Genomic DNA, 251107 nt, shown 5'->3' on the forward strand with positions numbered 1-251107 from the left:
CCCTTTTAGTCTCCTCTTTTCCTCAGCTAAACATACACATTTCTCTCAACCATTCCTCATAAGGCTTGGTTTCCAGAACCTTGACGGTCTTGGTTGCCCTTTTTCTATACATGTTCCAGTTAGTCAATAGCCTTCCTAAACTGCAGTGGCCAGAAGTAGACACAGGTCTCCAGGTGTGGTCTAACCAAGGCAGAATAGTGTGGTCCTTGATCTGAACACTACACCTCTGTTGATGCAGTTGTTGTTTAGTCGTTTAGTCGTGTCCGACTCTTCGTGACCCCATGGACCAGAGCACGCCAGGCACCTCTGTCCTCCACTACCTCCCGCAGTTTGGTCAAACTCATGCTGGTAACCTCGAAAACACTATCCAACCATCTCGTCCTCTGTCGCCCCCTTCTCCTTGTGCCCTCCATCTCTCCCAGCATCAGTGTCTTCTCCAAGGAGTCTTCTCTTCAATCTAATTGGGTTTTGGGGTGGGGGGGTTGGCTGCCCCTTTGATGTGGGCCAGCTTTTATGGATGAAGATGCTCTCCTGTATGACTGAAGGGCAGCGTTGGGGGGGGGGTTGCTTCTGGTTGCAAAACAGTATGGAGGACGGGAGCTGGGGAGGAGACAGAAGTCTACCTGGGCTATGTTGGCAAGAGGTGGGGGTGGGGATTCCCCTACATTAAGCAACGTGCATTATTACTTCTGGGGAATGGATCTTCCGCATACCAGATTCTGGAGTCACCCAGTGGAAAAAGCACTGCTGGCTTCGTGCCTGTTCCAGAAGCCTGTGAATGGCCACTCCGCTTGCTGGATCGCTACTCTCTCTCAAGCTGGCCTTTTCCGAACCTTTTCCAGATCCAAGAAGTTCGGCGCGGGGTGTTCAAAGTTCTGACACTTTTATTTTTCAAGTCATTTGATAAGAATCAGCTAGGGGGACGGTCCCCCTGCTCCGGCATCGGGTGCGACCCCACACCGCCCGCCGGTCCCTCGTTCCTGCTCAGTTGCAGCCGGGTCAAGCCCCCGCTCCCCACCCATAGCTGTCAACTTTTCCCTTTTCTCGCGAGGAATCCTATTCGGAATAAGGGAATTTCCCTTAAAAAAAGGGAAACGTTGGCAGCTATGTACCCACCTTTAGCATAGATGAGCTGGATTTTCTTTTGCCCCACCGTGCAATGCTGGCTCCAGCCCCTGGACCCTCACCTCCCCCGGGAAAGGGGCCCTAGCTCGAACCGGGTCCCTTAAAATAGTTCTCGGTTCGACACATTGAGCGCTGTCGGCTCAGCCGAGACGCGGCTGCCGACGCCCTTCCCGGCCAGCAGGGGGAACAGCCGCGTCGGGATACAGCGAAAACCATTCTCTCTCTATACCTTTTATGTCCCTTCTAGCCCTATGCTTCCACCCCGCCCGCGTAGATATAAGAAAGTGTAGAGTGGCCCTCCCCAATTCCTGGATTCGGAGTCCTTAGCGCGGAAGAAAGCAGGGGTCCCCCGTTTTCTGTTGCCTACTGCGAAGGTGGGGAGACGGCGCTTCAGTGCCGTGGATTTTGCCTGTTTTCCATCGGGCAGCCGCTCGGAACCACAACGTTAAAAAGGCCCGAAGAACCCGGAAGCTTCCATTGAAATCACAGCGAGCACCACTCTACAATTTTCGCAAGTCTATGCGCCCTCCTCAGCCGGACGGCGGGAGGCGAGGGCCATTCCCCGAGCGGAGGTTGTCCGCAAAGGAGGGGCCGCGGAGCCGGGAAGGCCTTTGAGGAGGCTCCGCTGCCTTGGCCGGCGAGGCTTTATTTTGCTGCCTTCGACACAAGAGGCAGGAAGAGTCTTGGAGCCGGAACAATCCCCCGCAGGAAGTGACGCAAAAGGCTGACGGACGCTTCCGGTTCGCGCGCGTCCGCGCATGCGCCTCCGTGGGCGGAGAGAGCCGCGCTTCCGGGTTCCGTGGAGTAGGCGGTCGAGATGGCGGAGGGCGAGGAGTACGAGTCGGTGCTCTGCGTCAAGCCGGAGGTCCACGTCTACCGAGTGCCCCCGCGCGCCTCTAACCGGGGCTACAGGTGAGCCGGGGAGACCCGGGGCATGTGCAGAGTGCCCTCCTTTCCCTGCCTCGGACTCTCTCCCCTCCCCCCACTTTCAAACCAAGGGTGTCCCTGCGGGTTGGGGCTCAAGGCTCAGTTCGCGCTGCTGGGGGGGGGGCGGAAGGGGCGTACAGTGGCACCACCGTCGTGTTAAAAGGGGAGTTTTGAAGGGGTGGCAGCGAAGGAGGAACATGGCAGGGGTGTTGTTGTTTTTTTGGATAAGGGTGCTTAATAAAGGTAAAGGGACCCCTGACCATTAGGTCCAGTCGTGACCGACTCTGGGGTTGTGGCGCTTTATTGGTCAAGGGAGCCGGCGTACAGCTGGTCATGTGGCCAACATGACTAAGCTGCTTCTGGCAAACCAGAACAGCGCACGGAAACGCCGTTAACCTTCCCGCCGGAGCGGTACCTATTTATCTACTTGCACTTTGACGTGCTTTCGAACTGCTAGGTTGGCAGGAGCTGGGACCGAGCAACGGGAGCTCACCCCGTCACGGGGATTCGAACCGCCGACCTTCTGATCGGCAAGTCCTAGGCTCTGTGGTTTAACCCACAGCGCCTAGCCTACTCCTTTAACAAACATGGCGTGAAAGAGAAATTTGCTCCGAAGCCCAACGAGGCCACCTGATGTCTTTGTGTGTGTTGCAGTTGCAGGTTTTCTGCACTGCAGAAAGAGGGGAGGGGGTGGGAAGCTGGTGTTCCGGGGGCCCCTTCCAACGCTTTTGATTCTGTTGGGTGACTTTTAGCCCTGAACAGCGGCGCTGTCTTCTCTCCCTGGTGCTAGAGCTGCGGAGTGGCAGCTGGACCAGCCAGCATGGAGCGGGCGCATGCGCATAACCGCCAAAGGGAACGTGGCCTACATCAAGTTGGAGGACAAGAACTCAGGTAATGGGGAGTGAGGCGTCCATTGTTTCCGTCCAGCATGGTTGTTGGAGGGAGGGAACTTTTCCTAGCCCGGAACTCAGTTTAGGCCTTAGCTAAGTCTCAGGGAAAAGGAGACACAGTGACTGTGGTTCAGGGCAATCCTTTTTAGCCAGGTTGATTGTCCATAGGATGCCAGAATTGGGTTCTTTTATGGGTCTGTAAAGCTACCCTGAATCCCAGCCCTCACTCCCACACCCGAAGGGGAGCAATTGCAAAGTGTGCATGTGTGCTAATCTTGGGCAAACTCCATTCAGGGTGTAGTGGTGAGCCATAGCAAATTCCCCTGACTCGCTTGCAGTGCCCAGGAGTCCAATAGTTAATTTTCCGGAAGGCAGAAAGGGCACATCTTAAACTGTAGAGTCCTCCCTCCCCCCCCCCAACTTATTTGTGAACTTAAGTTTCCAATTCAAAGCATTTTGAAGGACATGAATGAGCATTGATTCAGAATCTCTGCATCAGTGTCACACACCCATTGTGTTGGGGGGGGGTCACTTTCATTGAACCAAAATGCACAAGTATGAAGAGAAGTAACACAATCTGCTAACTATGGGACGCACTCATGGCACCCAAAGTATCTTTGGACGGATGGGACCGAGAAGCTGACCAGCTGGTTTCACACCCTCACTTTCCCCCCTTCCAGGAGAACTTTTTGCCCAGGCTCCTGTGGACCAGTTCCCCAGCATTACTGTGGAGGGTGTGACGGATTCCAGCCGATACTTTGTCATCCGCATTGAGGATGGGAACGGTATGGAGGCGGAGGTTCGGATCGTGTCCTCCTAGGCACGCAGGGCAGCTGGAATCAGTTCCCCTCTTGTGCATCTCCTGGAATGATCCTAAGGCAGCACCTGCAAGCCCTCTTTCCCTCAAAACCCAAAGCTTCCTTCTTGCAGCAAGCTGGGATTTGCCAGGACTTGGGGGGCCTTTGGGAAGAGGACCCTCTGCACCCATTTCCTCAGCATGCTCTTTCCTGGCCCTCTTGGCGCCGGCACAGCTTGCCTCCCCCAGGGCTGCTGCTTTTTGGTCATCCCCCGCCCCCCTCTGCTCTCAGATCTCTTCCCACTGCCTGCTTTTTGCCTTGTTTGGGTTGGCTAACAGTGGGCTGCTAGTCGGGTCCAACGATAGGAGAGGGGACTGTCCTTGCACCTGCCACGGTGTGTGTGAGGCCCTTCTGCTTTGGTGTGGTTTTGTTCCTGGGAAGTTGACTTCAGTCCTCCGTGCCAGTGAGGCCCCATGTGGGCCTTTTGCCTCTGGCCAGCTTGCTGTCACAGCCACTCCTGGCACCCCTGGTGCCACTGAGCTGCCCCTCTTGTAGGTGCTGCCCTTCCTCTCCCAGGGCTGCCTGGCTCCCTCTGCACTCTGTGGGCAGCCGGGGCCTCTCGGCACTTCCTTGGTGTGCCACAATGAAAGCTCTGCTGCCGAGAGAATGAGCATGGCTTCTCTTGCAGGGCGCCGGGCCTTCATTGGAGTCGGCTTTGTTGACCGAGGTGATGCCTTCGACTTCAACGTCGCTCTGCAGGACCATTTCAAGTGAGCATCTGCCTCCCACTTTGCAGAGTGCCTGGGTGTCGAGACCTTCCCCAGCCCAAGGGGAGCAGGTGGAGTCTATGCTACACCGGGTGGAGCCTTTCCATGCGAGCCAAGCTCATTCTCCTGAGCTGGTGCAAGCTACCTTTTGCCTTCTGGGGTTCCTTCGAATGCCCCTTCCTGGCTCTGCTGGTGCAAAACAAAATGAAAACCTCAACCCCTCCCCCTGTGAAAGAAGCAGCGTGGGAAGTGAAGGGAAGAAAGAAAGCGGGGTTTTGGGCAGCTGCCGATTGCAGGTGGGGGCAGATTCTGTCACGACTTGCAGTCCCCTTTTGCTCTCTGTAGCCCTGGTGTATGCTTTCCTGAAGGAGCCTGCATTCTGGTAAACCGCCGGCAAATTGGAGGATTTCAGCAGGCGAGCTAGGGGGCTGATTCTGAGGATGGAAGCAGGGGGGGAACTTGCAGAGGAGTTTTCCCCCTGCAACTCTCCATCTACCCAGGCTGGGTGGGGTGGGTGGGGGCGGGATGGATATCCCAGACAGATGAGGGTTGCAGGGGGAAAGCAGCCATGACTCCCTGCAGACACTCCTCCCACCAATTGAAATCAAACACAGGGTTTTGGGTGCTGCCTTTGTGGCTGCAACAGATTTCTTCTGAAAGAGAAGGTGCTGGCTTTCCTGGGCTTGGGTGCTGAGCGCAACATAGCTACTTTCCCTACACTGCCCGCTGCCAACACCTTAGGCTTTTTGCGCTGCTCCCTCCTGACACCCCACCCCCACCCCAATTTCTTCTCTCAACAGGTGGGTCAAACAGCAGAGTGAGCTGGCCAAGCAGGCCCTGAATCCAGACCAGGGCCCCAAACTGGACCTGGGCTTCAAGGAAGGACAGACAATCAAGCTCAACATTGCGGTGAGGAGGAGGGACCTCTCTGGGCTTGTCCGGCTGTGGCAGAGGGGGTGGGGGATAGGCTGTGGAAAAGGAGTCGCAAAGCAAATGCTAACGAGAGGCTGAAATCAGCAAGTCAAGCCATGGGTTACCAAGGGACACCACCCAGAGTTGATAGCCTGTAGGACCTGGAAGAAAGTTCCTTTCTCACCCCAAATGGATGGGGAACTAATCCGATCATCAGGGACGCGGGTGGTGCTGTGGGTTAAACCACAGAGCCTAGGGCTTGCCCATCGGAAGGTCGGCAGTTTGAATCCCCGCAAATGGGTGAGCTCCCGTTGCTCAGTCCCGGCTCCTGGCCACCTAGCAGTTCGAAAGCACGTCAAAGTGCAAGTAGATAAATAGGTACCGCTGCAACGGGAAGGTAAACGGCATTTCCATGCACTGCTCTGGTTCGCCAGAAGCGGCTTAGTCATGCTGGCCACATGACTCGGAAGCTGTACGCCGGCTCCCTCGGCCAATAAAGCGAGATGAGCACTGCAACCCCAGAGTCGGCCACGACTGGACCTAATCGTCAGGGGTCCCTTTACCTTAATCCGATCATCAGCAGATTATACCCTCCCTCATCCCAAAGGGATTTCTTTTGAGACATAGACACACACACACACACCCCAGCATCCTAGCCCTGTGCCCTGCTTCTGCCTCTATATCACTTGACCACGTGATAATGGCTTTTTAGAAACGAACAACACTATACAAGGTCAAAGGAGGGGGGTGGGGGGAGAGTCTTTTTGCTCGTGTGTCCACTGTGTGTCAATGTGTGCAAGGAGATGAGACAAAGGCAATTGTTCAAAGTCATCTCAGCCCAGGCCTTGACTTGTGGTCAAGGGAACGTCCCCAACATGCTGGCTGGAGCTGCAGGTTGCTTGCAGGTAGACGAGGCCTTTCCCTCCTTTCAGCTGGGATTGCTACCCGCGCAGAGACGCAGCCATGGGCCGGGGAACGCCCTTCGCCCCTTTGAGTGACTGACCATGCCATTCAATCTCCTTTCAGAACGTGAAGAAGAAGGACGGCTCCTCCTCGGCCAGCAGGCCCCGAGCAACAGGCTCTGGGGGCCCCAGCCTCATCCCACCCCCTCCTGGAGGAAAGACCACCCTGACCGGGGAGCAGCTTTCGTCTGCTGCTGAGGCAGGTCTGTGTTTCCCATCGATCTCACTCGCAAAATAGAAAGTCCCTTATGGCAGCGCACAGCCGTCCTACTTCGGAGCTGGCTTTCCCCAAGCCAGGCTTGCTTGTTATGGTTATGGGCAGGTAATTTCCCAGCCTTGCGTCGCTGGACTCTAAGGTTTTCTCGGGGCAGGCAAGCTTCAGAGCAGAGGAGGCTGCTCCAGTTAAACTCCCAGCCCCGCCAACATTGTCTCGGCTGCCTGCCTTTCTGGGGTCTTCCTCTCCACCAGGTCCCAGGGGCTCTTAAAGGGCTGGCCAGGAAGGTGCTGCGAAATATATCCCAAGTGCCGAACAGTTATCTCTCTGTCTCTCCCTCCCTGTATCCTGTTTATCAGCAGACGTCTCCATCCCGTGGCCGCCTCCACAGGCTTCAAATTCTACAGCAGAAGCAGCTGCGGACATCTGGGGAGACTTCACCAAAGCTTCTGGGTGAGAGTCACACGTGGGTTGCAGAAGTTGAAATGTGTTCCCTTCCACCCACCCCACCCTTTAGCCGGAAAACTCCCTAATCTGACATCTGACACACCTGAAGGAGCGTCTCCACCTCCATCGTTCTGCCCGGACACTGAGGTCCAGCTCCGAGGGCCTTCTGGCGGTTCCCTCCCTGTGAGAAGCGAGGTTGTGGGGAACCAGGCAGAGGGCCTTCTCGGTAGTGGTGCCCACCCTGTGGATGCCCTCCCACCTGATGTCAAAGAGAAAAATAACTACCAAACCTTTAGGCGACATCTGAAGGCAGCCCTGTTTAGGGAAGCTTTTAATATTGAATAGGTTATTGTATTTTAGTGTTCTGTTGGAAGCCACCCAGAGTGGCTGGGGAAACCCAGCCAGATGGGCGGGGTATAAATAACAAATTATTATTATTATTATTATTATTATTATTATTATTATTATTATTATTATTATCTGTTGATGGGACCCAAGGGGTGCCAGGTTCATGACGTTCAAGTCCCAGTGGTGGGGAGATCCTCTTATCCAAAGGGTAGGGCTGCTTTCTTGGAGAAGCAGTGAAACTCCATTGCCTCCTCATGCCATTCACTGTGTGATGGGAGGAGGTTACGTCCAGATGTTCAGGAGGAAGGGACCCTCTTTGTCCCCAGTGCAGGCCCTGGGCCCCTGCAGATCCCCTCCTTGCTGAAGGGAGCGCCTCTTCTTTCTCCTCCTAGGTCTGCCTCCAGTCAGGCTCAGCAGAGCTCCACCAGCTGGGTCCAGTTCTGAGCTGAGCATCTTGTGCTTCTCTGGTCGGGGGTGAAGGCCACGGAAGGACCCTTGTGGACCAAAGAGGAAGCTACTTTGCCCTCGTGGTGCATCATGAGATCCCAGTCCTGGATGTGTCTGGATGTTTGCTTGGGGCATTTTATGGGATAGGGAAGGTGGGGGTCAGCTGGGGCTGTGCAGATCCTCTTCTCTCTCCATCTACCCCCTCAGCACTTGGGGTTCCTGAAAGGGGAGGGAGGGAGTTTTTCCTGGGTTCAGATCACAGCTTAAGAACCTGGGAAAGAGGGAGACAGCTGGGCCTGTCCAGAAAGAAAGAGGCGCCTTCCTGTCTCTTGCCTTTTTTCCTGTCTTGTGTGGTGTCTTAACGGTGTTTCTTTGATATGCTTGCCTCGCCTCGCCCCCTTTCTAGCTTGGAGGGATTTTGTGGCGCAGCTGCCCTAGGAAACACACACTCTGCACGCGGGCAAAGGCGGCTTCCCTTGCAGGAGGTGACCAGCAGCGCCCTGCCTTCGCAGCCCACCTTGCAAACTTGAAATGGGCTTACCTGTCGCACATCTCCCTCTCGGAATTTCCAGGGTGCCTTCCACACTGGAAGGACGCTGGGCCCCGATTCTGTCATGTTGCTCTGCCTCTGATGGTTGTGGTGGAGGTGAGAGAAGAGTCGTCAGCTTGCTGCAGAGGCGGCGAGCAATGATGCCACGTCCTTTGAGGGCAGGGGTCCCTGGCTTTTCTTTGCCTTGTGAAGTGCCTTCTCTTTTTCCTTCTCCCTCCCCTGCTAAAACTGGCCTTTTGAGCAGCAAGAGCAGTGGAACTTCTGACATTCCATATTGGTGTGGCTTTTAAGGTGCACACACACAACAAATTACCCTTTTACTTTCGGAGAGACCCTGGGTTTTTCTCCTATCGCAGGTGCCTCAGACATTGTGAAGGACAAAAACTGCCCTCTGGGCCATCTTACGGAACCGGGTTTTAATTCTCTTTTGAAATATAAATCTTTGTATTCACTCCTATCCTATTTATTCTAAGACGAAGGCCTTTTACAGAACGTTTTCTTACTATGAAACTCCATGAAGTTTTTGCTGCCTTTTGTTTTGTTATTTTTGAGCTGGTTCCTTATTAAAAATGTATATGTATATATATTTATCTGTATAAAAGCCTTTATTTGTCTTTGGGAAAGGGGCTGGGGAAGCAGAAATGGGCCCAGGTGGGAGAGCGAAAATGCCAAAATAATTAGTAAAAACAGTGTCTCAGTGAGATTCATATGTTGGGTGGATCATGGGTGGGTTCCCAAGGACACTTTCCTACACCTAAGGGTGGTGCCCAATGTTGGACCCATTGAATTTAATAGATGCGGCTATTTTAGTGCGGCTCCTCTGATTAGAACTTCCACTCCTATTGTGTGTGTTTGTTTTTTGAGGATTGGCACTCTGTTCATGCCCAGAGGTACAATTCTCTTGCTCCCCAAGTTCCTTGGCTGGCATTTGTGACTGTGAGCAAAGAACATTTTCCAGCCAAAAAAACAGCCCCAGAACCCCAAAAAGCAGTATCATTTCGGGGGATGCAAGGTGGGATTTTTCCCTCTCAAGCCAAATGCTGAGTCCTGCTTGTCTTTCTCTGGGACAGGGAAATCACAGTGCTGCCTCTGGACAATCCGCTTGGCTTTGAATTTGCCCCCACTGCATTGCAAATGTCTGGTGGTGTCCCCAGGTCTCAAACAAGCTTCTAGCTATGGAAGAAGATGACCCAGGGAGAGGCTGCCTCCCAAAGCCCTATCACCCTTTCACTTTTCCTGACATGTCAGGCCTGGCTTACAGAGCCGCTTCCAGTTTTTGCAAAATCCTGGCGGGAAGCGGTGGCTGTGTCCTAGTTGGGGGTCACTGGGACATGCAAGAAAAGCCTCCCTTTCGGTAAGAAGGCAGCGCTCAGCCGCCCCGCAGGGCAGCCGTAATTCCCGGAGACTTAAGCAGCTTATGCTGGTGCTGCCTGGGTTTTCCCCGGGTGCAACCAGAGCCTTTGGCACGCGCCTTGGCCTGGAAGAACAAGGGGAGGAGGAGGAGGAAGCGGCGTTCTTGGGCGCCATCAGAAACCCGCCCTCCTCCACCGCTGCCCGGCGCTATAGTAACGCTGCTGCGGTTTGAGAAGGCAGCTGATCGCCCAACAGAGCCACCTGTGCCAGGTGAGGGGCTGGCTTGGCGATGGGGGGGGGCAGCCCTGTCCTGGGTCACTAGGAGGTCAGGGGCCAGGGCTGATGCTCTGCTGGGCAGGGAAGGCCCTGCACTCCACACATGCTCCGAGGCACTGCACAACAGCCTCCCGTCCACCCCCTTCCGGCTCCAGAAGCGCAGCCTCGGGACTGAGCTTTCGCAGGTGGGGCGCCAGGTACCCCTTTCCCCACACTGGACAAGTTGCAAGCAAACGAATTGGCGCCTTTGAATTCAATCGACCTAAAAACTCCCCACTGCGCTTGCACAGCGCCTTCAAAACTGCTGATGGGGCTCCTTCCCCTTTGACAGGTTGGATGGGGCAGAAATCCAACAGGTGCAGCATCGGCCAGGCGCGGGCGAGGCTCCATCTGTTGAGTTTCTGCTCCGTGCCCTCCCGGCAAAGGGGCACATTCCCCGATCAGAAAGTTGAGCCGGCTCCCTCGGTGGGGGCTCGGGCTGCTGCTCCGCCCGGTGTCTGCCCCGTGCCGAGTATCTGAGCTGCAAACTTTGGGGAAGGGGCCGTCGTGACTGCATCAAACCGGAGAAGCGGCGGCCTCTAGGACCCGGGAGCGCCGCGGCTTGAGTCCGCGGGGGAGGCAGCCTGCAGCCGCCGCCCCCCCTCTTCTGCTGCCGGGCTGCGATTGGTCCAGCCCGGCTCCCCCCTGCAGCCGCGGGACCCGGGAAAGAGGCGGGGGGGGGCGGCGGCTCGGGCTGGCGCTCCTCCCCGGGTCCTGCCCTCTCCTCCAGCAGCAGCAGCAACAGCAGTAAGCCTCGCATCTGCCGTGCAAAGGGCCATGGAGTCGGCCCCCCCTGCCCGGCAGGAGCCCCCCGGAGCCCGGCCGTAGAGCGGCGGCGGCGGCGGCCCCCTCCCCATGAGCAACGCGGAGGCTGCGGAGCTGAAGCTGGAGGCTGCGGTTCAGGTCGGTGGGGGCTGCCGGGCGGCGGAAGCGGGAGCATCCTTCAACCCCCTCCGGCAACCCGCCTTTCTTTCTTTCTTTCTTTCTTTCTTTCTTTCTTTCTTTCTTTCTTTCTTTCTTTCTTTCTTTCTTTCCTTCCTTCCTTCCTTCCTTCCTTCCTTCCTTCCTTCCTTCCTTCCTTCCTTCTTTCCCTTCCTTCCTTCTTTCTTTCTTTCTTTCTTTCTTTCGGGGCGAAAATAATCTCCTTTTTTGGGGAACCTGGGCGCATCTTCTGCATACAGACTCCGAAGTTGGCGCCAGAAACAACCCCCTAAAAGTAAGACCCCCTAGCCCGTCGTCTCGCTGAATTCCCTTTATTCTACTCTTTCCCTGCCTTTTATGGGAATTTTTCCAAATTAGTCTTGCCTTGCGGGGCGGGTTGGATGCTGGAAAATATTTGTACCTTTGGATCAGGCAAAGGTTTGTAATGTCTCCTCTCTTGAAGGCAAATATCTCTCTCCTCCCCCCTTTTAATTATCCTTAAAAACAAACAAACTAGGTTTGGGTAGCTGATCTAAAAGCTGAGGAAAGCAAGGTTTAATCGTGAGGGATTGCATTAGAAAGCTAAAATCAACCCAAGTAGTTTACTGGAAAAGAGAATAATCTTATTTGTGTAGGAGCTGCTGTTGGATCCTTAGTGTTACAGGAGGTTTACAGGTGTAAAGCTAAATTCAGGCTGCAATCTGAAGTTGCATCCCAGTCCTCTGTCCTGATTTAACAGGCGGGCCATCTAAAGTAAATGTAGCCTCACTCTGGAGTGAAGTCTTCTGCACTCCTTAGGACTTTGGTGACTCTGAAGGTGTTGGACAGGGGTCAGGGAACTTTTTCAGCAGGGGGCCGGTCCACTGTCCCTCAGACCTTGTGAGGGGCCAGACTATATTTTGAAGGGGGGAAGGATGAACAAATTCCTATGCCCCACAAATAACCCAGAGATGCATTTTAAATAAAAGCACACATTCTGCTAATGGAAAAAACATGCTGATTCCCGTGGGCCTTATTTAGAAGGCAATTGGGCCGAATCCGGCCCCCGGGCTTTAGTTTGCCTACCCATGGTGTTGGAGGACTCTGTGGGCTTGATCCAGCAAGAAGGAGGCATGATGAAGTCCCATCAAACTGAGTAAACTCCCCATTCCAGCCACAACCTCTCAGCCTCAGCTCTCCTTCTGAACCAAAGGCATAACTGTACTTATCTACCTTGCAAAGTTGTTGTCGGGTTTGTGCGAGAGGGGTTGCTCAGTTTTGGGGAGCGCTTGATGAAGAACATCTGGGTCAGTTGACCAAAAGATCCAGGGTTGTTTTTTTCACGTCTCCATCCTTGGCGGCTTCTTCCGTGAACAGGTTGGGGAATGTGTCTTGAGTTTGGGAGCTGGGGGAGTAGTATAATCTTCTTCTTCTTCTTCTTCTTCTTCTTCTTCTTCTTCGGCAATCACTCATAGCCAAGTAAGATTGTCTTCCATAAATACGGTTTTAACAATGAGTCCATAAGTGACTGTGGAGGCCAATTCTGGATTCACATGTCCTTCCACAGTGGGGACATTGGTTTCTGGACGGGAGTTGATCATGGTGACGGTTTGCCAAGTGTGCCTTCCTCTTAGCATGTTTCTCCCTTGCGTCCTGAGTTCGAGTGTCTTCAAAGCCCATGACACCTTTGCTAAAGGCTGTTCTCCAATTGCAGCGCTCGCGGACCAGTGTTTCCCAGTTGTCGGTGTCTATCCTACTTTTTTTAGATTTGCCTTGAGAGGGTCTTTAAACCTCTTTTGTTGACCACCAGCATTACGCTTTCCATTTTTAAGTTCGGAATAGAGTAGTTGCTTTGGAAGACGATCATCAGGCATCCGCACAACATGACCAGTGCAATGAAGTTGATGTTGAGTGCCTAAGTTGGGGGGGGGGCGGGGGGGGAGAGCCTCTCCCTCCCCCACACTCGGCAAAGAAGTCAGCCAAGTCCTGAGTCCCGTTTTGGAGGTGACCTTTAAACCTTCTATGGGATAACGGAGGGCCAAGGAGGAACATTTATTGGATTGCTGGGCATTAGGGCACTAAATCTGGACATCCTTTTATACTGAAGCCGTGGAGGAACAGGGTCCCAAGGCACAGTGAGGGGGGGGGGCGCTGATTCAAGGCCCGGCCTTGGCAAGGGAGAGAGAGCCCCGCCCCAAGTTGCCCATTTGAGTTGCCCACTTCCCTTCTCTTTCCACCTTTCCACGCCCCAGGCCACAATGAAGTACTGAGCCCCATTTGGGGCCAGGCCCAGTTGCTCATTTTAGTTCCTCCTCCTCCGTGAGCTTCATGGGCTGGAGATCCTGGGAGAAGGTTGGGTTTTTGCACTGGGGACCCCCACTCCTGAGACAGGCCACCCTCTGCTGCATGAGGATAGAGCTGCCCCCTAAGTGCGGAATATGTTCAGATTTCCCTCCACCCCTGTGGATTCCTTCTGGGGTTACTCATCTCTCCTTGCAGCCTGCAGGCTGCTGCCTCGCTTGGCTTACCCAGTACAGTCCCAGTTGCTGAACTGGGCCGGGGACTGATATATGGGTCAGCCTGCATGGAAATTTTGGTTCCACCCAAACCACAGAGTGAAATGTAGTTCACTGACTGCTATATAGGCGTGTAAAACTATAGAGAAAGTTCATCTGGTTTTTAATTTAGCAATGATATTGATGTTTCCGTGTGTGTGTGTCCCAGAGACAGGGCACTCTTATTCCCATCTTATTGATGGGGCCACTGAGGGAGAGGCTTGACTCAAAGAGCCCAAAGCCAAGCCAGGGAGCCTGGAATAGAGGCAAGAGGCTCCCTCAGTTCTCCTGGCACCAGAGGCCAATTTTTCACCTGCTGGGCGGCTGCAACCTTTTTTGGCCAGTGTGGCTTGTTCCTGCTCCATGCTGCCTCTGCATCTTGCAGTTGGGCAACACCATCTTGGGCTCCCCATCTTGGCCCAGAGGAGACTCTGTCTTGGCTTCTTCAGGGCCGGTCCCTGGTTGCTGAGACTGGCTTGTTCTCACCCTGCAGAAAGTGGAAGACAGCATCCTGATCTCAGCAGAAGGAAAGAGCCTCTCTGTCAGGGGCTCCTGCGAAGACTCCCCACCCACCCGCTTGCCGGCTAGGATCCGGGAGATCGTCACCAAGAACCTCTCGCAAAGCGATTGCCAAGGTATGTTTGGAGAAGACGCTTCTTCTTGGAACTGGGGAACTGTGGGCTGGGAAGGGAGCCTTCTTGGCTGCCTCCCTTGCTAGGCTCTTCATCTCCTGGCCTGGCCTGGTTTCCCCTGCAAGCAAGACAGAAAGGAGGAGGCAGCTGATCTCCGCTCTGGCTGGGTACCTGGCAGGATGGACCCTTTCCTCTTCCAACTCCTGGGAGGTGACAGGTGGAAAGGATGAAGGCAACTCCTGACATTCTGGTACTCCATCTTGTTGTATCCGACACTTCATCCTCTGCTTTAAAAAAAAAAAAAATATTTAATCATTTTTTTCAATACAAACAGCAACCACAAAAAACACATACAGTGGTACCTCAGGTTACATATGCTTCAGGTTACATACGCTTCAGGTTACAGACTCCGCTAACCCAGAAATAGTGCTTCAGGTTAAGAACTTTGCTTCAGGATGAGAACAGAAATCGTGCTTCGGCGGTGCAGCGGCAGCAGGAGGCCCCATTAGCTAAAGTGGTGCTTCAGGTTAAGAACAGTTTCAGGTTCAGAACGGACCTCCAGAATGAATTAAGTACTTAACCCGAGGTACCACTGTACAACGAAAACCACAATGACACTAATAACACAATTTAACAATTCAGATTTGAGTACTGATATACCATATTTTTCGCTCTATAGGATGCACCAGATGATAAGGCGCACCTAGTTTGGGGGGAGGAAAACAAGAAAAAAAAATATTTTGACTCCCAGAAGCCAGAACAGCAAGAGGGATCTAGCTTCTGGGATACCGTGTGGCTGTTCTGGCTTCTGGGATAACCGCGCCAAGCCTCTTCAGGGCAGCGGGATGAAGGCTCCCCCTGCCCAAAGAGGCCAGGGCAGGTGCATCGTTGAAGGGGCGCTGCGCATTTCTCTCTCTCTGCGCAGCGCCCCTCTTGTGAAGGTGGGGCACTGCGCAGTTCTCCCTTCCTGTTCCTCCTTCTGTTCCTCCTCTGGCTTCACAGGACAGGCGCCTTGCTGCGAAGCGAGAGGAGGAATAGAAGGAGTCCCTTCTGTTCCTCCTCCGGCTACCAGGCAGGCGCGTGGCTGAAGGGGTGCTGCGCAGTTCTCCCTCTCTCCGCAGCGCCATTCACTCCATAAGACGCACTCACATTTCCCCTTACTTTATAGGAGGAAAAAAGTGCGTCCTATGGAGCGAAAAATACGGTACCTATAACTACACCTTTTTATCGCTTAAGTATTCCAGATTTCTTCCAATTTATCCATTCTTAATTTGCGTCAATATGCAATTTGTTTGTATGTAGCTAGTCTGTCCATATTGTCAATCCATGTGCTGTATGGAATCTTTTTGCGGCTCTTCCAATTTATCAAAACAAGTCTTTTTTGCTGTCTAATATGACATTTCATCCTCTGCTGAGCTTCAGGACACCCCTGCCTGGCCCACCTGCCTGTCACCCCTTCTGGACAGGACAAGGGAGCCAAACTGCCAAGCTGGCCACAGTGCTGCTGGCTGGGCCCAGGGGCTTCGTGCTGCTGCGACACACTCTGTTTCCAAACAATACCTGGGAAGTGAAAGGAATTTGGAACAGATGGATGAGGAGAGAGAAGCAGAAGGAGGGAAGGCAGCAAATAGGAAGGTCTCTCTGTATGTGAGAGGGAGGGACGGAGAGACTCTGTGTGAGCGACTCTCTTTTTTTAAAAAAAAATTTTTTATTCAAAATTAAAACAAGACATATTATCCAAAAACATATCATCCTTGTTTTTTCTCCCATTGTTCCTCCCTCCCCCTGCTCCCACACAAAACCCACCCACCCCCACCCTCAGTTCCAGTCTTTGGTTTCTCTGAGACTGCTGTTTTCTGCATGTTACAAAGTAGTATAGATCCCCAAACTATTTAGCTGATTATTATCAATAAAAAGTTTGTGAATGTTTATTCAAAACCTGCTAAGGAGTCCAGTTCACTTTGTTGCATCTTCAGATACTTTGTAAAGGGTTCCCATTCATTCTTAAAGTCACAGTTATCCTTGTGCCGTAGCTGATATGTCAGTTTTGCCAGTTCTGCATAGTCCGTCAATTTTTCTTGCCACGATTCTTTAGTTGGGGTTTCTTCAGTCTTCCATCCTTGTGCAACCAGAACTCTTGTGGCCGCTGTGTGAGCGACTCTCAAGGGGTGATGCACCTTTGCGGAACTCACATAGGACATTAGAAGGAGCTTGGCTGCTGCTGCTGCTGGATCAGAGCCAGTTTTATGGCGCTCACGGTGACCAGACAAATGCTCCCGCAAGACATGGAAGGCAACAGCTTTCTCTTGCTGGCGCATTTGGGTATCTGGCGTTCAGGGATAGACTGCTACTTCACATGGAGGTCCGAACCAAAGCCCACGGCTTTTTGCCACAGATTGTGGCAACAAATCCTATAAATCAGTTGTGCATTGAGGGGGAGGGCGGCTGATGCTGGCGCCCGCAGTTCAAGAAAAATGAGCTTTACAGAAGATATGTGGTTGCAAAGGGGAGCAACCCCTCCATTTCTTCCATGGTGGCTCATCCCAATAAAGGGGAGTCTCTGGGGGCTGAAATAAAAGGCAAAAACTGCAGGACCCCTTCTGGGACGAGGTGAGCGCTGCCTCTTCCCTGGCAGAAGCTGCCCCATTAGCAACAACCTGTTGCCGATGCCTTTCCAGCCAGCAGCAAGAAAATGTTTGTGAATATTCTATGCCAGGGACGTCCAACTTCCAAGAGACTGCGATCTACTCACACGATTAAAATCTGGTAGTGATCTACCCCTTTTGGGGGGGTTCAGGTCAAAGTTGTTGAGCTTCTTTTAGGGAGGAACATCCTGTTTTTTTGGGGGGGGGTGTTCAGGCCTAATGAATGGAAAGAGGCGCTCAGCGATCAATAAGGAGATAGCCTTGCTGCGCAAACTCTGACTTCTGTTCTAGCGATCCAGAGGGTGGAGAGGGGGAGGTGCCAGATGGAGGAACCACTGATCTACCGCAATCTACCAAAAGCTCTCGGGGATCATCCAATCGATCCCGGTCAACCTGTTGGACATCCCTGTTCTATGGAATCACAACAGTCCATTTAGCACACCTGTATTCCAGGTGTTCTGGCAGTGCATCCCAGGTTCCCTTGCTTTGCTTTGTTCTGTTTACAGTGGTACCTTGGGTTACAGACGCTTCAGGTTACAGACTCTGCTAACCCAGAAATAGTACCTCGGGTTAAGAACTTTGCTTCAGGATGAGAACAGAAATTGTGCAGTGGTGGTACAGCGGCAGCGGGAGGCCCCATTAGCTAAAGTGGTGCTTCAGGTTAAGAACAGTTTCAGGTTAAGAACGGACCTCCAGAACGAATTAAGTTCTTAACCCGAGGTACCAATGTATTTTTTTTTATAATAATAATTTTTATTAATTTAATTTTATTAAATTTTCCTTTTGTAAATTCATCATCCCAAACAATATTCACAAATTTCAACTTTTTGAACTTCCACCAGCTTCTCCACCAATCATCCATATTTTCTATTTTTATGCATTCTCTAAATTTAGTATTGCCATTTAATATCATCCTTTCAATTCTATTTCTTTTTTTTTTTACAATACATCTTTAACTTTCACAAAGCCTCTTTAAATCCCACTAGCGTTATCTGTTCGTCACATATGCTTTTCAGATAATCTGAAAACTTTCCCCAGTCCTCGATGAACTTGTGATCCCGTTGATATCTAATCTTCCCAGTCAATTTGTCCAGTTCTGCATAGTCCATAAGTTTCATTCTCCACTCCTCAAGGGTCGGTAACTCCTCTTGTTTCCATTTTTGGGCCATTAATATTCTTGCCGCTGTTACTGTGTGTTGGAAAAGTTTGTAATCCCTTCTATTTATCTCTCTTCCAGTTATTCCTAACAAAAAGGCTTCTGGTTTCTTTACAAATGTATATTTAAACATCTTTTTCAACTCGTTATATATCATTTCCCAGAAATCCTTTACCTTCTTACATTCCCACCACATATGGAAAAAAGATCCTTCTTTTTCTTTACATTTCCAACACTTATTACATGTTTTGTACATTTTTGCTAACTTAACCGGTGTTATGTACCATCTATATACCATTTTCATAATATTTTCCTTTAACGCCGTACATGCAGTAAATTTCATATTTTCATTCCATACTTTTTCCCAGTCAGCCAATTGTATATTATAACCAAAGTCTCTGGCCCAATGTATCATAACCGACTTTACCTCCTTGTCCATCGTTTGCCATTCCAACAGCATTTTATACATTTTTGACATTATCTTATAATCATTGTTTATTATCTCTATTTGAAATTTCGATTCTTTTTCTATATATCCACTCTCTTTTAGGTCCTTTTTAAACATTTCATTTACCTGAAAATACATTGGGGTACCAATGTACAGTGGTGCCTTGCAAGACGAAAAGAATCCGTTCCGCGAGTCTCTTCGTCTTGCGGTTTTTTCGTCTTGCGAAGCAAGCCCATTAGCGGCTTAGCAGATTAGCGCTATTAGCGGCTTAGCGGGCTTAGCGGATCAGCTGTTAAGCGGCTTAGCGGCTTGGGAAAAGGGGGGAGGAAAAAAACCCTGCAGGAACTCGCAAGACATTTTCGTCTTGCGAAGCAAGCCCATAGGAAATTTGTTTTGCGAAGCACCTCCAAAACGGAAAACCCTTTCGTCTAGCGGGTTTTCCATCTTGCGAGGCATTCGTCTTGTGGGGCACCACTGTATTTCTTAAACTTCTCTCCTGCCCTTCGTTCCAAAGGGAGCCCAGGGCGGCTTGTCCAATTGCGGAAAATGCATTTGATGCGTGTGTGTGTCTGTCTCTCTACCTCTGTGCTCCTCTCTTCCCACAGTGGCCTCCCACGCCGAGATGTCGTCCTTGCTTTCCCTCCAGGAGGAGAACCGCATCTTGCAGCAGGAGCTGTCCCGGGTGGAGGATTTGCTGGCCCAGAGCCGGGCTGAGCGGGATGAACTGGCCATCAAGTACAACGCCATCAGTGAGCGGGTAGGTGCAGGAGGCAGGCAGGGACCTCTCCTCCCTTCCCAGCAGGCCTTTCTAGGCAAATGGGTCGATGAAGTCTTTACCTGGCACCAGCAAGCAGGCAGTGCAGGTTCTCTGCTCTGGGGGCAGAAGCAAGCAACCAGGGGTGGGTGTCATTTGGAGGCCCTGCTGGGCACCCTTTGCTTACTTACTGTGTAGACACTGAGGTCCAGCGCCGAGGGCCTTCTGGCGGTTCCCTCGCTGCGAGAAGCCAAGTTACAGGGAACCAGGCAGAGGGCCTTCTCGGTAGTGGCTCCCACCCTGTGGAACGCCCTCCCACCAGATGTCAAAGAGAAAAACAACTACCAAACTTTTAGAAGACATCTGAAGGCAGCCCTGTTTAGGGGAGCTTTTAATGTTTAATAGGTTACTGTATTTTAGTGTTTTGTTGGAAGCTGCCCAGAGTGGCTGGGGGGACCCAGCCAGATGGGCGGGGTATAAATATATTATTATTATTATTATTATTATTATTATTATTATTATTATTATTATTATTATTATTAGCGTATTCTCTTTCTCTGAAAGACATTGAGGAATTACCTGCAGATTTGCAGAGCAATGCAAGCAGTGGGAGAAACTCAGATATATACGCTTAGGCACCAAACGGCTCCTTAAATGACAGTCACCAAAACAGACTGTCTAGTTGCCATTTGGGGCAAGATGGCTCTAAAGTCTTATTTTTCAAATGACCCACTGACTGTGATTGGTTCTCAGTTGAACATCTGGCTAGTTCTGATGGCAACCTTGAGCTAGGCTAAGAGCTTTGAGAGCTTTAAAGAAGAAAAGTCACTTGATCTAGGGACAATCCACATATACATTGGCCCAATCTGACCTCTTTTTCTTAATGGTGACACGGATCATTTACAATGTAAGAATCTTCACAACTGTGAGCAGGGCAGGGCAGTGGGATAAGTGAAAACACGCTTCAACTATTAACTTTACAGTGGTACCTTGGGTGTCGAACTTAATCCATTCTGGGAGACCGTTTGACTTCTGGAAGGGTTCAAAAACCAAGGCACAGCTTCTGATTGGCTGCAGGAGCTTCCTGCACTCAATCGGAAGCCGCGTTGGACGTTCGGCTTCCAAAAATCATTCGCAAACCGGAATACTCACTTCCGGGTTTGCGGCGTTCGGGAGCCAAAACGTCGGAGTACCAAGGCGTTTGACAACCAAGGTACGAATGTAATGTTGTTTACTGCTTCCGCTCAGGCTGCACAGAAAAAGCATTTTGGTTCCTGAGATTCATCCAGTCTGTACTGGAGTCTAGCAACCCAATGATGCTTTGCAGTTTTCTACTTTTATGAATAATAGAGCTAGTGAATAGGTTTTATGGTCCAGTCGACTCTCATCTTTTGTGCAGGTTCCGTTCCAGGGATAGCATGTAAAGCCAAAATAATGCTGTGGTACTTTTACAGTGGTGCTCCGCAAGACGAATGCCTCGCAAGACGAAAAACCCGCAAGACGAAAGGGTTTTCCGTCGCGGAGGCGCTTCGCAAGACGAAGTTCCCTATGGGCTTGCTTAGCAAAGACGAAAACGTCTTGCGAGTCCTGCCATTTCCCCCCCGCTTTCCCCCCCTTTTTCAAAGCGGCTAAGCTGTTAATAGCCTTTTAACAGCTTAGCCGCTAAGCCCGCTAAGCCGCTAATAGCGCTAAATCACTAATAGCGCTAATCCGCTTAGCCGCCAATGGGGTTGCTTCGCAAGACGAAAAAACCGCTAGAAGAAAAGAATCGCGGAACGGATTATTTTCGTCTTGCGAGGCACCACTGTATTGTTGTTTTATTTTTGTTAGCCGCTCTGAGCCCGGCTTTGGCTGGGGAGGGCGGGATATAAATATGTTTTTTGTTTTTTTTTTTTTTATTATTATTATTATTATTATTATTATTATTACCCTGATTGTGCAGATCAAATATAACTCACAGAATTCCACAGAATGTGCTATTACTGTGTGAAAGCAGTCCAGATCCAATGATTCCCAGATGGTGGAGATGTCAGGTGCCATCCTCACTTGCAAAATGCTCCTGGCGCCTGGCTAATTTCAAACACTGAATGCAAGTAGGAAGGCGCAGACTCTGTTGGGGTGAGGATGGCTTGAGCTGTTTACAGATGTGCTGGTGCAGAGGGAGGGGTTCTCTGTGGACCTGCCATGGGATTGAGCTCTGGCAAGGGAGATTTGAGGAGCTGGAGAAAGAGAGGCAGCAGAGGGCCTTGCCAGGATCCAATTCGGCCCCTTCCAAAAACCAAAAAAAGTCCTGGCATACTAGAATGGGTCCCATTATTTCCTTGGTCAGTTTCCCAGCATGCCCTGCTCCCCCCACCCCGGTCTTGTCTCCTGTGCTCAATTCTGGCTAAGGGTCTCCATGGAAAACATTTTCTGGCTGCTTTCCAGAGTATTGGGGGGGAGTGGGAGGCGCAATTGAGCATTTTAAAATTCTTCCTCCATGTCCAAAAGCTTTGGCCTGCCTGGACAGGTCCGGCTGACTGAATGGCACCCGGGCTGGTTGAGACCTGCCTCTTGGCTGTGCAGTTTGCAAAGGGGAGATGCGGATGTTTGCATGTGCCCTGCCACTCACGCTTGACCTGAATTAGTGGATTTAAGAACCAGGCGTGAAACAGCTTGGAAGGAAGGAGGCACACACACACACACACAAAATACGTATTGACAGTGATCTCGTGCTCCCCAGTGTTCAAAGCAGGGCTGTCCATTGGATCAAAGAAATCTCGGTAGGTTAGTTAGCTAGCTAGTTTAATTCTCTGTAATTTCACATCAGGATGAAGCATTCGTCTCCCCCCCCCAAGAAAATGCTTTCTTCGTGTTTAAATTGCTACCAGGCCCCATCTTAGAAATGTGAGGGAGGAAGGGGCTCAGCTGGCAGAGACACCTCTCCTGAGATGGCACCGGAATAAATTGGCAATTTTCAAGGGGCTGCCCATGGCACCCCGGGGCTTTTCTTAAAAAAACAAATAAATCAAATTTCAAGGGGCTGCCATAATCGTTGCAACAGCTCTGTACAGAAAGACAGTGTGGTCTTCCCTCTTTTGCAGCTGGGGGTGGGGAACTGAGGCTGAGATTGGGGAGTCCATAACCAAAGGAATATATGCTCAGGCTGGGGGGTGTTTTTTGCTCCTGAAACCTCCTAGAGCTCTGAACCAGAGGGATGTTTTCTTCAAAGCATAGCTGGGTCTGCCTACCTCTTGGTTGTAGGCAAGGGCAGAAAAGGAAACAATTCTCTTAAGAATTTCTGCTCGGGGGGGCCTCTTGGTTGGGGGGCTCCTCTCCTTACAAGACTGTATTGGGGGCTGGGCTCACATGCTCCGGTGACCATGGTGACTAGCAGGATAATTTAAATGGGCTGCAGGTTGCCATGGCAGCCGTTGCCTGGGAAGAGGGCAAACTTCGCTCCTGCATTCTACATCTTGCGCCCAATTCCCCCCCCCCCCAATCCATTTTTCTGTTAAAAACAAAACAAAACCATGCACAACCCTTTTGACAAAGCCTTTGAAAGTGGGAGCAAAGGGCAATCTCCTGCAGATGCTCTGTGTTTAAATTGTCCCAGGCTTGGGAAGATTGATTAAAAAAAAAGGATTAGTGGGCTTCCCTGCCAAATTGGTGTGTGTGGTTCAGTCTGGCTGTTATTTCTTCTTAGCCTTGCGGCGGTCCTCTGCAGTCCATCAGCCCAGAGGTGGCTTCTTTTGACAGGCTGCGGGCTCCCCAAGGCCCTCCGGCAACTGGTGCCCAGAGGGTAGACTGCCTTGGGACATGGAAGTTCCACGCGACCGCGATGGGCAATGGGCACAAGCTTAGAGGAGGGCTCTCTTGCTCTTCCTGGGAGTTGGGGCAGGCGAGGTTTAGGCACGAGGGCCCCTGATCCTCCCCCCCTTTCTTTCCTGGGACTCCTCAGCTGGAGCAAGCGCTGCGCCTGGAGTCGGGTGAGCGGGAAAGGGAGGCATTGGAGAACAAGAGCTTGGCTCAGCAAAACGTGGAGCTGCGCCGGCGGCTGGAGGAAGAACAGGCAGGCTACAAGCGAAAGCTCCAGGCCTACCAGGAGGGCCAACAGCGGCAAGCCCAGCTGGTGCAGAAGCTGCAAGCCAAGGTGAGACCCCCATAAGTCCCTCCATGTACCAGGTTGCACCGCCAGCGGCACCCCCAAACATCACTGTCAACCGTCCCTTATTTGGTGGGAAACTCCCTTATCCCAGCGCCGTTTCCCGCTGCTGTCCCGGATTCATGATGCCCCTTAAATTCCCCGGGTTTCATGCTCGCCCGGCTCGGGAGGGAAGCAGCGGCTCGGGATCCTCCACCGTGAGAGAGAGCGTGCGCACGAGCTGCCACGTCTCCATCTCTCCCTTTCCCCCTCAGGGGTGCGTAGTGAGGAGACGGGTGGCGATGGGCAGGCGGGCAGGCCCTCTCTTACGAGACTTCCGCCACACTGCCAGGGGAAGCCGGAGGCGGCAGCGGTGGTGGCTGAGGAGGCGGCCTGAGGGAGGAGAAAGAGGAGGGGATGGGGAGGGATGCAGAAGGGTGGCGCTTCAGCGGCCGTCGTGGTGCCGCAACCGCCTCATGCCAGGCTTGCGGGCGGCATGGGTGAGAGTCTCTCTCCCTCCCTCCCTCTCTCTCGGGCGGGAAAGGGCTGATGGAACTCCTTGCGCCAGGACGACGGCAGCCCCGACGTGCTGCTTAGCATACCCTCCAACCAGTGCAGCATCTTAATGTAGTGATTTCCCCCTCTGCATCCCTTTCATAACTCTATTTTTATAAATCATTTGTCCATCCATAGTCAAATTTTTACTACAAGTTTTCTGTCAATCCTACCAATGTATGTAACTCTTTACAATAGCTTTTCAAATAAATTATAAACTTCCCCCATTCTTTATTAAAGAGGTCCTCTTCCTGGTTTCTAATTCTGCCTGTAAGCTTTGCCATCTCGATGTCGTTCATCAGTTCTGTCTGCCCCTCTTCTTTGGTCAGAGCTGTAGACCCTTAGGATCATGTAGTCCAATCCCCTGCACAACACAGTCAGTGGCAGCCAAAGCAGCATGGCTCCATCAGTGCCGGATTTCTCTATAAGTGAAGCCAAATCCCTTATTTGGGCAGCTGATCCCTTATTTTTGAGGCTGCTGGTCCCTTATTTTCAAATCTGTAAGTTGATAGCTATTATTTTCAAATCTGTAAGTTGACAGTTGACCCAACCCTTCCCCTGCCCCACAGCGGCACCTGCCGACCAGGTCGATGAGTAGAACGGAGCAATACCTGGTTTTCAGCATCATGATATGTCAGCAACTAAACCTTGCAGTTTACCAATATACAGTGGTACCTTGGTACTCGAACGGCTTGGCTCCCAAACAAATTGGCTCCGAACGCCGCAAACCCAGAAGTGTGTGTTCCAGTTTGCGAACGTTTTTTGGAAGCCGAATGTCCAACGCAGTTTCTGCAGCTTCTGATTGAAGCTCCAATAGCCAATCAGAAGCTGCGTCTTGGTTTTTGAATGGTTCCGGACTCCCAGAATGGATTAAGTTCGACAACCAAGGTACCACTGTATTACAGTTTCGGAAATAAGGAGCTCTGTAGAGGCGTCGGCCAGCTCCATGGTTTTCCCTGCGTTGTGATCTTTGCAGAGCAAACACACACACATATGCACCCCTCATGATTCGCATTGTTGGCTCAAAAATTAGGAAACCGATACTGCGATTGGGGCTGGGCGATATCTATTGTCCAGAACCAGTTTGAAGTCCATACCTCCCACCTCTCTAGGTTGTCCAGTACAAAAAGAAGTGTGGGGAGCAGGAAGAGCAACTGCTTGAGAAATCGACGGAGCTGGAGCAGCAGCGCCTAGTGGTGAGTGCCTCTTTCACGTGCTTTCTGCTCCCTCTCTCCCTCCAGGCCTCGAACTGTCAGCTGTTTTTGCTTCCCAGAGGCGTGTGGTTTCCCCCTGTTGCCGTTGGGGTGCTCTTTCCGTGAATGGGTGGCCCTCTTCACATGCTCAGGATCCCTGCACATATTTGAGGACTGGGATTCGGTGTGGAATCTTCTGGGGAGGGGGGAGGAAGCCTGGATTAAGCCATGCTTTGTGCATGCTCAGATGAACGCTGCTCCTTTCTTGACATGCTCTGGCGCAGAGTCCCGCTGCCCCAGCTTCCGGAGCTAAGCTTTTTTGAGCCCCTGCATGTCTGTCAAAGCCCCTGCGGTGGCTTCTCTCTGCTCCCTTCTCCCGCAGAGCCGTCTGGACATCACAGAGTCACGCTTGCGGCAGGAGGAGGAGCACAGCAGTGACCTGGAAAGTGCTCTCATCCGGCTGGAAGAAGAGCAACAAAGGCCAGTGTGGGAGGGGGGGCAGGGCAGGGCGGGGGGCTTTTACAAGGCACAGCTCACCCAAGTCACTAAACCCCAACCCCTTTTGTCCATCCCCTAAGTGAGTGGTTCCCAAACTTATTTGGGGACGTTTTTAGTGTGTGATGTTGTGTTGCGCTTTTACTGTTTTTTTTGTGGCTGGGGCAACCCAGTCGGATGGGTGGCATGTAAATAATAAATTTTCAGAAAAATAAATAAATTACTCAGCAACCGCCCTGGAAATCTACCTAATTTAAGGAAACAAACAGAAAGATTCTGCAAGCCATTTGCGTTCGTTTATGTACCTGCCAACCTAGCAGTTCGAAAGCACAAAGTACAAATAGATATATACATACCGCTCCGGCAGGAAGGTAAATGGCATTTCCATACTCTGCTCTGGTTCGCCAGAAGCGGCTTAGTCATGCTGGCCACGTGACCCGGAAGCTGTACACCGGCTCCCTTGGCCAATAAAGCGAGATGAGTGCCGCAACCCCAGAGTCGGTCACGACTGGACCTAATGGTCAGGGGTCCCTTTACCTTTTATGTACCTTTTTTTTTTTTTTTTAAAAAGTAATATTTATTTGGTTCTTCAGATTAAAATTTTACAGTTACATTATCCAACATACAACATAAAAACAAGATTCCATGGAATCTCCTGGATCCCTTTACCTTTTATGTACCTTTTAAAAAAAATTAATAGTAATATTTATTTGGTTCTTCAGATTAAAATTTTACAGTTACATTATCCAACATACAACATAAAAACAAGATTCCATGGAATCTCCTGGATTTCCCTCCTCCCCTTTGTGGGTCCTGTTGTTAATCATATCCTTCTGCATCTTTTATGATCATCCAAATCTTTTACCTCTCCAGTGTGTCCAAAATTCACCGTTAGACTATGAGTCATATTCCAATCCTACTAACGATTTTCACTGTATACAATGGTTTTTGAGATACGTTATAAATTTTCCCCATTCCTTATGAAAGTTTTGGTATTCCTGATTTCTGATTCTTCCGGTCATTTTGGCCTTTTCGGGATAATCCATCAATTTGATCTGCCATTCTTCTCCAGCAGGAATTTCTTTGCATCTCTGGGCCAGTAACACCCACGCAGCCATGGTCACATACTTAAATAGTCTTCTCAGCTCCCTTGGGATTTCGGCACCTAGAATTCCTAAAAGAAAGACTTCGGGTTGTTTTTTTTAGAAAAGATTACCAGTATATAAAAAACCAAATAGACCTGCCTCCTTACCTGCTGCCCCCTGTCACCTGCAGGAGCACCAGCCTTGCCCAGGTCAATGCCATGCTGAGGGAGCAGCTGGACCAGGCGAACACGGCCAACCAGGCCCTCAGTGAGGACATCCGCAAGCTGACGGCCGACTGGACCAAGGCCCGGGATGAGCTGGAGCAGCGGGAGGTGGACTGGAGGCGAGAGGAGGAGGTCTGGGGCATGGGAGAACCTGGGGTGGGGTGGGGGGCTTGAGGTAGGGGGCAGGTTTGGGGAGGGATGGAAAGCGGTCTGAGAAGAGGCAGAGGGATGCCAGAGCACAGAGTCTGTCCTCGGTGCCTTCATCGCCTCTGGTGAAAAGGGTTTGGCAGGTTTTGAAATGAGGGGGGAAAGAGGAATGCAAAATTGATGGTTATTGCAGCCAGACAGGTTATAGCAAGCAATTGGAAAAGTGTATAAAAGCTAGGGGTGAACCAATGGAGCAAAAAACTGAATAATATTATAATTTTAGAATATCTAACCGTGAAGATACATAGAATGAAAGGGTTTAAGGTCAGTAAGAAAGAGGAGGATTGGTTTGAGAAGATATTGAATTATTTGAGTAGGTTTGAACAATTTGGGGCAATTAAAATGTTAAAGGGACGCGGGTGGCGCTGTGGGTTAAACCACAGAGCCTAGGACTTGTCAATCAGCAGGTCAGTGGTTCGAATCCCCACGACGGGGTGAGCTCCCGTTGCTCGGTCCCTGCTCCTGCCAACCTAGCAGTTCGAAAGCACGTCAAAGTGCAAGTAGATAAATAGGTACCGCTCCGGCGGGAAGGTAAACGGTGTTTCCGTGCGCTGCTCTGGTTCACCAGAAGCGGCTTAGTCATGCTGGCCACATGACCCGGAAGCTGCACGCCGGCTCCCTCGGCCAGTAAAGCGAGATGAGCGCCGCAACCCCAGAGTCGGCCACGACTGGACCTAATGGTCAGGGGTCCCTTTACCTTTACCTTTAAAATGTTAAAAGTTAAATAAACCTTGTGGAAGGAGGAGTGTTAAGGTATATAGAAGTGTACATATGGTTAATTTCAATGTGTTATTATTGAATATATATATTATTGAGTATTGTATACCCAACGTATCAGCCGCCTGGGGGGTTTTACTGTTTGTGCTTTGGTGGTTAGTAAAAAAAAAAAAAAATGAAATGAGGGGGGAACTTGCAGGACCTGCCTCCCTGAGAAGCCAGCTGCCTGCCCCCCCCCCGACTGCTGACTTTTGGGGGGCTAGCACTGCAGAAGGGCTTTCTCGTTGCCGGCACCGTCCTCAGCCTGCGGCTTCTCCTTCTCCCTTGCAGACCTTCAACACGTACTTCCGCAACGAGCACAGCCGCCTCCTCACCCTCTGGCGGCAAGTGGTGGGGTTCAGGAGGCACTTTGGGGAGATGAAGACCACGATGGAAAGGTCAGCCCTCAGAACACGAACCTTGGCCACAGCCCCAACCCTGGGCCTGTCTGCACTGCCCAGGCTCAAGCTGCTCTTCTTACTGTGCCCAGTGCCAGATTTACGTATAAGCTAAACAAGCCATAGCTTAGGGCAGTGTTTCCCAACCTTTTTTGGGCAAAGGCACACTTGTTCCATGAAAAAAATCTTGAGGCACACCACCATTAGAAAATGTTTAAAAAATTAACTCTGTGCCTATATTGACTATATATAAACTTTTACTTATGTAAAAAAAAATAAAAAAATAGTAACAGCATAGAAGGTAATGGTTAGGCCCTCTTCCAAATATGCTAGGTTTTTATTTGCAGGGACTGTTCTACATGGGAAAGCATTCAGCACTGTCATTCTCCCATCTGCCATCTGAATTGGTACTATTCTGGGTCAACTTACTCTGCTGCATGTGTAGATGAAAATGGCACCAAGTGTGGGGGAGGGGGCAGAACAGGTTTCAGATACAGGATATTAAGCATACACGTACTTCAGACTGAACTGGTTGCTTGCTTTGCAAGTTTTCATTTCCCAAATGACTGCCTTGGCAAGCGCAATACCTACCAGGCTCAACGCCGGTCTCGCGCTGCCGCTTCCCGCGCTCTCAAGGACCCGGGAGGAGGAAGGCGTGAAGGGAATCCCGAAGGGGCGAAAACCTCGCGCATGCGCAGGCCTTCCGCCTGCGACAGCCCAGTAGGCCGGCCGAAGCGAGCGGCGATGGGATGTGGGAGCTCGCTCGCTCGCCGCCCCGCGTGTGCCTATGTGGGGCACGTTACAGCCCCATGACGTCAGCACCACGCAGGCAGCCAGGCAGGCAGACGGCGAGAGCCCCGCGCTGGGCGGCCTCTCCTCGCCGCCGCCGCCCCGCCTCTCGCCGCCCGACTCGCCCGCCTCCCTCCCACGGCACACCAGGCAACGTCTCGCGGCACACTAGTGTGCCGCGGAACACCGGTTGGGAAACACTGGCTTAGGGCCCCACTCTCTCGCCCCCCCCCCCCAAATTAAAGGGAAAAAACCTGGATGTACATTTCCAAAATATAAGATAAAAAAACAAATAAAATAAAACCTACATACAGCAACAGTGTTTTGTGTTGCATAGGCTCCTATGATGTAAGTCATGGGCCCCGCCTGCTAGCGTGTTCCCTAAATCTGGGGTCAGCAACTTTTTTCAGCTGTGGGCCGGTCCACTGTCCCTCAGACCATGTGGTGGGCCGGACTATATTTTGAAAAAACAACAACCCCTAATGAATTCCTATGCCCCACAAATAACCCAGAGATGCATTTTAAATAAAAGGACACATTCTACTCATGTAAAAACACCAGGCAGGCCCCACAAATAACTCAGAGATGCATGTTAAATAAAAGGACACATTCTACTCATGTAAAAACACACTGTCCATGGGCCAGATTTAGAAAGCAATTGGGCTGCATCCGGCCCCCGGGCCTTAGGTTGCCTACCCCTGCCCTAAAATATCACTGGTTTGCTCGTTTCTATATATAGGGTGCCTACATTCTGCATGTACTGGTTGCATGGCAACATGTGCAAATGGCTTTAGATATCTATTAGGTCCATAAATTACCATATTTTGTATATTCAACACACACAAAAATGACAATTTGTTGTTGACAAAGGACATCTGGACATAATGAAGGGCCCCATTACCTTCAGTAGCTTAGGGCCTCATCAAACCTAAATCTGGCCCTGATTGTGCTTGGAGCCTGTATTTCCAAAAACAGCCACTGAGAAAACTGGGCAGATCTGTGTATAATTGATAAGTTATACAAAACGGCTTGATTCTGTCCTTTTAAAATGTGGTGGGGTTTTGGGGGGGGGTGTTACTGGTTTGCTGTTTTCATTTTGATTACAGTTGTACCTTGGGAGTCGAACGGAATCCATTCCAGAAGGCCGTTCGACTTCCAAAACATTCAAAAACCAAAGTGCGTCTTCTGATTGGCTGCAGGAAGCTCCTGCAGCCAATCGGAAGCCCCGTCGGATGTTCGGCTTCCAAAAACAGTTTGCAAACTGGAACAATCACTTCTGAGTTTGCGACACTCAGGAGCCAAAACGTTCGGGAGCCAAAGCGTCCGAGATCCAAGGTATGACTGTATATATGTTGTCATTTTATATTTTGATTTTGTTCTGTGAACCGCCCTGAGACCTCCGGGTACAGGGTTGTATATGAATTCAATAAATAATAATCAAATAATAATTTGCACAAAAATATACTAATTGTCTAAATCGAGCAGATGTCCCCCTCAGTGCTTTTTTTGTGTGGAATGTTTTTTCCCTTGTCTGCTCATCATTTTGAGCACCTTGCCCTAGTCATTTGAAAATCATGCTAGATCAGCCTACCACATGAGGTCTAGTAACCTGAACTAAAATGGTAGCTGGGAATCTTAAGAAGCCCAGAGCACAGTTTTAAGCGCCCTCTTGGTGGTGCTGCCTGCACAGCGGCTCGTGAGGAGGAGGTTGTTGTCTGCATTTCTTTTTTCTTCTTGAAATCATTTTTCTTTGATTTTACAAATACAAATTTATAACATTCCAAATGCATATCCATATACTATAGAGATTATTCTGAATCTCAAAACTTCCACCCCATCCTATTGTCAACATTTACAGCTGCATATTATTCCGTATTCTATACTTTAAATCATATTATCCATAGTATTTGTTACATTACAAGTGGGTTTCAAATCCTGCTAACGTTTCTATTTGCTTGCAGGGGTCTCTAGATAAACTATAAACATTTTCCATTCTCTTTTTAAAAAATTGTCCTCTTGGTTCGTGAGTTTTCCAGTCAGCTTTGCCATTTCAACGTAGTCCATCAACTTAGCTTGCCATTTCTCTCTCCTTTGTCTTCTTTCCATCTCTGGGCTAGTAGCATCTGAGCAGCTGTTGTCCCAGACATAAAAAGTCTTTTCTGCTCCTTTGCGATGTCGGTACAGTCATACCTTGGGTTAAAGTCTCTTCAGGTTGAGCGTCTTCAGGTTACGCTCCATGGCGACCCGGAAGTAACGGAACACGTTACTTCCAGGTTTCGCCGCTCGTGCATGCGCAGAAGCGGCGAATCGCGACGCGCAGACGCGGGTTGCGTTCTGCTCAGGATGCGATCGGGGCTCCGGAACAGATCCCGTTCGCATCCAGAGGTACTACTGCACTTACCGTATTTTTCGCTTATAAGACGCACCCGACCATAAGACGCACCTAGTTTTTGGAAGAGGGAAACAAGAAAAAAAATAGTCTGAATCCCATAAGCCAGGACAGCAAGCGGGAACACTGCGCAACGATCCCGCTTGCTGTCCTGGGTTATGGGATAGCCGTGCGCAGCCTCTCCCGGGCAAGGGGAGCCTTCATCCCCCAAGGCTCCCCCAAGAGCCGCGCTCCCTTTAAAGAGCGGGAAAGCCCCCAAGAGCCGCACACACGCTCCAGCGGCTCTTTAAAGGGAGTGCTGAGCAGAGCCTCCCGCCTGCATTCGCTCCATAAGATGCACACACATTTCCCCTTACTTTTTAGAAAGCGAAAAGTGTGTCTTATAGAGCGCAAAATACGGTATATTATTGCCTGCATTTCTCTCCCTTGAGCGACTCCTCTTGCTCCCTGTCTTGGCAGGGACCTCTCTGAGCTGGGCCACGAACTCTCCCGCTCCAGCCGCACGGTCCACGCTGCCTGCCTGAACCTGAGCAGCAACCTGCGCCTGTCGGAGAGCAGCACCGGCGCCACCCTGGAGAAGCAGGCGCTGCTGATGGCGCAGCTGGAGGAGCAGCTGAAGGACAAGGTCCGCGACATGATCCAGCTGCAGGTCCGCTGCGACATGGAGAAGGCCGAGCTGGGCAACAGGTACCAGGGAGGGGGGGGCGGTTGGGAGAGGTAGGTTTAGCACCCGGCAGGGGAGCCTTCTCTGGCCTCCAGCATGGCCTGTGGTCAGGGTAGAAGGAACCAGGCAGAGGGTCTTCTCAGTGGTGGCGCCTGCCCTGTGGAACGCCCTCCCATCAGATGTCAAGGAAATAAACAACTACAGTGGTACCTCAGGTTACAAACACCACAGGTTACAAACACTTCGGGTTATAGGCTCCGCTAACCCAGAAGTAGTACCTTGGGTTAAGAACTTTGCTTCAGGATGAGAACAGAAATCGTGCTCCGGCGGCGCGGCAGCAGCGGGAGGCCCCATTAGCTAAAGTGGTACCTCAGGTTAAGAACGGTTTCAGGTTAAGAATGGACCTCTGGAACGAATTAAGTTCGTAACCCGAGGTACCACTGTATCTGACTTTTAGAAGACATCTGAAGGCAGCCCTGTTTAGGGAAGTTTTTTAATGTCTGATGTTTTGTTGCATTATTATTATTATTATTATTATTATTATTATTATTATTATTATTATTATTTCTGTTGGGAGCCACCCAGATTGGCTGGGGGGAAATATATATATTTGTGTGTGTGTGTGTGTGTGTGTGTGTGTGTGTGTGTGTATATATATATATATATATATATATATATATATATATATTATTTGGACACGGGTGGTGCTGTGGGTAAAACCTCAGCGCCTAGGACTTGCCGATTGCATGGTTGGCGGTTCGAATCCCCGCGGCAGGGTGCGCTCCCGCTGCTCGGTCCCTTCACCTGCCAACCTAGCAGTTCGAAAGCACCCCTGGGTGCAAGTAGATAAATAGGGACTGCTTACTAGCGGGAAGGTAAACGGTGTTTCCGTGTGCTGCGCTGGCTCGCCAGATGCAGCTTTGTCACGCTGGCCACGTGACCCGGAAGTGTCTCTGGACAGCGCTGGCCCCCGGCCTCTTGAGTGCGATGGGCGCACAACCCCAGAGTCTGGCAAGACTGGCCCGTACGGGCAGGGGTACCTTTACCTTATATATATTATTTATACCCCGCCAATCTGGCTGGGCTTCCCCAGCTACTCTGGGCAGCTTCTAACACCTAAAAACAGAATAAAATAAAACCTTTCTGATACAGGGCTGCCTTCAGACGTCTTTCAACCGCTGAGCTATGGCCTGCCCCCCCCCCCCCGCGATATGTTCCTCACTCTTTGCATGTGGGGTTTTTGCTGAGGAGCTTGGCTCAGGCGCAGGGCCCATCTGCTTTGCCTGCAAGAGGACTACTTCCGAAGCTCCCCCCCGCCCCCGCAAGGCCAGAAAGGACCCCCGAGCACCCCCACCGGCCCAGAACTGACCACTTTCTCTTCGCTTTCTCTTCCCTTGCCCTCCAGGATCAACGAAGTCACGTCCAGCCTGGAGCGCTTGAAAGGCCAGAACGCGGAGAAGACCAAGGCAATTGAGGCGCTGACCCAGAAGCTGGAGAGTTTGGTGAGAGGAGGCATATGGGTTTGGGAGGGGGAGGAGGATGGGGTGCATTGAGTGGCCCTCAAGAAGAGGAAGCTCGCCAGGCATCTGCTCTGGCAGGGGCCGGGTGGCCCTAAGGGGTCTCTCCACTTCTGGTGCCCCCCCCGGTTCTGCACCCCCCCCGGCTGGCATGTGTCCCCCCTCCCCTTCCTCCCCCACTTGTGCCTGGGACTCTGTTGCTTTCATCCCATTTTTGTCTTCCTCCTTCTGCTTTCTGTGCTCCAATATTCCCTTCATGCATTCATTCATTCATTCATTTATGTTTTTCTTGATTTACAAAAGTGTGTGCAATGTCTCCCTCTCTCGTATATATATTTTCTCCATGTGACATTTTTACAAATCAGTTTCATTTGTTGAGACATTGGGAAGATTAGGGGGAAAGAGGTGGGGGGGGGAGATGGGGGTGGCGATGTTTCTATTTTACTTACTACAGTGGTACCTCGGGTTACAGACGCTTCAGGTTACAGACTCCCCTAACCCAGAAATAGTACCTCGGGTTAAGAACTTTGCTTCAGGATGAGAACAGAAATCGTGCTCCGGCAGCACGGCGGCAGGCCCCATTAGCTAAAGTGATGCTTCAGGTTAAGAACGGTTTCAGGTTAAGAACGGACCTCCGGAACGAATTAAATCCTTAACCCGAGGTACCACTGTATATGTAGGGTTTGGTGTCAGCGTTGCTTGTGCAGGTTCTTTGCTGTTCGCTTGTGTTCCTTTGGTGGTGAGAGAGGTTAGGGTTGGCCTAGGGTGTGGTTGTTCATTTGCGGTTGGCTGTGGTGGTCTTCGTTTTCATGTGTGAGTGAGGTGGGTGGGTGTTTTGGATCAGGTTAGCCATATTGATTTGTATGCCATGGGTGGATTTTTGTCGTTGTCTTGTTGGGCTGTGTATGTGATAAAGGGAAGAAGGTGTCTTCTTCTATACAGTGGTACCTCGCAAGACGAATGCCTCGCAAGACAAAAAACTCGCTAGACGAAAGGTTTTTCCGTTTGCGAGTTGCCTCGCAAGACGAATTTCCCTATGGGCTTGCTTCGCAAGACGAAAACGTCTCGCTACTTTGTTTCCTTTGTCTAAATAATAATTCGCAAGACGAAAAATTCGCTAGACGACAAAACTTGCGGAACGAATTAATTTCGTCTTGCGGGGCACCACTGTATTGAGATGTTTAAAAAGGGAAGAGAGAGAGAGAGTTTTCTTAAGCTTTTCTTCCCACTTCCCAACTCCTCTCTGCTCTGCCTCCTTTGAGGACAAGGGTAAATTTCCTTGTCCCCCTTTGGTGTGTGTGTGTGTGTGTGTGTGTGTGTGTGTGTGTGTACGTTATGGTCTAATCTTCTTCCCATACTTCTCACTCGAGTCCCACTTCATTTGAGCTTTGCCATGGATGAAAAACTGGGGGGTGGAACCAGAGGGAGGAGATTTATTAATGCCTAAAGCCCTTCCAACCCTGCCTGGGTGAATCATAGCGTTGTAGAACTGCAGAGGGAACCCCAAGGCTCATGCAGTCCAACCCATTGCAATGCAGGAATCACAGCCGAAGGCTCTCTGACAGACATCAATCCAGCCAGCCCCTGCTAAAGAAACTTCCCATGTAGTCCACCAAGTTCCGAAGGAGTCTGTTCCATGGCTGGACTGCTCTGACCCTCAGAACGTTTTTCCTAACGTTGATTCGGAATCTCCTTTCCCGTATTTTGAATCCAGTGGTTTTGGGTGCTCCCCTCTCTGTAGCAGCAGAAAACAAGTTTGCTCCATCTTTGGGGCACCCAGCATAGCTGTCAACGTTTCCCTTTTTTAAAGGGAAATTCCCTTATTCCGAATAGGATTCCTCGCAAGAAAAGGGAAAAGTTGACAGCTATGGCACCCAGCAGGTTAAGGATTCATCCCTGGTAAGTAGAACCAGGTACAGTGGTGCCTCGCAAGACGAAAATAATCCGTTCCGCGAGTCTCTTCGTCTAGCGGTTTTTTCGTCTTGCGAAGCAACCCTATTAGCGGCTTAGCGGATTAGCGCTATTAGCGGTTTAGCGGCTTAGCGGCTATTAAAGGCTTAGCGGCTGAGCTGCTAAAAGGCTATTAGCGGCTTAGCGGCTTAGAAAAAAGGGGGGAGCGAAAAAAATCGCAAGACTCGCAAGACGTTTCCGTCTTGCGAAGCAAGCCCATAGGGAAAATCATCTTGCGAAGCAACTCAAAAACGGAAAACCCTTTCGTCTAGCGGGTTTTCCGTCTTGCGAGGCATTCGTCTTGCGGGGCACCACTGTATGGCTGGGAAGGACTGGAACTCTGGATTGCTGCTCTTTAGCCAGTGTAGACGAGACTGAGGCAGGTGGGCTTCGAGTGTCAGGCAGCCTCCTCTGTTCCTTTTGTTTTGTTTTGTTTTTGGGGTTTTTTTTTAAAAAAATTATAATATAAATGTTATTAGTATTTTCCACACAACAACAACACGAAAAATATTGAAAAATAACAATACCCAAAACACAAAAACCAACATTCCAAAAACAAAAAAAGGAAATCCATATCTTACAACTTAATAATATAAACACTAAAACGAAAAACAAACATTGACTTCCACCAATCCCACAGCACCTCTATCCTATCATCTCTATCCTAACATCTAGATATAAACCCCTCTTTCTTATCGTTTCACTTGACAAGCTTATTCCAGACTCAGCCAGATTTCTATCCTCGAACCTTGACTTTTAAGGTATTCATTTAGGCACTCCCATTCTTTTTTTTACTTCACTTTTTTGTTTTTGTCTTATTATGTCTGTCAATTTGGCTAATTCTAAATATTCTGAAAGCTTACATAGCCACTCTCCCCTAGTGGGTAATTTTCCCTTTCCAATACTTAGCCGCCAGGATTCTTGCTGCAGACGTCGCGTATAAGTAAAAATTAGTTTTGTCCTTTGGAATATCATCATTTAAAATTCCTCAAAGGAATGCCTCTCGCCTTTTACTATATGATATTCTTAGTATTTTCTTTATTTCTTCGTGGATCCTCTGTTCCTTTGAGTTCCCTCCAAGCTGCCTGCCTGCAAATGCCCAGCAGCCGGAACCTGTTAGAGAGCCCCTCTTCCTTTGCTGATCGTCCTGCCCCATGTCTGGTTCCAGGAAGCCTCCCATGCCCAGGAACAGGCTGTGGCTGAGGCCGAGGAGGTGGAAGCCCTGCGGACAGAATCTGAGTTGCTGCAGCAGACCCTGCGCGACCTTGCTCAGGTACAGGGCAGAGGACCCCCACTGTCCCTTTCGTGGCGTCTGGCTCATCTCTTTTGAAGCTGGGATGTAGTAATAATAATAATAATAATAATAATAATAATAATAATAATAAGCTCCTGTTGCTCGGTCCCAGCTCCTGCCAACCTAGCAGTTCGAAAGCACGTCAAAGTGCAAGTAGATAAATAGGTACCACTCTGGCAGGAAGGTAAACGGCGTTTCCGTGCGCTGCTCTGGTTCGCCAGAAGCGGCTTAGTGATGCTGGCCACATGACCCAGAAGCTGTACGCCGGCTCCCTTGGCCAATAAAGCACTGCAACCCCAGAGTCGGTCATGACTGGACCTAATGGTCAGGGGTCCCTTTACCTTTACATCTGACTGGGTCTCCCCAGCCACTCTGGGCGGCTTCCAACCAAATATCAAAAGCAATACAGCATCAGACATTAAAAACTTCCCTAAAGAGGGCTGCCTTCAGGTGTCTTTTAAAAGTAAAATAGTTGTTTATTGCCTTGACATTTGCTGGGAGGGCGTTCCACAGGGCAGGCGCCACTACCGAGAAGGCCCTCTGCCTGGTTCCCTGTAACCTCACTTCTCGCAGCGAGGGAACCGCCAGAAGGCCCTCGGTGCTGGACCTCAGTGTCTGGGCTGAACGATGGGGGTGGAGACGCTCCTTCAGGTATACAGGTATGCAGGTGAGGTATGCAGGTGAGATTTTATTTTTGTTCTCCCCGTAGGCCGTGATCTCCGACGCGGACAGTGCCGTCCACCTCCCGGCCACGGAAACCTCAGACAGCGACGCCACCGGCCTCAGCCTTCGGGGCTTGTCCTCCAGCTTCCGGACGCCCTCCCCGCTGCGCCGTTCCTCCCCCCACCGCCGCAGCCTGTCCCCCATCTTCCCAGACTCCACGCTGGTGGTGGTGCAGTCAGCCCTGCAGAAGCGCCAGCTGCAGCTTCAGGTGAGGGAGGAGGGGGCGTCCGATTCCCACCCCACAGCCCCAATCAGCCCAAAGGCCAGGGAGGCAGGTGGGGCACTTTGGGGGAAGAAGGCCCATGCCAAAATCCCGAGCAGGCCCACTTCATGGAAGGAAGCGCAGGAGGGGATAATAATAATAATTTTGCCGCAGCCTCTCTGGGCCGCTTGCAACATATATAAAAGCATAATAAAACACTGAACATTGAAAAGCTAAACAGTGTTTGTCTCACTTGAGATTGGGCCATGATTCTATATCTCCTTGCAGACATTGATAAGTATGTGGCCTGGCGTGTAGCACTTTTTGCAACTGCCGCCAGGAAAATTAGAAAAATATTATATAGCCGAGATAGCTATCAACTGCAAAGGAGATGTATTTATTCGACCCTATCTACACCAAGCTGTATCTTTCTCACTAAACTTTGTGCATAATTGTCTTTTATTGTTTAATATTACTTTTAATATATTAGAGGCCCCACAGTGATTTTAGCTGATAAATTTCATTGTCTAATGTTTCAATTTATATATTAAGGAGTTTCTATAGTTTTGTGCAGATTAGGTCATGTTTTGACAATGTAAATGTTTCAAGTTTTTGTGTCAAACTAGTATATATTTTATTGAATGACATTGTATACATAGCAGCAGCCTTTGTCTATAAGCAATAAACTTGACTGACTGACACTCAAGATTGGGGGCGGGAAGGGGAGAGAGGAGTCCCTAAACTGCAAAGGGAGAGGCCACCCCCAAAAAGGCATCGCTCGTTCTCCATGTGTGAGAGCAGGAATACAAACTGAGCTTCTTCCCTGTCTAGACCGTGCAAATGTCCTCAGTTGGTCTCGTTTTCCGTAACTTATTCTGATTCTTGTCACCTGGATCAGGGACACCTGTTTTCCAAATGGCATCCGGCCTCTCACCTCTGGTTTTGCAGACTTAGTTGGCAGCCTCATCACCTGCCATGATGGGGGAGGGGGCTAATAGCCTGGTTTTTGGAAAGACACAGGGGACACAGGTGGCACTGTGGTCTAAACCACTGAGCCTCTTGGTCTTGCCGCTCAGAAGGTCAGCAGTTCAATCCCCGCGATGTGGTGAGCTCCCATTGCTCTGTCCCAGCTCCTGCCAACCTAACAATTTGAAAGCACACCAGTGCAAGTAGATAAATAGGTACCACTGTGGTGGGAAGGTAAATGGCATTTCTGTGTGCTCTGGTTTCCCTCACGGTGTTCCATTGCGCCAGAAGTGGTTTAGTCATGCTGGCCGCATGACCTGGGAAGCTGTCTGTGGACAAACACTGGCTCCCTCAGCCTGAAAGTGAGATGAGCGCTGCAACCCCAGAGTCGCCTTTGACTGGACTTAACCGTCCAGGGGCCTTACCTTTGGGAAAGACAGTCAGAAAGAGAGATTCTCAGGAGGCTTCCATAGAATTGTACAAGACAACAATAGATAGAGAAAGTAAACATGTACACAAAACATGTGCAACCAGAATGCAAGGCCGACAAGTAAGCCCTCCTTGCTAGCCTAAATTTACTACCCATTGTGCATTTTGGTTGTTCTGCACAATCTGTTGACTTGAGGAAATTGGAAACCAGAGTCCCAACAATCGTAGTATCCTTCTCTGCTGAACTGTGATTGTTGGTGCTTAGGTAATTTTAGAAATCCTTTAACTGCTTCATTTATGGTAGTGGCTCTTTGCTGTGCTGTGAGCTGCTCTGGGAGAGAAATACAGTGGTAACAACCCCAGCGATCAGAGTTCTCCTTTTCCTCATCTGGGTGTGGGCTTTGCTACCTGCCGGTCTGTTCCTGAGCCTGACGTTGCTGCTGGCTTTTACTTTTTACACCCAGGACCTCCGGGGGAAATACGAGGCTGCGCAGGACCTTGTGTCGTCCCTGAAGAGGCAGTTGGCAGAGAGCGACAACGAGCGCCGTTCCCTGGAGCAGAAGATCCTGCAGCTGAAGGGGGACCTGGACAGGCTGTCGCAAGCCAAGGAGGACGCGGCTCACGATGCCAACCACTTTCGGTCTTCCGCGGAACTGCTGGGCAGGTGAGGCACCTCGAATTGCCCTCTGGAAGGAAGCAAGGAGCACCAGGAAGGCAAGGCATGCCTTTGTGAAATTTCCCCACTGCCTCTCTGGTCTGAGTTCCTGTCCTGGCTGTGTCTCCTTCCCAGAAGCCTCCGCTGAAAGGGCTTGTGTGTATGTCGGCATATAAGGACTGAACCCCCCTCTGCACAGAGGGGCAGCAGAACAACCTGCACCCAGAGGAGGCTTGTGTGTCTCTGTGTGCGTCAGCGCTCTGGGCTGCCTTCTTTCCAGTCTGGAGGAGTAATTCAGCACTGTGCTGTTGGAGCGGGGAGTCCCTCACTTGGCCTTGGCCCTGGATACCTGAAGGAGAGTTACTGCCCCCAGCGTTTCCAAAAATTGGCTTCTTGTACTCCGCCTCTTGGGGGGACATGGATGGCGCTGTGGGTTAAACCACAGAGCCTAGGACTTGCCAATCAGAAGGTCGGCGGTTGGAATCCCCGCGACGGGGTGAGCTCCAGTTGCTCGGTCCCTGCTCCTGCCAACCTAGCAGTTCGAATGCCCCTCAAAGTGCAAGTAGATAAATAGGTACCACTCCAGTGGGAAGGTAAACGGCGTTTCCGTGCGCTGCTCTGGTTCGCCAGAAGCGGCTTAGTCATGCTGGCCACATGACCCGGAAGCTGTACACTGGCTCCCTCGGCCAGTAAAGCGAGATGAGCGCTGCAACCCCAGAGTTGGTCATGACTGGACCTAATGGTCCGGGGTCCCTTTACCTTTTACTCCGCCTCTTTTTGCTGCATTGTTTTCCCAGTTATTTCCAATTCACATCCCTTTCATCATCATCATCATCATTTATACCCTGCCCATCTGACTTAGTTTCCCCAGCCACTCTGGGCGGCTTCCAACAAAAGACCAAAACCACACTAAGATGTCACACATTAAAAACTTCCCTGATGTCTAAAATGACCTAAGCACCAATAAACAGTTCAGCAGAGAAGGATACTACGATTGTTGGGACTCTGGTTTCCAGTTTCCTCAAGTCGACAGATTTGCAGAACAACCAAAACACACAATGGGTAGTAAATTTAGGCTAACCTTATATTACCTTCTTTTCTTTTTTCTTTTTGGTTATTTTAAACTTATTGCCCTTAGCAGATGTCTGTCCACTTGCCCATGGGACTCCCCATCTTCTCAAGAGAGAGAGAGATGGTCATGGTTCTGAATGCACTGGGACGGAACAGCCTCAACGGCTGTTGTGGGAAGTTGATGGAATGGGCGCTGTCCTCTGCTCCCTTACTGTCCTCGCCGTGCTGTAGTGTCCCCTCCTTTCTCCTCTCCAGCGAGAAGACGAACCTGGAAAAGAACCTTCAGCTGTTGCAGCAGAAGCTGGAGGTCCTCCATCTGGAAAAGGAGAAACTGCAGCTGGCTAACATTGACCTTCAGCGACAGCGTGATGGCCTGGAAGAGGAGAAAGAGGACATCTTAAAGGACCAGGAAAGGGCTCGGAAGGAAATTGAGCGGAGGTAAAGTGGGAGATTGGTGAGATTTTTTTCTTGGGGGTGGGTGTCCCCTTTCTTCGAGAGGGACTGAAGCTGATGTGGTCTCAGGTCCAGTTCTCTGGCACTAGGGTTGGGGGACATCTTGCAGTGACACAGAGGCATGCTGGGAAGGTATGGAGCTTCCTTCAAAACACCAAGTCAAAAGCAGCGGACTCTGCAAAAACATTGAATGTTGTCTGCCCAGGAATCATGTGGTGCCTAGGGAACAACTTGCACCTTAATATCAGCAAGACAAAGGAGATGGTGTTGGACTTTCGGAGGAAGAGAAAACTAGCCTCGCTGTACATCGGGGAGGGCTGTGTGGAGAGAGTCTCTTCCTTTAAATTCCTAGGAGTTTAACTCAGAGAAGATCTTACTTGGAAAATCAGTACAACCCAGGTGGTTAAGAAAGCCCAACAGAGACTCCATCTCCTTGGAGTATTGCGGAAGAACGATGTCAATCAACATTTGATGATCTCCTTCTACCGGTCAACAATAGAAAGTGTCCTTTCATACTGCATCACAGTGTGGTACGCTGGTTTGACATCAACTGATAGGAAGTGCCTACAGAGGGTGGTGAATACAGCACAAGATATTATGGGCTGTCTCGTGAATCCGCTGGATGAAATAGCGGAAGAACATTGCCTCAGGAGAGTGAGGACAATTCTCAGGGATGATTCACACCCTGGCCGGCACTTTCTTGATCTCCTGCCCTTAGGCAGAAGATATAGAAGCATGATTAGTTGCACCAACAGGGTAAAGAACAGCTTCTATCCGTGGGCTGTTAGGCTGCTGAATGAAAAGATAACAACAGGGCAACTGACTTTCAGGTTTGGTGTGTGTGTGTCAGTAAACGAGGGGAATTAAGACTAAGAGAGCTGAGTGGGGGGGGTGCTCGTGTAATCTCACTGTATACAAGTTGTACAAGTGACAATAAAGTATTTCAATTTCTCCCCTCTTCTGTCTCCCAGTCGCAAGCAGCTGGAGCAGCTGGAAGCAAAGAAGTCTGGCCTGAAGAAGGAGCTTGTGCTGGTGAAGGAAGCCCTGAGCAAAGCCCTTCTGGAGAAGGAGGTCTCTCAGCATGAGAAGGCCGAGGGCGATGAAGCCCTGTCCAAGGCAAGGAGGCAGCTGCTGGGGAGGGAGAGACTTGCACACCCTTCTGAAATGTGTTGGGGGTCCAGAGGCAGCATTATTATCAATTTACGATGGGGTGGAACAGGCTTCCTCAACCTCGGCCCTCCAGATGTTTTGGCCTACAACTCCCATGATCCCTAGCTAACAGGACCAGTGGTCAGGGATGATGGGAATTGTAGTCCAGAACATCTGGAGGGCCGAAGGTTGGGGATGCCTGGGGCAGAAGGTTCGTTGGCTAGGAAGGACTTGCTCACAAATTTATTGACAGCTGCACAAATTATGATAGCTAGGAAGTGGAAGGGGCAAGCAGAAGATAAAAAGGAAGGATGGTATAAAGAGGTGTGGGATATAGCTACTAATGATGAATTAACATTAAGGTAAGATGGGGACGTGGGTGGCGCTGTGGGTTAAACCGCAGAGCCTAGGACTTGCCGATCAGAAGATTGGCGGTTCGAATCCCCGTGACGGGGTGAGCTCCCGTTGCTCAGTCCCTGCTCCTGCCCACCTAGCAGTTTGAAAGCACCTCAAAGTGCAAGTAGACAAATAGGTACCGCTCCAGCGGGAAGGTAAACAGCGTTTCCGTGCGCTGCTCTGGTTCGCCAGAAGCGGCTTAGTCCTGCTGGCCACATGACTCGGAAGCTGTATGCCGGCTCCCTCAGCCAATAAAGCGAGATGAGTGCCGCAACCCCAGAGTCGGTCACGACTGGTCCTAATAGTCAGGGGTCACCTTTACCGTTAAGATGGGGAATATGCAGGAGAAATGATTTCAAGGAGATGTGGAAGGTGTTTGTAGAATTTGTACTGTAAAAACAGAAAGGGGTTAAACCATCGCAAGAGGCATTGAAATTTTGGAGGCTGCATAGTTACAATGGAATGGTCTCGGGGTGTGCATCCACTTTTTTATTCTTATTTATTTAGGATTATTACCTTGTCAAAAAAAAAATGTTAGGGGAAGGCTGCAGGGTGTGTGTGTGTTATTGGGATGCTTTTGCTTTTCTATTTATTATGTATTTTGCGTTTGTATATTCTGATTTTATGTTGTAACGGCCCTGAGACCTGCAGGTATAGAGGGCTGTATACAAATTAAATAAATAAATAAAATTTGGCAGCCCACCCAGGTGCCTTTCAGTACGTCCAAAACAAGACGTGCAATCAATGAGGCTAAGGCTGCCCTCATGCCTGTGTTGGGGGATCCTGAGCATGCACACCATCCTGCTTGCTTGAGACCATGAGGGGGGTCCTGCAGGATTAGGCCACAGGCAGCCTTCAGCCTGTCTTGGCAGCTTGCTTTGCTCTAGTCCCAGCAAGCAGGTGTTTTTTTTAAAAAAATTATTATTCTTATTACAGTGGTGCCTCGCAAGACGAAATTAATTCGTTCCGCAAGTTTTTTCTTCTTACGATTTTTCCGTCTTGCGAAGCACGGTTTCCCATAGGAATGCATTGAAAATCAATTAATGCGTTCCTATGGAGACCGCTTGCCAGGCTGGCGGTGCGGAGAAGGGCTTTTCTCCCCACCGCAAGCCTTCAGGACAGGTACGGGAACAGAGGGGAAGGCGCGCAGCGCTTCTCCTCTGTTCCCGGGGCTTGCGGTGGGAGGAGAGTTTTTCCTCCCCACCGCCAACATTCAGAACAGCATTCTGAATGTTGGCGGTGGGAAGGAAAACCCTCCTCCCATCGCAAGTCTTCAGGACAGCCATCCAAAGGCTGGCACGGGGAGAAGGTCTCTCCGCCCCGCCGCCAGCCTTCAGAGGAGCCATCCAAAGGCTGGCGGCGGGAGGAGGTCTCTCCGCTCTGCCGCCAGCCTTCGGAGCAGCCATCCAAAGGCTGGCGGCGGGAGGAGGTCTCTCCGCTCCGCCGCCAGCCTTTGGAGCAGCATTCCGAAGGCTGCCGGTGGGGCGGAGAGACCTCCTCCCGCCGCCAGCCTTCGGAGGAGGTCCGAGGACAGTGGGGAAGACGCGCTGCGCTTCCCCGCTGTCCCGGAGATTTCCCTATGGGCTTTCGTCTTGCGAAGGAAGCCCATAGGGAAATTCGTTTTGCGAAGCGTCTCCAAAACGGAAAACCCATTCGTCTAGCGGGTTTTCCGTCTTGCGGGGCACCACTGTATTATTATTTACTGAATCTATATACCGCCCTATACCTGGAGGTCTCAGGGCGGTTCACAGAAAAGATCACAATATATAAAATCAAAATTAGAACAATAACCCAATAACACCCTCCCCCCCAAAAGAGCCACATTTTAAAAGTGCATAGGGTGTCAATCAGATCAACCAAAGGCCTGGTTAAAAAGGAACATCTAAAGGTGTGTAATGAAAGCGCCAGGCAAACTTCCCTGGGGAGAGCATTCCACAGATGGGGAGCCACTGCAGAGAAGGCCCTGTTCTCGTGTTGCCACCCTCCGGACCTCTCGAGGAGGGTCTCAGAAGATGATCTCAGGGTCCAGGGAGGTTCACATGGAACCTGAGCCACCAGGCCTTTGTGGGGTGGCTCTTGCTTTTTGCAGGGGCCTGGGGTTGGCACCTGGGGTCACAGGCTGTTCTGCACCTCCTTTCTTTTCCTGTTCCAGGCCGAGGCGAGCCGGACTGAGCTGGAGCTGGCTTTGAGCCGCCTGAAGTCGGAGGAGTCCTCCCTGCGCGACTCGCTCTCCAAGATGAGTGCCCTCAACGAGGGGCTGGCACAGGATAAGATGGAGCTCAACCGGATAATCATCCTGGTAAGAGGGAGGGGGGCTAGCGGCTGCAGAGAGGGAAGTGTGTCTTGTATTGTCTGCAAACCGAGAGCGTCCACATCTGAAGGATTTGTGCCAGAAGGAGGTGGCAGAGCGTAGGGTTTGTCACGGAGTGGGAGAATGTCCAGAGGTCTTTGTCCATGACAGAGCAGAGGCAGGAAAAACAGTTCCTGCACAGGAAGTACAATATTTTTCGCTCCATAAGACGCATTTTTTCCCTCCTAAGAAGTAAGGTGAAATGTCTGTGCGTCTTATGGAGCAAATGCACTGGACGGCAGAGGGATCCCTCGGCTGCCGCTGCAGTCGTGAACTGAGGGATGCCTCTGCAGCCAGAGCCATGGCTCCCGTCCGTCGCTCGCAGTAAAGCCAGCAGAGCGAGAGCCGCTGACACGCTCTGTGCAACTCTCGCTTTTCTTGCTTCAAGCCAGCAAAGCACCTGTCCCAGTGTCTCCTCCTCCTCTTCTTGCTCCAATCCAAGTGAGAGCTGTGCAAAGCAGGACAGAAGCCACGTAAGCGGCTCTCGCTTTGCTTGCTTTAAAGTAAGACAAACGAGAGCCGCTTACAGGCTCTGCGCAGAATATTTTTTTTCTTGTTTTCCTTAAAACTAGGTGCGTCTTACGGTGTGAAAAATATGGTACCTCCTTCCGGCTTGGGCATGAGGTCCAGCACTGCTTTGCCCATAATTATTTGGGATAGCAGGTGTTGCAGGTGTTAATATTGCACAGTTTGAAGTGACTGGAAGCGTAAGAACCGACTCCTTTTGGAAGAAATCATTGTCCGGGCGCATAAAAATATTATTCAAACTTTTGCTTGCTGAACTCCCTTAAAAACAGAACATAAGCATCAAAGATACATCCCAAAAAATCCCTACATTATCTTGTTCTGTCCGGCACAGGCTCAGCGTCTTCTTAGAAATAAAAGATTTCAAAAATCCAAACTGTGTCTCTTCCCCCATCCAAGCCTCAGTTGGCGTTAGGCCAGGCATAGGCAAACTCGGCCCTCCAGATGTTGGGACTACAACTCCCATGATCCCTAGCTAACAGGACCAGTGGTCAGGGATGATGGGAATTGTAGTCCCTAAACATCTGGAGGGCCGAGTGTGCCTGCCTTAGGCTAATGCAGCTCTTGGAGAGTCATTGGCATGCATAGTTCAGAGAAACTTGGACATCCGCCAAGCTTTCAAGATGGCGAATTTGCAACTCAATACCTTTATCACATGATTAAAGTTTCACTCTCCAAAACAATCAGCAGTTATTCATTACCTCATTAAGGAGCTCAGAGTCCTTTAGAAAACAACGCTGGAAAACACCCAATGTTAGCAACCCTTCAGCAATGCACATTTAGCCGTTTTCCAGTTCAAAACTTTGTTACTACACATACATTTTCCATTTCTGTGTGTATTAAATCTATTATAAACGTGTGTGTGTGTGTGTGTGTGTGTGTGTGTGTGTGTTTGGCTTTTCCAAAGTATACAGTCGTGCCAACGATGGCAAAAGAACTTTCTGTGAAAGGTGCCCTATTGTGTATATACGTGTGTGCTGTTTTTTTTTTTGGGGGGGGGGGGGGGAGAAAGACAGAACAGCTTTCTCCCTGCTCAGCATCCTGTGTGCTGAGTAACCCTCACTGCCAGCCTCCCGCTTTCTCCCTCCCCACCCTTCTGGGCTCAGCTAGAAGAAGAGAAGGCTTCTCTCTTGGGGAAGAAGCAGGAAGTGGAGCAGGAGAAAGCCACCATCCGGGACGAGTTGGTGCGGCTGGAGCAGGAGAAGCTGGACCTGGACACAGAGCGCCACGGATTGGGCCACTCCCTGCAGGCTGTGGAGCAGAGCCGGGCGACGCTGGAGCAGGAGGTGCTGGTGCTGCAGAAGGAGAGGGGGCAGCTCCAGGAGCAGCTGGGACAGGTGAGGGGCAGCACTGGCACGCAGGGTTGGAGGGCCCTTTGTCCTGTTATGAGAAAAAAACCTGCTCCCTTTCCCTTATTCCAGAGCCTGTACAGAGTCCTTAAGTGGGTTGCCTATTGGTGGGATGAAATAACAGAGGCCAACCAGAGTATATTGAGAAGCAAAGCAGCTAGTAAGCCTGATCTTTATCCAAGTGTTGCAACAAGGTCCTCACTCCACGCAGGAGGGAGGAGGAACCCTGAGCAATGGTGTGCAAGCTCATATATAGACTTTTGAAATTGCCTCCCCTGTAGCCCAAGACCACCCCCAAAAACACCATACATACATCGCAGAAGGAGGCGGTCTACAACAGAAATCCTGTCTGCCAGGACACCTGATAATGGTTGCTGATTGCATTACCTGGGCACCCTGGCCATTCTTCTGTCATGGTCAGGGGTCTGCAACCCGCGGCTCCGGAGCCGCATGTGGCTCTTTTACACCTTTGCTGCGGCTCCAGGGTGGATACTAGTGAGGGGAGGAGGTGCATTGTGCGCCCCGACACTCCCCACTGTGGCGGGCGCTGTACTGGCTGTGACGTCGCATGGGGGCAGTGCGTGCGTTAGTCACGCACTGTCCCGACGTCACCTTCCTGCCCGCCCACTACATTGTAAGGGGCATGTACGCTGGTCACTGCATTGAAAGGGGGCATGTACGCTGGTCACTGTTTTGAAGGGGAGTGAAGAACACACACACACAAAAAGGTAACTTGTTAATTTAACGTTTATTTCCATGAGGAGGAGTAATTCTGAGGGGTCAAACAAAGAAATAATTAAAAAAAGTGACAAAAAAGTTATTTTTATAATGACGAGTTTTGCGGCTCCCAGTTTTTTTTTCTTCGGAAATGGGTCCAAGTGGCTCTTTTTGTCTTAAAGGTTGCAGACCCCTGGTCATGGTTAATACTTCAGTTCCTGAATCCAAGTCACAGTCTCACCCTATTCATACACAACGGCGCCCTCAAGACAGGATTTGTAAGCAAAAAGACAATGGGGAAGCTTTCCCCATTTGCCTCCCTTCCTGCAGAGGAATATTTGAGGTCACTGGGAGAGTCAAAATGGCTTCAGGATTGCTCTCCTATACTGTTTCAGACACCTGGTTCATATATTTAGATATGTGTGCGTTTGTGAATATTTATTCTATATTTGGGACCTTAAAATTCTTATAACAGTCAAGAGCATTAGTCTCGTAATCTGGTGAACCGGGTTCGCGTCTCCGCTCTTCCACATGCAGCTGCTGGGTGACCTTGGGCTAGTCACACTTCTTTGAAGTCTCTCAGCCCCACTCACCTCACAGAGTGTTTGTTGTGGGGGAGGAAGGGAAAGGAGATTGTTAGCCGCTTTGAGACTCCTTCGGGTAGTGATAAAGCAGGATATCAAATCCAAACTTCTTCTTCTTCTTCTTCTTCTTCTTCTTCTTCTTCTTCTTCTTCTTCTTCTTCTTCTTCTTCTTCTTCTTCTTCTTGTCCTCCTGCTGCTGCTCTGTCTCCAATTCACTTTTCTAAAGCTCAAAGCAGATTATCCTGCAAGACAGGACACACCTACTTAGTGCAAGCTAGTTGATCATTGCGATGTCTGAGTTGCTGGTCACTCCTCACAAGACCTCCACTGCTTTGATGATGGTGGTGATTTACTATATTCCGCCCATCGCCAGATCTCAGGGCGGCTCACAAGAATGTAATGTTCAGTTGCAAGAGAGCTCACAACTGAGATCTCGGGAGCAGACCTTTGCAGAAGCTGTGTCGCTCAGGTCTTCATAACACAGAGCTTGCAAAGCTAATGTTTTCTGACATTCGCACCCAAATCTGGGATCTGCTGAGCTGGCAGTGGCTGCATGGTTTTTGTTGCAGGGCTGAGGTTGGCATCATAAACACCAGGCTCTTGGTTGAGGGTGGAGGGGCTGGGGAAACAGAGAGGGACCATAACAGCCAAGCGGGCATCTAAGCAGTGTCAAAGCTTCCCCTTTCCCTCCTTCCTTTTCCCCCTCCCTCTCTTTCTTTTTTTAAAAAATTAAATATTTGTTATCAATCAAGTTCCACATAACAAATTATCAAACCCTATAATCACATACATGTTTCCCCTCCTTTCCCCCCCACCAAGGACTTCCCTCGGCTCCTCTCCCTGATTTCTCTTCACATATTTTCTCTGCATATTATAAAGTTGTACATATCCTTACATATCTATCCATCATGTTATCAACCAATAAATTTGTCTATGTTTATTCAAAATCTGCCAAGGAGTCCAGTTCATTTTGTTGTCTTTTTAGATCGTTTGTAAAAAGTTCCCCTTCCTCCTTAAAGTCACAGTTGCCCTTGTCTCGCAACTTGTAAGTCAATTTGGCCAGTTCTGCATAATTCATCAATCTCTCTTGCCACTGTTCTTTCATCGGGGTTTCCTCATTCTCCCATCCTTGTGCTATCAAGACTCTTGCCGCTGTTGTAGCATACATGAATAAATTCTTTGTTTTCCTTGGCAGGTCTTGTTCTACAATCCCTAACAAAAATGCTTCTGGTGTTTTTTTTTACAAACGTCATTTTATACATTTTTTTCAATTCATTGTATATCATTTCCCAAAAATTTTTAACTTCTCTACACTCCCACCACATATGATAAAAGGTCCCTTCTTTTTCTTTACATTTCCAACAAGTATTTGAGCCGGTTTTGTACATTTTTGCTATCTGTACTGGTGTTATATACCATCTATACATCATTTCCCTCCCTCTCTTTCTCTCCCTCTCAGCTTTCCCGCCACAGGAGTGCAACTGGTGAGGAGCTGGGGCAGGTGCGCAGGGAGCTAGAACGCCATAGCGAAGCATCTCTGCGGGCAGCCAAGGAGAAGGAGTCGCTGATGAAGGAAAAAGCCAGCCTGGTGGTGCAGCTGGCAGCCTCGGAGCGAGAGAACCGGGGCCTGGCAGAGGAGATCTCTGGCCTCAGGTATGTATAATAATAATAATAATAGTAATAATAATAAATTTTTATTTATATCCCGCCCTCCCCAGCCGAAGCCGGGCTCAGAGCGGCTAACAACAATAAAATTAACACAATTTACATAAAATCACAATCAATTAATTGAAATACATTCTAAAATCAATTCATGTGTGTGTGTGTTCCCCCCAACTTTAGCACCTATTATTATTTATTCTGATTTATTTCTCCCATTTGTGTCCCTCCATTCCTCCAAGGAGCTCAAACACAGTTCACTGTCCCGTTTCCTCTTTGCAACAGCCCCGTGAGGCTGAGAGTTGCAGCGACCAGCTCAAGGTCGCCCAATGAGCTCCGTGGAAGGGTGGAGATTTAAAACCTAGCCCTCCTGAGTCCTAGCCTGGGGCTTTGTTATGGGGCTGGCAGGGAGGGGCAGCGTGTTGTTGTTGTTGAAGTTTGTGGGTCGTAAATCTTTTGACCCACAGGGTCTGCTGCATCGGCACTGCAATTAGTCTGTTTACGAGCACTCTGACACTTCTATGGCACCCACACTGCTCTCTTCTCAGTTGTCGGACGTTAGCAGAGTTTATACGCAGCATAAAATGGCTTTGTCTGTGTCAATGTGGTGTCTTCAATAACTCAGCCCTATTCTATCAACTGTTTATTTAGAAGCATACAGACACAAAAGAAAACCTACAGAATCAAGCTGCATGCTTGCAGCGTTCTGCCGCTAACAAAATGAAACTTCCGTATTTTTCGCTCTATAAGATGCACTTTTCCCCCTCCTAAAAAGTAAGGGGAAATGTGTGTGCGTCTTATGGAGCGAATGTAGGCTGCACAGCTATCCCAGAAGCCAGAACAGCGAGAGGGATCGCTACGCTCCCTCTCGCTGTTCTAGCTTCTGGCTTAGCCGCGCTCTGTCCCTCCTACCACCTCCCGCAAAAGCCCGCTAAGCCAGAAGCTAGAACAAGTGTGCGCAAGCGCCGCACACATGCTCCACGCGGCTCGTGAAATGGAGCGCTGAGCAGAGCCTGGGATGCATACAGGCTCTGCTCAGCGCTCCATTTAAAGAATTTTTTCCCTCGCATTCCTCCTCTAAAAACTAGGTGTGTCTTCTGGTCAGGTGCGTCTTATAGAGCGAAAAATATGGTAACTCTCTCACATTCTCAGACACTCTGCAGCCCAGAGAGAGCTCAGCCCACTGAAAATGCCTGGATTATATGGGCAGTGCACCCAGTTAATTAGAACGCCTCGTGGGAGAGTGTTAACTCTCAACTGTCCAGAACCACAACAGTTGTCCGGCTGGTTCTTCTGTCCCCCCTGAGGTTGCTGGAAGATGGTAGCCACGTCACACAGTGTTTGCAAACAGGCTGGGGCAGGGGAGGCTGCAGGGAGGCAGAGCCTTGACCCCAGCAGAGAGGCATCTTCTGCTCAGCTGCTTTCCTTTTCTCAGCTTTGCACCCCCAACCTTGATGCGCGCGCACACGTCTCCTCACCGACCCCGCTGGGATTTCTGGCCTAAGCCCCAAAAGAGGAGGCAGACGGAGCCTACCAGGCAGAGTAGATGCAAGATGGCTGATGAGCAAAGACGAAAACGACAAAAGATGGGGGGGGGGGATGATGATAATACAGTCCTTCTGTCGTTCCCCCTCTCCCCTTCTGCCCAGGTCTGAAAAAGACGCCTTGGAGACGACCCTCTTTGAGATCCAGCAGCACCTCGCCCAGCTGGAGACCCGGAAGGAGCAGCTGGAAGCCGAGAGGCAGGGCTTGCTCCATGCCAAGGAAGCCTTGCAAGGTATCCTGGGAGGAAGGTCTTCCTTTGGGTCCTCTTGTGCCACCCCCGTGACTGTGCTTTCCCTTCAGTGACTGGGTGTGGGAGTGCAGATGGAGGTTTTTATCATCCGACTTCACCGGCAGACAGTGGCGTAGCGTGGGTTGTCAGCACCCGGGGCAAGGCAAGTAATTTGCGCCCCCTAACCCGTGGATTTTAGTAGGGGCAGAGAGCTGCGAGTGCGAGCGCGCCCCCCCAGATGTTGCGCCCGGTGCGGCCGGCCCCCCCTGCACCCCCCACGCTACGCCACTGCTGGCAGATGTACCTACTTTTAAGCTGTGCGCCTGCCCCCTTCGAATCCACCTGGGACCCTCCTTGCTTTCCTGTTCTTTAGAAGGGGGCAGGGCTTTCTCCCAACAGAGGCGGGGCTTTCGGCTGCTAAGCCGCCGCCCTCTCAAGCCTAGCCACGCCCCCTTGCATGCAGTGGTGCCCACTGGGCTGTCCTTGCCCCCAATCAAGCCCCTCTTCAGATAAACGCCCCTCCTCGCTCCATCCGAGGTTTTTGGGGGACAGGAGATGGGCGGGTGTGGAGGACTCCCTGGTCCTGAATGGGGTAACTGTGCCCCTGAAGGAGCAGGTGCGCAGCCTGGGAGTCATTCTGGACTCACAGCTGTCCATGGAGGCGCAGGTTAATTCTGTGTCCAGGGCAGCTGTTTATCAGCTCCATCTGGTATGCAGGCTGAGACCCTACCTGTCCGCAGACTGTCTTGCCAGAGTGGTGCAGGCTCTGGTTATTTCCCGCTTGGACTACTGCAATGCGCTCTATGTGGGGCTACCTTTGAAGGTGACCCGGAAACTGCAACTAATCCAGAATGTGACAGCTAGACTGGTGACTGGGAGTGGCCACCGAGACCGTATAACTTGAAAGACCTACACTGGCTCCCAGTACATTTCTGAGCACAATTCAAAGTGTTGGTGCTGACCTTTAAAGCCCTAAACGGCCTCGGCCCAGTATACCTGAAGGAGCGTCTCCACCTCCATCATTTTGTCCGGACACTGAGGTCCAGCTCCAAGGGCCTTCTGGTGGTTCCCTTGCTGCGAGAAGCCAAGTTACAGGGAACCAGGCAGAGGGCCTTCTCGGCAGTGGCACCCGCCCTGTGGAACGCCCTCCCACCAGATGTCAAAGAGAAAAATAACTACCAAACTTTTAGAAGACATCTGAAGGCAGCCCTGTTTAGGGAAGCTTTTCATGTTTAATAGGTTATTGTATTTTAGTGTTCTGCTGGAAGCCGCCCAGAGTAGCTGGGGAAACCCAGCCAGATGGGCGGTGTATAAATAATAAATTATTATTATTATTATTATTATTATTATTATTATTATTATTATTATTATTATTATTATTATTATTATCCCCTTTGCTGTCTTGACCTCTGTCCGTCTGTCCTTCCCCAGCGGAGCTGGCTGCACTCCGCAAGGAGATGGAGGCCGAGGTGAGCCGACTGGAGCGAGACAAGGACCTGGCGGCCCAGAAGCTCATTCAGACGGAGCAGGAGACCCAGGCTGCCTTGAGGAGTGCGCAGGCGGATCACGAGGAGGACGTGGACCGTCTCCAGAGGGAGAAAGTACGTGCCGCCCCCGCCCCCCCCCCCCCCCCGTCAGGTGCAGAGGGCTGGGTCCAGGACCGCTCTGTTCCTCAGGTAACACGCTGCCCTCGGGGGACAGAACTGCAGAGGAGTGAGGAGCCTGGATTGCAGAAGGCCCCAGATGTTTGTGGGGCTCCCAGAAAGGTGCCGGCCAGATCCCAGGCATGCAGGCCATTTGCTCTTTGCTGGCTCTGGCTGTCCCTAAGCTGTTAAGCACGTGCAGCTGCTCCGTTGTTGGCAGGTGACCCAATCCCTCCCCTCCAGGAATCTGTCTGACCCTTTTTAAAAGCCAGGGGCACCGTGTTGCCTGGAACAGTTCTTTTCTCCCCCCAAACAGTTTTTGATCTGGGCTTCCACGGAAATGAGGCTGCATTTTAAGTAGCATTTTAATCTTGTTTCTAAGATGTATTTTAATCCATTGTTTTTATACCTGATGTTAGCCGCCCTGAGCCCGGTCTTGGTCAGGGAAGGCGGGATATAAATAAAATGAATAAATAAATAAATATCCTGAATCTCCTGCCCACCCACCTCATAGGGTAACCCCCAAGTATGAGGGAGAAGCCTCTTTTTCCTGCTCAACTTTCACCCCAGCATGTTAACATGCTTGCCTGTCACATGTTCCCTGCTTCCTTCAATTTTTAGGTTTTTTTTTTTTTTTGGTTTGGTTAAAATGAATTCCCATTAACCTTAGAGGTTTTCATTTCCTACCTTTTGGTCCCTCCTTCGTGTGCCTCCTCCTCAAGAAGTCTCCGGAGGGTGGCAATACAAGAACGGGGCCTTCTCTGCAGTGGCTCCCCGTCTGTAGAATTCTCTCCCCAGGGAGGTTCGCCTGGTGGCTTCATTATACACCTTTAGGCACCAGGCAAAAACGTTCCTTTTTAACCAGGCTTTTGGTTGACCTAATCAACATCCTATACCCTTTTAAAATGTGGCTCTTTTTGTTATTGGGTTATTGTTTTTATTTTTATTTTGTATACTGTGATCTTTTTTTGTGAACTGCCCTGAGACCTCCGGGTATAGGGTGGGATATAAATTCCATAAATAATAATAATAAATAATAATACTGCAGGGTAGGGCGGGACGATATGTCAATATATTGTGCTAAACCGGTTTGAAGTCCATATTGTGATACTGGTTTCGTAATTTTTAAACATGGAAATATGTTGCGACGTCGAAAACCCAGATATCACCCTGGAATCAATCTTGGGCCAAGCACTCACTCGCCTGGTATGAGAGCTTTCGGTTGATTGACAAGGAGTGATTCTTTTTAATAATACTAATAATAACGTATTTTTCGTCCCATAGGACGCTCCGTCCCATAGGACGCACCTAGTTTTTGGGGGGGGAAATAAAGGAAAAAATGTTTTCCTTTATTTCTCCCCCAAAACCAGGTCGGGGAACAGCGGGATGGCGGCGCAGTGCCTCCCCGCTGTCCCCCAAGCTTGTGGGGCTGGCCGATGTCTGCCCGGCGCGAGGGGAGCTCTGCTTCAGGGCGCCCCGCGCGCCGGGCAGGAGTTCCCGCAGGGCTCCCCATGCTGCGGATGTGTTCCCGAAGCGCCGGGCGCTCTGCTTTCAGCGCGCCTGGCGCTCCGGGAAGCAGGCTGCTATCCGCAGCCTAGACAGCCCTGCGGGACCTCCTGCAGAGCTGCCTAGGCTGCGGATGTCTTCCTGAAGCCTGGAGAGCGAGAGGGGTCGGTGTGCACTGACCCCTCTCGCTCTCCAACCTTCAGCAAAAGCCTGCATTTGCCCCATAGGACGCACCCAGATTTCCCCTTCATTTTTGGAGGGGGAAAAGTGCATCCTATGGGGCGAAAAATACGGTAATAAATTTTATTTAGACCCTGCCCTCCCCAGCCAAGACTGGGCTCAGGGCGGCTAACAACCAATAATAAAAACAAGTTGATTAAAATACAACTTAAAAAACAAGATTAAAATACAACATTAAAACATTAAAATGCAGCCTTTTCACAGGAGGAGAAAGGAGAAAAGAAAGAGGGGGAGGGAATCAAATTGGCTCCAAACCAAAGGCCAGGTGGAACAGCTCTGTCTTACAGGCCCTGCGGAAAGAAATCAGATCCTGCAGGGCCCTGGTCTCATGAGGCAGAGCGTTCCACCAGGCCGGAGCCAGAGTTGAAAAGGCCCTGGCTCTGGTTGAGGCTCATCTGACTTCCTTAGGGCCCAGGACCTCTAGGGCAGTGTTTCCCAACCGGTGTTCCACGGCACACTAGTGTACCGCGAGATGTTGCCTGGTGTGCCGCGAGCGAGTCCAAAAAAGGTTGGGAAACACTGGTTTCTCTTTCAAAAAGGAAACGTGGGTTAAAGCGGCGATGCCGCCTCCCACTCACTTTCCTGCTCTGGCTTCCCTAACAGTTTTCCGAGTTGCGTCACTGGATCCAGCCCCCTTTTCCACATGTGACACGGGGCTGGAGGGAGGGAAAGAGGGCTTTACGTCGCGCACAAAGGCAGCCTCCTAGAAGCGCTCTGGGCCGGCGCCGTTTCGCCGAAGGCGCCGGAGGACCCCCACACTCAGCTCCTTCAGAAAGGAAGCCCCGCCCCTCGGCTCCCTACGCCGCCAGGCAGCTCAGCTGACTGACGAGGACGTTCTGCGGCGGCGGCCGCCGCACAACCACCGCAGTTGCTGGCAGCGTCCGCAGCACAATAAGTAACAGCGCCTGGTGCTGCCAACTCTTTCTCTCTCTCTCCCGCCCCGCCCCCAAGCTCTCGCGCGCCCCGCGTCAACATCGCCGCACGCAGCTTCCCGAGCTCGAGGCCAGCCGCTGCACGCACGCGCCGGCTCGTCATCGGCTCCGGTTGTTGCCTTTCTCCGCCGAGGTCGGTGGACCCCGAGCCTAGGCTTCCTTCCCGCACCCCGCTTTCCGAAGACCGCACACCAGTTGGGCCAGTACATATTCCCCTCCCGTGACTGGAGCGGAATAGCCCTTTCTCTTCTTCCCCAACCCTTGTCGTTGGAGGAGTCCCTCAGTCCCTCGCTTTGCTGCCTCCTCCCCCCCCCCCAAAGCTTGGAGGTTCCCCGGCAAGGGGGAGGGGAAAAAATTGAAAGTTACACTTTCGTGCGTCCCTCCCGGCGTGACGCTGCACGCTGACGTCATGGGGCTGTAATGGTGGTGTGCCTCGAGATTTTTTTCATCAAACAAGTGTGCCTTTGCCCAAAAAAGGTTGGGAAACACTGCTCTAGGGTGTTGCTATTTATGGACCTTAAGGTCCTCCGTGGGGCATACCAGGAGAGGCGTTTAGCCATTGGAACTTGGCTGTGGAGGAGGCCTTGCTATGGGTGCTGGGGGCCCCCATCTCCTTGTCCACATGGGGAGGGTCGGGTCCACTCCTGAGCTTCTTCACCCTGTCGGCCTGGCAGGAGGCGCTGCGCCTGGAGCTGGAAGCAGAGCGCGAGGAGATGCTGCAGCGGCTGAGCCAAGAGCGCGAGGAGATCCTGGCCCGACACGAGGCGGAGAAGGAGGAGCTGAGCGAGGAGATCACCAGCCTCCAGCAGGAGCGGGACGAGGGACTCCTTCTGGCCGAGAATGAGAAGCAGCAGGTGAAAGTCTGGAGGACGGGGAAGGAAGGAGGTGCAAACAGTGGCGTAGCATGGGGGGCCCACGGAGGAGGCTGCCCCGGGTGCAAAATTCTTAGGGGTGCAAAATTTCAGCACCCGGTGCCGCTGTATTGAAGTTGTATGCTTCCATCACATGGCTCCTCCGTGCGAAGCAGGAAGCGACCTCACCAGGCAATGGAACAATTCTTCTTTTAGGCAGTTGAATGTGCATGCACGCTCCATCTGTTTACCCCACCACCCCGCTCTGCATGGCCCCGGGCCCTGGCAACCCATGCTATGCCACTGGGTGCAAGACCCCAGTCCACTGCCAGCTCTGCAAGACTCCCCACACACTGTAAATTCCCCAAAGCTGGACACCCAATCTTGCCACAGAGGAACGTCGCCTGGTTCCTCTCCTCACTGGCCATAGCCCAAGGCTTTGGGGTGGAGAAAGAGAAACAGCCCACCTAGCTCCAGAATCTGCACGATTCGCTGTTCCGCCAATGTGGCAGTTGTGGCGTTGAGCCTCCCTCTGTGCGCAGGAGGGCTACAAGAGTGGAGATGTGGCTCCCCAGTGGGACTCCCTGCTGCTCCAGAGGCCACTACTGACTCCCTCGCCCCCTTGCCCCCAGGCGCTGTCTCTCAAGGAGTCGGAGAAGGCCATTCTCCTGGAGAAGCTTTCAGGGGCGCAACAGAGCCTGGCCAGCGTCAGCCTGGAGGCGGAGAGGCACAAGCGAGACGCTCAGAGTCTACAGGAGCAAGAGCGGGTAGGCGGTGGCAGAGTCAGGGTCGGGGGGGGGGGGGGCCTGTCTGATGGAGAACAAATGTGTGTGGAAGCAGGCGGGCAGTATTTGCACCACGAAGGGCCAGCTCCTGCAACCTGGCTCAGCTTAGGTGAATGGGGCAGGCTCGAATTGTACTTTTGGTTTTTTTCTGAACCCCTCATTCGCCCCCACCCCATACACAACTTTTTCCTGGAGCAAGGAGCTCTGCAGCGCCCTGTACTGCTGGAAGCTTTATTTTACCTCTGCCTTTTCGACAGCAGACGTGGAAGCGGATGTTTCCAACTTGCTTTTGACACTGAGGGCTAGAAACTTGCTCCATCTTTTCCTTTATTGTTCTAAGCCTGATCTGAGTTTCTCAGGAGGTCGCACCCTTTGCCTGGTGCTTCATCTTTTTTTTTTTTAAATAAATTTTTATTAATTTTCCAAACACATAATGAAAACAAACAATACACAAAACAAAAACATACAAACATATAAACATGTATAATTTCATAATCTTATTTTCATGCACCTTACTTCTCGGACTTCCCCATACCTCCCCTTTTCTGCATCCTTGTTTTACATTTCTTCAGCAACTCCTCCAATTAACTAATTATCCAGTTCACTTTCATATAGATTCTTTTTTAACTTATTGATTACAGCTGTAATTCTCTATTTCCCAGTTCCTTAACATCTTAACACTCCTCAATTTTACAGCAATTTTTAAGATATACTTTAAATTTCTTCCAGTCCTCTTCCACTGTCTCTTTCCCCTGGTCACGGATTCTGCCAGTCATCTCTGCCAGTCCCATATAGTCAATCACCTTCGTCTGCCATTCTTCCAGCGTGGGTTGCCTGGTGCTTCATCCTGTGTTGCATACAAGCAGTGCTTTTCCTTTTTTAAAGCCGGAACTTAGTTGGGTGCCATTGCCATTATAAGAGAACAAGGGAGGTGTTCATGGTGAGTTCCGGCACCTCCTTTTCTAGAAAAATAGCACTGCATGCAAGCCCACCCTGGCTGGTAGCATATGGAGCGTTATGCAAGGATAAGCCAAAAGCAGCAGCTCTGTGGAGCTTTGTTCAGGCCTCTTCCTCCATGGCCTTTTCTGTATTTTCTCCCTGTGGAATATTCTTCCCTAGCTCCATTACCAAGACAAAATGGTGCCTGGCTGTTGAGGGGTGGGGGGCGCGTCTTCTAGGCTCCATTTCTTCGCCTTGTTGCAGAGCACCATCAACGCCTTGAACTCGGAGCTGCGGGGCCTGCGTGCCCAGTTTGAGGAGGCCATTATGGGCCACGAACGGGAGGTGAAGGTCCTCCACGAACAGGCCAGGGATCTGATGAAGCAGCGAGAGTCAGCCCTCCGCGAGGTGAGGGGGCGATGGGAGGGAGGGAGGGAGGCCTTCATTGAGAGTCAGTGACAATAACACCACCACCTGAGCTGCTCTGATAGTCTGGGGAAGACCAAATTACCTATTTCCTCCCAAGGTGAGGGCAATGGACATTGCTAAGCCTTCATGCATTAACTAGACCAGTGTTTCCCAACCTTGGGCCTCCAGCTGTTTTTGGACTACAACTCCCATCATCCCTAGCTAGCAAGACCAGTGGTCAGGGATGATGGGAATTGTAGTTCAGAAACAGCTGGAGGCCCAAGGTTGGGAAACACTGAACTAGACTTAAGCATGCAGGTTACGTGAGGCTGGTTATCCCACCATTATTCTGCAGGAGGTCTGTTACCCCTTCAGTGGAGCAGCTGCTTTGCACTGCATGCAGAAGGCCCCGGGTTCAAGCCCTTGCCTGAACCCAGAAGACCACCTGCCGCTGCCCATCACAGCAGAGGTGGACAGGCTGAGGGCCTAACCCTGCACAAGGCAGCTCCCCACACTCCTGCCCTCCCACTTCAGACAGCCTCAGAATTCCTGGCAGGAGCCCAACTCTGGCTCTTTGCTCCATCCTCTTCCAGGTGGAGGAGCTGAAGATGCAGGTGCAGATGGTGGAGGACGCGAGGGACCAGACCCGCCGGGAGCTGCTGGAGGCGCACCGCAAGTCACGGGAGGCCCACGAGGCCCTGGAGGCTCAGCGCAAGGAGGCCATGGACCTGCGGAGGAGCCTGAGCGATGAGGCCAAGGAGAAGGAGGCCCTGCAGAGGTCCAATGGGGAGCTGCGCGTTGCTGTGAAGAGGGCCGAGAGCGAGCGCGTCAGGTGGGGAGAGAGAGGACCCTGCTGCCTTCTGCTCCAGGGAAGGGGAGAATGGAGGGGGGCAGGATTTGACTGCCTAAATCCCACCTCTGCCACAGATTTAATCTCTTCCTCCACCCCACATGGTGTCTCTCGGCCTCGGTTCTTTGTCTGTAAAAGGGGCATGATGGCAAAGTCAGTTCCACGGAGTGGACGGAGGAAACAGGTGGTAGCTTCGCAGCTCGGCTCCATCTTGGTGGTTGATTCCTGGGCCTCTCCCCCTGGGGGCCGGAAGGACCACGTCGCTGGCGTCCAAACACCCCTCCTCTCTGCTTGCCTCCAGTTTGAAGCGGGCCAACGAGGAGAAGGAGCAGAAAGTTGCCATCTTGGAGGAGGCCCGGGCAGCTGTGGGCAAGGAGGCAGCCGACCTTCGCAGCAGCCTCCAGGATGTGGAGCGTTCGCGGCTGGAGGCCCGCCGGGAACTGCAGGAGCTGCGGCGGCAGGTAAGGCCTGTCACGGGAGAGGGGAGGGGCTGCCAGGGAAGTGGGAGCCTCAACTCAGCCTCCCTTTCCACTGGGTGGGAAGAGACAGCAGGTGCACAGTTAGTTGATGCAAAGGCGAGACTAGGTATTCTGTGCACTACTGCTCTGGCCAATTTACCGTATTTTTTTGCTCCATAAGACACACCTGACCATAAGACGCACCTAGTTTTTAGAGGAAGAAAGGGGGAAAGCCCCCCTTTCTTGAGGATCAGCTCAAAGTTGTTGAGCTTACTTTGCTCAACAGAAAAAAATCCTGTTTTTATGGGGCTCAACTCACAGTTCTGCAGCTTCTTTAGGAAAGGAAAGGGAGCCATTTCTACAGTTTCCAGACAGATAATCTAATCAGCCAGTCCCATGTTGCTGGGGAAACAAACAGCCTCCGTCTGCAGAACATTCAACAATGGAGGCCTGGGCAAGTGGGTGAGGCCAGAAAAGGAGCCAGCGATCGACTGTGCACTCGCTCCATAAGACGCACAGACATTTCCCCTTACTTTCTAGGAGGAAAAAAGTGTGTCTTATGGAGCGAAAAATACGGTATGTCTTGCCAAATGCAAGGCGGCTCTTTTAAAATGAGATTCAGAGGCAATACAAACACAAGTGAGTGAGAAGGTTAAAGATTTTATTCTAAACAGCAAGCATTGTATACATTACCAAGCAAGCACTTCGATGCGCCACTTGGAAGCCCTCAAGAAGCAGAGAAACGACTCCCCCAGGTAGCCTTAGTTTGCACGGCCCTGCGATCGATCAGTCTGTGCAGGAGCTTCTCAGAACTTGGCCCAACACCATCTGATTTATAGATAGCTAACCTGTGTGGTTTGCCTGACTGCCTATGTGCTACCAGCTACAAACAGATTATTCATTAGCCACCTCTTCCAATGCCTCACTTTCTTCAAACAATGTCCAACATCAAAAGAAGGTACAGTGGTGCCTTGGGTTAAGGACTTAATTCGTTCTGGAGGTACGTTCTTAGCCTGAAATTGTTCTTAACCTGAAGCACTACTTTAGCTAATGGGGCCTTCCGCTGCCGCTGCGCAATTTCTGTTCTCATCCTGAAGCAAAGTTCTTAACCCAAGGTACTATTTCTGGGTTAGCGGAGTCTGTAACCTGAAGTGTCTGTAACCTGAAGCATCAGTAACCCAAGGTACCACTGTACTCAGCAATATCACTACCTTCCAACAGATTAAAAAGGTAAAGGTGAAGGGACCCCTGACAGTTAAGTCCAGTCGTGAATAACTCTGGAGTTGCGGCACTCATCTCGCTTTATTGGCTGAGGGAGCTGGCATTTGTCCGCAGACAGTTTTTCCGGGTCATGTGGCCAGCTTGACTAAGCTGCTTCTGGCGAAACCAGAGCAGCGCATGGAAACGCCATTTACCTTCCCGCTGGAGCGGTACCTATTTATCTACTTGCACTTTGATGTGATTTTGAGCTACTAGGTTGGCAGGAGCTGGGACCGAGCAATGGGAGCTCAGCCCGTCGTGGGGATTCGAACCGCCAACCTTCTGATCGGCAAGTCCTAGGCTCTGTGGTTTAGACCACAGCGCCACCCACGTCCTTCCAACAGATTAGGACTAGGAAATTAAAGGCTGTTTTTCAGCCATCAAAGAGCTTAGAGGAGGGAAGCAAACAGGAACAGGAATGATAACCGTGTTAGAGCACTATCTCCTCAAAATGCAAATATCTTCCAGATAGATTGCCCATACACACCCTCTTCCGATTCCTGGGACATGGTGGGTTTCAGTGCACTGAAAGCAGCGCTTTTGAGATGTTTTGGGGCAATCTTGCAGCTCCTGCCAACATAGAACATTGTTGATGGGTCTGAATCATGGGTCCTGGCTTCGAGGTTGTTCAGTACAGACAGTTTTAGCATGCTCATGAGTTGTCTTGCCTCCTTGCGGGTTGATGCTTCACATTGTAGCCCTTCCAGCAGCACTGTCGGGTTGAATGGGTAGCCCCGTCTATAGTGCATTCCAGCATTTTTCTGTATAGGTTTTAAAGGCACGCCTGTGATTTAAGGTTGCCAGACACAAATCCTGCATAATAGGTGTATTTTGGCCCTCCCATTCCAGACCGTCAAGTATAGAAAGTTCTTTTAAAATGGTCTCCTTAGTAGAAAAGCAGGGAAGTTCGAAAATAATGACTCTGGACCTGCTGTTGACAGTTTGGAAGTGCTGGCCTGCTCTGTCGGCTAACCCTGGATCAGAGGCATTAAGCTTAAGATTAGGGAACATATGATTAAACCAGGAAATCATAAAAGGAAGTAAATCTTGGTCTTCCAGAGATTCTGGTAGGCCTCTCACCTTGGAGAGAATTATTGCCTGCTTCCTTCAGACAAAGCTGTGTATCTCTAGTTTTGGCTCCTCGTTTATTGATTTCCCCCATCTGTCTGATTCCTGAGTTTAGAGCTTCATTTGCAGTCTTTGGGACATCAGAGACCTGGGTTTCTGCCATGTCGAGTCTTTTCTTGATCGGGGTCAAAGGTTAGATCTTGCCTTAGATCTCGCCTCGGCTTATCCAGTTGGGCAGTGAGCTGAGTGAGAAGGAAACTGGCAATCGTCTCGTCTCCCAGAGAGTTTTGCTGCCTTGGCTGCCATCCTTGGGCTGCTGCTCAGAAGTTTGAAGTTGATCAATGGGCTCACCTGATGGTTTTCGTTTCTGTTCTGGTGTTAAATGGGATCCCTGGTGCATAGTCTATAATGAGCATGTCTCTCAGAATCAATTTTTTAGGTTTTCTGGTTGGATTGGAAGTTTGATAGTACATGGGTAATTAGAACAAAAGAATTAGACAGCCATCTTGTTAGATGTAGTGCCTGAATGTGGGGGTTCCTGGTCATTCACTGTGGGGCTCCATCACCCCCCTATTTCTTGCTCTCTCCTCCTTGACGCTTTCTCTCTTTTCTTCCCCAGTTCTCTTTCTCACCTTTTCATGCCGCTGCTAGGGCTGGGCGACATATCATCTGAAACTGGTTTGAAGTCCACATAGTGGTATCGGTTTCTTAATTTTTGGCCTGGCAATATATTGCAAATCATGGTGTGTGTGTGTGTGTGTGTGTGTGTGTGTGTGTGTGTGTGTGTTATGCAAAAACCGCAATGTGGGGAAAACCACCAATTCTTCTCTTGATTCCTGCAGTCCCTTTAACTCTGCCGCCTCAGGTCTCTCACAAGAGCAGAAAATTACGATGTGGGGAGAACCGTGAAGCCAGCCAATGCCTCTACATAGCTCCATCCTTATTTCAGGCATTGTGATATATCGCTATATCGCGATGTTTAGCTGATGATATATCACAGTGTTGAAAACCAGATTTCGCCCAGCCTTAGCCGATGCCTTTTTCCCCCTGCATCTCTCTCCCTCCCTCCACCCACCTTCTCTCTGTTTTTCTGGTTGGAGACAGCTAGCTTCCAAGAGCGCTGTGGAAGATGTTTCGGACGCTTGTTCCGCCTTTGGCTCCAATAGGTTTGGCAGGCTTTGGAAACTGTCCAGGAGCCTGCAGGACCTGTTTTCCACAGGCCGAAATGAGCCGCGAATGGCGGCAGCCTGCTGCAGCGCCACATCCTCCCTCCCTCTCGAACCTCCTTCTGCCCCTCTGAAAAGACAAGGGCCCGTCCACCTCCGGGTCCACCCCCTTCGCTCTCTCTCAGCTTGCAAGAACCAGGATCCCTCCCTTTGCACAGGTCAAGATGCTTGACAGCGAAAACACCAAGAAGAGCCAAGAGGTGGCTGAGCTGCAGGCCCGGGTGGCCCTGGATGAGCAGCGGGACGAGGAGAGCAGGAGGGAATCTTTCAGCCTCAAGCAGAAGATTGTGGAGAGCGAAGCCACACGGGAGTCGACCCGGAAGGAGGTGAGGGCCTGGCCTGCAAATCTTTTGCAACTGGGCATTGTCCTGGGCAGGCAGGAAATCCCCTCAAGCTCTTCTGGGGTGGGCGCTGTTTCGTGGGACCTTGATATATGGCGAATTCCCACGGCAGAGTGCGATTGACCTGAGCCCAGCCTTCAGGGTGCCCTTGGCTGAAAGCTCCGTTTCTGACCTGTCATATGCACTTCATTTCATTTCGTTTTTTTATTTGTATCCCGCCTTTCTGTATTACTATACACAAGGCGGATTCCGAGCCGAAGAAACAACAGAATAGCACAGATCACACACCTAATAGCTATCTGATCCAATTCAAAAAAGTCACGATAAAAATGTAACTTTAAAAAAGCAACTCACACGGAACAAAGCGATATCCAGTGATCACTTAGAATAGCATAGTAAACAGTAAAATTAAATATCAGCAAGTAATAACTAAGCAGTTTGCACTTAACGATTACAGTAAATAATTACTAAACTATAATCGGTAAAAAGTAATGACATAAAAGACCACAAAACAGACCCAACCATGTAAAAGGATCAAACTGAGAAACAAGGGCACACCACTTATAAAATTATTGTCTCATTCTGTCACTGACTGCATCCCTCCCCCTTAGTTGCTTGTCGCGCTTATTTAGGAGATTACTTCTGAGTAGACCTGCACAAGACTAACGGTTTTACTCTGAGGTTCCTCTGGTGAAAACTGAAGCTGGGGCACTTCTTTGCCTCTGACTCTGCCCACTTCTTGTATGTGGCCCCCAGCAGACTCATTTTATTTTATTTATTAAATTTATATACTGTGCCCCTCATCCAAAGATCTCAAGGCAGTTCACAGAATAAAATACACCAGTAAATAATTAAACCAAGACAACAAAACAATAACCCAACCGTCCCACAGACATATTTAAAAGGCTGTAGGATATTAATCCGCCAAAGGCCTGGTTTCTCCAGGCGCCTGAATATATGTAATGAAGGCGCTGGGAGAGCCTCCCTGGGGAGAGCATTCCACAAACGGGGAGCCACTGCAGAAAAGGCCCCGCCTCGCGTTGCCACCTTCCAGACCTCACCTGGAGGAGGCGCACAAAGAAGGGCCTCTGATGGTGAACACAGAGTCTGGGGCGGTTGATATGCTTGCCCAGCCTGTGCCTCTTCTTCCCTCCTCGCCAGCTCCTCAAGCTGCAGAGGAAGATCGTGGACTTGGAGGGCGAGTTCCGCCTGCGGGAGAGGGGCCTTCTGGGGAGCCTGGAGGAGGCCCGCGGCAACGAGAAGAAGCTGATGGACAACGGCCGCAACCTGGAGATCAAGCTGGAGAAGGCGCAGGCCGAGGGGGCTGAGCTGAGCCTGCGGCTGAGCGCCTCCGAAGGACGGGTCCAGGGCCTGGAAGCGGAGCTCGCCCGCGTGGAGGGCCTGAAGCGTGACGTGGAGTTCAAGTTGGGCCGCCTCCACTCGGCCCTCCGGCGCACAATGGGCATCGGCCATGGGGGCCGCGCCCCCAGCCCTGCCTTCAGGGCCCGTGGTGGCTCCCCCAAGAGGCTCTTCTCCCCCCCGAAAGGTAAGTACCACACTCTGGGGGGGGGGGGTAGATCCACTGTCCACTGGCCTTTCGCTGAGATCTTGGCGGCTTTTTGACACTGGCAGCCACTTCCTTCACGCTTTCTCTCTCTCTTTTAATCAATTTTTTTAAATTGATTTTCACAATTATCACAGAAAGAAAGAAAAAGTTACAAAACAGATCAAAACATACAAGAAATAAAGAAAGAAAGAAAGAAAGAAAGAACACAAAAGAGAATTATTACTTCACATCCATAATTTCAATACATTGATAACCGACTTCCTCAAATCCCCTCTAACTGAATTTCATTATATCACCTGTTCTCCAAATTCATATTTCTAATAATATTAACTGCTTTCCTTTACTAACCTCATCTCCTTTATTAATATTCTCATCCTTAATATTTACTTACACATATTCTTATTCTACCCCTAAGCCTATTTATTCCAAGAATTTTCTCTTTATCTTATATTACAATATTTAGCTAAATATTCTTTAAATTTCTTCCAATCCTCTTGGGTCTCCTCTTCTTTCTGGTTGCGGAGTCTTCCAGTCAGGTCGGCCAGCTCCATAAAGTCCAACATCTTCATCTGCCATTCTTCTATTGTTGGTATCTCTTGTGATTTCCAATTTTTGGCTAATAAAAGTCTTGCCGCTGTAGTGGCATACAAAAACAATCTAACATCTTTTTTGGACAATTCCAATCCTATTATTCCAAGTAGAAAGGCTTCTGGTTTCTTAATAAATGTATTTTTCAACATTTTTTTCAACTCATTATAAATCTTTTCCCAGAAGTCTTTCAACTTAGGACACCTCCACCACATATGATAGAAAGTACCTTCTTTTTCTTTACATTTCCAACGTAAGTTATCATTCGTATGATGCATATTTGCTAGTTTCACCGGGGTTAAGTACCATCTATACATCATTTTCATAATATTTTCTTTTAATACAGTAAATGCAGTAAACTTAACCCCTTTCTTCCACAACCTTCACGCTTTCTCTTTCTAGGGGATGTCACCGCAGACGGGCCAGGCAGCCCCACACCGCAGGCAGGCAGCTTGGCCTCCCGCCCCCTCTCCCCAGAGCTTGCTGGCTCCCCCAGTCGGAGCGAGCAGCTGGTAGCCGACATCGACCCAGAGGTGGTGCGCTCCGCGCTCCGGGACTTCCTGCAAGAACTGAGGGAGACGCAGCGAGAGCGGGTATGGCTGGCGCAGGGGCGGGTGGATCTCTGCTTTCCCACGAGGTTCTGAGCCTTTGTCGGCCCCCTCCATGCTCAGATCCTGACAGCCAGTTGCCTTGTTGTTCTTCCTCCCTTCCTCTCCCCCTTCCCGTCCGTCCTCCTTGGGGTCCAGGACGAAGCCCGTTCCCAGCTGGGCACCTTGAACGGCCAGCTGGCAGAGATGGAGGCCGAGCGGGACGTCGCTGTGACTCGAGTGCAGCAGCTGCAGAAGCAGGTGGCCGAATGCGATGAAGGTGGGTCAGAGGTGGGGTCGGAGGTCTCTGTCTACTCTGCTGTGTCACCCTTAGGGCTGGGCGATATCTGGTTTCCAACATCGCGATAGATCACGAGCTGAACATTGCAGTATGCTGATATATCACAGTGCCTGAAATAAGAATGGAGTTGGTATTCAACTTTGTATTACCAGCTAAACATTGAAATATATACATATATCGCAGTGTCTGAAATAAGAATGGAGTTGGTATTCAACTTTGTATCACCAGCTAAACATTGCAATATACTGATATATCGCAGTGTCTGAAATAAGAATGGAGTTGGTATTCAACCTCGTATCACCAGCTAAAAATTGCAATATGCTGATATATCGTAGTGTCTGAAATAAGAATGGAGTTGGTATTCAACTTTGTATCACCAGCTAAACATTGCAATATGCTGATATATCGCAATGTCTGAAATAAGAATGGAGTTGGTATTCAACTTTGTATCACCAGCTAAACATTGCAATATGCTGATATATCGCAATGTCTGAAATAAGAATGGAGCTGTGTAGAGGAATTGGCTGGCTTCATGGTTTTCCCCACATTGTGATTTTTGCACAGCACACACAAACGCCGTGATTCGTGATCTATTGCCAGGTCAGAAGCTATGAAACTGATAACACAATACGGATTTCAAATCGCTTTTGGACGATATATTGATATATCACCCAGCCCTAATCACCACCAGCCTCGTTTCTGTGGTGGTTTTTTTCAAAGGTTCCCTTGAATAATACCCCCTCCCGAGTTTTGTACGAAGAGCGAAAGGGGGGAGGGTTTAAGAAAACATCAGCTAAGCCGTTAAACTGCATTTCCCACCAGGGAAGTGAAGTGCGGGATGCACTAAAAGAAATGACAGTTTCTATCAATGAGGAGCTGGAGGTTTCTAGGGGAGATTTCAAGGGCCACAAGCCCTGCCTTGCCCTGCCTCTGCCCGCTGAGCGCTCTGTCCTCTTTCCTCCTCTGCAGGGAGGCGCAGTGCGGACGGGAAGCTGAGCGGTGCCCAGGTGGCCCTGATGCAGCAGGAGGAGACCCTGCGCCGGAACAAGAGGGAGCGCAAGGCCCTGGCGGACAGGCTGGCCACATTGGAGCGGAGCCTGCAGGCAGCCGACAGCGAGCGCAGGGCCACCCAGGTGAGGCCACGCTAGGCAGGGAAGCGAGACCGCAGGGTGAGGAAGGTACTGGCAGAAGGTCGGTCTGTGAGCTCCACCTCCGCTGCCCGCCCTCCTCACTCCTGGAAGGACTCAGTTTTGGTCCTGGCAGCAAAACTTAGGGGGTGGGGGGACGGACAGTGGACTTGAAGCTCCCTCCCCAGTCACCAGGTCCATCACTGGATGGGCCAGGAAGGGTCATTTTACACACACAAGGCCTAGCCGTCAGCTGATCTGTGTGGGTTACTCCTCTGGTGGGGTAGGAGAGCCGGGGTGGGGGAAATCCACATCTGGCAACCAACGTGCCTCTTTGGTTTCAGATAATATCTGGGTAAAGGTAAAGGGACCCCTGACCATTAGGTCCAGTTGTGGCAGATCTGGGGTTGTCGCGCTGATCTCGCTTTATTGGCCGAGGGAGCCGGCATACAGCTTCTGGGTATTGTGGCCAGCATGACTAAGCCGCTTCTGGCGAACCAAAGCAGCGCATGGAAACGCTGTTTACCTTCCCGCAGGAGCCATACCTATTTATCTACTTGCACTTTGTGCTTTCAAACTGCTAGGTTGGCAGGAGCTGGGACTGAGCAACAGGAGCTCACCCCGTTACGGGGATTTGAACCGCTGACCTTCTGATCGGCAAGCCCTAGACTCTGTGGTTTAACCCACAGCGCCACCCGCGTCTGGGTAGATGTTCCTAAAAAGTCTGGGACACAAATTTTCACAGCCGTCTAGCAGCTATGGTGGTTCATTGACCGGAAGTAATGTATTTAGCGTTAACTCTGAAAGTGTATACTCAATTCTGACCAAACTAAGCCTCCTGGTGTAAATTTTGCTCCGATCAAGGAACAAAGTTGGGCGGCTGCCAAGGGGCCTGGCAGAGGTCAAGGAATATGCTGAGCTGATGAGGGAGAGGGGGGAGAGCAGCAGCAGCAGCAGCAGGTCCAGCTCAGGTCTGGGCCACCAGTTGTGCTCTCCCTGAGCTTGGCACCGTTTCTCGTAGAGAAAGAGGCTGCTGTTCCCTTTTCTTGGGTTGAGAGTTGGAAGAAGGGGTCCCCATGCGATGGGGGGAGGCATGAGAGGATGGGGAGAAAGGAGCAGGAGGCATGGGGGGGGGCACTAAAGCGTGTGACCAATGCCTAATAAAATGCTAGAAAATGTTTGCTTAAATGTTGGCTCAGAAGAGACATTCTTTCTTGGTGAATGTTGCTGAGCTGGTCAAATTCTTGTGAAATGTTCCCGCGTGATACTTGAACTGCTCTGAAAACTGTTTGGGGTTTGGGGTTTTGTTTTTAAAGTGCCACTGACCGTGTGCAGAGTGCTTTTCCGTGCCTGGAGCTGGTCCTGGCTTCTCTGTGGAAAGGGTGGCACTTGTGTGGGTGAGGTAATTTGGCTGGAGGAGAGCAGTGAAATCTCTTGAGTGCTGCTGGGGAGAATTAATCGCCAGATGAGAAGAAAATGGTTGTTTTCAAGGCTGCCTCCCCCCCCCCCCCCGCTTGGCATGGTTAAGACTGGAGGTTTTTAACCGTGTAGTTGTGGGTGTGAAACAAGGGACGTGGGTGGCGCTGTGGTCTAAATCACTGAGCCTAGGGCTTGCCAATCAGAAGGTCGGTGGTTCGAATCCCCGCGACGGGGTGAGCTCCCTTTGCTCGGTCCCTGCTCCTGCTAACCTAGCAGTTCGAACGCACATCAAAGTGCAAGTAGATAAATAGGTACCGCTCCGGCAGGAAGGTAAACGGTGTTTCCATGCACTGCTCTGGTTTCGCCAGAAGCAGCTTAGTTATGCTGGCCACATGACCCGGATAAACTGTCTGCGGACAAACACTCCCTCGGCCAGTAAAGCGAGATGAGTGCTGCAACCCCAGAGTCGTTCATGACTGGATTTAACTGTCAGGGGTCCTTTACCTTTTTGTGTGTGTGAAGGGGGGGGTCCTATTCCAGGTCATTTCCTCCCCGGACAAATGTGAGATGCCCAAATTCTCGGAGGAAAGGAGGCAAATTTAGAGGAAAAGAGTTTTCCCTCAGGACTGAGGGAATTGCCGGAAGTTTTTGTGTCTCAGGCACCTCCTTGAAACCACTGACCCCCCCCCCCCATCCGCCATAAAAAGAGCAATAATTTATGCAGAGGAAAAGTGAAAGGAAGCATATCGTTCCCAATGGGGAAAAGGAGGCAAATTCTAAGGCAATGAATGCAGATGAAGCCCAGAGCCCCAAATTATCATTGGGATTCCTCTGGAGTCCTTCAGAGTTGCCAGAGAGACCCCCAGAAGCCATTGGCTGAGAGGCGCAAGAAGACCCTGGCAAAGTGCAGCTCTTGGACCCCTCTGTGCCCCCCCCCCCCAAAACGCTGTTTGGCCTGCTGTCCAGTTCTGCCTCTCAGCAGGTTTTCATTCCCTCTAAGCCAGGGGTCATCAACCTTTTTCAGCCGTGGGCCGGTCCACCATCCCTCAGACCATGTGGTGGGCCGGACTATATTTTGGGAAAAAAGAAGAACGAATTCCTATGCCCCCCAAATAACCCAGAGATGCATTTTAAATAAAATGACACATTCTACTCATGTAAAAACACGCTGATTCCCGGACCGTCCGCAGGCCGGATGGAGAAGGCGATTGGGTCGCATCCGGCCCACGGGCCTTTGGTTGCCTACCCCTGCTCTAAGCTCTCTGTTCCCTCTGCTGGGGCTTCTTCAACCCGGCCAGTTTCCTCAGAAAAGGCCTGAGGCGACTGGCAATGGCCGCCCTCTCCCTCCTCTCTTCTTCCCTCAGGAGAAGATCGGCAAGATGAAGGCCAGCGAGGCCAAGCTGGAGCTGGAGAAGCGTCGCCTCAAAGACATCCTGGATGCCTCTGAGAGCCGCAGCACCAAGTTGGAGCTCCTGAGGCGGTCGCTGGAGGGCGAGCTGCAGAGGTCCAAGCTGGTGCTGAGCGACCGCGAGGCAGAGATCCAGGGGCTGCATGACAGAATCGACGTCCTGCAGAGACAGGTGACCCCCCTCAAGCCATCCTGATCAGCCTTGCCTGGACTGGCAGCAGCTGCTCTCTGGGGCCTCTGAGAGGAGGGTGGCTGTGTGGGCAGGGTAGGGGTTCAGCTTTCCCCGTCCCTCTTGCAGGTGCTTCTGGGGTTGAACCCAGGACCTCCATGGTCAGAGCCTGGAAGGCTTCTTGCGATCACAGGAGGTGGCAGCCGGCTCTGCTTGGCCACAGTTTGTGGACAGGACATGCAACCGGCAAGTGAGGAAGAGGTTTTATTTGGCTGCCACCTCTCAAGAGCCGTTGGGCTTCTATACCCTCCAACGTTTCTCCAAAGAAAATAGGGACGTCCTATTCAAACGGCCTCTGCCCAGTATACCTGAAGGAGCGTCTCCACCCCCATCTTCCAGCCCGGACACTGAGGTCCAGCTCCGAGGGCCTTGTGGCGATTCCCTCCTTCCCTGTGAGAAGCGAAGTTACAGGGAACCAGGCAGAGGGCCTTCTCGGTAGTGGCACCCGCCCTGTGGAACACCCTCCCACCAGATGTCAAGGAAATAAACAACTATCTGACTTTTAGAAGACACCTGAAGGCATCCCTGTTTAGGGAAGTTCGTAATGTTTGATGTTTTATCGTGTTTTTAATATTCTGTTGGTAGCTGCCCAGAGTGGCTGGGGAAGCCCAGCGAGGTGGGCAGGGTATAAATACCTCTTCTTCCTCCTCCTTCTTCAAGCCCACCTATTTGACTAGGTAGCCCCAGCCCCTCTGGGCGGCTTCCAATATACAGTGGTACCTCAGGTTACAGACGCTTCAGGTTACAGACTCCACTAAACCAGAAATAGTACCTTGGATTAAGAACTTTGCTTCAGGATGAGAACAGAAATCGCACGGCGGCAGTGGGAGGCCCCATTAGTGGTACCTTAGGGTTAGAACAGTTTCAGGTTAAGAACGGACCTCCAGAACGAATTAAGTTCTTAACCCGAGGTACCACTGTATATAAAAACATTAATTTTTTTTTAAAAAAAACACTTCACTATACAGGGCTCCCTTCAGGTGTCTTCTAAAGGTTGTATAGTTAATTCTCTCCTTGTCTTGGGTGTGGGTGTGTTGCATAACTCCCTTTCCTCCTACATTTCTCCGATGAAAATAGGGACGCCCTAAGGGAAAGCAGGACATTCTGGGATCAAATCGGAAACCGGGACGGCTTCTGTAAATCTGGACTGTCCCTGGAAAATAGGGACACTTGGTGGGTCTGAACCGGGCAGCCTAATCTGTGTCCTCTCCCACCCCGCAGGTGTCTGAGGCAGAGCAGAAGGCCAGCGCCCTGCAGCTCTCCTTAGACCGCCTCAGTCTCTCTCTGGCGAAGGCTACAGAGGCTGAGAGCTCCCTGAAGGAGAAGGTACAGGGGCTCAGCACCTCCCTCTCCGAGAGCCAAAGCAGTGCCAGCTCAGCCCAGGAGAAAGTGCTGCAGCTGCAGAAGGCCCTGGCGGCCAGTGAGCACGACCGGAGGGTCTTGCAGGTAAGGAGGCTGATCGGCAGAGTGCCAGGCAGGCCCTTGGGCTGCAATTCGCTGCCTCCTCTCCCTGGGTTGGCTCCACTGGTAAGTCCCCCCACCCCCAAGAAGGGCAGGCGAGGCAGCAGAATGGGGGAAGGGGGATGGCTTCACAGCAAGAACCCACGCCCACGTTGTTGCCTGTTTCAGGAGCGGCTGGATGCGGCCCGCCAGGCCCTCTCGGAAGCCAAGAAGCAGAACGGGGTCCTCTCCGAGCAGCTCCAGGCGATGAAGGGGCAGCAGGGGGAGTTGGAACTGCAGAAGGAAGAGCTGGAGGGGCTGGTCAAGCAGCAGGAAGAAGTGAGCATGGGGTTGGGGGGATTGGACAGAGCATGGGGTTGGGGGGATTGGAGGAAAGGCTCCCAGCGGAAAACTTAGGGGGCAGTGGCAGCAGCTCCCCCCAGCAAAAATACTCCAGGGAAAATGGAATTCTGCGACCTGCTGTACAAATTCTGCCAGGCATGCATCATACAAGGCAGAACGGTTTTATTGCTTGGGAAGTAGCGTATTTTTCGCTCTATAAGACACACTTTCTCCCTCCTGAAAATAAGGGGAAATGTCTGTGCGTCTTATGGAGTGAATGTGTGGTCGATCGCTGGCTCCCTTTCTGGCTCCGCCCCCTTGCCCAGGCCTCCATTGTTGAATGTTCTGCAGACGGAGGCTGTTTGTTTCCCCAGTGACATTAGATTATGTGTCTGGAAACTGTAGAAATAGCTCCCTTTCCTTTCCTAAAGAAGCTGCAGAATTGTGAGTTGAACCCCATAAAAACAGGATCTTTTCCCTTTGCAAAGTAAGCTCAAAAACTTTGAGCTGATCCTCAAAAGAAGGGGCTTTTCCCCTTTGCAAAAGAAGCTGCAAAACTGTGAGCTGATCCCCCCCAAAACGGGGCTTTCCTCCTCTAAGAACTAGGTGCGTCTTATGGTCTGGTGCGTCTTATGGAGCAAAAAATACGGTAGCTGCAGAACTTCCTCCTGAGGTCCCAGCAGGGTCTGGCAGACTCGAGCCTGAGATGTTTTCGTTGGGGGTTTTTTTAATGGAAGTTTTGGGGGTTGGGGTGGGATCTTGTGCCCAGAGCCGAGCCCCCGAGCCTCCCACCTGTTGCCCCAGAGGTAGCATGTGGTTTGAACCAGACAGGTGGGCAGGGGCGGAGGGAGCTGAATGGTCCCGCCAGGGCGACCTGCAGAGCTCCGCATCGCCTTTCACTCCTCCCTTCCATTGCAGCTGCTGCGCCAGAGCCAGGAAAGCGAGGCCATCGGCCTGCGGAGCCTGCAGAAGGTGCAGGGCGACAGGCGCCTCTTCCAGGAGCGCGCCAGCAGCCTGCAGCGTGCCTTGGCGCAGTTGGAGAACGAGAAGCGGGAGGCAGAGCGCTCGTCCCTGCGCCTGGAGAAGGACAGGAACGCCCTCAGGAAGACCCTCGACAAGGCGAGCCCCTCGGGGTCCGAGCAGAAGGGAGGGCAGGGGCCAGTGCGATGGGCAGGTGGTCTCTCGGAGCTTGCCTTCCTTCTGAAAGAACAGCTTGAGCATGCGCAGAGTGCCTTTCTGTGAAGAAACACATCCGCAAGAGGCAGCGGGGGGTAGGGGGCGGGCACTCAGCTTCCTGACACCTCTGCTTTGACCCCCCCCCCCCAAGGTGGAGCGGGAGAAGCTGAAGACCCACGAGGACTCTGTGCGCCTCTCTGCCGAAAAGGGCCGCCTGGACAGGTCCCTCGCCAGTTTGGAGCAGGAGCTGACGGAGGCTCAGCAACAGATCCGGCTCCTTGAGGTAACGACTCTCCCTGCCCCCCCAGTGAAGGTTTTCCTCCCCCCACAGCTGACTCAAATGTTCCCGTCTGTCTGGGGGCACGTGCAGAAGCGACCACCATACCAAGAACTAAGACTTCATTAGCAACTCTCTACCTTTAAAAGAAGTCGTTCCTAGTAGGGTACATTTTGTACCCAGTCCCTCTGTCTGCGGTTGCCTTGTAGGAGAGCAATCACATCTTCTTTCTCCCTCTGCTGCAGCGGTCCTAGGCACACCTACTCAGGAGTAGGCCCCTTCCCAAGTGGTCTCTGTCGGGTTTCCTGCTTGGGAAATCTGACTCGGTTACCTGGCCAGGCTCTGCTCCCCGCTTTTAGGCGACGCTTGAATTTCCCAACTCGAATTTCTTCCATTCCGATTGGTGGGCTCAACTGCTTTCTTTCCTTTGATTGGGCTGCCTTCTCCCTGGAGGAGAAGCTCGGCACCATCTGGAGGACCCTAGCGTGGAGTCCTGGTGCCCTTCCCAGGCCGCTCTGGCAAGCCTGACCCAAGTGCTTCCCAGGGGAGCAGCCCTGCCTGCTCCAACTCTCCCACGACCCAAGGCTGGACCTCAGCCATAGACTCACAGAATCCTAGAAAGGGAGCTAGTCTAGGGGTCAGCAAACTTTTCCAGCAGGGGGCCGGTCCACTGTCCCTCAGACCTTGTGGGGGGCCGGACTATATTTTTTTGGGGGGAGAATTAATTCCTATGCCCCACAAATAACCCAGAGATGCATTTTCAATAAAAGCACACGTTCTATTCATGTAAAAACACCAGGCAGGTCCCACAAATAACCCAGAGATGCGTTTTAAAGAAGAGGACACATTCTACTCATGTAAAAACACGCTGATTCCCGGACTGTCCGTGGGCCGGATTTAGAAGGCGATTGGGCCGGATCCAGCCCGCAGACCTTACTTTGCCTACCCATGATCTAGTGCAACCCCCTGCAATGCAAGAATACGCAGCTGTCCCTTGCAGGGATCGAACCTGCAACCTTGGTGTTATCAGCACCACGCTCTAACCAACTGAGCTATCCAGCTGCCTTGGCTAGGAGGAGACAAGGAGCCCTCTCTCTCTCTACAAGGAGTTTGGAGAGGAAAGAGAGAACTGCCTGCTGGTCTCCTCCTGCCAGTTCTGCCTTTGGCCCTGTTAAGGAAATGCGAGCGTTGCCAACCCCACAAGGAGCTCAAGGATTCAGCATAGCCCATTTTTGCCTCATTTCTCTGGTTCAGCCACGGAGGGGCAAAAGGAGCTCTGCAGAACACTGACCACCCGCCCCTGATGGGCCTTTGGCTAGGCTGGCAGGAGATCAGCAGGCACTGCACGTGCTTCTGAGGCTTATCTCCAGTCTTAAGGACTAGGAACTTGGCTGTCGGTTGAAAGCAGAGGTGGTTGCAACTATTGAATTCTGGGAGATTTGCTGGGGAGGCGGCAGGTTTTCCCAGCAACCATGAGGCTCGAGAAGGCGCTGGTCCCCCCGGCGAGGTTTTCCTCCACCCTCTCCTTGCCCAGGCACAGGTGGCAGAGTTGGAGCAGGCCCAGACCAGGGTGGACTCCTCAACCCGACACCGGCAGGACCTGCAGTTGGAGGCCGAGCGGCTGCGCAGCTCTCAGCTCCAGGCAGAACATACCTTGGATGCCCGGGAGCGGGCCCACCGGCAGCGGGTCAAAGGCCTTGAGGAGCAGGTGCGCTTCTTTCCCCGCCTCCGTGGCAGTCCGGGGGGCAGGGGGGGTGTGCTATGACCACAGGAGGACCCAAATGACCCCTGCTTCCTGCCTCTCCCACAGATCTCCACCTTGAAGGAGCAGCTGCACCAGGAGGTACGGAAGGGCCAAGCCAAGTTCACCCCTGCATCCATTCTCTCGGCACCCTAGGCTGGACACCCCCCCCCCCCGCGAACAGCCCACTTAGGGGGGTGGGGTAGAGGCCTGTGTCCCACCTTCTTACTACTAAACAAGCTAACCATAATTTGGCCAGCCTGCTTCTGGGATCTGCAAACCTCTCCATTGATCTGTGCAAAAGACAAATGGCAGGGTTTCTTTTTTTCTTGCCCGTTTGCTCAGATCTGACCGATTCAGATTAATAGGCTGAAGTTCATTCATTCCAGTGGGTCTACTCTGAATAGGACGAATGTTGGCCACAAGCCGCTCTTTTTATTTTTATTGACGCCTATCCGGACTGCATCTGGAACTCCTCCCTTTGGCTCGCCATTTTGTCGCGGAGTTTATTTTCAAATAGCGCTATTCTTCCCCCTGCCCCATGGGCAGCTGTGGGGCTCGTGAGGTTGCAGGCAAAGCCCTGCAGGGAAAGACATACACATGTCAATCCGTCTAGGCTGATGTTTCCTCCCTTTCTTAAATGTGACCAAGTTGGTGTTGGTGGTGGTTGTTTTTTACCAAAATGCTCACACTAATTGTGTATGTATATATTTCTCTTTGGTTCTTTGTGTAACCATTAATCAACGGACGTAGAAACTTATATTTTTATATTTCTGGTGGTGTTTGTTATTATGGATAAATGTGAACAAGAATAAAAACCTCCTCGCACTCGGTTGGTTCTTGGAGGAAAGAAATTGTAATACTTTGGAGTTTGTTTTATTTATTTAAACGTTTTGTAGAAAAGTAGGGAGGGGGAATCATACAAAAAGTAGGCGTACAGCTATGGGGGAAGTAAAAACAGCTGCACCCTGACCTTTGGTTGCGCTTCATGGTGGTGGGGAAATGGAAATGGGGGTCTTAATAGCCCCTTGGCCCTCCTAGTGGTTTTTAATATCCCACCGGCCCCTGCAGAGCCCGTGAAGCACCGTTTTTTTTAATTAAAAAAAAGTAATGAAAATTAAACACACTAGACTATGAATGTGCACAAGGTGGGACTCTGCCCTTGCCCCCCCCCCTTTGCCGCCTCAAATAGCACCAAGGACTTCCTGTGAGGCCAAGCAGAAGGAGCAAAACGCCAGCCAGGAGAGGCGGTCTTGCGGCTGAGACACTCTCCCTCCTCCTCTGGGGGTGGGCTCCTGCGGCGGCGTCCGTGGTGCAGAAAGGCCTCCCCTCTTGTCCAGCTCCAGCTCAGCAGCCGCCACAGCTTCTGACGCAGGAGGTGGCCACGCTCTGGCAGAGGCCGCTGGTCGCCATGACGCCACACTTGGAGAACTTGTCCCGGCAAAGGTCAGCTGCAGGGGGAAGCGGGGAGCAAACAGAGGTCTCCTCAAGCCCCTCAGAGACCTCATAAGCAGGCGGAGATCCATCGTATCGGGGCTAGACGCCCTCTTTGGAAAGCTACTGCCCACCCATGGCCCTCGCAGCCCATGTCTGCCCCCAGGACTGCTTCATCTGCTGGGCTTTCCGAGGCAGCGCATGGGGGGGCGAAAGGTGGCGCATTCAGGCCTGCTTACCTCTGAGCAGCTCTTCATGGGCACAGATGGTGCGGATGCAGATCTCCTTATTGATCACGTAAACGCGGCGGAGGCTAGGGAGAAATTGTGCGAGGGGGTGAAGAGAACGTCGCAGGCCTGCAGTTGGGCCTCGCCCCTCCGTGGCCGTTTCTGCACTAGAACCTTTTCCGCCGTTTCGCTCTGCCCAAAATATTAGTGAGCAATGCCACCCTTTCCCACCCTCCAGGGTTCAAGATCCTCCTGTGACGTTGGCTTGCGCACGAAGCCCGTTAAAAGAGGACAGCTCTGGCTGTTAAGTGGTGAAGTTGATTTATGGCGTTCAGAAATTAAAAAGCACCGGCCTGCTAGGCATTGGTACAGTGGTACCTCAGGTTACATACGCTTCAGGAGACATACGCTTCAGGTTACAGACTCCGCTAACCCAGAAATAGTGCTTCAGGTTAAGAACTTTGCTTCAGGATAAGAACAGAAATCGGGCTCTGGCAGCGCGGAAGCAACGGGAGGCCCCATTAGCTAAAGTGGTGCTTCAGGTTAAGAACCGTTTCAGGTTTAGAATGGACCTCCAGAACGAATTAAGTACTTAACCCGAGGTACCACTGTGCAGAGTTTCTCAGTGCTCTGCCTTGGCAGGCATTTGGAGTGGGGATCAGTATCTCGTAGCACAGAGCAGAGCATACCAGATGCCCTAGAAATCACCCTCTAATCTAATATACGCTTTATAATTTTTGACCTGGTGTGTGTATGTGTGCTATGAAAGAATCACAATGTGGGGAAAACTGTGAAGCCAGCCAATGACTGCGTAGCTCCATCCTTATTTCAGACATCGTGATATATATTGGCATATCGCGATGCTTAGCTGGTAATATAGGTAAAGGACCCCTGGACGGTTAAGTCCAGTCAAAGGGAACTGGGGTTGCAGTGCTCATCTTGCTTTTAGGCCGAGGTAGCCGGCGTTTGTCCACAGACAAGCTTTCCGGGTCAGTGGCCAGCGGGACTAAACTGCTTCTGGCACAACGGGACACCATGACAGAAGCCAGAGCACACGGAAATGCCATTTACCTTCCCACCGCAGTGGTACCTATTTATCTACTTGCAAAGGCGTGCTTTTGAACTGCTAGGTTGGCAAGAGCTGGGACCGAACAACGGGAGCTCACTCTGTCGCGGGGATTCGAACCACCAACCTTCTGACTGGCAAGCCCAAGAGGCTCAGTGGTTTAGACCACAGCACCACCCATGTCCCTAGCTGGTGATATATAGCGATGTTGGAAACCAGATATCACCCAGCTCTGCTCAAATCTCTGCAGAGAAGGCAACCAACTGTGGCCCATCCAGATGTTTGGGGGGGGCCTCCATCTACTGCGAGCGTTGAAAGAGCAAAAGAGGTGCTTTCCACGCCTGGCGGAGGCGCAAGTGAACACCCTCTTTAGATCTGTCCCCATCCTCTGTGGGTCTTTGGGTGAAGGACTCTCCCTAAGCCAGATAGTGACCTCCTCCAGTGGCTGCTCACCTGTAAAAGCAGATTTCGTTCAGGCATTGTTTGCAAGGCTTATGGACCGAGTAGAGTCTGGTGCAGGGATACTGCTCCTCCTGGCAGTCTGGGAATGGAGAAGAAGGGGGTGGAGAGAGTTACTACAAGTGCAGTGCCCCCCTGAGCTTTGGGGTGGGGCGATTTCTTCTGTAGACCCTCAGGGGCAGAGGTTGTTTTGGATGACACCAGCCCTCAGGCAGCGGTTCTCAACCTGTGGGTCCCCACATGTTGTTGGACTACAACTCCCATCATCCCTGAGCTCTGGCCTTGCTAGCTAGGGGTGAGGGGAGTTGTAGTTCAACAACATCTGGCGACCCACAAGTTGAGAAAGGCTGTGCCAGAGTGTACAGGCCGAAGCATCAAGTCATGGCACTGGGGTCAACGCTGAGCTCAGAGCTGCAATAGGCTGCCTTCATTCGCCAACGCTTAAGAGGCAAGCGACTTGAGCAATGATCACAAGCGTTTCTATCTACAATCATTCCTATACCAACTTTCATTCAAAGGAATTTCCAGGCTGGTTTATAAGAACAAAAGCACGAAACTCAGCCAGCTGCTGCCACCGTTTGGTACGAGGCTTATCTTACTCCCTGTCTTGGCAGCAGCTACAGCACAGGCAGGGAAAATAGGGACATTCTGCTATCAAATTGGAAGCTGGGATGGCTTTTGTAATTCCAGGACTGTCCCTGGAAAATCGGGAGGGTTTGATCATAACCCCCTCCCCGTTAAGAAAGCACAGTATCGTGGTTACAAATAAGAATGGGAACATGAATGTCTCAGCTGGGAAGCTGATTTAAATTCCACCAAGCTGTTAGAATTCCTGCTCTGTGATTGCAGTCATGGGATTGTTGTCTATCACATGACGGTATATGTTTTGACTCCACAGAGTGGGAAGTGACGGAGACAGGATGTTTGTGTTACTGTGTTCCGTGAAGTGGGACTATTGTCCTTTGTTCATTTGCTGTCTGATGCTAGAGAGAGAGGGAGCCATGTTGCAGTGCTCCGTGTGTGTTTATATGTAAATAAAGTAGATTAGCCAAAATGCTGAGGTCTCTCACACGAACTGCGCAGACTCTGCGGATCCCTAAGTGTGCCAATGTCTGTTGGCATCGGTCGCTGTGATGTTCAGGCTGAAGAAAACTTTTGAAGCCCCCGAACGAACGACCAGGAGGGAGAGAACTTGCCAGTTGGGCATATGTCTCTGCCAGGGTCCTACTCGAGTGTAGGACGAGCTCCTGACACAAGCAACCCCAAATTTTACAGCATGCTTACTTACCGAGGGGGCCTGGTTCAGTGGGCTCTGTCTCGGGAACATCTAGAACAGGGTAGGTAGGGGGAAAGAGGATTAGAAGAAGATTAGGGTTACAGATCCAATTTCAGGGCTCTTGATAGTCTTAATTGCAAGCGTGGGTGCAAGCAGGGATGGGCCTTTCCCTTATTTACATGAGAATATGAAAGCCACAGCACAGCCAGCCAGGGCTATCTGAATAGTTAAAATCTCTATAACTGAAGCAGGTCAGTTTGGACCTTCCAGAAGAGGAGGAGCCTAACATTTTTTGCACAGCTCCCAGCAACAGGGGCTAAGTGTCGTCGTCCCCCCTCACCAGGTGGATTAACCGTTAGGCAAAATAAGCCCATGCTTAGGGCATCAAGGGAAAGTGAGGGGGGACCACAGAAATTTTCCATGGCCAGATTTTTAACATCAATGGTCACCCGTTGCTCAGCTGAGCGTTCGTTTTCTCAGCTGACGTACAGTGGTGCCCTGCAAGACGAATGCCTCGCAAGACGAAAAACTCGCTAGATGAAAGGGTTTTCCGTTTTTTGAGTCATTCCGCAAGACAAATTTCCCTATGGGCTTGCTTCGCAAGACGAAACGTCTTGCGAGTTCTTGCGAGTTTGTTTCCTTTTTCTTAAAGCCGCTAGGGCGTTAATATCCGCTAAGCCGTTAATAGCCGCTAAGCTGCTAATAGCCGCTAAGCCGCTAATAGCTGTGCTTCGCAAGACGAAAAAACCGCAAGACGAAGAGACTCGCGGAACGGATTAATTTCGTCTTGCGAGGCACCACTGTATATTTAACTTCAGAATAACTATGCAACAAGGCAGGCTGGATGCCTGTTCTCTACTAATTGTAGAAGCAGATGTGTTACGTAAGATTGGTTTTGAGGATCTGATCAAAGACTTTGCTAAAAGTCGGATTAAAAAATTTCAAATATAAACAAAGTGGGAGCATGCAAAAATAAACATTTTCCATCTTACTGCATGTTCCGTTTCATTTTGAAAACTAAAAAATTGATTTTACAGTTCATATTTTGAATTGGATATATATGGGGGCACCAAGATCTTTTAAGCCAGTGTGGTGTAGTGGTTAAGAGCGGTAGACTCCTAATCTGGGGAACCGGGTTCGCGTCTCCGCTCCTCCACATGCAGCTGCTGGGTGACCTTGGGCCAGTCACACTTCTTTGAAGTCTCTCAGCCCCACTCACCTCACAAAGTGTTTGTTGTGGGGGAGGAAGGGAAAGGAGATTGTTAGCCGCTTTGAGACTCCTTAAAGGGAGTGAAAGGCGGGATATCAAATCCAAACTCTTCTTCTTCTTCTTCTTCTTCTTCTTCTTAAGTGCTTAGAGCCTCTGAAGGTCTTAATCTGGCCCTGATTCCCCGCATTGTTCCCCTTGCTTCTCCTTCTGGCGGTTGTGGTGCAATGCCCCTCCCTACCAAAAGAAGGTGGGCTTACCTTGGGTTGGCGCAGGGATGACTTCCTGCTGGTTCTGCTGTTGGGACTGGTACTGATATTGCTCCTCCGGGGTCTGCGGAGCAATGTCTGCTGTGGAAAGGGGGGAGGGAGAGGGGGGAGGTTCAGCTTCAGCCAGCCTGGCTCTCCCATTTCCACCCCAAAGTCTAAGGCTCAGGACGTGCTTTTGAGGGGGATCGTGGTGGAAATAAGTTCTTCCCTTCCCCCAAACTCCCACAGAGCAGAGGGAAAAGTTGACTCACCATTACCAGCATAGTCATAATAATCTTGGCTGTCTAAAAAAAAGAAGGAAGGAAAATGTTAGGTTGTGGGTGAACATATCAGACAGCACAGCGATTCTTCAAACAGCTCTTGTTTATTCACAGGCCAGAACAGAACTGAAGGGTTCAGCCAGCCTGCTTATATAGAGCTCAACTACAAAGAAACAGTAACAACTTTCTGTAACGATCCAATCACTGAACGTCACTTTCAATCCCTTATTTGCATATGCGGACCTGAATGAAAACTATCTACAGTATCCCCCTGCTGGCCCAGGGTGAGAACTTCAGTACATAACACCAAAGATGCAGTTTAATTCCACTGAGGTTGTGTTTGGAAGGATGAGGAGCGGGGGGCAGAGGCGATAGCATTTCCCCACATCGTGGCTGGGAGATCCTGGGGTTTGCAACCTTTGGCTGCTCCCCAGATGGAGAGAGTTCTAAAATATGCACAGCATAGTGTCACATTCTAGTGTCCTTGATTTGAATGGCATGAGACAGGGAGTAGGGAGTTTCCTCCAGGCTGCAACGCACTCACCTATTTCGTAAGGCACGTAAGGTGTGTCATGGTAGGCCGGGTCCTCGATGTCATATTGCCCTTGAGCCAGGAGTGCTGCTGGTTAGAAAGAGGCAGGGGCTCAGCTGGGTCTCCCCATCACCACCAGACCGTGGGTGCAGTCTAGGGGCTGCAGTTGCATACTGCGAGAATCCAGAAGGAAGCGTCTGCCTGCCCCGAGCACTCTGCAGCAAGAGCCAGTGCAGCCCACCTTCTGCATGCGAAGATTCTCCACCCCCGAGCCACATTCATTCCCCGAAATGCTTCTCTCGCTGGACAGCTGGATGGACACACACACACACAAATTACACCTGCCCCCCAAAAGCTCTTGATGATCATTTTTTAATACAAGGTGTGACCAGAAAGTTCAGAGAATTGTCACAGAAATCAAACCATCGAAGAGGACCCTCGGTTTGGCAGACCGCTGACGAGCTGAACGGCAGCAAATGTCAACAGAGTCCATGAGTTATTGATGCGGGATCGGCATTTGTCCATCCGGATGGCGGAATAATTGCATATTCCGTGTGAAATCGTTACTGAGGTTACTGAGTTGTCCCACCCTGCATATTCTCCCGATCTGGCCCCACCGGATTTCTTTCTTTTTCCAAAACTGAAATCTGCACTGAAAGCGTAAAGATTTCCCAACATTTCACACGTCCGAGCTGCTCTGACGAGGGAACTGAAAGCATTATGAAAAGAGGGCTTCTCCAGAAGTTTCCAACAGTTCTAAGAACGTTGTCAACGGTGCATTATATCAGAGGGGGGCTACTTTCAAGGCCTGTAAGACATGTATTCTGAAGGAAATCAGCCCTGAGTGCTCCCTGGAAGGACAGATCCTCAAGCTGAGGCTCCAAGACTTTGGCCACCTCATGAGAAGAGAAGACTCCCTGGAAGAGACCCTGATGTTGGGAAAGATGGAGGGCACAAGGAGAAGGGGATGACAGAGGACGAGATGGCTGGACAGTGTTCTCGAAGCTACCAGCATGAGTTTGACCAAACTGCGGGAGGCAGTGGAAGACAGGAGTGCCTGGCCTGCTCTGGTCCAGGGGGTCACGAAGAGTCGGACACAACTAAACAACAACAACAAAAGGCATGTATGTTTGAATATTTCTCACTGTCTGATTTCTGTGACCATTCACCGAACTTTCCGGTCACACCTTGTATTTTCCAGGGCACCAAGTTAAGAGAGGTTCTAGAGGCAGAGCCCTGGATCAGACTGCTTCCATTACTTTGCTCCAGTGTTTTGAAATGCACTGTTCCACTCACCTGGCAGGCACAGGAGGAAGAGATTCAGTGTCCTCCTCATTCTCAGTCTGGGGCAGTCCTGCTGGGCTGGGGAAGAAACACCCGTAGGGTCAGGAAGGGGGAAAGGCTGAGCAGCACAGCTTGGGCTAAAGTGCAGCCGTTCATTTGACATTTGTGTTGGCTGTTCACATCTATCCTTCTGGAAAGTGTGCCCATGTTTATGTTTTAATGCCATTTTGTACTGCAATATGTTTCATACGGGACGTGGGTGGCGCTGTGGGTTAAACCACAGAGCCTAGGACTTGCCGATCAGAAGGTCGGCGGTTCAAATCCCCGCGACGGGGTGAGCTCCTGTTGCTCGGTCCCTGCTCCTGCCAACCTAGCAGTTCAAAAGCACATCAAAGTGCAAGTAGATAAACAGGTACCGCTCCGCCGGGAAGGTAAACGGCGTTTCCATGCACTGCTCTGGTTCGCCAGAAGTGGCTTAGTCATGCTGGCCACATGACCCGGAAGCTGTACGCTGGTTCCCTCGGCCAATAAAGCAAGATGAGCGCCGCAACCCCAGAGTCGGCCACGACTGGACCTAATGGCCAGGGGTCCATTAGGTTTCATACGGCCGCCCTTTTGCATTTATTTTATTGGCATGCCAAGTAATCACATGGCAACTGTGCAGAAAAACACACCTTAGAAGAGATCTGGGCTGTCTCCTGTCTGAAAGAAAGATGGAGATTCCTTTCCACTCGCAAGAGACCCCCTGTATCTTGCCAGGCATGGCCTCTGCAGGCCTAGCAGCGTCTGCATACACCTCCTCCACCTCCTGCCTTCAGCTTCTGTTGGGATTGGAAAGCAGAAGGCCTGCCCCTCCCTCAAAACAAGCTCTCCAAAAGTTCTGCAGACTTTGCAAAGCCCCTGTTGATCTTGTGCCCTGCTGCAGAACCAATAAATCTGTCCCCAAATGGCAATAGAGACCCGGGAAACCTTTGGGAGGGATTTAGGCACAAAGAAAGTCAAATGTGTAGGCTCAGCGGAGCCCAGTTGTTATTGTTGGTTTCCATTGGGGACGCTGCAATTTCCATCAGAAGCGCATAGCCAGATGTGGTTTGCGGTACCCTGGCGGGGAGAGGAAAGCTGGAAAGAGGGCACCTGCCAAATGTTCTGTTGACTGAACATTGTACATTTAACAAGCAACACAAAACCAAGCGCTCTCGCCAAAAGCTGGGGCAGGCAAGCGGTTTTCCGCCTGAGGGCTGCATTCCTTAGTGCGCATTGTGGGGAGTCAGGGGGAAGACACATGTTAACTGTGGAAGAAGCCAAAGCTGGGAGGGGTCACCCCTCCTCCTCCTCTGATGGTTAAATAGCTCATTCCAGATGTCTAAGCTGACTGCTTGCACAGAGCTTTCGGAACGAAGCCAAGAGCTGCACAGAACCCGCCGGATGGCTGCCCCTGGTTGCCCCCTCCCCATTTTTAACTGCTGAGAACCCTCCACAACGTCTTCCTCAAAGAATGATTGCTCACTGTTGTCACCCTGAGGGCCATGGCGAATTCATTCAGATAAACTACATTTGCGCTGAAAGATGACTCAGGTCTTGCATACCCTCCAACATTCCTCAGATGAAAATACAGTGGTACCTTGGGTTACATACGCTTCAGGTTACATACGCTTCAGGTTACAGACTCCACTAACCCAGAAATATTACCTCGGGTTAAGAACTTTGCTTCAGAACAGAAATCGCGCAGCGGCAGTGTGGCGGCCCCATTAGCTAAAGTGGTGCTTCAGGTTAAGAACAGTTTCAGGTTAAGAACGGACCTCCGGAACGAATTAAGTTCCTAACCCGAGGTACCACTGTAGGGACATTTCTCACTCCCCAAAACTGACCTTCCTCGACCCTCCCCCCAATGTTTTCCCTCCCCTGCAGAGTGTTTCCTATCAGAAGATGGGCAAGTCCCGATTTCGTTTTATTCCTTGGTAGATTTACAAAACGAAAGACATACATGTAATAAATAAATGTTTAGAAAGGGGCAAGATTAGACGCAGACACACACACACAACATTTAAAAAATAAATAAATATCAGGACTCCTTAAACTCTGCTTCGCTATGTGATAGGAATTTTATGGTCTTAGATATATGGCAATGTTCATAACCGCACATACATAGATCAACACAGGAAGGCCAACCTGGAACCATTTTGATTCCTAAACTGACCAAATGTTTTCTCTACAAGTTCAAACTGGAAAAGTCTCCCCATTGTCTCTTTCCTCACAAATCCTGTCTTAAGGACACATTTAAGATATGAATAAGGTGTGAGCCTGTGACCTGGCCCAGGAAATAAGTATTTTACCACTACAAAAGAATGGCCAGGCTCCCCAGGAAATCCAATCAAGTAACTTGCCAGACAGGAGATAAACTGTGACAGGAGAAAAACAACATTTAAATTTCTGTGATGTAGGTGGGATGTATCTGAGGGGTGGTCTTAGGTTACACCCCTTCTGTGATGTATGCATAATGTTTCTGGGGGTGGTCTTGATCGAGAGGATGGGAATTTCAAAACTCTTTATAAGCCCTTGCACAGCATTTTTGTGGGTCCTCTTTCTCTCCTGCGTGTGAGGGGAGCACCCTGTTGCAACAGATCAATAAAGATCAAGCGTACTAGCTGCTTTGCTTCTCAATATTCTCTGGTTGGCCTCTGTTATTTTCTCCTACCAATAGGGAACCTATGTAAGGACTCTATATGGGCTCTTGGATACCCCATAAGGGAAAAGGGCATATTTTTTTATTTACAACAGCTACGCTCCTTTTTTCTTCCTGCCCCTCAGAACTGGCTGCAGCCTCATCTCCTTACCAACTATCCAGCAGCCACTATGAGCTGCCCAAGGACGGAGGCTGGCAATGGGATGCTCTCCCACAGCCACAAACTGTCGTTAAGGACAAGCACCAGAGCTCAGCACCGGCAGGGGAAATGGGGACATCCTGGGATGAAATCAGAAACCGGGAGGGCTTTCACAATTCCGGGACTGTCCCTGGAAAACCAGGACACTTGGAGGGTATGGTTTTGCATGCAGCCCCTGCAAGAGATGCCTAAGAAAATGTACCCCATAGGCGGTTGAAATATATACCGTATTTTTTGCTCCATAAGACACACCTGACCATAAGACACACCTAGTTTTTAGAGGAGGAAAACGAGGAGAGAAAAACTCTGAACGAAACAGTGGACGTATGATTTTTGTGGTTCATGCTGTGGCCACAGACATGTGATCTGATGGTGAATTTGGGGTGACCCAATGCAAAAATCCTGAGGATCCATGTGGATCTGTGCTTTGTAACCACGTTTTTGCGCCATTGCGGCACCACGCAACAGTGGGTGCATGATTTTTTGTGTGCAGGTTGTAGCCAGGGACATACTATGTGATCTGATGGTGAATTTGGGGTGACCCAATGCAAAAATCCTGACGATCCATGTGGATCCGAGCTTTGTAACCACGTTTTTGCACGCAACAGCCTCCTTTATCTCTAGTGTCCCTTATCTCTCTCCCCGATCGGCAAATGATCAGCGGCTTTGTTTCAACACCCACTTCCCTCTTTCAAAAAAGAAAGCATGATCTGCTTTTTGCCCCTGGGCAATTTGGCTCCAGGGACCACGCATTCGCTCCATAAGACGCACAGACATTTCCCCTTACTTTTTAGGAAGAAAAAAGTGCATCTTATGGAGCGAAAAATACGGTAGTTCTGTCTCGAAGACCCTCAGCATCTGAATACCTGTCCGTCACGAGACCGAAAGAACAGGATCTCAATTAACATGGCTGCTCACGAGTGGTACCTCGGGTTAAGAACTTAATTCGTTCTGGAGGTCCGTTCTTAACCTGAAACTTCTTAACCTGAAGCACCACTTTAAAAACAAAAACCATGGCTGCTCACCATCCTTGTTGTGTCAGTGTTGTTCCCACCATAATTTTGGAGGCTGCGGGTACAATGAGCAGGGAGCCTAAATATGGACTCCCTGTAACCCTTTTTATGTCTGTAGAAGGCGGCGCAGGGCTTCAAGCCTGGAGGTCACAAAAGACCAAAAAGACCAATTAAGAGGGGAGATGCTGTCAGGAAATGTTCGGTTGAAAGAAACCCAACCTGACCACTTTCCAGCAATGCGGGGCCCTTTTTATTTTTAATTGCTTCGATTTCTCCATGCCTCGTTGCCCAACACTGCAGGAGCGAGAAGGGGAAGAGGAAAGGGAACGGGCGCAAAGCTCCTTGCCAGATACTGAAATAGATGCCCAGGTGCTCTGAACAAAGAGGCCTGGCCTGGAACCCGACTCGTAGTTGAGGAAAGTTTCCTGGAATGCTTTCCTCCGCCTCTGCAGAAGTCATTTAAGAGTCTGGTGGGGGCGTGGATGCTGCAGCAAGCTGCCAGCAGGACCTCTTCCACGCTGGGATTCTGAATCCATCTCCAACAGCAGCAAAAAAACCCGCCCCCTCTCTCGCCATGCCTGTTTGCACAGTTCAGGAGAGAGGGAGAGAGTTGCTTTGTCCTTTGGCTGGGCACCCCCAGTGCAGCCAGCTTAAAACATGATTGCTCCCCTTGTCATAGGAATTAAAGGTAAAGGGACCCCTGACCATTAGGTCCAGACGTGGCCGACTCTGGGGTTGCGGCGCTCATCTCGCTTTATTGGCCAAGGGAGCCAGCGTACAGCTTCTGGGTCATGTGGCCAGCATCACTAAGCCGCTTCTGGCGAGCCAGAGTAGTTTCCGTTTACCTTCCCGCCGGAGCAGTACCTATTTATCTACTTGCACTTTGATGTGCTTTCAAACTGCTAGGTTGGCAGGGGAAGAAGAAGAAGAGTTTGGACTTGATATCCCACCTTTCACTCCCCTTAAGGAGTCTCAAAGCAGCTAACAATCTCCTTTTCCCTCCCTCCCCCACAACAAACACTCTGTGAGGTGAGTGGGGTTGAGAGACTTCAGAGAAGTGTGACTAGCCCAAGGTCACCCAGCAAGCTGCATGTGGAGGAGCAGGGAATCAAACCCAGTTCACCAGATTACAAGTCCACCGCTCTTAACCACTACACCACGCTGGAGCAGGGACCGAGCAACGGGAGCTCACCCCGTCACGGGGGTTCAAACCACCGACCTTCTGATCGGCAAGTCCTAGGCTCTGTGGTTTAACCCACAGCGCCACCCGCGTCCATGTCATAGGAATTAGGCAAACTGTAAACAAGTGCAGGAACGTAACAAGAGGTAAATGCACCCACAAAAGTTTAGGATCAGCGTTTCCTTCTTGGTGAGCTACCTTCTCAGGTTGATGAGCCCCATCTGCCCCTCGCTTCTTTCTACAGCAGAGGCTGAAGCCACTTTCTTGACCATTGGACCCACTCTTGGTTACATCTGCTCAATCTCCCAGAGCCTGTCTTTGCAGGTTTGAGATCCACCGGCTACCCTCACCTAGTTTAGCTGGGCAGTTGATGTTGTTCCCAGCATGTGGCTGCTGTCAGTTTCTGGAAGCCACATGTGAGAGCTCAGGGTAGGGGCCAAAGGTGGCCAAACTACCAGATGATGGACTTTTTGGAGCTGGCCGACCTGACCGGAAGAATCCGCGAACAGAAAGAGGAGGAGTACCAAGAAGAATGGAAGAAATTCAAGGATTATTTAGTTAAATAATCTAAGATAATATACAGTGGTACCTCGGGTTAAGTACTTAATTCTTTCCGGAGGTCCGTTCTTAACTTGAAACTGTTCTTAACCTGAGGTACCACTTTAGCTAATGGGGCCTCCTGCTGCCGCCGCACAATTTCTGTTCTCGTCCTGAAGCAAAGTTCTTAACCTGAGGTACTATTTCTGGGTTAGCGGAGTCTGTAACCTGAAGCGTATGTAACCCAAGGTACCACTGTAAGTAGAATTACTTGCGAGTACCAAATTGGCTTAGGAGTTAAATATGTTAAATTGCATAACACTATGGACAGAAGTAAATATGAAAAGAAAGAAAGATGTTAATTGACTAAGTTAATTTTATTTGAAAATAGTATTGGAAAACTGCTACAATGAGCTATATAGAAACAGCTGGGGGGGTTGAGGAAGTCATCTAACAATGGTAACAAAAGTGGGATTATAAAAGTTAGGATAAATGTTGGTTTGTTTTTTCTATTGTAATGTTTTTCTTTTATGTTTGTTATAAATTTGGAAAACCAATAAAAAATTTTGGGGGAAAAGGTGGAAAACTACCCCAGGAGGAGCACAACGGTGTCCCCCAAACCTAACACCCCCCACATCCCAAGAAGATAATTAAGCACATAGTGACTGTAGGGCCTCTTCCTCAGCAATTGGTTTAAATAGATGTATTAAATTTGGCTGGTAGGTCGGGCTGGCTCCAATTACATGGTGTGGGGGAAAGCCCTTTGCGCATGGGCAGAGATGTGTTGCAAGTTCACCAGGGGCATTGGAGCAAGATGTGGTAGTTGAGCCCCCCCTCCCCCACATCAAAGAACCTCCCCCTACCGTCCCCCTCTAGCCAGGAAAGGCTATTCCCTTCCCGGACCCTGCTCCCCACTCTCCCTCCCTCCTGGAAGGCCCCCACTGCACTGATGCTTTTGGCAGAAGATGCTGAAATGGGGGGGGGGAGGCCCTCCTCAATGCCCAAGATGTGGGAGGGTAACACTTTTAAGGAAACCAGATGTTTTTTTTTGCAAGGCACATCTGGGAACAATCAGTCAGCTCCTGCAAAGGAAAGAATGCCTCAGGAACTTCCTGAAACCCCACCTTCTAGGAAAAGCCCCCTCCTCCAAAGGCCAGGAGAGGGAGCAGAGAACAAAAGGGAACCCCCCCCCCACCACCAACACAGATATTGCAAGGATTTTGGACCTCCAAAATCGACCCACAATGTCTTGCCCCCCCCCCCAAAGCCCTTACTTACAAGAGCTTTCATAGTGACTTTCCAAGAAAGACAATCCCCCTCCTCTCTGCCCCCAGCCAAAATTCCAGACATCAGGAAATGGAAAGGGGGGGGGCGCTCAACATCTGCCCGGCCAACTCATTCACTGAGCTGTTGCATTTACAATGAATAGAGCACACATATTGTCCTTAATCTCACTACCTCTTCTTCATCCTTCCAAAGTTTCCCCTTCCATTGGAAATTCCCTTAAAACAATACCAACATGCAATTTGGTATTGAGACAAAAGTGAACCAGGGACCCCTTCAAAGCCGCCTTTGCTCTGGATTAAAAGCTGGAGTTAAAACAAGAAAAGTAAACCTGCCTTTCCGAAAAACACAAATGATTCCCACCCCACCCCCTTACTCCTCCACTGCCATTTGCTTTAGTTTTGGGGGGTCGTGATCTTGACTGAAGGCAAACTGGTCCCTGTACATTTTGCCCACCACTCTTGCCTACTGGTGAGCTCTAAAGAGCAACATCCAAAAAGGGCACAAAACCTCTGTGCATGCACAGAGACACACAGGAGTGACTTACTGGTCTGAAGGTCTCTTTTCCTCTCAGTCCCCCTGCTATCCTCCCAGAGACTGGATCTCTTTTGCCCACTTTCAAGAGAGGGGGAAAGAAATCTGTCTTGCAATGCAGCCTCTCCCCTGGGTCCTAATGCTACCTTGCTTTAAAGGCAGCGGGTTTCCACACATTTCAACCCCATCCCACTTAATTAAAACCAGAGAGAAGGAGCAGGGAAGAACAACAACAGGTGAGGTCTCTGCAGACTGGAGGCATGCAACTGCCCCAATCTTCAGTAGGGGAGGGAAGAGGACCAGGAAACTACAAAACAGACAGGTTGACTTCGATACCAGCAAAGGTCTTACAACAGATAACTAAACAATTGGTCTGTGAGGACTTAGAAAAGTATACTGAGGTCGCTAGAGCAAGCATGGGCTTCTAAAGAGCAAGTTATGCCAGACCAACCTCACTTCTGTTTTTGATAAGAGTTGCAAGCTTGGTGGATCAGGGGGAAGCTGTGGATGTAAAACGTCTTGATTTCATCAAGGCTTTCCACAAAGCCTTCTTGAGAAGCTGGTAAAAGGTAGGGCAGGCAATGTCAATGTTGGGTGGATTTGGAGCTGACTGACAGAACCCAAAGAGCACTGATCCTGGGGGGGGAGTGCCAAGTGGGGTGCCGCAGGGTTCTGTCCCAGGCCTGGTGCTGTTCAGCATCTTTACTTGGGCGAAAGAACTGAAGGGATGCTCATCCAGTTTGCAGATGACCCCAAACAGGGTGAGGCAACGAATACCTCAGAAGACAGAATCGGGATTCAATAGGACCTTAACAGATTGGAGAATGGGACCAAAGCTAACTAAAATGAATCTCAATAGGAACAAATACAAGGTTCTATACTTAAGTAAGAATAATCCGAATTGTCAAAAAAAGGCCTCCACTCTTTTATAAAAAGTTCATCATTTTGGTCTCTTAATTTTGTTGTCAACTTTGCCATTTCCACACAGTCCTTTTAAAAGCCATTACAGTGGTACCTCGGGTTAAGAACTTAATTCATTCCGGAGGTCCGTTCTTAACCTGAAACTGTTCTTAACCTGAAGCACCACTTTAGCTAATGGGGCCTCCCGCTGCTGCCGCACGATTTCTGTTCTCATCCTGAAGCAAAGTTCTTAACCCGAGGTATTATTTCTGGGTTAGCGGAGTCTGTAACCTGAAGCGTATGTAACCTGAAGTACCACTGTATTCCTTCACTGGAACCTTCTCTTCTTTCCATCTCTGTGCATACAATATTCTAGCTGCTGTTGTCACATGTATAAATAGTTTGGCCGTCTTCTGTTATCCCTATAAGAAAAGCTTCAGGTCTTTTGGGAATAGCCCACGTGAACAGCTTCTTAATTTCATTATAAATCATTTCCCCAAAGCCTTTAGCCTTTTACATGCCCACCACATCTGAAAGAATGAAATTTCTGTCTGTGTTATTTGATGTTAAATATCACCTGTACAGGGACGCGGGTGGCGCTGTGGGTAAAACCTCAGTGCCTAGGACTTGCCGATCGCATGGCCGGCGGTTCGAATCCCCGCGGCGGGGTGTGCTCCCGTCGTTCGGTCCCAGCGCCTGCCAACCTAGCAGTTCGAAAGCACCCCCGGGTGCAAGTAGATAAATAGGGACCGCTTACCAGCGGGAAGGTAAACGGCGTTCCGTGTGCTGCGCTGGCTCGCCAGATGCAGCTTGTCACGCTGGCCACGTGACCCGGAAGTGTCTGCGGACAGCGCTGGCTCCCAGCCTCTAGAGTGAGATGAGCGCACAACCCTAGAGTCTGTCAAGACTGGCCCGTACGGGCAGGGGTACCTTTACCTTTACCTATCACCTGTACATCTAGGTTGCATCAACAGAAGTATAGTGTCCAGGGGAAGTACTAGTACCACTCTATTCTGCCTTAGTCAGACCACGCTTGCAATACTGTGTCCAATTCTGGGCACCACAATTTAAGAAGGATGTTGACAAGCTGGAACGTGTGTAGAGGAGGGCAACTAGGATGATCAAGAGCCTTATGAGGAGCGCTTGAAGGAGCTGGGTATGTTTAGCTTGGAAAAGAGGAGACTGAGAGGAGATATGATAGCGATCTTCAAATATCGTAAGGGCTGTCACTTGGAGGAGGGAGCATGCTTGTTTTCTCCTGCTCCGGAGGGTAGGACTGGAACCAATGGCTTCAAGTTGCAAGAAAGGAGATTCCAACTAAACATCTGAAAAAACTTTTTGACAGCAAGAGCTGTTCAGCATTGGAACAGACTCCCACGAGAGGTGATGGACTCTCCTTCCTTGGAGGCTTTTAAACAAAGGTTGAATGGCCATCTGTCATGGATACTTTAGCTGAGACTCCTGCATTGCAGGGGGTTGGGCTAGATGACCCCTGGGTACTTTCGAACTCTAAGATTCTATGATTCCATCATTTTCAAATAGTTTTAATTTAAAGCACAACAGGCAGTGAATTTCATCTCCCAAGAAACCATTTGTTGTTTAGTCGTTTAGTCGTGTCCAACTCTTTGTGACCCCCTGGACCAGAGCACGCCAGGCACTCCTGTCTTCCACTGCCTCCCACAGTTTGGTCAAACTCAGGCTGGCAGCTTCGAGAACACTGTCCCACCATCTCGTCCTCTGTCGTCCCCTTCTCCTTGTGCCCTCCATCTTTCCCAACATCAGGGTCTTTTTCAGGGAGTCTTCTCTTCTTATGAGGTGGCCAAAGTATTGGAGCCTCAGTTTCAGGATCTGTCCTTCCAGTGAGCACTCAGGGCTGATTTCCTTCAGAATGGAGAGGTTTGATCTTCTTGCAGTCCATGGGACTCTCAAGAGTCTCCTCCAGCACCATAATTTAAAAGCATCAATTCTTCGGCGATCAGCCTTCTTTATGGTCCAGCTCTCACTTCCATACATCACTACTGGGCAAACCATAGCTTTAACTATACAGGTACCTCGGGTTAAGTACTTAATTCGTTCCAGAGGTCTGTTCTTAACCTGAAACTGTTCTTAACCTGCAGCACCACTTTAGCTAATGGGGCCTTCTGCTGCCGCCGCGCCGTTGGGGCACGATTTCTGTTCTCATCCTGAAGCAAGGTTCTTAACCTGAAGCACTATTTCTGGGTTAGCAGAGTCTGTAACCTGAAGCGTCTGTAACCCGAGGTACCACTGTACAGACCTTTGTTGGCAAGGTGATGTCTCTGCTTTTTACGATGCTGCCTAGGTTTGTCATTGCTTTTCTCCGAAGAAGCAGGCATCTTTTAATTTCGTGGCTGCTGTCACCATCTGCAGTGACCATGGAGCCCAAGAAAGTAAAATCTCTGTGTGGTCATTATTGAGCTGTGATTCCTGTATTGCAGGTAGGGTTGCCACCCACCCTGTAGTATACAGGATTGTCCCTTATTTCAATGTAAAACGATTCAATACAGGGCACACTTTGTCCTGTATTTTCCCTATTTCTGCCCTGCGGCTGTTGCTGCTCCCCCTGCCTCTCACTCCTTTCCTTTCCTTTTTTCGCCTCATTCCATCTTCTCATCTGATCCCAAGGTGGAGCAAACCAGGGCAAGGCTTTGAGGTTGTCCTTTCCAGTCGAATCCCCGCGGCGGGGTGCGCTCCCGTTGCTCGGTCCCAGCGCCTGCCAACCTAGCAGTTCGAAAGCACCCCCGGGTGCAAGTAGATAAATAGGGACCGCTTACTAGCGGGAAGGTAAACGGCGTTTCCATGTGCGGCTCTGGCTCGCCAGAGCAGCGATGTCACGCTGGCCATGTGACCCGGAAGTGTCTGCGGACAGCGCTGGCTCCCGGCCTATAGAGCGAGATGAGCGCACAACCCTAGAGTCTGTCAAGACTGGCCCGTACGGGCAGGGGTACCTTTACCTTTACCTTTTCCAGTCCCCTGTAGCCATCCACCTGGCAGCACCAGGCCCTGTCCCTTCCGAGGCTCCAGCAACAAGTCGTTCTGTGTCAGTGTAGCCCAGAAGCCTCCGTTCTGAACATGATCTGCATGATATTTGAGAGAGGAGGCGGGCGGGGGAGAAGTAACTCCTTCCAACCACCCTTTCTCCCTCTCCTTCAGAAATTTAACACGTGGAAGAAAGCTCATCCCCTCATCAGAATATGCCCCCGCCTACTGCATGCATTGTTGCACAGGACTGCGTATGTGTGGAAAAGGTCGTATATTCCAGCTCCGGATAGCAAAGCACAGATTTACAATATTATGTGCGTGTGACAAATGTCAGAGGGGCCATGCAGTTAGGCTGCAGTAGACTGCAATGGATTGCTCTGAAGTCATTTCAGCACCAGGTGGAAAAAGAAAAGCACGCCAACACCGCTATCTTGTCCTATACAGTGGAACCTCGGGTTACAGACGCTTCAGGTTACAGACGCTTCAGGTTACAGCCTCCGCTAACCCAGAAATAGTACAGTCATAAGGTAAAGGTAAAGGGACCCCTGACCATTTGGTCCAGTCGTGACTTGACTCTGGGGTTGCGGCGCTCATCTCGCTTTATTGGCCGAGGGAGCCGGCGTACAGCATGACTAAGCCGCTTCTGGTGAGCCAGAGCAGCGCACGGAAACGCCGTTTACCTTCCCACCAGAGCGGTACCTATTTATCTACTTGCACTTTGACGTGCTTTCGAACTGCTAGGTTGGCAGGAGCACAGTCATACCTCGGGATAAATACGATTCAGGTTGAGCGCTTTTGGGTTGTGCTCCACGGCAACCCGGAAGTAAAGGAGCGCGTTACTTCTGAGTTTCGTCGCTCGTGCATGCGCAGACGGTCAAAATGACGTCACGCGCATGCACGGAAGCGCCGAAACGTGACCCGCGGAGTCGCGTCTTACGTTCTGTTCGGGATGTGAACGGGGCTCCGGAACGGATCCCGTTCGCATCCTGAGGTACCACTGTACTTGGGTTAAGAACTTTGTTTCAGGATGAGAACAGAAATCGTGCAGCAGCGGCGTAGGGTCAGCAGGAGGCCCCATTAGCTAAAGTGGTACCTCAGGTTAAGAACAGTTTCAGGTTAAGAACGGACCTCCGGAACGAATTAAGTACTTAACCCGAGGTACCACTGCGTTTTGCCAGAACAAAGGTCGCAACCCCAATTGCAGGGGTTTGGACCAGATGACCACTCTGCGATTCTGTTTCCCAACCTTGGGCCTCCAGCTGTTTTTGGACTACAACTCCCATCATGCCTAGCTAGCAAGACCAGTGGTCAGGGATGATGGGAATTGTAGTTCAAAAACAGCTGGAGGCCCAAGGTTGGGAAACACTGGATTAGACAAATTTCTGGGGGAGAGGGCAGCCAACAGCTACAAGCCGCGATGGCTCTGCTCTGCCTCCACAGTCGGGAGGCTGCCCGTTGCTGGAACGACTCAGGAAGGCGGCGGGTCGGGAGAATCGCAGCAGCCTTCTCGGTGCTCAACACGCGTCCACCCATTTACACGTGAACGTAGCACGTGGCGCACCCACCAGGCGACCGTCGGGACCCCCCGATCCTCGGAGCTCCGTGACCCTCCCTGGGACCCCCCGACACACCCACGGCAACCTTTGAGCAGGGGCAGGGAGCGCGCACGCACGAGCCCCTTAACCCGGGAGCAAGGGGAGGTCTCGTTCATGGCCGCAGTCAGGAGTAATTCAGCTCTTGCGCTTTCTTGTGTCTACGTTCTCCTCCTCCTCCCGCCACCCTCAACATGGCGGCCGCACTAGTCCCACTACGGCCGACGTCGAAAGCCCCACTCTCGCGTCAGGCGCTCCAAACGCCGCGGGACCGCCTCCTCCCGCGCGCACCTACGTGCTTGCGTACCCACGGCCACTCCCAACAAGGCGCCTTCCCCCGTCGCCTCTCTCAATATGTCCGCAGACCGGAAGCGGGCCTTACGGCCCCTCCCCTTCCGGAAGCAGCTGTCAGGGTGTCCGCTCAGAGGGCGCAAGATGGCAGCGGGTTCTGTGACCGTGGCGGTGGCGGCGGCGTTGGCGGCTGAGCGGGCGGCGGGCGCATCCTTGTCCTTTCGGCGAGGCCCGGCGGGGGCGCTGCGGTTGCTGCAGGCGAGCGAGACCGGAGTGTCCGGGAGGGGGGAGGGGCTCCGCAGCGGTTGGCCTCGGGAGGCGGCTAGTCCTCAGTGAGGAAGAGGAGGAAGGTGCCGGCCAGTCCTGTCCTCCGCCGTCCTGGCTCCGAGGAACGTGGCTGCCTGGGCGGCTGCTTGCAGCGGCGAGGGGCTGAAGGGGGCAGAGGCTGATGCCTGGGCATCTCCGCCCAGGGCTGCCAGATTGAATAAAATTTGGAGGGGGCATTGAATGGCAATGTTCATCGACTTGGGGGGAGGGAGCGAAGGGACCTTGGCCCCTAGGAGTTGGCTCCTATGTCTTCATTCTCGAATGGGGGGGGGCAGCTGCAGCGGCGGGAAGGAGGGAGCAGCGGCCGTAGCCTACCAGGCAATGAAGGAGGGCAAGGTGCCCCTACCAACTGTGTCTGCATTGCTTCAAGCAAGGCACCCTCAGTCCAAGTCCCCCCACCCGCAGTGCAAAAGAGACATAATGTTGATGGTAGTAAACTCTGGCTGGCCCCAAGCGCACACTTGTCTCAGAGATGGAACTGTGTGCCCTGCTGTGCATGCCTCTTGCTCATGGCTTGGGTCTCCTTTCCTTCTTCCTTGGTGTACAGGTTTGCCGCAGGGCACACGCAGCAGCTGCTGCCGCCGCGCCTGACACACAGACAGCCACTCGCATTAAGAAGTTTGCAATATATCGGTGGAACCCAGACAGCCCCGGGGAGAAACCTCGTATGCAGACATATGAAGTTGATCTGAACAAGTGAGTAGTGCTTTGAAGAAGGGGCTGGACAAGACCCCTCTGCCCCACCCTTGTTACCCCACCCTTTGTTGCCCACCCTTGGGTGCTCCTGTGCATCATGTTATACAATTATAACATGTTATACAACAATTTATATGTTATATAACAATTATAACATGTTATACAATACACACACAGCCAGGAGTATACATACATAAATGCATAATCCCAAATATCTCCTTTTGCCTTCAAATAAAATGGCATCCATCTCTAAATCATGAGAATGAAACGAAAACACAGAACAAGTCCAAGGCCAAGTTTAGCTTGTGGTCAACCCCAGAGACCCTCTCCAGTCACATAGCAGGAAATTCTTCCTGAGGAAGTGGACTTGTCAAAAGAGCCAAGATCTATGTGTAAAAGAAAAAGGTCCTTTACAATAGATTCTGGTGTCAAGGTATCCACCATTTCAGGCCAGGCCAGGAAGGGCAATTATCAGGTACAGGCATCTCGATAGACAGACTTGTCATGTATCTGTGATGTTTTGGGGTGGTCTTTCTGTAAAAGGGGGGTGAATACTTTCTGAGGTTTTGAAAGATGTTGCACACCTTTGCTTGGAGCTTCTCACCTCTCTCACAAGGCGGGGTAGCGGGGAGGGACTCTGTTTGCAAACGGAACTGCCAATAAAGAAAAGGCAGCCTTTTCTACTCTACTGCCTGGCCTTGTCTCCGTTTTTGTTCATTTCTCTGACCAACAAGGCGATCCATTGAGGGAGGGGAGGGCTGTATAGCAATTATAACAGTGCAATCAATGGCAGCAAGCAAAGGGCGTTGGTATCAGGTGTTGAGGCACAAAGATGAAGGTGCCTTCAGTTTGGTAACCCAAGATGGAGGCATTCATCAGAGCATGGGAAAATTGTAGCAGGCACCTTCAGCAGGGCCACACGTTAAGTCCGGCCAACGTAGCACACAGAAATGTAGCTTGCCTCCAGCTGGACTTCGCTTCAGAGCAGCCGCCGCCTGCTTTTCAAAAACATATGAATTGCTGCTGCTAGCAAGTGACCTGGCATCATATTTGGTGGCTTGGACAGGTTGTGACCTTGCTGTGGTAATGTGGTGACATCTTTCTTCTGCTTTAACCCATTTCCTTTGCTTTAAGAACACACTGTGGAGAGTGTGTGGCGGGGGGACCATATAAGGAAGGAGAGCAGTGGACTTAGAGATGAGCAGAGAACTTGGTATTTCTCTTTCTAGATGTGGACCGATGGTTCTTGATGCCCTGATCAAGATTAAGAATGAAATGGACTCCACCCTGACCTTCCGCAGGTCTTGCAGAGAAGGTAAACTTGTGCCTTGTTTGCTGTCTTCTGAGGAGCCCAGGTGGGCTCAGGTGAGCGATGGTCAAGGCAAGGCCCACCTCCTACCTGTTCACATCACAGCCTTTCTGCTGTCAGAGCATTTGAACAACTCGATTTAGGTTGGCCTAAATGGGAGAGAGCCACCTTTCTCCATCACCTGCTAAAACCTTGTGAAGAGGCCAAATTCTGAAATCAACACATGGCAGCTTTTCCAAGTTTTGAGGTTGAGATGGTTAAAGCCCGTCTAACCAGACTTAGGAATCAGAATTGCTTAAAAGATTAATGGTTGAATCCAGCTAAGTTTTACTCAGCATAGACCCATTGCAATTAATGGACCTAAGCTGATAATGATCATTAATTTTCATGGGGCTACTCTGAGTAGGACTAACTCCTATCAGCTCCAGCATCCTCTGACCCCATAGCCATGACCAAGGCTGATGATAGTAGCTGTAGTCAAAAAGCCACGGGCTTTTGAAAATGTTGATATCTCTATGGTAATTATTGGATGTGAATGCTGCCATGGACCCCCTGAGTGGGTTATGCAGACCCCCTGGGGTGCATGGACCACCAATTGGGAACCTCTGGTATAAAACATATGGAAGGCATCAGGTTGAGGAAAGTATGCTGGGGCAGACCCATGACTGCCCGAGAAGAAAAGCTTTGGATATAACCCCAAAGCTCTTTGGGACAAGCGTTCTCTGTTGTTTATAATTAGATCTGTAATTGGCATACATAACGTGGCTATAAATAGCTCTGTTTAATAACATACTCTCTCCGCTTAGGCCTGTTGTAAAACAAGAAGCAAACAAATGCTGAAAGAGTTTGCACTGTCTCTTCAAATTGCCACAAGATTAACTGCTTTTTAAGAGGCTTTGAGGAAAGAGAAGCAATGCTTCCTTTTGAAAAATTAAAACAGCTTTGACGTGAGGATCTTAGATGTAGGAAGGTGGAGATTTTGAGTAGGACCAGGGCAGAGCAACAGCTTTGCATGCATAAGGTCCCAGGTTCAGTCCCCAGCAACTCTCAGTCAGTCTGAGAGAGACCCCTGCCTGAAATTTGGAGAGCCATTGTGCTGATGATGAACCCATGGCCTGACTTGATGTGAGGCAGCTTTCTGTATTCCTATGGTGGGAGGCAGTGAGCCGCCGGCCCTGTTGTGACTTGTCCTCTCCCCTTTCCTAGGCATCTGTGGCTCCTGCGCAATGAACATTGGTGGAGGCAACAGTTTGGCTTGTACCACGAGGATTGACACCGACCTTGGCAAGGTCGCCAAAATATACCCTCTCCCCCACATGTATGTGGTGAAGGATCTTGTACCAGTAAGTTCACGCCTTCTTTGTAGCCCAGTTGGCAGAAGATATTGTTATTTCTTTGGAAGCAGGAGAACTAAGGAAATATAGCAGAATGTATTGGGGTGCCAAGTTTTTGTCTCTGAGATGGCCCCCTGCCCTTGTACGGGGGTGAGGGGCTCTGAGACGTAGGGGGCTGTCCAACTGGGCCCAGCCTTTGCCCCTTCTTGAGTCCGTTGCACTCAACAAATGCTTTTCCCCATTCCAGGACTTGAGCAACTTCTATGCCCAGTACAAAGCCATCCAGCCGTATTTGAAAAAGAAGGACGAGTCCCAGCAAGGCAAAGAGCAATACCTCCAGTCCATAGAAGATCGGGAGAAGCTGGTCATTACTCTTCTTTTCTTTTCATTCTGCTTCATTGGTGTTTTGGCCTGTCTTAACTTCTTCCCATGGGGAGGCAGCCTCTATTATTGGCAGCTGCAGTCTCACCTCCCCGGGTCACCCCTCCTTCCTGTCTTGAGACCCTCATCATTGAGAGGCCAGCCTGGCTTACTCTGCTTCAGGGTTCTGCTCCTCTACTGACAGAGGAAGCCCTCTCTTGTCCCTGCTGCTACCCAAGAGCTCTGCTTAAGAAGTGCCTCCAGGAACTGAACCCAGGACATTGTGCACCAAGCCCCTGCCGCTAGTTTTTATGGGCACCTACGAAGAGCTCTGAAGCAGGATCAGGCCCATCTTGCCCAATATCCTCTCTTCCTGTGGGGCATCTTCGAGGAGGACAGGAGCACACACCACTCTCCGGCCCTTGTGGTCCCCAGCAATTGGCACACGAAGGCTTCTTACCTCTGGCAACAGAAGTACTGCACAACCGTAGCCATCAAAAGCCTTGTCCTCCTCAGTGAATTTGTCTAAATCCCCCTTTCAAGCCATGAATCTGCCCCATCCCACCTCAGCCTCTCTTTCTGCCCAGGAAGTTGTGCATCCTTCATTTTGCTGGGTGCTGCTCTGGGCTTCGAGGCTGAGGTAGTCTAGGAGATGAAAATGGCCTCCTATTCTCAAGGAGTCCTGCCTGGTCACTTGGAGGCAAAGCTGAGTTGCCTTGGGCAATTGGGCAGGGGTCTGCACATCAAACCTGGCTAAAAGACTGGGGCAGTTCTTAGTGCAGTGGTGGAACCCCCTCTCCCGCTTCATGCCCCCAAGTGGCCTCCTTCAGCAGATCACTGACCTTCCTCCCCTTGAAGGGTCTTACAGGAGCCTTTGGGGCAAACCGAGGGTGGCTCATCTTCAAAGGTGAGAGGAGGGCAGTTCCATCATGGCAGAGCCTGGAGCCAGGCAGGGGATCTCCATGCCAGTCATCCTCTCCCTTTCCTGGAGGGACATGTAGTGAAACAGGAGCTGCAGTTGCTGCACACAAGCTGTGACACACACACACACACACACACACACACACACACACACACACTATGCACAATTCTTGACTTACAGACTTGCCATTTGATGTGGTGACAGTGGTGCCCCGTCTTGGGTGGTTTCAGAAGACCTCTAAGCGACATTTCAGTGGCCCTGTCAGTGGCTGCTCCTTGCCACTGCAGTTTGGGATGGAGCTTTCCGTGTTTCAAGGCAGCGCAGCCTTGAAAACCACTTGCTAGGGAACAAACTGGAATTGTGGCGGCCCACCAAGTCCCCTTCCCCTGCTTTTGTTCACTTCACCGGTGGTTGTCTGGTGTTCCTCTGGTGGGGCTGCGCTTCCTTTTCCCTCATGGCAGATGCTAAATAGTCCTTTGACTCTGTGGCTCCTCTTTTGCTCCCTGCCAGGACGGGCTATACGAATGCATCCTCTGTGCCTGCTGCAGCACCAGCTGCCCCAGCTACTGGTGGAACGGAGACAAGTACCTGGGCCCCGCTGTGCTCATGCAGGTAAAAAGACCAGAAGTGCCCACTGGCTGCCAGGGAATAGCCGGGTGGGGAAGCCCAGAACTCAGTCCATGTTGCCAGTGGGGCAGGGAGACTCCTGCCAATCATCAGTGGGGTATGAGGGGAGGGGAGGACCAGGTATGGGGAGATGCTCAGTGGTTCTCAGGTTGAAGGAGGGAGAGGCTGTGGTGGACAGGAGCCAGGGAATGCGTTTCTGGTGGGCCAGCAGGTGGGTGCAGAAGACCCTGGAAAGAGAAGAGGGAGCCAGCTGAATGGGCAAAAGGTGTCATGGTGAAAGGCAGAGGGAGGGGGAAGGAGGGTCAGGCATTAGGGAGACCCCTGGGCATGTAAGCCCCTCTTCTGTGCAAGGATTCACACCCATGACCCCAAGGTGGCTGTCACCAATGGAAGCTAAGGCCCGGAAAAGACTCAATATGGAGGCCAAATGGCCAAAATATTGGGAAATACTAGAAAAGGATGGAGATACTTGGAGGTTGCAGAGTTTGGAGAAATTAAAAGATAAAGTGCGAGATTGGCTACATTATGCTCAGATTAAAGAGGTTTTAAAATCGGATAAAAAGATAGGATTCCAGGTGGAAAAATCGAAGCTAGAAACAGAACTGTTAGAACCTAAGACCAAGGTACTTTCAAAAATGTACAACTTGCTGTTAAAATGGAATACACAAGATGAAACGGTTAAATCAGCTATGATAAAATGGGCACAGGACATTGGGTACAATATCATGTTTGCTGACTGGGAAAGGTTATGGACCACCGGTGTGAAGTTCACGGCATGTAATGCCTTAAAAGAAAATATTATGAAAATGATATATAGGTGGTACATGACCCTAGTCAAGCTTGCAAAAATATATCATTTGCCTGATAATAAATGTTGGAACTGAAGGAACGTTCTTTCACCTCTGGTGGACCTGCCCTAGGGTCAAGGCTTTCTGGGAAATGATATATAATGAGTTGAAAAAGGTATTTAAGTATACCTTCCCTAAGAAACCAGAGGCCTTCCTTTTGGGCATTGTTGGCCGGAGGGTGTTAAAGAAGGACCGAACATTTTTTATGTATGCAACAACAGCAGCAAGGATACTTATCGCTAAGCATTGGAAAACTCAAGATTTGCCCACGCTGGAAGAATGGCAGACGCAACTGATAGACTATATGGAACTGGCAGAAATGACCGGCAGAATCCGCGACCTGGGAGAAGAAGCAGCGGAAGAGGATTGGAAGAAATTTAAGGATTATCTACAAAAACATTGTAAACTGTATGAGTGTTAAGAAGGATGCAGGATCGAGAACAACAGGGCATCAGCAAACTAGCTGAAGGGAATATGAGAATAAGTGAAATTTGAGAAGAAGATAAATTTCGGATTAATATCATGTCTAAAATGAGTATTTAAGCTTATGATAAAAATATTTAAAGTTAGAGACATAATATTGGAAAATCACAAAATAAGATTTGAAACAAGGTGATAATTTGCTGTTTAGAACTCTAGAAATTGGGAACGCAGGAACGAGAGATGTGAGGAAGTCCAAAAGCAAAGAAAATATGGCTATGAACTACTTGACTTTGCTGCTGTATGTTTTTTGTATTATGTGTTATTCTTTTTATTCTTTTGTGTTTTTCTTTGTTTATTGTATTATGGTGATGGTTTTATATGTGTTTGGTGATTATAAATGTCTAAAACCTTTAATAAATATTTTATAAAAAAAAAAAGGATTCACACCCAGCACCCTCTTTTTCTGTCTTCCAGGCTTATCGTTGGATGATTGACTCCCGGGACGATTACACAGAGGAGCGCCTAGCTCAGCTGCAGGACCCCTTTTCCCTATACCGTTGCCACACCATCATGAACTGCACAAAGACCTGCCCCAAGGTGAGGGCTCTCCCCCCTCACCCCTGGGGGAATGGAGGGGAGGGAAGAAGCTGGCCGTCGTTTCTCTCCCCCTTCCCCCAGGGGCTTGGCCAGAAATGCTATTGGGACACTTTGAGAAGGACATTGGGATGCTTCCGGCTCCCTGGGAGTCCAGCAGGTACTGACTCTGTGCGGCTGTTCTGGGCTTGTTTCCGCAGGCTTCTCTGCTGTGTTTTCTTGGGGGGAGGGCAGCCTCTGGAAATGGGTGACTCAGTCCATGTGGGTCAGGGGCAGATGGCGGCCAGGATGGGGAACTCGGGGTGTTGCTGCCCTCCCATCATGCCAGTCAGCAGGGCTGGTGGTCATGGACTTCTGCAGGTGAGAATCATATTCCAGCAGCACCTTGAGGGCTCTTTTCTCTCCCTGTCTGCCAGTTATTGTGCAAAGGGATGAAGGGAGCTCCCTACCTGCTGCCACATTTGCCTCTTGGATGAGCAGATGTTGTCTTCTTGTGCCGGACTTGGCAATGGGGTTGCACTAGCAGTTGAAGGACTTTTCCCACCTTTCCTGTTCTTGTTTCAGGGGCTGAACCCTGGAAAAGCGATTGCTGAGATCAAGAAGATGATGGCCACCTACAAGGAAAAGGCAGCCAGCGCCTGACATCCCTTCAGGGCCTTTGCTTCACAGCTCCCCTTGCCGGAAGTTAGCTAACTTATATTTGCGGTTTCAGGCCCTGCCCGGTTTGTGTGGGTTTTCTCCATGGGCATTCATGTACGATGAAAGCTTGCAAGGACTAATAAAAGTCATTAGCAAATCTCTCTCTCTCGCTCAATTCACCTTCCTCCCCACCCTGTGTCCTTAGACTGGTCCCCTCTCTCTGTCTCCTGCTTGCAGACTGCCTGGGACTGAAGGTATTTTTTTTGGGGTGTGTGTGTGCTGGGTTTGTACCGAATGGTCCCAAAGGGGACAGGAAGGTTGGGCAAGAGTGAGCATAGCTTGAAGGTAGCAACGTGGGGCTGCTTCCAACCTTCTGTAGGCTCTGCGATGAGGAGCAGTGTTTTATTATGGCAGCCTCTTCCCCCACAACTGGGAGCCCCAAATCCGTCCTTGCCCCTAAAGCTTCCATATTGTTTTCTTGGGGGCTCCTGTTCTTCCTCTATGTTGCCATCGGTCAAATTGCAAGTGGTTCAAGAACATCTACCCCAAAGCACACACTGCTTGAGGCCTCTGTGGAAAAGACCTTCACCTTGATGTTTGCAAGTCTTGCTCAGACAGCAGCTGGTCCGAAGGACCCCATGGGCTTCTCTTCAGCTCTCGAGGTGGCCACTTCCACAGGCCAGAACCTATGTGCTTTCTGGGGAGTCGCATGGCCTCCTCCTTTCGGGGCGAGCCAGCTGATGTAAAGGCAGGCCTGGCTTTTTAAAGACGGTGTGTTGACTTAGCTGGCCGGTGGGGCTGACTTGTCTTCTCCACTCAGGCTGAGCTTTGGGGGAAGGATTTCGCTTGCCCCAACCAGGCGAAAAAGGATGGCTGTTCTCTCCCTTCTGTTCACCTGCCCCCACTGGATCTGACAGCAAGCCCCCCACTCCTAAGAGGAGGCAAGCCCCCCACTATCATGCTCTCTTCTGGTCTTCCAGAGGGACTTCTCTGTGTGGTTTTTCGTGGCTCCCACCCCTTCAAAGATTTCCAGGGGCCTGAACAGAGCAGTTGGTGCTGGGCCTGGTGCCCAGGCAGCTGGTCCTGATCCAAGCTGCTCTTTTGGTCATTTAATTTTTGGAATTAGTTTTTATTCAAGATTTTTTGTGATACAAAAAATAAAATAAATGAGCAAGGAAAGGTACACAGAGTATCCACTTTCAATTCATAGTCTTTTTCACAGCCCGTTTTTCACAGACGCTCTTGTCCTAGACATTGAAGTGGGAGGGAAGAGAGAGGGTTAGGGTGGATTATTGATCTTTCCATTCTGTTGCATAGTGTCTTTGCATCAGTGTCCCGTGGGTCGGTCCTCTATTTATATAGTAATTTGTTTGTATTGGCCCTGTAAGAGATGGGAAGGTTCGTTGTGTTCAGCTGACGGCATGCGAATCAAGATGGGTTACCCTGACAAACAACCTGCCCCCTTACAAACAAGCCACGCTGCCCCTTTTATTTACAGCACTTTTTTACTCTCTGCCGTGGCTTGGCGCCTCTGGACCTGGAAAAAACTGCAGCTTAAATTACCCTCTCTTTGAGCCCCTCCGAGACTTGGGGTTTAACACTAAGGTAAAGGTACCCCTGCCTGTATGGGCCAGTCGTGACCAACTCTAGGGTTGTGTGCTCATCTCACCCAAGAGGCCGGGAGCCGGCACCGTCCGAGGACACTTCCGGGTCACGTGGCCAGCGTGATGAAGCTGCACTGGTGAGCCAGCACCCGTGCCGCACACGGAAATGCCGTTTACCTTCCCGCTATAAAGCGGTACCTATTTATCTACTTGCACTTAGGGGTGCTTTCGAACTGCTAGGTGGGCAGGAGCAGGGACCGAACGATGGGAGCTCACCCCACCGCGGGGATTCGAACCGCCAACCTTACGATCAGCAAGTCCTAGGCACTGAGGTTTTACCCACAGCGCCACCCGCGTCCCAGGGGTTTAACACTAAGGACAATCAAAAAGACCGTTTGGGGTCTAACATTAACGACAATCAAAAAGACCGGCAGAGAGGAATTGAGAGAGAATTAAGTGCCTCGGACCTGAGATCTCCAGGCTAAACAGAATATTGAGACTGATGGTCATTTGTTGGGGACTGAAACCGGGGAAAGGGTGGGTGGTGTTTAGGAATCCAAAGGGTATATAATTATAATTTGTTTGGCTTTTATTTGGTTTTGCTATTTGTATGGAAATTGGGAAAGTCGTGGAAGGGAAATTTTGGTCGACTTTAGGAAAAATATTTAAGAATGAATAATGAGGTATAAGTATTGATGCTGAAGTTTGGATAAGTTAAAATCGGTTTTTAAAATAGGTTAAATTAAAGGAAAATAAGGTTGGTAAAATAAATGGAGGAAATGGAAGAAAGTAGAAAAATAAAATAACAATATGTTAGAATAAATTATTAAATTAAAGTGGAGAAATAAGTTAAGGACTTGCTGAATTGACAATTTAAATTGGAATACAGGAAGGGGAGGTGTGAGGAGGTCTGAGAAACAAGTTATAAGAAAATAAGTAATTGAAATTTTATGTGTTTTTGTTTATTTTTGTTTTGTGTGATTTATGAAAATGCCAATAAATACTGTATTCATGAAAAAATAAATAAATAAATTACCCTCTCTTTTAACAAATATGTGTGTGTTGTGGGGGGTGGAATTTATTTTAAAACGAGGCTAGGAATGTGGGAATCGCGACGGGTGTTCTTGGGCCCGCCTGGTCCCCGATACCGGGGGAAACCTGGGGAAAGGGCGCCACTTCAGCCCCTGAGGGGGGGAACTACGACTCCCGGCAGCCTTTGCGCTAGGCCCCGCCCCTCCATCTGGCCGGCCCCGGACCGTCAGCTGCAGCTGCTTCGCGCTGGCGGGCAGCGCGCGGGAAGGAGGCGGCTGCCGCTGCGGCGCTGCTCCACTTCCACTTCCTCCTCGTGGAGGGGGGCCATGAGCTCAGGTGAGCCTCCCGGCGAGGCAGGAAAGAGGGGGGGAAGGAAGGGGGGGTCTCGCCCTTTCCCTGGGATTGAGGGGGGCTCCCTGGGGGGGGGGGGGCGCCACGGAAGGTCGGCCCAGGAAGGGACAGCTGCTGCTGCTGCTGCTGCTGTTGACGGGGTCGGGGGGCTCAGCGGAGAGGGCCGCCCGAGCCGAGAAGGGGGGCACATGGCGAGGCAGACACAGGCGTGCCCCCCACCCCCGGACCAGCCTGGGCTGCTGCCCCACGTCCTCCCCGAAACTGCTGACTTTCCTCTTTCTTTCATTTTCTTTCGCCTCAGTGAGCGGTTTTATTTCTTTGAGGGGGAGGGGGAGAAAGGGAAAGTTTCTGAAGTTACGCAAAGTGGGGCTTCCAGGGAGCCAAGGACTGAACCGCGGGGGGAGGGGGGCCCGAGTTGATAAAGGACGAAGGTTTAAAAGAATAATCTATAGTTTTTCTATTGGGAGGAGGAGGTTTACAGTTGGGAGCACAGAGAGCTTCTGGATCAGGCCCAAGGGCCCCCCTCTAGTCTGGTGGTGGTTATATTCATTTTGTGTTTTATGCCCCACGTTGAGTAAAAGATTCCTGCATTGCAGTGGGTTGGACTAGATGACGCCTGTGATCTCTGGACCAAAGGTGGTATATAAATTTAATAAATAATACAGTGGTGCCTTGCAAGACGAAAATAATCTGTTCCGCGAGTCTCTTCGTCTAGCGGGTTTTTTTGTCTTGCGAAGCAACCCTCTTAGCGGATTAGCGGCTTAGTGGCTATTAAAGGCTTAGCGGATTAGCGGCTAAAAGGCTATTAGCGGCTTAGAAAAAGGGGGGGGGAAGCGAAAAAAATCGCAAGACTCGCAAGACGTTTTCGTCTTGCGAAGCAAGCCCATAGGGAAATTTGTCTTGTGAAGCAACTCAAAAACGGAAAACCCTTTCGTCTAGCGGGTTTTTCGTCTTGCGAGGCATTCGTCTTGCGGGGCACCACTGAAATTCAGTAATTGTGTTCCCGCTGTGGCCGTTCAGATGCCCCAGTGGCGAGTGGCAGGGCCTGAGCATCATCTCATCACCACCACACACACAGGCTCCCAAATCAGTCTTCTTTAATGGGGAGGCCCCAGTTGCCATTCTGAAGGTAGAAGTGGACACCACAGAGAGTCTTGCTGAGGCAATGGCAAGTTGGCGTTTGGGGCTTTGGCCCCTCCAATCCCCACCCAGAAGGGCCTCTGGGACAGTCTCTGCAGGAAAGACATGAGCGAAACTGATTTGTGGAAGGTTCTGGGCCATCTTATGCCTTGAGCGGAGTGGAAAGTGGGTCTTGTGACTGGGATTGTATAAGGCTGCATAGCAGAGAATGTCACAGGGACCATCTTGGCTTGAGGGAGAAAGGGGGAAAGAAAGTTGTTTGTGTTGGGCCCAGCTGTGTGTTACAAACTCTGCCCTGGAAAAGAAAATGTGTTGAGCAAATGCCGTTGCCAAAACTGGATGTCTAGTTGCCATTTTTGACCAAGACGGCTCTAAAGTCTTGTTTTTCAAATGATGGGCTGACTGTGAATGATTCTCAATTAAATGCTAGTTCAGATGAGATCCTTAAGCTAGGTTAAGAGCTTTGAAGTTTGAAAGAAGAATAAGTCACTTGATCCAGGGACAGCCCACGTATCTATTGGCCTGTTCTGACCTCTTTTTCTTAATGGTGACTGCTCCTGCTCAGGCTGCACAGAAAAAGCATTTTGGTTCCAGAAAATCATTCCAATCGTGCAAATAAAATATAACTGATAGAATTCTACAGGATGGCGTATTAGTGTGTGAAAACAGTCCAGGTCCAATGATCCTCAGTGGAGATATCTGGTGCCATCCTGGCTCCCTGGCATTTTCACTTGGCCGCTAATTTCAAACATTGCTGCTCACTAAGAACTTTCTGTCGCCTCTAAAACTGCTGGAGACCCCATAAAGGCCCTTTGCACCAACTCCTGTGATTCCAGCAATGATTGATGCTGCCCTTTCAAGCAAATCATGAGGGCTAGGAACATGCTCTTTCAAAAGGGGCAGCTGCTTTTTGCAGGAAGCCACATTCAGTGGGCTGTCAGTGCTTCCCTGCCCTCCTCCTCCCTAACAGGCATGGTGACAGTAATGAAAGAAGGAGCTAACTTCATTCAGCCCACCGTCCAGGGTCTCAGGAATCTGCCACCAGCAATGCCCAAGCAAAATCTCTGCCTCAGTGAGCAAACCGGTTTCTCCTTCAGCTGTGGTTTTCCCCATCAATAATATTCATAGCTATTAAAGCAGCACATGGTCCTCACTGAACAACATGCAGAACGCCCAGATTTCCAAAGGGAAATTCAAATTTTGATGTGGCACTTCAAAACTAAGAACCTCACATTCTCAGTGTTTTAGACTCTCTGCCTCTGAAACAGTTTGACTGGCATCAAATGTGGGAACTCAGTTTTGAATGAATGCCTAAATATCGAAGACAGATATTCGAAAGCACCCCCGGGTGCAAGTAGATAAATAGGGACCGCTTACTGGCGGGAAGGTAAACGGCGTTTCCATGTGCAGCTCTGGCTCGCCAGAGCAGCAATGTCACGCTGGCCACGTGACCCGGAAGTGTCTCCTCTTGAGTGAGATGGGCGCACAACCCTAGAGTCTGTCAAGACTGGCCCGTACGGGCAGGGGTACCTTTACCTTTACTAGCAAAAGGGTACAGCTTCTTGGCAAGGCATCTTCAGCAAACAAGTCCCCAGCCCCAGTGCGTTGGTGGAATCCTGCAGGGGGCTTCCAGACCCCTTTTGTGCACCCTGTCACAGCTTTTGTAGGAGGGGGGAGAGGGGCTGGGGACCTAGCTGGCAGACAACACCATGGTGGCTCTCCAGCTCACCTCCCTTTTGGAGCTGAGGGGAGGGGAGGAATTGGAGGGAGAGATGTCCTCTGACCATGTTTCAGGGGAGAATGTTGCTTTTAAAAAATCCACCCAAATCTATATTGTGGACATCCTTGTGAATGTGAATCTGCAGCGAGACTTTGCTTCCACCTAAAAGATAACAAATGTTAATAAAGTATAAAGACTGGAGCCAAGCTTCCGGATAATAATAATAATAATAATAATAAATTTTTATTTATACCCCACCCTCCCCAGCCAAGACCGGGCTCAGGGCGGCTAACAACCAATAATAAAAACAAGTTGATTAAAATACAATTTAAAAGATAATGATTAATAATAATTTATTAATAAATTAATGATTTATTAATTTAGGAATCTCCTAAAACAGCAACCCAAAGTAATTTAAAACCCAGTACAAAAGACAACCAAATGTAGGTTTTAAAACAATAGCAAAAAAAAAAAAAATAAGAGCACCTACACCAGAGACCTTTTTACTTAGCTGGATGTCTTCAATTGTTTCCTGAAAGTACAAATAGTGGACGCCTGTTGCAGCTCAGCAGGGATTCATAATGTTTTAATAAGATTAATTGGCTGGTAAACAGGCACATGTGTGCGGAGAATCTTCCTGGCTCCGCTTGCCTTTGCAGTTCTGCCCCCTGCCTTTACGGCTGGTTGCCTCCTTTTGCCCCAGAGCAGTGTTTCCCAAACTTTGGGTCGCCAGCTGTTTTGGGGCTACAGTTCCCATAATCCCAGACTGCTGGTCCTGTTAGCTAGGGGACGATGGGAGTTGTAGTCCCAAAACAGCTGGAGACCCACGTTTGGGGAAACACGGCTCTGGAGGGGTTTTTTTTAGTGCTGAGGAAGAAAAAGACTGTGACAAGCATGGGGCCACTTCGGTCCCCTGTTGTGTTCCCACACACCACCAAATTCTGGAGGCGCACCTGCTTACCTTTATCAGAAGAGGGCATTTCTGAAAGGGCCAACTGCCCCTGCCAAAGACTCTCCTCCAAACCCCTCCTCCTACCTGCTCTTTCCTCTCTCTCCCCGGGTACACATCACTGCTTTGCACATAACACTTTATGCCCATTTTGCTCATTTGGAAAATTCCACCTGATGAAACCGGTTTGGTCACTGCTGTAGCATTTAGGGAGCTGGCTGGCGTCGTCGCGCCCGGTCAACTGTGTGGCTTTTGACCTGAGCTTCCTGCTCTGTGGGTGCGTCAGGTGTGCAAGCTCCCTTAGCAGGGCAAGCCAGCCAGCCGGCTGTCGACAGCAAATGGCAAAGATAATCTGCAGAGCAACTTGGAGCTCCCCTGGCCTGGTGCCAGCCTGCTGCTTCCTGCAACCATGTTTGGGAAAGGGGTGGGGCTGGTGGCGGATAGGTAGCACAGCCTCAGGTGCAGCTCGGCCACGTCTTCCCTTGGAATAACAGGACAGAACCCCAGGAGAAACAAGTAAGCAGGGATTTGGGGTGGGAGCAGGTCACCGCCCAAAGAAGGTAAGAGCATCCCTGTATCCCAACAGCCTTTTTGTGAGAGGGTGAGAGCTGGTGAAAGGCGGAGGTCTGCTGGGTCAAGACTGGCTGGAAGGCCAGGCAGCTTCACTCAAGCTCTTCCACCTTTGTCCCAAGACCCCACCTTCTGAAATAAGGAGTAATAGTCAATGAAGGAATTGGAGAAAATGTGGACTATGGCAGATGAAGATGATGGACTTTTCGGAGCTAGCCGACCTGGCCGGAAGAGTCCGCGACAAGAAGGAGGAGGAGTACCAGGAGGAATGGATGAAATTTAAAGAATATTTAGTTAAATATGTTAAGATTTGCAAATAGAAATACTTGCAAATACCAGATTGGCTTAGGATTTAAATATGTGATGTTATAGAATAATATGTTTAAAGATAATATGAAAAGTAAGAAAGATGTTAATTGGTTAAGTAAATTTTATGAGAAATTAGTTTTGGAAAACTGTTACAATGATATACCGTATTTTTCGCTCTGTAAGATGCACCAGGCCATAAGACGCACCTAGTTTTTGGAGGAGGAAAACAAGAAAAAAATATATTCTGAATCTCAGAAGCCAGAACAACAAGAGGGATCGCTGCACAGCGATCCCTCTTGCTGTTCTGGCTTCTGGGATAGCTGTGCAGCCTGCATTCGCTCCATAAGACACACACACATTTCCCCTTACTTTTTAGGAGGGAAAAAGTGAGTCTTATAGAGTAAAAAATTCGGTACATTGAAATTCAGCCAGGGGGATTCGAGGAAGTCACTTAACAATGTTAATAATAGCGGAATAATTATAGTTAGGATTTATGTTTGTTTGTTTATAAATTTGGAAAATCAATAAAAAAATTGGAAAAAAGAAAATGTGGACTAGCATTGCCTTTGCTGCAAGTTTTCTGAGTAACAGGGTGTCTTTGCACGAGCAGAGTATGTGTGATTGGCTGCAAGGGCTTTGCAAGACCTCAGCTGCTCTCCAAGCTAATTGAAACGGGGCTTTCAAGATCTTTGCTCTTCTCCCTGTTCATTCAGACCCACTCATTCTCCTTCATAACTCATTTATTTTACAGCTCTTGTGACGGGCCAATGGCCGTAATAAAGATCAATCCAATCAATCCAATTTTACAGCTCTCCCGAGACCTTGGTTCCTTTACCAGGGAGAGGGAGCAGGGGCAGCTTTCAATAAACAAGCAAGCAAAAATTACATACCACTTACCAGAATGAGAGGAACGCGGGTGGCGCTGTGGGTTAAACCACAGAACCTAGGACTTGCCGATCAGAAGGTCGGCGGTTTGAATCCCCGCTACGGGGTGAGCTCCCGCTGCTTGGTCCCTGCTCCTGCCAACCTAGCAGTTCGAAAGCACGTCAAAGTTCAAGTAGATAAATAGGTACCACTCCGGCGGGAAGGTAAACGGCGTTTCCGTGCGCTGCTCTGGTTCGCCAGAAGCGGCTTAGTCATGCTGGCCACATGACCCGGAAGCTGTACACCGGCTCCCTTGGCCAGTAAAGCAAGATGAGCACCGCAACTCCAGAGTCGGCCACGACTGGACCTAATGGTCAGGGGTCCCTTTACTCTTTACCTTTCCCAGAATGAAAGACCCCAGAGCCGTTCTGGCTGGGATTTCAGCCACAGCAGGGTGAAGCACCTTTATGCCTTTGTCCCGCATTTAGGAACATAATTTTGTACTGATCTCATTCTCTCATTCTGATTGCAGACACCAAGAGGCTGCTGGGAGGCCGGCGACTCGGCTACTGCACCCTCAACCAGGGCCCCCCTAATACCTGCATGGTAAGTACAGGGTGTGTGTGTGGGGGGGGTGAGGCCTGTCGGTTATGGGAGAGAGAATCAAGGGCAGAGCTCATTTGCCTCTGCTGCGTCATTCTTAAAGGTCCTTAAACCCTGTCTGGAGGCGGTTGGAGGATGGATGGTGGCTAACAGATTGAGGTTGAATCCTGACAAGACAGAAGTCTTGGAGGCAGGCGGGTGTGGAGCCTTCCCTGGTCCTGAATGGGGTAATTATGCCCCTGAAGGACCAGGTGCGCAGCCTGGAAGTCATTCTGGACTCTCAGCTGTCCATGGAGGCACAGGTCAATTCTGTGTCCAGGGCAGCTGTTTATCAGCTCCATCTGGTACGCAGGCTGAGACCCTACCTGCCTGCAGACTGTCTTGCCAGAGTGGTGCATGCTCTAGGTATCTCCCGCTTGGACTACTGCAATGTGCTCTACATGGGGCTACCTTTGAAGGTGACCCAGAAACTACAACTAATCCAGAATGTGGCAGCTAGACTGGTGACTGGGATCGACCACCGAGACCATATAACACCGGTCTTGAAAGACCTACACTAGCTCCCAGTACATTTCTGAGTGCAATTCAAAGTGTTGGTGCTGACCTTCAAAGCCCTAAATGGCCTCAGTCCTGTATACCTGAAGGAGCATCTCCACCTCCATTGTTCTGCCCAGACACTGAGGTCCAGTGCTGAGGGCCTTCTGGCGGTTCCCTCGCTGCGAGAAGCCAAGTTACAGGGAACCAGGCAGAGGGCCTTCTCAGTAGTGGCACCCGCCCTGTGGAACGCCCTCCCACCAGATGTCAAAGAGAAAAATAACTACCAAACTTTTAGAAGACATCTGAAGGCAGCCCTGTTTAGGGGAGCTTTTAATGTTTTAAGGTTATTGTATTTTAGTGTTCTGTTGGAAGATGCCCAGAGTGGCTGGAGAAACCCAGCCAGATGGGCGGGGTATAAATAATAAATTATTATTATTATTATTATTATTATTAACAACAAAGTTGCCTGGAAAGCCACGTGGATAAGTGAGGGAAGGAGATGGGGCGGGGACAAGTGCAGCATACCTGGTCCTTCCCCAAAGGAGGTTTTGTTGCCATGGGAACCACTTCGCACTTTTGCCATCAGGCTAGCAACTTGGACTGTCAATTCACATCCCTTCAGGTGGCCAGATTTGGCCTGAGGGCCTCCAGTTGCCAACCCTTGTGCTAGGTTGCAGGAGAATTCTTTGTAAGCTGCTATCATCACTGCAATTTGACCAAGATGCCATTTAATTGGGCGAGAGAAGTCATTCCCCATCTCAGGAGGAGGATGCCTGGGGTCTCTCAAATGCACCTTTCTAAATTGCAAGGGTTCCCCCTCCCTCTTGTGTGTGTGTTTGCGGAGGTCATAATTGGCATGGGCCTAAAACGCCTGTTTTTGTTCTGCCCCCAGGAAGTCACAGGCTACCAAAGCAAAACATGGAAGATCATCCTCTGCCACTTTTTCTCTCTGCTGACGTTGGGAATCCCACTGATAGTTTTCCACTGGAAGCCGCACTTCAAAGTCCGGGCCAAATGCAGCCGCTGCCCTCTCCACCAAGCTGACTGGGTGGTCATCCGTGTGAGTGGAATTGGCGGGTGGCGAGGGGAAAAGGCTGGGGAAAGAAGGGGTGGTGCGATGGAGCAGGTGTGCAGGCACACTTTCGCCATTTGTACCCCAAATGTCACATTTTCAGAAATGACCAAGCGTGCTGGTTATAGGGGAATTAAATATATGAATCCCCGTGGACTCAAGTGTGGGGGTGAATAACAAAAGAATTGGCTGGGTGCCTAGATTCAAAATGTGGGGCTAGCACACAGAAAGCCCCAGCAGAGTTTAAAATCAAGTCACAACTTGCGCAGCAGTACAGTGTCAGGAATATAGGTCATTGGACCCTTTTATCCCATTCATGATGCTCCCCTTTTTCTACCCCCTTTTCAAGGAACAGACCACACTAAGTAAGTTTAAAATGTCTTACTTACAGATTCAAAAATCTGAAACACTTGTTGTTCCATGCAGCTTCAAGGGGAACATCAGCCAAATACTCTTGAGTAGAAAATACAGAATATGGTTCCAAACATGTGCTCTAAGCTTGGGAGCAAACTTACACATGTTCTCCTTCATTGGTTACATGGTGCAGAAAGAGAGAGAAAGGAAGTAGAAAGCTTCATTTCTGAGGGCGCGTGACCTAGTTGAGTCTAGGAACACAGCTCTATTGTCTTAACCCCTTCATGTACTAACTAGCCCTATAGTTGCTAGTTATGCTTGACTGCAATTTCCCACAATGGTGGCATGCTGCAGATTGAGCCTTTTGTTCCATGGCGAGATGGTAACCTCCTTTGAGGGCCACATTTGAAAACCCTGAAGCCTCAAGGCAGTTCAGTCAGGCTTGTCCAAGTCTTGACCCCTCTCCATGCGGAATGTGGCCCTTGAGGGGCTCAACAATTCTGAGCTTCCTTTGTTTGAGGGAGTTGTACTCTGCCTTTCAATAAAAAAACCCAAATTTAAAAAGCACAATAAAGCAGATTTAATCCATGCAATTCAAAAATATTCAAAAAGGTACTAAAACCCGTAAAACCCCCCACACATTACAAGCAATTCTTTGCTGCCTGTCTGGAAATTGAAGATATTTTTTTTTTGTGGGGAGGGGGTATCAACACTCTGTACATGTCCTGTGAGCTGTGTTTGGTTTGGTGAGTTGCAGATTGACGCCCTCCAACGTGGGGTTGGACTAAATGACCTTTGAGGTCCCTTCCAACCCTGCCATTCTATGATTTCAGGTGTCTGGGAGGTTTAAAGCTGCAGGTGTCAAGCCCCCCAGGAAAGAACTGGCTAGCTGTTTGATCAGGATTAGGGCCAGCACCTCAGTCCTGTTCTCCTTTCTTTGATTCTGTGAGCCAAACTCTTTCCCCACAGCTGAGCCAAGTGCCCTCTGTGCTTCTCTTCCAGGACCAATTTGGCCAGTATTTCACAGCCTGTGTCCGAACAGAGCAGATGGTAGAAGGCAGGTGAGTGGAGGCGTTGGGGGCCACTCTCGCCTGGTCTGGAATTTGCAGAAGACATGAATGAATCAGAAAGGGGCTGGGGGGACATGCAAACTGTTTGTGGGTCAGAGGTGTGCCCCACAATAAGTGTCCAAACTGTGGGCCTTTGGCCTTGCAAATGCAGACCTGAAACATATAAATGGCATTGCAGCAGTTCCAACTTCCAGTGGGTTCACCCCACCCTGTAAAAGACCCTCTCCACAGTGTTAGAAATTCAGATATATAGTCATAATCGCCAAATAGCACCTTTAACCTAGGTTATGGTTGCCACAATGGAATGTCCAGTTCAGGGGTCAGCAAACTTTTTCAGCAGGGGGCCGGTCCACTGTCCCTCAGACCTTGTGGGGGGCTGGACTATATTTGGGGGGGGGGGATGAATGAATTCCTGTGCCCCACAAATAACCCAGAGATGCATTTTTTAAAAAAGGACACATTCTACTCATGTAAAAACACGCTGATTCCTGGACCATCCGCGGGCCGGATTTAAAAGGCAATTGGGCCGGATCCAGCCCCCGAGCCTTAGTTTGCCTAGTTCTCCTCCCCACCCCCCGGGATATCATCATCATCATCATTTCTATACCACTTTCTATTTTAAAGAACTAATCTCAAAGTGGTTTAAAACAAGCAAGGATAAAACAAATTCACGTGTCAAGGAAAATATTTCAGATCCTTGATTAAGTGACGTTTTGCTTTCCCCAGTTGGCAACCTGGCATCTGTAGGATGTGAAACACAAGAGCAGTCAAGTACAACATTCCTAGAGTGAATATGTTTACACATGGGGAGGGATGTTTGTCCAGCCAGCAGGTAAACTTCCTGTTTCCTTCTGGGCTGGGACAGACTTCCTCTGCATGTGACTAGAGGTGGGTGTGGCCTCACCTGTGCAGGTAATGACAAAAGCACAGGGCAGGGTAGCCATCTCTCTCTCTTTCACCACATGCATCGAAGAAACAATATCTACTGAGCCAAAGATTGCCCTGTTGGCTTCCAGCCAAGAGAGGACAAAGGGACTGTCTTCTTAAGAGATAGATTCCAAGTGTATGCTACTTCATTAAGCTAAGTCTGCCTTCTGGGATCTGATTGTGAACAGAATGTCAGTAAACTCTTTTTATACTTTTGTAGAAGACTGTGTCGTCTCTTTTATTTTATGAGGGAATAAGGGGGAAATGCCACATGACCCGGAAGTGTCTGCGGACAGCGCTGGCCCCTGGCCTCTTAAGCGAGATGAGCGCTCAACCCCAGAGTCGGACACGACTGGCCTGTACGGGCAGGGGTACCTTTACCTTTACCTTTTACCAGAACAGTTATTATAGAGGCTTTAGCGAGCCTGAGCAAAACGCATTTGTTGCAAACTTAAAATTAAGGGGAATGTTACTCTGCTGAAATTGTGGAACTTGTTAACGCAAGTCGGATAAGGATATAATCAGACAATATATCCTCTCCTGCATCCCTGAAAATTCCCACAGCATCCAGAGATCTCCACGTGGTTGCAGTTGGACCCGTGCCAGTTGCAAAACGTGCCTGGAGCCTGGCTAATTTCTAACACTGCCTCCCCATTGAAGCCTTGTTTACATTGATAAAACGATGTCCAGATCCAGGTTGAATGGGGAAGTCATTCAGCCCATACTGAGAGAAGGCGCTCTCTCTTTTGTTACGACTTTGCATGCTTCAGCATGACTGGGACTTACTTAGGAGAAAATGCGTTTGGAGGCTAAACCCTCCCCTTTGAAGAGGATGAGATTCAAACTGAGGTCTAAGCTCTGTGCTGTTTCCTTTGCCTCTTTCCCCCCCTCTTCCTGCAAAGCCTTGAGTACAGAAGAGACGGTGGAGGAGACAGCATCGCTGTGGGCGTGTTTGAGGATGAAGATGAAAGTCGAGACACGATTGGGCTCCATCGGAAGGAGGAGGTCAGTTCAGTCCCTTGCATCCCATGAACCCAGAACCTCTCGGTCTGCCTGACCCAGCTGCATAGGTCCCTGGAAAACCTCCAAGTATCCTCACACGTTTTCCTGGGACCCCAAGCCGCACCGCCTCACAGGCATGCATGTGAGCCAGAGAACTCAGATGGGCTTCCCAGTGCCTCTAGGTTCTATACAGTGGTGCCCCGCAAGACGAATGCCTCGCAAGACGGAAAACCTGCTAGACGAAAGGGTTTTCCGTTTTGGAGGTGCTTCGCAAAACGAATTTCCCTATGGGCTGGCTTCACAAGACGAAAATGTCTTGCGAGTTCCTGCAGGGTTTTTTTCCTTTCCCCCCCTTTTCCCCAAGCCGCTAAGCCGCTTATCAGCTGATCCGCTAAGCCGCTTAACAGCTGATCCGCTAAGCCGCTAATGGGCTTGCTTCGCAAGACGAAAAAACCGCAAGACGAAGAGACTCGCGGAACGGATTCTTTTCGTCTTGCGAGGCACCACTGTATTTAAATATGCTCTTATCTCAGCTTGAACCCTGCACGGTAGTCTAGTCTGAGAGCGGCAGTGGGGAACAAGAGAGACTTGCCCAAGACTGCCCCCTGAGATGCCAAACCTCTCTCAAGACAACCCCAGTGTTAGAAACTGGGATAGAAAAGCTAGGAGCCAAATGGCTCCTGGGACCTGGGTTGTGGGTGCCAGATCAGAATGTCTAGTCGCCTTCTAAAAATATATATACCATATTTTTTGCTCTATTTTTAAAAAAATAATATTTATTACTTTTACAACAATTTAAACACTTACAAAAAAAACAAAGAAAAAACAGTACATTACAAAAACACTACATAACACTAAAACATTAAACTAACAAGACAAAACAAAAACAATTTAAAAACACATCAAAAAAAAAAAAGAAAGAAAAAAATTTCAATATCTTATCTTTCTTTCACATATTTCCACGGCCTCCTCACACCTCCCTTTTTGTATTCCACTTCTATTAATTATTTCAGCAATTCCTTTCCATCTTCCCGTTTTCTATCCTATAATTATCTTAACACATTTTAACCTTATTTTTCCTTTAATAATCTATTCATCTATTTATACTTAATTCCTTATAACATTTCTACTAAAGCCATATAACTTCATTCCAACATTCTTCTAACATTCATTAATTTTACAATATTTCTATAAATAGTCTTTAAACTTTTCCCAGTCTTCTTCCACCGACTCTTCTCCCTGGTCTTGGATCTTGCCAGTCTTTTCCGCCAATTCCATATAGTCCATCAACTTCATCTGCCATTATCCAACACTTCAGTGCTTTCAAGAAGCAGCCATTCTCTCAGCCAGCAAAAAGCAGATGATTCACAACAAAGTTTAGGGGTCTGGCAGGGCAGGTCCACCTCCTTCTTTGGCATCCGTCAATGTCTAAAATTTTACTCGAGGCTTCCTGCCCTGCCAAACAAATCCAGAAACATCCCTCTGCCACCTCCTGAAACAATCCATCCCATCCAAAACTTGCACTGTTTGAAACAAAAGCAACATCCCTGGCAACACAGCAACCCTCCTCCCCACCACAACAACTCGGCCCAACAATAAATAACTTCAGATTTGTCCATATTTCCCAATCCCCCTTCTCTTCAATCCAACGTCCTTCACAGTTATCCTTGAATAGATTCACATTTTTGGCGGTCATACTAACCCCCAAATACCTCTCTTTCTCAACCGATGTTAGTCCTGTCTCCTCCTGAAACTCTGTCAAGCTTTCCTTTCCCAATTCAGGTAGGGCTCTGGTCCTCAAATTCGTCTGTTTTTCTTTAAGTTCCATCATAACAAATGTCAGCTTATGTTCATCGAGTTGCCTTTGAATGGATGGGACTCTCTCACTCTCCAGTTGTATTGCTTTACATTCAGCAGCAAGGGTTTTCTCCCTGACTTCATCCGCAGTTTTGTCGTATCAAAGTAGATTCCTGTATCAATTTCTGGATGGTTTCTGTGTTGGTGTTCACCCGGTACGCGGGTGGCACTGTGGGTAAAACCTCAGCGCCTAGGACTTGCTAATCGCATGGTCGGCGGTTCGAATCCCTGCGGCGGGGTGCGCTCCCGTCGTTCAGTCGCAGCACCTGCCAACCTAGCAGTTCGAAAGCACCCCCGGGTGCAAGTAGATAAATAGGGACCGCTTACCAGCGGGAAGGTAAACGGCGTTCCGTGTGCTGCGCTGGCTCGCCAGATGCAGCTTGTCACGCTGGCCACGTGACCCGGAAGTGTCTGCGGACAGCGCTGGCTCCCGGCCTCTAGAGTGAGATGAGCGCACAACCCTAGAGTCTGGCAAGACTGGCCCATACGGGCAGGGGTACCTTTACCTTTACCTTTTTTGTCCCAGATTATTTAAACTTTCTACAATTAAGTCGATTTTAATATTTGCAGCGTCCACTTTCACATTTATCACGTCTGTTTTCTTGTGAAGCTGTTCCAGCGAATCGTTTATTTTCACTAATGCAACCACTAAGGCCTCTTCTGTCGACATTTCGTCTGTTTTTTTCCTTTCCATTTGCCATAACACTTAAGAGATTCAAGGTCAATCCCAGAGTCTCACAATTTTTTATCTTGCAGCTGGAAATTCCCCTAGCCCAGCTCTTATAAAGCAACCAATTTCAGAGACTTCCACTAGGGGAAAACAGTTTCTATTTATAATAGTCAACAATGTCCCCTTTAAACGCAACTCATACAATCCAAAGTTAGTTTCAGTTTTCAGTTACTTTTTACTCCTTTTTAGAAGCAGCCGGAGACAGTAGAAACAATGTATTTCTCTTATTTTGCTAGCTGTCAAGGAACGTTCTAAGTGCTGTCAATGAACATTCCAAAATGTCAGTCCTGCTAGCAGCCCGTTTCCAGGGTCAGAGCGGCGGTATTTTAACTCTCTTCACTTTCTCCTGCAGGCATACTCAGTCTGCAACTTCCCCCCCTCTTCTCCTGCCTCCAAGGGGGGTTTTATGCTCTTTACTGATGGAAATTTAGTCTTTTACAAAAGGCTTTCCAAGACTTCAGCTTGCAGCTTCCTTGCCTCAGTCTATTTACAAATAGGGAAGGCGGACTTCCTGTATTGAACCTCCCCGTTTCGATGCCAAATTAAACGTTTAAAATCCAATTCTCCCGCTTCAGCTCTACTCACGGGTAATTACTTTGGAGTCAAATTGTCCACAGGAAAAAGTCAGTGCTCTCCGGCAACAGCTCCGTGGCTTCGCTCCGTGGAAGAAGCAGACGATTCAAAGCACCACGCCGCTCACCCCACGTCGCTCCGGATCCCCGAAACCGGGTTTCCCCGTGAGTAGGGGAGGCGCAAAAGGTGCCCGCCGAATCCCACGTTCACAGGCTTCTCCCGCCTGTGATTTTTATGGGTCTCTGCCTTCGCCGTGGCGATACAGACCCAAATTCCCACGGGGCAAATTCCTCCCGATCAGAGGAATTCTGACATTGCCGGAGACACCAACCCGGAAGTCCCATATTTTTCGCTCTATAGGACGCACCAGACGATAAGACGCACCTAGTTTGGGGGGAGGAAACAAGAAAAAAATAAAAATTCTGAATCCCAGAAGCCAGAACAGCAAGAGGGATCTGGCTTCTGGGATAGCCGCTGAAGCCTCTCCCGGGCAGCGGGATGAAGGCTCCCCTTGCCCGGAAGAGGCTGCGCGTGGGTAAGCTGCCCTCTGTACCTTCCCCCATCTCCCGCAAGAACCGCATGCTCTTTAAAGGGAGCATGGTTCTTGGGGGCTTTTCTGGGAGGTGGGGGAAGGGACAGAGTCGCACACTCTGTCCCTTCCTCCCACTTCCCACAAGAGCGTTCGTCCCGCTGCCCTACGGAGGCTTCGCGGGGGCTATCCAAAAGCCAGAACAGCGAGACGGAGCGCTGCCCTGCAGAGGCTTTGTGCAGCTAAGCCAGAAGCTAGAACAGCGAGACGGAGCACTGCACAGCGCTCCCTCTCCCTGTTCTGGCTTAGCCGCGCAGCCTGCATTTGCTCCATAAGACGCACACACATTTCCCCTTACTTTTTAGGAGGGGAAAAGTGCATCTTATAGAGTGAAAAATATGGTTTTGTGTTTTTTTTTGCTGCCGGGTGAATCAGGGAGTCTCAACAGCTGATTCATACGTCAGCATGGCAGCAAAAAAGACGTGTCAGATCAGCCGACTGCAGCCAGGCAGGTGGAGATGCTTCGCGCCAAGGGTCGTGCCTGGACATCTTCATCCATCCAATCGCAAAAGGCTGGTTGCCAGTCACAAAATGCAACAGGTGGCCGGCTCATTTCAAACGCTGCTCAGAGCTCCCTGCAGCTGGCAGCCCCTGACTCCTGACCTGCTTTCTCCTCTGTGCGAGTGTGTGCCCCCTTTGCCCCACCCACCGCCTTTGAATCCATCTCTCTCTCTTCCGGGTTCCATTTAGAAAAAGGGGAACAATGACACCCCACTCGTACATTGCTAAGGAGACCAGAAGAGCAGAAAATGAAGTTTTTATTTATTTTTATTTTTATTTTATTCACATAATATACATTCTTTACAACAAACAACTCCAAAATAAGCAGACAATTCCAAAATAAAATCATATGTAACAAAACCATAAGTCTCATGTTTTCATTTACACTGATCTCTGATACTTGATATTTCTTGAAGTTTTTAACAGTAGTAGTAAAACATTTAAAAAAATCTTTACAGAAGAACGTCCTTCGCTACTACCAGTTTGAAGGTTTGCGCTATGTCTGGATTGAGAAGTGGGGTGCCTTCTGCAAGGCCAGGTAAGCCTCTGCCTTCGGGGTGTACTAGTCTGGGACTTTGCTCCCTCTTCTGCTGCCAGCAGCCGAAATTGTATAGTTTGCATGGGTCTCTGCAAATTTTCCTTGCCCCAGATTTGATTCCTGCAATTTGTATGTAGCAGTTTCCTCTAGCTTTTCATTTTGCTTCTAGCACGTTCTGTCCCATGACTGGTTGGTTGCCAGAATGCTCTGGAATGTATCCAGCTAAGCAATACAGTGGTACCTCGGGTTACATATGCTTCATGTTACAGACTCCGCTAACCCAGAAAATAGTACGTCTGGTTAAGAACTTTGGTTCAGAATGAGAACAGAAATCGTGCTCCGGCGCCACCACGGCTCCGTGCGCTGCTCTGACCTCGCCAGAAGCGGCTTAGTCATGCTGGCCACATGACCCAGAAGCTGTACGCTGGCTCCCTCGGCCAATAAAGTGAGATGAACGCCACAACTCCAGAGTCGGTCACGCCTGGACTTAATGGTCAGGGGTCCCTTTACCTTTACCACTGTACTTTGATTAGACCCATTGGAATTATAGAACCTAAATTAGTTGTGTCTTCAGCGAGTCTGATCTGAGTGAGCCAAGCATTGAATGCAACCCTCTGTGACATCACAGCAACTTAGCCAATCAACTTAGCCAAACACAGCAACTTAGCCAATCAAAGCTCCGAAATAAGGAAATGCTTGTTTTTAACCTGTTGCTGGCAGATACAGGCTGTCTCTTTGTGTCTCTGTGTATTTTGCAGTGTGTTGGATGAAAGCTGGACCTTCTCAGATATCCACCTCTCCCTCTGTGGACTAAGCGCTGAAGAGCAAGCTGTCAGGTGAGTGTGAGCAGCACTGATGCCTATCAAAAGGTCATAAAGCTGCCCCTGGGCCGCCACCTGTCTTTCATTTGCCAAGCTTCTCTGATTTTTGCACCACAGAAATCTGGATTTTACTCTTAATTTTGCACAACTGCGGATCCTGCGAAAACAGCAGATTCTGCCAAAAGGTTCAGAGGCCATTGGTTCAAATGCCCGCATTCTCTTTTGGCTCCCCCCACCAGCAATGAAATGAAAGGGATGGTAAGAGGGACCAATTAATAGAGGCAGATTTATCTTGGCTTGAGTAACACTGATTATTTCTTTAAAATCCCTCCTTAAATCTATGAAATAAGCAATTCACACTTAATGCTCTAATTTAAACACAGGGGCTTTATTTTGTTTTATAGAGGTATATTCCACCATCGGGGTGTTGTCGACTCTTCTAAAAATGGCTTATAAAATGTCTAAAACTGACACAAGCTGTAGTCACAATAAAACAACAACTAACTGAACATTTGTCGGCACACGCAATAAAACTCGGCAGGAAAAAAAGCCTTTTAAATTCAGGTGTTTTCAGAGTGTTCAGTATGGGTGCTGTGGTGGATTTCTGCATTTGAGGGGCTGTTGGGCCCTGCAGCCCAACCCAAGCCTCTACCTCCGTCAGAAGGGCTGCAAAATCTATTTGATCTGGTTCTCTGTGGCAAGGCCTGAGCTAGGAAGGGGTGTAGATTACTTTCTTTTGTTTTGCTCTTCCATGTTTTTTTTAAAGCAGCGCTTTATATCTCTTTGATGTTGATGTTTTCTTGGAGCCTCTCAGCTCCCCCAGCTAGGTTGGGTTGGCTAGAAATGCAAACGGATACGACCCTCAGCCCAGTCACAGAACATCTGGTGATATTTTGGATCCTGTGCCAAAACTGACCTGTGCATTCTCTTCTCTCCTCACCCTCTGCTTGGACAGGAGAAAGATTTACGGGCGGAACCTGATTGATGTACCTGTAAATTCTTACTTCAGACTGCTGAGAGATGAGGTTTGCCTTTATGGAAATAATAATAATAATAATAATAATAATAATAATAATAATAATAATTATTATAATTAATTTATTATTATTTATACCCTGCCCATCTGGCTGGGTTTCCCCAGCCACTCTGGGCGGCTTCCAACAAAACACTAAAATGCAATAACTTATTAAACATTAAAAGCTTCCCTAAACAGGGCTGCCTTCAGATGTCTTCTAAAATTCTGGTAGTTGTTCTCTTTGACATCTGTTGGGAGGGTGTTCCACAGGGCGGGTGCCACTACCGAGAAGGCCCTCTGCCTGGTTCCCTGTAACTTGGCTTCTCGCAGTGAGGGAACTGCCAGCAGGCCCTCGGCGCTGGACCTCCATGTCCGGGTAGAACGATGGAGGTGGAGACGCTCCTTCAGGTATACTGGACCGAGGCCATCTCACCCTGGTTTGCTGGGCATGGGGAGGGAAAGGGAAGACCTTTTCCTTCCCTGGGAAAATGAGTCCCTAGACAAGACAAGCTGGCAGTGCCCATTCGGATATACTTTTCTGGCCTGGGGGGGTCATTTGATAGAGAACGGCCTCCCCTGCCCTCACAGAACACACTTCAGTGGGGCAGAAGCTTAGGTTTTGAGGAAGCTGAGTTCCAGTGTGGTCCACAAAATGCTTTTAGCTGGGGAACATATGGGGAGGGTTTCCTCCCTGTGCTGACAGCCACCAGCTCACAGACTGCCCCCCCCCATCTTCCTGCAAGTGGCCTTGCATCTTCTGATAAACGTTTTATTATTAACTCTGCCCTCCCTTTCTGCTGTCCTCCCCACTCCAGGTCTTGAACCCGTTTTACATCTTCCAGATTTTCAGCATCGTCTTGTGGAGCTTTGACGAGTACTATTATTATGCTGCCTGCATCTTCCTCATTTCTGCGGTCTCCATCGGGATCTCTCTCTACGAGACGAGGAAGGTGGGCTCAGCCTCGGTTGCACAAGGGCGGTGGGGGCCCTTGAGTAGGGCTGCCATATTTCAAATCCGGGCACAAAGAGTTGTGGAGCTTCTCTTTGGACAAAGTTGTTGGCAAAGTTGATGTCTTTGAGCTGTTTTTAAGGAAAACCGTTCCCGTACGTCCAGATTTCCCCAGACGTCTTGCTGATTTCCGCCCGGACACTGCCTGGGAAATTCTGGACATATGGCAACCCTATAGGTAGCCTCAACCCCCAAGCACAGCCCCCTACAGTGAGGGAGAGGGGCTGCCAGGCAGCTTTGAATGCAGCCTCACCCACCAGTGCCTCTCAGGTGTGGTGTCCCAGTGCTGGGCAGCAGCCGCGCTTCCTTGGCTACAAATTCCCTTGGCATTACAATAGGCCGGGCACCTCTTGGGCATGTGGGCAGAGCAGGGGAGGGGACTCCCGTTGAGCTCCAGAGTGAGGTCTGGTGGCTGGTACTAGTCCTGCCCCTCCTGACACTTTTACCGTCACGCTTGGTCCCTGCAGCAAAGCATCACCCTGCAGAAGATGGTGAAGATGGCAGTCAACCTGCAAATCCGCAGAGCCTCCGGAGGTAAGCAGGTGGCCGCCGACAGCTTCCTCTGTCCTTGAGGCTGTTCCCTCTTGGGAAGGGAATTCTCCCATGTTCAGCTCTCTCTCTCCTTAGCCTTGACCACCCACTTCCTTTGCGCATCTCGGCCCGTAACGAGTTTGGCCATTTGTTCTGCTTTGCTTGGTTTTCTCTGTTGTATATTTGGTTGAGTTCCTCTGTGTCTCGTCGCAGAACCATTTCATTCCTCAGCAACCTTTAAATGTGTTGAGTTTGGGTTTTTCCATCTCTTGGGATGACTTCCCTGCGAGAAGTGAGGTTACAGGGAACCAGGCAGAGGGCCTTCTCAGTGGTGGCCCCCGTTCTGTGAAATGCCCTCCCATCAGATGTCAAAGAAATAAACAACTACTTGACTTTTAGAAGACATCTGAAGTCAGCCCTGTTTAGGGAAGTTTTTAATGTTTGATGTTTTATCACTTTATTATTATTATTATTATTATTATTATTATTATTATTATTATTATTATTTTGGGAGCCAGATAGGCGGGGTTTTAATAATAATAATAATAATAATAATAATAATAAAAAATAATGATGCCAATGACAAAAAAGCAGTGGAGAACCTGACCTTTCTAGAAATTATCCCTTTAGCTCTAGTTGCAGCCTCCCCCCCTCCACCCCCTTTTTTAAAACTTCTGAGAACTCTTGCCTTATTCCTTCCTGGAGAGGTGTGACCTGTTTTCTCTTTTGGTGGCTGGTGGTGTTGAACAGAGATGGTGACAGTGAGCTCCATGGACCTGGTGCCAGGCGACTGCATTGTCGTGCCCGTGGATGGACTTCAGGTCCCGTGCGATGCCGCCTTGCTGACGGGCGAGTGCCTGGTGAACGAGAGCATGTTGACCGGTGAGGACAGAGCAGGGTGCTGGCTGGGGGGTGAGCTGCTTTAGGGCCTGCCACTGGGCTAGGCTGGGTGTTGGCCATTCATCCTCAGTGAGCCTCTTTCCCTCCAGGCGAGAGCATCCCAGTGATGAAGACCTCTTTGCCCGAAGGCCCCCAAGCGACCAGCACCATCTATTCCCCTGAGGAACACAAGCGCCACACGCTGTTCTGCGGAACGCAGGTCATCCAGGCAAGACCCTACGTGGGCCCTGAGGTTCTGGCAGTGGTCACTCGCACAGGTCAGCTTAATGAAGCGCAGAGTGGATTTGATTTAAATCAAATCGAATTAAATCAAATTGATTTAAAACACTGTTAGGTTGTGGGTGAACATACCAGACGACACAGCGATTCTTCAAACAGCTCTCGTTTATTCACAGGCCAGGACAGAACTGAACTGAAGGGTTCAGTCAGCCTGCTTATATAGAACTCCAGTACAACGTAACTGTAACAATTTTCTAAAACTATCCAATCACTGAACGTCACTTTCGATCCCTTATTTGCATAACTATCTACAGTATCCCCCTGCTGGCCCAGGGTGAGAACTTCAGTACATAACAAACACGATTTAAATCACTAGTCAGTAAGACTTGATTAAAAAAAAATTTTTTTTTACAGAAAGATTCATTCTTGCTGGTATAATCTTAATACGGTCATATCTTGTGTTGCGTTAGGCTCATGTTCCGTCTTTTCGGCTTGCGAACGCGGCAAACCCGGAAGTGTATACTTCTGGGTTTCGGTGCACGCGCAGAAGTGTTCTGTGCGCTTTGCACATGCACAGAAGCTATTTATCATTCTCCGCGCTTGCGCAGAAGCGCCACTCTAGTTGCGGACTTTTCGGAGTGCAAACCGCACCCCGGAACGGATCGTGCCCGCAACTAGAGGTACCACTGTATTTACAACCAGATGAAGGTTTCATTTTTGGAATAATAAACAATTTTCAGAGGAGTTTTTACAGTTCTATCAAAAATTACTGATTTGGTTATACTATTAGAAGTACATAGACAGATAATTATGAAATTATTGTGAGGTTTAATAAGTTAACATTTGGACAACTTTTCTGCTGTACTTTATTGGAAGGAGTAAAACAATCATTTCCTTAATAACAATTTAAACAATTTATTTAACTAAAACAATAACATTATAGCATATGTATCCATGTTTGTTAACTGATGTGGTTAAACAATTTTTTGAAAAAAACACACCCTTAGACTTAAACTTAAAAATGAAAACAAATGCTTATTTCCTGAAGAATAGTGTTTGGACTGTACTGTAACTTAAATAAAAAACTATATTTAGAAAGATTTTTCCTCCAAAAGCATTTAAAAATTTTTTTTTTTTAGAAATAAATCTTTATTGATTTAAAATATCATCTTACAAATACATTACAAATGGTTACAGCAAAGAATGTAGAAAATAAAAATAAAAAGAACACAAAAGAGTTAATAATAAGAAAAGAGTATCAGTTATAGCATCATAATAAAAATAAAGCAATTTATTTTAAAAATCCGATCTAAATTAAAAAAATCTGATTTAAATAAAAAAATTCGATTTTTAAAAAATAAAATAAAAACCTGTTGTTGTTTTTTTTAAAAAAACCATGGATTTTTATCCACCCTCATGAAGTGAGATGTGCGTCCCGTCCCACCCCTAGTTTTAGTCCCTTGGCTGAAGGTGCTGAATGTCTTTTGGACAGCAATCTACTCAGCAACCCCCTTTGTTCCTGGAGTGCCCTTACTCTCCTGTGGTTGAGATGGCATTTTCTGAAACTGCAGCCTCATGGTCTCTGCCCCCGGCACACTCACAAGGCTCCCCCCAGGGCAAAGCGATTCTGAGCCTGCAGTGAGGGCCTCCTGCCCATGGGTTGGCTCTGCTGCCTGCCATAGGCCCGGGACTGTGGCTGCTGCATCGATCCCTCGAGGTTTGCTGCTGCTGCTGCTGCTGCTGCTGCGGCACTTTGAACTTTTCCCACGGCGCGTTTTTGGGTTCTGCCTGCCTCACCCTCTTTTCCTCCTCTCTCGCCAGGCTTCTACACGGCCAAAGGAGACCTCATCAGCTCCATCCTCCATCCCAAGCCACTCAGCTTTCGGTTTTATAAAGACGCATGGAAGTTTGTTGGTTTTCTCACAGTCCTGGGTAAGTTTGTGAAGATGTCAGCCATGGAAAAGGCAAACTTTATGCCCCCAGGGATTGTGAGGGGGGGGGGCGGGAATTGAAAACAAAAGTGCTAGTGTCATAATGCCACAAATCTATGGAGTGGTTGCCTTAGGAGGCCTGTGTGCAGTTATGGTCACCGCACCTCACAAAGGATGTAATAATAATAATAATAATAATAATAATAATAATAATAATAATAATTTTTTATTTATACCCAGCCAGAGATGGGCTCAGGGTGGATAACACCAGTAAAATTACAATAAAAACATAAAGGGGGGGGGGAACCAATTTAAAATACAGGTTAAAATACAATTTAAAATGCAGCCACATTTTAATAGTAGCCCATAGATCAAAACCATAAGGGGAGGGAAACATAAGGGTCAGACTGAGTCCAAACCAAAGGGCCAGGCAGAACAGCTCTGTCTTGCAGGCCCTGCGGAAAGATGTCAAGTCCCGCAGGGCCCTAGTCTCTTGTGACAGAGCGTTCCACCAAGTTGGGGCCAGTACTGAAAAGGCCCTGGCCCTAGTTGATACGGTACTGTTGGGAAAGGTTCCGCAAAAGGGCAACTAAAGCAATCAAGAGGGTGGTGTGGCTCCCCTATGGGGAAAGGTTGCGATGTTTGGGGACTTCTTAGTTTAGGGGAAAGGTGAGTAAGAGGTGGTGTGATAAAAATTTATGAAATTATGCACAGCATAGTATTGGGAAATGATTCATAATGAATTGAAAAAAATGTTCAAAAGTAATTTCTCAAACACCCCCCCCCCCAAAAAAAAAAACCACAACCCAGAGTCCTTTCTGTTGGGGATAATCCAGACTGAAATTCCCAGGTGTCAGAAAAGGTTATTTATGTATGCCACTACTGCGGCCTGTGTTTTGTTAGCTCCAAAATGGAAAACGGGCGAGGTCCCAACATAAGAAGAATGGCAACTTAAGTTGACAGAATATGCGCAGCTTGCAGACTTAACATATAGAATAAGAGAACAAGAAGAACATACAGTAGTACCTCGGGTTACATACGCTTCAGGTTACAGACGCTTCAGGTTACAGACTCCGCTAACCCAGAAGTAGTGCTTCAGGTTAAGAACTTTGCTTCAGGATGAGAACAGAAATCATGCTCTGGTGGCGCGGCAGCAGCAGGAGGCCCCATTAGCTAAAGTGATGCTTCAGGTTAAGAACAGTTTCAGGTTAAGTACGGACCTCCGGAACGAATTAAGTACTTAACCCGAGGTACCACTGTATGTTTAGAGAAGACTGGAAAACGTTTATTGAATATTCAGTGTACAGCTGAAAACACTGGCAGCCTTAAGATAAATTCAACAGTGCAAATAAGTTTTGATGGATGCAGTAATGGAATACTGAATGGTATGGTTTTTGTAAAATATGCAGGGATTTATGATATGCAAAATGAACCATGGAAAGAGAAGAAGGGAGGTCATTGATATCTTAAGGATGTAAAAACAAGTACTTTAAATTGTATAACAGAAAATCTAATAAGAATTACATAAACACTGTTTCAGTGTATCTGAAGAAGTGTGCATGCACACGAAAGCTCATACCAAGAACTAACTTAGTTGGTCTATAAGGTGCTACTGGAAGGAATTTTTTTTTGTTTTTACATAAACAAACAAACAAACAAACACATAAATAAATAAATGATAAAATTATGCACAGCATGCAGAAATGTGGATAGGAAAAAGTTTTCCTCTCTCCCATAATACTAGAATTCCGGGTTACTGTGGGATTATTCCCCATTGTGGAATTGTGACAGTCAAATCTCCTTTCTCTCTCCTTCGTCCTCCAGCGGCTATCGGTACTGGCTACAGCATCTACATCTTGTATCGAAACAAGGTCAGTGAAGTTCCACGGGGGTGTGTGTGTGAGGGTTCTTCTGAGCCCCCCGTCCTGCACCCCTATTCCCCAATTTGAGAGGTGCTTCTCACAACTTAAGAAAGCTGCGCCTGACAGTTGTGCCAGAGCAAGCCACCGCCCCATGGAGGCCTACTGGACCCCACAACCCTTTGCACTTCGAACCCGGCTTTTCCGGCCAGCCTGCCAGGAAAGACACCCTTTGGGTGTTTTGCTTTGCTTGTTTTAGCTGCACTTTTGCCCTGCACTTTTGCCCAGCAAGGCGTTTAAAGCAGTTCCCAAGAACTCAGGAAAACCTCACCGAAGCATGGGGAGAAGGATCCACGGGGAATGCTAGCCGAGCACAAACAAGCAAGTCGTTGACTCGTTTTGACTCATGTAATAATAATAATAATAATAATAATAATAATAATAATAATAATAATTTATTTATACCCTGCCCATCTGGCTGGGCCTCCCCAGCCACTCTGGGCGGCAACCAACAAAACAGTAAAATACAGTAATCCATCAAACATTAAAAGCTTCCCTAAACAGGGCTGCCTTCAGATGTCTTCTAAAAGTCTGGTACTTGTTCTTCTCTTTGACATCTGGTGGGAGGGCGTTCCACAGGGCGGGTGCCACCACCGAGAAGGCCCTCTGCCTGGTTCTCTGTAACGTCGCTTCTTGCAGTGAGGGAACTGCCAGAAGGCTCTCGGCGCTGGACCTCAGTGTCCGGGTAGAACGATGGGGGTGGAGATGCTCCTTCAGATATACTGGACCGAGGCCAGCAGCAAGGCAGTGGAATTTTAAAATTCCAGAGCACCAGGTGAAGGAGCCTGGCGTAATGAAACTTTGCAAACCTGGGGAGAGAACCAGGAAGGTAATGAAGAAACGGCACACCAGGGAGAGCTCTCCTAACAAGAGGAAGTGACATCACGTGGGGGGGGGTCACAAAGGCTCTCCAATGACAAGGGGAGACCCCGGGAGGGCTCAACAGGGAAGAATCCCATTCCTAGAGTGTTAATAGGGCTGCCAGTATTGCACCCAACGCTCTGAATTGTTGGTGGTTGAGAATGAGACTCCCCATGGGAAGAATGCTTGAGCATGGGATGGTTCCTGCCAAGGTGTTCCCAGGAGTCCTTCCATCTTGTCTGGCCAATAACACACACACTTCAGGAAGAGGAGAATAGTTTCCTTGGATGTCTCAGAACCAGGCAGCACCCTTTTGTGGAGCGGGGTGAGGCCTCGTCCGTACAGCTGGCGTAGCATTTCGGATATTGCAGGGAACCCTTCAGGTGCGGAGAACCTGGCTGCTGGTGAACCATGGGGGCTTCTGGAGAATAGGCTGCGGCTGCAGGAGGCATTGCCTGCAGAAGGTTGCCAGTTCAGTTCCCAGCAGCCTCTCCAAGTAGGGCCACTGCTGCCAGCCAGTGTAGGACGTATTGAGCTAGGTGGCCAAGGGGCTGACCCAGGGCAAGGCAGCTCCCCCGTGACTCCCAGCATCCTTCGCCCCAACAGGAGACACTCCGGCAGATCATTCTGCGTGCCCTGGATGTCGTGACGGTGATTGTGCCCCCGGCCTTGCCAGCTGCCATGACGGTGGGCACCATTTATGCCCAGAACAGGCTGAAGCAGCAAGGGATCTTCTGCATCAGCCCCCCACGGATCAATCTCTGTGGGAAGGTGCGCCTGGTCTGCTTTGATAAGGTGAGGGTCCCAGAGCAGGGTGGGAGTGGGCTGCTAACCTCACCTGCCTGTTGCCTTGCCCATGCTCTGACTTAGCCTGTGTCTCCCCTAGACAGGGACCCTCACGGAGGACGGCCTGGACATTTGGGGCGTGGTTCCCCTGGAGAAGGGCTCTTTCTTGCCCCTCGTCCATGAACTGCGCTGCTTGGACAGCGGTCCGCTGCTCTGCTGCTTGGCCACTTGCCACACCCTCTCTTGGCTTGGGGAGCAGCTCATTGGAGACCCTGTGGACCTCAAGCTGCTGGAATCCACTGGATGGGTGAGAGAGAGAGAGGCAGAGGTGGGGAGGGGAACCGATCCGAGCTCTGCTCTGCTGAGGAAACGGCACTGAGTTTCTGACTACACCGAGCCATGTTTGCAAGAGCCAAAGGAGGGGCTGGATCTTGTCACCCCAGCTGAGGAAAAGAGGAATGGGAGGCCGCAGCTCAGCTGGAGGAGACAGAAGGGAGGACAGCCCCAACGCTGGGATACGCAGCCATTGTGGCGAATGATGATGATTCTAGGCCCGTTTCCAGTCTGGTGTCTTTCATGGTTGCTGTTTCAAAGGAAACTTGGATTGTAGAGGTGGAGGAAGACCTCTCTGTCCATTCAGACCTTGGGGAACCAGAGCTGATGTCAGGAGTTGGGACCTTCTTAGTCTCCTCCCGCCTCCTGTTAGGCCGCTTTCCTTTGTGGCTGCCTCCCTCCGTTGAAATTTAGAGGGTCATCTCCCGGGGGGGGGGGGCAGCAGCCCTGTTATAATGGCGGTGGTGATAACAAGGGTCTAGATGGGCCCAGTGGTCTGACAATGCAAGGTGGGCACCCCAGGCTGGGGGCAATGGAGGGGGAAGCCTCTGCTTCCTCTAATGCCTGCCTTCCTTCTAGATCCAGGAGGAAACTGAAGGGGACGCGGCAGAGGCGCAAGCAACCCAGCTTTTTGGGACCAGAGCCCTGGCGGTGATGAGGCCTCCACCAGTGGGAGAGCAGCTTCATGGCAAGGTGAGGCTGTGGGGCATTTGCCTGCACGTAGTTGTAGGTTAAACCACAGAGCCTAGGACTTGCCGATCAGAAGGTCAGTGGTTCGAATCCCCACAACGGGGTGAGCTCCCGTTGCTCAGTCCCTGCTCCTGCCAACCTAGCAGTTTGAAAGCACGTCAAAGTGCAAGTAGATAAATAGCTACCGCTCCGGCAGGAAGGTAAATGGCATTTCCATGCGCTGCTCTGGTTTGCCAGAAGCGGCTTAGTCATGCTGGCCACATGACCCGGAAGCTGTACGCCGGCTCCCTCGGCCAATAAAGCGAGATGAGCGCTGCAACCCCAGAGTCAGCCACGACTGGACCTAATGGTCAGGGGTCCCTTTACCTTTTAGTTGTAGAGTGTTGTGCAGTGCTGGAGGGTGTTTGGTCCCATGGGAGAACAGGCCCCTTTCCCTCATCAGCCCGCCCTTCCCAATGCATGCTGGGATGGCAACGCTAAAAAGTGAGCTTGCAGGGTGGAAGACTCTGGCTTCTCTAGCCTCCCCCTTGCCAAGAGACCATTCTGCCATTCTGTGTCTGACTCAGGAACACCTGGCGCCCGTGGCTATTCTCCGCCGCTTCCCGTTTTCCTCAGCCCTGCAGCGAATGAGTGTTCTGGTGAAGTCCACCAGTGGGGGGCCTTCACAGGCGTACATGAAGGGGTCTCCAGAGATGGTGGCCAGCCTCTGCGATAAGGAATCGGGTCAGTCTACACGTCCTGCTGGCATTGGCTAACATGGCTCTTCCTTCCCACCAGGTGTAACTACCTACTTGCTCTCTACTAACCCACATACAGTACTTGGTTTCTCTTCTTCCTGGGTGTTGTGCCACTTCTATTTTTGCTGGAGCCATTGGGGGTCCAGGGAGGGGCGTGTTGGGCCCAGGAACACCCAGGAACACCTCCTGAGTAACTGAGCAGTGATGGGGTTCTTAGCATCACTTTGATGATGGAGGGAGGTGTAGGAATAACGGAGGACGACGGGAGGTTGAAAAAATGAGGAAACACATTGTATAGTTTGCAGTAAGCTGGGCAAAGATATGGCAGCAAATAATGTCCCTGGTTGTTCAGGCTGTTGTTGTCTGGTGGCAACAAGGGCTTTGGTGTCACCCCAAGTGACTAGACGTGGTTCTTTCCTGGTCTACACTTGGCGGCACTATGTCTCCCTAGGGTGGTGCTTTAATGGCATCTCCTGTAGGCTTAGTTGGAAGTCTGGAGTTGGATTGGTCAGGTCCTGATGCCAGGCCATGCTGGACAGCGGATTGGACTGCTGTCCAGAACTGGAACTCACAACGGACCTGTAGGGGTAAAAAATAATAGCCTAGCCCTGCCCCCAGGCGATCAGGGCCACAGGGCCACGCCACTCCAGATCCGGTAGCTGTTGACAAAATAGGTTGTTAAGGCCGAAGTCCTTGGATTGGCAGAAATAATAATAATAATAATTTTTTTATACCCAGCCCTCCCCAGCCAAGACTGGGCTCAGGGCGGCTAACAAGCAATAATAAAAACAAGTTGATTAAAATACAATTTAAAAGATTAAGATACAACATTAAAACATTAGGATGCAGTCTCTTCATAGGAGGAGAAAGGAAAAAGAAAGAGGGGGAGGGAATCAAACTGATTCTAAGCCAAAGGCCAGGAGCTAATCTAACTTCCTTAGGGCCCAGGACCTCTAGGGTGTTGCTATTTATGGACCTTGAGGCTCTCCATGGGGCATACTAGGAGAGGCAGTCCCGTAGGTATGAGGGTCCTAGGCCGTGAAGGGCTTTAAAGGTCAAAAGCAGCACCTTAAATCTGACCCTGTACTCCACCGGGAGCCAATGCAGCTGGAAAAGCACTGGGTGAATATACTCCCATGGCAGAGACCCTGTGAGGAGCATCACTGCAGCATTCTGCACCCACTGGAGTTTCTGGGACAGCTTCAAGGGCAGCCCTGTGTAGAGCGAATTACAGTAGTCAAGCCTGGAGGTGAAATACAGTAGTCAAATGCCTGTCTGCTGGTGCATGTTGATCTGAATTAGAAGCAACATGGTTAATTGAAAACAACAAAGTGTTTAATGTACACTGAAATTGCCTAGGGTCCTTCAGAAGGGGTGGGGAAAGGAACCCTCAGCAGCCATCTTTGGCATGTGGGGCTGTTGGGAGAGGTCTTCCTTCTTGCCTTTTGCAGCGATGCATTCCTAAACCAACCAACCCCCTCTCTTGGCATTGCAGTCCCTGCGGATTTCACCCAGACTCTGCGCCATTTCACCAGCGACGGGTTCCGGGTCCTTGGGCTGGCTTTCAAGCCCCTCGCTGCCATTGGGACATTCGAAGAGGCCCAGGACATGACAAGGTGCCTGGGAACCTGGCAGCGGCTTCCTCTCTGGCCTGGGCTCCCCTGCTCTGCCCAGAGGCCCACTGATAACGGGGGTTTCTCCTTGGGCCGGCAGGGACGATGTGGAGAGCGGGATGGTCTTCCTGGGGTTCCTGGTGATGAAGAACGTTCTTAAGCCCCAGACTGCTCCAGTGATCCACTTATTGCACAACGCAGATATCCGAACCGTGATGGTCACAGGTATCAGACGAGGAGGAGGGCAGGGGATGCCTGTTTCTTTCTGTGTTTTGCGTTTGGTGCCATCTAGGTGTGGTGATAGGGACGCGGGTGGCGCTGTGGGTAAAAGCCTCAGCGCCTAGGGCTTGCCGATTGAAAGGTTGGCGGTTCGAATCCCCGCGGCGGGGTGCACTCCCGTTGCTCGGTCCCAGCGCCTGCCAACCTAGCAGTTCGAAAGCACCTCCGGGTGCAAGTAGATAAATAGGGACCGCTTTATAGCGGGAAGGTAAACGGCGTTTCCATGTGCTGCGCTGGCTCGCCAGATGCGGCTTTGTCACGCTGGCCACGTGACCCGGAAGTGTCTCCGGACAGCGCTGGCCCTCGGCCTCTTGAGTGAGATGGGCGCACAACCCTAGAGTCTGTCAAGACTGGCCCATACGGGCAGGGGTACCTTTACCTTTACCTTTAGGTGTGGTGAAGCCCAGCACCTCTGTTCCTGTTCCTCTCCCTCTCTTCTTCTCCCCACCAGGAGACAACATGCTGACTGCTGTGAATGTGGCCAGGAGCTGCCGGATGGTGAATGCCAAGGAGCGGGTTCTCTTCGTCCACGCCGCCCCTCCTCGTGGCTGGGATGAGCCGGCTGCCCTCAGATTTGTCCCTTACGAGCATCACCTGGAGCAGCCCGATGCAAGTCCTTCCCTACCCAAACTTCCTCTGTGGGCAGCCTGGCACATCAAGTGCCCTCGTGGCTTCCAGGGAGGTGGCACACCTTGCCGCTTCTAGGATTTGGGAGGAGGAGAGGTGGGGAATGCCACCTTAAAGGCTCCTGGGGCATCTTGCCCAATGTGGTCACCCTGGGCTGCCCCTGTCCATGAAAAGACCTGAGCTTGACCAGCTATGGGGCACCTGATGCCAGTTTTCCTTAGAGAGACCTCGCTCCACTTTGCTCCCTTCCTGGTTGCTGGCCTGCTGTGCATCTTACAGTCAGTGGGGTTGCAGTGCCCACCTCCTCCCTCTCTGTGCCAGCTGCAACCTTTCCATCACATTCCTGCCTGGCCTTGAGACCGGCCCCAGGCACTGGGGCAAGGCTTGGGGAGGTAGGGGCATTGGGAAGAGGCCTGAATGTCAACTGCTGGGTTTTTGCAGGGTTCGTACCAACGGGAGAGCTACTTCCTGGAGCAGCAGCACCCGTACCACTTGGCCGTCAATGGGCAATCCTTCGCGGTGCTTTGCGATCACTTTCCGGACCTCCTGCCGAAGGTAATGCTGGATGCAGGAGCCTTGCAGGATGAGAGGCAGAGCTGCCTGCTGCTGCTGCTGCTGCCCAGCTGTCCATCCCCCCCAAACCTCACCCCATCCTCTGGCAAAGGGCTTTCTCTGCTCACTGTCCCCAGATGCGCTAAACAGATGCAAGTCTGTAGGGAAAAGACTGCATCGCTCAGTGGTTAGAGCACCTGCTTTGCATGCAGAAGGTCTCAGGTTCAATCTCCAACTAGCGTCTCCATGCAGGGCTGGGATCAGTGGGGTGTAGTGAAATTTTTGTAGGGGAACAGCTTGCGAGGGCAACTGGGGTGTGGGTGATATCCTGCATGCTAGCATCAGGCCTCCCTCACTAAGCCAGCAGAAGCTTCCCAGGGTTTTGGAAGGAGTGGCTAAGCCCCTGACAGGATGCTGGACCCCTGCTGCCTCCTTCCCAAAGTTGGGCAGGCTTTGGGGAGGTGGAAGGAGGGCTCTTAGACCCTGTCAAAGCCTTGCTGCTCCCTCCCTAAGCTGGGCTGAAGCTTCCCAGGCTTCAGGAAGGAGGCACCAGGCTTTAATATTTTAAAACTCTAATTTATTGGGAACATTAAGGGGGCTAGCTTAGTCCCCCTAGTCCAATGCCCACACACCACTGGCTGGGAGGGACCCCTGCCTAAAACCCTGGAGGGAGCCACTGCCGGTCAGTGTAGGCAGCATTGAGCCAGATGGACCCAGTGGTCTGATGTGGTATAAGGCAGCTTTCTTTGTTCCTGTGCAAGCCCTCAAAGATCTGACTGACGGCATCAGAATGGAAGCTGCTGGCTTGCTTTTTTCTAGAGCCCGGTGCTGTCTTTTGAGGGAGGGAGGAGGGGGTTGCCCTACAGAAGCCCTCAGGGCCGGTAGCAGGAGGAGGCGAAGACCCCTCCTCTTCCCCAATGCACCCACCAAGAGCCATGGCAGCGGGAGCCGTTCAAAAATTCTGCACCTCATGGGGGCGTCTCTTCAAAGCTGGCACGATTGCTTGCTATTATTGATGATTATTCATCAGTAAGGTGATTGATTGGCTTCTTGTGCACCTCTTGGAGCTGATGAATGTTCGCAGGGACGTTAAAGGGTGCTACATTCACCATACTCGTATGTGGCATCACGTGCAATGCTGCTGCAAGGAGTCACATGGCTCCCCAAAGTCAGATGCCCCAGAGCTTTCCCTTGGCTGGGGAGGAGGAGAGGGGCATTAAACAAAATTGGCCAGAAATCCACTCGTGTCAATTAAAGATGGTCGATGCTTTGTGCCACAAGCGCCCCCTAGCCCAGGAAACAAGGAAGGTGCCTTATTCCAAGTCTATCCAGCCTCCGGCTCCCATCAGCCTCTGCCAGCCAATCCAGTGGTCAAGGATGATGGAAACTGTAGTCAGCATCTTGTGGGGGGTTACAGGTTCCCCGACCCTGGTTCAGCATCTCCCCAGTAGGGAGGGGAATTTCCCAGCCTCACCTGCAGGTGTTGCCAAGGAACTTTTGCACACAAAGCCCAAGAGCTGCAGACCTCCGCTGCGGCCGCCATTCCTCGGAGGAGGCGCTGCCATCCCACTATGTGATTCCCCCCTCCTTGTGTGAGCTGCCTTGGGTGTATTGTGATTCTCGAGGCAGTGGCAGCTCTGAAACGGATTCTAGAGAGCCAGTGTGGTATAGTAGTTAAGAATGGTGGACTCGTAATCTGGTGAACCGGGTTCGCTTCCCCGCTCCTCCACATGCAGCTGCTGGGTGACCTTGGGCCAGTCACACTTCACTGAAGTCTCTCAGCCCCACTCACCTCACAGAGTGTTTGTTGTGGGGGAGGAAGGGAAAGGAGATTGTTAGCCGCTTTGAGACTCCTTCAGGAAGTGATAAAGCGGGATACCAAATCCAAACTCTTCTTCTTCTCTCTCTGCCTTCTGCAGATACTGGTCCGGGCCACCATTTTTGCCCGGATGTCGCCCGACCAGAAAACTCTCCTGGTCCAGAACTTGCGAGACCTGAAGTAAGTCTGTGACATTTTTAGGGGGGACGCTCCACCGCCCACCCCCACCCCACTGCCGGGATATTGTGGGGGGAGTCGCAAAGGCGTGTGATGGGCGAGGGATTTGTTCCAGAACCACAGGAAGAGATGGCTTTCTCACTTCTGTGGGCGAAAGCAATGGAAATCCTTACGGACAGGGGAAAGAACCTTGAATTGTGGCTGTGGGGCTGCCATTGCTCCAAACCTTTGCCTTTCCTCTTTGATAAAGTTGGAGAGAAGGGGGTGGGTTTGGTGGGGGGTGTTGGGCAGAATTGACACCAGGGCCTTCCAGGGTGTTGGCCCCTGGTGGAAGCGGGGAAATGAGGCTCCAACTCTCCTCTCCCATGTGTCGGTTCACAGCTACTGCGTGGGGATGTGTGGGGATGGTGCCAACGACTGTGGAGCTCTGAAGGCGGCCGATGTGGGCATCTCGCTCTCCGAAGCGGAAGCCTCTGTGGCGTCGCCATTCACTTCCAAGATAGCCAACATCGAGTGTGTCCCCATCGCCATCCGGTAGGTCTGGGGAGAATTGACCTTTCTGGGAGGCTGAGCTTGCAGTAGATGATCCTCTTTCCCACCATCGTCTCAAAAAATGTAGCTCCTCCTCTTTAATTGGAACTAGAAATATTTTGGGGGGCTCCTCTAAAAGAACAGGGAACACGGGTGGCGCTGTGGTCTAAACCACTGAGCCTAGGGCTTGCCGATCAAAAGATCAGCGGTTCGAATCCCTGCAACAGGGTGAGCTCCCATTGCTCGGTCCCAGCTCCTGCCAACCTAGCAGTTCGAAAGCACGTCAAAGTGCAAGCAGATAAATAGGTACCGCTCCGGCGGGAAATGGTGTTTCCGTGCTCTGCTCTGCTGGCCACATGACGCGGAAGCTGTATGCCGGCTCCCTCGGCCAGTAAAGTGAGATGAGTGCCGCAACCCCAGAGTTGGCCACGACTGCAGGCAGGGGAAGAAGCTGAAGCCACAACAGGGCACATTAAAATGCTCTCTTCTTTTAGGCAAAAAACCCCACCAAACTGTTTCCGATGCCTAGTTGTGCTTACTTTGGAATGATCCCAGTGTAGGTTGTGGATGAGGAACGTTTCTTAAGTTTCACTGGGTCTTCCCCACCCTGACACATTCCCTGGTGTTAATTTTTCTTGGCAATCTTGGCGCTTTAGGGAAGGGAGATGTTCTCTGGTCACCTCCTTTGCGGTCTTCAAATACATGGCACTCTACAGCCTCGTGCAGTTTGTCTCCGTTCTCCTGCTCTACACGGTAAGGATTGCGTGAAAAAGAAAAGCTTGAGTTTCCTTCCTGCTCTCGTGTTTCCATGCTCATTTTCTGCTGTCAGGACCCTGAGGGCCAAGACATGGGTGCTGGTGATTCTATTGAAGTTCAACTATTGTGCATTTGCAAGTTTGATGGGGCTCCAGAGCACTCTCTGGTTGTATTTTGCAGCCACCAGTGAGAGATATTTGCACACTTATAGGCCCATATGCCAAAGACAGCGTGGTGGACTTCAAGACAGATGGGATCCTGTATTTGATAGGTCCCTCTGGATTCGGAATACTAAATACTCGCTCATATGATCACAGTTGATTATTTCTTCAAGCTCTTCTCCCTTTTGTGGTGGGGAGGCCTGTCCTCCTCTCCAACTGCTTCTAATCTTTTGCATAAACCTGTGCGTGCTATTGGGCCACTGCCGCATCCCGTGGCAATGAGTCCCACAGGTTAGAATGTGCATAGCAATTGCAGCGCAAAAGCTCTGACCCGTCCAGCCCGTTTTCCTGTCTCCAGGAGAGGTTCGTACTGTGCCGCTGTAATCTCAAATGGGAGGGGTGTGTAGGCGGCAGAGTTAAAGGTAGACTGCTCCTGAACCGTGGAGGCTCTGTTTCTTGAAAGCGGCCACATTGATATCTTCCCACCCCAACCCAGATCAACACCAATCTGAGTGATCTGCAGTTTTTGTTCTTTGACCTGATCATCACCACCACGGTGGCTGCTCTGATGGGCAGGACGGCGCCGGCGAATGACCTGGGCCCCAAGCGCCCACAAGGAGCCCTCATCAACATCATTGTCCTGAGCAGCCTCGCCTTCCAGACCAGCCTCTTCATCGCCATCCAGGTCACCAGCTACTACATCACTGTCTCTCAGCTGTGGTGAGCAATGGGCACAGGGGGTGAAATCAGCATGATGGGAAGTTGAGGAGGAGGTGGTGTTGGCCATGGCAAGCTCTCAGGCTGGCATTTTCCAATTTGATTTGGCTGCCCTGCCAGTTCCAACCTGCTGGACAAAGAGGACCCCTTTTCTCCGGCCATCAGGGCCCAGGGATGGGTGGTTGAGTCTCTGTGTGTCACCAACATCTGCCCCTCCTACCTCGTACCTACGGGACCGCCTCTCCCGGTATGCCCCACGTAGAGCCTCAAGGTCCATAAATAGCAACACCCTAGAGGTCCCGGGCCCTAAGGAAGTCAGATTAGCCTCAACCAGAGCCAGGGCCTTCTCAACACTGGCTCCGGCCTGGTGGAACGCTCTGCCTCATGAGACCAGGGCCCTGCAGGATCTGATTTCTTTCCGCAGGGCCTGTAAGACAGAGTTGTTCCGCCTGGCCTTTGGCTTGGAGCCAATTTGATTCCCTCCCCCTCTTTTTTTTCTTTTTTCCTTTCTCCTCCTGTGACGAGGCTGTATTTTAATGTTTCGATATTTCAATTGTTGTATTTTAATCTTGTTTTTAAGTTGTATTCATTCAACTTGTTTTTATTATTGCTTGTTAGCTGCCCTGAGACCTGCCTTGGCTGGGGAGGGCGGGGTATAAATAAAAATTATTATTATTATCTCTGCCCCAGGTACGTCCCACTGAACAGTACGGTGGCAGCCCCTCAGAACCTCCCGAATTACGAAAACACCGTCGTCTTCTGCATTTCCGGGTTCCAGTACCTCATCCTGGCAGTAGCCATGTCCAAAGGGCAGCCCTTCCGCAAGCCCCTCTACACGAACGGTGAGTCTGCCCCCTCCCCAAGAGCTTCCTTGACACCGTCCTCCATCTTCTCTGCTAAGCCTAAGGGAGAAGTGAATCTCAGTCCGTCCCCCACTCTCTTTCTCTTCCTGTTTGGGCTTCCCCAAACAGCCATGGACTCATGTTCAAATATATAAAAGGATGTCATATAGAGGAGGAAGAAAGGTTGTTTTCTGCTGCTCCAGAGAAGCGGACACAGAGCAATGGATCCAAACTACAAGAAAGAAGATTCCACCTAAACATTAGGAAGAACTTCCTGACAGTAAGAGCTGTTCGACAGTGGAATTTGCTGCCAAGGAGTGTGGTGGAGTCTCCGTCTTTGGAGGTCTTTAAGCAGAGGCTTGACAACCATATGTCAGGAGTGCTCTGATGGTGTTTCCTGCTTGGCAGGGGGTTGGACTCGATGGCCCTTGTGGTCTCTTCCAACTCTATGATTCTATGATTCTTGCCAGCTTCCCTATGCCTTGAGGCTTTTCACTGACCTTCGCTTCCATTTGCAGAAGCTGCCCAGCTCATGCCCATTCTGACGCTGGTACTTTTATTTATTTTCATTATTTCCCTCACAAAATCTGTTACCTAGCCTTCACTCTAAGGCATAGCTGTCAACTTTTCCCTTTTCTTGCGAGGAATCCTATTTGGAATAAGGGAATTTCCCTTAAAAAAAGGGAAATGACAGCTATGCTCTAAGGTCACAGTTACTGTAATATAAAGGTAAAGGTAAAGGTACCCCTGCCCGTACGGGCCAGTCTTGACAGACTCTAGGGTTGTGCGCCCATCTCACTCAAGAGGCCGGGGGCCAGCGCTGTCCGGAGACACTTCCGGGTCACGTGGCCAGCGTGACATTGCTGCTCTGGCGAGCCAGCGCAGCACACGGAAACGCCGTTTACCTTCCCGCCAGTAAGCGGTCCCTAGTTATCTACTTGCACCCGGGAGTGCTTTCGAACTGCTAGGTTGGCAGGCGCTGGGACCGAGCAGCGGGAGCGCACCCTGTTGCGGGGATTCGAACCGCCGACCTTTCGATCGGCAAGCCCTAGGCGCTGAGGCTTTTACCCACAGCGCCACCCGCGTACTGTAATATGCACAGCTACAAAACCAGAGTAATCGGTTTTATTAAAAAAATAAAACAGGTAAAAACCATTGCAAGCAGAAGAGAGCACCAAACACAAGCACCTTCCCTGCCAGAGGCCGTGGGTGCTGCAGGGGCATCTTCTTGGCCCTGATGGTCTGAGCTGGAGGGGTTGGAATACACCTATGGGCTGTCTGTGGCTTGTGGAAGGGGGAGACCCACAAGGGGCTCATGCTCTTGAAAGTGCCCATTTTTACATCGTAAGCCTTAGAACGGAGCGCCGTGACATGTTAGTGTGTAGGTGTGTCACACGAACGCTCCCCAGGGTTGGGAAGGCGGTGGCTTAACCTCCAGTTGGCTAGCAAAAGGGAATTGCTGTCTCGCGAAATGTCTAAAAAGTGGATCACCCGCTTGGAAAGCTCTACCTTAAAGAATTGCAGAGTCGGGAGGGACCACCAGAGGCATCTAGTCCAACCCTCTGCAATGCAGGAATCTTTTGCCCAACATGGGACTCGAACCCTGAGCCTGAGATTTAAGAGTCTCGCGCTTTTACCAACTGAGCCGTCCAGTTAGACTTGCGGCGTATGGGTCTGCCTGCATGTTGTAAGTGCTCATCCTTTTTTCCTTGCCTCTCCATACTTTCTCCTTGTTCCCCTCCGCCCCGCAGTGGTGTTCTTGATAGCCTTAATCATCCTTTTCGGCCTCATGACCTGGTTAACCCTTTACCCGCTGGGCTTCATGAGATACCTCTTGAAACTGAAGGCCATCGACGACCTGAACTTCAAGCTCGCTCTCCTGGGGATGGCTGCTCTCCACTTCTTCACAGCCTTCATGCTGGAGGTATTGGGTGGGCGGGGGGGGGGGGAGAGTTAAAAGTCATGGCCAAGAGGGAGGCCGGGGACGTGGTGTCTGAGAAAAGGATGTGGGGGGAGAACAGGGAGAAGGGAGCTTGCTCCTCTTCCTCTTCCTCCTCCTGCTCTCCTTCCCTAAACACTTGAACAACAACAACTACAAATTATTAGTTTTACCCCGCCCATCTGGCTGGGTTTCCCCAGCCACTCTGAGTGGCTTCCAACAAACATTAAAAATACATTAAAACACCAGTCATTAAAAGCTTCCCTAAACAGGGCTGCCTTCAGATGTCTTCTAAAAGTCTGGTGGTTGTTGTTCTCTTTGACATCTGGTGGGAGGATGTTCCACAGGGCAGGCGCCACCACCGAGAAGGCCCTCTGCCTGGTTCCCTGTAACTTGGCTTCTCGCAGGGAGGGAACTGCCAGAGTGAGTTTAACTGCTGGCAGTCAGGGAACAGTAAGGCAGAGGAGCCATGTCTTTCTGGAAGCACTGGCCACAGGATGCTGCTGTTGTTAATTTATTCAATAGATAAAGGTAAAGGTAAAGGTACCCCTGCCCGTATGGGCCAGTCTTGACAGACTCTAGGGTTGTGCGCCCATCTCACTCTATAGGCCGGGGGCCAGCGCTGTCGGAGACACTTCCGGGTCATGTGGCCAGCCTGACGAAGCTACTCTGGCGAGCCAGAGCCGCACACGGAACGCCGTTTACCTTCCCGCTATAAAGCGATCCCTATTTATCTACTTGCACCCGGGGGTGCTTTCAAACTGCTAGGTTGGCAGGCGCTGGGACCGAACGACGGGAGTGCACCCCGCCGCGGGGATTCGAACCGCTGACCATACGATCAGCAAGTCCTAGGCGCTGAGGTTTTACCCACAGCGCCACCCGCGTCCCTATTCAATAGATAATCCACCCTTTATCAGGGTTAACGTTTAAAAAACACATTACTATCACATTACAGTGATAGAAACGTAAAAAAAACCCCATCATGACAGACGGCCTCATAGTAAAATAATCACCATAATAACTGTCTTCTCCTGCACACTTTCACAGGCCATAGATTATTTAATAGCCATAGGCCTGGGTGAAGAGGAATGTTTTTGCCTGGCACCTGAAGACTTGTAGTGATGGCGCTAGGCGGCGCCTCTGGGGAGAGCATTCCACAGTCAGCGAGCCACCACAGAAAAGGGCCGTTCTCTTGTTGCCACCCTCTGAACCTCTCTGGGATGGGAGAGAACCGCCTCTGATAATAATAATAATAATAATAATAATAATAATAATAATAATAATAGTAATAATTTAATTTAATAATTTATTATTTATACCCCACCCATCTGGCTGGGTTTCCCCAGCCACTCTGGGCGGCTTCCAACAGAACACTAAAATACAATAACCTATTAAACATTAAAAGCTGCCTTCAGATGTCTTCTAAAAGTTTGGTACTTATTTTTCTCTTTGACATCTGGTGGGAGGGTGTTCCACAGGGCGGGTGCCACTACCGAGAAGGCCCTCTGCCTGGTTCCCTGTAACTCTCTGCCTGGTTCCCTGTAACTTGGCTTCTCGCAGCGAGGGAACCACCAGAAGGCCCTCGGTGCTGGACCTCAGTGTCTGGGCAGAACGATGGAGGTGGAGACGTTCCTTCAGGTATACTGGACCGAGGCCTTTTAGGGCTTTAAAGGTCAGCACCAACACTTTGAATTGTGCTCGGAAACGTACTGGGAGCTAGTATAGGTCTTTCAAGACTGGTGTTATATGGTCTCGGTGGCCGCTCCCAGTCACCAGTCTAGCTGCCGCATTCTGGATTAGTTGTAGTTTCCGGGTCCCCTTCAAAGGTAGCCCCACATAGAGCACATTGCAGAAGTCCAAGCAGGAGATAACTAGAGCATGCACCACTCTGGCGAGGCAGTCCGCGGGCAGGTAGGGTCTCAGCCTGCGTACCAGATGGAGCTGATAAACAGCTGCCCTGGACACAGAATTGACCTGTGCCTCCATGGACAGCGTGAGTCCAGAATGACTCCCAGGCTGCACACCTGGTCCTTCAGATGACAAGCGACGGCTCCTGATGAAAGTTGGCTTTCTAAAAAGGATTAGGCAAATCTGAGGGTGTGGGTGTGTGAGAGGAAGGGCCCACCTGCAGCTAATAACCATGACCCTTGAGTAGAACCTGCATGTTAAGGGGCAGTCTACCCTGCCTTGCAGCCTCACCAGAGAAGCCTCTGTTGTGGGAGCTGCTGTTGGGTGCAGTGGGCATGGCAGGGCGGCCAGCCTCTCAGGGTCTCTCTCTCTCTTCCCGCCCTCTCCAGACCTGCCTGGACTACGGGCTTCTCAACGGCCTCCGGAACCTGTGTGGGAAAAAGTCATCAAAGAAGCTCTTCAAAAGGCTGGAGAAGGAGCTGAGCCAGCAGCAGCCCTTGTGGCCTCCGCTCCACGAACCCATCTTTGCCACCCAAATCACCCCTGTCATGAGGTGACGCTGGACGCAGACACACATGCTTGTGTGGACATGAAAGACGGAGGCGCTGCTTCGGCGCCTTCCCTTGGTACGGGACCATTTTATTTATTTCCACTGGTCGCTACACTGTCCTTCATTCCGCTGCTGCCCGCTTGGCAAAAGACCCCGGAAACGACACTCCACACTCCTCCTCCATTTAAAGTCCTTCTGTTACCTGCTGCCCCACTTGCCAAGGTGGAGGCAGGAGTCGGTCAGGTGCCCCTCCATAGAAAGAGAAGCGCCCCCCCCTTGCCAGCCTTCAGCTCTAAAATCTGAGACCTGTCTGGGAGTGGGAAGTGTTGCACCTCACCTGACTTGAAAGCTTGCAGATGGGCTAGATTTGGCTTGGTCCGTCTCCTGGTGCGAGATGGGGGCAGGCTATGCCACATTGCCATGAGGGGACCATTCTGGGCTTTGTTTTTGAGCCTGGTTGGCAACTGGATTCCGGCTGAGGTTCCTTGCAGCTCTGGAAGAATTCCAAAGAGGAGGCCTTGACTGGTACAACTCTTGTGGGGGCGCGAACCAGGCGACCCCAGCCCAGGCCAGCCCTCCTGCGTCAGCCAGGTGGGCAGACAGCTCAGCATGGCTCTGCTTTGCCCCAGTAGAGGTGGGGTCACTCAGCGGCATTGGTGGCGAGGGCTGGGTTGCCCCTTAGCCTGGCGCGCATGTCCCCCCTGCCCATCCGGTGCACAAACACAGACCGCCCCGGGTGCCAGAAACCAAACGCTATGCCACTGCTCCATCTTGAAGCACTGAGACCCCCACTAGTGCCCTGGAGCGTCTTCCTGTGGAGGGGGTGGGTGGGGTGTTAGGAATCAGGCAGCTCTTTCCCTCTTTGATTGGCCCAGATGTGCTGGTTCCATTTCCTCTGTTGAAAGGAGAGCAATGGTGCTGCCTGTACTTGCCCAAGTGACCGTATTTCCTGTGGACAGAGTTGCAAGGAGAATGGAGCCCCCTGTGATTTGGACGCTGTCATGTGTCCCTCCTCCATGCCAGAATTACTGGAAATTGTAGCAATCTGCACCAGCCTCAAAATGAGAACGCTCATCAGGGCTGTGTGTGTGTGTGTATGTTTATGTGTGTGGTTTGCAATAGGGCTATCTCCCCCATCCTTACCCCAAGATCACCCACTCCGCAAGAAAAATGAGAAAGGTTACTTGAAAGGATGGATGTGCTGAGAGTGAGAGAACCTAGTTCTGTATGGTTATGAACGAGTCTCACAATAAACAGATGATATTTTCTGGGCAATTCTGTTCTTCCTTTTAACAGATACATCTCCTGCTTTGTGATTAGTTCACAGACTTTCAGAGGGAAGCTAATGGCTTAGAGCCACCCTTGGGAAAAACATAGACGTGGAGCCGCACCCACAATGCTTGAAAGCAGCGGAACAGTGGGGAAGAAAGCTAAATTTGGCTATAAAACTGCGAAAAGAAAACCCAGCTCCAGAGTCAAAGAATTGAGGAAGGAAAGAGTTGCTCTGTTGGGCTCAGCCAGGTCTCTGCCTCCCTCCGGCTGGTACACCCACAAAGCAAGGCGAAACAGTTTGCTTCAGCGAAGCACCTGAGATGGGCGGCAGCTGGAGGTTGATTAGAAGCTGCCACCACACCCACCTGCCCTTGGGCTCTCATCCTGGCTCTCTTGTGCCTTCCTGGAGGGTCTCCCAATTTGAAAATCAGTGTTTTATGATTTCCGCTTCCTCCAAGGAACAGGAGGATAGGAGGAGGGGGTGATGTCATGGCAGGGTGAAGTTGTTAACAGCACGGTATTCAAAACGGAGCCCTGGAAAGAAGGGTGTAAGACAGAATTGCTTGCTGTGTGGAAGTGGCTGAGGGACAGAGGCACTGGGGGGGTTGGGGGTTTGGCTCAGGTTCTGTGGTGGCGTCTCAGGCAGCTGCGAATCAAGGACAGGCATGTACCAGAAAGGGAATAATAATAATAATAATAATAATAGTAGTAGTAGTAGTACTAATACTACTACTACTAATAATTTCTTATTTATACCCCACCCATCTGGCTGGGTTTCCCCAGCCACTCTGGGCGGCTTCCAACAGAACACTAAAATACAATAACCTATAAAACATTAAAAGCTTCCCTAAACAGGGCTGCCAAAAGTTTGGTAGTTATTTTTCTCTTTGACATCTGGTGGGAAGGCCTTCCACAGGGTGGGTGCCACCACCGAGAAGGCCCTCTGCCTGGTTCTCTGTAACTTGGCTTCTCGTAGCAAGGGAACCGCCAGAAGGCCCTCGGAGCTGGACCTCCGTGTTCAGGCAGAACGGTGAGCAGTGGTGAGCTGAGGCAAGGATAGCCCCCCACCCCACCCCGTGCCCCCACAACCAGGAGCGGCCCAAGCCATTTTGCCGCCAGAGGCAAAGGGCAAGATGTTGCGGGGGTGGCCAACTCCGAAGAGACTGCGGTCTACTTTCAGAATTAAAATCTGGCAGTGATCTAGCCCATTTTTTTTAGGGGTTCAGCAGCTCAAATTTGTTGAGCTTTTTTGGGGGGGTTAAGGGGCAGGCATTTGGGGGAAGGGGACTTCTGTTTTTGGGGGGGAAGGAAGGCAAGGGAAATTGGGGTTAAGTCATTCACAAAAACATCACTACGAATGAAAACAGCCACACAGAGGGAGGTCCGTCTTCCCTTCCTGAGTTCAAACAATGGAGGGCGGGACGAGGGGGTGGGACAGGAGTCCGATTTACCAACACGCAGAGGAAAGGGAGCCAGAGATTGATCGCGGTCTACCAAAATTGCAGGGATCTACCAGTAGATCGCAATCGACCTGTTGGACATCCCTGAGATGTTGCATTTCCCCTTCTGCACAAAATTGTGACTAAACAGGGTCCTAAATCACACCCTGAGGGCAGCAAGGGAGCTTAGGGCAGGCCAGGTGACACACATTTTGAGTCACTTTCCGCCCCTCGGAATTTGCTGCCTTGTGTGGAAGGGCTGGTCGTGCCCAAAACAAGGATAGGGTAAAAAAAAGGAGAATGTGTGTAAATGCAACAGGGGCCACCCTCCTCCACATTTGCCTGGCTTGCCTCATTTAAGTACCAGCCACCCGCTCCTGTCCACTTAAAAAGAATGGGAAGCAGCCTAAATGCAACAGACAGCATTGTAAAAGAAAACAGAGGCCCAGAAAAAAAGTTAAGAACACCCAGAAGTGATTTCACATGTTTTTTCATAATTTCACGTCCTCCTAAACCTGTGGGTCACAATTTCACGTTCTAAGTGTTTTCCAGAATGTTGCTTTCTCCTGACTTGCGGGTCATGATTTTCACGTTATGTATGTCAGTGGCTAATTACCCCTAAATGGAATCTCTTATGGAGGTAAAGGAAGGCAACTTGATTCTTAAGGCCGGGATCTTCAGCTCTTGAGCATAAAATCCCTTAAAAGCAGTGGAATTGACTCTGAAATATATGTGAGAGCAGGCTGCAAGTCTCTCAAGGCCAGGTTCTGTTCCGACGGCCACAGCCTATTAGTATAAAAGAAAAGACAACCTCTGCACCTCAGCCTTGTTTAATCACTGTCAAGAATTACTGAAGTGTATCTCCTTATCTCTCATCTTTCTCTTAACAGATAACCAAAGTGTAGAATTTTCATCCATTCAACTGTGTGTGTGTGTGTGTGTGTGTGTGTGTATGCTAGGTCTTTCAAATTCGCCTCTTCTTGTTCTCTGGTAGTACACATGCCCCCACCATCAACAGATAACACTGCTCAGGTGTGGTTATAAAAGGCAGGCCCCCTTATAAATGGAACTGCAATTCTTTAACTGCCTTGTTTTTTTTGGAGACTCTACACAACTGAAGATTCCTCCCTAATTCACATCTTTGCATGCTTACTGTTGCATAAGCCCACTGAAGTCAATGAGGTGAACTTCCATAAATGTGATTAGGATCGTACGCTCAGCTACAGTCACACAGTGCTTTATGTAAAACCAGATACCATAGTGCAGGCATGGACAGACTTCAGATTTGATTTTTTAAAAACTAGGGCTCCAAGATCGAACCAGAACCAGGTGCAAAAGTCATACAGTTAGAATAATGCAACTGAGCACATTTTGAAATAAAGAATTCGTTTTTAGTACTAGAACTGAACTGAACAGTTCACTATTAGTTTTCTTAATTTCAGAAGTCTTATTTTGGTGCAAAAATTGTCCCTATTACTGGAAGACAGAGACCTTGCCCATCTGCAAAACAGCCAGAGCTCTACCAGATCTCAATCTTCCTTCTGCCCATCTTTGCCATAGTGCATAGCACTCCAGTACTATTCAAAAAGAGTTGTGCAACAGAGAATGCTTAATTCACAATGCCATATAGCAGCCCTTGCCAATGTAGGGCCCTCCAGATCTTCTGCACTACAACTTCCATCAGCCCCAGCCAGCCAGAAGTTGTGTCTGCTGAAAACCTTATTTCAGCAAGCCTATCCAGGCATAGTATAGTTCATATTTGTTATTAAAAGTTTTATCAACCTTATTGCATTTAAGAGTTCTGGAATTAAAGTTGCAGCCTAAAACATCTGGCAGATTTCAGGCTGGTAAGGTAAAAGGTAAAGGGACCCCTGACCATTAGGTCCAGTTGTGGCCGACTCTGGGGTTGCGGCACTCATCTTGCTTTATTGGCCAAGGGAGCCAGCGTACAGCTTCTGGGTCATGTGGCTAGCATGACTAAGCCGCTTCTGGCAAACCAGAGCATCGCACGGAAATGCCGTTTACCTTCCTGCCAGAGTGGTACCTATTTATCTACTTGCACTTTGATGTGCTTTCGAACTGCTAGGTTGGCAGGAGCAGGGACTGAGCAAAGGGACCTCACCCCGTCGCAGGGATTCAAACCACCGACCTTCTATCGGCAAGTCCTAGGCTCTGTGGTTTAACCCACCACGCCACCTGTGTCCCCAGTATAGTTCATATTTGTTATTAAAAGTTTTATCAACCTTATTGCATTTAAGAGTTTTGGAATTAAAGTTGCAGCCTAAAACATCTGGCAGACCTCAGGCTGGTAAAGACTGCGGTAAAGGCAGAGCTTCTCCTGCTATATACTATTTGATCAGCATATTCTCATCTAGGCAGTGCTTTAAAGGCACAGATGACCCCTGTAGTTACTCTCTCTCTGGCACCTTAGTGTACTTGATTTCTTAAATTTGATCCATTCAATTCTAATACATTTATTTTGTAGTGCTTTGTATGATCGCGTTTTTCAGTGGGAAGACTAGGACAGTAGATAGAGGAGCAGAGAATGAGGTGTGAGATGGAGAAAAGGGCAAGCGCTTTCAGACCCCAGTCTTCCGCCGCTAATACTGCACGTATGTCTAAGTGCTGGATATTAGCCATATCACTCATGTACAAATTTGTCTTTCGCAAATCGGGTGCAACGCTTAGCACCATTTCTTTATTGGCAAGTCAAGTGAATTTGTAAAGTGCTATCAAAAAGGGCTGATAACAGATCTGTTATCTGTTCAATTTTTCTTTAGATACCTTTTTTTAAAAATAGTGGATATGCGCCAGGTCATGAAATCAACTCTGTACAAGTGAACAGTACCAGACCAGGGCTCTTACATACATGTACATGCATGTACACAGGGGGTCCAACTTTTGAACGGCAAACCTTCCTTATCCCCCACATATCCCAGGTTTTCCCTGCTGCATCATCAAGTTGTGTTTTCCAAACAGGTTCCAGCACCAGCAGAATTACCTGTGGTATCCTTTCAGTGCCCCAATCAAAATGTCTCACAGGAGTGTTGTATTCCCACCCACCCCCTATTTTTGAAGGCAGAGGAAGGGTAAATAGGCAAGCCTGTGTTATAAAGAAGGAACAACTTAGGTCCCACAGTTACGGGATAAAAGGGAAATACGTTGGGTTTCAGGTTTGGAATACAAACTGACACCAAAATGGGGGTAAAGCAATATGAAGTCAAAAGCAGAGGTAGCTAACCTGTGGCTCTGTGGGTCAACTACAGCTCCCATCGTTCCTGGCCATGGGATGTCCTGGCTGGAGCTGATGGGAGTTGGAGTGTAATAACACCTAGAGACCACTGGTTAGCCACTCCCTGATCTGATATACAGCCTGGGGTGGATTCAGTCAAATACATCCCCCCCCCCCCGCCACTGAATTTGGGCATCACCATGCCTTCAAGCCAAACTGAACTGCTTTGTTGGAAGGGACCCCTCAGCCAGAATGTCCTAGGCAAACAAACAACAGGTTTCTCTTGCCCAATGAGCGCTGGCTGAGAAGTCCATTGCAGAACAGTTTCCCCTAAACGCAGTGATGTCAATTTGCAAAGATGTCCTTGGCTGAATCCACCTCAGGGCGCTGCCCTGCTCCCCTCTCCATAATAAAGCCGGTGAAACAGAAAAATATATATATCTCGGGAATAATAAATATTGAAATATTCTCCCCCCCTCCCAAGATTTAACTTAAAACTTATTTAAATAAATGAAATGCTTAAAAGAAAGTGCCAGTAGCCGTGTGTTTGATAATGCCAAGCGGGTTCCGACCCCTACACTGGCATTCATGTTCGGGTTTTGATGGGGATGGTCTGCTTGCAAACCGTGGTGCTGCCATGTGCTTCGGGCAGCCCAACGGAATACTCAGTTGTGGCTATGAGCAGCATGTCCAAAGTGGTCTCGGTGCATTTGGCAATGAAACGGATGAAGGGCCTGACGTCGCCTTCGTTGGCCACTTCCAAGACGTGGTAGTACTCTGCCCGCTGTTCCTTGCGGATGGTGATGGGCGGGTAGCCCGCCTGCATGAGAATGAGGTTCATCAAGAGGCGTGAAGTCCTGCCGTTGCCGTCCACGAAGGGGTGGATGTAGACCAGTTTGTAATGGGCCAAGGCGGCAAATTCAACCGGGTGCAGGCTCATGGCGTCTTCGGAGTTGATCCACTGTACAAACTCAAGCACTTGCTTTTCGACGTCGCAAGGGTGCGGGGGGATGTGGTGCCCTACAAAGACCTGGGTAGTCCGAAACCTCCCAGCCTCTACTGGGTCCACGTAGCCAAGCACTCTCCTGTGAATCTCCAAGATGTCCGTGAGGGTCACAGACCCAATTCTGGACACCAGCGTGGTGTTGACGTACTTCATGGCGGCGTGCATGCCGATGACCTCGTTCTGCTCCACCAGACTCTTGCCGGGAACGGCGTACCGCGTCTCGATGATGTGCCGTATTTCAGAAAGCGTCAAGGTGTTCCCTTCGATGGCCACCGTGTGGTAGATGTGGTGGTAGTAAGACTCTTCCATCACCCTGCGGAGAGCCGAGCTGCCTTTCGGGATGGACATGACTTTTTGGACTTTGCTGTCAATGATGCTGAAGTACCTCTGGTCAATCTCTTCAACGAGGGGCAATGTCCGGTCGCGATTGATCAGAGCCTTCTCGTTACGGGGGGAGATGGTCAGGGCTTTGGAATACAAGTAGTCAGCCTGAATTATGTCCTTCTCTTCTTCAGAGAAGAGGCCAAACTCGGTCAAGGCATCAACGTAATCAGGGTCCATCTTGAGGGCGTGCAAGAAAAGCTTGTGGGCTTTCTCCCGTTTACCTTGCCTCTTCATCTCCAGGGCCTGGTTCAGGGCTGCTCTGGCTTCTAACCTGACCTCTGAAACGAAGCAACCAGGGTTAGCATGGCAGAAAGGTGTGCTATGGAGCAGAGGTGGGAAAATCCATGGCTCTTGCAGCTGCTGTTTTCCTCCAGCTCCTATCGGTGCCAGCCAGAATGGCCAACAGTTAAGGATGATGAGAGCTGTGATAAAGGAATTCCTGCCTGCTACATTACCCTCCTGTCTACCTGGTTATTCAAAGACTCAGCTCTTTTTGTATGGAAGTATGGATGCTGGGACTGCTGTTCTTTATGTGATGTCTGATTCTTGGCTTAATAAGAGCCTTCTTGTCTTAGCATCTGATGTACTCTTTTTCAACTCACTCCAACTTCCTTAACTTCTGTGGGGCAAAGTTGTATTTTGAAGTTGCACTATACTATTAACACATGAGTGATTGCTTTTCAAATATCAAATGCAGGGATAGAAATATACCACAGAATATTACAAATAAACCACCTTGCTTGTGGGATTTGCACTGGCTGTCCATTTGCTTCTAGGACAAGTTCAAGGTGCTGTTTTAAGTCCCTATATAGCTTGGGACCAGGTTACCTATCCCTTACACACCCAGTAGATCACCGTGAGAGTGTTTCTTCTGCAAGTTCCTAAGAACTCAGAAGCCCACTCCACAGGACCTTTAGTGTGGTGGCCCCTGATCTGTAGAACAGCATTCCTGTTGAGATATGACAGGCACCTGCTCCAGAAAGAGTTGAAAGGCATTTTTGTCCCAGCTAGATAAAGGGGTCTTTACCATGAATGTCCATTTGTTACCTTGAGTCTTATTTTAAATGCATTGTTTTTAAACTGTTCTTACTTATTTTATATATAAATCACCTTGAGATACAGTGGAACCTCAGTTTTCGAATGTAATCCGTTCCAGAAGACCGACTTCCGAAACGTTCAAAAACCGAAAACTCAATACAGAAGCCTCAATACAATAGGGCAACTCAAAATGGAAGCCACGCAGCACATTCAGCTTCCGAAAATCGTTCAAAATCCGGAGCAGTTACTTCCGCGTTTTCGGCGTTTGAAAGCCGAAATGTTTGACTATGGAGGCATTCGACAACCAAAGTTCCACTGTAGCAGTTTAGGAGGTGATTAATAAAATAATTGTAGTAATAATAATAATAATAATAATAATAATAATAATAATAATAAGTAGTAAGGTTAAAAAAAAAAGTTAGGGGACCCCTGGATGGTTAGGTCCAGTCAAAGGTGCTCATTTCGCTTTCAGGCCGAGGGAGTCGGTGTTTGTCTGCAGACAACTTTCTGGGTCACGTGGCCAGCAGGACTAAACTGCTTCTAGCGCAACGGGACACCATGATGGAAACCAGAGCGCACGGAAACACTGTTTGGCTTCCCGCCACAGCGGTACCTATTTATCTACTTGCACTGGTATGCTTTCGAACTGCTAGGTTGGCAGGAGCCGGGATAGAGCAACAGGAGCTCACCCTGTTGTGTGGACTTGAACTGCTATCAACACAGAGGTTTACTGGAGCCCACAAACTCCCCTTCCCCTTCCCATACCTTGGGAGGCTTTGGGCTTCAACACCAGCAGCTGCAATCCACCTGAGGTCACGCTGAGGTCCGTCGTCTGCCCTGTGTACGTGGTGATCCCTGTGTAGCCCAATCCCAGCTTGCTCTTCAGCAAAGACAAGCTCTTGTAAAAGGCATGGTACTGGTCTTCCATGGACGTCAACGGGAGCAGCAACATGAGGAGTGCAGCCAGCAGGACGACCAGCACGGCCGCCCAGCGGACACGGAGCCACAGGGACACCCATTTCAGCTCTGGTTCTGCCACTGCCACCACAGCTGCCATCGATACAAGGTTCATCTGGCCTCAGGGAAGGGCAAGAGGCACATTCCTTCTCTTGCGGGCCTCACCTAGGAATGGAAATGGGTAAGTTGCCAAAGAAGCACATACGGGTGGCCCTCTTGCTACCCTCTTTCTCTCTGAACCAAAATACCATCCTTCAGCATGACTCTATTCTCACCCCAAGATCATCCCCCAGAGACCTTTCCCTGAGTTTTCCCTCAGAAAGAGGCTCAGAGGAAATAAAAAAGGAAGAGGACCTTTTTGGTTGTGGGTCCTCACCTGTGGAACCCTCTCCAAAGTGAAGCTTGCCTGACACCAACACGGACCAGGTTAAAACATATCTCCTCTCCCTGATATTTGACTGAATATGATCCTACTGTGTCATAGCTTCATTAGTGTTATTTTGAGCGATTGCTTGTTTTTCTCTGTTTTCTGTGGAGTCTGTGGTTGTTGCCATTTGTTTTGGTTTTTAAAAAACATTTTTGTATGTTTTTAAACCTGATTGGAAGTCACTTAGATTGATTCCTTCCAACTACAATTCTACGATTCTACAACCTGCTAGGCAAACTACAAATTTAAAGCAATTGCCACCTGTCTTGTCCGGCCATTCGAATCCCCCTTTTCCCATTTTCTTAGGCTGTAGTGTCCAATGTTCATGGCACTTTTAGAGTAGGCCTACCCATGTACAATAATGAGGTGGTAGAATGGATTGTACCACACCTGGGGTACTGTGTCCAGTTCTGGGTGCCACAATATAAGAAGTATATTGACAAGCTGGAAAATCTGCAGAGGAGGGTGACCAAGATGGTCAAGGGTCTGGAAACCAAGCCTTATGAGGAACAGTTAATAATAATAATAATAATAATAATAATAATAATAATAATAATAATTTATACCCTGTCCTCCCTGGCCAGAGCTGGGCTCAGGGCAGCTAACACCAGTAAAATTACAGTAAAAACATAAGGGGGGGGGGGGAAACCAATTTAAAATACAGGTTAAAATGCAATTTAAAATGCAGCCTCATTTTAAAAGTAGCCCATAAATCAAAACCATATGGGGAGGGAAACATAAGGGTCAGACTGAGTCCAAAGAAAGGCCAGGCGGAACAGCTCTGTCTTGCAGGCCCTGCGGAAAGATGTCAAGTCCCGCAGGGCCCTAGTCTCTTGTGACAGAGCGTTCCACCAAGTCAGGGCCAGTACTGAAAAGGCCCTGGCCCTAGTTGAGACCAATCTAACCACCTTGCGACTTGGGACCTCCAAAATGTTGTCATTTGCGGACCTTAAGGTCCTCTGCAGGGCATACCAGGAGAAGCGGTCCCGTAGGTACGCGGGTCCTAAGCCGCATAGGGCTTTAAAGGTCAAAACCAGCACCTTAAACCTGACCCTGCACTCCACCGGGAGCCAGTGCAGTTGGTAAAGCACTGGATGAATGTGATCCCGCGGCCTTGGGTATGTTTAGCCTGGAGAAGATGAGACTGAGAGGACATATGATAGCCATCTTCAGGTATCTAAAGGTCTGTCACATGAAGATGGGGCAAGCTTGTTTTCTCCTGCTCTGGAGGGTAAAACCCAAAACAATGGATTCAAGTTGGACTAGATGACCCCTGGGACCCCTTCCAACTGTAGAATTCTCAGTTACAAACATCTAAGAATATACAGAACTTTAAGATGATAAGAACTGTTTGACAGGGAAATAGACTCCCACAAGACATGGTGGACTCTCCTTATTTGGAGATTTTTAAGCAGAGTGTGGATGGCCATCTGTCGTGGATGCTTTAGATTGAGATTCCTGCATTGCAGGGGTTTGGGCTAGATGACTATGATCATCTGGCACAGAGCTCTTTAGACAGGGGAGCATTTTAAAATGAACCAACCAAAGTGGTACAGTCCAGTCTACCACTTCAGGACTTTCATACCTGAACATGCAAAGCAGGTCTTCACCTCTAGAGGCCGTCCAATGCCAGCTGTCCCTGCTTGTGACAGGTCAGCCTTAACTCAGCTTGGCGAACAAACCCACAGAAGTTGTGCAGTTTACTTGCCCATCCGAACAGCATCTGAGCCTGCTCACCTGCAAGCCATTCTGCTTCTCTGCAGGCAGGAAGTCTGAAGGCAAACCAGCCCAGCGGCAAATTTATAAAGTGTTTAGTTCAAAAAACAACAACACCAAAGACATTTATCCATCCAATCAACCGTGAACATCAAGCTAGGGCAGAGTCACCAAGAACAACCCTCAATCTCCCTACTGCCACTACCAAATCACAGGACTGTTTCTTTTTCCTTTCTCCTCCTGTGATGAGGCTGCATTTTAATGTTTCAATATTTTAATGTTGTATTTTAATCTAGTTTTTAAGTTGTATTCATTCAACTTGTTTTTATTATTGCTTGTTAGCCGCCCAGAGCCCGGCCTTGGCTGGGGAGGGCAGGGTATAAATAATAAAATAATAATAATAATAATAATAATAATAATAATAATAATAATAATAATAATAATTAGAGTTGCGAGGGATCCTGAGGGTCATCTAGCTGAACCCTCTCCAATGCAGGAACTGCAGCTGAAGCATCCATGAGAGATGGCCTGATCTCTCCCTTCTCTTCACATCCAACTTCACCCACCACTAAAGACACCCCCCCCCAAATATACTCTTCCCTCTTTTGACCTTCTCAACCGAGACCCAGCCTGGCACCCCCCCCCCCCAAAAAAAATTCCTTCTCCCAGTTCTGCTCCCTCCCTAGCTTTCCCTCCAACACGCCCCACTTTACCTTCTCCCAAACGAATGGGGGGGGCCCCCCCCACCAGCGAGGCCCGAGGCCCCCTCCCTCCTGCCTCCTCTGCGCCCCCTCCCTCTTCCCCTCAAACGAGACGATTCGCCCCACACAACACCCTCTTCCCTTTCCTGCCCCCCAACCCTGCCCCACTTTCCCCCTTCCTCCCCGACACACAAACAGGGGCAGCCCCACTGTTCACCCCCATATTTTTTTAAATAACTATTTTAACCCCCTTCCCCAAATCCCCTTCCCACATTTCGACCCCTTCACCCTAAAACCCCAAATACTCTCCCCCCCCCAAGCCCCCCTCTCCCCCAAAGCCCCCCCCCCCCGCACCCATCCCGCCTCCTACCTCCCGCCTGTCGCCTCTGGCGCATCGCTTCCTCTCCCTCCAATCCAACCTCCAGTTCCTCTACTTCGTCGCCGCCCATTGGAAGGCCGGGCCGTCCCTTACCCTCCTCCCTCCTCTCTTATTGGCCCCTGCGCACGCCCTTCTCCCTCTGTCCCGCCTCCGCCGACAAGGCCTTCAGCTCATCGGCTCTTCTTCCATTGGCTATCCCGCCCCGCCAATCTGTTTGTAAGTCCCCCGCCAACCTTCCCTCCGCTGGAGAGGGCGGGCAAGGAGGGATGAGAAGCTCCGTGTTCGTGGACGGCTGCGATTGGTCCAAGTCTCCGTCCGTCCAGAAAGCCGGGTTTGGGCCAATGGGGAGGTTTCGAGGGCGGGGGCAAGAAGCGCCCGGGGAAGATGGCGGCCTGGTTGCCTGGGCGACGGGCGTGAGGCGTACGCGACGTCAGGCCCGGGCCGGTTAATGGATCTCGCGTTTGGAAAAGCAGACGGCAGCAAAAGCCTTTAATTTTTGTCCGATCGATTTTAGTGGCGCCCTTTTCAAATGCGAAAGCATTTTATATCTATAAAAAATATGCTGTAGTACTTAAGGGGTTGAAGTCACGTGTTCTGAAGCTGCACACATTTGCTCCCCCCCCCCTTTTAATGTTTTTTATTGTTTACAAAAAGTGCAAACATGGCAAAAAGAAAGGCAGCCTAGGGGTGGGTGGGAAATAACTATAAAACGTTACAGCGTGGAAAGACACGTGCGAAATTGCAGCACAGTTCCAAAAGAATAATCATGTATTAACTCATACAAAATCCAATTTACCATTTATTTATTTTTAAACACACAATATTTTTCACTTGCGAATTTTGTTCCTATTAATAATATAGTCTTAAATGAGCCAGGTACTTACAGCGCTAAATGACCACGTGCCTCAATATTTGTTTGAGAAATAAAACCATATAGAGTCATATGACTGTACAGTTGGAGGGGACACCGAGGGTCATCTAGTCCAACCCCCTGCTATGCAGGAATCTCAGCTAAAGCATCCATGACAGATTATTATTTTTTAACGTGTAGCAGGAACCCCCCCACCCCAATCATTCAGTTTGTACAAACTTCACACACACTCACACTCACACACTACATACGCCACACTTCTGTTATAAATTCATAGAAAAATCAACCATACATCGGATTTGCACTGTTCCATTTTTATTTTAATCCATTCTTTTTTGGGTCTGTCTTGCAGCAAGTTCTCTCTGGGTATCAGTCTGGGTATCAACAGAGCCAGACTGATACCCAGAGAGAACTTGCCGCAAGACAGACCCAAAAAAGAAAATAACAGAACACCTCTAGTCATCACATACAGCTCCCAAGTTAAAACAGTACAACGCATCATCAGAGATCTACAACCTCTCCTGGACAATGACAGTTCTCTTTCTCAAGCTCTGGGAGGAAGACCTTTCATTGCCTACAGACAGCCACCCAATCTTAAACAACTCCTAACCCACAATAATACTACAACCAGACTTAACACGGACACTGGCACCAGAGCCTGCAATAAACCCAGATGCCAACTTTGCTGCCACATACACCCGGACAACACCATTACTGGCCCCAACAACATCACACATACCATCTCGGGACTATTTAATTGCTCATCGTCCAACATTGTCTATGCCATCAAATGCCAACAGTGTCCTTCAGCTCTCTATATTGGACAAACAGGCCAAACCTTACGCCAAAGAATAAACGGACATAAATCTGACATCAAGAATCACAAGACAGAGAAACCAGTAGGAGAACACTTCAATCTCCCAGGACATTCTATACAAGATCTCAAAGTAGCTGTTTTACTACAAAGGAATTTCAGAAATAGACTGGAAAGAGAAGCTGCTGAATTGCAACTTATTACCAAACTTAAAACCATGGAGAGACCTGGTCTGAACAAAGACATTGGATTCTTATCTCATTATACATGACAAAGCCATTTTTCACCTTCTCACCCCTTGCTTTTTCCTGTAAGACCTATTGCAGTCGTTAAGAGTCGTCAACAGGCTCATCGCAGCTATCTGCCAATCACCCTTTCCCACCACCCTTCTGAGTAATACCCCTCCCCACCTTCTCACTATATAGAAGGGTCTGGTAACTTCTGTTTCAGTGTATCTGAAGAAGTGTGCATGCACACGAAAGCTCATACCAAGAACTAACTTAGTTGGTCTTTAAGGTGCTACTGGAAGGATTTTTTTTTGTTTTGCATATGGGAGTGGATTCAGCATGGACTGGAACAAATGACAATGATCAGATCTTCCCTCTGGGGGCAGGAAACTGCAAACTCCCCTTTGTCTCCTGGAAGTGACTCATGGGGAGGGGGAAAGGAGGAACCAGCCAGGTGACAGGACACTCAGGTTACCACCACAACTCCTCCCTCAACCCCTCCTTTCTGTAATGTATGCATGATGTTTCTGGGGGTGGGCTTGAGCTACAGGAGGGGAATTTCAAAAGTTTTTATAAGGTCTTGCACACCATCTTTCTGGGTCCCTCCTCTCTCCTGCAAGTGAGGAGAGCACCCTGTTGCAACAGTTCAATAAAGGCCAAGCCTACAGGCTGCTGTTTTGCTCCAAGTTATCCTGGTTGGTGTCTTTGTTTTGTCCAAGGGAGCCCTCGGATTTTTCCGGTAACAAACGGAATGCTTTTTATTGTTAGCAGGCACTAGGACTAGGAAATGCTATACGTAATAAAATCCTTGTTTTAATTTAAAGGTAAATGGACCCCTGACCATTAGGTCCAGTTGTGGCCAACTCTGGGGTTGCGGCGCTCATCATGTATGATGGTCTTAATTTTCCAGACCGCAGCACACCTCCTTTGATGCGTAGAATGTTAATCTGTGGGGTGGGGGAGTTGTCAACAGCGAGGTCCGAGGAATTGAAATGCCAGAAATTACAGGTGGCCATCATTAGGTTATGAACATTGGCCATTTACAAAAATAAAAATAAAAATTTATTGATAATGTAGACTTCTAATATGCCAGTTAGCACATTTAGTGTGATTTAAAAGCCCATTCTCCTGCTTTAATCCACACATGATAGCATTGAGTTACGGTGTAGTCTGGGAAATTAAAAGTGTTTTTTTAAAAAAAGATTTTTATTAAAGTTTTCAAAATGTTACAAAAAGAAAAAGAAAAAATACAAAGTAAAAACAGTTAAAAACAATTCAATCTTTCCGTGTCTTATCTTTCATTCGCTTGTTCCCCACACCTCCTCACACCTCCCTTTTTTGTATCCAGTTCAATTAGTTGGTTCAGCAAATCCTTTCCCTCTTTGTTTTTATCCTAATCTTTAATCTTAATATATTATAACTTTAGATTATCCCCTGTTAACAATCCATTTTTACACATCTTTATAACATTACTGGTGAAATTAAAAGTGTTGTCCTATTCCACCATTTTTGGGGTACTGCCATTTCTGATGTGATGTCAGACTTGTATCCATTTGATTTTTTTGCACAACAGGTATCACGTTTGACCTGCGTAGAATGCAGAAGGGCATTGCTGGCAGATGTTGGCACCTTATAACATTGAAGGGTGAGTAGGTGAATACAGCGTCCTGATATTGTAAATGACTGTGTTAGGTCCTTTACTGATGTTGCCGTAGCAGACATGGAGGCAGAGTTGGCCCCTGGGTGTGCTGCAGAGACGGGTCCCTGGCTACCTATCTCTGTTATGTGACCTATTCAATTAACCACAGTAATTCAGTAAGCTGGTGCCATGAGCTAAGGTGAGACGGAGGTCTGATGTTGCAATTCTGTGCATGTCTACTCCAAAGTAAGAACATCAGGAGAGTCTTGCTGGAGCAGACCCAAAGAGTAATCCCAAAGAGTAAGCATGGAGATATGCTTAAAAGAGCAAAGAAAATTCAAAGAAAATTAAAAACTCAACTCACAATGTGGAAATTTTTCTCTTTCTCCTTCCACTAGAGGGCAGCAAGTGATTTTATTTCATGTTGAATTAGTTCATAAAAATCTATTCCTGACTTTGTCAGTTATGCATTCTGACATTGTAGTAATAATGAAAAATGAACTCTGAGAGAGAGGTGCCTTTTGTACACGATCAGAGCTGGAAGGGACCTCCAAGTCAGCTGCTCAGGGACAATTAAATCTAATTTGAATTTATTGACAAATGTATTTATTGCGACCAATCTCTCCTTCTGAATTAGTCATGATGCTTTAGTCATGATAGTAAAATGGAGCCAGAATGTGCAGGTGTAGTCTATCTCTGAGTATCAGATGCTGGGGAGGCTCAGTTACCATTATTATTATTATTATTATTATTATTATTATTTGCCTGTTTTATGTATTTCCTCCATCTTCAGCACATGAGTGCTCTCAGGGCAGCTCAGTTTAAAAACAAAAATAAAATACAGGCAAACATAAAGCCACGTAAAACCAAGAAAACAGTAGCAGCAAGTAAACAGTACACGTGAAAAGCATCTTGGGGCCTTAGTGGACCACAAGCTTAACATAAGTCAACCGTGTGATGCAGCAGCTGCATCAATAGAAGTCTAGTGTCCAGATCAAGGAAGATCATAAAGGTGAAGGTACCCCTGCCCGTACGGGCCAGTCTTGACAGACTCTGGGGTTGTGCGCCCATCTCACTCAAGAGGCCGGGGGCCAGCGCTGTCCGGAGACACTTCCGGGTCACGTGGCCAGCGTGACATCGCTGCTCTGGCAAGCCAGAGCCGCACACGGAAACGCCGTTTACCTTCCCGCTTGTAAGCGGTCCCTATTTATCTACTTGCACTCGGAGGTGCTTTCGAACTGCTAGGTTGGCAGGCGCTGGGACCGAACAACGGGAGCGCACCCCGCCGCAGGGATTCGAACCGCCGACCTTTCGATCTGCAAGCCCTAGGCGCTGAGGCTTTTACCCACAGCGCCACCCGTGTCATAGTACCATTGTATTCTGTCTTGGTCAGAGCACACCTGGAATACTGTGTGCAGTTTTGGGCACCACAATTTAAGAAGGCTTTTGACAAGCTGGACCGTATGCAGAGGAGGGCGACCAAGATGATCATTGGGTTTGGAATCCAAGCTTTAGGAGGAAGAGATGAGAGAGTTGTGTATGCTTAGCATGGAAAAAAGGAGACTGAGAGGAGATAGGAGAGCCTTCTTCAAATATCTTAAGGGTTGTCTCCTGGAAGATGGAGCAAGCTTGTTTTCTCCTGGTCTGGAGGGTAGGACTTGAACCGATGGCTTCAAGTTATGAAAAAGGAGATTCCGACTAAACATCAGGAGGAACTTTCTGACAGTAAGAGCTGTTTGGCCATGGAACAGACTCCAGTGGGAGGTTGTGGACTCTCCTTCTTTGGGGATTATTCAGGAGAGGTTGGATGGTCACCTGTTGTCTATGATCTAGTTGAGATTCCTGCATTGCAGGGGGTTGGACTAGATGACCCTTGGGGTCCTTTGCAACTCTACAATTCTAGGATTCTAAGTTATGTTGGGTTTTTTAATGCCCTTTAAGAACACAGCGCGGGTGGCGCTGTGGGTTAAACCACAGAGCCTAGGACTTGCCGATCAGAAGGTCAGCGGTTCAAATCCCCGTAACGGGGTGAGCTCCCGTTGCTTGGTCCCTGCTCCTGCCAACCTAGCAGTTCGAAAGCACGTCAAAGTGCAACTAGATAAATAGGTACCGCTCTGGCAGGAAGGTAAACGGCATTTCCATGCGCTGCTCTGGTTCGCCAGAAGCGGCTTAGTCATGCTGGCCACATGACCCGGAAGCTGTACGCCGGCTCCCTCGGCCAATAAAGCGAGATGAGTGCCGCAACCCCAGAGTCGGTCACGACTGGACCTAATGGTCAGGGGCCCCTTTACCTTTACTTAAGAACAAATGTGTTGAGAGGTGTGCGTGTGTGTTACATACACACATGCATGTGTATGTAAACACACGTGTATGTAAACATGGGTGTCTATGCCAAACTGAGTTGTTGACCCAGGTGGAAGAAAGCCTAGTTTCACCCCTGCCTCCAGAATTCATAGTCTGAAAGCTTACATACCCTGAAGGTCCATTGCCCTCTATAGGTAACATCCCTGGACTTGGTTGGAGCAAGTTGCTAAGAACTTTCCGTGGATGCTTACTGCTTGCTACCAAGGTCAGAGCAGGGCCACGACTGCCAGCCGTCAGTGTAAAGCTGCCTTCCATCCGTGGTCAAGGATGATGGGACTGGGAGTCAACCAGCTTGGGGAAGTTTGGTGTAAACAATGCAGGGCTGGATGCACTGATGGGCTGACTGGGTCTAAGACAGATTCCTATGTTCCTAGATGGAGCACAGTTTCGTAAGAGGTAACCGAGAGTTAGTTTGGCTACACGGTGGATGTGCAGTTTCTGAAAGTGTCTGGTTTGAATGTTTAATTGTGTGTGAAAATACAGAAGTGAGCCTCTCTGCCTTGGCACACAAACCCTCCCTGAATATTCCTCCCCAAGGGAAAGGCAGCCAGGTCCCTTGACCGCCAAGCTGCCCGATATCAGAGCCATCCCAGATAGCAGCTTGGGAGGTCGGCTCCTGCCAGCCTCTGATTTAATGTTTGTCAGGTGCTGGAAATTTTCTGAGCCAATTGATCATTGCACTCTTCATTGACCCATCCATCCATCAGGGCCAGCGGCTCATTTCCTGAGCACTAGTCCCTTGTCACTCAAGAATTATAGATCCGCTTGGCTGAGGCGTGTAGAAAATAATTGTTTTGGGTGCTTCTGAGGCCTGAGAAATTCAAAAACTGAAATGGAATTCTCTTGCCTGCCTCTCACTTGCTTGATTTGCATCACAGTGCTGACTTGTCAGATGAAAAGACAACAACTGTTTTTGGATGTCAGTGTGGCCAAATGTATATCTTTGGAGCCCTCTTCTCCCCTTAGATATCCCTGGAGAACTAATCGATTCAAGATCAGACCCACAGTGTAATGGGATCAGTTCATGCAGAATGTGAGAAGCCCAAGTGACTTTGAAGGCACGGGAGGCCCCCAACTTGCTAAAGGGGGTGGGGTCTTGTCACTGCCTGGAAGGAGTTCTGCCTGGCAGATGCCCCCTGGGGTTTCATAATGGAAGAAAAGAAAGCAATGAATACATTTTCCTCTTTTGTATGGATTGTGTTAGATGCTCAGATCAGGAGAAGCGCAAAAGCAGCTTGCGGCATGATCCACCCTGAAACGTGAGAGCATTGTTCTTATTCATTTCAATGATTCTCCATCCTTTCCAATGTTTGACTTAGACCCAGGGTGGCTAACCTTTTGCAAGAAATCTCTTCTCCCAGTCCAGAGCTTTGATGGGGAGATTGGGGCTTGGGGACCCACTTCAAATGGCTCTGCAAGAATGATCTGGGTCACAGCTTAAGGGTTTGCCACCCATGGCTTAACTGTTCGTGGCATTTCAGATCTTCATTGCTGCTTCCTGGGCTGCCTGCTGAACTTCTGTTATTCTTTCCCAGCTTCTAAAACAGTTTTTGGAAGACGCCACCAGTTTCCACCAGAGCTGTCCATTTTTATATCTATGTTTTGCTCTCGGTCTTTGTCTAAGATTATCTCTCTTTTTAAAGCATTAACAGCGCTTTGGACATCCTGGAAGGATGCAGTTAAACACTAAACCATACCTTTATGGCAGTGACTAATAAAACAGAGATATTGAAGTCTTAAAGCAAACCATTTCTTCTTGTGGCTTTCTTCAGCTTCTCTTAATGTTTGCGTGCTTGGCTTAAAAATAGACATAAAATCTAGCATCCAGTTAATTAGGGGCTTCTTTTTAGGCATTGTTAAATTGCTTAACCAGTTAAGCAGCCCTCCTGTTGGGAGTTACCCACAGGCTATATAAGAAAAGCTATGCTGAATCTTCTCAGGCCTGAGAACTGGTGCAAAGAGTTTCAGCACCTTGGATAGTGACCATGGCCAATGGAAGATGGAAGCCTTGTGGGAAGAACGGAAGCCACTCAAATTCCTTTGCCATGGTGAGGATTGCATTTTTAAGTAACCTTTCTTCTAAAACCTCCCACGCTACCACTTCCGGGATCCTGTTACAATGGAAGCCTTAAAACAGCACAATTTATGGAAGGAGCAGGCAATTCCTTGCCGGAGTTGTGTAGGACTTTATGCCTGGTAAAATTTGATGCGTTGTCATAAATTACTTTTTGGCTGCAGGTGCTGTTAGATATAAAGCAAAGGTAATTGTTCTGCTGGCCCCTCCCAACCCAGCTGGTGGCTTTGCTCCAGATGTCTGTTCGAGATAGTAAATGTGGCTTCTGGTCCTTGGCTTTTTCCCATTCTGCCTGTAAAACACACAGACACATTCCCCTACCCACATGGTGGCAGCCATATAAGAATTAGAGAAATGGAACAGCCTCTCAGCTACACCCCTGCCTTCCCCCTTAGTCTATAACTTTAAAAGACTTCACTTCAAAAGGTACCAGTTTTTAAAGTATAACACCCAGAATGCTTCATTTTAATCCTCTTGCGCTCTTAGGGAAACTGGAATCTGCCATACTCAGTAAAAAAAACAGGAGGGCATGATTTACCAACAACACACATAGCCTGCCTGTCACTAGCTGTTATGTACTGAAGTTCTCACCCTGGGCCAGCAGGGGGATACTGTAGATAGTTATGCAAATAAGGGATCGAAAGTGACGTTCAGTGATTGGGTAGTTTTAGAAAATTGTTGCAGTTACATTGTACTGGAGCTCTATATAAGCAGGCTGACTGAACCCTTCAGTTCAGTTCTGTCCTGGCCTGTGAATAAATGAGAGCTGTTTGAAGAATCGCTGTGTCGTCTGATATGTTCACCCACAACTTAACACTAGCGACCTCAGGAAGGAGGGTGTCTAAGTAAATTAAATACCCTCCTGGTAACCAGCACAGAACATAGGGAACTTATACCCCAGCCAACAGTCTGGGCACTGGACTTAGAAATTGGACTTCCCTACCAAGAACTCAAGGGACACGGGTGGCACTGTGGGCTAAACCACTGTGCTGCTTGGGCTTGCCGATCAGCGGTTCGAATCCCCGCGACGGGGTGAGCTCCCATTGCTCGGTCCCTGCTCCTGCCAACCTAGCAGTTTGAAAGCATGTCAAAGTGCAAGTAGATAAATAGGTACCGCTCCGGCGGGAAGGTAAACGGCATTTCCGTATGCTGCTGTGGTTCGCCAGAAGCGGCATAGTCATGCTGGCCACATGACCCGGAAGCTGTACACCGGCTCCCTCGGCCAATAAAGCGAGATGAGCGCCGCAACCCCAGAGTTGGCCGTGACTGGACCCCTTTACCTTTACCAAGAACTCAACACTGCTTTAAAAGAACAAAACTTTTATTTGGAAAAAAAACCACAACGAGGGTCCATTTTGATGTCGTGAACTGCCCTGAGATCTTCAGGTGAGGGTGGTATGCAAATTTAATAAAGGGGACAATGTCTCAGGGTGGAATTTCTTCTCTTTGTGCTCCTCTCAGCTGTCATTTCTCCTCTGGCCACTGCTATGGATACATGACTTGACTGCCTCTCTCCAGGCACTGCGACTGCAGCCAAAATGAGTGCACTGGTGGGGGGTTTTTGGGTGGTGTTGGTGGGGAACTCAAGGTTTGTAGAAGTACAAAAAATAGAATAAAAGGAAACATCCCGACAGTAAAACTCCCCGAAACATCTGTCAGAAGACTGAGCATGCTCAGTTAATGGAATGTTGTCTGTCAACTGGGAAAGTAGGGGGACTAGAGTAGCCTAATAGGTGCCTGGAGCCCTAAACAGAAGCACTCTTGGGGGGGGGGGGCAGATGGCATGCTGCAACATTTTGTTGCAGTCCCGATGGTCCCTTAAACCTCACTGTCCATCCCTGATTTATTGCCATGTGGGAAACGGTGTGGCTGTTGATTTGGAGAGCTGGGAGCTGATTGCCTTTTGGTATTTATGACCTCCAAGCGCTGGACATTTAATCAGCAAACATTTGTTGTTCCTCCACCTCCTTCTCCTCTCAGGCACTGAAAGGAGAGCAGTAAAGAATTTTGAAAGCCTTCTTTTATAAAAATCACACCCCTCCCCCGAAAAAAAACCCACTTTTAAAATGTGCCTATACTATAATATGGGTAGTGAGCCAGGTGTCAAAAAAGACCATCCAATATACGCATAGTATAGTCTCCATGTCACATTTACATACATTTTTGTAACCCAGTTGGTCTGCCAAATTGGCCCGGTGCTAGAAGCCGGCTCCCCATAGACCATGGGTAGGCAAACTAACACCCAGGGGCCGGATCTGGCCCAATCGCCTTCTAAATCTGGCCCACAGCCGGTCCGGGAATCAGCGTGTTTTTACATGAGTAGAATGTGTCCTTTTATTTAAAACGAATCTCTGGGTTATTTGTGGGACCTGCCTGGTGTTTTTACATGAGTAGAATGTGTGCTTTGATTTAAAATGCATCTCTGGGTTATTTGTAGGCCATAGGAATTCGTTCATTTCTGGCCCCCCACAAGGTCTGAGGGACAGTGAACCGGCCCCCTGCTGAAAAAGTTTGCTGACCCCTGGCATAGAGCATGTCTTTGGGGATCCTGCCATCTTCCATTCTGAGGATGTGACCAAGTCAGTGTAAATGTCGCTGAGACAGAGTGCAAACATGCTGGGAATGTGGACTTGGGAGAGCACATCTTTCTTTGAATTTCTGTTCTGCTGTGTGATGCCCCAAATCCTCCTGATGAAGCTTAGGTGTTGGGGGTCGGCCGTGGCAGGTGTAAGTCACCCACAACTCGATTCCATAAAGCAGCGTGCTCAACGTGCAGTTGATGAGTCTCTGAGGAGCTTCCTCGGAAGTGGGCCGAGAAGGCTGCGTCATCTGCAAACAGCATCTCTCAGATAAGGGTCCTCTGTACTATTGTCTTGGCATGGGGATGTGCCAGGTTGAACAGACATGGCTCCTTGATTGGATACGTACACACCACCTTCAGATATCTGAAGAAAGCTATCACAACACCTCTCAGTCTTCTCTCCTCCAGACTAAACATCCCCAACTCATTTAACCGTCAGAGCAAAGAAACTGGGTCATGCAAAAGGAATGTGTGCATAGGGCATGGTTGAATTGGTAGGCACTAGAGGTGGGGAGCATGGGACGCGGGTGGCACTGTGGTCTAAACCACTCAGCCTAGGGCTTGCCGATCAGAAGGTCGGCGGTTCGAATCCCCGCGACGGGGTGAGCTCCCATTGCTCGGTCCCTGCTCCTGCCAACCTAGCAGTTTGAAAGCACATCAAAGTGCAAGTAGATAAATAGAAACCGCTCCGGTGGGAAGGTAAACGGCGTTTCCGTGTGCTGCTCCGGTTCGCCAGAAGCTGCTTAGTCATGCTGGTCACATGACCCAGAAGCTGTACGCCGGCTCCTTCAACCAATAAAGCAAGATGAGCGCTGCAACCCCAGAGTCGTCCGCAACTGGACCTAACAGTCAGGGGTCCCTTTACCTTTAGGTAACCTTTAGAGGTGGGGAGCAGAAAGACCACCAGGGCACCTAGAACCATCGAACCAGAAGGGAGACCAGGGGACATCTAGTCCAACTCCCTGCAATACAGGAATCAAAGCTAATGGGTTAATGTTGTAAAATACAGTGGTACCTCGGGTTAAGAACTTAATTTGTTCTGGAGGTCCATTCTTAACCTGAAACTGTTCTTAACCAGAGGTACCACTTTAGCTAATGGGGCCTCCCGCTGCCATGATTTCTGTTCTCTTCCTGAAGCAAAGTTCTTAACCCGGGGTACTATTTCTGGGTTAGCGAAGTCTGTAACCTGAAGCGTCTGTAACCCGAGGTACCACTGTACTGAGAAATCTTCCTGGTGAATGCTGTTTTCCCTCTCCCTCCTTCACACACCTTGTATTTGGAAAGCTGAAATGAAATGAAGCAACAGGCTTCTGCCAAGACATTATCCAATCACTCCTTCCTGAGCACCCTCAAGGCGTGGAATTGATTTGGTTCTTGCAGTTCTGATCAAATAAAGCAGGAGATCAAATTAGCCTGTAGATGAATTATGAAGCAGATGTCAAGGAATACAAGATACCCTCGGCAGAGAAGGTGAATATTAGAAGTGACAGTTCTCTTCGGATGGTAGATTTTCTGCCCTGCCTATGGATGCTGTTCCACACTTACCGCAGAAACCTTTGTAGAGATGGCTGTTGCTTATGGAGGTCTGTAGCCATGGGCGATGCCTGCAGTCTTTTGAAGATCTACAGGGGGTTACTGCCATAGATATAAGAGAATCTCAGGCAGGTGTATTGATAAAGATTTCTAGAGGGTACTGAGTGCAAGTTCACAGCGTCCCAGTTATTGGAACCAGGTCAAGGTGTTTGTAGCCTGCAAAAATTTACCATTCGCCCAATAATAAATGCTGGAAATGTAATGAGACTGAAGGTACTTTTTACCACCTTTGGTGGACCTGCCCGAAGATTAAAGCCTTTTGGGAAACGATCTATAATGAAATTAAGAAAGTCCTTAAAAGGACTTTTCCTAAGAAACCTGAGGCTTTTCTCTTGGGCATGGTTGGCCAATTGGTGTCAAAGAAGGACAGGACGTTTTTTATGTATGCTACGACAGCAGCAAGAATTCTTTTAGCAAAGTATTGGAAGACACAAGAACTACCCACGCTGGAAGAATGGCAGACGAAGGTGATCGACTATATGGGACTGGCAGAGATGACCGGCAGAATCCATGACCAGGGGAAAAAGACAGTGGAAGAGGACTGGAAGAAATTCAAAATATATCTTAAAAATTACTGTAAAATTGAGGAGTGTTAAGATGTTAAAGATCTGGGAAATAGAGAATTACAGCTGTAATTAATAAGTTAAAAAAGAACCTATACGAAGGTGAACTTGATAATTAGTTAATTGGAGGAGTTGCTGAAGAAAGGTAAAACAAGGATGCAGAAAAGGGGAGGTATGGGGAAGTCCGAGAAGCAAGGTCTATGAAAATAAGATTATGAAATTATACATGTTAAAAAAAAAAGAAAGGTGTTTGTAGCCTGCATCTATGACTGTTTCACGTGTGACAGCTGTTGTGTGGAGACTCTGTTAGCTGCAGCCAGGGAAACCTGAACCCAGGCCTCAAATTTCTGCATGCAGTTTTTAAAGTCGCTGACCAACCCTGGAGCCTTTGACGTTCTTTTGTTACTTTCCTTGAAGGAACTCAAGTGCCTTCCATTTTCAGAGAGCTGTGGAGTTGGAAGGGATACCAAGGATCATCTCAACCGGCCCCCTGCAATTAAGGAATCTCAACTGAAGCATCCATCTAACCTCTGCTTAAAAATCTCCAAGGAAGGAAAGTCCACAACCTCCCAAGGGAAACCATTCTACTGTTGAACAGCTCTTCCTGTCAGAAAGTCCTTGTTGGAATCTCCTTTCTTGGAACTTGAATCCGTGGGTTGTAGGAGCAGCAGAAAAGAAGCTCGCTCCATCTTCCATGGGACAGCACTTTTGATATTTGAAGATGTCTCTCATATGACCTCTCAGTGGTATCTTCTCCTCACAAGAACCCTGAGACGTGGGCTAGTGTCAGCATCCATCCCTGCAAAAACCCTCTCCCTTCTGTGGTTTCCAGTAACTGGTATTCAGAAGTATTGGTTGCCACAACCATGGAGACACAGCATAGCCGCTAGTAGTCTTGCCCTCCATGAATCCTCTTTTAACCATCCAAGTTGGTGACCTTCACTGCCTCCTGTGGCAGAGAGTTCCATAGATTAACTAGGCACTGCATGAAGAAGCACTTCCTTTTATCCGTCCCAAATCTTCCAACATTCAGCCTCATTTGATGCCCACAAATTATTGTTGTTGCACTGTGCTCTTTCACAGAAGAGCGCTCTCTCTCTCTGGGGTAATGCTCAAAACCACCCACCAAGACCCTGCCTAGTTGCTCCTCTCTTGAGGATGTCCTTCCAGTGGGATTAAAAGCAACAGCTACAAAGTTTATTGAGGTGGGGAATGGCCTGTTCCTTCCCCATTTGGGAGCCATCTGTTGTTCTTCGGCTTGTGGCTCTGCCCCCATCTCCACTATCATTTTGGCACAACGGAATTGACTGGTGCATCCACGGCAAGCATCAGGGACATCTCACGGTCCCGTATCAACTGCTTCTCCTACCTTGCACCAGCGATAGGGGAAATCTGGAGCACAATCCTCTGGGGGTTCTGCTCCCCTCCTTGCCACATTTTCTTCCTGCAGAGTATTAAGTCAGTGCCAGATGAGAATATGAGTTTTCAGAGGGCTGGCTGCTAAAATGTGTTCTCTGGGGGCCGGGGGAATCTCATTAGTGCCAGCACTGTATCAGGAGATGGAGAATACAGAATGCCATTTAGCCTTGCAGGCAGGATTCAGGGAGGCAGGGAGGGCCACGATCTCCCCAGATTCTGCTCCACAGACTGAATGGTGAAGCCCAGCGGAGAAAGGAGTTGTGTCACTGGCCTGATCCAGTAGGTTCTTCTTATGTTCTTGTAAGTTGAACTGGGATGGGGTGGCAGGACAGACAGGGAGAGAGAGAGGTTGCCCTCAGGGTGTCCCAGGCAGAGGGCATTTTGGAACCCCGAGTACCTTGAAGTTCTTACTAGGGCTGCAACCTGGGGGAAAAAAATGTCATCACTCTGGTGCCATGAGTTTTAGTAGATTATTATGTGGGGCTTCTCTTGCACTTGATCCAGAAGCTGTCGTTAGTACAGAATGCTGCGGCCTGATTGCTGACAAAAGTGAGACCACTTCCACATATAACACCTGTGCTCAGAGATCTGCACTGATTACCGATTTGCTGTTGGGACAAGTCCAAGGTGTTACGGTTTGTATATAATAAAGCTGCCATACATCCAGACATAGCCGACCATCCGAAATTGTGTCCAGGCAGAAATTGAAATTGAAATAGTTTATTGTCACTTGTACAACTTGTATACAGTGAGATTACATGAGCACCCCCCACTCAGCTCTCTTAGTCTTAATTCCCCTCATTTACTGATGCACACCCACCAAACCCGAAAGTCAGTTGCCCTGTTGTTATCTTTTCATTCAGCAGCCTAACAGCCCACGGATAGAAGCTGTTCTTTACCCTGTTGGTGCGACTAATCATGCTTCTATATTGTCAGGGAACTGCCATCAGTGCCGGAGGGATCCCAGAGAGCGTCTGGGGAAGGGAATCAGCTTAGCTCCAGTGGAGAAGGGGGGCAGATGGGAGAATCTGAGAGGGAGTCACATGACTCCTTGCCGGGGACCAGCGGGGGGAGGAAGGGTCCTCCGCTGCCTACGCCTTCCTTGCGCAGAAGGCTTCCGCACAGGGAAAGTAGGAGGAGACTGGGCGTGAAAGAACTTCTTTGTTGGAAGAAGTTTAAGAAACGCCCACTGTCGGATTCTGCCAGCGATTGAGACAGCCACGGGTGAGTGGCTGTCCGGACAGAAAAGGTTCACTTAGGCATCCCAGCCAGGTGTGGGCACCTGCTTACGCACAAGCAACCCCTTGAACCATTACATATATCTTCTGCCCAAGGGCAGGAGATCAAGAAAGTGCCGGCTAGGGTGTGAATCATCCCTGAGAATTTTCCTCACTCTCCTGAGGCAATGTTCTTCCGCTATTTCATCCAGCGGATTCACGGGACAGCCCATAATATATTGTGCTGTATTCACCACCCTCTGTAGGCACTTCCTATCGGATGATGTCAAACCAGCGTACCATACCGTGATGCAGTAGGAAAGGATACTTTCTATTGTTGACCAGTAGAAGGAAATCATCAAATGTTGATTGACATCGTTCTTTCGCAATACTCCAAGGAGATGGAGTCTCTGTTGGGCTTTCTTAACCACCTGGGCTGTATTGATTTTCCAAGTAAGGTCTTCACTGAGATAAACTCCTAGGAATTTAAAGGAAGAGACTCTCTCCACACAGCCCTCCCCGATGTACAGTGGGGCTAGTTCTCCTCTCTTCCTCCGAAAGTCCAACACCATCTCCTTTGTCTTGCTGATATTAAGGTGCAAGTTGTTCCCTAGGCACCATGTAGATATTTTCTGGACCTCCCCTCTATACGTCTCCACCTGTAATTCGTCTCCACCTGTAATTAAACCCATTATGGTGGTGCCATCTGGTTGTATTTATTTTCCAAGTAAGGTCTTGGAAAAAAATGTCCTGGAAAGTCCGGACGTGCTGCAGCCCATGTCAGTAATGTTGATTTTGGCGAATTTCCTTAAAAGTCGCTGATCAACAGATCAACTTTTGGGAAAAGTAAAAACAAAAAAACTCAACATCTTTTGTGTCCGGATTTTCACCTTTTGAAATATGGCAACACTAGTATATAAGGCCCTTAACAACTTGGGACCCCATAAATGCCCACTCCAGTCTGTGGAACTGGCACTCTTACAGCTGCCACATAATACCACCTTTGTAAGAAATCAATCTTCTAGTCTGACAGCACCCGCACTTTGGAACTCCCTGCCTATTGCCATCAGGCAGGCACCTTCGCTGTATTATTTTTGGCCCCTGCTAAAAACATTCTTTTTTAGACAAGCCTGTCCAGATATGTGGGATGTTGGTGTGTATTTTAATCTGTCTGGGGCTTCTTGTGGGTCCTAATTATTTTCTGTGTTTCAAATAGTTTTCCAAAACTGCTTTTATTGATTATATAATTGTTTTATTCTTTTTGTAGACTGCCTTGAGGGTTTTTTCTTTAGTTTTTTCAAGTGGTATGTAATTAAGGTTAGGCATGGCAATTTAGTCTTGCCGTGCATTTGTGTTTTCAATTATCTTACGTGTAAACAGCCTTGAGATGGTAATAATAAAATAAAAGTAATAATAAGAGCCGTGTTGGGTTGGACAGAGGCTCCATCTCAATCCGCATCCGCATGGGCCAATCAGAAGCCCACAAGCAGGGCCGTCTCCTGCTGTTGCCCCTAGCAACTGGTACCCAGAGGGATATTGCCATTGTCTCCAATAGCTGGCGTCTTTCATCCATCCCTTAGTAGAGCCACCTGAGCCAGTGACCATCGTGTGGCAATGAGGAAACCTCTTCTTGTGGAAAATTGGGAGGGGGCTCAGCACTGAATTTTGCATGTTTTCAAGAAAGGAGAGTCTGACTAAACATTAGGAAGAGGTTTCTGGCTGTAAGAGCTGCTGTTCGGCAGTGGCATGGACTCCCTCAGAAGGACTCACTGAAGGGTTTGAAACAGTGATTGGATGGCTGTGTGCCAGAGATTATTATTTTTTTTTATAGCTATGATTGCAGAGGGGTTAGACTAGATGACCCTTGTAGGTCTCTTCCAACTCTACAGTCCTTGTGATTCTATGAAATCTTCCTTTTTCCTGTAGACTGACCCCACAGGGGAAAAAAAGTTCACCCGTGTGAGAGTAAGTTGAGCAAATCCCACACATTTTTAAAATAAAAAAGTCCTTGTTTCCATGGCAACTGAAGTGACGCTCTGTCACTTAAGGAGGCATCTGCGGGGGAGAGGAGAAGTATCTTCAGGAGAGCGGTGATCTCGCATTGGGTGCCATTTCCAAATTTTGCTTCTGAGCTCAAACCTCAAAGGTGGGGGGGCAGGTTTGGTTTTGTGAATTCCCTCCACCTACCTCCTTGATGCTAGTGAATCAGTTATACCCTCTCTGTCCAAGGAATTTCTTGATTTTTCATATTCCCTTGGAAATGGTGGTTCTTGTTCAAATTCACAGAGGTGGGATTTGCAAGGCAGGGCAGTATCACTTGCCCATCATTTGAATATATTTATTATTATTATTTTTGGGACGCGCGTGGCGCTGTGGGTAAAACCTCAGTGCCTAGGACTTGCTGATCGCATGGTTGGCGGTTCGAATCCCCGCGGCGGGGTGCGCTCCCGTTGCTCGGTCCCAGCGCCTGCCAACCTAGCAGTTCGAAAGCACTCCCGGGTGCAAGTAGATAAATAGGGACCGCATACCAGTGGGAAGGTAAACGGCGTTTCCGTGTGCTGCGCTGGCTCGCCAGATGCAGCTTGTCACGCTGGCCACGTGACCCGGAAGTGTCTGCGGACAGCGCTGGCCCCCGGCCTCTTGAGTGAGATGAGTGCACAACCCTAGAGTCTGTCAAGACTGGCCCGTACGGGCAGGGGTACCTTTACCTTTACTATTATTATTATTATTATTATTATTATTATTATTATTGCTTCCAGAATGCAGGATGTGGCCCCAGGCACCCTGAGAATCTTAGATGCTCTTTTTTTAGGTCACACACACAGAGTAAATCAAGTTTCTAGTACTCTTGCCGATTGCAAGCCATGAGATATGTGTTTCTCAGATTGGAGCCTCCATCAGTCAGTCTTCAGTCTCTTACTCCCTCCACAAACCAGACAGATTAATAATAGAACCACAGAATTGTAGAGTTTGAAGGGATCCCAAAGGCCATCTAGTCCAACCCCCTGCAATGCAGGAATCACAACTAAACATAGTCTGTTTCACTGGGATGCGCTTGATCCATAGATTAGGCCAGTGTTTCCCAACCTTTTTTGGGCAAAGGCACACTTGTTTCATGAAAAAAATCTCGAGGCACACCACCATTACAGCCCCGTGACGTCAGCGCGCAGCGTCACGCCGGGAGGGACATGAATTGCTAGCAAATTACATAATCACCTCCTTGAGGGCTGGCTCATCTTCTCCGAAGGCAGAACCCCATTAATTAACAGCACAGACTCACACCATAGCCAAGACGAGGGGGGAAAACCTCAGTCATGCACATGTGGGGGCTAAATGAGGACGAAGACCGGGCAGAGAGCAGGGTTCAAATCACCCCACCTGGCCAGGACAATCCCTGGGTGCTCCCTTGGGCCACTCGCCTGACCCACCTCGCAGGGCTGTTGTTGCGAGGATAACACGGGGAGAACCAATCGCGCCCCTGGGAGCTCCTTGGAGGAGAAAGCGGGCGATGAATGCAATGCACGAAATATATGAGAGGCGACCAGGTTTTGCAGGTGAGGGGCCCCCGCCAGCCTCCGCTTCCAACACCCGGCGCAACGACGCCGAAGTTTCCCCCCGGGCTCGGCTCGGGGAGCAGCGCTGCTCCCCCCCGGCTCCCCTTCGCCCTCCCGGCTCTCTCTGCCGCCCACTGGGGACCCCCCTCACCTGCCAAGTCCGGAGCGCCGGTGGAAGTTGCATGCAGGGCGCCGTGTTGCCATTGCATTGCACTGCACTCCATGCAACGCCTGCACGCATGCATTGCCTTGCACGCCCGCCAAGGGGTCTCTCCGCGGTCCGATGTGTCCCCTCCGGCGTGGATGCAGCATTGCAAAAATAAAACCCCCCGACGCAGCCCTACCTGGGGGGCAGCCTCCGCCTCCGCCGCTCCGCCTCCGCGGGGATCCCCGGCCTCCATCCTGCCGCCCGATCTCCGCGGGGGCGCAGGCAGGCTGCGCGGGGTCTGCGCGGAAGAGCCCCTGCCCGCCCGGCCGCCGCCGCCGCGCTCATTCCATGGCCGGGAGAAGAGCGCTTCAAACAAAACGCCCGGCCCGCCAGGCCACGCTGGGAAACGTAGTTTGCGCACCCCGCGCGGGCGCGGAGCCCAAGGGTGAGGGGACTACGGATCCCGGCAGCCCCCGCGCCGGGGACGGAGGGGGAGAGGCCGGGTGCAGGGATGGAGGGACGGGTGGGCGAGTGAGTGAGTGAGTGGCAGCCGCCAAGCCTTGGCCGAGAGCCAGGAAGGGCCTCCCCGGAGGAGGAGGAGGAGGAGGAGGGAGGCGCAGAGCGGGAGGGAGGGAGGGAACCCCAGGGGTCATCTAGTGACGGCGCCCCAATCGAAAATTTGACTTTAAAAAAAAAAAATCTTTCAATTTTTTAATTTTTCCCGCGGCACACCAGGCAACATCTCGCGGCACACTAGTGTGCCGCGGAACAGTGGTTGGGAAACACTGGATTAGGCTGTATGGATTAAGGACAGACACAAACATCCAGGCTGCAATTCCAGCCTGAATACAGAACGTGGTCAGTTGTCTCTGTTAAGTTGTGGGTGAACATATCAGACGACACAGCGATTCTTCAAACTGCTCTTGTTTATTCACAGACCCAGAACAGAACTGAACTGAAGGGTTCTGCCAGCCTGCTTATACAGAGCTCCACTACAAAGCAACAGTAACAACTTTCTGTAACTACCCAATCACTGAACATCACTTTCAATTCCTTATTTGCATATGTGGACCTGAGTGAAAACTATCTACAGTATCTCCCTGCTGGCTCAGGGTGAGAACTTCAGTACATAACAGACTCCACAGGCCAATAGTGACACATTGGACATTACAAAAACCCACACAACTAAGTCAGCTACTGAATCTGAGCAACCTTTTCACTAAAGCTAAATTCACAGCATACGTTCAAAGTACAGTGGTACCTTGAGTTAAGAACTTAATTCGTTCTGGAGGTCTGTTCTTAACCTGAAACTGTTCTTAACCTGAAGCACCACTTTAGCTAATGGGGCCTCCCGCTGCTGCTGCACCGCCGGAGCACAATTTCTGTTCCCATCCTGAAACAAAGTTCTTAACCTGAGGTACTATTTCTGGGTTAGCGGAGTCTGTAACCTGAAGCGTCTGTAACCTGAAGCGTCTGTAACCCAAGGTACCACTGTACTACGATACCATTTTAAGCAGCCATGCATTTTCCAAAGTTATTATGGGAACTGTAGTTTGCTAAGGGTGCTGAGAGTTGTTAGGAAATCCCTGATCTCAGAGCTATAATTCCTGGCGTGTTTTAACAGCCAATCTCTTTCCCAAGAGAACTCTGGGGATCGTAGCTTGTGGGGGAGGCCTCTGAACAACTCGCAGCACCTTTAGCAAACTACGTCTCCCAGAGTTCAAGGTCACTCAGTGAGCTGCATGGCTGTGTGGAGATTTGAACCCTGGTCTCTCCCAGGTCCTAGTCCAAAACTGTAACTGTTATAGAAGACTACCACTTAAAAATGTGCACCAAACTCAGTCTTTGACCAATCTTTTGCGCAAACTGGCTGAGTCGATGCAGAGCCTTTCCGTGTTCAGATTCCCAGCAGCTTTTGGGGACTCTTTTCATGCCTTCCTAAGACCCCTGTGCAAGAATCTGCTTTCAGGAACCTTTGGAACGCCAGCCCAGCCGCATCCATCCATCCCAGCTCCTGCCAGCCTCATCTGTCACAATAATCAGACCCCCAAATTCATGCCCTGACTCCTGACGGCCACTGATGAGGAACTGCCAGGCAGAAACTCATTTTTATCCATTGATGAACAAGCCAGGGGAGCGTTCAGGGAAGCCGCGTTGCACTCGGCAAAGATGACGAACGGGCTGGATAGAAAAAAGCAACTGCCGATGCTGTTTATTTGGCTAAATGAGAAGGAAATAACACGGGCATTTTAAGGGGATTTTATTCCCCTTCCCCACCCATTCCCAACACACATTAATTGCTTTGCTTTTTATGTAGGAGAGAACTACCGTATTTTTCGCCCTATAGGACGCACTTTTCGCCCTCCAAAAATGAAGGGGAAATCTGGGTGCGTCCTATGGGGCGAATGCAGGCTTTCGCTGAAGTCTGGAGAGCGAGAGGGGTCGGTGCGCACCAACCCCTCTCGCTCTTCAGGCTTCGCGGACCTCTTAGCAAGCAGTGGGAGCGCTCCCGCTGCTTGCGGAGAGTTGCCTGCATGCCGAAGCCTGCGCGCGCTGAGATCAGTGCGTCCAGGCTTCGCGGACCTCTCCGCAAGCAGCGGGAGCGCTCCCGCTGCTTGCGGAGAGTTGCCTGCATGCCGAAGCCTGCGCGCGCTGAGATCAGCGCGTCCAGGCTTCGCGGACCTCTCCGCAAGCAGCGGGAGCCAGCGCTGGGCTCCCACGGCTTGCAGAGAGCTGCCTGTTTGGGGGCTGGGGTCGGGGGAAACTCGGGCCTCCCCCGCCCCTGCCCCGCGCCTGGGGGAAAAATAATTCCCCCCCTTTATTTCCCCCCCCCAAAAACTAGGTGCGCCTTATGGGACGGTGCGTCCTATAGGGCGAAAAATACGGTAGGTACCTTATTGTTGCGTGTATCCCGATCTCCAAGTGACAAGGGTGCCTGCACTTTCGCAGGGCTGGTTTTCCTTGGGATGAAGGTCCGTGGAGAGACTGTGGTGTTTTGAGGATAAATGGTTTTATTTATGCAAATATACAAGCTGAACAGAGGATGGAGTGGCTAACGGCATTAATGCCCTGGTTCCTTGGCAGATCTTGCTTCCTCATTGGGGTTCCAGGGAAGCCCCAGGCCCACAACTCTGGAGTCCAGCACACAGAAATACAGTGGTACCTCAGGTTAAGAACTTAATTTGCCCTGGAGGTCTGTTCTTAACCTGAAACTGTTCTTAACCTGAAGCACCACTTTAGCTAATGGGGCCTCCTGCTGCCGCTGCGCCGCTGCTGCACAATTTCTGTTCTCATCCTGAAGCAAAGTTCTTAACCCAAGGTAATATTTCTGGTTTAGCGGAGTCTGTAACCTGAAGCATATGTAACCTGAAGGGTATGTAACCTGAGGTACCACTGTCTCCGCAGCATCCAGAACAGGGGTCAGCAAACTTTTTCAGCAGGGGGCTGGTCCACTGTCCCACAGACCTTGTGGGGGGCCGGACTATATTTTTTTTTTGGGGGGGGGGGGAATGAACGAATTCCTATGCCTCACAAATAACCCAGAGATGCATTTTAAATAAAAGGACACATTCTACTCATGTAAAAACATGCTGATTCCCGGACTGTCCGTGGGCCAGATTTAGAAGGCGATTGGGCTGGATCCGGCCCCCGGGCCTTAGTTTTCCTACCCATGAGCCAGAATCAGCCAAAACTCACTCTCTTACACAGCTCCCTTTTCTTGGTTCTCTCTCCTTGGGTGATGTGGCATCCAGCCAGGTGAGGCGGGAAAAGGCCCACCCATTTGTTTCTATAGCAACAAAGCAACCTCTTTGGATATAGTAAAGGGCAGTACTTAACTGGCCAGCGAGAGCCATTACCTTAACAAAGGACCTGGCTTGACTGGTTCAGCAGCCTCTTCAAGATCCTAAGGATCCAGGGTATCATTCAGACTGACACCCCCCTCCCCCAAAATCATAACACTACGTTGAGTTCTCCCTCCTTTTGAATCACTATGGAGCATCCTTGTGCAACGGAAGTTTACCTTGGCAGGGCAGGAAATTTGTTGTTGTTTAGTCGTTTAGTCGTGTCCGACTCTTTGTGACCCCATGGACCAGAGCACGCCAGGCACCTCTGTCCTCCACTACCTTCCGCAGTTTGGTCAAACTCATGCTGGTAACCTCGAAAACACTATCCAACCATCTCGTCCTCTGTCGCCCCCTTCTCCTTGTGCCCTCCATCTTTCCCAGCATCAGTGTCTTCTCCAGGGAGTCTTCTCTTCTCATGAGGTGGCCAAAGTATTGGAGCCTCAGCTTCAGGATCTGTCCTTCCAGTGAGCACTCAGGGCTGATTTCCTTAAGAATGGATGCGTTTGATCTTCTTGCAGTCCATGGGACTCTCAAGAGTCTCCTCCAGCACCAGAATTCAAAAGCATCAATTCTTCGGCGATCAGCCTTCTTTATGGTCCAGCTCTCACTTCCATACATCACTACTGGGAAAACCAGAGCTTTAACTATATGGACCTTTGTTGGCAAGGTGATGTCTCTACTTCTCAAGATGCTGTCTAGGCAGGAAATAGATCGCAGCTATTTCCTTCCTGCTCTAACCAGGATCTCATTTAACAGTCAATCTCTTTTCACACGGAACTCTGGGAATGGTAGCGCTGTCAGGGGAACAGGGGCCGGCTAACAACCTTCAGCGCCCTTCACAAATTGCAGCTCCCAGGATTCTCTGGGGGAAGCCATGTCTATTATTATTATTATTATTATTATTATTATTATTATTATTATTATTATACAGCCCTATACCTGAGGGTCTCAGGGCGGTTCACAGAATAAAATCAAGATATAAAACCATATAATAAAAATAAAAACAACCCAATAGCCCACCCCAACCCCAACCCCCCAGTTTGAAAGGGCATAGGGTGTAAATCGGATCAACCAAAGGCCTGGTTAAAAAGGAACGTTTTTGCCTGCCGCCTTAAGGTGTATAATGAAGGCGCCAGGCGAACTTCCCTGGGAAGAGCATTCCACAGATGGGGAGCCATTGCAGAGAAGGCCCCGTTCTTGTATTGCCACCCTCCGGACCTCTTGAGGGGGCCGCACACAAAGGAGGGCCTCAGAAGATGATCTCAAGGTCTGAGTAGGTTCATATGGAAAGAGGTGGTCCTTGAGGTGTATGGAAGTGAGAGCTGGACCATAAAGAAGGCTGATCGCTGAAGAATGGATGCTTTTGAATTCTGGTGCTGGAGGAGACTCTTGAGAGTCCCATGGACTGCAGGAAGATCAAACCTCTCCATTCTGAAGGAAATCAGCCCTGAGTGCTCACTGGAAGGACAGATCGTGAAGCTGAGGCTCCAATACTTTGGCCACCTCATGAGAAGAGAAGACTCCCTGGAAAGGACCCTGATGTTGGGAAAGATGGAGGGCACAAGGAGAAGGGGATGACAGAGGACGAGATGGTTGGACAGTGTTCTTGAAGCTACAAGCATGAGTTTGACCAAACTGCGGGAGGCAGTGGAAGACAGGAGTGCCTGGCGTGCTCTGGTCCATGGGGTCACGAAGAGTCGGACACGACTAAACAACAACAACAAACCGCTTGTACGGTGTGAATGTGTCACTCCCTTGGTGTCCCACCAAGCTTTGCTTTGTATCTACCTGCCACCAGCAGTACAAGGTCGCCAACCTCTTTCTCCCAAGGGAATGTGGCCCTCGAAATCAAAAGGTAGTGCACCCCTGGTCTGTATGGACTCGGAGCTCTCTGAATGACTGGCACCTGGCTGATCCAGAAACGGCATTTATCCAGGCTGCCGGATGGCAAACCACATTGCCAGGATAAATTTCTGGAGTTGTGCAGAGAGGTCAGTCTGTGCTGTGGTGGTACTTGACCTCCCACAATCCGCTAACTGGGCTTCTTCCTCCCCTTGGCCCCTGCAGCTCAGCTAGAACTAATTCATTCACTAGCAAAAATTGATTTTGCTTCACAGCTCTGGTCAGCAACTGCCGAGGTTCGCTCAAGGAGCCAGCCAAGCGTTTTGCTCGCTTACATCCTGTAGCCATTAAATCGAGACACAGACATTTGCAGCTGGGGTGGGGGTGGTGAGGAAACCCTGTGAGCTTTTAAGGTTACAATAAAGAGAGCATCAACAAAAGTTCCCTGTATTTCTGATCTCGGCCTAGGCAGGAACTTAGGCATTTTGCTTAAGGCACAAAATAAAATAAAAGGAAGTACTTCTTCATGCGGGACGCGGGTGGTGCTGTGGGTTAAACCTCAGAGCCTAGGACTTGCCGATCAGAAGGTCGGCGGTTCGAATCCCCGCGACGGGGTGAGCTCCCGTTGCTTGGTCCCTGCTCCTGCCAGCCTAGCAGTTTGAAAGTACATCAAGTGCAAGTAGATAAATAGGTACCGCTCCAGCGGGAAGGTAAACGGCGTTTACGTGCGCTGCTCTGGTTCGCCAGAAGCGGCTTAGTCCTGCTGGCCACATGACCCAGAAGCTGTACGCCGGCTCCCTCGGCCAATGAAGCGAGATGAGCGCCGCAACCCCAGAGCCGGCCACGACTGGACCTAATGGTCAGGGGTCCCTTTTCCCTTTACCTTACTTCTTCATGCAAGTTAAACTATGGAGCTCATTGGCCACAGGTGGTAGGAATGGCCACCCCAACTTGAGTAGCTTCAGAAGAGGATTGGACAAGTTCTCAGAGGAGAGATGGCTTAGTAGCATGATGGCCAAACTGTCTCCACAGTTGGAGGCAGCAAAGCTTCTGAATACCAGTTGCTGGAAGGGGACCAGTGGTTCTGTCTATCTGTCTATCTTATCTATCTGTTGAATAGTGGAAAAGATGGACGAAGGACACAGCTCTGTTGGATTCACAGCTCTTTATTAAAGCAGTTAAAACTGCTCCTGGAATCAGACTGACTGCAGCCCAGCTGGCTGCTTTATATAATACGAAGTAACTTGAAACAGTAACAACTCACAACTAGCTAACCAATCAGGAGCGACAGTTTTCAATCCTTCATTTACATACTGGTGGCCCTGAGTGAGAACTGCAACTAATCTTAATACATAACACTATCTAATCTATCTAAATCAAATAATTGTGGGTTTTTAAAAATTATTTTATTTTGTTACATAAAAATACAACACAAATGTTTGAGAGATACAGAAACGAACCATGGTTTTCCTGTTTGACATCATCGGGTCCATAACTTAAGGGAAAAAAGGAGTAATGATTATTGTGTGGCATCTGAATATAGACTGTATTTTTAATCAAGGCTTATATTTTGATCAGGTTCCTAAAATTCTAAAAATGAGCTTAAATTCACAAATGTTTCATGCCAGGCAGAAGACCAGCTGTCTAAGTACTTTGGCAAGATGTTATCCTCCTGGACAAGGGGCCCCCCTGATTTATAGCAGAAAACAATTCTCAAAGTCGTAAAAAGGGAATTACAGGTTAAGAGCAAGGTTACACAGACCCAACATAATTAAGAGTTGGTAAATAGTAAAATAAAACCATTAAACTTGAGCCACAGGGTAAAAGGCCAAGAGCAAATGGTTTTGAAAACAACTGGCTGGAGAAGGGGGGGAGTGTAAACAGGGGAAGAGACTTTTTTTCCTATTTTATTTTGAGGCTGTAAACTGTTCCTTCCTTTTACTTTGAGGAGGTTTATCCTTCTAAAAAGCTATATATGTTATGTATGAAATATGCTGGCTTAAATGTAATTATGCAAAGGATCTAGAAAGAAAGAAATGCTAAATTCTTATTTCATAGAGTCATATTGCTGTGAGACCAGAGGGGCAAAACGAGCCCAACTCCCCTGCCAGACAGGAGACGCCAATCGAGCACTCCTGACAAATGGTTGTCAGGCCTTTGTTTAAAGACCTCCAAAAAGGAGATCTTTCATTGATGATGCATGAGAATATGAACCCAAGGTCTCTGACATCTGTTCAAGATAAAAATTTAAAATTATTAACCATCTGTTTTGGAGGGCAAGAGGTGAGCTGGTAATTAAGGATCCTTGTTGAGACAAATGTAAGATATATGACTACTTATTTGTCATTTATAGATAGAAGAATATATAGCTATTTGTATCCCATAAAAGGCAATAGGAAATGGGTGTATCTTTTACATTGGTCATAGCAATCAGCCAATAGGAAATTCAACCAGGCTGACTGGACAGAGGCAGCCACAGGAGGAGCAAAGGGGGCTGGATTAAGGAAATATAAGTGCTGGCCATAATGGCAGGAGCCCAGGCCAGAGCTTGGTAACCATATACCACTGTGCCTCTCATTTATTTGTCTGACAAATAAATTATTATTTTAATTTCTCTATTGCTGCGTTGAATATTTCATTCCAGCTAAGCGTTAACCACAAGCAGGGTGCTACATTTTATGGTGCTCCTGTGACTCGGATAAGTGGTCTGCTGGAACGCAGCCCCATCGCCTTACTGGACAGGGTACAAGAGAGAAGACCACTGATTGCCTACCCAGCGCGCACTGGAAAAAATTTTTCCAGGGGAACGCAGCAGTCTCGTCTGTCTGATACCCTGCTCACTGGCGGCGACGGACCGGGGGGAAACGGAACCAACCAAGGGTAAGTGCACAAAGGGATTTTTGGCCCTCCAATTAATTGGGAGGAAGAGAAGTCCTGATCAAACTTCTGCGTCTCAGTAAAGGGGAACTGAGTACGCTAGGTGGCTGGGTACATCAGATGGTGATCTGGTGTAGGGAAAAGGGAAGATTGGGAGGTAGAGTGTGGGTGAAGTATCTAGCGCATTGCATGTGTGAGAAAGTACAATGTGTAGCTGACCTAAGTGTGGAGTGAGTACTACTTCGTTTCCCAGTAAGGCGTGTGTGTGAGTGACTGAGGGGATACTTCACAGGGCCATACAATGGGAATTGGGGGTTCAAAGGGGGAAAATACACCTCTTGAATGTATGTTAAATAATTTTAAGAAAGCCTTCTCAGGGGCATATGGAGTCAAAATGACGCCAGAGCGCTTGAGAACGTTATGTGAACTAGAGTGGCCGAAACAAAATACTGGATGGCCATCTCAGGGAACTTTTGATATAAATTTAGTAAGCAAACTTTGGTCTAACATCACCAAAGAAACTGGAGGGTGCCCAGAACAATTTTCATATATAGATTCTTGGCTGAGCACATTAAATAAAAATCCTCCATGGATAAGGGAATGCAAAGTCCAACGATGCAAATTATTGGCTGTAAAAGCCGAAGCTAGGAAAGGAATCTTGCCAAATAAACTCAAACCCATTTTTGAGGGACCAGAGGAAGAGGTGCTTCCACCTCCACCCTATGCTCCACATCGAAGGGAGCCTAATTCAAACCCTCCACCAGTTGTAACCCCAAGGCAAGAAAGTGGAACGAATAATGGGGGTAGAGTCACAGAACCTGATTCCTTGATAGATTATGATAAATATCTTCAGGAGGCATTGGAGTCCTATAATGAAGCCCAAGCAGAAGTGGTTATTCCACCTGTGAGTCCCAGTAGAACTCCATCTACAGTTTCCTTTAGTGGAACAACTAATTGCCCACCCCAAACCCCTGTACATCCAAGTCCTAGAGAATTATTACAGAAGTTACAGGGAGACCTTGATCGGTCAGCAAGCAATACAGCCAGGCGTATTAAGCTGCTAAAAGAACGCCTTGGGACAGATACCATCCCCTATGATTTGAGGCCCCTAGAGCAAAGCGAAGAGAAAGGTCACGTAGTAGCCCCTCTCAGAAGAGTATTTGATGCACTTGAGGAGCCTGTGCTGGTTAACGGGCAACCCGGACCAAGGCCACCTCGAACTTCGACCCTCGAGTACATTCCATTCACAACTACGGATCTGATGAATTGGAAAACACACCCCATCTTTTGCAGAAAAACCTCAGGCTATGATGGACTTGGTGACCTCAATAGTAAATACTCATAGTCCTACTTGGACAGATTGTCGCCAGCTCCTGAATACTCTTTTCACCACTGAGGAAAGGAGAGACATAATTGAAAAGGCACAGATATATTTGCGTGAGCAGGCCAGAGTGGGAAATATTTATAATATTGACCATCATCTCCAGGACAACTTTCCCTTGGAAGATCCTAATTGGGATCCAAACAATGCAATTCACCTGGCCAGGCTTACTACCTACCGCCAGACGCTTGTGCAAGGTATCTGCAGGGCATGCCAGAAGCCCACTAATATGTCTAAAGTCTCAGGAGGGTAGATGTGTTACCCATAACACTGTTTCGTGTTCGGTGCGCACCCACAAAAAGACTTAAGTTGTCACCTTTTGAGCTCCTGTATGGGAGGCCGCCCTCCTTTGTTCAGGATATTCCAGCTGACCTCAAACAAATAGGAGACCATGTGACACAGGGACAAGTGCAATCTCTCTCCCGTGTTTTTGTCTCTCTCCCGTGTTTGTTTGTTTGTTTTTTATCTTAACAGGTGGGCCCTCAAGCACACGCCGTGCAGCATTGCCGAGCCGATTCATCAGCTCCAGGCTGGCATAGCATATGGGTGAAAGAGTGGAAACGTGATCCACTTGCACCTAAGTGGCGTGGACCTTACACCGTCTTGCTCTCTACTCCAACAGCGGTGAAGGTAGCTGAGGTGACCCCCTGGATTCATCACTCCCGTTTGAAGAAGTCTGAAGGCAGTTGGACGTGCAAAGGTGACCCCTCTAATCCTTTAAAACTAACTCTCTCCAAAAACCCCTGTATCTAGCCCTACGGGGAACGGGCTAGGTCACGGGCAACATTAGACGACCGGCCTGCTGCAGCCACAACCTGGAAGCTGGCTGACCTGCGCACGCCTGAAGCTTGAGGAGCGTCTAAACCAGCGATTGTGAACGGGAAGATTCTCTTATACAATTGATTGACTGCCCCCTTGTGGAACAATTATCAGAGATATTACTCATTGGGGATCCTCGGGATATATGTTTTGGTCTTGGTGGTTCCCCATTTCTGTCACTGGGGGAATTATATTGGGACTAATAGTTTTATGCTATCACAATAAGGTAATCTTTTGTGGAAGGAATGCATATGCTAGACATCAACATGATTTTATTATTAATCCTGATCCCTTGGGAAGGGGAAGGGTCCTTGAATCTGACCAAATTTTCTAAATATGGATTCCGCTATGACCACAATATGTGGGTAGGCTTAGCTGAAATGGTAGCCAATGTTGCAAATAGGACCAATTGCCTTGTTTGCTCTCTTGGGCCAGATGATTCAGAGGGAGGTATGCCCTTATTACCGATACCATTAGATGCCATTGGTATGGTAAGCGAAATGCCACACCAAACAGAAATACAGAATTTCCCCGGATGGAACTCAACTAAACCATTACGAGTTATACCTGTACAAGGGGAATTCTGTGTACATAAATCATCAGATGCAGCTGATTCTACCATGATAGGCTCTTCTCATTGCCACTATACTTGGGATTATATTAAGAATAGTCAAACCTGGGCAAACGGTACTACCTACCGAACTCGGAAAACCTTGCCCTGTGCACCTCCTTTTATTCATGCATGGAAAATGGTGTGGAACATAACTGTGACAGAAAAAGGCAATCTAACATACTGCACTGTGAACTCTCTACCTCTTTTGATATTTCGCCTTCTGTACTCCACGTACCAAAAACCTCAGACCCGATGGTTGTGGTGGATATGTGGAGAATGGGCATACAAGAAACTCCCTTCCAAATGGAGTGGGACTTGTTTCCTGGGATGGGTATTACCACCAATGTGGATTATGCCCACTAGTTCAGCTAAGCGAACACGAAGAAACGCTGATATTTCTCGTATAGCAGGAGGAAGTACCCAAAGTTGGAGCGGTACTGATGATTGGCCACCAGAGCGCATTATAGCCTATTATGATCCTGCCTCCTGGAATCCTGGTGAGCTTATACAAGGGGCACGGGATCCTATTTATAATCTAAACAGAATAATTCGATTGCAAGCAGTAGTGGAACTTGTAACCAATGCAACGGCCCAGAGTTTGAGACTTATTGCACAACAGTTGGATGAAAGTAGAGCCGCCATTTTGCAGCTGAAAATGGGAATGGATTATGTACTTGCCAAGCAGGGAGGCCTATGTGGAGTCTTGAACTTGACAGGGAATGCCTGTTGCTTTAACATTTCTGATAATGGTGAGGCAATCCGTGTGTTGGCCACAAAGATGGGGAATATAGCACATGTCCCAGTACAAACATGGGAAGGATGGGATATGGGATGGCTCACCAATTGGTTACCTAATGTTGCGGGACTCAAAGGGATATTATTGTCTTGCTTGTTTTTCTTGACGGTAGTAATAATGGTTTTATGTATGGTGCCATGTATCATCTCATGTTTTAGAAGTACAATTAGCAAGATGATTTCGAATGAAACTCTACCTCATATCATGGCCCTATACAGAGCTTTACCTCAGGAATATGATGAAGATCAAGCTATCAATGACACTTGGTAGCAAGGTCCTTGAGCTTGAAAGGGGGGAATGTGGCATCTGAATATAGACTGTATTTTTAATCAAGGCTTATATTTTGATCAGGTTCCTAAAATTCTAAAAATGAGCTTAAATTCACAAATGTTTCATGCCAGGCAGAAGACCAGCTGTCTAAGTACTTTGGCAAGATGTTATCCTCCTGGACAAGGGGCCCCCCTGATTTATAGCAGAAAACAATTCTCAAAGTCGTAAAAAGGGAATTACAGGTTAAGAGCAAGGTTACACAGACCCAACATAATTAAGAGTTGGTAAATAGTAAAATAAAACCATTAAACTTGAGCCACAGGGTAAAAGGCCAAGAGCAAATGGTTTTGAAAACAACTGGCTGGAGAAGGGGGGGAGTGTAAACAGGGGAAGAGACTTTTTTTTCCTATTTTATTTTGAGGCTGTAAACTGTTCCTTCCTTTTACTTTGAGGAGATTTATCCTTCTAAAAAGCTATATATGTTATGTATGAAATATGCTGGCTTAAATGTAATTATGCAAAGGATCTAGAAAGAAAGAAATGCTAAATTCTTATTTCATAGAGTTATATTGCTGTGAGACCAGAGGGGCAAAACGAGCCCAGCTCCCCTGCCAGACAGGAGACGCCAATCGAGCACTCCTGACAAATGGTTGTCAGGCCTTTGTTTAAAGACCTCCAAAAAGGAGATCTTTCATTGATGATGCATGAGAATATGAACCCAAGGTCTCTGACATCTGTTCAAGATAAAAATTTAAAATTATTAACCATCTGTTTTGGAGGGCAAGAGGTGAGCTGGTAATTAAGGATCCTTGTTGAGACAAATGTAAGATATATGACTACTTATTTGTCATTTATAGATAGAAGAATATATAGCTATTTGTATCCCATAAAAGGCAATAGGAAATGGGTGTATCTTTTACATTGGTCATAGCAATCAGCCAATAGGAAATTCAACCAGGCTGATTGGACAGAGGCAGCCACAGGAGGAGCAAAGGGGGCTGGATTAAGGAAATATAAGTGCTGGCCATAATGGCAGGAGCCCAGGCCAGAGCTTGGTAACCATATACCACTGTGCCTCTCATTTATTTGTCTGACAAATAAATTATTATTTTAATTTCTCTATTGCTGCGTTGAATATTTCATTCCAGCTAAGCGTTAACCACAAGCAGGGTGCTACAATTGCAGAGAGATTAAAAACAATGCTATGAATAATAAGATCATGATTCCACAGAAGCACAATGGAGTGGTCAATAAGAAGTCCTGGAATATAATCAAATTCATGCTTCACAGAGATTTGCCAGCCATACATTTGTCGTTTCACATGTGAATGACCACCATGCTGCAGAGTCCATAGGTTTTGCTTCACCCCTGGAAACTGAGAGAATGAGTGAGTTTTTCAGATATTGCAGTACCTAAACCTGGTATCAGGGGGAAGGAGGGCTGCAGCCACCCTCTAGCAACACCCCTTCACCTTGGGTGACTTTATAGCTCCTACTCATCAACTGCTGAAGAATTAAGTTCAAAGCAATCTCCCAGTAAGCAGGCCTCTGTGAGTTGGTAGATAAAGCACACTACAGGGCTTGTGTGTGTTGACTGCTGTGCTGTAAACCCACAATCACCCTGACCTGCTTCTAGACGAAATGCAATGGATCCTTCAAGAGGCTGATCCTCACCTGGAACTGTTATAAGAAAAACCTGCTCCTTTTCCTTTATGGGATATCCAAGAGCCCGTACGGAGTCCTTAAGTGGGTTCCCTATCAGTAGGAGAAAATAACAGAGGCCAGCCAGAGAATATTGAGAAGCAAAGCAGCTAGTAAGCCTGATCTTTATCCAACTGTTGCAACAGGGTCCCCACTCACCACATGCAGGAGAGAGGAGGAACCCAGAACGTGGTGCGCAAGCCCTTATATAGACTTTTGAAACTGCCCACCCTGTAGCTCAAGACCACCCCTCAAAACATCATACACACATCACAGAAGGGGGCAGGTCTACAGCAGAAATTCATCACAGGAGGTGGTCTACAGCAGAAATCTTGTTTGCCAGGATATCAGCTAATGGTCACTGACTGCTTTGGGCAGTCTGGCCATTCTTTTGTGATGGTAAATACTTTACTTCCTGAATCCGGGCCACAGGCTCGCCCTAGGTAAAGGTAAAGGTACCCCTGCCCGTACGGGCCAGTCTTGACAGACTCTAGGGTTGTGCGCTCATCTCACTCTATAGGCCGGGGGCCAGCGCTGTCCGCAGACACTTCTGGGTCACGTGGCCAGTGTGACAAGCTGCATCTGGCAAGCCAGCGCAGCACACGGAACGCCGTTTACCTTCCCGCTAGTAAGCGGTCCCTATTTATCTACTTGCACCCGGGGGTGCTTTCGAACTGCTAGGTTGGCAGGCGCTGGGACCGAGCAACGGGAGCGCACCCCGCCACGGGGATTCGAACTGCTGACCTTTCGATCGGCAAGTCCTAGGCGCTGAGGCTTTAACCCACAGCGCCACCCGCGTCCCGCAGGCTCGCCCTATTCATACACAAATACACCCTTAAGACAGGTAAACATAAGTCAATGGAGAGGCTTTCCCATTTCCTTCCTCCTTGCAGAGAAATATTTGAGGTCAATTTGGGAGAGTCAAAATGGTTTGGGAGAGTCAAAATGGCTTTAGGATTGCTCTCCTGTACTATTTCAGACATGTGGTTTATATACTTATGTATGTGTTTGTCTTGTACATTTATGAATGTTTATTTTATATTTGGGCTCTTAAAATTCTTATAACAGAACCTTCTGAACTCTGGCTTAATAACATCTTAGGAATCTTCCAGTACGGCTGATTCTGTTGCTGGGAAGGACTCAGTGACCTTTGGTGGGGGTGTAAGGGTGTTTCTCCTCTGGCCGCCTGGGTCTCATTCTATAATTTGAGAGTTGATTGAGAAAGCACAGACCTCTAAGTAGGAGATTAGTGTGGCTCAGTGTAATTGAAACCAGGCAAACAGCTGTTGGCTGATAAGTCCATCTCTATCTGGCTTTACGCTGTCTTTGCTCATCATCCTTCCTGGGTAAGGGCACTGTGCAGAGAAAATGACACTTTTAATCCGGGTGCCTAGGTGACGCTGTGGAGATGCCAGAAGCAAAAAGGGCACAGGGGTGGCTTTAATTATTTCGCTCGCATCCCAGCTCCAGCGGGGAACAAGTCCCACAGGTTCGAGAGGGACCTTTGGTCTCCTGCAGCATAAAGGGTTAAAGAAAATCATGGCACACAAATCTACCAGCAGCTATTAGAGAGCTATCAGTCTGGATGTTGTCCTGAGTCCCTTCCAGATCTTGGGGTCCTGTGCCCAAGGAGGGTTGGAATCTAAGGGAGGAGGTTGCTAGGTTTCTTAGTGAGACAATGGAACCTAGCAACCTAGCTGGCCACTTATGTGTCCTCAAAAGCATCCACAAAGAATGAGCCAGGTTGCAAGAGCTTAAACTAAGTGATGGTGTGACGTTAACATATGAGAGTGCTGGAGGTGAAATAGTTAAACAGGTTACCCAATCAGGACCCGGGGGGTGGAGTCAGAGGGACTATAAAACCAGCTCTGGGAGGGGAGAAGGGAGGAGTTTGTTGGGAGGTTGGTTGGAGTGGGAGTGAATTGGGATAGAGTCTGCGGGTAGGTTGAGTTAGTGTAGCGAAATAAGCTGAGTCAGGAACAGTTAGGAGTTAGGAAGACAAGTAAATATTTGAGTGGTGGTTTAGTGAGTGAGAGCAGGTAGCGGAAGTTATAGGTCTGGATAGGCACCCCATGATTGTAATGGACCGATACCGTTTATGAAACCACACGCTTGTTAAACTGCAATAAATAAATAGAAGTTTATGTTCCAAGTTAACCCTGACTGGACTCAGTATTGTCCCAGGTAGGGCCTGGGTGGTGGCAGCGAGAAAAAAAGTGGTGGCACAGGGGTCAATAGATGGTGAAACGTCCGGGACCCTGTGTGATCGCCACAGATGGGACCCTGCAGGCTAAGGAGTGGGCCTTTCCTGTACCCCCTCGCCTAGTAGGAGAACAAGAGCCACTGGGGTATGTGTGAACTGAGCTGGGAGCAGGTTGGAAGCTGGAGACACAGAGTCTCCACTGCACTGTGCTGGATCCAAAGTTGTGGCTAATGGAGAACCAAGATCTGTTGGGGTGTTGCAGCTGAGAGCCCTCTGCCAACTTTCACTCCAAAGAAACGGAACCTAAGTAAACAACTGGAACCTCTGGAGGCTCTCACTGTCTCTACTGTCATCCGAATCTCCAAGGGGAAGAGACTCTGGGGAGTATTGTGTTTTCCCAGGGTTCAGTTTCCTTGGAATGAAAGTCTGTGGTTCTGTTTTGCTTTAAATTGCCTTGTTTTAACATGTTGACGTATGCCACCCTGGACTCCTTTGAGAGGAAGGATAGGATATAAATTTTAATTGTTATTATTGTTTTCGATGATGATGAATGTCTCCTTGAAAACAGACTCACCTTTGCTGTTGCATTCAACAAAAGTTGTGGTTCAGTGTTAAATAAGTGTAGGACAAAAATAAAAGAGAGCACAATTCAAAGTGTTGGTGCTGACCTTTAAAGCCCTAAACGGCCTCGGTCCTGAGTACCTGAAGGAGCATCTCTACCTCCATCGTTCACCCCGGACACTGAGGTCCAGCGCCGAGGGCCTTCTGGCGATTCCCTCACTGCGAGAAGCAAAGCTACAGAGAACCAGGCAGAGGGCCTTCTCAGTAGTGGTGGAACGCCCTCCCATCAGATGTCAAAGAGATAAACAGCTACCTGACATTTAGAAGACATCTGAAGGCAGCCCTGTTTAGGGAAGTTTTTAATGTGTGACATTTTAATGTATTCTTAATCTTTGTTGGAAGCCGCCCAGAGTGGCTGGGGAAACCCAGCCGGATGGGCTGGGTACAAATAATAAATTATTATTATTATTATTATTATTATTATTATTATTATTATTATTCCAAACTTTAGAATTAAGGAAGCAGTTTTATACTCAGTCAGATCATTGACCTTTCTAGCTCAGCACTCCAACGGCTAGAAGCAGCTGTCCATGATTTCAGGTAGGGAACATTCCCAGCCCCACCTTGAGAAGTCAAGGATTGCAAATCCCTTACAATTTTCTGGACTCGTGAACGATTCAGGAAGCTCCAAGTCCCCCCTTGTCCTCTTCCCGAGCTCCCGCTGCCGCTAAAAGCAGCCCGTAGCCCCCACCCTAGCTGAACTGACGCTGGGTTCTGCCTGGGCTCTTCAATTCAGTTCTATTGATTTATAAAGCCTTTTCATTACTGAATTCTCCTTGGCGTTGGCAGTTGGTGGAGTCGTCGTACGTGAGCCTCATGCTTTATGGACTCCTGCAGACTTCAGGAAGGGTCTGGCTCCGGTGAAGAAGGCATTCTCAGATTGATGAAGGCCCCAGATAGCGAGGAATGCCTATGCAAGGTTTATTAAAATGGAAACCTTAAACTCATTAGCGGGAAGGACCAGATATAAAGAAAGGAGATGAGGGTAGGGGGAGGAACAGGGTGTTTGTGTGAGAGAGATAGATCAGTGGGAAGAGGGAGAGGGATACAGTTACTGCCATGAAAGTAATTTATGGAGCAATTTTAAATTCACAGGAAGGCAATTTGGGGTCTTGTATTGACTTCTCTCTGCCTTTCTCTCCCTTTCCGTCTCCCTTTTGTTTTGCAAGTACGGCTTGGGTGATTTCTGAGCAGGAAAATAAAGAAATAAGCAAACGCCACCGCAGACTGGAAAGAGAAACCGTGCCTTGAGATCTTCCGTGATTTAGGATGCCTCGCAGGGCTGCAATTCTAGATCACATCGCCAGCCGCTGCCGACATGAGAGTCAGGAGTTGTCAAGGTACGAGGAGGGGGCCCAGGGGTGGGCAAACCATTCAGTGAAATAAGCAGATGCTGAGGGCAGCAAGGGAAAAGGGGCACCAGGGAAATTTCCCTCGGCCGGATTTTTAGTATCAATGGTCACAAATTGCTCAGCCATGTGTTCATTTTCTCAGTTGAAGTATATTAAAGAACACCTATGCAACAAAGCCTCCCGCCAACCTAGCAGTTTGAAAGCACGTCAAAGTGCAAGTAGATAAATAGGAACCGCTCCGGTGGGAAGGTAAATGGCGTTTCCGTGCGCTGCTCTGGTTCGCCAGAAGCGGCTTAGTCTTGCTGGCCACATGACCCGGAAGCTGTACGCTGGCTCCCTCGGCCAATAAAGCGAGATGAGCACCGCAACCCCAGAGTCGGTCACGACTGGACCTAATGGTCGGGGTCCCTTTACCTTTACCTTTACGCAACAAGGCTGTCTGGGTGCCTTATTGCTGCTTAGAAGCAGTTGTGTTACATAAGATTAGTTTTGAGGATCTGATCAAAGACTTGGCAATAAAGCGGAAATACAGTGGTACCTTGGTTCTCAAATGCCTTGGTACTCAAACGCCTTGGTTCCCAAATGTCGAAAACCTGGAAGTAAGTGTTCTGGTTTTCAAACGTTTTTCAGAAACTGAATGTCCGATGCGGCTGTCAGCTATTGTTTCTGGGGTGCCTGCACCAATCAGAAGCTGCACCTTGGTTTTCAAACATTTCGAAGTCAAATGGACTTCCGGAACGGATTAAGTTTGATGCTTTTGTTTTTGCTATTTATTTTGCGTTTTTGTTTTTGAGGCTGTGGCGTTTGCCCTTTCGTTTAGAGCCTGTCTGTGCAGGGGAAAAAGAAAGGGTTAAAAATGTAGACCAATAGGAAAGCTGGAGGCGGAGTCTACGTGTGTATAAAAGGGGTTAGCCCGAGGTTTGTTAGAGGGTAGTTGGTTGGTTTTAGTGGGTTGGCTGGTTGGGAAAGGCAGTTGGAGAAGCAGTTGGCAGACAGTTAGGGCAGTTCTTGAGTGAGGAGAGGTAGAAGAGATAGAGAGAGGAAAATAAGACTAAGAAAGTAAAGAGTAATGTTTGGAATGCCGTAAAAGTTTGTTTGTGTCTGAAATAAACTACACTCTTCTTTATTAATTTGAGAACCTGACTGAGATTGAAGTGGTTTTACTGGGGAGGACCTGGTTGGTGGCAGCGGATTAGTGGTATACAGGTCAATAGTCCGTGAGACAACCGGGGGCGCCATATGAACGCCACAATACCCTTCCTAAATTGTGCTAGCAAGTTCCTTTACTTAGCAAAGTTTACATTCCCCTTCTCTCACACAGCAGAAATCTGGTTGCAGGCAGTGGCGTAGCGTGGGGGGTGCAGGGGGGGGGGCGGCCGCACCGGGCGCAACATCTGGGGGTTAGGGTTAGGGGGCACAAATCCACGGTTTAGCGGGCGCAAATCCACGGGTTAGGGGGCGCAAATTACTTGCCTTGCCCCGGGTGCTGACAACCCACGCTACGCCACTGGTTGCAGGCTCGTTAGAACCTCTTACTATTATGCAATTTAGTCTCCCTCAGACTGAATTGTATGTTCCTGGTAAGATCCCCTTTTAAATCTAAAAGAATAAAGGCACCACAGTCTTATTCATAAGCAATAAAAAGAAAGTTTACTCACAATCAGGCAGAGCACAGTGTGATCCCTGAAGGCAGGCTTGAGGCTTAATGTTACCAACTTATACTAACAGGTTTATCCCATAAGGGAGATGACCTGGCGGACTGCTTAGCTGGCAGGCAGCAGTTCATTCCAGGAAGTTCGCAGGACGAAAAGAAGATGGAAAAGAAAAAGAGTGCCAACACGCCTTGTCCTTTTACCAGGTCTGGAAAGGTCACGCCCACCCATTAGTCACATGCAAGGAAGGATGCTCCAGGCCAGGAGAAACAGGAAGTTTTGACTGGCTGCACCAAACATTCCCTTGCATGCCCACTCTAGCAAAACAAGGAATGTTGTACTTGACTGCTCTCAGTGGATTACATCCCACACTGGTTTCCCACAGGCATCCGGTTGGCCACTGTGAGAACAGAATGCTGGACTCGATGGACCACTGGCCTCATCCAGCAGGCTCTTCCCACGTTCTTTATATCCAAAAGGCCAGTGACTTTTTCGGAATGAAAGAATGGCGTTTCACAAAACCCCAGCGCTCCCCTGCCCCTCGTGAAAGAATATATGGCCTGTTTCTACCTTGGCCGCTAACAGTCCCTTCAACTCTTTTAGGAAAAGGCCTTGCCTTTCTGCTGCCTCATCAGGATTTTCTGCTTCTCACGGCTTCTACTGTGAAAAAATATATAAAAATAATTGATGCTGATTCAGCTCACTGCTTGCTTTTGGCTTAACTTCCAGAAGCCCAGCGCCACAGCCTTTGAATGCCAAACATTTGTGAGGCCAGATTTGTTCCAACAGCTCCCTTTCATCCAAGTTTTATTTTTCCTTTTGCAAAACTACCTCCTGCTCCGTGAATTTGGCTTTGTTGTTGTTTAGTCGTTTCCGACTCTTCGTGACCCCATGGACCAGAGCACGCCAGGCACTCCTGTCCTCCACTACCTCCCGCAGTTTGGTCAAACTCATGCTGGTAACCTCGAAAACACTATCCAACCATCTCGTCCTCTGTCGCCCCCTTCTCCTTGTGCCCTCCATCTTTCCCAGCATCAGTGTCTTCTCCAGGGAGTCTTCTCTTCTCATGAGGTGGCCAAAGTACTGGAGCCTCAGCTTCAGGATCTGTCCTTCCAGTGAGCACTCAGGGCTGATTTCCTTTAGAATGGATGCGTTTGATCTTCTTGCAGTCCATGGGACTCTCAAGAGTCTTCTCCAGCACCATAATTCAAAAGCATCAATTCTTCGGCGATCAGCCTTCTTGATGGTCCAGCTCTCACTTCCATACATCACTGCTGGGAAAACCATGGCTTTAACTATACGGACCTTTGTTGGCAAGGTGATGTCTCTACTTCTCAAGATGCTGTCTAGGCCATCTTTGAATTTGGCTAACCCTCTTATAAAGCCACCCAAGGCAGTGAGGGCCACTGTGGGAGGGAGTTCCACCGTATAACCATGTGCTCTGTGAAAAAGCCCTTATTTTCTTTGTCCTGAATCTTCCCACATTCAGCTTCCTTGCATATCCACGAGTTCCAGTGTTAGGAGAGAGGGAGAAAAAACGTTTCTCAACCCAAAGGTAAAGGTCAAGGGACCCCTGACCATTAGGTCCAGTCGTGGCCGACTCTGGGGTTGTGGCGCTCATCTCGATTTATTGACCGAGGGAGCCGGTGTACAGCTGGTCATGTGGCCAGCATGACTAAGCCGCTTCTGGCGAACCAGAGCAGCGCACGGAAACACCGTTTACCTTCCCGCCGGAGCGGTACCTATTTATCTACTTGCACTCTGACGTGCTTTCGAACTGCTAGGTTGGCAGGAGCAGGGACAGAGCAACGGGAGCTCACCCCGTCGCGGGGATTCGAACCGCCGATCTTCTTATCGGCAGGTCCTAGGCTCTGTGGTTTAACCCACAGCGCCACCCGCAACCCTACGCCATGCATAATTTCATAAACTACTATCGTGAGTTTTAAAAAAATTACGTTAAAGGGTAAAAATATATTTTAAAAATGATAGTATGAGATAAATGCTAAGCATTTATCCCTTTGCACCTTTAATAGTCTAGCATTTTGGGTGGTGCAGAATTTCATGTCATGGGGAAAAGAAATAACCAAATCAATCAATCAATTTCATTTCTGTCCTGCCTTATTTTTTTTTTAACCACAGAACTCCCGTGGTCCAGACTCTCCAAGTGTTCTTATTTTCCAGGGACAGTCCTGGATTTATAGAAGCCACCCCGGCTTCTGATTTGATCCTGGAATGTCCCGCTTTTCCTTAGGGCAGTGGTGTCCGAACTTTTTCCAAAGAGGGCCAGATTTGATGAAGTGAAGGGCCGTTAGAGCCGTCCAAAGTTATTGAGATTTTTTAGAATTTTACCCCAGGAAATAAACTGCCACAGGGGCCGGATTAAACAGAGGGCCGGATTAGGCCTCCAAAGTGGATTTTGGACACCACTGCCTTAGAAGTGTTGGAGGGTAAGGAGTTATGTGACCCCCCCCCCGAGCCAAGGAGTTAAGTAACTATGCAACCTTTAGAAAACATCTGAAGGCAACCCTGCAACGCTTAATGTTTTATTATGCTTTTATGTATATACAGTGGTACCTCGGGTTACATACGCTTCAGGTTACACAATTCGCTAACCCAGAAATAATACCTCGGGTTAAGAACTTTGCTTCAGGATGAGAACAGAAATTGCGCTGTGGCAGCGGGAGGCCTCATTAGCTAAAGTGGTGCTTCAGGTTAAGAACAGTTTCAGGTTAATAACAGACCTCCAGAACGAATTAATTTCTTAACCTGAGCTACCACTGTATGTTGGAAACAGAGTGGCTGGGGCAACCCAGTCAGATGGGCGGAGTATAAATAATAAAATTATGTTTATTTTTATTATTATGGAATAGGGTGTCCTCTTTTCATCGGAGAAATGTTGGAGGGTACGATGGTCCTGCCTCTCTCATTTTGCACCCTCACAACAATCGTGCAACGTACCTCAGGCTACAAGACAGTTACAGACCTAGGGAGCTTTGTGATTGAGTGGTGATCTGAACCTGGATGCCGTTGCCCCATTAAGTTTATATTTCAATGTGCCTGGTCTCTCTGTATCCCTCTTCCACCTTGCCCTGAGAGGCTTGTTGATGTGGCCTCACACCAATATGGACTTTGCCTGGGGTTTTATTTGGAACCTGATGCATGCAGAAGTCGACCAGGAGCCACAAAGCTTTTGGCAGCTTTCCTGCCAAAGAGAAATCATCGCTCAAGCCCCTAATAAAGATGATAATAGCAACCCTCTGCAGGAGAGTGTAAATCCTACATAACAAACCTCTGGAAAGAGAAAGGAAAAATAGGAGGGACCTCAATGCGTCTGCAAACCAGGTAATTTGACATTCTGTTGCTAGCAGCCCTGTTGCAGTATTAATAATCTTTGGGTGTAAAATTACTGCATTTTAAAATTTCATTACATCTTTATGTCACGGGACATAAAGCAGAAGAAAACTTAATTAAATTACCTAAAATTATTGCCTCAGCCACTTGCCAGAAGAGACAGGAATGCACAAGGGGGAATAGCGTGTGCGTTTGTAGGAGGCTTGGCTGCAACAGTGTTAAACTGCAAGTTCTAAGATTGTATGTGTTTTTATTGAAAATGTAAAGCCTGCCACAAAGGTCCCATTTACCTCCACAAAGGGGCACCACCCTGAAACGCGACACCACCCACTTTTTATGGCTCAAAACAGACTGCAAAATAACTGCTAGGCCCCATCAACAGCCTAGGCCCAAAGAAGATAGAAGCCAAGCAACAATTTTTATTGTTTAAAAACACGTATTTATTGATTTTACACAAAAAAGCCCTTTACAAATTTTAACATAAAGTGTAAGTTACTTTATACATTGACTACCTGTCCTCCCCTTCCATGGTTTACATATTTACCCTTGAAAAATTATTTTTAATAAAAGAATTACAACTAAAAAGAAATAAAGTGATGGGAAGGGGGGAAGGGAGGGGGAAAACAACAAAGATAATTATAAAAAAGAAGGGGAAAAAATAGTATACAAAATGCTATCTAGTATAGTGTTATCTACCCTTGAATGCTAAATATTTTGCCTATACTATTCAAGACATCCATTTTAACCTATCCATGTTACTAAAAAAAGTCCTGCTTGCTGTTTTAAGTCCCCAAAGAGTCAATAAAAAGTGTCCAGTCCTCAAATTCACTGCCAGGTGGAGGGTTGATGTTGCAGGTGTCGTCTTCAGGGCTGCTCCTTTCCCGGCTGATGACATTCTTGCAGGGCCCTTCTTTTCTCTGGACGTCTCTTCCCAGGCTCCAGCTGATAGGCCGCTGTTTCCCACTGCGGTTTTGTTCCATGCAGGAAAGAGAGAAAAGAGATTCTGTTAGAAAGGGTGCTAAATCTCATGAATGTTAGACCCTCTAGTTGCCCCCAAAATAATCCCTGCTGTTGGTGAATAAAGAATTAAAAAAGGAGGAGGTGTTTTCTAATAAAGAAATGGAAGAAAGTTGCTGCTGGGGGGTTGCCTGCCCCCCACTCAAGAGGACGGCAGAGAGTCCTGCAAGGAACCGGACCCTGGGCGGACACCAGCGACTGCTGGAGCTCCATAAAGCCTGCCTGTCCTGGGGGTGGGACCCCCAAGAAAGGGGAAACAACAAAGGTAAGATCGTCCCTCTGTGGGGTGGGACCAGATTGTGGGCCAGCCCCCATGTGTTAACATGACTATTTTAACAAGGATGGGGTTTTAACTTGGGCGGGTGCTGTTTGAATTGCAGGGTGGGGTTGTTTCAAATGGTTGTTAAATGTGATATATTGATTTAGATTGTGTATTTGTTGTCCTGGAGTGTTGTTTCGGGGCTTTTGTATTGTTTATTCATGTGCATATGTTTTTATTGTATTTTTATTATGTTCATATATATATATATATATATAAAAAAATAATTTTTATTAACCGACCAATCAAATCAAATCAAATCACATCACATAAATTCCGAATTACAAAGCTGAATTTTAATTTTTTTGTTGGGGGACCCATATTTCAAGATCCGAAGGGGATTCCAATCATATGTTCTGATATTTTTATTACAAATTTTGTGCAGTGATTATTTGTATTATGTATTTTGTGCTTCGTATACTGTAACTTGGTGTTGTGAACCACCCTGAAATTCAAAATCAATCAATAAAATCAAGAATCAAAAACAACATCAACAAGAAACACAACAACAACAACAAAAAGGTTTCCTACCGCTGTGTACGGAGGGTCGTGAGGGCAGCACCACTCCTCTTGGTCCATCCTGATGGCGTTCATGTTCCTGGCGCTGGTCCAGACTGGATCCCGCGGAGAGCAGAAGATGGTATCTCTGCAGCACAACTCTGATGCGCTACTGCGGATGTTCTGTCAGGAGGAGAAAGGGGCTCCTTGAGAAACGTCCCATCCAAACAGCCCACCAGATGTCCCAGTAGCCCACCAGATGCCTCACTCACCTGGCATGCAGCTCAGGAAGTCCTGTGGGTAAGGTTCCCTGTGAACACAGCAGCCTCCTCACCAGCTCTGGTGGAATTGAGGACCTTCTGAGCTCTGATGATGAGTGTTTGGTTTGTGACCTTGACGTTCGTGCCAGCGTCTCTGCAAAGGAAAGCCAAAAGGTTAGTTCGGGTCTTGCCCACCCCACCTCATGCTGGGATGCATTCTTCCAGTCTTACCTTCGTTGCGCCGCAGGATGGGCAAAAGATGGCAGAGGGCCTCTGCTGCCCGCTGCCTGCTTTCTGGGTCTGGATCTAATGCACAAAGTCAGGAAATCGCCACCAGTTGGCCAAGGGAGGGTGCAGGAAGCGCTACCGATGGCTGAGAAGAAACCCAGAGAAGGGACTGATAAGAGAAGCAACCCATCACCATTTTTCCTATAACATTTTTATTAAATCTTCCAAACATTCCAAAACATTTAGCATCCTATACAGAAAAAAACCCCATTTCTTTTTGACTTCCCACCCCTCTTTTCCTGATGTTCGCTTTTTACTTCTTTTCTCAGCTGTTTCACTCGCTGGGATTCGTTCTGCTATGGCCCAGCTCTGTTCTCCAAATTGGGTAAGTGCTGGAATGCTTGATTGTCCCTTGGGCACTTTGCAGGGTGGGCCTAGAAGCAGCAGCCTGAAGGCCTTGACAGCCCTGCATGGTTGCAATGCTTCCCTTCAGGAACTCACATATTCCTGGATCTTCTGCAGGAGGGTGGAAAGATCTTGAAGCGCCTTCCTTCGGATCTTCCCACTCTTCATCGTTGCGACGACATCCGTAAGTCTGTCCTTCAGCTGGTCCTTGCTGACGCTTTCAGGAGGAAGATCAGCCGCATCCGGAGAAGCTGTGGTTGGGATGCTGAGGGGAGAGAGGAGTAGCACTTTTGTCAAAAGGGTTTATTGCCTCCCATCCTTCAAGGACCCCAAGCACCACCACCATAGAAATGGACCGGGGGGCTTTTGAAAGCAATGGATCATGGGGGTGGGGGAGTTAGCACAGGATTACCTTGGAGGAAGATCCTCCCCATCTTCCAGGCTGATTTCCGATATTTGATCCTCGTCGAAATCAATTCCCTGTCCGTGAGAAAAGAGAAACAGGAACGTCAGAATGTGAAGAATGGATCAGACCCATTCATGTTTTTGTGTTGATCAGGAAAGCACAGACAAGGTACAGGGGTGCCGACTTATAAAAAATATTGGGGGGGCCCATACCGGGGTCCTGCCCCGGGAAGTTTTCTAAGCGAATGATCAACGGGAGGTTGTCTCGCCTCGGCTTTCCCCTTTCTGGCCAGCGGCGGCGGATTCTCCCTTCCCGAGAAAGGGGGCGGCACTGGCGGGCCGGGAGGGGCGAGGGCGGGCCGGGCGGGCGGGCCATGGCGGGGGGCGCCGGGGGGGGCGCCGGGGGCCGCGATGGCGGCGGAGCGCGAGAGGCGGCGGCGCGGCGAGGGCCGGGCGGCAGCATCCCGGGCGGAGGCCGTGGAGGAGCGAGTCGAGGGCAGGCAGCCCCCGACCCCCGAGGGGACGCCCGCCCGCCCGGCCGCGGCGCGGCTCCCCGGGCAGCCTAGATCTCGCCGCCGCTTCGCCGCCTCCGCCCGCTTTCGCGGGGAAGCAGTGCGCGAAACTAATAATTTTCTTAAATTATTGGGGGGGCAGAGCCCCCCAAACGAATTTTTGAGGGGGCTCGGGCCCCCTCAGGCCCCATGGAGTCGGCGCCTATGCCCACAGACAAGGGCCGAGGTCTAAAGGCGGCTGGACTGGCCCAGTCAAGGGCCTCCCTGATAGGAAATAGAAAGACGGCCTCCAACTTTGCTTGCAAGGCTTCTGCTGGGCCTACGGTTGCCCCCTTTGGCAGACCCTCCAAGTCTCCCTATTTTCCAGGGGCGTCTCTGATTTAGCAAAGCCATCCAAGTTTCTGACTGGATCCTGGAATGTCTCACTTTTCCTTAGAGTGTCCATCTCATTGGAAAAATGGCCTGGAGGGTATGGACTTATCTGTTCCCCAATCTGTCAGAAGGCAATCCTTTCTAGGGAAGTTTTTTTGTTTTTATTTTATGTTCAGTGTTTTTTGATGATTTTATATATGTTGGAAGCTGCCTAGAGTGTCTGGGGAAATCCAGTAAGATGTGTTGAGTATAAATAGTAAAATCATCATTATGCAAAGGGACATCCCTCTTTTTATCAGAGAAATGTTGGAGAGTATTCTGTGGTTAGGCAATATAAGGCCCTTATATTGGTGGGGGTGTGGGGGATTTGGGGGGGGGGATGGACTAAAAATTACTTTACCCAGTGCAGAAATGGCTTCAAAGCAATCCATTACAATGATCAAATAGAAGCTATTTGTAAGTGCAAACATTCCAAAAAAAAAAGATTGAAAGGAAATGCGCCCCACTTGCTGAATTTCTGTCTGCCAGAAGGATGGTAAATTTAGAAACCAGTCCAAAATGGAAGGAAGGAAGAAAGGGAGGGAGGGAGGGAAGGAAGGAAGGAAGGAAGGAAGGAAGGAAGGAAGAGAGGGAGGGAGGGAGGGAAGGAAGGAAGGAAGGAAGGAAGGAAGGAAGGAAGGAAGGAAGGAAGAAGAGATAACAAGAAATTCTGCTTCTTTTCCTCATGGAGCTTTGCCTCCAACATCCTAAGGGGGTTCGCATAACCCCTCATCCCCCTGAGAGCTCCAATATGGGAAGGTTATGGTGCTTTAATGTCCAGGGCATGGCAGGTGGTGGTGATGATTTCTTAAATTTGTACGCCACCCTTCATGCGGGCCATTTCAGCGACTGAACCCTCAATGGAAGAAGGCCTCCTTTGCAGTCTCCAGTCTTGAGGTGGAAAGGAGCCCAGAGACCCCTTAGACCCCCAGCGAGAGGCTGAGGGAGACGGAGCTTTGCAAGCAGCGGCTGCTGTTCCAGGAAAGGTCTGGCTGCTTCTCTGGGAGCCATTGGCAGCAGCTCCCCACACCCCAGAAGAGCCTGCTGGCTGATGAGCTCTATTGGCTAGCCTGGAGCGTCCATCAGCCAGCTAGGGAGGGCGGGCTCAGCTTCCCAGGTGCCTAGCCAGGTAGGCTGCACAAGATGAGCAGGTTAGGGTGAGGGAAAAACTTTGACATTTCATTTCTTATGCCTTCAAGAACGTGACCAACGGCATCCCAAAGGGAGCAGGGGACTCTGTGCCCCCAAAAGGGAACCAGACCATCTTTGGAAGGCCAGGTAGCCACCCCAGCTGGGGCTTTGCTCCTGGATGAAGCCCTTCTGGCTCCCAGGACTGTCCTGACGGTCAAGGAGCCTCTCAGCCGGCTCCGTCCAGCCAGGCCTTGGGCAGCCCCTGATTCCCAAGGAGGTCCTCCGGGCTCCCTGGCCCTTCTGGCCTTCTGGGAGAGGCTGGTTTCTCCACCTTCGGCCACCTGGGCTTTGGAACCTCAGCTGGAGTCACCCAGGACATGGCAGAGCCTCCCTGCATCTCTGCACAGCTTCTACCTGTGGCGTAGACTCTTCCAGGGGCTGTCCAGGATTTACAGAAGCCGTCTCGGTTCCTGGTTTGACCCCAGAATGTCTCACTTTTCCTTAGGACGTCCCTATTTTCATCAGAGAAATCTTGGAGGGTATGGAATTCTGTGACCCCTGAGCCAAGGAGCGAAGAAACTATGCACCCTTTAGAAGCAATCTGATGGCAGCCCTGTATAAGGAAGTTTTTAGTCTTTAATGTTTTATTATGTTTCTATATATGTTGAAAGCAGCCCAGAGTGGCTGGGCGGAGTATAATAATAATAATAATAATAATAATAATAATAATAATAATAATAATATAATAGGGCATCCGTTGGACATTTCCAACAGAGAAATGTTGGAGGGTATGCAATCAATCGAGATGGAAATACACAAGGGAGAGTACTGTTTGTGTGTGAGGAGGAGGAGAAAGTGAGCACTGGCCCAACTTGGTGGTGTGCAAATGTGAAGTCCTACGTTATAGAAGAAGCCTGCTCCTGTTCCCCTATGACAGGGGTCTGCAACCTTTAAGACAAAAAGAGCCACTTGGACCCGTTTCCGAAGAAAAAAACAACTGGGAGCCGCAAAACCATTGCGACATTTAAAACAAATATATCTCCAGAGCCGCGATCTGACAGCGGGTGGGAAGGTGACGTCGGGACGGTGCGTGGCTAACGCACGCACCGCCCCCATGCGACGTCACAGCCAGTACAGCGCCCACCACAGTGGGGAGTGTCGGGGCGCACAATGCGCCTCCTCCCCTCGCTAGTATCCGCCCCGGAGCCGCAGCAAAGGTGTAAAAGAGCCACATGCGGCTCCGGAGCCGCGGGTTGCAGACCCCTGCCCTATGAGGTATGCAAGAACCCATATAGAGTCCTTAAGTGGGTTCCCCATCGGTAGGAGAAAATAACAGAGGCCAGCCAGAGACTATTGAGAAGGAAAGCAGCTAGTAAGCCTGATCTTTACCCAACTGTTGCAACAGGGTCCCCACTCACCACACGCAGGAGGGAGGAGGAACCCAGAACAATGGGGTGCAAGCCCTTATATGGACTTTTGAAATTGCCCACCCTGTAGCTCAAGACACCCCCCCCCCCGAAACATCATATATACATCACAGAAGGGGGCAGGTCCACAGCAGAAATTCATCACAGGAGGTGGGCTACAGCAGAAATCCTGTTGGCCAGGATATCTGTTAATGGTAACTGACTGCTTTATCTGGGCAGGCTGGCCATTCTTTTGTGATGGTAGGCAGCCAGCTGTCAACATTGTAGCAACAACAACCCAGGGTTTCCCGCCTAAAATAACTGACGTGGACCTGAGTGAAAACTATCTACAGTATCTCCCTGCTGGCCCAGGGTGAGAACTTCAGAACATAACACCTTCTTTGGAGGTTTTTTATACACAGAGGTTGGGTGGCCATTTGCAAGGGGTTCTTGAATTGGATTCCTGTTTTGCAGGAGATGGGACTAGATGCACCTTGGGGTTCTATCCAAATCTACAATTCTATGATTTTGTTTTATTGATTAGATTGGAAACCGCTTTGGGACTACTCTGAGATGCCAAGTGTTATGCACTGAAGTTCTCACCCTGGGCCAGCAGGGGGATACTGTAGATAGTTTTCACTCAGGTCCACGTCAGTTATTTTAGGCGGGAAACCCTGGGTTGTTGTTGCTACAATGTTGACAGCTGGCTGCCTATAAAAGCAGTCCGGCTGAGCTGTTTGCTGTTCAGTTTCTGTTCCAGCTTACAAAATAAAGAGCTGCTTTGGAGAAATCGCTGTGTCGTCTGCCATGTCTACCCACTATTCAACATTGGCGACGAGGATGGGATCGGTGGACATCAGAGCACAGCCAGATGCGGCCATCCTCTGAACTGAGCTGAATCACAGAGCGAAATCACTGAGCGAAATCACTGGACAGAACCAATTCAGAGCTGACCGTTCTGGCTAGAGCACTGTGTTCCATCCATCGCCCTTCTCTCCGGCATCGGAAACATGGCTTCACTTGTGCCTCTACCGCCGTTTGCGCCAGCCTCTGAATCATGGGACTCCTACCTCGCTCGGTTCGACTGCTACCTCCAAGCCAACGAGCTGACAGCAGTATCAGAGGAACGGAAGCGGGGCCTATTCCTCAGCCTCTGTGGATATAAGCGCCACAAATTAGAAAAGAGAGACACGGCGGCCTGTGAACGACCACAGGCAGCTTGGAGAAGGCACACATCTTACGTGAGGATATCCACCCCAGGGAAGATCCACCTGCATGGAATCTTGAATGGATAAATGATCTCCTAAAAGCAGGTGAGCAAAATCTCCCCATGGGGAATCTGGTGGGTTTGGCCCCTTTTGCTTTTTTGGACTCACCTGTAGCCTAGTAAAAGATCCCTCAGCATGTGGTGGTGGACAGGGGAGACATTAATCCTAAGGACCTGAGTTAAGAAGGCAACCCAAAGCGACATTGCTGAATTACTTTCCTGTTGTCCCTTGGTGGCGGGTCATAAATCATGCTGCTGAGTTTATAGAGACTTTATATATCCTATATAAAAGCGGGGGGGGGGGGGGGAGAGAGAGAAATCCCAAACACTGACGACAGATTAATAGTAGCCTGTTGGGGAGATAAAAATAGCAGGGGGTTTTCATGCCCATGTTGTTGTTTAGTCGTTTAGTCGTGTCCGCCTCTTTGTGACCCCATGGACCAGAGCACGCCAGGCACTCCTGTCTTCCACGGCCTCCTGCAGTTTGGTCAAACTCATGTTTGTAGCTTCGAGAACACTATCCAACCATCTCGTCCTCTGCCGCCCCCTTCTCCTTGTGCCCTCCATCTTTCCCAGCATCAGGGTCTTCTCCAGGGAGTCTTCTCTTCTCATGAGGTGGCCAAAGTACTGGAGCCTCAGCTTCACGATCTGTCCTTCCAGTGAGCACTCAGGGCTGATTTCCTTCAGAATGGAGAGGTTTGATCTTCTTGCAGTCCATGGGACTCTCAAGAGTCTCCTCCAGCACCATAATTCAAAAGCATCAATTCTTCGGCGATCAGCCTTCTTTATGGTCCAGCTCTCACTTCCATACATCACTATTCATGCCCATAGTTAGCATCAAATTGGAACTCAGCTCACTTTGCAAGATGTAGGTAGGTGCTTTCTGGTCCTCTGTGCCCAGAAGTTAGAAATTGAACTTGGTGGATTTAGATGCAATACAGGACCTAGCTATGGGTTTTCCTGTGGGGCATCCGGTTGGCCACTTTGAGAACAGGATACGGGACTAGCTGGGCCACCATTGGCAGGATCCGGCAGGATCCTGATGTTCTCCTGACATTGTGGCTCCTCTACCTGTCGCAGCTGCAAACCTAAGATTTCTTTCCTGCTGTCCAGACCTCAGAATGACTCCATTGGTATGGACACTCCAAGGAGCAGGAGGCTGGACTTGATGGACTTTGGTCAGATCCAGGATGGCTCTCATTAAGGAATTGAAGCGTTTCCCCATCATTTATTTATTTATTTATATTGATTGATCTCATACAATCTATACCATTTTTTTTTTAAATAAATAAATCTCAAAGCGGTTTACAAAAAAACCCAAACAATGAAACAACCTCTAAAAGATTCGCAGCAATCATTTAATAATAATAATAATAATAATAATAATAATAATAATAATAATAATAATAATAATAATAATAATTTTATTATTTGTACCCTGCCCATCTGGCTGGGTTCCCCCAGCCACTCTGGGCGGCTTCCACGAAGACCCAAAATACACTAATATGTCATACATTAAAAACTTCCCTGAACAGGGCTGCCTTAAGATGTCTTCTGAATGTCAGGTAGTTTATCTCTTTGACATCTGGTGGGAGGGCGTTCCACAGGGCGGGCACCACCACCGAGAAGGCCCTCTGCCTGGTTCCCTGTAGCTTTGCTTCTTGCAATGAGGGAACCGCCAGAAGGCCCTTGGCGCTGGACCTCAGCGTCTGGGCAGAACAATGGGGGGTGGAGACGCTCCTTCAGGTATACTGGACCGAGGCCGTTTAGGGCTTTAAAGGTCAACACCAACACTTTGAATTGTGCTCTGAAACATACTGGGAGCCAATGTAGGTCTTTCAAGACCGGTGTTATATGGTCTCGGCGGTTGATCCCAGTCACCAGTCTAGCTGCTGCATTCTGGATTAGTTGTAGTTTCCCGGTCACCTTCAAAGGTAGCCCCACGTAGAGCGCATTGCAGTAGTCCAAGCGGGAGATAACTAGAGCATGCACCATTTAAAACTTACAAAAAGTTTTGCAGTTCCCAACAATAGACTTAAGCAAACTAAAAACTCACATCAACTTCCTAAGCACCTGGACGGGTTTGCCTAAACAACGTTTTTAGATGGCATCAAAAAGAATGCAGGGAGGTACCCACTTGATAATCAATAGGCAGGGAGTTCCAAAGTGCCGGTGTTGCCACGCTAAAGGACATATGTGGATGGCTTATTCTGTGGCACTTGTTATAGTTGGTTTGGTATGTTTAGTCTGGAAAGAGGAGACTGAGCGGAGATGTGATAGCCATCTTCAAATCATCTCCAGGGCTGTCACGTGGAAGATGGAGTAAGCTTGTTTTCTCCCGCTCTGGAGGGTAGGATTCGAGCCAATGGAATAACCTTCTGATAGCAAGAGCTGTTTGACCAGGGGCTGGCAAGGTTTATCTCGCTTGGGCTGGTTCACTCCCACAGAGATTTCTCTGTGGGCTGGATTGTGTCTCTGCAGACGCAATTTCCGGCGTCTGTGTCTGTTCAGACGCGATTTCCGGCACCGCAGTGCGCGGGGACTTGCCAAGTGGGTGGCTGGGTTTGGGGGCGGCTCGTGGGCTGTTTAAACGACCCCCGCGGGCTGCTTAAGGCCCATGCTTAAGGCCCATGGGCCACAGGTTGCTGACTCCTGTGTTTGACAGTGGAATGGACTCTCTGAAAGGTGGTGGAATCTCCTTCATTGGAGGTTTTTAAGCACCGGAATTATTATTATTATTATTATTATTATTATTATTATTATTATTATTATTATTAAAATTGCATGCTGCCATTCACCCAGAAATACCAGGGCAGTTCACAACAGAAAAATACAAAATGAGAATACAAAATACATAATAATGATAATAATAATAATAATCCCTCCCATTCCCACAAACACATTTAAAAAGCCATAAAATGTTAACCAGATAAACACCAGGTGATGAGAAATTCCAAAAATAATGGTCCAAATTTATGGTCTACTTAGAGAAAACTGTACATAAATAAAGACACTCATAGGACTGAAATAAAACTCATAACATTTATTGTAAACATTTGGTTAGACCACAAGATGTAATGCTGTAATATAATAAGGAATGTATGTCTAAAGTACAATACAAAGATTTATTAAGGAATTATAGACACATATATAGTAATCACGCTTAAGTAGGAGCAATGTAGAGAAGCCAGAAGAGGGGTAGAGGGAAGTTAATTTGCATCAGATTTGCATAAGATTGCACAGATTTAAAGGAGAATAATATTGTTAAGGGGATGCGGGTGGCGCTATGGGTTAAACCACAGAGCCTAGGACTTGCCGATCAGAAGGCCAGCGGTTCGAATTCCTGCGACAGGGTGAGCTCCCGTTGCTCGGTCCCAGCTCCTGCCAACCTAGCAGTTTGAAAGCACGTCAAAATGCAAGTAGATAAATAGGTACCACTCCGGCGGGAAGGTAAACGGCGTTTCCGTGCGCTGCTCTGGTTCGCCAGAAGCGGCTTCGTCATGCTGGCCACATGACCCAGAAGCTCTACGCCGGCTCCCTCGGCCAATAAAGCGAGATGAGCGCCGCAACTCCAGAGTCGGCCACGACTGGACCTAATGGTCAGGGGTCCCTTTACCTTTACCTATATATAGGGTGCCTACATTCTGCATGTACAAATGGTTTTTGAATGCTTTCCAGAAGTCAAACACCCATTGCGGCTGTCGGCTATTGTTTCTGGGGCGCCTGCACTAATCAGAAGCTGTGCCTTGGTTTTTGAACATTTCGGAAGTCAAACGGACTTCTGGAACAGATTAGGTTCGAGAACCAAGGTACCACTGTATTTGGTGTTTTTGTTTTTGCTATTTATTTTGCGTTTTTCCACCCCCATTGTTCAACCCAGACACTGAGGTCCAGCTCCGAGGGCCTTCTGGCGGTTCCCTCACTGCAAGAAGCGAAGTTACAGGGAACCAGGCAGAGGGCCTTCTCGGCAGTGGCACCCGCCCTGTGGAACGCCCTCCCACCAGATGTCAAAGAAATAAACAACTATCTGATGTTTAGAAGACATCTGAAGGCAGCTCTGTTTAGGGAAGTTTTTAATGACTCAGGTTTTAAAGTATTTTTAATCTTTTGTTGGAAACTGCCCAGAATGGCTGGGGGAAACCCAGCCAGCTGGGCGGAGTATAAATAATAAATAATAAATTATAATAATAATATTATTATTTTGTTTTTGAGGCCTCTTCAGTTAATTTGTTTTTGTGACTGTGTGGAACCCAGTTCAGCTACTGATTGATTGTGTGACTGCGGAAATGGATAAAAATCCCCTATCAAAACAATGACTATCATCAGTGCAGGTAAGGAAATTTTTTTTTTTAGTTTTTATCATCTACAATACTGTCCTATTTATAGTACAATACAGTGGTGCCTCGCAAGACGAAATTAATTCGTTCCGCAAGTCTCTTCGTCTTGCGGTTTTTTCGTCTTGCGATGCACGGTTTCCCATAGGAATGCATTGAAAATCAATTAATGCGTTCCTAGGGAGACCGCCTTCAGCCTCTTCTGAAGGCTGGGGGGGGGGGGGAACAAGGGCTTTTCTTCCCACCCCCAGCATTTTAAAAAACCCCGGGACAGCGGAGGACTTCTCCGCTCTCCAAGGCGATTTAAAAGCCCCTGGGAAGGCAGGCAGGGGGGACAAAGACTTTCGCCCCCCACCCGCCTTCAGAAGGTGTTCCCGCCCCCGCCCCGCTTCGGAACAGCTTTCCGAAGTGGGGCGGCTGGGGCAGGTGTCCCCGCCCCCCCTCCCCGCTTCGGAACAGCTTTCCGAAGTGGGGCGGCTGGGGCAGATGTCCCCGCCCCCCCTCCCCGCTTCGGAACAGCTTTCCGAAGTGGGGCGGCTGGGGCAGATGTCCCCGCCCCCCCTCCCCGCTTCGGAACAGCTTTCCGAAGTGGGGCGGCTGGGGCAGATGTCCCCGCCCCCCCTCCCCGCTTCGGAACAGCTTTCCGAAGTGGGGCGGCTGGGGCAGGTGTCCCCGCCCCCCCTCCCCACTTCGGAACAGCTTTCCGAAGTGAGGCGGCTGGGGCAGGTGTCCCCGCCCCCCCTCCCCGCTTCGGAACAGCTTTCCGAAGTGGGGCGGCTGGGGCAGATGTCCCCGCCCCCCCTCCCCGCTTCGGAACAGCTTTCCGAAGTGGGGCGGCTGGGGCAGATGTCCCCGCCCCCCCTCCCCGCTTCGGAACAGCTTTCCGAAGTGGGGCGGCTGGGGCAGGTGTCCCCACCCCCCCTCCCCGCTTCGGAACAGCTTTCCGAAGTGGGGCGGCTGGGGCAGGTGTCCCCGCCCCCCCTCCCCGCTTCGGAACAGCTTTCCGAAGTGGGGCGGCTGGGGCAGATGTCCCCGCCCCCCCTCCCCACTTCGGAACAGCTTTCCGAAGTGGGGCGGCTGGGGCAGATGTCCCCGCCCTCCCTCCCCGCTTCGGAACAGCTTTCCGAAGTGGGGCGGCTGGGGCAGGTGTCCCCACCCCCCCCCTTCGGAACAGCGTTTTAAAATGCTGAGGGTCGGGAGCGAAGCGCTCCCGACCCCCAGCATTTTAAAACCTTCCCGGGACACGGGGAGATTTTAAAATGCTGGGGGTCGGCAGCGAACGCTTCGCTCCCGCCCGCCAGCATTTTAAGATCGCCCGGGGCAGGCGGGGGGAAGGCAGGCGGGGGGGAGCAAAGACTTTTGCCCCCCGCCGGCCTTCAGAAGAGGTCCTCTTCTGAAGGCCGGCTGTGGGCGAAAGTCTTTGCTCCCCGCCAGCATTTCCCTATGGGCTTTCGTCTTGCGATGCAAGCCCATAGGGAAATTCGTCTTGCGAAGCGCCTCCAAAACAGAAAACCCTTTCGTCTTGCGGGTTTTCCGTCTTGCGAGGCATTCGTCTTGCGGGGTACCACTGTACATTGATTATTGCTTATAGTTAAATGGTCTCATTAGATAGTAAAATTCATGTTAAATTGCTGTTTTAGGGGTTGTTTTTAAAAGTCTGGAATGGATTGATCTGTTTTGCATTACTTTCTATGGGAAAACGCGCCTTGGTTTGGAAACGCTTTGGTTTTGGAACGGACTTCCGGAACAGATTAAGTTTGAGAACCAAGCTACCACTGTACTGTCTCTATTGCACAAGAGCTGTGATAATCTCCTGATGCGTCTTGCTAGTAGGGGGAGAAGAAAAGAACGAACTGGATTGTGGGAGGCAAGGATTGGCTTGTAATCATCTATATAGGAGCTGGAGCAATTGGGCATCCCTTCCTGCTTCCTCCTCCATCTTTAGGGAGATGGGGATTCTACTGTTTTGTCAGATGCTGCAGGATTCAGAGCCCTGTAACTCCGTGCGCCACCAAGTGGCTGAAGGAGGGAATGGCAAACAGTTTGAGCCTGCCCATTGCCACAGTATCCCAGAATCCTTCTGGCCTGGGCAAATCAGGTAACACTGGAGAGCCAATCTGAAACCACGGCTTAATAGATAAATATCCTAGATCTGCAGCCCTCCTTTATAAGTTGAGGACCACCAGCTTGCCTTATCATTCCACCTGCTTACTGTCTGCATCACAATACCTGGCCTGAGAGTCAGATGGACGTTATCATTGCTTTCTGTTTGAAACTGTTGAATTGGAGTTTTGCGACGCTTCACTGGGAGATCTTAAATATTACAGATCTAAATATTGATGCTCCAAAGCAGGCTTCCTCAACCTCAGCCCTCTATAGATGTTTTTGGCCTACAACCCCCATGATCCCTAGCTAGCAGGACCAGCGGTCAGGGATGATGGGAATTGTAGTCTTAACGGAGAAATCCGAGGGCTCCCTTGGACAAGAAAAACAAGGACACCAGCCAGGAATACCAGAGCAAAACAGCAGCCAGTAGGCTTGGTCTTTATTGAAGACTGTCACGACAGGACTCCCACCTGCCACCAGGTGAAACAAAAGAAGACCCCAACTTTTATTAGTTACTAATCCCCCAAACTACACCCCTAGAACTACATAATGACTACATCATTGACACATCACAAAAAGGAGGGGTTGAGGGAGGAGTTGTGGAGGTAACCTGAGTATCTTGTCACCTGGCTGGTTCCTCCTCTCCCCCTCCCCATGGGTCATTTCTAGAGGACAAAGGGGAGCTGGCAGTTTCCTGCCCCCAGATGGAAGATCTGATCCTTGTCCTTTGTTCCAGTCCATGTTGAATCCACTCCCATATGCAAGTCCTTTGTGACCTTGATTGTCTTCTGTCTGGGACCATCAAGGTTGTCATGCCAACTGGGTAGGGCTCCTGTGTGTGTGCTGGTACGGTTAAGGGATTATGGCCATCCTGAATCAAACCACTCCCCTTTGATAGTCCTTCCTTCATGGAGTAAAATAAAAATGGACCGGTGTAAATCCAATGTATGGTTGATTTACTATGAATTTATAACAGAAACGTTGTGTCTCTCATGTGAGTGTGTGTGTGTGTGTGTGGTGTTTGTATAAACTGAATAATTGGGGTGTGTGTGTCCTGCAACAGTCTCAAAACATTTGGAGGGCCGAGGTTGAGGAAGCCTTCTCCAAAGTCCTTGAGATGGCTGAGGTTACACGTTAAATAGATGCCTTTGTGAGGTACCCCTGTATCTCTGGCGCCCAAGTTAAGAACTTAAGAGCCCTGCTAGATCAGGTCAAAGATCTATCTATCCCAGCTTTCAAGAGGTGCCAGCCAGCAGAACATGGAGACAATAGTTCCCCCTCTCTGCTTCTGGTGTTCTTGTCCCATCCTTCCTAGCACAGGAACAACAGCTCCCATTTTAACTCCTAACCCTGTGAGGTGGGCTAAACAGAGAGATTATTTTTTTATATTTTTATAATTTATTAGATTTATATAGCACCCTTCATCAAAAGGTCTCAGGGCGGTTCACAAAATAAAAATACAAGTTAAAAGCACAAATAAATCGTTAAAGCAAAAACAACAATAACCTCCCTGCCCCCGGTCACGTTTAAAAGGCTGTAGAATATTAATCAGCCAAAGGCCTGGATGAATAGGAATGTTTTCTCCTAGCACCTTGAAATATACTCGGAGTTGAGAGTGGATTTCATGCTCATAGTGGTGAGGAGGAAAATGGAACTTTCCCCAGAATGTCTGCTTTATATACATTATTTACACAATGGGCCCCACGTGATTGGCTAATTCTGGGATTCACCTGTAAGCCACTGAGGTTGCGGATTCACTTCCACCTGGAGCTGGATTGGGTGGCTCCTGTGGACCAATCAGACTGCTGCATTCTGGACCCTATTGTTCTAGGACCAATCAGACTGCTGCATTCTGGACCCTATTCAACTCAGTACATAACACGCCTAAAGATATATAATGTTGGAAGCTACACAGAGTGGCTAGGGAAACCCAGTCAGATGGACGGGGTACAAAATGCTTTGCTTTGCTTTGCTTTGTTGCTACGGCACCAGACAAACCTCCCTTATGTTGCCACCCTCTAGACTTCTTGAGGAAGCACATAAAGAAGGGCCTCAGATGATGATCGCAGGGTCGAGGTTGGTTCATATGGAGAAGGGGCAGTCCTTGAGGTATTGCGGCCCTGAGCCATTTAAGGCTTTTTAGGTCAACACCAGCACTTTGAATTGGGCCAAGAAACTAAGTGGCACCCAGTGCAGTCAGGCCAGGATCAGTGTAATGTGCTCAAACTGCTTTGCCATGATGAGCAACCTGGCCCCTGAATTCTGCACCAGCTGAAGTTTCCGAATCATCTTCAGAGGCAGCCTAGAGGTTAGCAGAGCACAGACTTCAGCCCCAACCATAGCTGTCAACTTACAGATTTGAAAATAAGGGACCAGCAGCCTCGAAAATAAGGGATTTTCCGGGCACAGGTATGTTCAACTTCTGAGCCCCTCTGAGCCAAAGGCAGAAAGCCCAGCCAGCAGCCAAACGAAGCCTCATCAATAAGGGACAGCAGCGGGACATGGCGCTGGGATAAGGGACTGTCCCACCAAATAAGGGACACTTGACAGCTATGGCCCTAACATCCAGCCCTATGTTCCCCACTGCAAACGCCCTTTGTCCTCTGCTATGAGCTTCCCTAGCGGGACGCGGGTGGCGCTGTGGGTAAAAGCCTCAGCGCCTAAGGCTTGCCGATCGAAAGGTCGGCGGTTCGAATCCCCGCGGCGGGGTGTGCTTCCGTTGCTCGGTCCCAGCGCCTGCCAACCTAGCAGTTCGAAAGCACCCCCGGGTGCAAGTAGATAAATAGGGACCGCTTACTGGCGGGAAGGTAAACGGCGTTTCCGTGTGCTGCGCTGGCTCACCAGATGCAGCTTGTCACGCTGGCCACGTGACCCGGAAGTGTCTTCGGACAGCACTGACCCCCGGCCTATAGAGTGAGATGGGCGCACAACCCTAGAGTCTGTCAAGACTGGCCCGTACGGGCAGGGGTACCTTTACCTTTACCTTTTATGAGCTTCCCTGGAGCAGCTCTTCCGCTTCCTGAGCCTAATGGTGGGTGAGAAAAGGCGTATATTTGCATTCCGTCAGCCTGGCATTTAGCAGGAGGCTGCCATTCCGTTCGATTTATGATCTGCACCATGCTTGAACTTTAAAGCCAGCCAGGAGGTGCTCATTCTTAACTTTTTTAATGCAGCAAGTTCACCTTATCTATCTCGATCTGGTAGTGCATTAAAATGTGGCAGGCAAGTGAATCTCCCCTCATGACATGGGGAAATAATTTATTCCAAAGCACCTCTGGGAGGTTGGTTTTATTCCCCTTTTCTTTTTTTGATTTACTGGCGATGGATCAACCGTGTCCTTAATACAGCTCATGGCCCTGCAGTTAAAATCCCAGAAATTAGAAACACGATGGGCGGGTATAAATGGCATTCTCTCTGGAGCCCAAGGCCCCAGGAGCTGACAGCAGCTCCTGGGAAAGGCATATGCTGTGTGCCACCTGGACTTGCCCACTGTGATCCTTGAAATGGCAAAATAACCCTAGGCAGAGGAAGGACTTGTGAAACTCAGCTCTAAGCTTGGAAGTCCACACCTTTGATTTCAGTGGTGCTTCCTTCCAAGTAAGGGCAGCTAGAGCTTCAAGCTTTACTCGAGGATCCTCCAGGGATTTCCCCTCATGCAACTTTTGCCCTTGATGTTGGCGTTTTGATGTGTTCTGGCTGTAGCAGTTCAGGGGTTCTGACCTGAGCTAAGCGCTCTGGCTTGGGCAAAAAGAGCAAGCCGGGGAAAAGCCTGTATGAATGCAAGGCAAGGTTTTCAGAACTCAGCAACACCCTGGGCAGCTCCATGCAGGGCTCAGGCAGAGCACTAATAATAATAATAATAATAATAATAATAATAATAATAATAATAATTTTTTATTTATACCTCGCCCTTCCCGGTTCAAAAACTGGGCTCAGGGTTTGGAAAACCGTTAAAATGATATACAATGAAATTCAAACAGGGGGATACGAGGAAGTAATGTAACATGGGTTTAAATACGGTTGAGATTTGTTTGTTTGTTTGTTTAAAAAAACTTTTCTGGAAAAATAATAATTTTTTTTTTGAAAAAACAACAACCAAAAACTGGGCTCAGGGCAGCTAACAACAAATTTAAAACACTTTAATTGTAAAAGCAGCATAAAATGCAGTATAAAAACATGAATAACAATAAAATTCAAAGTTCAGAAATCAGTTTAGGGGAAATCCATCTAATAAGCATTAGATAATCACCAGGGTTAGCTGGCTGAATTAGCCCTACTTGGGCCAGCGAGGAGGCCAGGGGAGAATTAGCTTTGGGGTCTCAGAGCGGGTAATCTTCATAAAAGGGGAGGGGGAGGGAAGAGAAGGGAAATAAAAGCATAGCTGTCAACCTTCCCTTTTTTTGCGGGAAATTCCCTTATTCCAGCACCGTTTCCTGCTGCTTCCCACTGCTATCCCGGATTGTTAGATATCCTGTAGACTCTCCCCGGGACAGGTGAGGCTGCTGATCCCTTATTTTCAAATCTGAAAGTTGACAGCTATGAATAAAAGGTAAGGCTGAATTCAAATTAAAGGCCAGGCGGAATAGGTCTGTCTTACAGGCCTGGTGGAAGGAAGTTAAACCTGAAGGGCCCTTGTCTCATAGGACAGGGCATTCCACCAAGTCGGAGCCATCACTAAAAAGGCCCTGGCCCTGGTGGAGGATAGTCTGACTTCCTTAGGGCCCGGGACCTCTAAACTATGGTTATTCATGGACCTTAAGGTCCTCTGCGGGGCAGACCAGGAGAGGCGGTCCCGTAAATACGAGGACAACACTAACGTTGTTTCAGCAGCAATCAGCCTCAGAGCCGCAGCTCCTATTGTGAATCAGGTTTGCATCTTGTAGCCTTTGTTTAGAGAGAGAGAGAGAGAGAGGGGTGTGTGTACAATATGAACTGGAGGGGAAAGCAGACTGCATTGCCTCGTTGGCATTTACTGTCCCGAGGCGGAAGGGTATGAGCTCAGAGAGTTTATTTTATTCTTAAAAGATGAATTTTTATTGACCCCCCCAGATAAACAAAGAATGCACCTTAACAAGCCAGACACACACAACAGAAGTTGACTATGCACTTAGTCCCCGTGCTGCATGTAATTGCACAGGAAGAAGGAAAACCCCAAACAATCACAGGGAACATGTAGAAGTTTGCAGAGTTTGCTTACTTGGGTTAGAATATGGCGTCCAAAGAGTCCTGGAAGTAGGTGAATGTTGGCATTTCCAATGGACTTTAGAACACAGAATAATGGTGTCAGCAAGTTTGGCAAAGAGCTATCCAAGATCAAAGAAAGGGTTGAGCTTTGGGCAACTTTTTGGAAGGGGCTGGACTAGGAAACCCAACTGTCACCATCCTCTCTCTGGCTCTGTCTAGCAGATTCAGAATTAAGTGTCTCAACAACAGTTTTTTTCAATTGCTTTCTTTCAACCCCAAGGTCTCAGAAAAATCTATCAAAATATTTCTTCAATTTCTACTTTTACTTAAGTATTATTATTTACTTGCTTGGTTTGCGGGGAGCAGCTCCCCCCGCCACGGCGCCTTCCACTGCCTGTGCACATACTGGTATAGGTCATCTTTTAACAGCTGGTAGTTTGTGGATCAGTTTATGACATTTACCGTATTTTTCGCCCTATAGGGCGCACCTAGTTTTTTTGGGGGGGGATAAAGAACCCCCCCCCCAAGGTTTCGGGGTGCAGGCTGCTATCTGCAAGCCTAGGGAGCCCGGTGGGAACTCCCGCGGGCTCCCAAGGCTTGGGGATAGCTTCCTGAAGCCTGGAGAGCGAGAGGGGTCGGTGCGCACCGACCCCTCTCGCTCTCCAGGCTTCAGCGAAAGCCTGCATTCGCCCCATAGGATTCACACACATTTCCCCTTCATTTTTGGAGGGGAAAAAGTGCGTCTTATAGGGTGAAAAATACGGTATATCTTGCCTTTCTTCCAAGGAGCTCAATAAAAGATAAAGGTAAAGGGACCCCTGACCATCAGGTCCAGTTGTGGCCGACTCTGGAGTTGCGGCGCTCATCTCGCTTTACTGGCCAAGGGAGCCGGCGTACAGCTTCCGGGTCATGTGGCCAGCAGGACTAAGCCGCTTCTGGCGAACCAGAGTAGTGCACGGAAACACCGTTTACCTTCCCGCCAGAGCGGTACCTATTTATCTACTTGCACTTTGACGTGCTTTCGAACTGCTAGGTGGGCAGGAGCAGGGACCGAGCAACGGGAGCTCACCCCGTCACGGGGATTCGAACCGCCGACCTTCTGATTGGCAAGTCCTAGGCTCTGTGGTTTAACCCAGAGCGCCACCCGCATCCCTAAGGAGCTCAATACGACATGCATATTTCTCCTCCTCCCTATATTCTCCACAAAACAACCTGTGAGGCTGGTTAGGCTGAGAGGGAGTAACTAGCCCAATGCCATGCAGTTGAGTCTCAGGGCTGAGGGGGGATTTGAAAACTGCTCTCCCAGATGAGAGTCTAGCACTCTAACCACTAGGCCACACAAAGTCTTCCAGAACCTTGGCACTGTGGCCATGAATTCCATGTTCTCAATGGCTGTTGCCTACAATGGAACTTGTGACTGTTTGAACTGAGATTCCAGTCTCCTCAGCATCTCGAGGTTGGCAGAGGTGGCCTGCAGTGACCTTCGCTCAGTCACTACATTAGAAGATGGCGTCCCAACGACTCCTGGAGGTAAGTGGAGGTTGCCATGGCCAGGGGACTTAACTCTAGAACCTAGATTAATGGTATTACCAAGTTTGGCAAAGAGCTATCCAAAGTCAAAGAAAGGGTTGAGCTTTGCCCAGGTTTTTGGGAGGGGAGAAGCAATGCCAAAAAGGAAAATTTAGTGTTCTATATTGCAGTCGATTGAATATTATTTGAAACAGCGGATTCCTTCTGATTCATGTACATGTGAATCTGGGAGAGGCTTCATTTCTATTTATACATGCTGGATGTTATCTTTGTACTATAGTTTGGAAGGGAAAGGGGAAAACAGAAGAAGAAAAGAAAGTGTGAGTGGCTGGCTCAGTGGAGGAGAAGGGGGTACCGGGTGGAGCTGGTTTTTCCGCAGAGCTGAGGCAGGGAGCCCTGCTGCCCACCTGTCCACAGAGTCCATGACAGGAAAGGGCTGCTCCCAGGTGCAGGCGAGGGAGAGACAGGGGCCCTGGCGGAGCTCTGCTCCTGGAGGAAGGACGGATGAGAAACAGCGCCATGGGCTCTGCTGAGACAGGGCAGCTCCCTCAGGCCTCCTCTCCCCCAACTGGCATCTGGCGGCAGCCATTTCATCAGGCTGCCTCAGTGGGAGAGATGAGAACAGCATTCTAGACACTGGGGCCTGAGCCTGTGAGTTGTCTTTTCCTCTGCCCTCCTTGTCCCCTTGTGTGTTGCATTTCTGTTTGTCAGATTGTTTATTACAATAGAAGTCTGCAAGTAAGGAATGTGTCTTGTTTTTTATTTCGTGTAAGCCTCTCTGATAGCCTTTTTCACTGAGGTAAAAGGTAAAGGTAAAGGTACCCCTGCCCGTACAGGCCAGTCTTGACAGACTCTGGGGTTGTGCGCCCATCTCACTCAAGAGGCCGGGGGCCAGCGCTGTCCGGAGACACTTCCGGGTCACGTGGCCAGCGTGACGAAGCTGCTCTGGCGAGCCAGCGCAGCACACGGAAACGCCGTTTACCTTCCCGCCAGTAAGCGGTCCCTATTTATCTACTTGCACCCGGGGGTGCTTTCGAACTGCTAGGTTGGCAGGCGCTGGGACTGAGCAGCGGGAGCGCACCCCGCCGCGGGGATTCGAACCGCCGACCTTTCGATCGGCAAGCCCTAGGCGCTGAGGCTTTTACCCACAGCACCAGGGGAGGGGTTCAATTGCTCTAAATGAATAAACAAACGAATAAATAAATAAATAAATAAATAAATAAATAGGGTCTCTGATGACATTCAGGACAGAATTTTTTAGTTTCTTTCCATTTTAATGCAAACCTGCCTCATCTGGGCTTTCCTGACCCAAACAAAAACATGAATTTGCTTTGAAATGCTCACTGGTCCCCATTTTGCAAAGATGTTCTCCCAGTCCCCGCCCTCAAATCTATAATAATAATAATAATAATAATAATAATAATAATAATAATAATATCTACATATTAGTATATTTCAAATCTGCTTTCAAAAACCATGCAGGGGTATCAAAAGCCCGCCAGCCCCAGACTCCCTAGTGGAGGGTTTACCAGCTTCAGCCGGGCTGCAGGATTCAGATCCTTGTTGGGACAGAGGCCAGTGAAGAGCTGCTCTCCAGGGCATCCCAGCATGGGGTGGGGTGAGCAAGACCCGAGCTAACCCTTTGGCTTTCCTTTGCAGAGACGCTGGCACGAATGTCAAGGAACTAAACACTTATCACCAGAGCTGAGACGGTCCTCAAATCCACCGGAGGACCGGTTCCTGAACTGTTCGTGAATAATTGTTCCTCTCTTGCCAGGGTAAGTCGCTGTCTCTCAAGCCACATGTTCTGGGTTCTGCGGAGGCAGCACCTGGGCTTTCTGCTCCCCAGCCCTGCCCTGTGGGCATCTCTGACCTTCCTCTCTCGCTTCAGGTCTTTGGCGCCTTTCTCCCTGCGGAGCAGCTCTTGGAGGCCATGAATTCACTGCAAGAATTCATCAAGCAGTTTGGCAGCACAAAAGTGGAGGCAAGGCATCTGGAAAGGTAGGAGAGAAGAAGATTCTCTGCTTGGTGTAGGGGAGGCCACCTCATGCCATTGGGTGGCCAGGACACATGTTAGTTGAGAGGGGCCTGGCAATGTCAGGACAAGAAGCTCAGCCGCAATGTCAGCCAAGGGTCCTGAGAAACATGGGTTCAGGGATGGGGAACCCTCCTCCTTCTGGGAGCAGACTGGCAAGCTTCTTCTCTTGGCCCACAATGGAGAGGGGAACTGGTGCCCTGGAGCTGCCTGGGTCCAATACTCCCCAGGACCCTGAGTGGTACCTTGGAAGGAAGAGGCTGTGGTGGCACAGGTCAAGGGTCCCTCTTTCAATGAGGGATGGAGACAGCCCCGCTTCCTTGGACTCCAAGCAACCCCCTCCTTTTCTCTGACAGGTGGAGGTGCTGCTGGAGGCCTTCTATAGGATCAGTCAGGGGCCTACAGTGCAAGGCAGGAACGTGGCCGTCTTCGCTTTCTCCATCTTGGCGCACCACCACCTGGACCAAGTGGTGCAATATCTCCTCCAGTTTCCCTTCGGGTATGGAGCCCTCCAGGTTCTACTGGGCTAAGGGGGAGGTTGGCAAGCTGCAGGGCTTGCTCAGAAAGCCCTTGCTGCCATTTCCTCTCTCTGGAGCATGGCAGCAAGCAGAAGACTTGAATCTGACCATTGCTCTTGTTTTTGCACTCACAGAGACTGTGAGAGAGTGTGGAAGGAGGGTTTAGCATCGGCCGACCCAGAACAACTGCTCCATCTCATGGCCGAGCAGCTTTACCAAAGCCCCTTGGCGGAATCTGCCACCCAAGTGGTAAGGACCGACTACCACCTGCTTCCTGGCTTCCTTCTTCCCAGGGTAATATCGAGGGGTTCCTGTATTCTGCAGGAAAGCAGAGAAAGTGACTTGCACCCCTCTCTCTTCCAGCAACATCTCACCAGCCTGTTGCAACTTCCCACAGCTGCTGATCGCTCTCCTGGGGATGGTTGGGAAACTGCCAGGGAGATATAGTCCATCATGGCCCCAAGCCGGCTGCCGGACATCCATCGATCTCCCGTAGCCAGGCAGATCCAGCAGTTAGCGACACGAAGCCTCAGAAATAGATTGCCACATTCCAGGCTTGTGCACACTGTTCCTTATCAGCAGAAAACTCAGCCAGAAAGCTTGCACCGCAAGAAGAGCATAATTTACAGACTTTATTTAGCGTTGAACAGAACAAAGGAAAACATGACCGTTCTGTGTCAGTGTCTCCGACCGACTGAAATCGAAAGGAAACAGCAAACATAAACATCCTCAACAGGAAATACGCAGACTCTGTGACTCACAAGCCTGCTCTCTCTTAAGGTGGAACGGAAATATCATAACATCCTCCCCCTTTCCGTGTAACCTGTAGTACCTGTGGTTCACTCAATTGCAACCTTTGTACATAAACCTTATGTTGTTCTCTGTTAACAACCTTAGACAACAGATCAGCAGGAATTTCATTTCCTGGCATGTAGGACACCTGAATCAGTCCTTTCTGAATACACTCTCTTGCACGATGTAGCTTAATCTGCAAGTACTTGGTTCTTTGCTTGCAACTCTCGGAGTTCAGCAAAGCCAAACATGATCTATTGTCTTGATACACTTGTATAGGACATTTCACAGAAACCCCGATGTCCTTAAACAGTTGCATCAACCATTCACAATCCATGAGTGAAAATGACAGAGCATTGAGTTCTGCTTCACAGGAACTTAGGCTCACTGTTGTCTGCTTCTTGCACAACCAGTCAAACAGGCAGTGGTTGTACATGTAGCATACTCCAGAAGTGCTTGTACCATCTGTGGTGTCACTTCCAAAACTTGCATCTGCAAAGATTTCAAGACCTCCAGTCTTCTGACTGGTGAACCTCAGCCTGTAGTGCATAGTCCCTTTCAAATAGCGGGCTATGCGCTTCAGAGCTTTCCAATCCTGAACCGTAGGATTGTTGGCATGTCTGCTAAGCAGATTACAGCTTACAGCTATGTCAGGTCTTGAACATCTGGCAATGAAATTCAGCTTGCCTAGAACGCATCTGTACAGCGTTGTGTCAGAAAACGCTTCAGCAGTACTGTTTACCTGGTAACCTGTCACCATCGGTGTGTCTGCTGGGTTTGCATCAACCAAATTCAACCTGGTTAATACATCAGCAATTTTCTGTGTTTGGTGTACCAGAAAATTACCTGCTTGGTCCTTCTCCACCTGCAGAGAAAGATAGTTGGATACCTCACCAAGATCCTTCATGTCAAAGTGCTCCTTCAGCTGAGCTAGGGTGCTTTGATAGAAAGCCTGATTCTTCCAAAACATCAGAAGATCATCAACAAAACATAAACAATACAGTTTGTTTTGCCCCTCCTCCTTGACAAACACACATGGATCAGCTTTGCCCTGGTGAAAACCTAGAGAAAGCAACGTTTCAGTGAGTTTTGTGTTCCAACACCTAGCACTCTGCTTGAGACCATATAAGGATTTCCGCAGTTTACAGACCATTCCCTTCTGTATCTGCATCCCGTCAGGTGGAAGCATAAACAGCTCCTCGTTCAAAATCCCGTACAAAAAAGCTGTATTAATGTCATGATGAGAAACATGCAGTTTCTCCTCCGCAGCAATCTTGAGCATCAGCCGAATGCTCTCATATTTGACTGTGGGTGAGTAGGTCTCATGATAATCCTGTCCTGGTACCTGTGAAAAACCTCTGGCAACCAATCTGGCTTTGTGTCTGACAACCTTGCCATTCTGGTCTGTCTTGGCCTTGAAGACCCATTTGCTGCCAACCAGTCTCATACCTGGGACTACCGGTACCAGCTCCCAAGTTTGGTTCCTGTTCAAGGAATCAACTTCAGCCTTCATGGCATTAAGCCAAGGCTCAGCATCTTTAGAGGTTAACTCCTGAACCTCTTTGAAGCTTGAAGGTTCCCACACCTTCTCTGAGCTACTAAGAACAGCAGTTGCAGTCTTAGCAAACTCATCAGCAAATCTCTTTGGAGGTCTGCCTTTGGTCGCCCTTTCAGACCTACGTACTAGACGCAAGTCTTCTGGACTCATCTCCTCTTTCTTAGGAGAAAAATGACCAATGGTGAACAGTGGTTCTTCCAGTTCATTGTCAGACGCATCAGATGGTCTGACTGAGGCCTTTGCACTCTTGTAGTCTGCTGTGTCATCACTCTCACTGACATCAGCAGCAGCGCCGCCCAATGAACTGGAATCCGAACTCTGATCATCATCATCATCATCATCATCATCATCCTCATCATCATCATCCTCAGCAGCTTCCTCAGCTTTAGCTGCTTGCTTGACATCACCTTCATCCTCCTCTGGGTAACTCTGGAAAATTCCCACATTTTCCCCCCACTTAGGATTGTACTCAACACTCCTTGTGAACTTTATGGATTTAGAGTCAGTCATCCATACCCTGTATGCACCTTTTTCGTACCCCATGAACAAACCATGTGCCCCACGCTTCCCAAGCTTGTTGGTTTGTGGGGTGCGTACCCACATGTCAGAACCAAAAATTCTCATGTGTTTGGTGTTGAGTTTCTTGCCAAACATCTTCTCATAGGGGGTACAACCAATGGGTGATGACAATCTGCGATTAACGGAGTAAACCAGATTCCCCAAAGCCTCCCCCCAAAACTTATCAGGGAGATTGGCATCATGCAACAAGGTTTTCATTCCTTGCAGCAATGTCTGATTTGCTCTCTCCGCAAGCCCATTCATCCATGGCGATCTGGGGGTTGACATGTCATGTTGGATTCCCTTCTCAGTCAGGAAAGCTTCAAACTGCTGAGAAGTGAATTCCCCGCCCCGATCGGTAAAAAGACAGGAAATACGTTTACCGTGAGCATTCTCCAACCAAGCACAGAATGCCTTAAACTTCGGAAATGCTTGCGATTTCTGTTCGAGCATAAACACATGAATGTACCTAGAAAAAGAATCAATTAGAATCATGAAGAACCTTGCTCCTCCTAAAGAGGGCGTAAGTGGCCCAACCAGGTCCACATGCACTAGCTGGTAGGGTTTGGAAGCCTGCCTGCTAGACTCCTTGCCTTTTGGAGCAACCTTCACCTTGTTCTCTGCACAAGATACACATTTCATGTGAAATTTACAGGGTTTGATGTTCAAACCCTCAACCACCTCTGGCATCTTGGCCAGTGCCTTCCAAGAGAGGTGACCAAACCTTCGATGCGCTTCATGAATGCAACCTGCATGAAGAACTTTGTTAGTTTGTGCAACACAACAAGAATCAGCATTAGATACAACAGCAGTGTCCTCATAAGTTATATGGAACAAACCATCCATAAACTTTGCATGCAAATAGTCCTCTTTGCCTTTACTGATGACACAGACGCTCCTCTTGAAGGAAATCTGAAAACCACGTCCAGTAAGCTGCGGGACGCTCAACAAATTGCTTGCAGCTCCAGGAACATACAGAACATTACTGATGGTTGTATGCAAACTTGCAAGTTTCACAGTCCCTTCTCCTGCAATTTGCAACGTCCTTCCATCAGCCAGGTGGATCTCACCTTCCTGAGGCTTGAAGGAGATAAAGAGGTGCCGATCCTTTGAGATGTGGCGGGTACAGCCCGAATCAACAACAAAGCTGCCTTTGGCTATTGGAGCAGCCTTCACAGCAAGCAAACCCTTGTTTTCCACTTGCTTGGGCTTTTGCAGCTTGCCCCCCTGCTGCTCCTGGCCAGCAGACGTGCCTTTAGCCTTTGGTGAAGCTGTGCCAGCAGACATAACCTTGTCTTCCACTGGCGTGGGCTTTTGCAGCTTGCCCCCCTGCTTCTGGTCAGCAGACGTGCCTTTAGCCTTTGGTGAAGCTGTGCCAGCAAACATAGCTTTGTCTTCCACTGGCGTGGGCTTTTGCAGCTTGCCCCCCTGCTTCTGGTCAGCAGACGTGCCTTTAGCCTTTGGTGAAGCAGTGCCAGCTAACAAAGCTTTGTTTTTCCCTGGCGCGAGCTCTTCACCCTCCCTTCGCTCCTGGCCATCTGCAGACGCCTGTTTACCTTTGCCTTTCCGGCCTCTGCAAAGGCGATGACCTTGGTTCTCACGAGAAACAGAGCTCTCAGCTGCCGACTCCTTGGCTCCCTCTGGAGGCTGGAATGCTGCCTGGGATGACGTGACGGTCAGCTCCCCCTGCAGCTTGCAACCGGTGCCCTCAGCATCCCTGCATACACTCGCATTCTGGGAAACAGCTTGGACCTCCGATGCAGTCAAACTCTGGGCTGGGACAACTGAGTTGTGAGCTTTCATCAAAGCATACCACATTCCACGTGCAGTGGTGTTGCCAGCCAGCGTCTTAATTTCCTCAAGAGATACGGATAAGACTATTACGTCAATCGCCTTCGAATCATCGGCTTTCCATCTCTCTGTCAGAGGAACTGGGGGGGCCTCACTCACGGTATGCCACACCCTAAACTGACGCAGCAAACTCTCACACCATTTTGCCCAGGTTTCATAATTCTGCCCATGTAACTTCGGTGGACACGGAGCTACTTCTGAGGATTGTAAAAGATCCATCTCAGGTCTTTACGTGAGCCCAAGTCTTTATGCCTTCAAAGACTTATTATCTCGGCAGCCCATTAATCACGAACTCCCTGGCTTGGCTCCCAGGCCAATTAAGCCTTGCCGGAGTTCAAAGGCTCCTTGTTGAGGTAAACAGAAAAGCCTCCGCTCTCGCTGCTTTCGCTTTTCACATACCTCTCAAACGCAGTCTGTTGCAGCTTTACTCTCCTGTAGGTGCTGTGAATCTGGGCCCGAAACCTTGTTGTTGGGAAACTGCCAGGGAGATATAGTCCATCATGGCCCCAAGCCGGCTGCCGGACATCCATCGATCTCCCGTAGCCAGGCAGATCCAGCAGTTAGCGACACGAAGCCTCAGAAATAGATTGCCACATTCCAGGCTTGTGCACACTGTTCCTTATCAGCAGAAAACTCAGCCAGAAAGCTTGCACCGCAAGAAGAGCATAATTTACAGACTTTATTTAGCGTTGAACAGAACAAAGGAAAACATGACCGTTCTGTGTCAGTGTCTCCGACCGACTGAAATCGAAAGGAAACAGCAAACATAAACATCCTCAACAGGAAATACGCAGACTCTGTGACTCACAAGCCTGCTCTCTCTTAAGGTGGAACGGAAATATCCTAACAGGTTCCACTATGACCAGGAATTCCTCAGGTGAAAAGTGTGCTAGAAAGGGGCCAGTGGAGTCCTTTTCCCTTCAACCTCTGGGCGTTTCCAGTCTCCATTGGAGAACATCGTTCCCACATATGAAATGCCATTATGGAGGCACATTTGGTTGAACATTTTATTTCACATAAACATTTGGACACAGATTTATTATGTACAGTACTATGGGTAAATCTGGGATTAGGCAAGATTTTGAACGGCGGCTACCTCAACAAGAAACTCGTTTTATTTTTTTCTTTAAATCAATTCATCCGAGGGGGGGTGGGGGCTAAATTCTGAACTTGACTTTAATTGTTTCATTTAAAAATTGCTGCCCGCATTATTTGTTGTATGTTTAAACCATTCTTTTTTTAATTATTTTTTATTAATTATTTCAGCATCACATTTTATCAAAAAAAGTATCATCCTTAAATTTCCCCCCTCTGTTTTTTCCCTGCCCCCCCCCAAAAAAACATAACCCACCCTCCTCTCCCCCCCAGACTTCCCTCAGCGCCTCTCTCTGGTTTATCAACCTGTGTTATTTTCTGCATGTTACAAAACTGTACAGATCCTTAATTTATCTATCTGAGTGTTATCAATAAAAAGTTTGTGAATGTTTATTCAAAGCCTGCCAAGGAAATGGAAACAAGAGGAGTTACCGACAATAGAAGACTGGAGAATGAAGCTGACTGAGTATGCAGAGTTGGATAGATTAGCCGGAAAAATTAGATATCTTCAAGACCAAAAGTTCATTGAGGACTGGGGGAAAAGAACATGTGATGTGCAAACAACACTGGTGGGGTTCCAAGAAGCACTGTGAAAACAGAGATATATTGTTAAAAACACAAACAGGTGTGGGAGGGAAGTTGAATGGCAATATAAATAGAGAAATGCGTAAACTGAGAAGTAAATATGGATGATTGTCAGAGAACCCGAAGGAAGTCTAAAAAGTTACAAATTTGTGAAAATCTGTGAAAATTTGGCATAACTGTATTTTTTTTGTTTGTTTTGGAAAATAATAAAAATTATATTTAAAAAAAAAAACAAAGCCTGCCAAGGAGTCCAGTTCATTTTGTTGTTTCTTTAAATACTTTGTAAAAGGTTCCCATTCTTCTTTAAAGTCACAGTTCTCCTTACCACGTAGTTTATATGTCAATTTCGCCAATTCCGCATAGTCCATCAGTTTCTCTTGCCATAGTTCTTTAGTCGGGGTTTCTTCATTCTTCCTTTTTTTTTTTTAAATAATTTTTATTAATTTTCCAAACATGTAATAAAAACAAACAATAAAACAGAACAAAACATACAAACAAATAAACATGTATAATTTCATAAACTTATTTTCCTTCACCTTACTTCCCGGACTTCCCCATACCTCCCTTTTTCTGCATCCTTATTTTTACCTTTTCACAGCAACCCTCCATTTAATTAATTGACTCATCTTCATTATAATTTCCTTAAATTTATGATTTACAGCTGCAATTCTCTGTTTCTTAACACCATAACATCTCAGCATTCCTCAATGTTACAACAATTTTTAAGATATATTTTAAATTTCTTCCAATCTTCTTCCACTGTCTCACTCCCCTGGTCACGGATTCTGCCGGTCATCTCTGCCATTCCCATATAGTCAATCACCTTCGCTTGCCATTCTTCCAGAGTGGGTAGCTGCTGCGTCTTCCAATACTTTGCTAGAAGAATTCTTGCTGCTGTGGTAGCATACATGAAAAAAATTCTGTCCTTCCTTGGCACCAATTGGCCCACCATGCCCAGGAGAAAAGCCTCTGGTTTTTTAGAAAATGTCCATTTAAGGACCTTTTTAATTTCATTATAGATCATTTCCCAGTAGGCTTTAATCTTCGGGCAGGTCCACCAAAGGTGATAGAAAGTACCTTCAGTCTCATTACATTTCCAACATTTATTATTGGGCAAATGGTAAATTTTTGCAAGTTTGACTGGGGTCATGTACCACCTATAGATCATTTTCATTATGTTTTCTCTCAAGGCATTACAAGCCGTAAACTTAACACCGGTGTTCCATAACCTTTCCCAGTCATCAAACATAATGTCATGACCTATGTCTTGTGCCCATTTGATCATAGCTGATTTTACTGTTTCATCTTGTGTATTCCATTTCAGCAGCAAATTATACATTCTTGACAAGTTCTTAGTATTGGGTTCTAACAATTCTGTTTCTAATTTCGACCTCGCCATCTGAAAACCTATTTTCCTGTCCTGTTTAAATACCTCGTTTATCTGAAGGTAGTGCAACCAATCTCGTACTTTAGACTTTAATTTGTCATAACTCTGTAATTTAACCCTTTCACCATCTTGCTCTAAGATTTCACAATATTTTGGCCATTTGGACTCCATATTAAGTTTTTTTGTCTCTTTAGCTTCCATTGGTGATAGCCACCTGGGAGTTTTACTTTCCAGTAGATCTTTGTATCTTATCCAAACATTGTATAGTGCTTTCCTGACAATATGGTTTTTGAAACCTTTATGTATTTTTACCTTGTCATACCATATATATGCATGCCAACCAAATCTATTGTCATACCCTTCCAGATCCAAAATGTCTGTGTTCTCAAGAAGCAGCCATTGTTTCAACCAGCAGAACGCTGCCGATTCATAATAAAGTCTCAGGTCCGGCAGGGCAAACCCCCCTCTATCTTTTGCATCAGTTAAAATCTTAAAGTTTATTCTGGGTTTTTTGCCCTGCCAGACAAACTTGGATATGTCTTTTTGCCACCTCTTGAAACAGTCCATCTTGTCCAAGATCTGGAGTGTCTGGAATAAAAACAACATTCTAGGCAATACATTCATCTTAATGACAGCAATTCGGCCTAACAAGGAAAGTTTCAACCTTGACCATGTTTCTAGATCTTTCTTCACTTCTGTCCAGCATTTATCATAATTGTCTTTAAATAAATTCACATTTTTAGAAGTCAAGTTCACACCCAGGTACTTCACCTTTTTTGTTATTACTAAACCTGTTTCACTCTGAAACTTCTCTTTTTCTGCCATTGTTAGATTTTTCTCCAACACTTTAGTTTTTTGTTTGTTCAGTTTAAATCCTGCTACTTGACCAAATATCTCAATTAATTCTAATACTCTTTTGGTACTAGTATCTGGCTGTTGCAAAGTCAATACCAGGTCATCTGCAAATGCCCTTAGTTTGTAATTTCTGGCTCCGACCTGAACTCCTTTAACCAATTGGTCCCCTCTAATCATGTTTAACAAAACCTCCAGGACTGTTATAAAAAGTAAGGGGGATATTGGGCATCCCTGTCGTGTACCTTTTTCTATAGGTATTTCTTCCGTAACCACATTGTTCACAATCAACTTTGCTTTTTGCTTAGAATATATAGCACCTATACCATTTTCAAAACCTTGGCCTACCCCCATCCCTTGGAGATTCTTCTTCATAAAGGTCCAACAAATATTATCAAAGGCTTTCTCCGCATCCACAAAAATTAACACCACCTTTCTATTAATATTCACTTCCAACAGTTCCAAAATGTCTATAATGTTCCTCACATTGTCCGACATATGTCTCCCTGGAAGAAAGCCTGTTTGGTCCTTGTGAATCTCCCCTATCAACACTCTCTTCAGTCTTTTTGCTAAAATGTCTGCAAAGATTTTATAATCCACATTAAGTAATGATATAGGGCGGTAGTTTTTAACCTGGTTCTTTTCAGTCTCTGTTTTCGGTATAAGTGAAATAAAAGCTTCTTTCCACGATTCGGGTGCCTTTTTCCCTTCCAAAATTTCATTACAGACCTCCTTCAATGGTTGTATTATCCATTCCTTCAATGCCTTGTAGTATCTAGCCATCAAGCCGTCTGGTCCTGGAGATTTTCCCAATTGCATATTCTGGATGGCGCCCTCTATTTCTTGTCCTGTTATTTTCTCATTCAGGATCATTTTACTTTGATCTGAGATCTTTGGTAATCCATACTTCTTAATAAATTCTTCTATTTCCTGCTCATTAACTGGCCCTGGGGTTTCTTCATTCTTCCAACCTTGCGCTATTAAGACTCTTGCCGCCGTTGTCGCATACATAAAGATATTTTTCAATTTCCTTGGCAGGACTTTTCCTACAATCCCTAACAAAAATGCTTCAGGTTTTTAAACAAATGTTAATTGGAACAATTTCTTCAGTTCGTTAGATATCATTTCCCAAAACCTTTTAATTTCATTACAATCCCACTTATGTTTAAACCATTCAGTAACATTCCACTATATATTTGTTTTTCATGGGTCTACTTTGTTTTTGTATGCTGTATATGCCATACTGCTCCTTTAAGTATATTGTTATTGGAAACACCTGTGGCTTACTTCATATGTCCTATATGCAATTGTGTTGGAAGTATCAGCAGCTACACTATCTAGTGAGCACTGATCCTTAGCTTGTATCTTACTTACATATTCTGTTGAAAAATATCGGGTATGCACCTTTATTCTGTTTTGTATATTCTGCTTTATTTTACAGTGTGTATGCAGGTAGCTCAGTGAGGCAGGGCAGGGCAGAGCCATCTTTGTTGACAGTCACCAATAACCCTCTCCTCCACGACTTTGTCTAATCTTCTTTTAAAGCCCCCCCAGGTTGATTGCCAAGGCTGGGCTGGATGAATCCCAAGCCAGAATTAAGATTGCCGGAAGAAATAACAACAACCTCAGATATGCAGATAACAGAACCTTGATGAAAGAAAGTGAGGAGGAATTAAAGAACCTTTTAATGAAGGTGAAAGAGGAGAGCGCAAAATATGGTCTGAAGCTCAACATCAAAAAAACGAAGATCATGGCCACTGGGCCCATCACCTCCTGGCAAATAGAAGGGGAAGAAATGGAGGCAGAGAGAGATTTTACTTTCTTGGGCTCCATGATCACTGCAGATGGTGACAGCAGTCACGAAAGTAAAAGACGTCTGCTTCTTGGGAGAAAAGCAATGACAAACCTAGACAGCATCTTAAAAAGCAGAGACATCACCCTGCCAACAAAGGTCCGTATAGTTAAAGCTATGGTTTTCCCAGTAGTGATGTATGGAAGTGAGAGCTGGACCATAAAGAAGGCTGATCGCCGAAGATTTGATGCTTTTGAATTCTGGTGCTGGAGGAGACTCTTGAGAGTCCCATGGACTGTAAGAAGATCAAACCTCTCCATTCTGAAGGAAATCAGCCCTGAGTGCTCACTGGAAGGACAGATCCTGAAGCTGAGGCTCCAGTACTTTGGCCACCTCATGAGAAGAGAAGACTCCTTGGAAAAGACCCTGATGTTGGGAAAGATGGAGGGCACAAGGAGAAGGGGACGACAGAGGACGAGATGGTTGGAACGTGTTCTCGAAGCTACCAGCATGAATTTCATAGAATCATAGAGTTGGAATAGACCACAAGGGCCATCGAGTCCAACCCCCTGCCAAGCAGGAAACACCATCAGAGCACTCCTGACATATGGTTGTCAAGTTTGACCAAACTGCGGGAGGCAGTGGAAGACAAGAGTGCCCGGCGTGCTCTGGTCCATGGGGTCACGAAGAGTCGGCCATGACTAAACAACAACAACAAGGTTGATCACCATCACTGCCTCCTGTGGCGGTGAGTTCCACAGTTGAACTATGCCCCGTGTGAAAAAAGAGTTCTAGGGTGATGCGATAAATGTTTTGTTACGATCCACCTGCAAGGATCTTTCGATGAGCAGTCCTGACAAGCACGGCTGTGGATCTTTGCCAAAGATTTCGCAAGAAACGCAACCTGTTTTGTTTTTGCTTTTTTTTTAAAAAAAAAGCATGTGAATCGACTCTGCCGCTGAATAGAAGATGAATATGTAAAGCAAAACATCCCGTGTGCTGGCACGAAAGAGACAGTTTTGCTGATTTCACAAAGATTGGAGGTGGTAGCGGGAGAGGGGAGGGAGACCTGGGACTTTTGCAACTGCTGACCTATAAAAAGCAGCTCAGCCAGCAAAAGGAGCTGGGAATCAAGTCGATGCGTGCCTGAGATCCTGATGACATTGCCAAAACCCAGCTCTGGAGCTTGCATTTCTGCAGCTGAGCAGCCGAAAGCAGATGCATAAAGCATCGCATTATAAAACACACCCTGTGCATATGGAATGAGGACTTTCAAAGAGCTGGAGAAAATATCTTCTTTAAAAGCACATCTCTTTGGTCTCACTGCCCTCCCCCAAGTCATATTTTTTCACAGGTCTTTTTTTTTTAAGCCAATGCACCCCAAGAAAGGTGCAAACACATGCAGCCATCACTCTTTGCAGCCTCCTTCAAATATTTCTTGCCTTGTGCGGGAAGCATAAAAACAGACTTGCAAGTGGTTTTCTCACCATTGAGGAAACTCGAGGGATTGTGTTCTGATGAGGTGCTGGTGTTAGTTCCTGTTTACAGACTTCCGCTTACCCCCGCCCCCCCGCCAGACTACAGTTTCCAGAATTCATTAGAAAATTGGAGTGGAAGGGTAATAATAATAATAATAATAATAATTTATTATTTATACCCCGCCCATCTGGCTGGGCCTCCCCAGCCACTCTGGGCGGCTTCCATAAAAACCAAAAATACAATAAAATATCACATGTTAAAAACTTCCCTGAACAGGGCTGCCTTAAGATGTCTCTTGAATGTCAGGTAGTTATTTATCACTTTGACATCTGCTGGAAGGGCGTTCCACAGGGTGGGCGCCACTACCGAGAAGGCCCTCTGCCTGGTTCCCTGTAGCTTTGCTTCTCGCAATGAGGGAACCGCCAGAAGGCCCTCGGCGCTGGACCTCAGCGTCCGGGCAGAATGATGGGGGTGGAGACGCTCCTTCAGGTATACTGGACCGAGGCCGTTTAGGGCTTTAAAGGTCAGCACCAACACTTTGAATTGTGCTCGGAAACGTACTGGGAGCCAATGCAAGTCTTTCAAGACCGGTGTTATATGGTCTCGGCGGCCGCTCCCAGTCACCAGTCTAGCTGCCGCATTCTGGATTAGTTGTAGTTTCCGAGTCACCTTCAAAGGTAGCCCCACGTAGAGTGCATTGCAGTAGTTCAAGCGGGAGATAACCAGAGCATGTACCACTCTGGCGAGACAGTCCGCAGGCAGATAGGGTCTCAGCCTACGTACCAGATGGAGCTGGTAAACAGCTGCCCTGGACACGGATTTGACCTGTGCCTCCATGGACAGCTGTGAGTCCAAAATGACTCCCAGGCTGCGCACCTGGTCCTTCAGGGGCACAGTTACCCCATTCAGGACCAGGGAATCCTCCACACCTGCCCGCCTCCTGTCCCCCAAAAACAGTACTTCTGTCTTGTCAGGATTCAACCTCAATCTGTTAGCCGCCATCCATCCTCCAACCGCCTCCAGACACTCACACAGGACCTTCACCGCCTTCACTGGTTCTGATTTAAAAGAGAGGTAGAGCTGGGTATCATCCGCATACTGATGAACACCCAGCCCAAACCTCCTGATGATCTCTCCCAGCGGCTGCATGTAAATGTTGAAAAGCATGGGGGAGAGGACAGAACCCTGAGGCACCCCACAAGTGAGAGCCCAGGGGTCTGAACACTCATCCCCCCCCACCACTTTCTGAACACGGCCCAGGAGGAAGGAGCGGAACCACTGTATAACAGTGCCCCCAGCTCCCAGCCCCTCAAGACGGTCCAGAAGGATGCTATGGTCGATGGTATCAAACGCCGCTGAGAGATCCAGCAGAACTAGGAAACAGCTCTCACCTTTGTCCCTAGCCCGCCGGAGATCATCAACCAGTGCGACCAAGGCAGTTTCAGTCCCATGATGAGGCCTGAATCCCGACTGGAAGGGATCCAAATGGTCCGCTTCTTCCAGGCGTGCCTGGAGTTGTTCGGCAACCGCTCGCTCAATCACCTTGCCCAGGAATGGAAGATTTGAGACTGGGCGATAGTTGGCCATCGTGGCCGCATCTAAAGATGGTTTTTTAAGAAGCGGTTTAATAACCGCCTCTTTCAGCGGGTCTGGGAAGGCTCCCTCACGGAGGGAAGCATTCACCACCCCACGAAGCCCATTGCCCAGTCCTTCCCGGCTAGCTTTTATAAGCCAGGATGGGCAAGGATCCAGGAGACAGGTGGTTGGTTTCACTCGTCCAAGCAGCCTGTCCACATCCTCGGAGGTAACAGGTTGGAATTGATCCCACTCAACTTGACTAGACAGAACTCTAGCACTCTCCCGCCCCGGCCCTGCTCCCACGGTGGAGTCTACTTCTTCCCGAATCTGAGCGATTTTATCTGCAAAAAACTTTGCAAAATCATTGCAGGAGAACATGTGGCCCGTACTGGGCCCCGATGTTGCAGGTGGTTCCGCTAAATTGTGAACCACCTGAAAAAGTCTGCTGCTGTTTTCTGCAGATGCAATAGAGGCGGTGAAGAAATTCTTCTTCGCCGTCGCCATCGCCACTTGGTAGGCTCGACGTTGAGCTCTAACCTGTGTCCGGTCAGATTCAGAATGAGTTCTCCGCCACCGGCGCTCTAGCCGTCTCAACAATTGTTTCATTGCCCTCAGATCCGTGGAAAACCACGGGGCTGTCCGGGCTCCATGCAATCGGAGAGGGCGCTTCGGAGCCAAACAGTCAATAGCCCTGGTTAACTCCACATTCCAGCGGGCCACCAGGGAATCAGCTGAAAGGCCATCAACATGGGATAAAGCATCCCCTACCACTCTCTGGAAGCCATTTGGATCCATTAAGTGGCGGGGGCGGACCATCCGAATTGGTCCCACCTCCCTGCAGAGGGGATGGGTCGCAGAGAAGTCCAGTTGCACCAGGAAGTGATCTGACCATGGCACTTCTTTCGTTTCGCTTTTACTTAGTGTCAGATCACCAACATCCATAGAGGTAAACACCAGGTCCAAGGCATGTCCACGGCTATGGGTTGGGCCAGACTTATTCAGGGACAGCCCCATGGAGGCCATGCTTTCCACGAAGTCCCGAGCGGCCCCTTGTAAGGTCGTGTCGGCATGGATGTTAAAATCAGGGGCTCCACACCAAAGTTTAGGCACAGGGGTCAGCAAACCTTTTCAGCAGGGGGCTGGTCCACTGTCCCTCAGACCTTGTGGGGGGCTGGACTAGACAGTGGTACCCCGGGTTAAGAACTTAATTCGTTCTGGAGGTCCGTTCTTAACCTGAAACTGTTCTTAACCTGAGGTGCCACTTTAGCTAATGGGGCCTCCTGCTGCCACCACACCACCGTCACGCAATTTCTGTTCTCATCCTGAAGCAAAGTTCTTAACCCGAGGTACTATTTCTGGGTTAGCGGAGTCTGTAACCTGAAGCATCTGTAACCTGAAGCATCTGTAACCCAAGGTGCCACTGTATTTTGAAAAAAATAAGAATGAACGAATTATTGCCCCACAAATAATTATTGCCCGACAAATATGCCCCACAAATAACCCAGAGATGCATTTTAAATAAAAGCCTACATTCTACCCATGTAAAAGCACGCTGATTCCCGGACCGTCCGTGGCCGGATTTAGAAGGTGATTGGGCCTCATCCAGCCCCCGGGGCCTTTGTTTGACTACCCATGGTTTAGGACCTCCGGCTCCAGGAGCCACTCTGTAACAGCTCCCCTCCTGAGCACTCTCCTCAGGTGTGGGGAGGGAACTCTGCCTAAGAGCCTGTATTGCTGGGCACTTAGAGAAGTCTGTCCTAAAATTAATGGGCCAAGGATTTAACTCCATGTAAGGATTTAACTCCATATAAGGAACGCTAGGGACACGGGTGGCGCTGTGGGTTAAACCACAGGGCCTAGGACTTGCCGATCAGAAGGTCGGCGGTTCGAATCCCTGCGACAGGGTGAGCTCCTGTTGCTCGGTCCCTGCTCCTGCCAACCTAGCAGTTCGAAAGCACATCAAAGTGCAAGTAGATAAATAGGTACCGCTCCGGCAGGAAGGTAAACAGTGTTTCCGTGCGCTGCTTTGGTTCGCCAGAAGCAGCTTTGTCATGCTGGCCACATGACCTGGAAGCTGTACGCCGGCTCCCTTGGCCTATAGAGCGAGATGAGTGCGCAACCCCAGAGTCGGTCACCACTGGACCTAATGGTCAGGGGTTCTTTACCTTTAAGGAATGCTCAAGGCTAAAAACAACTCTCTCCCACCACTGGAAAAAGTTGGTTTCTGTTAAAACCGAGGACAGAATTTGTGGTTTTGGCAACAGCCAATTTTTACTGAAATTATTTCCAGGAACATCCCCAAAGTTAAAGTTCGGGAGGATAAAACTCGCCACCCAAACAAGAACAACATGTCAGAATTTGGAAGCACATCAGTGGCAATCTTGCTGGCGCTCGATATTTCGACACTTAAATTCCGAGTTGAGAAAAGGAGAGAATGGTGGTCAGTTTGGAGAGCAAATCCCAGTGGGGTAGCTGTGTTAGTCTGTTACAGCAAACCTAAAGGGCAAATAAGCTGTCAAGTTATGAAAGCAGCTTTAAAAAGAACCCCCCCCCCCAAAAAAAAACCCAAGAAGGAAGTATTTGGATGTTATAGCTGGTTCCACACCAAATAGCTACTCCTGACCTCACTAAAAGCAGCCTCTTTGCCTGGCATGCAAGGACCAGGGCATAAATGTTTCCAGGGACTCAACCTTTGATGTGTTTTCTGTCTGGTTCCATGGTTACCAAGGCACTGACGTATAAATGAAGAATCTCATGCCATGGTTCCACACTGGCCTTGTCCACCTGTCCATGGAGCCAGCCAAGGGCGGACACTTCTGGTGGTAGCACCTCATTAAAGATGATAGCGAGTTGGGTCACAGGATGGGTGGCCTCTGGAGAAAGCAAATTTGGCACTGGCTAGAAGTCTCCCACTGGGCCCATCACCTCCTGGCAAATAGAAGGGGAAGAAATGGAGGCAGTGAGAGATTTTACTTTCTTGGGCTCCATGATCACTGTAGATGGTGACAGCTGCCACGAAATTAAAAGACGCCTGCTTCTTGGGAGGAAAGCAATGACAAACCTAGACAGCATCTTAGAAAGCAGAGATATCACCTTGCTGACAAAGGTCTGTATAGTTAAAGCCATGGTTTTCCCAGTAGTGATGTATGGAAGTGAGAGCTGGACCATAAAGAAGGCTGATCGCCAAAGAATTGATGCTTTTGAATTATGGTGCTGGAGGAGACTCTTGAGAGTCCCATGGACTGCAAGAAGATCAAACCTCTCCATTCTGAAGGAAATCAGCCCTGAGTGCTCACTGGAAGGACAGATCCTGAAGCTGAGGCTCGAAGACTTTGGCCCCCTCATGAGAAGAGAAGACTCCCTGGAAAAGACCCTGATGTTGGGAAAGATGGAGGGCCCAAGGAGAAGGGGACGACAGAGGACGAGATGGTTGGACAGTGTTCTTGAAGCTACCAGCATGAGTTTGACCAAACTGCGGGAGGCAGTGGAAGACAGGAGTGCCTGGGGTGCTCTGGTCCATGGGGTCACGAAGAGTCGGGCACGACTAAACGACTAAACAACAACAACAACACAGAAGTCTCCCCCAGGGTGTTTCCCACCCAACTCATTGCTAGGTTACCCATCAGGCAGGCTAAGCATGTGCCCCAGCAAAGCGAACAAATGAGATACTGTTTGGTTTTTCTTATTTTTAATAAAGATTTTGATTATTATTATTTTTTAAAGCATTGAAGTAGCCATCATGGGGAAAACCAGATCCACATTTCACTGATGAATTGTCAGCAGAAGAGGTGTAGGCCCCATTGTCAAAGAAGGCTCAGTGCTTGGCATGCAGAAGGCGCCACCTTCAATCCCTTGCACCTCCACCTAGGGCTGGGAGAGACTGCTGCCAGAAACCCGGGAGAGAAGCTGCCAGTCAGTGCAGGCCATACTGAGGCTATGCTCTCACTTTCTCACTTGGTATAAGGCAGTTTCATACATTCATAAGGTGGCCTGTGTTGTGCTTCTATCTATATCTATCTATCTATCATCTATCTATCTATCTATCTATCTATCTATCTATCTATCTATCTATCTATCATCTATCTATCTATCTATCTATCTATATCTATCTATCATCTATCTATCTATAGTCTATCTATCATCTATCTATCTATCTATCTATCTATCTATCTATCTATCTATCTATCTATCTATCTATTATCTATCTATATCTATCTATCTATCTATCTATCTATCTATCATCTATCTATCTATCTATCTATCTATCTATCTATCTATCTATCTATCTATCATCTATCTATCTATATCTATCTATCATCTATCTCTCTATATCTATCTATCTATCTATCTATCTATCTATCATCTATCTATCATCTATCTATCTATCTATCTATCTATCATCTATATCTATCTATCATCTATCTATCTATAGTCTATCTATCTATCTATCTATCTATCTATCTATCTATCTATCATCTATCTATTATCTATCTATATCTATCTATCTATCTATCTATCTATCTATCTATCTATCTATCTATCTATCATCTATCTATCTATCATCTATCTATCTATCTATCTATCTATCTATCTATCTATCTATCTATCTATATCTATCTATCATCTATCTCTCTATATCTATCTATCTATCATCTATCTATCTATCTATCTATCTATCTATCTATCTATCTATCTATCATCTATCTACCATCTATCATCTATATTTTTTTGTATATAATTTTTATTAGTTTTCCATTTAATAATATACAATCATATCATTGTTATCCACTTTACCTCCCTGGCTCTTTAGAGCCCATCGACTTCCTTCCCTCCCGCCTCATGGCTTTCAAAACCAACCTTTAGATCATTGCATATTATACGTTTTCCAGTTCTAATTTCACTCGTTACAAAAAGACATTAAAATTTAGATTAAAATAAAAAGGGAGAAAGGGACGCGGGTGGCACTGTGGGTAAAAGCCTCAGCGCCTAGGGCTTGCCGATTGTCAGGTCGGCGGTTCGAATCCCCGCGGCGGGGTGCGCTCCCGTTGCTCGGTCCCAGCGCCTGCCAACCTAGCAGTTCGAAAGCACCCCTGGGTGCAAGTAGATAAATAGGGACCGCTTACTAGCGGGAAGGTAAACGGCGTTTCCGTGTGCGGCTCTGGCTCGCCAGATGCACCTTGTCACGCTGGCCATGTGACCCGGAAGTGTCTCCGGACAGCGCTGGCCCCCGGCCTCTTGAGTGAGATGGGCGCACAACCCCAGAGTCTGGCAAGACTGGCCCGTACGGGCAGGGGTACCTTTACCTTTACCTTAAAAAGGGAGAAAACTTCTCATTACAAGTCTTCAGACAACCCTGCTAGTGTTGTTAATTGCTTATTACAGTAATCTTTCAAATATCATATAAATTTACTCCAGTCCTTTGGGAATACTGGATCATGCTGGTTTCGGATTTTTCCTGTCAGCTTTGCCAGGTCCGCAAAGTCCGTCATTTTCATCTGCCACTCTTTTTTCGTTGGTAGTTCTTGTTGTCTGTCTATCTATCTATCTATCTATCTATCTATCTATCTATCTATCTATCACATGGGTAGGCAAACTAAGGCCCGGGGGTCGGATCCGGACCACTCTCCTTCTCAGTCTGGCCTGCGGACGGTCCAGGAATCAGTGTGTTTTTACATGAGTAGAATGTGTGCTTTTATTTAAAATGCATCTCTGGGTTATTTATGAGGCATAGGAATTTGTTCATTCCTCCCCCAAAAAAGAATAGAGTCCGGCCCCCCACAAGGTCTGAGGGACAGTGGACCGGCCCCCTGCTGAAAAAGTTTGCTGACCCCTGATCATCTATCTATCTATCTATCTATCTATCTATCTATCTATCTATCTATCATCTATCTATCTATCTATCTATCTATCTATCTATCTATCTATCTATCATCTATCTATCATCTATCTATCTATCCTATCATATCTATCTATCTATCTATCTATCTATCTATCTATCTATCTATCTATCTATCATCTATCTATCTATCTATCTATCTAAGATATAGATAGATAGTCTATCATCTATCTATCTATCATCTATCTATCTATCTATCTATCATCTATCTATCTATCTATCTATCTATCTATCTATCTATCTATCTATCTATCATCTATCTATCTATCTATCTATCTATCTATCTATCTATCATCTATCATCATCTTGATCTCCTCTTTTGGTCAACAGGACAGGACTTTCTGCTCGATTAATGCCAAGTTCCAGCTCTTCCATCTCAACCCTTCAACTGCCATGAGTGAGCCAAGGGCCGCTACACCATGTCTTGATTCTTGGACTAGAAGGGGTCATAGAATTGTTGAGTTGGAAGGGATCCCAAGGGTCCTCTGTTTGAATCCCCTGCAGTGCAGGACTCTCAGCTGCAGCATCCACGACAGATGGCCATCCAACCTCTGCTTAAAAACCTCCAAGGGAGGAGAGTCCACCATCAGGTCCCTGCTTCATCTTCACTTCCTCAGGCAGAGCAGCCATCAAATTTGGCCTTGGTCTAATGTGGCTAGTCCTCTTGACAATACATTGTGGGGCAGAACGGCTGTCCACTGAGACGGTGTCCTTCCTCTGCTCTCCCCGCGACTCACCAGCCTCCCTTCACAACACACTTGGCTAACTCCGGCCATGTTACCTGAGGTGACGATGTATCTGGTCCTGTCACCCTAATGTGACGTGACGGGAGCAGCAGGCCTTCAAATGTCAAAACTAACGTGGCACAGCTTTTAAAATAACATGGATTCTTTGGGGGAAGAATTGTCCCTTCTCAACAAATGGGAAATCCTCCTTGCTCCTTCTCTGTGAGGTTGGATGTTTTTCCTCTCTCCAGAATTTGGGAAAAGACAGCTTTTCCTCACAGGGGAATCGCTCCAACCCCTGATCGTTTTGGTTGCTCTTTTCTGGATTTCCCCCCAATTCTGCAATACAGTGGTACCTTGGGTTAAGTACTTAATTCGTTCCGGAGGTCCGTACTTAACCTGAAACTGTTCTTAACCTGAAGCACCACTTTAGCTAATGGGGTCTCCTGCAGCCGACGCGCCGCCAGAGCCCGATTTCTGTTCTTATCCTGAAGCAAAGTTCTTAACCTGAAGCACTATTTCTAGGTTAGCAGAGTGTGTAACCTGAAGCGTATGTAACCCGAGGTACCACTGTACCTTTTTTGAGGTGAGGGTTGAAGAGGGTTTGTTCTCCTAACAAATGAAGAGCACAGCCATTTACATGCAACTATAAAGCCCTTTGAGGACGTATAACCTGCTCTTCCTGTGTGTGTATATATATATATATATATATATATTCTCAATAAAAACCAATTTCAATAACATAACATATCCATATTCTAATTGATTGCCTTCCCCCCGCCCCCTCAAGATTCCAATTTCTTATGTTTATTTACATTGCATCTAATTATTTATCTAATTACTTTCATAATTCTTTTTACATCTTAACTTGAAACTTTCAATCATAAATGCTACAACAATCCATAGCAGGTTTTTTTTTTTTTTTTTTGGAAGAGGCAAATAGCACTATCCTCTTTTCTAAAAATGTCGGGTCGCCTGGGCCTTCAAATCAACATTTATTGCAGAACGGACCACACATAATTTTTAAACCATCTGAGTTTTAATAGGCTCTAGCTCTGATTCGTGTCTTGCATCGGGAACTTGTCGCTTGCTATGAAGCGAGGGGGCTGGTATGGCTTGCTTGAAAACCATAAGTGGACTCTTGCATTCTTTCAAAAGACATAACAATAGCAGCAGCAGCAGCAGCAGCAGCAACAACAACAACAATGACACTGATTTTAGGAAGGGCTGTAGCTCAGGAGCCGGCAAAAGTCCCCAAGTCCAATCCCCAGTGGTCTCTGTTGTTGTTTAGTCATGTCCGACTCTTTGTGACCCCATGGACCAGAGCACGCCAGGCACTCCTGTCTTCCACTGCCTCCCGCAGTTTGGTCAAACTCATGCTGGTAGCTTCGAGAACACTATCCAACCATCTCATCCTCTGTCCTCCCCTTCTCCTTGTGCCCTCCATCTTTCCCAACATCAGGGTCTTTTCCAGGGAGTCTTCTCTTCTCATGAGGGGGCCAAAGTCTTGGAGCCTCAGCTTCAGGGTCTGTCCTTCCAGTGAGCACTCAGGGCTGATTTCCTTCAGAATGGATCGGTTTGATCTTCTTGCAGTCCATGGGACTCTCAAGAGTCTCCTCCAGCACCATAATTCAAAAGCATCAATTCTTCGGTGATCAGCCTTCTTTATGGTCCAGCTCTCACTTCCATACATCACTACTGGGAAAACCAGAGCTTTAGGCGAGGTTTATTTATTTATTTGTCCCATAAAATGTATGATTGCAAAACACCTCAAAAAGAATTTTTTAAAAGATGAAATTATCACTAAGAAATAACGATGTATATTTGAAGCTTTTTTTTTTTTTTTTGGAGCTTTATTGCTAAGCTTAAAGTAACAAGGATTTCTATGCAACGACAAAGTGGCATTAGTGGTCGGTTCTAAGTCAGGGGTGCCCAAACCTTTTTCAAAGAGGCAGTGGCGTAGCGTGGGTTGTCAGCACCCGGGGCAAGGCAAGTAATTTGCGCCCCCTAACCCGTGGATTTGCGCCCCCTAACCCGTGGATTTGCCCTAACCCCAGATGTTGCGCCCGGTGCGGCCGGCCCCCCCTGCACCCCCCACGCTACGCCACTGCAAAGAGGGCCAGTGAACATGCGTGAGGGCCGACCAGAGTTGCTGAGCTTTTTTTTTAAGGATTGATGAAGTTGTTGAACTTCTTTTACAATTTTACAATTTTTTAGGGTTTTATCCCAAGACATATACTGCCAGATTAAACTGAGCGGTGGGCCAGATTAGGCCCCCGAAATGGACTTTAGACATGCCTGTTCTAAGTGAATGAGTTAAATACAATTAAGATGAAGCATATTAATAGTGAAATAATTATTAAGCTCTAACTTAAAATGATTTTTTGTTCATAACAAACTTAATAATGCAAACACATTGGCATTTGGCAAGAACAAAAGTTCCTTTAGAAATGCAATTTACAAAGACTCATAATCTAGTCTCTAGAAACTTGCTATAACATGAAATAATAATAGGTGCCAATAGATGATGCAAATTACTAATAATTATAAATAGCAGAATGTAGGCATCCTATATATAGAAATGAGCAAATCAGTGATATTTTAGGGAGCAGGCATTACTTACACCAGGCACCCCCAAACTCGGCCCTCCAGATATTTTGGGACTACATCTCCCATCATCCCTAGCTAACAGGACCACTGGTCAGGGATGATGGGAGTTGTAGTCCCAAAACATCTGGAGGGCAGAGTTTGGGGATACCTGACTTACACCATAGGAGCCTACACAACATTGCTGTATGTAGGTTTTATTTTATTTGTTTTTTATCTTACTTTTTTGGAAATGTACATCCAGGTTTTTTTCCTTTAATTTTTTGGGGGGCCCCCAAGAGATTGGGGCCCTAAGATATAGCTTGTTTAGCTTATACATAAATCTGGCACTGGGTTGCATCTTCTGGCTCAAGCTTGGAGGAAGAGGAGAGGTCACCTTCTTGCAAAAGGAGGGCAAGTGGAATGGTGCTTAAAAGTCAAGGAAGACGGAAGGATGTGAGTCACGGGCTTTGGAGATGGATATCACTTTACTTCTGCTTTTGATGCCCTCAGAAAAAGGGGGAAAAACTTGTCCAAGCAAGAAATACTTTCAAGCATGGGTAGGCAAACTAAGGCCCGGGGGCCGGATCCAGCCCAATCGTCTTTGAAATCTGGCCCACGGATGTTTTTACATGAGTAAAATGTGTGCTTTTATTTAAAATGTTTCTCTGGGTTATTTGTGGGGCCTGCCTGGTGTTTTTACATGAGTAGCATGTGTCCTTTTATTTAAAATGCATCTCTGGGTTATTTGTGGGGCATAGGAATTTGTTCATTATTCCCCCCCCCCCCAAAAAAAAAATATAGTCCGGCCCCCTACAAGGTCTGAGGGACAGTGGACCGGCCCCCTGCTGAAAAAGTTTGCTGACCCCTGCTTTAAAGGGTAGTGATGTCATGTGCCCCAGGGCTCAAAGTGGGAACTGTGTTCAGTGGAACTGGCCCTGTTATAGGTGCCACA

At 49.0% G+C, this 251107-nt stretch overlaps 6 protein-coding genes, 2 long non-coding RNA genes and 1 other non-coding gene across 25 annotated transcripts; 5 read left to right on the forward strand and 4 right to left on the reverse strand.

Moving 5' to 3' along the window:
- The first annotated feature begins 1842 nt into the window (after positions 1-1842).
- On the forward strand, positions 1843-8972 carry NECAP2 (NECAP endocytosis associated 2). Of its 3 annotated transcripts, none has more exons than XM_028741366.2 (8): positions 1843-2037; positions 2843-2943; positions 3623-3727; positions 4428-4509; positions 5307-5415; positions 6445-6583; positions 6954-7047; positions 7782-8972. In XM_028741366.2, exons 1-8 carry the CDS (start codon positions 1943-1945, stop codon positions 7831-7833), a joined length of 777 nt encoding a protein of 258 aa, XP_028597199.2. In that variant the 5' UTR covers positions 1843-1942; the 3' UTR covers positions 7834-8972. The 3 variants fall into 3 exon arrangements, with proteins under 3 accessions (XP_028597199.2, XP_028597201.2, XP_028597202.2); XM_028741368.2 differs by having other exon boundaries at positions 1859-2037; positions 6957-7047; XM_028741369.2 differs by having other exon boundaries at positions 1891-2037; positions 2805-2943.
- A 1661-nt stretch (positions 8973-10633) lies between these two features.
- On the forward strand, positions 10634-77354 carry CROCC (ciliary rootlet coiled-coil, rootletin). Of its 3 annotated transcripts, XM_028741362.2 has the most exons (37): positions 10761-10957; positions 14003-14144; positions 18996-19147; positions 23085-23276; positions 24935-25018; positions 25398-25495; positions 26786-26951; positions 28074-28180; positions 31818-32045; positions 33428-33524; positions 36658-36762; positions 37493-37714; positions 39568-39767; positions 41085-41267; positions 42254-42398; positions 44980-45126; positions 46809-47039; positions 49812-50005; positions 51661-51788; positions 53217-53386; positions 56781-56960; positions 57590-57724; positions 58946-59089; positions 59683-59921; positions 60241-60400; positions 64110-64277; positions 65454-65838; positions 66850-67040; positions 67194-67314; positions 68305-68468; positions 71246-71461; positions 72740-72964; positions 73148-73297; positions 74219-74419; positions 74628-74759; positions 76288-76461; positions 76564-77354. In XM_028741362.2, exons 1-37 carry the CDS (start codon positions 10910-10912, stop codon positions 76648-76650), a joined length of 6111 nt encoding a protein of 2036 aa, XP_028597195.2. In that variant the 5' UTR covers positions 10761-10909; the 3' UTR covers positions 76651-77354. The 3 variants fall into 3 exon arrangements, with proteins under 3 accessions (XP_028597197.2, XP_028597196.2, XP_028597195.2); XM_028741364.2 differs by lacking the exon at positions 14003-14144 and having other exon boundaries at positions 10634-10957; XM_028741363.2 differs by lacking the exon at positions 76288-76461 and having other exon boundaries at positions 10760-10957.
- On the reverse strand, positions 75736-75817 carry TRNAI-GAU (transfer RNA isoleucine (anticodon GAU)). Its single transcript has one exon. It is a non-coding gene; the product is annotated as a tRNA-Ile (tRNA).
- Positions 77355-77357: 3 nt separating the features above from the next.
- On the reverse strand, positions 77358-96051 carry MFAP2 (microfibril associated protein 2). Of its 4 annotated transcripts, none has more exons than XM_077931155.1 (9): positions 95817-96051; positions 84521-84586; positions 83237-83311; positions 82684-82716; positions 82424-82510; positions 80969-81007; positions 79675-79762; positions 78168-78241; positions 77358-77945 (listed from the first exon to the last, which is right to left on the reverse strand). In XM_077931155.1, exons 1-9 carry the CDS (start codon positions 96034-96036, stop codon positions 77842-77844), a joined length of 786 nt encoding a protein of 261 aa, XP_077787281.1. In that variant the 5' UTR covers positions 96037-96051; the 3' UTR covers positions 77358-77841. The 4 variants fall into 4 exon arrangements, with proteins under 4 accessions (XP_077787281.1, XP_077787279.1, XP_077787280.1 ...); XM_077931153.1 differs by having other exon boundaries at positions 82424-82513; XM_077931154.1 differs by having other exon boundaries at positions 83237-83314.
- Positions 96052-97769: 1718 nt separating this feature from the next.
- On the forward strand, positions 97770-105957 carry SDHB (succinate dehydrogenase complex iron sulfur subunit B). Its single transcript, XM_028741361.2, has 8 exons — positions 97770-97979; positions 98596-98744; positions 99974-100059; positions 101260-101396; positions 101635-101751; positions 103180-103281; positions 105042-105164; positions 105726-105957. The coding sequence occupies exons 1-8, from the start codon at positions 97785-97787 to the stop codon at positions 105801-105803; spliced, it is 987 nt and encodes a 328-aa protein (XP_028597194.2). The 5' UTR covers positions 97770-97784; the 3' UTR covers positions 105804-105957.
- A 2532-nt stretch (positions 105958-108489) lies between these two features.
- Positions 108490-150190, forward strand: ATP13A2 (ATPase cation transporting 13A2). 5 transcript variants are annotated; one of them, XM_028741358.2, is made up of 29 exons: positions 108490-108772; positions 114872-114945; positions 116372-116539; positions 117908-117966; positions 119805-119907; positions 124613-124692; positions 125451-125528; positions 126469-126538; positions 127344-127478; positions 128005-128071; positions 128819-128950; positions 129058-129225; positions 131009-131119; positions 132943-132989; positions 134505-134693; positions 134785-134991; positions 135597-135710; positions 136274-136430; positions 137940-138060; positions 138158-138282; positions 138788-138945; positions 139405-139518; positions 141435-141514; positions 141893-142045; positions 142699-142795; positions 143456-143679; positions 144367-144518; positions 146270-146442; positions 148755-149057. In XM_028741358.2, exons 1-29 carry the CDS (start codon positions 108505-108507, stop codon positions 148920-148922), a joined length of 3792 nt encoding a protein of 1263 aa, XP_028597191.2. In that variant the 5' UTR covers positions 108490-108504; the 3' UTR covers positions 148923-149057. The 5 variants fall into 5 exon arrangements, with proteins under 5 accessions (XP_028597191.2, XP_077787282.1, XP_077787283.1 ...); XM_077931156.1 differs by lacking the exon at positions 146270-146442 and having other exon boundaries at positions 148755-150190; XM_077931157.1 differs by lacking the exon at positions 146270-146442 and having other exon boundaries at positions 124616-124692; positions 148755-150190.
- A 4092-nt stretch (positions 150191-154282) lies between these two features.
- On the reverse strand, positions 154283-161564 carry FICD (FIC domain protein adenylyltransferase). Of its 5 annotated transcripts, none has more exons than XM_028741349.2 (3): positions 161458-161564; positions 158052-158408; positions 154283-156526 (listed from the first exon to the last, which is right to left on the reverse strand). In XM_028741349.2, the coding sequence occupies exons 2-3, from the start codon at positions 158356-158358 to the stop codon at positions 155445-155447; spliced, it is 1389 nt and encodes a 462-aa protein (XP_028597182.2). In that variant the 5' UTR covers positions 158359-158408; positions 161458-161564; the 3' UTR covers positions 154283-155444. The 5 variants fall into 5 exon arrangements, with proteins under 5 accessions (XP_028597182.2, XP_028597184.2, XP_028597187.2 ...); XM_028741351.2 differs by lacking the exon at positions 161458-161564 and adding an exon at positions 161100-161140; XM_028741354.2 differs by lacking the exon at positions 161458-161564 and adding an exon at positions 160408-160763.
- A 44161-nt stretch (positions 161565-205725) lies between these two features.
- LOC114602762 (uncharacterized) lies at positions 205726-207317 on the reverse strand. Its single transcript, XR_003707984.2, has 5 exons — positions 206992-207317; positions 206676-206844; positions 206178-206319; positions 205959-206100; positions 205726-205869 (listed from the first exon to the last, which is right to left on the reverse strand). It is a non-coding gene; the product is annotated as an uncharacterized LOC114602762 (long non-coding RNA).
- A 3074-nt stretch (positions 207318-210391) lies between these two features.
- Positions 210392-234087, forward strand: LOC144328367 (uncharacterized). Of its 2 annotated transcripts, XR_013393553.1 has the most exons (8): positions 210392-211757; positions 215924-216042; positions 226525-226643; positions 226757-226866; positions 227257-227399; positions 227553-227667; positions 227782-227839; positions 233028-234087. It is a non-coding gene; the product is annotated as an uncharacterized LOC144328367 (long non-coding RNA). The 2 variants fall into 2 exon arrangements; XR_013393552.1 differs by lacking the exons at positions 210392-211757; positions 215924-216042 and having other exon boundaries at positions 224009-226643.
- Positions 234088-251107: the final 17020 nt, after the last annotated feature.

The sequence above is a fragment of the Podarcis muralis genome, chromosome 7 (assembly GCF_964188315.1).
Source record: "Podarcis muralis chromosome 7, rPodMur119.hap1.1, whole genome shotgun sequence".
NCBI lineage: Eukaryota > Metazoa > Chordata > Lepidosauria > Squamata > Lacertidae > Podarcis > Podarcis muralis.

Bases quoted from the DNA above. Each gene is read 5' to 3' on its own strand.
- NECAP2 (XM_028741366.2), top strand. From the start codon at position 1,943: ATGGCGGAGGGCGAGGAGTACGAGTCGGTGCTCTGCGTCAAGCCGGAG. The intron at 2,038-2,842 runs GTGAGCCGGGGA...CCCTGGTGCTAG, and splicing joins GCCTCTAACCGGGGCTACAG to AGCTGCGGAGTGGCAGCTGG. The intron at 7,048-7,781 runs GTGAGAGTCACA...TTCTCCTCCTAG, and splicing joins GACTTCACCAAAGCTTCTGG to GTCTGCCTCCAGTCAGGCTC.
- CROCC (XM_028741362.2), top strand. From the start codon at position 10,910: ATGAGCAACGCGGAGGCTGCGGAGCTGAAGCTGGAGGCTGCGGTTCAG. The intron at 72,965-73,147 runs GTAAGGAGGCTG...TGCCTGTTTCAG, and splicing joins ACGACCGGAGGGTCTTGCAG to GAGCGGCTGGATGCGGCCCG. The intron at 74,760-76,287 runs GTAACGACTCTC...CTCCTTGCCCAG, and splicing joins AACAGATCCGGCTCCTTGAG to GCACAGGTGGCAGAGTTGGA.
- MFAP2 (XM_077931152.1), bottom strand. From the start codon at position 96,036: ATGAGCTTTCTTCCACGTGTTAAATTTCTGAAGGAGAGGGAGAAAGGG. The intron at 83,315-84,520 runs GTGAGTGGAACA...CTTTCTAACCAG, and splicing joins CTTCCTCCTGTGCCTGCCAG to CAGCACTCCTGGCTCAAGGG. The intron at 77,946-78,167 runs GTAAGCAGGCCT...TTCCCCCTGCAG, and splicing joins CCATGAAGAGCTGCTCAGAG to CTGACCTTTGCCGGGACAAG.
- SDHB (XM_028741361.2), top strand. From the start codon at position 97,785: ATGTCCGCAGACCGGAAGCGGGCCTTACGGCCCCTCCCCTTCCGGAAG. The intron at 98,745-99,973 runs GTGAGTAGTGCT...TTCTCTTTCTAG, and splicing joins TATGAAGTTGATCTGAACAA to ATGTGGACCGATGGTTCTTG. The intron at 103,282-105,041 runs GTAAAAAGACCA...TCTGTCTTCCAG, and splicing joins GCCCCGCTGTGCTCATGCAG to GCTTATCGTTGGATGATTGA.
- ATP13A2 (XM_077931156.1), top strand. From the start codon at position 108,505: ATGTGGGAATCGCGACGGGTGTTCTTGGGCCCGCCTGGTCCCCGATAC. The intron at 142,046-142,698 runs GTAGGTCTGGGG...TTGGCGCTTTAG, and splicing joins TGTGTCCCCATCGCCATCCG to GGAAGGGAGATGTTCTCTGG. The intron at 143,680-144,366 runs GTGAGCAATGGG...TCTCTGCCCCAG, and splicing joins ATCACTGTCTCTCAGCTGTG to GTACGTCCCACTGAACAGTA.
- FICD (XM_028741349.2), bottom strand. From the start codon at position 158,358: ATGAACCTTGTATCGATGGCAGCTGTGGTGGCAGTGGCAGAACCAGAG. The intron at 156,527-158,051 runs GTATGGGAAGGG...GCTTCGTTTCAG, and splicing joins GAAGCCCAAAGCCTCCCAAG to AGGTCAGGTTAGAAGCCAGA.